Genomic DNA, 236,887 nt, shown 5'->3' on the forward strand with positions numbered 1-236,887 from the left:
GGTTTTCCCGCAAACGGATTTGGCCTCATTGTTGATTACCTACAATTTTATGTTAATGCATATTTGATTGGTCATCTTGCCGTATAGAATAAGTAAGTACAATACTTCAATCGGACTGCGGTCATCGTTTAAGATTTTCTTCGTTATACTGCGTTGGCTACGTTAGCTGGCATTATCTAGTTTAACGATGAGATCGCAACTTTGTCTGAAACTGAGGCTTACTGAGCAGAAAATGGTTATAACTTCCCGGCACTGACTTTCAATTCGCGGTTGAGACAGGCAATATTAAGCTTTACAAACATACTTTTAGAGCACTTCTCATCGTCATGGTTGACTATAATATATTCTAGTGCTACGCCGTAGCTCCGTAGCGCTACGATCATAACCCGCATATTCTCATAATTTATTATATCTATCACTGACCCAGAATTTACACCTACCACGCCCACCAATGAGCGGCCGCCCCACGCCTTCCTCGCTGTCCGGCGGCCAATCGGAGTGCGGCGTAGAAAATTCAAATGACGCCGTCGAATACAGTCTGTCCTGTTCGCGCGGCGACGGCGTGTTTAAATTTGGAGGGCAACAATTTATTTTTTAATTAGCGAGATTGATTTGTGAAAAATAGCTCGGAGGAAATAATTACAGAACATTTGGCGCTATCATTATCAAAATTTCTAGATGCACTATTTTCACATCCCAAATATTAAAATTTTGTATTAATGTAAATTTTACATAATTTTGTTATTAACATTGATACAAATATTTATACCTAACTACATATTCAAAATAGTTAGCAGTAGTAATCACTTTATTGTACACTGAACATGAAAATAATAAAAAAATAGTAGAATAAAATACATAACATTATTTATACTTCTTTAACCCTTTCTTCGTATCACCTACTAATTCTAAAAGCATATTTTCCATAAGCAAATCGTCAACGATACTCCTTTAGGCAGTAAATCAGTCTTACTTCCGTTTAAAGTGACCATTACAATGAAATGTCCAATATAACTTGGACCCACATTTGTTTACTTATACTAAGAACCCAGGCTCTAGTTACGATTGTTTAGTTACCCCTACTCGTGAATATAAAGAGATTTTTTTATGAAAAAACCTTAAGTTGTTGAATGAATGTGCGGCCATGAATGAAGGGCTGTAAGTAGGATTCATGTGTTTTAGGGTAAAGATAGAAAATGGTGCCATTTTCATGATAGTATTTTTAAAATGTAAATTTACTACCAGAAGAAAGGCAATATTTGTAAATTTTAAAAATATGTATCTTACACTGTTAACTTTAATTCAATCTTCAACCATGATGGTAATTTAATTTCATTATTTCTGTTAGAAAACTAAGTACTTCTATTAGCTTTTATTTATTATAACAAATATAAATTACATTAATTATTGTCAATTAAACTTATGCTAATACAAAATACAACTTAAAACTAAAAACTGAATATAAAAGACTTCCCCCAAATCACCCCCTTCCGGCATGGTCGCAAGAACGCTAGCGACGTTGCCCCTTTGCACCGCCAGGCTTAGCCTCTGGGCAAAGAAAGCGCCAGCCCTATGATCGCCTGAGATGCCTATCAGCCTAACCGACACTTCTTTGACAAAATCCTTGGTGTTAGACGACCACGGGCCCAACGGGCTTCTATTAACTAAGAATGTATTTAACTGAGTATTCTTAAAAACAATAAATATATTTCGTCATACCATTACAAAACAGCAATACATGTTAGCATGTAAACGTACCGCGACAAAGTCGTCAATAGCATCTCAGAAATACCGTTATGGTGTTAGTCACACCTGTGTTATTTCGCTCAGCAATTACTTCTAAACCGACCACGGAACGTGACCCCTCGTGATCTATAAACGCACTATAAGATGAGAGAGTGGCGGAGGTCATGTATGGTTGGATGTCGTTTCCCGCTTAAATGTCGCTTTGACAGTTAAGTCAAAATTACTGCAGGTTAGAGGTGAGAATATGAATCGTGGGAATAGCGCGTTCCAAATATTTTAATTTCTTTGATATTAAAGTACAAGCGTTTCAAGCAACCATTTTGAGTTTTTGTTTAACAATGTCACCAAATTTCATATCGATGAAGCATACATGCATACAAATGCTTAAAAGCTTCAGACACCTAATCACCTAATTATAAATTTTACAACTTTGCAACAAGGGCCCATTTCTCGAATAGTATTAGACTAATATTATTAGTGTGCTGCCATGGTAACTCATACGATTTGATAGTTCATGGACTAATAATATTAGTCTAATACCGTTTGAAAAATGGGCTCCAGGTCATCGGTTTTTACAGTATGTATATAAAAAACTATTGGTTTTCATAAAGTGATCTACAAAATACTGTGCTTATACCTATAGTTACTTATATATCACCCCAGAGGACCTATGATAACACACTTGTTAATTAAGCCATTATGCCATTCATAACCTATCCTTGTTCTTGTTTAGTAAATCAATATTGTGTTATTATATTGTTTATAGAAGAAACTTATGGCGCCATGTCGTGTGTTGGCATTGGTGCTATTTTTATTTGGTAAGTTATCCATTTGGTAAATAAATATGACTCCTTTATTTACTATCTCATTTTCGAAGGACATATCAATTATTGTGACAGTTAAGTAAATTTAAAATGTAAATTAATATGTAATGACCGAGTTATATTCACAAGCTCATTACGTCATTCGTTGATAAACATCAATGCTCATTTTAATCGACTCGAAGTAGGTATTTCAATATTATAGGGTGTAACGCAATAATTAACGCTAATATCCATTAGTTCATATACCAAGTGCTTATGGTTTAGCATTTTGGACATCCATTAAAAAAAACATTAGAGGCTACAACTACATATTTGCAGCTCTTTTTACCCAACTTTTTACGTAACTGTGTGAAAATGTAGGTACACCACAAATGATTTCGCTATGAAAACAATGTTAAAACAACAAATAAGTAATGTAAGTAAAATAATTGAAAGAATCGCTAATCCTTTTTTGATTCCGCAGAATTCCGCATAGCGAAAGTAATTAGGGCACGCCTCGCGCGTGACGCTCTCCGCCGTCACGTAACGTAACCCAATTACCCCGACGTGACGCCAAATTCGACAGGACGCCACTTCCAGGCAATTCCATAAAAGCTTTAATCTGTTTTAGAATAATAGGAGTTAGGTCTTTTCGAGCTGGAGGGAGTATAGTTGTTTCGTATGCTCGCCGGCCGGTTCCGCACATACCGTAGTTTTGAGCGCTCTCAATGACCGCTGGGTCGGAGCGACCGGCACACGTCTAAAATGCATGCTCGCGACTCGGACCGCGCGCGATGCTTGCTAGTGTTTTTGGAAAAGTGAAAGTTTTTTTGTGTTTTGTGTGGTTAGTAACACTGTTTTTAGGATGGATTGAGGTACTTTTTCATGCTTTTCCTGAAACTTTTTTAAGTTTAGAAGGGGGTAGTTACCAACCTGTAGATAGTTTTTTCATAATATTTTTCAGTGCACAATAGGAATGGAAGTGGTTTAGTGCATCTTCTAATGTGCTATATACCTATATATTAAAAAAAAAGAACCTTTTGTACTTATAGGTAGAGTTCTAAGAGATAGAAAGAGAATGGAGGCATTTGAAATGTGGTGCTGGAGGCGAATGGAAGGTTGGAGAGACAGGATACGAATGCGGAGGTGCTATGAAGAGTGAGTGAATGGAGAGCTATCCTGAACACTATTGCAAATAGACGCGGAAAAATTATTGGACACTTAATACGACACGACCACTTCTTTAAAACTATCCTGGAGGGGCGGACCGTAGATAGGAAGTGAAAGAAAAAGTAGGGGTCGTGTCGTATCATAAAGTCAAAGAGCTGGCGCAGGATAGGGAAAGCTGGAAGATACTCCACCGGGAAGAGAATAACTCTTAAGTTAATGATGATGATGGTACTTAAGTATAGGTACTTAAGGATATGTAAAGACGGTAGTGTAGGACGTAGGTACCTAATACTAAGTAGAAACATTATTATTTACCAAAAACTTGTGTCATATTCAAAATTTAATTATAGGTATGCTAAGGACATCTGTGAAGATGATGTCACTGAAAAACATGAATAAGTAGTAATAAAATTTTGCTTTCGCCAGTTTATTGAAATTTAAAAAAAACCTTTATTTGAGAAATTTAAAATGGGTGAAATGTTTAAGTAAAAATAAAATGTCAGACACAATTAAAAATATATGTAATTAAAATTAAAACGTACAGTATAGGTATATGTACCCGCCTATACCTATACGTTAATATTGACGTGCGCAGTGACGGCTATTAGAGACGAATTTTCTGTATTTGTGGTATTGTATTTGCTCAGCAAAGTATTCATTGCGTGCCAAGGGACTAGTTTGGTGTTTGTTAAGTAACAACATATGTTTGACTTAGATCAGTTGCTTAAGAATCATTAGCGATAAGGTTTTATTATTAAAGGGGAAAACTGAAGACGGGGGACGTACATTAAGTACCTACACGGATAAAATTGCACTACGTATACCTATTTACAATTTACATTTTAACATTGGACAATGGACAGATCAATGTCATTAGTTAAAAAAAGTAGTTATAATTGAGTAAGTCTCTATAATATATATTCTTGAAATTATACTAAAATACTTACTAAGTAATAAAAATATTACTGTCGGTATGTAGATATAACGTTTTGCCGGCTGCCGTATATATAGAATGGCAGTTTAATTTTATCAATTTTATAGAAAATAGAATTTAATATGTATTAAAATCGAATCACACCAAACATACAACACTATTCAAATTGAAAATAATTTAGATTTAATTAAAGCCTAGAGAAATTTTTAGTAGGCCATTAGGTCGTAGGAGCCTAGCCTAGTGCAAAACTCATAACTATGCAAAAAAAAATTGCGTACATCGGACTCCAAAAGACCTAACACTGTCTCAGGCCCTGGTATTTGGGTGAATTTTATAAATTTGCTAGGTACATACATAGTTTAAAGGGTCAGCAACGCGCGTGTAATATCTCTGGTGTTGCAGGCGTTCATAGGCTACGGTAACTGCTTACCATCAGGCGGGCCGTATGCTTGATTGCCACCGACGTGGTATAAAAAAAAATAGTTAAGATCTGTAATTAAGTAGTCCAACGATAATTTGTCAGTTTTTCTTTAAGTTACGTGACGTGCATGTAAGCGTGGAAGTGTAAGCTATAAACTTTTATGTGTATGAAATAAATAGAATACAAAACAATAAATATAATACATATAACTATGTAGTTATTTTAACATTAAACGACTCTAGTATAATTTATTAAAATATATTTATAAAAATTTAATATGTTCAGTGCATTTATTTATTAGACTTTTACTACTTACCTACTTAAGACGAAATTTAATTTAATGGGTTATTTAATATCTATTAACATAAATATAAAGCTACTTTCATAATATTATTGCTTTCTAAGATTAAAACTTGCTATAAAATTATTAACGAGGTGTGATAATAAATAAAAATTATCATCAAGCGTTTTCAATAGGTAGTTTTGCATTTTATTAGCATCCTACTAATAATTACAAATTAATTGAGTTAGTGATACAACTTTCAATAACGAAGTTTGAATTACATCAGATCTAAATAAATGTAGCATACGATATTAAGGTTTCAATGCATTCTTCTCTCTCCATTTGGGGACCAAAGTTTTCATTGTGTTAACTTTCATATAATTCTATTTTATTAGATAATAGTGGTTGTAACAGTTTTAAGGCTAATAAGTGATGTGAATTGCTGTAGGTTGTAGGTACGTAGGCCTGGACGTAAAATCATTTCAAATATTAAGGATGACATGTTATTAGGTCATTAATGTACAAAACATACCTTACTTACTGAAATATGTATTCGTACCTATTTTGGATTCATTAATCGCTTGTTTACGTAAGTAGAATAATTTTATGGGCTATAAGTAAGTAGATAACGAAGCACGTAGGAATCATAAAAACAGATACCAGATACAAAAATCAATTACTTAAGTAAAATAAAAATACCCAATTTAAAACGGGCAATTTACTTAATTTAAAAGTTGCAAATGGCAATAAAATTGCTACAGTAGACGTTGAATAATTCCTTATAAGGTGTTTAGACTTTTTGAAATTCGACTTCAATTAATGGTACAGGCTGAACGAATAACCTATACATATTGTGGTTGAAAATTTTTTTTAAGTACCTACCTACTACCTGTCATTCAAGACAATTTTCCTGCATGTAACAAGAAATATAAACTCGCCACCGCCTCGGCCACCGGTGGACTTGGTCACTTTTTCTTTAGTGTATGATATCTATTTCAGTTTATAAGAAATATAAAGATAAACCAACGGCGATAATCCAAGTAAAAGTAATAATACGAATTATACGCATAATAATCAAACATGAGCATAAATAATGTTTCTTATTTACTTCTATTTATAGCAGAGGTCAGGATTCACAAGTATAGAAAATAAGCCTAGAAAGAGAAGTATTCTCAGTAGAGTGAAGAAATGAGAGAATTCTAAATTCGTCATTAAAATGTTATATTTGCAGTATGTACTTACAAATCATTTAGATAACTTTGCAGAATACGAGCAAGAAAAATATCGCTGCTTATGTTGATTTTTAATTAGCGTCATGTTTATTTAATCGCATATTTTAATAGTATTGTGTGGTGATTGGATTCTGGGTATTGGTGCTGTCGAGCTGTCATCTAAGATGTTTGCTAATCGGCAGGTTTGATTGTGATAGCGGGCCGCTGTTGACTCGGCTGTCCTGAGAGCGGAGCCGAGATAAAGCAGCCGGATTGCATTATTACGAAATAAATATATGTATTAGTGTACACATGTATCGTAGCCTAAACTTGCAAATAACAACCTATCAACTATCTATTCAAAATTGAACTGCCAAATGGTATCTCAGTATGCAAAATTAAACAATAATAAATTGTTAAATAAATTAAATATACAATAATAGAGAGTTTACTCGCACAATCTTTTATTCCCCAAAGAGTGCAAAAAACACAATTATTTCGAGGACTAATGATTTCAGTTCATTTAAGTATTTCAAATAATAATAAGTGGACGATAATAATGAGAATGAGAAATTTATTGATAAAATTATGAATAATTTTACACGTCACACAGCATACACATCATTATCACAATAATACATAATAGAGTTAATTGAATAATATTACATTTAATAATAAAAAAATAAATTAATAATGTGTTTAATATAAATCATATCATAATTTGCAAATCGTATATATATTTAGGTAAGAAAGAGTTTGTAACTTGTAACGTAGGTAAATCATTTTTTCACCTCAGCAACTCGAACAAAGGTACTTTGCTACTTAAAAACAGTGAGCAAAATTGCATTTTGCTCACTGAATGAGACAAAAGGACATTCAAGTAACCTTTATATTCAAATGTCATTTCAACATACGGGGCCTAATACAAGTTCGAAATACATGGATTCTATCATCTCTGTCCCGTTCACGTCGGTAGCAAAGAGAAAGAGACAAAAAAAAATTCAACGACAATAAACGGTATATTAACGGTTTATAATAGCCCCCGAAAAACACGCATCGTTCCAAAACACGGGTATGAGTTTTTAATAATTAATTAATGAAAATGAAGTTTAAAATTTCCATATTCGTTCTTTCCATATTATTTTACTAAAATTTATTTCGTTTTGTTTTTGTGATTGATTGCGGTAATTAAACTTAATAACAATAACAGGTTGTCTAATATGCTCTTACTGCTGAGGTGAAAATCTCGTGCCCTTTTGAATCCCTAACTACGCTCAAGATTCTAAATTGGATTCACTCGCTACGCTCGTGAATCTATTATAGAATCTTTCTCTCGCACGGGGCTCAAACTAAGCACTCGAAGAAATATAAAACTTTGCTCTCTTGTTGTACAAATAACTATTTTATCAAAATCATAACTAACTAATCATAAGTAAGTAAGTAACTGGGAAAACAATTATTCACTTTAAAAGTTCCTTCCTTTTTATTGCCTGACATGAAAAAATACCTCAACATTAAATTAATGATTGATATAAGTAGGTAAAACCACATTACTCGTAAGTAATATAATAAAATAACTAGAACAGTTATTTAAATAACAATTCGCAGTTCAAATAGAATAAGAGTATCACATAAAAGAAAATAGAAATCTTCGAATTGAACGTTGACTCGTGTGAACATGTAAAATGCATTGACAGTGTTATAACAATTTTCATACTATTAAAAGCATCAGAATTTCAATTTAAAATTCGTATCCAGTGCTTTCTAGTGATTCCATCGGATATTTTCATAAAATTTTAAGTTTTTTCTGACTAGTGTTTGAGTGTTGGACGGTATAATACAATGGAAGTGCTTGGGTGACTTTTAAATGATGCAAACGACGTCGATGGATGCGTAAGGCATGGAGCACCCAGGCGGGTTCGCGTCCCCGTGGGCCGCCATGCTGGGCCACGGCATGCACGGCATGGTGCAGCACGAGTACGGCGCGCCCATGCCCATGGATCTGCACGTGCCACAGCCCTTCCCCTACTACCGGTGAGTTTGTGTTGTTGTTTGTTGATGCTTGAGTCACTATGCACGGCATGCACAGCGTGGTGTAGCACTAGCACGGTGCGCCCATGGACCTTCACGTCATGTCACAGTTCTTTTCTTATTTATTACAAGTAAGTTTGAGTTTATGATACGAATGGATGCATCTTTCAAGGCGATTATGAAATATGTATAATTATTATTACACACGCTTAAAAAACACTTCATTTTCCGCTGAAGATCCTAGGTAATCTTGCAACTTGGATGCTTAGCAATAATTTTACAATACAAATGTACAGAATCAAACAAAGACAATTGGATAGAGGTAACAACAGGCGGTCTAATTATGTAGACAGCTAATTTTTATTTTTATTTTTAATGATTATTTTTAATGATTTAATTTTCATCAAAACGTGCCAATGACATGAAAACAAATGGTAAATTATTTTACGCATAACAGACACCTGTTGGCATAGATGTTAATAACTACTCTGACAGTATCTAAAGAACGGAACTGAGGACCTACCGCGAACCACGTTCGACGTGTTGCCTCCCTATCACAGTTACGTACGAATTTACAAGTGCGACAGAGAGGCAACACGTCGAACGTGGTTCGCTGTAGGCCCTCTGTTTTGTATTAGTACATGTAATAAAGCGAACTTAAACATTACGCCTCATTAAGTACTTAGATAGTTTATGTATAGGCAGGTATGTCACATCCCCACTACACCATCAACGTTAATTAAAAATCATTTATAATAGCAACACTACCAATCACGGCGAGCGCTGGCTAGTTGGGAAAAAGCGGCAATCGAAAAAGCCGATAGTGACAAAAAGCGGTAAGGTTAAATATGGTGGCTGGCACGCCGGTCGGTTTTGTCGTCGACATAACTTGTCGCATAACCTGCCGGTTTAAGGAAATCGTCGGGATAGTGAAATGATTATCTTATTTGATTTGAGTGGATTGTGCTAAAGCGCATACCTTTTTAAGATATATTGAATGATACATACTTGATCTAAAATAAAAGAATGTACAACTTAAGAAATGGTCTGAGCATTTCACTATTATATAGTGAAGTGACTCCCATATATGTATAAATGCCCCTTTTTATTGTTTTGCTATATCTATGCATGTAATAATCAAACAATTTTATGAGAACTTTAAACATGACGTTATAATAAAAAAACCGGTCAAGTGCGAGTTCGTTTAACTCGCGCACCGAGGGTTCCGTACAAACTTTCAATTTTCTCATGGAAATAGGATCACGAAAGACTTGACTAAAAGTATACTAAGCGTAATTGTGTACAGCGCCATCTATCGGCGAATTAGATAACTAATTTGCGCGACCTGTATGTATGTTTTTTTTTTCAAGGATACATAATTCTTTATGATGTAAACCGATTTCAACAATTTTTGTTTTATTTCAAAGAATGTATTTTCAGTTTAATCTCATAGACATTTCAAGTATAACAAACACCCGCAAATGGGCTTAAATTGCAAATTAAATTAGAAAAGGATTTATAATCATTAAAAAAAAAAGTTTTTAAGATGGAGGTGTCATTATATTTTTCCTGTAATATTTATGATAATTCTATATAAATCTAATTAATAATCCCAGATTTATCCTATCAAACAATTTATCCTAAATTCATTTTGCCTATAGCATAAGCTGATATCAACAAACAACAAACTGTCATTTTGTATAAGGTTATACGTTTTTTTAACAACATAATTCTATATAGTATTCTATAAAAATTACAAACATTTTCGTTGGTAAACTTCGGAGATAAGGGGGGGGGGGGGAGGTTTTTTTTCACATTTTCCTTCATAAGTAAATTTTTTTCACTATGCAAAAATAAATAAAAAATTGTTTTATAACGTTCAATTCGAGCTCTTTCAAATTATATCCCACTCGATCTAGTAACTAGGCTTAGACTTTTTGCCCCCTCTTTATATTGGGCATTTTTCGTAATTAATAAATTAAAAAAAAATACACTTCCAATGTGTTAAGGTTAGTGCTGTTCATAACTATTCCAAATTTCAAATCGATAGCCTCAGTAAGTTCACGAGATATTTAGCAATGTGACAGACAGACAGACAGACGGACATGCATAGTCGCACCATAAGGGTTCCTTTTGTACCTTTTTGGTACGGAACTGTATGTTGTAATACAGATAAATTATAAAGCAGGTCAAGCGTGAGTTGGCCTTAAGAAAAAAAACTCGTTAAACTTGTATGACAAAAAACCTTCGGAACACGAGTCCGATACACTTGGTCAGTTTTTGGTTATCATGTAAAATTTTACTGAAAAGCACTATTAGTGTGTGTAGGTATTTTAGTGTCTTATTAATTCTTCTGTATACACGGCGGCTAAAAAATAAGTGCATTCCCGTTGCCAGGGAGGTTTTGGGATTATACTGTGTGCAACTTTTACTATGGAATCAACTCCGAATCGCGAAAAAAAATTTTACTGTTTCATACATTTTGGCTGGTCCATTTTCTATAGGAGGGTAATTTTTTTTCGCGATTTCTGGTTAGTTAAGTTGCTCAGTATAATCCCAAAACCTCCCAGGCAACGGGATATTTTTTAGCCACCCTGTATTTAAGAGCTGTGATCTTGTCGGTGGAGCAATCTCCAACTCGTCGTCGTCCGATCGTCCGATCCTCTGCTAACTCCTTAACCTTCTGGTATGACACGACCTGAACGATACCAATCCATCAGAGTCAAAAGTAAGGTTTGATGGTGATGTCCATGGTCCATTAGCTTTATCCGCAATATTAAAAAGTATTTTGCGCAACAGCAAAAAATTACATAGAAATAGTAGATTGTTAACCAAGGGTTGAATGGCACCAATTTCTGTCGAGGTAGTTTCGCGCTCGAACGCAGCGAGAGCGCCAATAGTCCGAACGGAGATGGTGCCTTTCACCCGAGTTAAACACTATCATATCGAATGCGAGGAAACCAAACAGGACAAGGCAATTTTGCAAAATCAGTAAATAAAGTACCTAATAGACCTACGGCCATGATTTTTTTCCCTAGGACTTGCAATCGGAGACTACATGTGTAAAGATAAAAAACCCCTAGCGAAAAACATTTAGATTGCAATATTTATGAAAACACACATATTTTAACAAACTACAGTCATTTTAAAATGATTTGTTCATTATAGTATGAAAAAGAGCGGGATTGCCTCTTACGTTTTATTTTTTTACTTTTTCGTTCTAAAACTCCCAAACTCCCAATAGTCAATGGCATTGAGGCATTACTCATTCAGCCAACATAAGTAAAGTATTTTAAAGAATTTAAATATTAAATAACAATTTAATGAATAAAATAAGCAATTTTTATGTATATTTTATATTATTTTCATGAATATAGTGCTAAATAACTTTAAAAACTGTATAAGATTCTGCCTTTGCTTATTTACGCAAATGTAAGGTTTAAATAAATATAATATTTTTGGCGTATTTCTTTTGGTTCCCGCCTTAGGAAATCGAGTAAAAAGAAATCAAGAACAATTTATTTTAACAATTTACTTACATAATTTTTGATAAAAAAAGATTCAATGCGGGATTAGTAAAATTAGAACATTACCAATTATTCCAGGCGGGGAAATAAAACCACTATTTTCTTCCATTTTGTTTCCGCCCAGTTGCTCGTGGGATGGGGACGCAGAGGAGTACACCACTTTTCTGCACTAGAGCAGATACGTATTACTGCGCACTTTTTAGAATAACAACGACCCACTTTCAGAGCATAAGATATGAAATAGTAGATTGTTAACCATGGGATGAAAGGCACTCATTTATGCCGAGGTATTTTGGCGCTCGAACGCAGTGAGAGCGCCAATAGTCCGAGGCTGAAATGATGCTTTTCACCCGAGTTAAACACTCTACTTTTCATTTCGAATACGAGGAAAGTAAAATGCATGTGTTTTCTTTAAGACATGACTAAGTATTCATTTTTATGGTATTTCTTAAGGGTACTTTCAGTTAACAATTTATGCAAAAGTATCGTTATTTATGGAATGGACAGTCTAATATCAGAATGGAAATTGTATAACAAATCCATTTAAACTCAAATTTCAATTGCTTATCTTAAAAAAAATTAAAAATCGTACTTCGAACGTAAAATGCTCTAGTGCAGACACGTATCATTTTCTGCACACCTTTTAGAACAGCAACGACCCTCTTTCAGAGCATGAGAAATGAAAAGAAACTAAACACCCAGTTATCAATTATAAGTAATAACAATAAGTAGGTAATATAATTAGCTACTTAGCTAAGTATACCTTTGACAATGTACTGCGTATCAAACAATCACCTGCGAGCGCAGCAACGGCTTATTATTTACAACAATTATAAAACGATAAGTCATACGATACTATATACAGCGTGGAAAAAAATTATGGGCCCTGGAGGAAAAGTGCCTTAAAACCTTACGTTAGCTTTACTTTAAGGAAACATTCTTCTATTTTTAAAAATAAACAAAACTGCATTCAAAGATTTTTTAAATTCGCCCGAAATCTAACCGACTAAAAATTCAAAAACATACATTCGCTTTTTTATTCTACTAGTCGATACAGTTAATGTTAATGATAACATTTCTCCAAGAAACATTAGCTCTTACACTCGTCTGTCGTAAATATATCCATAAAATCGAGTATCTATTTAGTACTCAAGAATATTTTTTGACAAGCGAAATTGAAAAAATAATTTAAAATCTGAATGCGGTTTTGTTTCTTTTTATTAAAAATAAAATAATGTTTCTTATAAGTAAAAAGAACTAACTTAAGGTTTTAAGGCACTTTCAATTCAGGGCCCATAATTTTTTTTCCAACCTGTATACGTGACATTAATACGGGGCGGAAAAGATCATACATGCCATTTATAACCCCAAAGAAACATATTATTAATATACTTACATTAATTACTTGCTGTTCATTCGTCAAAGGTGACATTCGTTATCAGTACTGAATATAGAGGGCTTTTAGGTTAAATTAATGTGTGTAATGTTGCTGATTTTCATCTTTTTCATTAGTGGTTTTTAATTTAGAAATATCGTACTATTTAAGATCTACAACAATTTGACTGATATTTAGCTTTCGCTGTCGGGTGTATTTTTAACCGACTTCAATTCCATAGAAGCAGGAGGTTCTGTATTTAGTTGGGTTGGATTATTATTTTTGGGTTCCGTACTCAAAGGGTAACAAGTCTGTCCGTCCGTCCGTCCGTCCGTCTGTCACTAGGCTGTATCTCATGAACCGTGATAGCTAGCTACCGCTATAACATCAAATACTAAAAACAGAATAAAATAAATATTTAAGTGGGGCTCCCATACAACAAACGTGATTTTTTTACCGTTTTTTGCGTAATGGTACGGAACCCTTCGTGCGCGAGTCCGAATCGCACTTGACCGGTTTTTTTATAGATGTTAACCGATTACTCCGAGACCCGTGGTCCAATTTGAATATTTTTTTTGTTCGAAAGGAACTACATCCATATAAATAGTTCCATGTAAATTTGGTTCTGATCTAATGATGATTGATGGGATCCATGAGGAATTGAGGAAACTCCTCAATTTTTAAAGGCACGTGTATGGTGAATTGGGTAACAGTGTTAATTATCTTTTATATTTTCCTATTACGTAATTAAGCATAGGCTAATAACTCATGACCTGTAATTTTTGCGACTGCGTCAAGGGGGTTCGACCATGTGTCAAAAGGTACCTACAGAGAATATGTTCATTGCTTTCGTGTTAAACAATCGAGCACATACAGCCGCACCCTTATCGAATCGCACCAAAGTCGTGACACGCTTCAAGATTTGGCTTGGCACCGACTTCAAACATATCAGTTGGTAACGTATATACTTAAAAATGATAACATATATTTTATTTTATCCTTTTTGAAGTCGGTTTTCTTTTTTTTGTAATTTTATTTATTTATTTTTGTTGACACGTTTCAAAGAGACTGCAATTCAACCTTCCAACCCAGAGGGGAAACTAAGCTCATTTGGGATTAGGCCAGTAGTTTCCTCGAAGTGTGAATAAAACTCAAAAGATATTTATAAAGATCTTTCACTTAGTCATAAAATTTTAATTTGTTTAGCCTGCGTGTTTTTTTTTGTTAAGCCTCTGATCATTCATTTTAAGCGACAGTCGTTATGTAGGTAGGTATATCCCGTTGCTATCATCAAAGGACCTAAAACCCGAACGACACGAATGAATGGATCGTGTATAGTAATCATTGCTCGATGACCAGCGAAATGACAAGGTTGCGGCCATTTTGGTGTAATTTGCGCTGCGCATACGCTTATTACGACGCAAGTTTATAATGGCGGGGACAGCGGCTCTTATGACGGTCATTCGAAAGACCGAATGGGTTTAGGGAATTGATTTGTGAATAAGTAAGTATTGAAGTATTATTGCTATGAAGGCCTTTAGAAACTTTGTCTTCATTCAGGGAAAAATAATGGTCATATATATGTTATAGTACTTAAACTAGTATGTCCAAATCACTTTTTACAATCAGTTACATAATATATATTGCCCATTCGCTTTGTCTTCTCTTTGAATATCTAGAGATGGTTAATTCTCTGTAGCTGACTGTATTTATATTCGCTTCGTTAAGAATAACAAATGCAATATAATTTTCGCGTTGTCAAATGCATGATGGTCGCTATGACAGTAAATTTTTAGGATTCCGTACCCAACAGGTAAAAACGGGACCCTATTAATAAGACTCCACTGTCCGTCTGTCTGTCTGTCACCAGGCTGTATCTCATTAGCCGTGATAGCTAGACTGTTGAAATTTTCACAGATGCCCGGCTATAACAACAAATACTAAAAACAGAATAAAATAAATATTTAAGTGGGGCTCCCATACAACAAACGTGATTTTTTTGCCGTTTTTTTGTGAATGCTACGGAACCCTTCGTGCACGAGTCTGACTTGCACTTGGAGGGTTTTATTATATGAAATGTTTGTAGACATTGTTTGGAAGTTTATTACCTTAATTTATTTAGAAATGTATCATTTATATAATAAGAATACGTTAAAAACAAATAATCTCTTGAAAGCGCCAAGACCTGACAAATATAAATTAAGTCATAAAAGTAGGTGTACGTATTTAGATGCAATGTGACATATTTTTCTAAATGCACAACAATTCATTAATGCTGTGTGTAGCGCTAGTTTTTGTTTAGACAGCAATGACAAAAATGGTCATTAATTAGCATGTAAAATACTTTCTGAAGGTATGATATGCATACATGATGGATTGAAAATGTTAAAGTGGCCGCCGTTGTCCAACATTCTGCATTTATTTACACATGCCATTTCATTATGCCGTCCTCTTATAAACCCGCAATTTCTGAAAACCGGACGTATAGTACGATAGTTCAGTTTTTACTTACTGCCAAAAAGTTCCACTGTCAAATCAGAATTGACGATTAATCAATTCAACATGACAGAAGGAAAATTCAACACTCTCTTAGTACAATAAGAATCAAATTTGCAGAGCTCATTGAAGTTGAAATGTTATGAAAACAACAAAAATATCCATTTGAATTTCAAAAATTGTTCTTATTTTGATCGTCAGTATGGCCTGTTGCATTTGGGACCGCTTCATTAGCGTTTGGTGTCGATTGGAACGAATTTAGTCTGCCTTCTGTTTTCTCTTTATATATAAGTACATGTATCATCCATAATTAATGACAATCGTCTGTAAAAATACCAATGCGGCTCAAATGACCGGTATGGGAATCCTTTTATGGTGTTTTACTCGATTGTAAGCGAAATTCGATAGGTTTCTACAAAATTTTCGCTTAATTCGTTTAAAGGAAGCTTTTTAGGTTGGATTACTTCCAAGAAAGGAATTAGTCGTTTACGAGAAGATATAAAGATAAAAATAAATTTAGTTCCATCGATATTCAAACATGCAGGGCAACAATTACGATCATTTCCGCTGAAACCTTTATTCAAGTACTTTGCGCACAAAAATGCTCAATAAAAGCCAGCAAACATGCACCATATATGGGCTCAGAATCTCTACCATCATAAATCGAGGCCGATCTCAAAAAACTATACTATCTTCAATTGGCTTTAATTCTCTTTCACTGCTTCGATCGTAAAATACGTCACAATTAGTCTGGTAAAGACGTGCTTTATTTATAGAAGAAAAACGTCAACCTTAAAGACCGATGCCGTTGCCAAATGAGGGCTTATCCATGTAGACTACGGTGGCCCGGTGTTGATTTTGTGTTTTTTCAAATCCAATTTGCCGAAGGTATTGATAGCATTAAGCCTTAATTATGGAAAAGTATTTACGGAAATTAGGACGTTGTGCTAAAATAGTTTTTGTATTTATAATTAACTAGAACATCCAAGTAGATTGGAACCTAATCTTAAATAAAAGTAGTTTAGCAAAATACGACGTTAAATTTTCACTTGACTATTACAGTAATCATTACATTAATCGGTAACTTTAAGTACCTTAGTACTTACTGATAGGAGATTTACAGAAGCAAGTCGCCTCTACTCATCATGTGGTTTCAATAAGCGCACGCAAATTAATTCTAGTCAACTATCGTAATAAATCCTAAGCTAAGCAACAGTAGTGCTAAGTCGACACTAAATGTCTTTGAATCCTGAACTTTTGTAGGTAGATAACATTAAGGGCACGGAACTTAATTGGTCCATAGAATTAATTTGGTCTTGTCGCGAGGATTGTCAAGTGAATGGTGGGAACTAGCGACATTAGTGGTCGATGGTGTTTGGAAAATTAGTGTAGAAGCATCGGTGAACTACTAACTAGTAACATGGTTCTTCATCAAACTGCGACGCAATTTTGGTATTTAATTAGTAGTGGGTAGGTAATTACGTGTTTGTCTTAGGATCAATCAAGTTCAATATGTTTTTTAGCGTTTATTGTGTTTTTCTCTTTAAAAAAAACCGGCCAAGTGCAAGTCGGACTCGCGTTCCAAGGGTTCCGTATATTACACAATTTAAACAATGTATTTTTTATGTGAAACGTGAGTGTGAAATGTCTTTAAAAAACCCGTAGGGGTCGGATCAAAAACTAAGTAATGAAGTCCGACTCACGCTTGACTGCAATTTCTAATAGGTTTTCTTGTAATCTATAGGTAAAGATCTATTTTGTTTATTTTTTTCAAAATTTTATACCCAGTAGTTTCGGAGATAAAGGGGGGAGGGGAATGGTCATTTTTTGCCTATTTTCTTAAATAACTTCTAAATTGTTTATCCTAAAATTAATAATATATTTGAGATTCTCACAATGAGCTATTTCATTTGATATGTAACACGATATAGTTTGAAAAACTTTATTTTTTAATTTTCTCATTTACCCCCCCAAAAGTGGCCCCCATGTTTAAAATTCATTTGTTTGCGTTACATGTCCGTCTTTGGGTCACAAACTTACATATGTATACCAAATTTCAACTTAATTGGTCCAGTAGTTTCGGTGAAAATAGGCTGTGACAGACGGACAGACAGACAGACGCACGAGTGATCCTATAAGGGTTTTTTCCTTTTGAGGTACGGAACCCTAAAAATGAATTAAAAATTGTATATTTAATTTTTACAATGCGTACGAAAATTTGTAGTGATACTGAACTTTTTGTAGTGGCTTGTCTACAATTTGTAAGTTATGTTATGTAAATATAATACTTAAAGCTTTCTTTGGTTTTCATGATCAATCACTAATGTATGACTGTTCTTCACTAAGACAAAACTCTGCAACGTTAGCCTGTGTAATAATCCAAGGAATCTCGCCAAGCCAAGCATAACTACGTTGTTTACCGTATCTGGCAAAAATGGAGATTATGCGGTTGTGGGTGGTTTCACTGTTGACATTGCGGTTATTGCGTTTCTGTTTTAATTCAATTCAAATGTGGAAAGCGCATGGACGTGAAAGCTATTAGGGTAATTCCGGGGTAGTTGGCCATAGTTCTTTAGCACGCGATAATAAAATAAGTTTACATGTAATTAAAGACATCTTTATTTTTTCATAAACTTTGATCAATTGACTCGAAAATGAAACGAACAAAAAAATATTTCTGTTGCAATCAGCTTGAAAAAATGTTTCTAAAAAATTTACAATTGACCATCTCTCCCGAGGAGTCCGGGAGTGATGAGCATACCATTACAGGAGAGATGGCCATAACATAACTCTTCATTTTAATATATGTTTATTTTTATACCCCATTTAGGCCACTTAATACCAACAAACGACGCACTCAATGCAATTATGGAGGAGAAAGGGCTTATTATATTTTTTCCCACACCTGCAATAGTTATCTTTCCAATGAGCTCAATTTTTCTTTTTTTATTTGTTATCATGCATAGGGGGATATCGTCACTGATATCTGATAACCTTTGAAATACCTAATCCGTGATAGATACATCTTCATCGCCGTTTACATCACTGTGTGCCTTCACGGCCATTTGGCCATAATACCCCAACTTGAACTGGCCATCTCTCCTTTTCGTCCGGGAGAGAAGACCACGCCTAAAATCTTAGGGTAGAACAAAACTATAACCGTATACTTTTCATCAAAAGTAAATAACACCATTAGAATTTAGTCCCGTATAAACCCAATAATAATAATAATGAAATATTTCGATGGGCAATCTCGCCCTTATGGCCATCTACCCCGGAATTACCCTATTAGGGTGCTTTATTTTTCTGAATTATTGATTTTCATTTCACTTCGCTCGAATTCTTTAATCATATGCAAAAGCAGCTGGTTAATAAGCTGAGTATAGGATCTTTATACCATATTTCATTAAAGTTGATCGCTGGTTGTAAGTCTTGTGACCGTTATACTCTATCTGGGTGTCGTGGGTTGGCACCGTACTTGACGTATGGTATTTAGCGGCAAAGAAGTAAGACATCGTTTGAAATTCGTCATGCATCACCGGTTCACGACTGAAAGACAAATTAAATAACTTTACTGTCTCAACTCATAAATGTCAACTCCTTATATAAAACACAAAGTAAAGCGACAGTGGATACCGCAAGAAAATGCCTAGCCTACTAAAAAAAAACAACTAATACTAACTAACTAGCGACCTAAGCGGTAATTAGTCCACCACTTTGTTGAAATATAAAAACCTACAAAAAAAGTCGCATTCTTAATTCAAAATAATCGATCATTTGCAAAAGACTGCCTGCATAATTACAAATAATTGTCGCATTCTCTGAAAGGGAAAAGAAAGATAAATAAAAAAAGGTGGAAATAAAAGAAACGTGCCAAAGGACAAGGCAATTGGGCACAAATGAAAGGGCACAGGGCAGAAGCGACAGAGAAAGGAAAGGAGCTTGCCGTTCGAAACAAGGTTTATTTTGATGTTAGGAAATGATTTAGTAAGTATCAATAATTTTCCATAGTATTTATTATTATACCTACATACCTCGGCTCTGAAATATTAAAAACTTAAATGAAATTACTTGTTTACTCCTTACAAGAGCGTTATATGTACATAAAATTATTAAATCATAATTTAAGAAATTATTACCTGCTTTATCGGTTTATCGATTCGATATGTTCTATAAACAACTCATACCTATATAAAAACCTATATTGACCTTGACAAGAAGTAACATCTCGAGCAGTCGGAGCAGTTTTTATGTCCAATAATAATAAAAAGCCGGGCAAGTGCGAGTCGGACTCGCCCACCGAGGGTTCTGTACTTTTTAGTGTTTGTTGTTATAGCGGCAACAGAAATACATCATCTGTGAAAACTTCTAGGGTCCCGTTTTTACCCTTTGGGTACGGAACACTAATGTATTTCTGTTGCCGCTATAACAACAAATACTAAAAAGTACGGAACCCTCGGTGCGCGAGTCCGACTCGCACTTGCCCGGTTTTTTATATGACTGTTTTGCTTTGAATGTACTTTGATGGCCTGGGTCATATTACTACCCACTAAGTTAGTAATTGAAGTGAATTAACTTAGGTAGCTGCTCTTAGATCTTGCGTTTTTATGGTTTCGTAGTCAACTAGGAAAGCTGCAAGTTGATATGACTATATAAATCAATCATTGCGACCATGAGATCTTTTATTAACTAACAACAATAATTATATTAACGTTGCTTATAATTAATTGCAAGTCGATTTGAAATTTTGAAAGAACTATTTATTATTACTGTATAGGAGAAAAGTAATAAACAGTGAATACATTTTTCACCTTCGCCCATGTGACCGTAGCGAAACGGCCAAGTCACATATTTTGACTAAGGTGTAGAGTTTGTGAAGTTAGGGCTAGTAGAGTTAGGGCGTGTAGAGTTAGAAGCTTAGCTCTACATGAGATCTGACAACTTTTTGACAGTGCGAGCCATATATATTATATAGTCACGTCTTGGCAACATTTTACATGAATGTTTTTGGTGGGATAACTGTTTTTTAGATGTATAAAAATATATCTATGGATGCATTATATTATAATACCTATGTATAAGTTTTAGTAGTCTTTCCTCGTATTATATATTATATCATACGAGGAAAGACAACTAAAACTTTTTTAATAGTAATAATACGTAGGTACTGAAAAAATATTTCACTTTAAGACTGTAAAATTTGCGACTCTATGTTACCCCAAGCCCCTGCACAAGTGCAGCCTAAATGGGGTGTAAGAATAAACGTCGTCGCCTCTATTAGCAGCCGTTTTGATTATTGCCAGCATTTTAAAAGTAAATTAGGAGATTAGCTTCAAATGTTTGTTGACTCTGTTTCAGTTTTTTTCTGTGACTGTTTTCCTATAGAGTGGATGCGGAAAATTTTGCGACTTATTTACGATACAAGTTTGTCTATTATACTAACAGACAAATGTTCAATATTTATGTTACGAGTAGCAACGGGACTTCTAAGAAATTAATGTAGGTACTTATGCGTTGTGACTCTTCCATGGCCTGAGGAATTATAGGGTGATTTCACTTAGTGTCGCGAGGTGAGAGACAAATAAATGCGTGAGCGGCGCGGCGGGGGGCTCGAGGTAGTACACCTTACTTAACATCGCACATTTATAGTTTTTGATGGAGTTTGGCCTTTAGATAAAGGGGATTAATGATTTGTCAAGTACACTGTTTAGAGTACTTATGATACAGTCGGTATATTTTTTTTATATTCATTATTTGTTTATTTGTTACATCAAAAACAATATACAAGGTGTTCGGGAGAAACCTCGAAGGATTTCAACCACACATTTCTGATGTCCTCAGATCAAAAGAAGCAAATAATACTATGTCTTTATGTCGATTGTGCCACGAACTTTATTATTTGTATATCGTTTTTATTGTACCTGGTAGCTATTATAATCCGATATAATAACTTAACACCTTTATCTTATCGATGACAAATCGAAAACGGCACTTAGCACTTTAATTAGCATAACAATCCGCCGCCGACTGTACTAATTAAGAGGCGCGGGCTATCGCGCGATAAGAAAGAGATAGTAGGTTTTAAAACGAAAATGGTAGGAAAAAACAAAAAACAGTATAAAAACTGTATCACTTCCAAAGATTGGCATATCGACTAAAGTAAATCTGAAAACGAAGATAAAATAAAAACTGAGCCATCGCTATATTTCTTTCAAAACATTAATTACATATTCGCATTATAAACATGGTTTCACTAGCAATATTATAATAATGTCATTAAACTCATTAATTGTTAGCAATTTTGATAGTGACTAATCTAAGCTTGCCGGTTAGTCCCTTAATTTAAAAGTTCCTTCCTATTGTAATGAGAGAGAGATTTCATGCTACATGTCTTATGATATTTTATGATTTTTAAGAGGTTAGTAAAAAAATACCCATGGAGGCAAGAACAAACGACAAAATAAATTAATCGAACACAATCCAAATTGAATAATTTCGTCACAATTTCCTTACAATGTTCGGAGAAACATGTAACAAATTTATTAACAATATTAAGTTAATGCTTGAACAGAAACAACAATTTAAACATCGGGTGGACATTCACAGCGTGAAACGAAACGTAACGTATCTACCTCGTTTACTATAGGCACACCAAATTACACCTGAGTCGGATTAGGCCATAATATACCTTGTTACAATAACGTAAAGGCGACGACATCATTCCAAATAATGTGGTGGCCTAATCCTTGTTGCCGGCGGGAGAGCGCGGGAAATATCACACTTTTGGACATATAACCTCAAAATTGATATCACTCCGTAATTCATAATATGCTATGTCTGTATGTAAATAGAGTTCATATTTGAAATCCTTATTAATTTTTAGTTAGGATCGGGATTAGACTTTTTTTATGGGGTAGAAATTAAGTATATATCACAGGTCTTCTCAATTAAAAAAGTGCTTTATTAATAATTAATATAAATCGACTACATTAAGGTTTAAAGTAAGTAAGTAAGTAAGTAAGTATTTATTTGCAAAGAATAAGTAGGTACAATAGTATCTTAGGTGGTAAGTGACAATTGGTTGCTTATTCTGCTATTTGTACAGGTTGTACTAGCATGCAAAAATCTTAAAACTAGAAACTACTACAAATCTGGCTGTATATCTTGAGAAAGGAAATCTTTTACACAGTAATAGCTTTTATCAGTCAATAGCTTCATCAATTTATTTCTAAAGTGATTGTTACTTTAATATCTTCCTTAATCATGCAAGAAGAGCAATGCCGTCAATTTATTATGTTGTTCTTTACAGTTGAATCATTTGTGAATGGGCGTTATCTGGGGCGACAAGAGTCAATTTATTTGTGTGTATTCACTTAATTATCCGTTCATTGGTCATTTTTAACGAGAGGTAGCGATGTTTTATGTAGTTTTAATGGTAATTTAATTGGTCGGTTGAGGTTTATCATTATGATTACAAAATGTAAAAGAGTAAAACATAAGACTTATCATTTGGATATTAATTAACTTCGTTTGGGTACTAATCATAAACTTTTGGCAGAGATAAGTAACTAATCTAAGTAGTTACTATCGAAGTGAATAAATAAATTAAATTGATGAATGCAGATCCAAACTTTGCAGGCTAATTGCGGAATGCTGTCTGTATCTTCAGTAGATGCCATTTTAGATTAGTTCGATGGATTTTCTATACCTAGTTATCTACTTACTGAAACCGACAGATGTCGTTGATACAGTTTCCTTGTAGCAATAGTTTTATGAACAATATATTAAATCAGTTTATTACAAAACGACAAATAAAAACACAATATGTATATAAAAATAAAACCTATAATCAAAATCCAGAATTACTTAATAGGGAATATTACGCGAAACTCTGCGTAGGGAGCGCCAGCTAGGGCGCCACTACCACAATCTGAGGGTCTATCGTGAAACAAGAAAATGTCTTTATCTAACATCTCTGTCACTCTTGCATATTCGAGCGATAAAGAGGCAGATAGCGAATTTTCGGATTCGCGTTTCCCGGTAGGTCCTTACAAACCGCCTTGATACATCAATGTCATATTTTATATTATCTCTGAAAACTTGTCAAAAACCTGTTAAAGATACAGTATGTATAAGTTATTCTATGGTTTACTAAAAAGGCTAGTCCTGCACTCTGGTGGCAGAACATTGCAGTACCTGATTTGAACATAGATACTAATTTTTAATAGCCTATTTTGTGTCCCAGTGCTAGGCAAAGGCCTTCTTCCTCCACTTATCACGGTTTGATACACGTAATTTCTAGTAAGTAATAAAAATATTCAGTATTTTTCATAATATCGTTTTTTACGAGTTTTATAGTGTTGATTATTCTAAACCCTCGGCCCGAATTAGCACCTTGCGCCGTGAGGCCGGCCGCCATTATCGCAGTTCCATCGACGCTGGCGCAATCAATAATTTCCTATCAATGACCAACCGCTTATTACCCGGGAAAAAACAATGACTGTACGGAGATTATTGCCGTGCTACAGGTTATAGTGGATATGGTCTTTTTGTTCATAAAAAACACATATGTCCAGGTTGTCTATATATAAATCGAAGGGTTTTGGAAAATATGGTCTTACGAGGCCGATTATTTGGAGTTATATGATGAATTAGTGTAATTTATTTGCAGTACTTTTGAAATCCAATTTTTAATCAGTGATCTGGCAAGAAAAACCAAGTAGATAGATTTATTACCTATCTCATAAGTGTAACGTGTGTTTTTGTTATGATTACATTCTACAGTGTCCAGAAAAAAAATATGTAGGTTTTTTCGTAACGCCCTGGGCGCAGGTTGTCTATCATTTGTTTAAAATCATTGACAGTTGAAAGTTTGAAATTGTTCTATGAGCTGACGTAAAAGCCTAAAGGCTTTTGTCAAAGGCAACTGCCTTAAGTCTGTACGATATCTACCGTTTTAGCTTTAGCAAGATCTATAAATGTGAAGGTGACTTTCAGATGGCGAAATTGATAGTGAAATTTTCCTTTTTCCGCTGCTACAGCGCTAGATCAGCAACGCCACAGCACTGAAGCTGCAGCGTTCACCATCCGGATTTCAATAACAGTTTTGAATGATTCACGGTTAGTTTTACTAGATGAACCGTGATTACCTTTTGTATTGTTTCTGAGCTCCCGATATTCTCGCTCGTTATGTAGTTAACTGCGTCGAACGGTAACCTGTCAACACTTTACCAGGATCCATATGTCAAATTGACAAATAGTGTGGAATTCCTAAAAAAGCAATCCATTGACCTAGAAATCCATTCAGTTGACGGTACCTAATAGTCGCCGTATCAACAGGTCGCTAGCCGCGCAGTCTGCCCTCGCCGATAATTCTCGTAATCCACGGTAACCTTTCACACTTGCGCAGTGATACTTAGTGTTGCGAGTGCGCGCTGACTCACTCGGGTTTATGGTTTGTACTATAAACCATGAATTATAGCAACGAAAGATAACGGTTTATATTTCAAAGTTTTAATGTGAGAGCTGAGAGCAAAGAAAAAAGTAAAAACTACACGTAGTCAAGAGTAATGGGATAAGTAGGTCGGTAGTTATAATCTGCTTGTAATACATAAAAAATATGTATGTATCTGTTTAAAAAATAGTAGTACTTAATGTTGCGATTTTCGGAGTGGTGGGCTTTCATAACTACCGTAGTTATTGTTAAGTTCACAAGTAAAGTTAAAAGTAGCAGAGTTGATTACTTAAATGTAAAGTCTACTTAACCACACAGCCAAGTCAAATCTAAAGCTATCTTATACTGTACAATTCTGTCAAGCCATTTAAGCTGAAGGCCGTAGGTATTAAATAAATACATTCATGAAATCTGGAAACGGTCACTTCTTTTCTTTGACAGTCAGGCAGGAGTAGCGTCGTCAAGCACAGTGAAAACCTACTTATAATGTACTAGAATCCATACTATATACTATTTATACTATACTATATATCCATAATAATATTATAAATGCGAAAGTGTGTCTGTCTGTCTGTTACCTCTTCACGCTTAAACCGCTGAACCGATTCAGTTAAAATTTGGTATAGAGATAGTTTAAGAGTCCCGAGGAAGGACATAGGGTAGTTTTTATCCCAGAAAACATTCTTAATGGGGGTACTTACTTCTTACTTTCTCCAGGCGCTAAATTTACTCTCTTAGCTGCTGTTACTGATTCCACGCAGACGAAGTCGCCGGCAAAAGCTAGTACTATATATAATGTACTACTTATAATGTCCTAGAGTCCTTTTGTCCAGTGAGAGCGTGAGTAAGTAGGTATATGAAAATTCTCAAAAATCATAACATTTCGTGTAAGAGGGCCGCGTTCCCGCTAGCGAGTAATGGCGGTGATTACAACGATCATTACCGTCGCGATTATTGCGGCAAACACGTTGCTTTGATTGTTTATAGGTTCCACTAGACATTAATCTTGCTTGGTTACCTGTCTGTCCATAGAGTTGATTATGATACGTTATTTCGTGATATACATGTAATTTAATTTTAAGCAGAACTATCTAGTTACAAAATAAGATTTATTTAAAACGACAACAAAGAAACTAATTTTTAACAAGCAGAAACGTCTGCGATCGATGCTATTAAGCTTAGAATAAATTTAAATGTGGAAAAATTACTGCCTTGGGTGAGACTTGAACTCACGGCCTCTGGATCGATACTCCAGCGCTCTGCCAACTGAGCCACCAAGACCTCACCCATAGTCAGCAAATCTTCCCACTATATGGGTCTAGGGGACCCTAGCGACATCTACCGTAAGGGTGTGTTGTTCACCCAAGGCAGTAATTTTTCCACTTTTAAATTTATTCTAAGCTTAATAACAAAGAAACTATTCTGTCTAGTGGGTATTGAACCCGCGACTGCAAGGTTTACCGGAGGTAACGTTCTACCAACACAGTTATCGAGCTTTTTTGTCTGAGTAAACTGTTACTAGTTTGGGCCATTATGTCTTGTTTTGCAATTTAATTAAACATTTTGTGATATACCGTTGCGTATTTTACTCTTCCATGAAAAGTCTCATAAAATTTGATAACCCCATTATCTTTAATGTAGTAATGGCAGCAATTAAGGCGCGATAAAATTTAATGAAAATCTAATCAAGTTAAAGTTTAATTATTCTCATTCTAAAACATGAAGGCATTTAATCCGGAGTTGGATATTATTGACTATCGATTTTCACGTACCTAATGGCGCATTCAATTGATTAAATTTAAGTCAATATATATTTATACCTTGCTTCATAGTTCTAGTTCTAACACAATGATGATTGATTTAGAATGTTATAGGTACTTTTATGTTATTGATTTCACAGTAGTTACAATTATGCGTTTAAATTAGTTTTGTTCATAAAATTAATTAGTACTTAATCAGGAGTTTCTCTGGCATTTAATAAAACTATGAACTATGATCGAACTCTGAACTCATGAACTCATACACTTTACTAGCAAAATTAAGTCTATGCGCAATTTAAAATATTTTTTATCCGCACTATTAGAACGTGTTAATGTCCTCCGTTATCACATAAAGGCGCTTACACACGGTATTTTCTGCAGCGCCATAATGCGGCCATAGTCGTAAAATAATATTCCTTAATACATTATAATAGTCCGGGGTAATGTTGGTAAGTATTGGAATTACAGGGCGGCGGGCCGGGCCCCATATTGGCTCGGGTGTGGCGCGAGAGGGAAGACGCAGCGGGTGACAACATAGCTGAAAGAACACATTGTCTCAATTAATTAGGTACACTTATTCAAGCTTTAATGTACAAACTTAAATAAAAATAAGTTTACTTTCCACGAGGTGCTGAACGTTGTCCTTCCGCTGAACGCATAATATACTATAGTATTTAAAAAAAAATATAGCAATTTTGCAAACTTTAGAGAAGTTTTCATTTCCTAGTCGAAAACGAAATATATTACGAATAATGGCAGCTTATAAAACATCAATTACGTTTTAAATTACCCCGTATATAATAAGTGTTCCAACTAAGGCCACTGTCAAAACATTCAAAACTGACCTTATAAGTGTTACTTATGTGTGTGTATTCCAAATAAGCCTACGAGTTCCAAAACTTCCAAATAACCCTTCGTCCTACTTCCAAATAAATAATCGAATCGCTTCGCGTACATCGTCTGCGCCGCGTCGATATCGAATCCACCGCGGCGTGTGATTGGGCACGGGTGGTGAAATGGACCGATCGGATCCTATCCGACGACAGATCACTCTTGAATTTGAGTATTCATTGAAAACTTATTAAAGATTTAGTTGGAGCGTGCAACAGAAACGAAATAATTCTTGAATATCTCTAAATATAAATTAATTTCGTACTTTAGTACCTAGCAAGCTGGTCTAATCCGATTAGTCTGGTTTCCTCTTCGTCATTATGTTTTCGTTCACCGTATGTGGGGAAGGATTACTGGTGAATTCATGCTCGATCGTACGCCTTACCGTATGAAGCGATTCTAAAAATAACTATGTATTGCCTTGACATAGGATTTCCGCAAGTCAATTTACTCTAATGTGTGTCCCTCTACTCTAGAGTTTACACGTTTACCATTAAATTTCTAAATCCATTACCAGATTTCCATAGCTCAAGCAGGCATAAAACCTTAGCGTAAGCTGACACGTGTACAGAGTTAGACATACAGAAGTGCCAAGTTACTGTGGCGACAGCGAAAAGCTATTAGTGGCAATTATGCTGTGTACTGTGCGAGATAAGATTATGTTAAATATTCAGCGGCGCCACGGCACAAGTTATTCCCTAATTATTTTATGCAGGCATTTAACATGCTTTTGTTTAGATTGCAATAATAGTAATTTTTTTTATTGCATGTGTCGGTCAAAATACAGAACCTTAGTTTTCTAACAATTTTAGGAACTACAAGCGGCACTTATTCACGATTTCTCATCGGTTTCATTCTGATTGAAACATACGTGAGAATTATGTATACTTAGTACGTACCACCTAGTAAGTCACTCTTGTTGTTATGCTAACTTGACTTAAGCTTAAGCACCGACAATAAAGGATATTGCCCTAAATAGGTGAACTATTTTCAAACTGAAAGACGTACCTATTTGTTCGGAGCGTGAGCCTCGAAGCCTTAAAAGCAGTCCTTTTACTTGCGTGAAAAGGTAGAAAGCTTTTGTATGGACGCCCTTTCAAAGTCGAACATACATACATATGTTGTCAATACACTTCATGGTGCATTATGATACTAGCTATAAGTAAAGATAACATGGCAATTTAGTTATAACTATAGCTATAGAGACACTATGACTATTATTTGAGTAGGACGCTATTTAAGACTAGACTAGATAAGGTACATAGATTCATCGGGTCTTTTATTTGTGTTATCTGTCTATGTCTTCACAGTCATTTTGCGTTTTGTCTGTATAGAGTTACTGTAACTCTTTGTAATTATATTTATTATGGTTTATAAACTTATGTATAAGTTGTATATATAATCGTAGTGTTAAAACAGTCCTTTTATGCAGCACCGAAAGTCTTATTTATTTATTTATTTTAACATTTAATTCAGGCAACAAGGCCCAAGGTTTTGAGGGCATGATACGGAATGTATCTAACAACATAAAGTAATAATTGCATTAATCTGAACAAGTACGGCTGATTGTAGGTACAATATCAAGATTATTTAATAATAAATACATAATAATGTAGATAACGTCATAAACTTTTTCAAATTTCAAACACAGAATGTTCCATAAAACATGTGTAGAGCGACCGAGACGGCAAATTTGCCAATATCGCCACACGTGTTTACACCCCATAGAGAATTTAATAAAACACCTTCTGAGATTACAAATTGGTGCTGCCGGCATTGAGATTGCCGTACACCTATAAACTCTAGGTATTAAAGTTTAAAATTGAATGTAATTTCGTTAGGAACAGAGAATGGTCTCAAATCTGGTGTGTGTAAAATACAATGAAATATTGAAGGAATGTGATCCTCATAAGCAAGTCATACGTGAGATCATAAAAGTATACGTTTAATAAACGCTTTAAGCTATTTGGACTATTATTTTGCGATATTAAAATGTATATCAAAATACTTAAACAACAAATAGAAATAATATCCATACACTTTTTGAACTATTAGTATCATACGTTTAATAGGATAAGTGTTAACGTTATACGTAGTTTTTTAATAATTAATAACACAGGTGTGTTATCTTGGGAAGGTTCCCAAAATTAGTGTGACCTGGGACAAATGGTTTTACCTGGTCTACCCTTGCTCTTCCTATTATTTACTCGTATATATACTTAGAAAATAAGCACAGATGTTGTCTGCAAATCTTGCCAAGTATTGGTCGCATATATTACTATGTTGAATTACTTTTAGACTCGATACTGCGCAATGGTACTTTTTTACTATATGTACATATGTATTTGATCGTTCCGCATAATGTTATGCCTGTAACGACCATTCACTTTCACAATCAAATACCACTCAAGATAAAAATGCATTTAGATTTTCCGAAGTCGCATTCCAGCAGTCCAAGTTCAAACGTAAAAGGCAATCGGATTCAGTTTAGCTCCGGCTCTCGATGAACGTTGCAATTGTCAACAGCCGTGCCGCCATTTTGCATTTTGGAACGCAGGCTACTCCGAAAGAAAAACGAACTAAATCAATATTATTTTCAACACTCATTTCTACTAAACATGATCAACTTAAAGTTCAATTTTGCCTGCAAAAATTCAGCCTAGGAAGTCTTGTCGATTGTGAACCTGTCATTTCGAAAGGCACTTTTAGCTTTTCTGAGTGGTGTTGACATGCTAATGTGACGATCAATTTTGCACGTTTTAGAATTTCCACGAGTGTTATAAATGGCAGATTCTTTATTGATTGCGTTTAGACATGGGTCGAGTTTATTTAATTGTTAGTTTTTTTGGATTTTGAGTAGACTGAAAAACGGCCCCATACAAAACCTATATATGCAATTTTAAAACGATTTTATGATTGTTGTAATCAGAACTCATGTGTCTCACGGTATATAATAATTATGGTACTTGCGCATTTTTTTTATTGGTCAAATCGTTGTACAAACTTTGTATATAAAAACTGTCCGTGACATATTTCACTGACTGTTATCCATTTATTTCCATCAAGATTCCATTTATCCAGGTTTCACCGACCTTAGGAGACGTTTCGAAACGGGTAATTACACCTCCACCCAGGCCCGTTTGCGAACAGTCTGCCCAAACTTATGCCATAGAACGCACCTGATGTCACTACTGGTATGCAAATGTTTGATTATGACTAATTATACAGGTTGTTTTTTCAGCCCTTAGCCATATTGTTCATATTATATTACGTATGTAGTACTGAACAGCTTTAACTATGAGACCAACATAGAAACCACGCAAAAACAATTGGCAGACATTTCTTACATTTCGGTTGATCAGAATGTACGAATAAACGTTTTTTGTTAGAGAGCCAGTTCTTTACGTGATTTTGGAGTTAGTTTCATAATAAAAGTTACATTAATAAAAGTTATTATTATTACACATTTACCTCGCAAAATATAGTTAAAGATTGGATAAAAACCCGTAAGGTTAATTTTATTTTTAAGACGAAGGTAATGTAATGATAACAATGTCAACATTACCAGTATACAACAGATTTGCAAATTTTGTACAACTAGACTAAAAATGTATTTATGGGCCAGAAATCTCGAGTTGTATACATAAAAGAAGTAGGCAAAGAACCTATACCTTATATTCCTAAATAATGTTACATTAATTATATCACATACTTTTGAATCCTGCGATCTACTTGGCGTAGGTACCTTAAACCTTATTATAATAAGTATATCGATTCTAAATACCTACGCCAAGTAGATCGCAGGATAACTAACTTATAAAATCTTAACAAATCGCTTTGATTTTGATGTCGCTCGCTTCAGCATAATATCTTCTAGGTTTATTGGTCTTCTTTAAAAAAAAAAATATTGTTGCAAATTTTGAAAAAGAAAGGAATACCTTTAAACCAATACCTAAGCACCAATAAAGACCATTAAAAATAAAACGATTTCTTAATTCGATTATTAATATCAAATAAGTATCACAGTCAAAAGTGTTCCGAATTTGACAATTCAAATTCGGCACACGTTTAGCGCGTTCGCAGCACGTGGAGTTGGTAGGTGTCTGAATAAAATTACAATAACATGCATCCTGCGGTGTCGGCGCACTGATGGCAGGGTAATGTCATGTCATATTGTATCACATGCTCATATCATGGGTACGATTTTAATTACTTAATACCCTAAACAATCGTAATTGATTCTCATTAATTTAGTGAATGCATGAGTGGTATTACTCATATTTACTTACGGAATAAACATATATGTATATAAATTTACAAATTAAAAAGTTTGCGAAATGATTACTATGTTTCTTTATTGTGAAATAATAGTTAACCGTCGGACAGATCATGGTCATCGAAAATGGAACTTATTAAATACATCTTGAGGTATAAGTATTATGTAATTTCTAAACTATATTTATTGCCTCAATCCACAGTTGCCGTATATGGTTTTGCAATAATCTATCCGAATTATGATTATAATTTAAGGTAAGTCAACTTATGGTTGAAGTTCATATTTACGTCGCACCATGAGGTTTTTGATTGTTTGTTTGTACCCAAACTTTGAAGCAATCGACAAAACTAATATATACCCCGTATTGTTATTGTAAATGTGAAGTCACCGTTAATACTTGTTTCAAGTTAACGTAAAACTAACATCTTTATTAGTTTAAAACAAGACGTAAAATGGTGTGAAAATTGCTTTAGCACCAAACAGTGAAAATCGGCGATTCTTTTCATAAAAATCCGTAGTGTGTTGCGTTACATTAAACAGCTTTAGTCAAATATTTATTTACTTATATTCTTATGAACTTTGAAAATCTATTAAATAAAACTGGCAGATTCGTGTTTTATACCTATGCGTAACGTAATAGGTGAAGTCATGTTATGCCTATACAATTTTAACGATATAAGAAAATCATTTTATTTTTAACCTATTAAGTTATGCAGATACTCTAGTAAAGTAGCTCCTTTTTAGGGTTCCGTACCCAAAGGGTAAAAACGGGACCCTATTAAGACTCCGCTGTCGGTCTGTCCGTCTGTCCGTCTGTCTGTCACCAGGCTATATCTCACAGCGTCAAAATATGCGGCATAAACGGAGTATACCCAAACGGCCGTATGTTTAGATTGCGTTGATTTCGAAGCTTGATTTTTAGGGTTCCGTACCCAAAGGGTAAACACGGGACCCTATTACTAAGACTCCACTGTTCGTCTGTCCGTCTGTCTGTCACCAGGCTGTATCTCATGAACCGTGATAGCTAGACAGTTGAAATTTTCACAGATGATGTATTTCTGTTGCCGCTATAACAACAAATACTAAAAAGTATGGAACCCTCGGTGGCCGAATCCGACTCGCACTTGGCCGGTTTTTTATAAGTACCTAAGTACTTCATCTTAGTTCAAAACGCGATTGTTCTATTATTTTTCTTTATTTCAATTATAAGGCGATTTGCTCGAAATAATCTTTTCATTAATCTAGACTCCGACCACGTCAAGTTTGCACCCACTTGGCGCTCTTAGCAATGACAATGGGTGGGCGACTTACCCCCTTATTCATAAAACCAAAGATAAATATAACTCCGTAATAGATGGATACAGTCTAAGGAAAAAACGTGCCTCGAAAATCAAGAAAATTTGACTCTCGATCAGAGGGCGCTACTAGCTTTGGCCTACTGTCGTATAGATGGCGTTGACGGTTTCGTTTGGTTTTTAACAATTTTAACGCATATCAGTGAAAGAATATGGGTCAAAATCATAAAAATAATTAATGCAAATAAAAAAAATCATTTATCCATATTTAAATATATTTTATCGTATTTTTATAAATCTTCATTTTTAGTTTTAAAGTGTGTCGATAGATGGCAGTGAATTTACTGTGGTTTCAAAATTTACTATGACAGTACCGCTCTAGTATAAGTTACTCTATGATAAAACTTTACAAGCCTCAATTAGTCAATTTTATGTTTTATCCCTTTCTTACAATGTACACCCCAGGCCAAAATTAAAGTATGGAAACAACATTGTTATCTTTAATATCTCATGTTTCTATCTTTGTTGTATATATTTGTAAACTAAGACTTACATTAAGCAAACCAAAAAGATCAAAAATATACGCTTAATATCAAAACATCCTAAAATATTGTCAAAAAGCGAAAAAGATAAAGTAGGAAAGTTACATAATTATACCTACCCTTTAATTACATGACAAAATGTTGAATTGGCAACCACCTATGACACAGGGTAACCTACTTTGAGAGCCAGTACCAATGTTATGTAATAATTTAAAGTTGCAATAAAGATTATTTTATTATTTACCTATCACAGCCAAACAAATAACTTTTAAAATGTTCTATTATTATTTTTACCAAATTGTCAATGAGTAGTATAAAATCCATAGCTTAAAAGATGAAACTTTTCTATTGAAATACAAGCTTGTTTCCATACTTTTGGCCTGGGGTGTATATACATGTCAAAATGTCAGAATTTGAGGCTTGTAGCGCGTTTATGAAAAACTAACTTCATTAGTGTGGACGAACTCTACAAAGGCGCTCTTCAGGAAACCCGTCAACTTAATTTCAGCTTGCCTAAGGAAACATTTGCCGCCCCTCTACTCCCGTAAAGTCCTACCATCTCGCCTGGGGCAAAAACATATAGTTATTTTATTAATGTGGACATTGCAATTCAAACTTCAAAGTGGCATGGTTTAGTAGAAGTAAGCAGTGATATAAGCCGTTCTTAACTGAAAGTGCTGTGTGCTTAGCTGTTGGCGCTGCATTATTCATCCGGTGCCTGGGAGGTCGCGGGCGCAGGCCGGTCTAGTTGCAGATGTATACATCGAATGAAGCGGTTCGCACTAGGTCCATTTGAAAAAATGACTTGCAATGCAGATAATTCTGGCGCCTGAGATAAATAAACGAACAGTAGACGCTCGTCCTAAAGGGTTTAATACGAATCTAGGTACTCGTAAGTGATAAATAGTTTTAATATCATGCTCGGTATTTAATACAGTTCTTAAATTCATTATGGCCATATGTAAAGGCTCCTTTATGACAGACGGTGCAAGGTGTACGAACTCGCATGCGGTTGCACTGTACCTGAGTAGTTACAAATATTTATAACTACATAAACAATATATACTACAATATACAGATACAGATACATAGGTAGTACAGATATTGTGTACATGATGTATATTTTAAATGTATCTATTACCATGTGTTGATGAATAAACTATTATCTATCTATATACTATATTTGTGCAAAGATAGATATAACTCCGTAATAGATGGATACAGTCTAAGGAAAAAACGTGCCTCGAAAATCAAGAAAATTTGATTCTCGTTCAGAGGGCGCTACTAGTTTTGGCCTACAGTCGTATAGATGGCGTTGACGGTTTCGTTTGTTATTTAACAATTTTAACGCATATCAGTGAAAGAACATGGTTCAAAATCATAAAAATAATTAATGCAAATAAAAAAAATCATTTATCTATGTTTAAATACATTCTATCGTATTTTTATAAATCTTTATTTTTAGTTTTAAAGTGTGTCGACAGATGGCAGTGAATTTACTGGGGTTACAAAATTTACTATGACAGTACCGCTCTAGTATAAGTTACTCTATGATTTGTGTAAGAATATCCCTATAATATGTATTTATTATTTATTTATTTATAAATCCGCTTAAATTATTACAACTTGAGCACGGACACGCTATACATCAAAAATCATTTGCGTTTCTATGTGTAAACGGCACGTACACGATGCATGCGTCATTGTGTAAAACAGTGCTTAAAAACAGTACTGAGACTACTGAGCGGTCGGCAAAAGGTCGTCAATCTGCTGTCGCGGGGCGAGGTAATTCGAATCGGGGCGGGGCGGTGCGTGGCCGTTCTGTATTACTTATTCTGTGACTTTGAGCTTCAAATAATAGATTTAGAATCGATCTCGAAGCAGCTTGCTTTATTTGTTACATATTTCCATTGTGTATACATGTAGTCTATTAAATACCTACCGAAGTGTTTTTAGTGATTCCTGTTACTGTCATATCCAGAAAATTAAGACCGCTGGCACAATTGAAATGACAATTTTAAGTTTGAATTCTTAGGTATTATTGTCTATGTGATTTCCAGTAAATTTTTACTTTTATAGGTTCGTTATTGACAGCCAGCTCCATTTTATATATGTGGAAATTTCAATGTTATGTTAAATTAATTCCGTCTTTTTTAGGTTTTACTACAATGACCTCATTAAAATTAGTTGTTTTCGGGATTTTTTTTCTTCTGACGTTTTAAACGTGACAGTCGCAGAAAGACTGACAAAGACGGGTACTACGGGTACCTGAGTTATAATGTAGGTAACATCTTTTATTGCGTGATTGTTAAACTACTCGTATTATGTACTTGGGTATTTAATCATTTTACTCTAGAGTTGTGACTTGGCTGATACACAACACTCACGACACCTCGGTTACTGTATTCAACAAATTCAAATTCTTTACTAACCATCAAAAGAAATAAATAACTAGTTTTATTCCGTTATTTTCAGATATCGAGACGATCCACTCTGCTGGTCAGATAGGTACGTAACTTAATTAAAAAAAAAATGATATTTAATAATTTATAAATTATATAATAATATGTATTATAATTATATTTTCTTAATAATATGTAGTATATAAGAAGCGCTGGCTGGACGTCGTGATAGCGGACATGCAAGAAAACAATCTCACACTTGAGGATGCCGAAGACCGGGCAAAGTGGAGAAGATTAAGTAGGAAAGCGCACCCTGGCGCTAGGCCGGGAAAACGCTAGGTCGAAAAAGAAGAATATGTAGTATATACATATATGTAGAAGTGATGATGCAACACCTAACATTACCCGGCCAGTGTTGGGTAGGTAGACCTAGATGTGTACGGGTAAACGCTGAAAACAGATTATTTAATGTTGTTTAAATTATCGGACTTTACTCAAAAGGCTCGGGTAATACTAGTTATACCAGGGTAAACTTGAGTTTAATTAACCTTCTTACATTACCCGTAACATGTATATTTTAATTTTAATAATATATTACTTTATTTACAAAATGCATTGAGTACTGGAAATGTAAATAGTATGTCTGTGTCGTGTTTATATATACCCAACATGCATGATGTAATCAGCTTGTAAAAACGGCAATTCTTATTACATTTTATAGTAACACAACACACAAAGATATCACTATTTAAATTTTAACCTAAGTAATTCCTTTAATTCAAATTTTACATTTCTGTCAAAGCCCCGCAGATTAGGCTAAGTCCCTCCGCAAACTATGCAAATGCTTGACCACTATAATATTTTAATCGCGGCCACGCGATCGAGCGGTCTAATCCTTTGTTTAGGATTTGGGCCCTTGTCAATAAAACATTCGGGAAGTGAAACTAAAACAATATATGTATGTCAAACCCATTTCAGAAAGAGGTCTCTGCTGTGGACATAATATATATTATGTCCACAGAAGAGACCTCTTAACGATCCGGGTACATATTTATTACGTTTTTTTGAGTCTCAAGTAAAGAAGAAATGTATACTTATCCCGCGTGTGTCAAGAAAGACGCGAACGAGTTAAATAGGGAAACAATTAAATGTGTGTTTCCTTGGTATATCGAACTGATACTTTATTTCTTTATTCAAATATACAGTAGGTAAATAAGTAAACATCGGCATTCATACCAGTAAATCCAATTATTACTTTTTCGACTTTCGAAGGAAGAAACTGCTATTTGTAGAAAGGGTTCCATGATTAATCATATTTCTAATTATTATTCCAAAGTAGTTTGGCCATCTGTAATTATGACAATGGAATTAGAATCGTTTATTCCGAACCATGGTACATATAATTACTACAATGAAATTAGAGAAACATATGGTACCCTGGTAGGCTACTCAAGTAAATCTTACACATTACAGGGTCCATAAAACAATATATCATACATTGATTGCACATCCCTTTGCTTGATTTTGTTGCGGGCGTAGAACATATCCCATAAACCGCAATTGTGGTAACCCTACCATTGCTTGACCGCTGCCTTATGGACTATCTAATAAATAACTATGACTACGGTCGACGTCCAACATCCATGACATGCAAAAGGTGCAAAAGTGTAAACTTATTTTTACCGTCGAATGTAGGTATGGTCGACGTCAAAAATATGTTTACACTTTTGCACCTTACTCCTTTGTAATAAGGCGAAAAATGTAAACATATCTAACGTCGACGTACCTACTGTTACGAATATCAGGTTAGAAGTGCGCATTTAATATGCTTATATGTTGGTTCATTAAAAAACTATATTTTATGTATACGCCGGATGTCCATTAGTATCTAAAATCTCCTGCTAAAATATTAATCGACTTGCATATACATTAAAATCATTCAATAGGAATGAATCGAGCACTGTTATTGCTTTTAAAATATATAGACCGAAGAAAGTATCAAACTTATTTTTCTGGAAGTTTTTAGTTTACACAAAAAATATTTAAGGTATAAGTTTTGTCTGTTGGTCCGGCATTAGCCTCGTAATTGTGGGGTGACCGCGGATCGGATACACATAATTCGCAGTTGTGCCAACCCTACCCTTTACTACCCCACTTAAATAGTGACCACGAAACCACTCATTTGGCTTGCACAATACGGTATTGTCATTCCAAAACTTTGTCTTGAGAAGACCTCTTTAAAACTATAAGACCGCTTTCATTTACTAACCATATTTTTAATGAATATATTATGTGCAATTGAAATAGATAAAAATAGCACAGTATGTACCTATGTAATTATGAAAAGAAGTAAATGTATTAGAATTTAATTAGGCATTTATTTTCTTACGCCTAAAGAAAGCAAAATTTTGAAATTTTCATAATTTTCAAAACAGGGACGAGGTCCTCTTTTTGTTTGTGTATCTTTGAACAACTTGACACTTATTTCTACGCGTTTTTGAAGGCATCCCAATTAGATGCAGCTTGCAATTTTTTTTATCTTTTATGTATTTAATGCATGTCAGTTGGTCCACATATGTTAAAACAGTGTGGTCTGAAAATGGTGCCAAACATGTCGCTTAGTTGCATGGTTGGTTAGGCAAATGCTGACCGACTTCTTGTTGTGCTACTTCCTAGATTTTGAAAAGTAAGTAACTATTTTTAATTGTAAAAAATATCATAAAAGCATTATTTGGCCATTTTATTTAAAGTTATAAACTACAGTTTTTTTTCCAAATTTGAGAATTTTTACTATACAGGGTGTCGCCATTGGACACAGCCGAAATGTACATATGCATTAGGGTATTTAGAACCAGTGTACAAAGTATCATAACAACCGGTGAAACGGTTACGAAGAAATTACCAAATTAAGATTTTTTACTTTGGAGCAGGCTGTATGTGTTAGTAGCTCCTGAGGTAATAAACAGTATGAAACCTTCTTCGACCTTTTTGATTATCTTTTTTATTTATGACACTAATACGATTCTGACTTTTGACAAATGTCATCATTGCCGCACATTTTTGAACAAATTGTCAAAAGCACTGCCAATGATTAATACAGTAAGTTTCTTTTTGTTGTCGATTATTGGAAATAACTTTCGTTTGAAAATTTATTTTTTTATCTTTTGTTTTAATTAAAAAAATATTCACGTTAGAGCATTCCTGAGAAGTAACCCTACGTGGGATTTCAGGGTTTGTCCAATGGCTAAGGTCACCCTGTATATCTTCTCAGAATTACGAGCTCTAACAATTCTAATAGCAGAATAAATGTGTCCCAAAATATTTCTACAGGTACATTTTTGTCCCTCCCATTCTGTTCCTGTCATACAAAGTCTATGAAAATGGTAACGAAACATGGATATAAAAATCTTGGAGCACTTTCTTTCTCTTATTAGGGTCGAAAGAGCTCGTACTCGTAATTCTGAGTAAAAATAACATGAAAAGGTAAAGAAGTAGGTTATTGAACAACATCAAATAAAATGGGACATTTAACGTCTTCATTTTTGGTATTGACACAACGTATTGGCTCAATAATAATAAAAAAATTGTTAAAAGTTCGGCAAATGCTTCTAAATCTTCTTATTAAACTCGACTTAGGTGAACACTTCCAAAACATGGGTCATCAAAATATTCAATCATGGAAACAAATAATTCCGATTCTATACAAATGCGGGTAATTTTTCACGAGATATGCACCTTTTTAGGGTTCCGTATCCAAAGGGTAAAAACGGGACCCTAATACCAAGACTCCTGTCTCCGTCTGTCTGTCTGTCACCAGGCTGTATCTCATGAACCGTGATAGCTAATAGATAGTTGAAATTTTCACATGATGTATTTCTGTTGCCGCTATAACAACAAATACTAAAAACGGAATAAAATAAATATTTAAGTTCCAATACAACAAACGTGTTTTTTTTTGCCGTTTTTGCGTAATGGTACGGAACCCTTCGTGCGCGAGTCCGGCTCGCACCTGGCCGGTTTTTTTCCATTACGGTTTACATCATTCCTTCCATTAAACAATTTCCTTCATAGTTTTTACTAGTAATTAATATGTCAATACGTTACTCAATTATCGATTTTATTCTTCACGCGTTTAGAGTTATCATAAGTGCATTTGTCAAATGACCACTACAATTGATTAGTTTAGGCATATTTGCAGAGTCGTGGGAATAACAAATCTATGAAGACGCATTAAGGGACAGGTTTTTAATTAATATATGTAACTATCTCACAAATCAATGTGGACCTTAATTATATGAAGGGACAGTTAATATTGGAGTGCATGTGAGATGTTTTGACAACAATGTTGACACAAGTAATGTTAAGGTAAAAGTTTTGTCAGATTGGACCATGTCTTACATGTTTGTGGACAAAACGGGAATACATTGTTAAAGAGAAACTGCTTAAATATAAGTGAAACACTTCTTAGGCTCTATCGAAAGCTAGGTACCCGCCCACTCAATCACCCGAAGCGTTTTAAGTCCCCGGCAAGCTCGGCCGAGTTTCACCTTCCCATACAAACGGAGTTTCGTTCTCATTTTAAAACTACGTGTTGGATTGTAATGACACTTTGCACGTACAATAACATGACAAATAAGTTTATATGGGTCTAGTATATATGTAAAATAAACGAAATAGAGCAAAAACAAGTTTTGTATGAAAAACTTAAATTCGCTTTATTTTTTTTACTATGGTATCTGAAGCTACATGAACTAATTACAGACCTAAATATACCTTATCCTTATTATTGTAAGTACCTACAAAGTTTCAGAGCAATCTAGGTAGTTGTTTTAAAATGAGAGCGTAACAACGTTTGTATGGAGAACCGAGCCTGCCGGGGACTCTTCATTTGTCTTGCTCTCAAGCAGGGCAACTTTATGTGCGCAAGTATTTTACTTTAGTGTTTTTTTCATGAGTTCATTATAATGATTCGAAAGAAGGTGCATTTAATGTCTTTTTGAAGGAACCTTAAAATTTAATCAGAGATAATGTTTACCAATGTGCCCTTACCTACAAAGTTACGCAATTACGTAAATGACCACCAATAAAGTGACCTGATTAAAGTATCAATTTCCCACATCACGAATACATACATGCATTACTCGCCGGGAGCGAACCCCGATACCCGGCATCCGCGCCGATCAAATACCAGTTAATGTTACATCGTAAACATCCAGCTCTCTTATTTGCATTTCATATTTGTGGTTATTAAGAGGATGTTTTGGGGACTTTGAAAACCATGACGGGATCGGAGGAAAAATCATGGTCGAAATTCGCTTCTATGATAAGTCAGTGTCGATAAAAAAATACGATCCTTGAATTGTTCTTCGGTGTCGATTTAAAAATATAATATAGAGCAGTTGTCGTCGCGTGTTAGGTTATACCCGATGCGTTGACCACGAAAAAATCACTGTGAGCGAATTCTCTGCAAGCGTTTTTTTCCGTAGCGTTCGGTTTCGATATGAGAGTACTGACTCGTTGGCTGTTTGCAGTAGAAATGCTATGTATCTAGAGGAGTGTATCGTTAATTATTATGTTGAAATGTCGCAAGTGTTAGGCACAGTTGTTTATAACTTGGAGCCGCCAAGACTCTCGACACAGCGGGTCCTTAATATCGGCCATTATCCAAAAAGGCGCAAACACCGCGTTGAATTTTTACTCAAAATTTTCGATTACTTTTTTTTACTTACCCAGTACTTAAGTTAAACGTTTCAAAGCCTCCGCAATTTGCGGAGCCCTGAGTAAGCTATAAATCAAGGTAAATTGTTTTTTCATTATGTCCCCGCGTAGTGTTAATATTCTATCAGTGTCGACGTCAGTTTTATTGAGTGGTGATGGATGGTGCAATAATTACCTGTCCGGCGTGGTCTAAATAATGTACCTATTTATTTATCTATTAGTCGTTAAGCACACAAGTTTTCCTATATAATGCACCAAAGCTACCGAAAATGCTACTATCTAAGAGGATAAAATATGTACATATTTGCTAGTATTTCTTGAAAACAATCAGTCAATCATATCATATACAATATGCAGGGTTTGGAAAGCCTATATAAGTAGGGAGAATATAAAGTAATTTTAGCATAATCTTCTTTATGTTAATGTTATGAAAAAAGTAATATCAAGTAAGATGGAAAATTATAGAAACGATAAATAGTTAGGTAGGTATGATAGAATATCTGCAATGTATATATTTCTTACGCGACGTGTAAGCATAAAAGTAGTTCAATCTACCCGAAAACCAATTACAATTTTCAATCAATTTGCTAAATGTCAAATTAAATTGTGGCGCGTGTCTCATTACTGAACTATATGGGCCCACATAGCGCTTTCATCTTATAGTGAAAAGTAATCATACTCATAAAATGTAATTTATCCACTTGGTAAATAGAACAGGTGATATCTTTGTTTGGTACAACATTTTTCTGTAGCGTAAGAAAAACTGTTATTGGATCGCGAGAGACAATAAATTTGAAAGGAAAGTAAAGCCCGACCAGAAATATATGATCATTGTCAAGAGGGCGCTGTTATTCTCATGTAGTCCAAAATTTACTTGAATATCTTTGCTTTGGTGGGACTATTATTTGAGTAGCAATAACACAAGTCGTACCATAGTCGTAGGTACCTATATATCCGTGAGTGTTGTGACCAATGCTCGAGTAAAAGTTTTAGCTGTTTTATAAGTAACATTTTTACCTAACTTTTTTTTCTAAGCCAGGTCTACACGTTCGAAGGTCTGCATAAGCTAGTTATTACGCGGGCGCGGGTATGTTATCGGATGACGAGAAATTAGCCAGTTTGGACAGGCCTGACACTAGCCTAACTGTATACGATGCGTATGAGATGTCGAACCTGCTGCACGGCCAATGAAATGTTATGGGAAATAAATGATATTGACGGTTCTTGCCGTTTTTTAATAACGCGTAATGAAATACCACTTGTAGTAAAACTTATATTGATTTGTTAGTTGCGTTAACTTTGACAAAAGGTTTCATAAAAATGTATTGACCTACAATAAAGTTCTTCAGATGTCATGTTTAGTTTAATTGTTAACTCATACGATCTTTGATCATTTTTTATGATGAAGGGTTCCTACCCTAGTCTAAATGTATATTTAATAAGTTAAAAATTGAGTGGTGGATACTTTCCGTCGGTGTAAACGTAACCTAACAGTTTGTCAGTCAATATCCCTAAGGTTGAAGCGTAATTTAAAAAAAAAAACTTAAAGCTGCGCCATATATCAAGTGGCTTTAAACTGATGGATGGACAATTTTGTAATTAATATTCGATACATCGATTTTTTACTTTGCAACCTTTTGCGAATTAATCGAATCGAGTATCGATATCCTTTAATCGACGCTTATTAGCTCTAAAGTGTTGTTCGTCGCGTAATATTATCGTTATCTATCTATGTTTCGGACACGACATTTATCTTGTCCATTTTCCGCCTTCTCTACCTTTGGCAGTTAACACCATTGTAACAGAATATTGCATTAAGTATAGGTACCTTAATATTACTTAATATCTAAATATATAACCGAAGAAAACTGTAAGTAAGAAATCCTCTTAAAAATTAAACTAGTATTTTTCATCAAAATCGTTAGACCCTTTTTTGATAAGATACTTTTATACAAATATTAGATAGTTTAATATTCATAATAGGATGCGAACGCTACCTACTTATACGTACAATAATAACATGTTTTGTGTAAATATCAATAACGATAAAAACATGCTTCGTATAGAATCGCATTAGCGTACCTATTGCTATTCAACCAGAAAAAAATATAGTTAATTTTTTGACTATTTAAAACTTTATTAACAGGGGCTCATAATATTCTTAATCAGGAATAATTGTAATACCAGTATTACAATGAGTCATACAATATCAAACATTTTGCATTTCCTTAGTTTAGCAAAAGAGAATATAATAAGATAGAGCGGTACTGTCATAGTAAATTTTGTAACCACTGAAAATTCACTGCCATCTAGCGACATACTTTAAAACTAAAATGAAGATTTATAAAAATACGTTCAAATGTATTTAAATATGGATAAATTATTTTTTTATTTGCATTAATTAATTATTATATGATTTTGACCCATGTTCTTGAACGGATATGCGTTAAAATTATAAATAACAAACGAAACCGTCAACGCCCTCTATACGAGAGTAGGCCAAATTAGTGGCGCCATCCGATCGAGAATCAAATTTTCGTGATTTTCGAGGCACGTTTTTTCCTTAGACTGTATCCATCTATTACGGAGTTATATCTATCTTTGGTTTAGCAGTAATAAAGGACCAAAAATAGTACAACGTATCTTTTATGGTTTTATTAACGACAGGTGTTAAAACACTGTAATTATAACTGGTTATAATGAAGTCATATATTAAAATACTGCCCATGCTTCTGGTCATCGATTAGTTTTAATAATTCATATATGCAGCACAGGAAAAAATACATAAAATTTTAATAATATTGGTATAATATTAATAGTTAAAGAACGATTACAGCAGTTACTTTATTCGTAATTGAAAGGTTTCTAATTTGAATAACTATTGCTATATTTCAATGGTTTTCTTTACCACAGCATTGTGCCGCGCTCGGTATAAAAATCATATGTTTGTAATGTTCAATTTAAACATCATGGCAACTACCTATTTGGAAAGTTGTTGGACTGTTTTCTGGATTACCTAACTATTTTTAGACAAGTTATGGAAAATATTATACGTGAAATATTAATATACATTCTTACGTAGGTATATTTGAGAGCAATCTCAAGTATACCTACCAGTACGTAACATTCACGTATAATATTAGGTACAAAGTTACAAACATAGTGTCTCTTCTTAGCCTTCAGCGTTAGCCCCGCTCGATTGAGATCGTTATATCTGATTGATACGACACATAATATCACTTTATCTAGCTATTACATTAGGACTACCTTTCTATTAATTATAGAGCGAGAAATGAAGACGGATAGACGGTGAATTAAGATGTAAGGATGAAGTTAGATATAAGTACTTTTAACTGGTATTAAATGATTCGACAAGCCGTAGCATTTATTTTTTAAAGGTTTCATTTATTTGGGGCATCAACAGCAATACAAAAAGTAATACATAGCATAGTGAACAGAAAACATAGCCGATAACAGATGTCCACAAAAGTACAATTAACATTATTACTTGTTATCAAATTTTTTTTTATTTTTTTTATACCACGTCGGTGGCAATCAAGCATACGGCCCGCCTGATGGTAAGCAGTTACCGTAGCCTATGAACGCCTGCAACACCAGAGATATTGCACGCGCGTTGCCGACCCTTTAAAAACCTGTACACTCCTTTTTTGAAGAACCCCATACTGTAGCCCCTCGGGAAAACCTCGGCAGGGAGCTCATTCCACAGCCGAAGCGTACGCGGGAGGAAATTCCTCTTAAACCGCACAGTACGCGACCATTTAGGTGCTAGGGTGTGAGGATGAACACCCTGCCGATGGCGAGCGGTGCGGTGATAGAAAGCGGCCGTTGGCATCATGTCAAACAATTCTTCAGAGCACAGCCCATTGTACAAGCGGTAGAACACACACAAGGAGGCGAAGTCTCTCCTTAGACTTAAAGGTTCGATACCGCTTGTGAGTTTGGGATCGTCGACGATTCGTACAGCGCGCCTTTGGACTGAGTCGAAGGGTCCAAGCTGGCATCCAGGTGCTCCTGCCCAAAGGTGACAGCAGTAGGGTGTAATCCCATCAGTTAAGTAGCTTTGTAATTCGAAGAATATCAATATAATTTCTGTATCGTTAAAGAAATTATGAAAATAGTAATTTATGTCTACATCCCACCAAACTTTAATAAGTATAACATTGTAACTTACAAGTTAATTACAAGCTCAAAACGTATAGTTATTATGAGATTAAACAATTTTGCCCCACTGAGACCTACAATTGGCTATAATACCTTTAAAACTAAGAAAAATCTACTTATATGACATAAAAGTTAATTCTTTACAAATTACAGAAGGGATCCGCAGATGCGTAAAGCGATTTTTTTATAAACGCCAATTTGATCGTAATAACAAGTTTATGCATCCTCTTTACTCTCATACAAGAATATACGTTGGCTCGGCCCCACATATTTCTTCAAGAACATTCGTTATTGTAAATAAAACTCTAAGGTCACGGGATAAGACTTATTGCAGGTGTATTTAATATAATTGTAGTAAGTAGATACCATGATTATGATGATAGTGGTCAAAGTTACGAATTTTCTTTGATTGGTTATGAACTTTGTTCCAATAATTTTACAGTCTATAATTGTCGGTTTAATTTTGACAGCGTTGGTTCCAATGGAGGTACTTTACCATCGATCTGCTCCGATATACCTATGCTGGCAGGTCTATAAAGGATAATAATTGCATTTAATTTGTCGCGGATACTACCCGTGTTTCGTGCAACATTGTTTTGCTAGCGGTTCTTCATTGGCGTTTTTTTTAAAATAAATTACGTTAACTTGTGGACGGAACAATCAATGATTGAATTAATAAAGTAAGATTTGTATTTATTTATTTATTTAATAGCCTTGCTATTTTGTTTATTTTGGATACCTACTGAATGCGTTTTATATATTTATTATTTATTAAAAGAAATATAATTCAGAAATCACAAAATATCGTCTTTCATCAAACTTTGCACTTAGTATTGTTAGTACATATACCTTTTTAAACTATAAACTGGAATAAATGTCATATACGAAGGAAAAAACCATACTGTTCTACCTTAGAGATGGCCAGGGGGCGCCACAAGCCTTCGGGAATTGTCATATACTTGGAAATTTCGACCCATGCCACCGTGACCGGATAGCCGAGCGGTTCAGGCACCTGTCCGGGAAACGGGGTACGCTGGTTCGATTCCAGCTCTGGACACTGGAGGCTTTGGTCATTTTTTCCTTCGTATATGACATTTATTCCAGTTTATAGTTTAAATAGTAGTGTGTCTACTTGAAAAACCACAAATTAAAATATTTTCATAGAAAATAATTTAATTTGTTCTTAGAGTACATATACCTTTCTCGAGTATTATTAATCCATATCGAACAACTAGGCGATAGCATAGAATAAGTACATAATTGTCAATGGGTTTCATTATTAGCAGTACATTCCATATTTTTTATAGCATACATTAAGTATTTCTTTAGTATTTAGAATGCTCAGTCGGCAATTCTTCTTCGTCGAGAGACGCCACCAATCAGCCCTGACAATTGAACAAAATTGTCACCGCAGCGAGTGAATTATCCGTCAGATAATTGCAGGATAACATACTTTAAGTCTAGCACATTACAAACATTACAACAACACATAAAACGTACAAAAATAAACCTTAAGATCTCAGTAATTAAGGCTTGGTAGGATGAACGTGCCAAATGGTGTATTTATCCACCATGACAGTACCTATTATCGAGAAAGAAAAAATAATAAGGGCCCATTCGATACCGGCGAAGAATCGATTGGAGTCGATTCTAGGTACCTACCTATCGATTTTTTCCGATATTATACTTGGAAATAGGATGAAAATAACTTAGCTTATAGGGACGTTAACATCTTGCTTACTGATTTTAATTTTATCAAAATAGACATCATGATTTGCTTGGATGTTGTGAAGTTAGTTAAGGTCTTAACTAGTTTCCATCTATATTCGAATGAAATTTTTCTGCAGGGGCCCGTTTCTCAAAAGCTTGTAGCTTGTAATACAAGTGGAAGTCCCTTTCTAACAAAAGCTGTCAAAAAGTGACATCCGCTTGTATTACAAGTTACAAGCTTTTGAGAAACAGGCCCCTGCTGTCACCATAATCCATATAATAGTTAAATATATTTATTTATGCAAATACCTAAATACTACTACTAAGAAGACTTGAATAAAGTTTAAAAGATTATAACTGCGCGAACCCAATTCTGTTGTAACTGTGCTAGATGACATTACTACGAGTACAAAATCTGTTTTTCAAAAAAATTTAATATTCACACACGTTAATATACAATTTTAATGAACTATTAAACAAAATTAAATGTTTTTATCTTAACTCCATTTAAGATATTGATGAAAAAAGTTAAGAGGAAAGGGGACGGCCGCTTCTCTATACAAACGTAGTCCCCATTTTCCTCTCTGGATATTGACATTATGGCAAATTTTTTACACAATTTAATGTATGTCAACCATAACTATTCCCTTTTCATTAGACTTTTTTCGATTTTTTGATTATTGTAAAAATTTGATGCGAAAAACAGATTTCATACAAATGCTCCTAACTCTTACAAATCTTATAATAATTTAAAAATTCGAAAAAAAATAAACGTACGGGCATAGGGTCGATATACAACAAATTGTGTCAAAATATTTTCAATAATGTTAATATCCACAGAGGAAAATGAGGACTACATTTGTATGAAAAGGCGATTTCGCGCGGATCCTCCACTTTTGTCTTAATACACTTTTAGTAAGTACATCAGTACCAAATGATATTTTAGATTTAGACCTACAGTTGTATATCACCAATATAAATACAAAATATTAGTTCCATTCAAAGTGACCTGGTTTCATCACTCTTGGATACCTATTATATTGCTATTATATAATGATTTATAGGTAACCTGCGAGTATGACGTACTTAGAAACATGGCCATATATTATTTAATGCGCAAGATAAATGAATATGCCCGTTCTACAAACCCAAGCTTAAACTAAAGGTTGCTCACTAAAGGTGCTTGCTTTATTGGAAAACTCGGAATGGCCCGTTCAGAACAGATTGGTTACCTATATTATTAGGTTAACATCATGTTGAGAGATTTAAGACTTTGCATCCGAGGAGAATAGTTATGAGAAAAACTTAATAGATTTTAGATAGAGCTCCAGTCCGGTGACAAATAATCATGATACATAAATAAATATAAATAAATAAATATTATAGGACATTCTTACACAGATTGACGAAGTCCCACGGTAAGCCCAAGGAGGCTTGTGTTATGGGTACTCAGACAACGATATACATAATATATAAATACTTAAATACATAGAAAACACCCATGACTCAGGAACAAATATCTGTGCTCATCACACAAATAAATGCCCTTACCGGGATTCGAACCCAGGACCATCGGCTTCACAGGCAGGGTCAATACCCACTAGGCCAGACCGGTCGTCAAATGTCAATACATGATACTTTATAATAATTTTCTGTAAAACATAACATTACGCAAACCTATATATTAATAAATATGTGCTGGGAACCGGCTTTGATGATATAAATTTGCAATATACATATTAAGAAGATTACAGTGAAATAAAAATTCAAATCAAGGAAAAATTACATTTAGCGCGACGCGTTTCCCATGCGTTCGTGACAGTTACAGCCATCCACAATTGGATTTGCGTCAGGCGCTTGAGGCGCTTCACTTAAGTCACTTAAGACAACGGCTGAGGTTACCTTTGCAAACAACCACTATTGGTTTATTTTGATACTGTATGGTTTTGGAAGTGCCACCACAACAAGCATCTCTCGTACCGCCGAACTTTCGGACAACTTCGGCAATCCAAACAACACTTGAGTCTAACAAACAATGTAGATACTATCCGTCCATTGTTGGATTCCTTGTTTTTGGTCATCCCGGATTCCCCGCGCGCCTGCGCCGACCGAACGCAATGCTTTTTGCGCAGACTCAGCTCAAACGGATCCGATATAGCCGCGTGTAAATTTATAAAGTTTTTAATCGACTAATTAAAAGTTCGTATAAGGCTCGCGAATTTGATGTATGGGGGCCAAAGTGTGTCGGTGTAGGGAACTTATCATAATGTAGATTTTTAATAAGTGCACGTAAAAAAGGCGATCGGGGCAAGGTGACGTTCGTTCGCTCCGTAACTGACCGCGATGACCAAGTTAGTTGAATATTGAAATGGTTGATGATCCCAAGTAAAATATCCTTAATGGTGTAATACACAAAACACAAGGATAAAAGGATATGTTAACCATTATTATTGATTCGCCATTTAAGCACAGACGCACGAACATGATCAATTAATAATAATTACTGACGACGATCCCTTTAAACTTTTTTTATTGTTAAATAACACGACGCAAACATAAAAAAAACAACTCATATGAGATAGTGACAGCTGTCAATATACCGTCACCCGTTGCTATCACTGTCGTGTATGTACCTATGTATCTTCAGTAATGACAAAGTCTAAGATAACAATAGTTGTAATACTTAGGAAAACCCGGAAAATCCTTGTTGAGTCTGTTATATAAGCAAATCTGTACCAATATGAGGACTGCAGGGAACACCCGAATATTCCGAAATATGTTTTCACGATTTTTAAAAGATTTTCATAATCCCTATTTTTTATACGTCCGAAATATCAAAATTACGATTTTTAAAAACACGATGAAAGAAAATCACGACTGTGCTATTTCCGAATACTTAAAATCCGATTGTCACTTGAACGAAAGCTTATAGTTCCGATTTTACACTTTGCCGAAAATATTTATTTCCGAATTCTTAAATTCCGATTGACCGATCGGAATTCGGTATTCAGAAATTCGGTCTTTTGTAAGGTCGGAAAACTGAAATTCGTGTTATTCAAATGAAGACTCACCAATATAAAATAATAAATTCGAAATTCTAAAAAGTGGGTTAGGTTAGGTTAGAACTGCGACCCCCAAGAAAACGAAATGTCGCCAGAAAAGTGGGTTAGGTTAGGTCAGAAGGGCGACCCCCCACTGAGAAGAATTGTTTTTAGAGAAGTAGGTTTAGGTTAGGTTAGAACTACAACCCCTCACAGGTGACCTGCTTACAGAGAATGAATTTAAATAATTGGGATATTTAAAATAGGAATCACGTCAAATCGGAATTTAAAATTTTGGAATAATGGCAATTCGGAATTCGTGCAATCAAAAATCGTAAATGTTAAATTCGGTGTTTGTCACAATCGGAATTGTTATAATCGGAATTATGTGGTTTGGAATTTACTAAATTCGGCTTTTCTGCTTTTCGGAAACACTAATAAATCTTCACGTGATTTTCATCATTCGTAATTACGACAGTCGGAATTTTGATGGGTCGAGCATTTAAAAATCGGAGTGATAAAATTCGATATTCTAAAATTCGGCATAAAACTTTTCGGAATTATGTAATGTACCCGAGAACTGTAACGTGGTCGTTAGCCGGCCGGACACAATGGCGCTTTGCAACCCGCTCGCGACAGGTGGATCGCTGTACAGCTGATACAACCACCACCGGATCATTTCAGAAATTCGCCTGTATGTAATTTCTACAAAAGACATGCTGTAAACTAACAGCTCATTTTCTATTTCAGCGACTGTTAGCAGTATATATTGGATATGTAATTAATTAGCTGATACCTGAAAATCTGTTCTTGAGGTATAACAATTGTTAGGTTAGGTTTTAGGTTAGTAAGGTATAGGTTATGCCTTACTAATGTTAACCTTATGGTGTTTCATTGAGAAAACCCAAAAAATTTGTAAATTTTACGCCATTATGCCTAAAAACATGTTAGTTAGTCAAGGTATGCCTGAAAAATTATGATGACATACATAATTACATACATTACATACATATAAAGCGCCTATTTGAATTGTTGGTTAGTTTTCAACGATGTAAGATGTACTTGATAGCTGGTATCTTCTGTTGAAGTATTACCAGTATTATCACCTCTCAATTATATATCTTCCCCATGCACGTGCGTTCAATTGGAAATAATTTAAAGCGCGCAGTTAGTTAAAATATCGAGCAATGTCGGATAGACGGACGGACGGACATCTGTGTTTTTACATACGGAGCCTAATGTATATATTTTATTCAGCTGATTTAACGATGCAGGTGTTTTATTGTGTGCTAAGGATGTAGCAATTTAAGACTTTGTTTTTATTCACATTGTTTGTAAAGAGTATGTGCGGGGTATGCCCAGTCCAATTGACCATTTTCGACACAGGGTTTTTAGAAAAAGAGACGACTTGACAATAAGCTTTGTCCAGGTAGGTAAAGTTAGAGCGATGGTGAAAGGTTTGTCGCCATCAGATATATCGGAGCGGCCGAGGTGCTCAAAAATATCTGAGCATGCACTTTAGCGCCTTGATAATTAGAGGCGTGTACAGATATTTCTGGGCACGCGGTCGCACCGCTATATCTGATGGCAACTGCACTAATAGGTTAAATAGGTTTATAGGTAAGTAGTTTATAGGTAAGAAATCGATAGATTGCGTGTCAGATAAAATATATTTTTCCTTTAAGCCAATTTTGCGGTTTCACTCACGTATTTTTAGCGCACCGCACCGGGTCTGACGATAGATTAAATTCGCTGATTTTTCCTGTTTGTTGATGTACGCGGAAACTCAGAATAAACTATAGAGTCTCCCATGACCTGTAAAACATTAACTTTTACCAATAAATGTCTTGTATCTTGTATCATGGAAGTGTAGCGCTGAAGCTTTCAGCATTCAGCAACGTACCTACAACGTATGGGCTTGTTATAAACGTGGACGTCGAACTAATTTGCTCGGAGCACTATTTTTAGTCGAAGCATAAAAGTATTGCACCACTAGACAGCTGTAATGCCTGTCTACTCATATCTATTGTGGGTCGCAATATTAGTCATAGTGCGGTGACCGAAGAAAGAACACTCGGTTACTCACAGTGATGTCACTACATTACGTACTTTAAAAAATCACCCTTTTTGATGAATTGTTATTAAGGAATATCATTATATCAGCTATAGGTAGGTATAACGAGGACAATTGATAACTATGTTCCTGGCCATATCCTTGCCACGAATTTAGTCCAGTGGTTTGATCCTGACTATAATAAATTGGCGACCTGACCAATAACTGCGGTATGTTTCGTCTGACATGGGAACTTCCACTTGCAATCAATGAAACGCCCAGTGAGTAAAACAATTTCGGTTAGAAGGCAACAATATCGGTTACCTGGAAACATTTTGAAATTTTCCTTTGAGGTACTTTCTGTATGGGTCATTTTCTGTTTGGGTGTATGTTTAGTAAGAACTTTGTGAATGTGTGACATATCTTACCTTTAAATATTTAATTCACTAGAGAGAGCTGTCTAGTATCTGAATATAGGTGAGGGGCCTTGAAGAAATGGTTTCTTTCTTTCTTTTAATTTATGTAGAACGAGCAGCAGGCCGGTAGCAGAAAGGACCGCTCATTCAACATCTTGTGGAATAGGCTCCCCTCACAAGTATCATTTTCCTCCATGATATCTACGAATTATCCTCCCAAGATTGCGCGCGATTGATAACCCCAAGCAGCGCGACACCCAAACAAACCCGAAGAAGTGACTGCAGATATTGATATAGCACGGTGTAAGCATCGAACCGCGCGACACTCCCGCGTCGCACCGCCGCCGGCCGACGACCGTCCGCGTCGCCTGCGCACAAAGCCTCGTACATATGTTAATTTCCTTTATGTCGCTGCTTTACATGCAGATTGGAAAACACGCGATTGAAACTCGAAAGTGTCTCGTTTCGAAAGGGGTTATTAATGCCGATGATTAGTTTTTAGGGTTCTGTGTTTACAAAAACTAGTAGGTACAGATTTAACAATAAGATTGGGCTTTAATTACAGTAATAGATCAAAGCCCAATAAACACATCGAATAATAGTAACGATATTTTGACTGTATTAACTTTAATTTCGAAATTATTCGTCCTCATCGCGCTCGTAATACACTATCAGGTCAAGGTCACTAAATAAAGTTCGTTGATAATGGTACATTGACATAAAATATTATTCCATCATTTCCATAATTCATTTAATTCTACTTACTTACTAACACTGTCAAAACACTACTAGTAATGTCCATTACTTAAAGATAATGTAATTGTTACTGATAGGATATAGTGTTATACCATCTTTACAGTATGTCTTTTACTAGGTTGGTAAACACTTAAAATAATAAATTCACATTCGTAGTTATACTTGTGCGTGACTTGTGCATACGGAACCCCCATGTTTCAATTACTATCACTCATAAGTCACAACTCTAGCCGCGGTCAACGAGTGTTTTATTTCTTATTTTATGACATGTGTCAGCCTCCAAGTGTTTAAACAACCTTTCACCGTGAAGTATTTTTCAAATTGTGTCTTAAGGACAATACTTTTCTTTTCTTTTATTTGAATTTCATTGTTAGTTAGAGACAAAGTTGTAGGTAAATATGTTCGGATAAGTATTTGATAGGAAATGGACCATTTATTAATACCTTAAAATTAAAATAAATGAAGTATCTGATTATAGAGATATAAAGTTAAAGTTGCAAACTAGTGTACATGTCTCGTTTGAAGGTAAAGGACACCGTAGCCCATAGGCTGTTCAATGTTCATGGATATATGAGAATTCGGGGTGGACAGTTGGGAACTGTGGGTGCTTTCTTAATTCTCCATTGGGCGGCTCCAAATTTAAACACACAATATGATCTTAAGATAATTTATACTACATATTTAGTACGTGTAATTAAATTGACGAGAAACTTAAAGTTATACGATTTTATGGTTTAGATTGTTTGTTTGTGTCGGTCATCAGCCGTTTTACGTCTATCCCCGTCCAAATACACTTGTTAGCGTAAACAAGGCCTAGCGTCCAGTTTATTACGTCCACCGAGACGTATGGAGATCGCCCATTATGCGCGCCCTTACCCTACGAGTGGCTAACGGCGCATCAGTCACAATTTAAACAAAAATACGCTTGATGCGACTCGCTTTGTTACTTCGTAAGGCTTGCAGAAAAAGTGAGTTTTGAATTTTGATTCTGAAGTTTATTTGACTCGAAAGATCGGGCAATCTTAGCTGTACTTGGCCATCCATCTGCTCCGAGCATTCCCCTGTTTTGTTTATACGTATCTCTCTCTCTATCATCTAGCGTTTTTGGTTGCGTCCTCAGCTGCTGCTTCGGAGCCCAGGCTCCGCTTTCCAACATTTTCTTTTCTTGGCACGGTCGTCGCCCGTCGGCATCCTGTTTTGTGAACTTCTGTGAGATCATTGGCGCGCGTACAGTTAGCTGCAGAGGTAGCTGATAGTAGATACGTATTATACTTATGGTTAGTGATGTATAGCTTGAAGTAATACTTCGTCAAGCGCAGTAGTCCATTGACGGATGGCTCGGACACGAGGATGAGTCGCAATCAAGCGCGCAACTCTGTGAGCAGAAATAAACTGGTCCAAAGACAAACGGCATTATACGTCATCTTTAGCTGACAAATATTTACTTTGAAATACTTAAACTGATTAAAAATATTCAAATATTTATTTTATTAAATGTTTTTTAGACGGTGAACACGTTATTTATTTTTCATTTTATTGATGTGGGGCAACAACTCCTTACAAAATAAATAGTCTTTTTTTATGGATAGCTTTTGTAGCGTGTTAGTCATAGACATTTAAAAGTTTTTCATTTCAAAGTAACCTTATTTAACGGGCCTGGCGAAATTCCCATACCCCAGCATCTCCGGCGCGGCGTTGCCCACGGTACCGACCGACTAGAAAGTAATAAGTCGGTAAAAATGTGCATACAATGCCTGCATTTGAAATGCAAAGCGCACGCATTGCGTCCGTCAGAGCTTATATATCGCGCGCCGCGTGACGGCAATTGCCCACTGTTTACTTTTCAACCAAATACTATTCAATTATTGTAAAATTTATAATCTTTTATATTTCAAATATTAAATTAAAACATACATAGTGTTATGACATCTAAAGGGGTATTCCATGACCTGTTCCGCGTGCAAACGCGTTGTATTTCGATTTTTTTTGTTTCATACGGTTTTTTTTTACTGAGCATTTTTCACATCCATTTATGTAAGTAAAGTAAAGTAAAAATCATTTATTGTACACAAAAATTTAGGCAGAAACAAAAATTACCCGGTCTTAAAACTAAGGGACAATTATGTACATTTATGCATTTACAATTAAGGTTGTACCGGTTCCTACACTAGGCGTAGCCTGTCACGTAGGTAACCAATCCAGACACGATATATCAGTGACATGATTTGTGCGAAATGCCAATAAGACACTATACTTAAATTTAAAGAAGGTACTAATGAGTAGGTAATCACAATAATAGTAGTTACAAAGCTAAAATTAAGACAAGGTGAAACTAAAACTACATACATAGCTAAACTTAGGTTTACAGGTGATGCATGTGCAATTTTGGGAGTATAGGTACTGTTTTAGTGCGTGCGCGCGCGTGTGAGTGTGTGTGTGTGTGTGTGTGTGTGTGTGTGTGTGTGTGTGTGTGTGTGTGTGTGTGTGTGTGTGTGTGTGTGTGTGCGCGTGTGTGTGCGTGTGTGTGTGTGCGTGTGTGTGTGTGTGTGTGTGTGTGTGTGTGTGTGTGTGTGTGTGTGTGTGTGTGTGTGTGTGTGTGTGTGTGTGTGTGTGTGTGTGTGTGTGTGTGTGTGTGTGTGTGTGTGTGTTGTTGAGAGTGAATATAATTACTTGACTACTTTCATGAGATCCTCTATATCCTCATACGTAAGGGAGCTGAGCCAGGCTGATACTATTTTCTGGGTTTCTCTAACGGACAATGTTTTAATGGAAATTTGTGACAGAAAAATAACTCTTACCTATTCCTGCAACTTTTCAGAAAATTCGCTTGCACGGGACGGGACAAAGTTAGACAATTTCGTGGAATGCTCTCATTGCCAGTTTTGAGTCTGACGTACCTACTTGGTATTTTCAAGATTAACATACGTATTTGTCTCAAATCTCTGGCATAATATACAGCGTATTTAGGCTTTGTGCTTAACTCGAACATTACCACTGTTTCAAAGCCGCAGCCATTATCTCCCCAAAACTCCAAAACAGCGTCTTAAATCTCCCAAGAATTAACTTAAAAGCATTATTTCATGTAAATCCGTCGACATTGCCATCTTAAAATTACTTTTAGTGCTCCTTCTTTTATGATAAAAAAGGTCTTAAGTGCACGAATATTTCAGAGGTGGCATCATCTCTATACGAAATGTAACGAATATCAAATTGCAGGGTGCCAAAACTGTCGGTCTGGTTTTTTAATATCAGTTGATACGATGTCTTGGTCTGGATGGGGCCCACTGGCTCCAAAAAGGGTCAGGTTTTGGGTAAACTTTGTACAGGGGCACTCTTGCGGTCAACCGCGAAACGAGTTACGGGTAATTTTGTGTGTGATCGCGAGTTTGATTGTCGGTTACAGGTGTTTCGTATTCGCTGTTGTGGTTGATAAATCTTTCATTTATTTTGTTTTGGTCGAAGCTTTTTGAAGGAAGTCCCGAAAATAAGAGATAGGTATAGCTCGAAGAGGGTAGCGTAGTTATTATAGTAAATTATATTTTTTGACATAAATTTTATGTTACGCTTAGCACGAGGGTAGTTTACGTAATTTTATATAAAGAAAAATTTTTTATGCATATAAAAACTTACTACATCAAGCAATGTTTTAGATTACATCATATTGTAACATGCTTTTTTATACAACAATAGATACCTACCTATTCCAAATTGTTGAACTCGCCTGAATATTTCACCTGTATTTGGCTCACCCCGCAATAAAACGGAATAAAGGTAAGAGGGCAATGTCGCATCATCGGCATTGTCTGCCGAGTACTGAGCCAGGGGTCGTGCACTATTAGTTTATACAACAAAAATAAAATTTTAAGGAATAGGAAGTAACGGACGAACATTATGAAATTAGCTTGACCAAGTTTGTAATGCTTAATACAAGTGTGTTAACCGATTCTGTAATCATTGGTCGTTTCAAACCGTTTTATCATGCAAATTATACACATGCATAAATTGGGTACATGCATTCAGAACGCCAGTGACATCTGCCATAACTAAAAAATGCTGTGTTATTCAATTACATATAACATGTTGTATAGTCAAAATAAACAAATTTTTTAGAACGTAATAAAATTTTACTAAAGTAAATAATAACGTAGGTAGGTAGTTTCTTCAAACATAGTCGAATCATTTTTTTAAGTAACACTTACACTAAATAAAAAAAGTGCAAGTGGAAAAATGCAGGTGTCGTCAAAATCACGAGTTGCACTGCCCTGGCACCCGGCGCATAAATCGTCATTAGCCCCCCGAAGGTTTACGATCCCTGTCCCATGGCGCTAGTAACCGAGACGTTGCTTACCCCTGACTTTTAGAACTGAGTGATTGGAGAAAATGTTCAAATACGAGTTTTTTGGGGACGTATATTTTGATTAGTGATTACATCGAAATAAAAACAAACTCGTAAAATATTTAGTTCAGTTGGTTTTTCAGGAGCAAAGTAAGTAAATATTCATATTCATATTTTTTATTTGTATTAATCATACCTTGTCATGGATGCGTAATTAAATACAGCTTACTTTAGACATAACAGATATAATGTTTTTTTTAAAGTTTTGATCTAGTTTTACTTACGTTACGTATTTTGGGGTCATAATTTTTAAGGTTCCGTAGGCAAAATGTCAAAAACGGAGCCGTTATGTCCGTCTGTCCGTCCGTAGGTATACCACAGTAATTTTATTGTGATAGTAAAAGGCGTTTATACACGACTAATAAAAATATGATATCTGTTATCATTTATCTACCATTATATTTAATGTAGTTTTTTCATAAAACTGACGTAGCATCAGTTAGGTAGTGCCTATCTAATATCGGCAGGAACCATTAGCGTTACGGGAGTACCAAGATCTTGGAGAAATGTAATGAGGTAGGACTGCAAGTAACTACTACGAGCCTACAGGTTTTTTAAATACCTGTAATGTAATGTAGTTTCCTCATATATCTGATTTTTTTTAATTTATTTATTTTGAGTAACTTACATTATGAATTTTACAATAAAGCGTTGCCAAACTTTCACGATCTGATTATTAGTGTTTTTTTTTCTTTACTGATATATTTACCTAGATAGTTTTTGGCCGAGCGGGATTTTCTGACTACGACCTTTATCTCACTAGAACAGAACTGTTGCATTTCTTCTTTGTCGCATTTGATATTTCAACCATTGGTGAACAAACTCAATTTTTTTTAATGTTATTTTGTTCGCTGGGTACAAAATGAAACTAAACTGCTAGTCGCCGTTCAGTTAGCGATAGGAACTCATGGTCTGACCGATCACCATCACGGGCCCGCGGCCACCGAGATATTTGCCCGGATAATGTTTTACTTAAGCAAAAAACCATAACCGGCCCGCGAACATTTGCATACTTAACCAAGTAGGTGATTATCGTGCTGGCCGGTGCATATACGCACAGCTATATCCGATCTGATGTGCGCCAGTCACAGAGTATGGAACATGCTAAGTTTTTTTTAAAATTAGATATTTTGGTAAACCTGGCTTGTTTTAGATACAGTCAAGTATATTGGTTTATGTGTATTTATGAACCACCAATATTATTTTAGCTACTTGGTACAACTACTTTACCCCGATAATATCCAAGAAAAACAAGCGACATAAATAATTTCCCTATAAATAATTGACAGTACGGTAGCGTCCCGAACAATTTATTTATTATTCACGCTGTGTTGCCAGTGTTCTGTCATATTACCCCGATATTGGGGAAATATTCGCGGCGCGAGGGGCACGCTTATAGGCCTTTACTGTTGTTTAGTGCTGGCAACTTGGATACATTCTTTATTGTTTTTTGTTTGGGTTGTTTTTGGTGTAAGGAAAATGTAAACGCAAGGTTGTGCCCTAATTTTTAGGGTTCCGTACCTCAAAAGGAAAAACGGAACTCTTATAGGATTACTCGTGCGTCTGTCTGTCCGTCCGTCTGTCACATTCGTCACAGCCCATTTGCTCCGAAACTACTGAACCAATAAATTTGAAATTGAGTAATACATATGTAACTCTGTGATCCAAACACGGACAAGTAACGTCAAAATTAATTTTAAACATAGAGCCACTTTTGGAGGATAAATCAGAAAATTGTTTACAACTGTCAATTTTTTTTTGTGACACACTTTTATTACACTGTACTTCTATTAATTTGACTGTGTATCAAGTACTTCTTAAGACCTTTCTAATGAGAACTTGATGTATTTGTGTTTTTCAATCGAGGAGTTCCTTTGGCTATCTACCGGCTGCATCATCAGAACACCTCCATGTTGGCATATTATTGCATTGTCACCGGAATTACAATAGTACTCCAAATTTCAACTGAATCAGATACCGGGAAGTGGTTCAAATTTTAGGTTCAAGATTTGAAGCACTATATATATACATACATACGCAGTGAAGCTAAATAAAAGTGTGTAATAATAATAATAAAAGGGTGTAAAAACAAAGTTTTTCCAAGTATGTCGTGTTTATATATCAAATGAAAGGGCTCATTGTGAGAATCTCAAATTATTATTTTTTATATAGGCAAAAAATGACTACATACAAAAGCGGCAAATAATCTATCATATTTTTTCAGATACATTTACATATATTTTTTAATTATTTCTCAAAAAACGGCTCCAGTCATTTCGTTGAAATTTACAATATAGGGTCGTATGAAAATGACAATTTAAGTAAGCTAGGGTTCATCTTGAAAATAATTAGTTTGCTAGAACTTTCGCGGGTACTAAATTGTAAAATAATGATGCGATTTCATTTTTAAACCAGAGCACAGAACAGAGGCTAACGAGGCAGAAAAATCGATTCATCTAGGTTGGTTAAATTCCATTTTGAGTGTTTAAAAACAAAGAAATACAATATTTATAAATTATATAATATACATTAATTGGGGTGTGTCGGTGTGCGAAGTCCCCAATCCGCATTTTGCTAAAGTGGTTGCCCGTGTCGTAATGACATGATATATACATATATTTTACGTAAACCATTGGCTGTCTCGTACAGTAGCGGAAAAAATCTATCATACTGCTATTTTTTGCAGGCCTTCACTCGAAAATTCATGAAATTAGACTGTATGTACAGTCTACGTAAAACATGCTTTACGTAAAACGTGGTGTTTGCAGACAGCTATCGCTAAGCCCGAGGACCGAGATCCGCGTAGGTCTGAATGCTAGATTAGAAGCGCCCGCACTCAGTGGCCTCAAACAAAATCAATCGTAAAATATCTATGAAACCTACATTTGATTTTTTTTATAACTTTTATCCCACGTATTATATTTTTGTATTAATTAAGTAAGATCTATCAAATGACATCACTTTTTTCCAAATACGTCCATGGACATGAGATCACTAAGTAAATACCGCGCATAAAGTTTATTTTAGCTCCAAATGCGTCGTTCCTAGCGCAAAATGAGCGCCGATCTGTGTCATCGGTACATTGAAATCCAAATAATGGTTTCTTTCCTAAACATAAAAACTATGCATGTAGCTATTAGTTGCAGAGATATAAGCCATAACACTTTCCGTTACATCTGGTTTTTGATCCGACCCAAGATAATATTTAATTATAAGAGTACAAACATATTTAAGGTTTTTTGGTTGACGAGTTACAAGAGTTAGCAGAGCTGTTTGCTAATCGCATTACACTGATTTAAACTTTCACGATTTGTACTCATTATTATTCACAACGACGCAATCGCATTAATACAAGGCAAAAAAAAATGTTGCAACTAAATTATAAAATTTTAGAATTAAGTAATATTTTTTAAAATAATTTATTATGTATTAAAAAACATACGCGTACACAGTTCAACCTCAGGTTTGTATTCATTGTAACAATCAGTGTGGCTACCACCAATTTTGGCACTGATATATGAACGCTATTGAGCTCTATGCATCTCGCTCGTACTCGCATATTAGTGCGAGCGAGATGTATAGAAAGTAAATTACGTAGACGATAGCGTATATCGTCAGGTGACAAACAAAATTCACAAATTACCACCACAAGTTCATAGCCATAGTGAAACGAATTATTATCAGAATAAGGTTGATTTTTGTTTAATTATTTTTTAGTAATTAGTGAGTTTTGGTTGTCACCTTGACGATATGTCAGTTTTGACACTGTCAGTGACTAATGGTACGGGTAGTAAAATAATTGACTGTTAAGTGTGACTAATTAATTTTCAATCCTACAGAACTCGAATCAAACTCCAGTTGAACAACAACAAACTTGAAAGTCAAAAGTCAAATTCTATTAATGAATCATTAGACTGGGATACGATTTGGCCCACTCACACAAACAGAATATGTGTATTTGTATGTAAACACAGAAAGGGGGACCGGCGAATTTTCCGAGGGGAGGGTGTGACACTAGCACGTGGTTTGCCGTGGCGAGCGCTGGCTTACCCGAAAAGTTCCGCGAAAATAGTTCGAAACAACTCAAGTCATATTTGGAATTTTGTAATTCGAATTCGGTTAGGAAGTTCAAAAGTTACCTACTTTACAAGTTTAAAATCGCATTTATATTTTTATTATTATTAGTTTCTGTTATGCTAGTTAAGTTTTTTTATTTGTATCCAGAAAAATATAGTGTCCGTTTTTAAGTTTAACCACTTTTTAAGTTTTATTCGTGTTAAAAAATAATTTTTAACTTTTTTGCGGAATTACCATGTAAACGGGTGAAGTAAGAAGTGTTTCTTAGCGATCTCGGTTGTTACTTTTTGCCAGTGATTGTATGTTTTTACATCCAAGTTGAGTGACATGAAAACATGTCTGATCGATTGCTTATTCCTGTGCCCCGGATTGTGCCCTTATTCGTTTAATGTGGAATTTGGTGTTTTGAGTTTTCCGCGAAGCGCGATGTGGGAGTCCTCGGCTTTTTTCCCCGAATGCCCAACTTCACTTAATGAAGAGATTTGTATTGACGTGTTGCCTGCGTAAATAATTTTCGGAACGTACATTTTTGTATTTGGCTAATTAATTGTTCCGTGTATTGTAGAATGAAATGATTTTTAGAAAAAGTATTTACAGTATTTTTCGGGCAGCTTATTGACCTTATTGAATTTTTTATGTTTCAATAACTGTTCTTTAAAGTATGAGAACAGTTTATCTTATAAACTCTATTTTTTATTACGCTTATTTTAACTAACAGTTGCATTACTTGTATTAAATTGTTATAGAATATGACATGGAGACAGTAAAACTTATACAAAAATATAATATCTTGAGTGATCTTCGGGAATTGTTATAGATATTCTGTTACCACGATCCTTTTATCATACTTACCTAAAACCCTTTTTACCATCATATTTGACTACAAGCCTAAAAAAAAAACAAATTGACGGTAGCGTTTCCATGACGAATGTGTCAGCGGCGCCTTTGATAGTGCGGCACCACAATCGTAAAGTGTTCGAATCGAAATCGAAGTGAAGTAAATCGGTGTGATTGCCATCGAATAGATCGATTTCAGATTGACTGTGATTATCCGTGATTGGAAGGGTCTTGGCAGTTGGAAATAATTTTGTGTCGTCGATATTTTGATGACTTTTTGAAGTGATATATCACTGCTGCCTGTGAAACATTTTAACGCAGTAGTGGCTTGCAGTTTTATCTTTCACCACATTACTTTCTTATTCCGATTATTTATTACCTAGGTTTCAATTTTTAAAAATTGCTGTGATTACTTTCGCTTTTTAGGGTTCCGTACCCAAAGGGTAAAAACGGGAACCTATTACTAAGACTCCGCTGTCCGGCTGTACGTCCGTCTGTCTGTCTGTCACCAGGCTGTATCTCATGAACCGTGATAGCTAGACAGTTGAAATTTTCACAGATGATGTATTTCTGTTGCCGCTATAACAACAAATACTAAAAACAGAATAATATAAATATTTAAATGGGGCTCCCATACAACAAACGTGATTTTGTTGCTGTTTTTTTCCGACTCGCACTTGGCCGGTTTTATTTTATAATATTATAGTTTACGTATTGTGATTAATGTGACTTATAATGACCGTGTGTACCTAGTAATTTTCTACTCGTGTATGTTTTTTCCTCAAGTAAAGTATCAAAATGTTTCAAGGAGCAGTCGTCACAATTATTCAGTGCGTTAAGAATCAAGTTAAATATACAAAAAGACGGAACTCGTTTCCTCCAGCTATGTTCCTATTGTCCCTTAGGGTTATTATGTTTTAGAGTCAACGACAAAAAATGCCCCCGTGTGGATTTTTTTCGTGGTTCACTTCATCTTATTAGTAGTACATAGTAGTAGAAAAACACTTTTTTGATTAAAATAACATAGCGGGAGACATATATATCATTCATTCATTCATATGAACTCAAAAAAATTGTACAAAGGCGAACTTATCAGTGAATATCCAGTATACATTTTGTTTAGGTACATTTATAAAAAAAAATATATGAACAACAGTCATCCTACAACAAATATTAACTCTATTAGCATGTACCTAGTGAGTAGTGATCTAGTGATACTCGTATGAAGTTTCTTGTATTGTTTAACATGGTAAGAAACTCGCATTAGTCGGGTAATAGGTACCCACAATTTATCCTGTAATCGCTGGAGTTGAAAACCCTTGTAGTCGTTTACATCTATGTAATTATTGTGGTTTTTACAAAAGCGTAGGCACTTGTACAGTTGTACATATTCAGTTTTATAGAGACCTAACAATTTCGTACATTTGAACACCTTTTTGCCCGAAAAAGGAAATTCAAAATCAAAAAGATTCCAATTTCGGATCACTGCATGGTCACAGCGGGCGCTAACGACATCTCTGAGTCACTAAGTAGAACTATTGTCCAATTCGATTCGGTTAACTCCGTGGCTCGTCGGCTTTCTGTCAACTAGCCGTTATTTAGTGACGGTTGCGTATTTTTAAATCTGGAATGTGTTTTGTCGGCAAGTACAGTGAAATGTTTAAATCAATTGAGGGTGTAGTTTGTTGAAATTCTATCTTTATGTTTTGGCCCACAGCATCTGTTTTGGGTTTGAGATATGATGAATAGATGTTGCTTAGGAAGGTTGTTAATAGAATAGCTGCTGCTTGATTGTTTGTATTTGTTAAATGTAAAATTGCTGGTGCCGCTAGGAGTTCTTATTTGTTGCAAGTTGTTTTTGTTTTACCCTTAGCCATAAACTGCTAGGTAAATGTTTAGGTTATTACCGAACTTTTTTACTATCTGAACAAGTCCGACAAACACAAAACAAATTACCTATATAGAAAACATCAATAGATACCTATTTGTTCGACTGAAATGTATGAAGCGGCGATTATTTTATTTTTGTTCTATTTTCTTATATATTAACATTTTAGGCACGAATGACAAACAAAAACAAAATAGGACATTATCACACAAATTGACTAAGTCCCACATTAAGCTCAATAAGGTTTGTGTTGTGGGTACTTAGACAACGATAACTATGTAATATATACATATTTATAAATCACCCTTGACCCAGGAACAAATATCTGTACTCATCACACAAATAAATGCCCTTACCAAGATTTGAACCCGGAAACATCGGCTTCATAGGTATGGTCCCGGGACCCAAATGGGTCGTCAAAAATAGCTTGAAAGACTTAAGAAACCGACTGTAATGTTCTGGTTGATGTAAAAGTGTTACCTTAGTCATGTACGCCGTACCGATGGTCAACTTCTGCAGCCCCTACCATCTGGGCAGCTATGGGCCCCACACTTCGAGCCTACAGGACCCCTACTGGATGTACGTATTAATAAATATTTGACGTAATAGTGCAACTGTACCGATGGTGAACTTCTGCAGTCCCTACCACCTGGGCAGCTACTGGCCCCACACGTCGAGCCTGCTGGACCCCTACGTGATGTACGTATGAATACATATATATTTGACGTAATAGTGCAACTGTACCAATGGTGAACTTCTGCAGTCCCTACCACCTGGGCAGCTACTGGCCCCACACGTCGAGCCTGCAGGACCTCTACGTGATGTACGTATGAATACATATATATTTGACGTAATAGTGCAACTGTACCAATGATGAACTTCTGCAGTCCCTACCACCTGGGCAGCTACGGACCCCACACGTCGAGCCTGTAAGACCCCTACTGAATGTACGTATATATTAATACATTTTTGACGTAATAGTGCAACTGTAGCTATGTACGCTGTATAGATCGAATCATATCAACTGAGCTAATGCACTTACCTGTACTAACAATGGCATACTATATCTGCTTTTGTTCTCGTAGCCGCCAACTAGTTACTTACAAAATAAGTTAGAAGTGCATTGCATGTATATTTAATTTTTAACCTTATTCCTTGTTGAATGGGGTTAAAATGGTCTAAAAACATGCTGTAACAAATGGTTTTCTACAGAGTGCACTCGTTTTGGGTGTCGATGGTTGTAAAATGCAAATAAAGTTATGTTAGCCATTATTTAGTTAGTGTATTTTGTAGCCTATTGTTAAAAAATAGAGTCGTTAATCTATACTAACATTTCAAGGCGGTTATAATCTGCTTTTACTACGAGGTAGTTATCCTAATTTGTGGTTTACCACTCAATGGGATTGTATTCTTGAGACTCTTTGAGTAAACAGGTAAGTGCATTAGCTCAATTGATATGATTCCATCTATACCAATGGTGAATTTCTGCAGCACCTACCACCTGGGCAGCTACGAGCTCCACACGGCGAGCCTGCAGGACCCCTACTGGATGTAAGTACGTATTATACATGTTTGATGTAAAAGTGTTACCGTAGTCATGTACGTCGTACCGATGGTGAACTTCTGCAGCCCAGGACCAACTGGGCTGGGCAGCTCCGGGCCCTACCAGGTATTAATGCATATTTGACTTAATAGTGCAACTGTAGCATGTTTGAAAATTGTGTTTGCACTATCAGTATTTTGATCAATTTAATAATGGTTGTCGCTAAATGAAATCTCTAATAATTGTTCTCGTTGTTGCAGAAAACCACCGGTAGAAGGCGCGGGGAACACTGCATCCGTCAATAGTCGGTGAGTTATATTAAGCCTAAGCCTACACCGCCTATTTTTACACCGTTTGTCACTATTAAATTTGACGAAACTTGTTTTTAACATACTTAAGTTTATTTTTAACGTGTGTACTTACGTATTATATAAAAGTTACCACAATTGGATAAAACTAAGTAATTGACAGTAGCAACATTAGTAAAATAATAGTAACCACGTATTACGACTGTAAGTTACGTTGGAAAACAACGAAATTGCTGAGTGGTGTGAATAATGCTACTAGATAAACTAATATCAATTTAAAATGAATCATAAGACGAATATTTTCTGAGATATTTCCATATTGTCATTAACTGCTAAATTATATGTGAAAATGACAAGTTATCGCGGGCATAAGTAGTAGCCGATCGCAAAATCAAGTCGGGCAGTGGTCTAGAATCCAGAATCCAGATATCGCTAAAAATGTAAAACCAGTAAGCAATTTGCGTTCCTTCATTAGCCGGTGACCAAAAAGTCGGGATCGGGCAGCACGCCCAAAACGTGTTGCTCCGACATCGCGTTTGCGTCAGATCAGCGGTCGTTCCGTCCGGCCAAATAACCGGGCGACGGGCGAGCGGGACGGTTCCCCTGAGTTTGATGGTTCTGTATATTGATAATAGAGAAATCGAGAAACAGTAAGTAGTTATTGTTTCGCGGAAAACTCGTTTCTCCAAAAGTATTATATAAAAATAATCATTCAGCCTATACACGTCCCACTTCTGGGCACAGGCCTCCTCTCATGCGCGAGAGGGCTTGAGCTACAGTCCCCACGCTAGTCCAATGCGGATTGGAGACTTCACATACACCTTTTGAATTTCTTTGCAGATGCATGCAGGTTTCCTCACGATGTTTTCCTTCACCGAAAAGCTAGTGGAAATTATCAAATTATATTCGGTACATAAGTTCCGAAAAACTCATTAGTGCGAGCCAGGATTTGAACCCGCAACCTCCGGATTGAAAGTCGGACGTCATATCCATTGGGCCACCACCGCTTGTAATACAAATAATATGTAATACAAATATTTATTATATATTGTACACCAATAACAAATAAACAGTGCACACAAATTAAACCTATCATAACTATGGTTCGTAACAGGCGACCTTATCGCTAAAAAGCGATGTCTTGAAGATAACCTTACATCCTTATGTTTTTTTTTTACAAAATAAGAACGGACTTGAACTACACATTTGTTTATTTGTACAAATCTACAGATTTGGGATACATCCCCAAAAGTTATTCATTGTCGATTATGAATTTGAACTTGTTATTGAGTTGCTATATGTCACTGCTAATTTATGGAATTATGGATACACCCGCTTTAGTCATTGGTAGATCGAAACAGTAGCAGGTACCTATATTAAATTTAATTTTTCAATAGCATAGATCCCCTGCATCTACTAGATAGATAGATATACATAGATGCCATCTAGTCATGCTCATTGTAACTTATATGATTCATAAAGTATGTAAAATTATTAGTAGGTATGATCTAAACATCAAAATTTAAAATGGTAATCGGTAATAGTTCAGAATTCTACCGCATATTTTTCGCGGATCTCCAAAACGCTATCCGATAATCCTGCCTCTAAAAATGGTAATTTCTACTCAGTTCTCACGAACGAAACAAAGGATTGAGTGAAAAAAAGAGCTAAATATTGAATGAGAAAAAAGGTACCCAATCACAATAAAATTACGCCGCGCGCACTGTAATTTCGTTTTCCAATCGGCCGAGATGCGAACGGTCGTAATCTATGATGTTATTAAAATCAGTATGAAATGAGGGGTAAATCTATTTAGAGCTATCTGAGCGCTTCCGATTGTCGAGACTATAGTTTCTACAATATGTTAACCATGGTTTTGAAATAGATATGTGACAATTTTCATAGACTTTTAATTACAACTATTGTACATTAGCAGCCTGTGTAATCAAAAGTTGCATGCTAATTTGAGATTACGCAAATTTTATAGAAAATATGACTTTGGTTCATTTAGAATGTTTAAGGAATATAAACATATTATCTATTATACTTAGTTGTAATAATCTCGTTTGCATATTCATAAACAACTTGAAAGAATTTAAACGGCAAGCCAAAACGTTAGTTGGTCCTCGAGTCCGCACAGCATAAAAGTGTGTATTTTTCTAAGCTGTTTAGTATGCGGGCAGCGCGCGGTAAGCCGGGCTTAAGACACTGGCTGAAAATAATGAAAAACCACCACTCGCTGTAAGCCCGGACAAATTAGATCTGGCGCGAGGGGAAAAACGTTGGACATTTTGCCAACATGAAACTAACATGTTCAAAGGTATGACATTTTTAAATCAAAGTTATTTCTACAATCTCTGACCTCCGTAACATTTGTGACGATAATACTCTAAATACTCGTTATTCTAATGACGTTCCACTTATTCTACCTACTTAAAATTAATTAATAGGTACTGCCTCTACCTCTAATTACTTAAAAAGGTACCAAGTTGAGGACTGTAATAGGCCAATTCGAACAATGAGATACGACATCTACTAGTTCTACAAACTATATGGATTAGAAATGTCAGTGTCAAAAACGACGATTCTTCCAACAAAAATGTCATTTTTGACACTGACATATCTAATCCATATCGTTTGTAGCATGGAGACTGTATAAAGGAGCCAAATCTCTATGTATGAAAAGTGTCCATCAAAAAACAGTAATTAGGCGGCGCCACCATACACCGAAATACTACCAAAAACAACCTACGTAATTTGGTTGGGTTATTTGTTGCCTTATATGGTTCATGTTATACTCATGTCCCAGAGCCTAACTAGCGCCACCGGAGAGATTAGGAACTATTATTTAAAGCTTAACGCGGTCACTTTTACAACAATTCTGCCATATAGTTTGTAGAACTGGTAGAGTAGATGTCGTATCTCATTGTTCGAATTGGCCTGTAAGTTTATTTTCTATACGAGCCTGCAAAATATGATTCGAATGCTGTGTTGGACAGCACGCCGCCGGAGTCTGGGCCGCCTGCCTGGCGGCGCACTCTACGACAAGCTCAAACACTTATTAATAATCAATCGTATTACTAGGTCATCTCCCGTATTGAGCAAAATTAACAGTATTAGTGATATCTAATTATCTTTTACCTAAAAATAGTAAAGAAACTTCATATTATAAATAAATAAGATGAAAAAACAAATTGATCTTACGATTTGCATATGATTCCACAATGGCCCTCTTAAGTTGGCCACATAATAAAACAGCAAAGAAAAATAAACGTAAGCTCGTTATTTATTAAGTGCGACGATAGCCGTATTTAAACGGTCCCGAGGCAATCTCGTACGCTTTATTAATAACGCAAATATGGATTCAGCGCACTACGCAGTTGTTTATGATAACAAATTAAATTATAACCCTATCTAACATTGGTCATCAGTGTTTACAATTTGTTATATTTACCCAAAGTATTAATAGATATTATTACTGGGGAGACAGTGTAGAAGCGAATCTGCGTCAGCTTCAAGCCGATAATTGTCAGGCGCAGGATCGGGGAAAGTGGAGTGCTCTCGTTTCGGAGGCCAAGACCCTCTTTGGGTCGTTGAGCCATATTAGTTAGTTATTAATAGATATTCGATATCGTAATTAAAGTTGACCTAGCCCACAGGCCCTACCAACTGAGCTATCGCGACCGCTAAAATTCAACGAATATTTTAGCTATTTCACTCCTTTTATTAAAAATATCTATTTGTGTTGTTGCTGGATTCAAACTGTACCCAGGTTTTCTTAGAAACCACGAACAATAAGGTACCTATATTATTTTATACATATTTTTATTTTTAAAATATTATACCTACATAAATAACTTGTTGAAACCTATTCCTATCTCAATTCATATTTTTTCAATAAAATAAGTATACAAATCATAAGAAAAGGGTAATCTCACACATCTAATTTCACACAATCTACATGTAATTACTTTCAATGTTTTATAACTTCAAATATGGTAACAAAATAAAACGACGGAATATGTTAACGGAAAAGAAACCTAGCACAAGATAACATTATAATATTTAGTCGCATTAGCCGTTCCTCCTTTCCCAGCCATAAATTATTATTAGAATTTACAACAAATCGAACTGGGCATAAATCGAATAACACAATAGCTCGACTAATTACGAGTTACCTAGTAGGGACAGCAATCGAAACTCTGATCGTATGAATCGGATGATCGAATCGATTCCTTATGCGAGCGGTTATTGTTTTTAATCAAACATATTTGCATATGGAACTTGTGCCGGTTTAAAATATGGAGCGATAAATGTGCTGTTTACAAACAGTTTTGGGAAAAAATCTTTGGTTTTTTATATGATTTGGAGGGGAGTGATAATTTTCAATGAATCACTACTGAACCTATGAAGCTATTATAAGTGTAATAGAAATGTTCACTGTATTTAAAATAAATTATTTCACACCATGCATGAAAAAAAGCAATTTAACAAATCGGATAGAACAATAAAGAGTAGGTAAATCGACCGTGACGTCACATGTTCTGTTTTCATATAAATTCCATAGTGGCTGATCGTTTTGACATGTCGGAAAAAATAAACTGCTTTGACTAATACATATTTAATACCCTATTGTGCCGTAACAGGTCAAATTAATGACTCTTTATGAAAATATCGTATTTTAGGTTAATTGCAATAGTGTGTTCTAAGCAAGAATATATTTCAATATTCATGAATGTCTACGAATAAAATATTAATTAAAATATTACTCTAGGTCAAAATGCTTTAGATGCATCCAAACTATCGTTATAAAAATTCGCCTGATATTATTCATTCAACCAGCATCCATGCATCACGGCTATCTCTGTCATGCTCACACCAGATCTACACTTGGGTCGGGCCTCTCGCTCGCACATATAGGAGCGTGACTAGCATACTTCGTAGTTTTCCTTACTTTATGGCTTTTCCGTGAAAAATTACCTGGCCAGGCGGCCAAATGAGCTTTTAGGATTACAGTATTATATCGACTTCAGGCTTATGAAAATATTATGCAGGTGCCATCATCTACTATACTATCTATAGGGACATTAGTCAATATAAATGACAAAAAATAGTGATCAGTTTAAATAAGTGTTTAGCTTTGGTTTACACTTAGATTTTGTCGGTGAAAACGTCGATTTGACGTTCAACATTCAACTCAACAATAATAGGTTAAAAGTTTATGAACGAGAGGGTCACACACGCAAATCGAATTAGGAATGAGAAATATTGGCTTTATTGGTCTCTTATTATAAAGCGTCGGCATCTTTTTGACGCCGAATACTTTGCAGCTTTCTACTCACTCATATATACATAAGTTGATCGGTTTTAAAAGATTGAACAATTTTTGCACAAAATAAGGTTTCAACTGTAGTCACATCACATCACACGTGAGATTGAGTTACGAGCTAATTGAAATGACTAAATTTTAGATTTTAAAATGTGCGTATTTAGAGTGGGATTCTGAATGAATTCTTGATGTTTTTTTTGGTTTAAGTGTATTTTTGGAATTTTATTTATTGACATGTCCCGCTATTATTTATGTGCATGTATTAGTATGTAAGATTTTTCTAACAGAATATCATATTGTTATAGAAAAAAAATGAAAATGAATGAAATGCCTTCCTAAATGTTAGGCAGTTCATGTGTGCAATGCAATTAAAATTAACTCTAACGTTGCTATGAAATTGAATAAAATTACACGTAGGATTTTTGTGTATAATGTATAGCAACTGGCCAGAATTTTATCCGCATCCATTTTTTTGGCTCACATAATGGCACTCGAACAAAGTTATGATCCGACATTCTTACCAACATGCTAGCCATTCAGTCAACAATAAACGAGCCGTGTTTTTGTTAATTCGCCGTTAATAAATTATCAATAGGCGACTTTTTTTGGACTAATTGGTCTTTTGTTTTAAATATTTATCTGCACCGCGTTATCGCGATAGATAAGCGCGATAGCGATCTGGGACCAATTAAGCTTGTGCGAATAGCAGTGAATTTACATTAGCCGTATGAATATATGGGGACGAGATGTATTTTTGTTGGCTGCGCGAGGACGGGCGAGTCCAGTTCTTGAGCAAACCAATCATATGTGATTATGATTATTAGTTACATATTTTTTTTAATTGTACGGCAAGCGATTTTAACTATATCCCACGTCTTGTGTTGTGTTGACGTATCATTAGTCGCGCCTGTCGCGCAAGGCCTGACCCTTATTTCACAGCGGTGACAAGTGAGACTTTTGTCGACAACACTGTTACTGACGTCACAGGCCTCCATAAGCTACGGTAACCGCTTACCATCGTGCGAACGGTGTGTTTGTTTGCCACCAACATTTTAATAAAAAAAATCTCCATGAAATCGCCAATGAATAAGTACTTATTTTGCGAAGCTAATGACAATTGTCACAAGATTTAAAAGAATTTTCGGTAATTCTTGACAGGAAATTCGATACATGTTTCTTATGACAATCCTGATATAGCACAACCTACGTCCATTTCGTTTCCGCCCAAGTAAATTGCAAAGAGGAGAAGTGTCCACGAACACGAGTATGGCAAGTTGGTAGCGATTGGAATTACGCTCAGCTGTAAGGCGGTGAGCATGTGCTTGCAAAAAGCGTGATGAAGTGCAGGTTTTAGGTTGAAATTGTCCTAAGTATAAAGTAAAATACAATAAATATTTGTTTGATATAAATATAGGTACAGTTATGGCACGAAACTTAGGTTGGTTATAACTTTAAAACTTAGCCACCTTCAAAGAACGATTTTGAAAAAGTTCTACAACATTGCTCATCTCTACTTTGTCTAATTCAGTAATAAGTATTTACCAAACTTCTTCATTATTTCACTCTCTAGTCGCGCACTGCTGAGCGTAGATCTTTCTTCGTGTACATCACTTGTCTTAAGTGGCCCACTGATTAATAAGTCCGCCGGACGATATCAGCCTGTCAGTTAGAACAAAAATTTGACAATTCCGAACAACTGACAGGCCGATATCGTCCGGCAGACTTGTAATTAATGGGCCCCGTTAGGGTCGGTTGCACCAAACTGTTTGTCATCGTTAAAGAGTTCGCAAAAATTTATTGTATGGAAAGTTTCATAGTAAACCGCCGCAGCGCGCCGGGTGACGTTGATCAGTCTGTCAAGTACGGATGGTGTAACTGGCACTTAGGGCCAGTTGCACCGACAACAATTAGCGGACTGATCAACGTCACTTAACAGAGAACTATGAAACTTCCCATACAATATAATTTAAGAAGTGCTTTAATGGTTCCGAATATCATCCACCCAACGCGCGACAAGCTAACGGATGCTATAATAGGCGATCCTTTTATTTGAAAGTGGCCACCAATTGGTTCACCTGCCATCACTCTGCCTGCCGACATATTGTCCCGCCCAATCCTATTTGTGCTTAACCTAACTCCTTATAATCATTTATTTCGTTTAAATGTAGTGCCCTGAGGTTTTGACTAATACCATTTTATACTAAGTATTAAAACCATATTCACTTCTAACCACACGAACGAGGCGAGATACCTATACGTAAGGTAATTTGAGAAATTTTTGAGCATGACAGTTAATGTAAGTCAAAATTGCAAATCTGTCAAATGTCGACCATTTGACAGATTTGCTTGACACTCTATATCGCTCTGATAGATTTATCGCCTCGATTACGATTGTTTCCTGCTGCTGTTTGACCCCCGATCACAAGTTGAATTAGTGGACATAACATGGATATGTCCCTACAATAAGATTAAAGAATAATATTTACGTCAGATGATATTAAAGAGGAAAATAATGTTCCTACCCAGATAATAAGTAAAGATTGTAATGCTTGTCAAGTATATGGGCATTTATTTATATTTATTTAATTCAGTGGTGGGCAAAGTGCGGCCCGCGGGACAGCTCCGGCCCGCGCAAGAATTTTATCCGACCCGCTGCCGGTCCTTCGAAACAATTTGTATATGTCTCGCGACGTAACGGTTTCAAATCAAAATGCATTTTATCCGCAGTTTCGGCCCTTCTCGGATTTAAAAAAAAATTCTGGCCCCCCATGAAAAAAGTTTGCTCACCACTAATCTAATTATTCGCTTGCCAATCCTGTCAATAGATGAATCTCAACTATCAATTGGCAGATTTTCCGATGTTTGGTCAGTCAGAGTCCGCAGCACAAGTTTTAAAACGTTAAACAAGATTATAATAAAAAAAAAAGGAAATTATTTTGTAGTGTAACTACAAATTTTCGATTTTCGGAGTTCTTCCGTTACTTGTGCTTACGGAAGTCCCCTATAGGTTTTGATTTCCTTGCGAGCGTCAAAATATGCGGCATAAACGGAGTATACCCAAACGGCCGTATGTTTAGATTGCGTTGATTTAGAAGCTTGATTTTTAGGGTTCCGTACCCAAAGGGTAAACACGGGACCCTATTACTAAGACTCCACTGTCCGTCTGTCCGTCTGTCTGTCACCAGGCTGTATCTCATGAACCGTGATAGCTAGACAGTTGAAATTTTCACAGATGATGTATTTCTGATGCCGCTATAACAACAAAAACTAAAAAGTACGGGACCCTCGGTGCGCGAGTCCGACTCGCACTTGGCCGGAGCCGACAGACTTGAGTACCGTCATTTTCCTCGTCGCGATTTATCGTTTTTCTCAGCCAGGCAATGATGGCATGGTTAGCAATGTTGAGGAAGTTGACGGTATTTGATATTAATTTTAGCTTGATTTTTGCCCCCTTTTTTGCCGACTGTACAAAAATCGGTTATAAAACAGCAAAAAATACTTTATAAAATAGTTAAGCTTAGCTTAATAAAACTGCGCCCAAAATGCGAATAAACTAAACATGTCCACACGTTTCTTACTATCAAGACCATTATTAAAACAGACCGTATTGCATTAATTTATTCGTCAGCGTTTTTAATTTGCTTACGGGTGTTTAGCATTTATTCTTTTATTAGAGTTCCGCACTCTTTGGTGTCATAGTCCAATGCAAAGATGGAAAATTAAATAAGAAGAGATTTGATTGATACCTGTAGCTATACAGCGGTAGAGTTAACCGAATTGCTGTCCTAGAAGTTTTAAATATCCTATGTATGCCCGCAAGTTAAACATGAACTTTTTAGAAGGACCATTCGCAAAATAAAAACTCATATTATATTGATTTTGAATTGAATTTTGTATTTAATTTACGCTTTACGATCACCTGCCAGTTTCGTTACGCTCGAATGCAATTAACAAAACCGGTAGGCTTCTTTGATATAAATATAATGCCATATTACATAGTTATACGTATACAATTATGAAACTATGAATACGAGCACGACTCACCCTTGACTGGTTCTTTTTCTCAAATTATTCTCAAGCTCCCCAATTAGTAGGGGCGAGTAATTTATTTGCTCTTAATAAGAAAATTCGCATTTTTCTCCTCTTGTTTAAAAGGTGTCGGACTTTTAATTAGATTCTTTGGATGGCATTTACTGCGAGTACGCGTTTTGTTGCTGAAGTTGATGTTAGCACTTAAAGTAACTTCAGATTTTAAATGCTGGCATCCTTTGCCTTTTAAACGTGTCAGTTTTTATCGCTTATGAAAAATGGAAATGTTAGAAATATATTTTTCTGTATATTATGTGTACAAAGGAAGCCAGCATTTGTATTATAAATTATAAATAATGGGTTATAAATTTATTAGAATTTACAGCAACTCAAACTAGGGATAAATCTAATAACACAATAGCTCTACTATTTACTAGTTATCTAGTAAGTAGAGACATTAAATTACGAGAATTACTCAATTCTAAAGGTAGTAAGTAGGTACAAACAAAAGGATAAACTTAAAGATAAGGACCAAATGACCAAATAAGGTTGAATCTAACTGCAAGATATTTAAAAGTACCGACTGAGGTTAGCGAAATGCATCATGTTTTTTTTTCTTCATAAAACGCAGTAAAAACCCAATAAACATCACGATAACTAATGTCCAGCCACTACACATTCCCTAATATCATAATCTTACATAGAAATGCTTTCACTAGTGAGGACTCCCTAAAAACATTTTCCAAAACTCTCATTAATCTGATTTCTTTCTTAAACCCTGCATATAAGGCTCGTTCTTCTCTATCGTCAGTGCAAATGCTATTAAACATCATGGCAAGTTAATTTGAACTTTAGGGAACTTGTTTTAAGTTTGTTTTTTTACCCAAGTTCCAGCAATCGCGGTGAAATGAAGTGTCCGGGCTATTAGGCCTGGATTAGAGTCTGAGTCCGATCGGGTGACCACGTCATGGTATTAAAACTGGGATTTGGTCACTTATTCGCGTTTCTATTTGTGGGCCTAAGGGGTAAATGAGATTTTGGCTAAATTAAGCGTAGGTTAGGTGAACGAGATCCGGTTTTAAAAAGGATCAATTTGACTTTGCGTTGCCACTTAACTTATCATGCGAGTATGTCTTCTATGGGAATTATAGAATCGAATGTTTGTAGATTAATAATTTATGTGCGGAGAGTAAGAGGGTTTTCTTATAGGAGTTATAAATACCTAGTTATTTGCAATGTCTATGTACTTTAGATTTTTGAAAGTGGATAAGTAGGTACCCTTGAAAGCAATTAAGTTAAGGAAAATTAAGAGTCCCGGACAAGCTCGGTTCTCCATACAAACGTAACTTTACGCTCTCATTTTAAAACGACTAGCTAGATTTCTTTAAAACTTTGTACTTACAATAGAATTAGTTCTGTAATTTATGTAACTTTAGATACCATAGCTAAAAAAATACAGCGAATTTAAGTTTTTCATACCAAACTTGTTTTTGCTCTATTTCAGTTGTTTTATATACTGGAGCTATATAAACTAATTACAGAACTTATGTCATTGTATGTACAAACTACAAAGTTTCATTGCGATTATTTAAAATGATAACGAAACTCCGTTTGTATGGGAAGGTGAAATTTGGCCGAGCTTGCTGGGGACTCTTAAATGATAATGATTTTTCTAAAGGGGGTTTCCTATGGATACATCTTGAAACTAGGATATTTAGCTAGAAAAAAAAATTAGAAAAACAATTGAATACATTTCCATAAGCAATTTAGCTGTCGTTAAGGGTGTGAGTGCGACACAAGACGGATAGCGCGATTAGCGCGACATGACTGCGACACGGCGCCGACATCGCCGTTATTAATAACTTGATGGGGTTAATTAAAGCAAACAACGGGGTTTGGCCCCTATCGGAAATATAAATGAGTTTTTGTCATTTAGTGGGACGGATTTTTTAAAAGTTTTCTACGTTTTAACATCAGTAACAATAAAAATACAAATGAATAGGTACTCGTATATTCCATGCCTATAACACAGGTCATTTTATACTTTTGCGTTGCTTGTTCTTTATAAAAGCGAAAGGAATATGGAACTACAATTCCATTTTTGAACCCTTCACCACAAACCCATAATACTTGTGACAAATCGACGTCATACAACTCCACCCCACCAAAAAAAGATAGAAGACGGTAGCGTCTTTTAACATCGTGTCATGTCAACTCACAATCGCGACATCCATTCATCGGGGGGCCACTTAATCAAAGAATCACAATACTAGACATGAATATTTATTAGAATTAGCCGCGTCGGATTCGAGTCGGTGTGGGCCCTTAATTGTTTGGTTTTCCGACGTATTGAAGGTTTAAAATGGCTTCTTAAAAGATTTTTGGTTGAAGTTGCTTGATGACAAGCGTTTTAATGTGTTACATATTATGACAGATTGGTGGTGCAAGTCTTGTAAGGGATGATAGACTAAAGGTAACGGCGGTAGGTTTACTTATTAATTAGAACAGTTGCTTATTTTTTTTATCTCTAGAACTAGAAGGAGTATGATTAAAACCTTAAAACCTTAGAGTCTCCCCAGATATATCGAAGCGGAATCGGCAAAAGCCGATAGGAAAAACCTTTATGTCTGCGCAATAAGAACGAAAAAGCCGTCGACGCGTCGGCATGCGTCGGCCGATGCGAGCCGAGCCGAGCGACGACATTTTCGCTCTTATTGCGCAGACATAAAGGTTTTTCCTATAGGCTTTTGCCGATTCCGCGTCGATATATTTGGGGAGACCCTTACTCTACACCTTATAAGTAATATGTAGTTCATAAACAATTAAAATTCGAGTGTTAAGTTTTGTAGTTTAAAGAAGTTTGCTACTTGATTTATTGCAAGTTTTGGAATCGCTTCATTTCATACAAGTGCGGAAAAGAGGAAATTCGAAACGAGTGGCGATAAATTAAAACACGACCCCAGGGAGTGTTTTAAATCGACACGAGTTGCGAATTACCTATACGCACGTGTATCGTACAACGTTTTACAGTACATATGGCCCTTTAAACTTTCGACATATGCACGAAAAGTGCTCTTTACGCACTAGTGCGAGAAAGTAGCACCATATCTACTGTAAAATAAATTTTAGAACTTTCAGTAGATTGAAACCGGAGGCGTATTCTGATTGTAATAACAGGTAATAAATGTGATCTGGTTTTGTTATGGATTATGTGAGCTGTCAGTGTCAAGTGTCATTTTTACGTCACAAAAAATTGACAAATGACACTGACAGATCATGTCCATAACAAAATCAGATCAAATTTATAACCTGTTATTACAATCAGAATACGCCTCCCTGTTCATGTAAATACCAATAGGTAACATCGTTACCCGTAAAGTTATATAATAGCAAGCAGTAGATCTGCGCCGCAGTTTGCTAACAGTATTCATGTAAACAGATTGGATAATGCAAATCCGATGTTGGTTAAGACGTCAAACTTCAATAATCAAAGGGAGACATGCGCGTGCGGGCACCGAACATGACACATCGAAAGTCATATCAAATGTTATTCTAAAATAAGTACATACTAATAAATTTATTGAAAAAAAAAACAAATAACCATGAGATTCGTTAATTCGAATTGCGAAATGTTTTTCCGGTATATATAAATTCAAGTGTCTCTCTCTTACATCGTAGAAAGATAGCGCGAGGATGATATAGTTGAGAATATTTTTTTCTAGACAGTTGCCTGAAAATGGCTGTTAGCTGTGTATCTCCGCAATTTACCTAATGATTACGCCGGAACTTTGTTAAACCCCATAGCCGTCTGTCTGTCTCGAGTTACAGAAATATTAATTAAAAATTAAAATATAGATTTAGTTATCGTAAGTTGATTTTAGTTTGGTTCTTTAAAGTAGTGCGTAGAGAAAAAAAACCGACCAAGTGCGAGTCGGACTCGTACCCGTACCATTACGCAAAAAAGGCAAAAAAAAAACACGTCTATTGTATGGGAGCCCCACTTAAATATTTATTTTATTCTCTTTTTAGTATTTGTTGTTATAGCGGAAACAGAAATACATCATCTGTGAAAATTTCAACTGTCTAGCTATCACGGTTCATGAGATATAGCCTGGTGACAGACGGACAGACAGACGGACGGACAGTGGAGTCTTAGTAATAGGGTCCCGTTTTTACCCTATGGGTACGGATACGGAACCCTAAAAATCAACTCTTTGCGACTGTAGGAACTAAATATGTGGAATATTGTTGTAAAATAAACATACCTTTAATCAAATGGTGAATTTAATTAAATGTAGTACTCGTATTGTACTTATATTTTTATGTATATTAAATTTGTGTACAAATATTAACCTGCACAAGTTCCCGGTTCTTCTAAATCAACGTCTCCAGCAAATCTTATCTATACTCTATGGCAATCCTTACGGATTTAGTTAACATATGTACCGTAGGGTTGGCAGCCATAAATAATAATTCGGAGCGAGATAAATCGACATATGCTAATACGGCCAAATTATTTATTGAGGGGCGCCCCTAGCGGAGGAAGTGAGACGTTGCCTTTTGTTTTAAGATTTCTTCAAAATCACGGGTTGTGCAGTTTACTGTTTCTTATTTGTTTTAATGATTTTTGTTTACTATTTCTTTAATTATTATATTTGTCTTTACAATGTTACTCAAATTCATTTTATTAACATTTTCAAATGGTAATAAATAAACTTTATACATATTTAATAAGGTGCAATAAAATTGTTACGTATCTCAGGTTATTGTCAATGTTTATAGTTAGCTGGGTATTCATTTTTTTACGGTTTATACATTTGTGACGTTGTGTTTTTATTCCCTACAAGCATATTGGCTAAGCATAAACCAATTAAAGCAGAACCTATTGGGCAGATACTACGCACGGTAGAGCTAAGCCAAGTTCGTCACTCGGTCTCACCCGCGAGGCGTCCCGCGTGCCCGCGTGATAAAGTGACTCCTAAGCCAATACGCGTGTTTTATTGGACTTATTTGTCAAGAACCTCGAACTGTTTTTTCCCCGTTTGCAATAAATCAGTGTTGCCGTTTATTGAGTTTATTAGATCGATTTTGTTTGATTTATTTTGGTATTGTTTTTTAAGTACGCATGTGTTGAGTTTTACGAAAAGTTTTAGTAATATACGCCATTCTGCATCTACTTTTAAGGGTTACGTAATAAATAAAAGGAAGTATTTCTTTAATTGTGGATAAATTATGTTTTTTAAATTATGAACAGCGAGTAATAAATAATATTGAATTGACAGTATTTTTTCAGTAAAACTTTTATATTCCTTGCATTTTATAATACTTTGTTTAGCTTTTATCGTCCCGAAAAATGCTGCAAACTTAAGTGGAACATAAGTTAAAAGTGAAGTTAAATGTGACGGAATAAGTTTTCCATATGCAAATGGGGCCGTTAGGAGTTTGATTAAAACCGGGCATAACTGGAACGGCTCGACTTACCGCTCCGTTTAACTCAACTTGGCTTTAAGTTATGACGGCACTTTGCTTAATGGCAAATAACTTTGTTTTAGCATGAAAAATATGGTTACACATTACTAAGTAGTATGTACAGTCGAGTCACAGACATCTTTACAAGCCAACGTCCCAAAAATATATTTTTCATGATCTACCTACCTCAAAAGTACCACTTTTTAATTTTTTTAATACAGTTGCTCAAAAAGTGCTACTTTACGTAGCTGTTTAGCGTGCGGAAAGTTAGTTTTCGCGAACTAGTGCTCTTTACTTTTTCAATTTTTTAAAATTTATTCTTGTTCCAATTTATGACTACTTATTGATGAGTGTTAATATTAGTTTCCTTTAAACGTCGTAATCAACATAAAAACCTACTATTAATGTAAGAATACGAAAAATATACATGTTTTATATTTTATTACTTACCTCTTCATCATTATAACACGTCTATTTTTTATATATATTGAATATTGAAAAACCGTTCTTAATAAGTTGTCTGAATGGAACGGAACGCCTGTCAAAGAAGAGGCGTTTTTTCTTTCTGCTTTAAGTTTCCAAAGGCAACATTCGATATTGTTTTTATAAATGTACGATACACAAATAATCGTAATTAACGATATTTGGGTAATAATAGTACAATGTTTTATATTTACAATTGTTTCTGTTTTATAGAACATGCATTTCAAAAAAAAACTTTCATTGAAGTGGGTTCAATAATGATAACACCCAGCTAAAAAAACACCTCTTCATAATGTCAATGTCAATGATGTCACAGAATTAATAATATTAAAGTTTCGAATTCCTTACTTGTTGTTTTTCTTATTTTTTCGCAACTGTATTAAAAAACGTCGTTCAATACACGTGCGGAAATGTCATTCTTCACTCGTCCCGAGTCTTGCCACTCGCCTGCGGCTCGTGGCAAGATATCTCCGTGCTCGTGAAGTGATGTCATACTTCCGCACTAGCATCGAAATGTACTATTTCATGTTTTTCTTACTGGCAATTGTAAACATTTCTGATGCTTATAATTTAAAAAAATGTCCTAGATTTTTGTATAAAAATACTGTAAGTATATAAACTATACAAAAACATTTTGCCATAGTAGGTAAGGATTGTGTCGCAAAACCAAAACTTTTTCAATATTCAATTGAAATATAATAATATATGATAATAGACACATATCTATGTATTACCTGTTTCCATTAAACTTTCTTGTTTTATTTAATATTACGTTTCTGACTTATTAAGCAGCTTCTAATCTAACCATCCCCTCATTTATATTCAGAAAAGTTGTCTATTACGATATGTCAAAACAAAACACACGCGTTCTTGAAAAAAAAATCTTAATCAGTTTTCCCTCAAGATCAGAGGGCAGGGGTGGCGAACATATATTTACATAAAGGAAATGAACAGGAAGACGAGCGAATAGAGTGCGATATTAATTGCGTTGGGTTGACGACTCCTGATACGAGTGATTAATTAGATGAAGTGTTGATTTGTTTAAGGTGCGCTGTGAATAATAAATGTTCTCGTAACAGTCGACTCATTTGTAAAGTAGTACAGACGTAGCGATAAATCAAGTTTAAATGGTAAAAAGATAGAATAATTTTACGTGACATATGTATACGCATGTGAAATGTTGAATTTGTCGTTTTTGTGCAGTTCTTATTTTTATGATTTCAACTTTTAATTAACTTCTATAATACTTTGGGAAATCGGTCGGGAGAGCATCATCATCATCATATATGATATGGAGTCGTTATCTCTCCAATATGGTCGTTCTTGAATAATTATTGAGAACTTCGACTACACGTTCGACTACACGTTTGATATTAAATACTGATGTTATCAAACATTCGCATAATTAGCTTGATATATCAGCCACGTATTCCCAAAGCTTACAGATCACAGGCAAGACGAGTAAGACAAGAATAAGGTCAGGTAAGGTAAGCTCAACTTAGGGAAGCTAGCACTACTGTAAAGATATTTGACATCCGTAACAAGTAACCTTTTATTAATGAATTAGATTTAACGGTTTTTTACTCTAGTGAAAAAAATATTCCAAAAGGTATTTCGGATCCATTTGTTTTAGTAAAAGCATGACTTACGCTAAAATGGACCAAGACCGGGCCGAGGTGCCCGACACTTCGTTTTCTATACCATCACGGGGTCACCGATCACGCGTCATAGAAAACGTGTCATCCAGACGCCACTGCCCGGACTCGGACCGTTCTAACGTGAGTCATCCTTAGGTCCCCTATTATGTGCGCGACGCGGAAAATAACATTTCCATACAAACAATTCCTCATATCTTTATTGTAAGGACCGGATGTAACAATGATTTTGTGATAAAAATAACTACTACATAATACAATAATTTTATATATATTAGGTACCTACACGAAAGATATCTAATCCATAAATCGGAAGTTTTTATACTGGTTCTAAAATAGGCGGTATGAATATCGCGATGAGTACCTATACCTAATATACAACTAATGCAACCAAGTAAAGGTTATCCATTGAATTCTGCGGTAACTGCGTGGTTCATGCGAATGGGTTAAGGGAAATATTAGCCAATAATTATTAGCCTTGAAGGCGGAATTAGATAAAATAATAGCGGACAATCCGATTGGCACTGTAATTTATAATGATTACGAGGATTAGAGATCGTATCAAATGTATAACCCAGCTACATTCTAATTATTTTTGAATATGACATTTTAACAGTTAATAACTCCTTGACTTTGTTTACTAATTTTAGAAATTATTCCTTGCAGAATGAAAGTAATGTAGTGTTTTAAGAGAACTTAGATAAATTCTCTTACAAAAGACACAATAAGAGACTTAAATCATTTACCTACATGTGAATTTTGGAAAACTACAATGTGCCAATACTTTGAGTTGCATGTAAATTTGGGGGATCATGTCAACCAAGAAGTTACATTTTCTTTAAATCACATTTACAATCGGGTCTATCGCGAAATTATTTTGTTACCTTTATTTATCAACGTATCGACTGGGATGTCAGTTAGTCGCGACCACGACCAGTGAAACCTGCACTGGTCGTGGTCGCAGCTAACTGACGTCCCAGCAAAATGTCAAAACAGATTTGTGTGATTACCCGACAAAAAGAAAAATTGTAAATGTGATTTAATATGTGTTCAAAACGCCAAAGTTTTAAATGCTATACATTTTCTTTATCACAATTGTCACTTATACGTTACTTATTTATTTAACTCTAGGTACCTACAAAGATTCTTAGACAAGACAAAGGGTCAATGTCAGTAGTAGTGTTCGGTTTTCCCATTAGAAATAAGACTAGTAATGGACCAGTATTACAATAATTAACGCCGTCCTCGGAGGGTAGTCGGGGAACACAATTTGCTTTTACGACCTGCCCCGCTCAGCGTCTTTTGGCTATAATAGAGTCCCCGGACATGGGAAAAATACAGCCAAGTTATATCTAAGTTGCAATTCTCAAGAATTAAATATATTTATAATGGAATAATGCAATAATGTATTTATGACTTAAAATGTTGTTTTTTTTTAATATGTATGATATTGTTTTTTACGCTTACACTATTTTTTCTTACGTTTACGCATTTAATCTTATAGGTTGTACTATTTATTATTTTGAAGTGATATTTTTAGGCTGCAATTAGGTAATCGGTCAATTAATAAAAATTGACATAAAAAAATTATGAACTTACTTTATTACTCAAGTCATAACCAGGACTTTTTTTCTTATGATTTCCCAATCAAAACTATATAATCCAACATCTTTATCTAAATCATCCAAAACCCTGTTAACAAACAAGTCCTCTCTAAGTCTGAGTCAAGCGAGAGCCATCCGATGTCATTAACTGTCATTAAAACAGGCAAGAGTGTCATTAAGCAGGCCGTAAAGACGAGCCGCGAAAGAGCGAAGTGAGGCTCACGGCTCACTGGGGATTCCTCTAGTCGCCGCCTTAACTCACAACTTAAAAGGGTCATGCCTTCTTGAGCAGTTCGCCAAATGTTTTTTTTTTTTTTAGAAACAATGATTATAATTTTTAAACACTGTAGTATTTATCTAAAACATAACTTTAAAGTTATCACATAAGCATAAATAAAACAGATTTCAAATTCAAAGTGCGATCCCGTATTGAACATCACACAAGCTCAGATATATCGCCCAGAAACTCATAATGCGTACTAAGTCGCACATATTATCATCTAGATAAAAGAAATACCTCACGCCATGAAAAAGACGCCAACAATGATCAGATCAAGTGTACAACAAAACGTAATGGAAATCTAAAAGTGCCTTTTTCCTAAAAGGTATTTTCCGATAACACCGTTCGCGCTACGCGAGGCATCCGTAACAATGCTGCATCGCCATTATGAAGAACTGATTCCGCCTTATATGAGATAGAACGCCTTTTTGAGTATTTCATTTATGACCTTACAACCTATTCGCTAATATTACACCTGGCAAGCAATAATCGCTCTTAACGAACAGGCCCGAACGTCCTAATCAAGACGTTTGAAACCCAACAGAGATCCATCAGGACCATCAGTAGAACCGTAAAGGAAAATGTGTTTTGTCTGATTTGACATTAAATAGAGAATGCAATGCATGGGACGAAATTAAAAAGCGGAGCCGAGAAAAGGAATGCCATTGGAAGTCAGTGTCGACGCGTTGTTTAGTAAAATGTGCAATCATATAGAAAACGAATCGGACAAAAAGTTGTAAGTATTATCCGATATTATTATACAAGGGCCGATTGTTCGCGCGATTCCGTGCGAAAAACTGGCAGGGCTAAAGCGTTAGGTGTTCATTTATTTCGTTTTCGAATTCTCGAATCGGGATGAGGCGGCTTAATTGATCGATTATTGAATCGAGTAACGTTTGAGTTGATTTTTGCGTCGAGTGCTCATTAGTTTTGAGGAGTTAATGTGTTGTTTATTCGTTTAAGCAAGTAGTCATTTTAAGAGTGCTCCCTATTTGGCCAGACTGAATTGTCCAAAGGAAATTAATTTACCTATCAATTGAAAGTATATTTCTGGAATGAAAATAAAAAATACAATGCGTTTACGCCGTTTAGGCTTATTAGTTTTTAAATTATGATTAAAAACCTTTTAAGTAAATAAATAAACTCCAACATTTCTCATCATCTGAAAACAAAATTTACTTTTACCGCATAATACGACCATTCCTCGGCTGCAATGGAACTCAATATTGCAAGGTTCAAAGAATATAAAAATAAAACAGATCCACCCGCGGTCATTCTCCATTTATTATTTATCAATTGTATAAATTATTGAATAGGAATATCCTTGAGTGCGGCCTGACCCCTGGAATGGGCCGGGGTCACTTTTACGACCCGCCGCCGCTATGCATCTCGATTTATTGGCGAACTACTCCGATAACCGGGTTTACTTGTATTGCTGTTTCTTGTAACATGTACACATACCTAAATGTGCGTTTCCACGAATATTTTGGAAATGACATAGGAACACACACACACACAAAAACACACACAGTACACACACACACAGTATGTAAATATTGAAGTAGTTTTAGAACCTGGCAAATATCACAAAATATTAACTTACGTTTGAAGTGCCTGCAAAGGTGGAGTATTTTTAGTCTTGAATATTTTTTATTAGACATAGACAGAGTCGCTCGGCTGTAAAGACGATTTAAGCACCCTAGATCCATTTGAAGCTACTTGTCGTTAAATGAATCGTTCAAGCCATGGGCAATTAAAAAAAATTATCTGTTAGGTACATCTTACCCTGCCCATACAGCATAGACTATAACTAGCTTTTGAATTACTTTAGTAGTTTTAAACGTTATAATAATAATAAACATTTTTATTTTACTTGCAAGGCGGCATACATGGCTGATATTATGTCTTAGCATTTTGCAGCATATGATAATAAACACAAAGCTACAAAAACTTGTCTTGATCAGTCAAATAAGTGATGTCCAACGGGCATTACGGGCAAGAAATCAAGCTCTAGATATATACGCCGAGGACCACCGAGTATAGTAGAGTAACTTATAAATGCCAATATTCTGCGCTGCGCTTTTTTCCTGCGCCCGCGCAAGTGCGTAATTTATGGGCTCTTTGACTTACGCGGGTTTGATGCGACCGCCACGCTTATAATATTATGACGTCACTATCTTCTGTGATACTTCAGCCCTCCCATTCAAAACTTGGTTTTATTTGCTGTTAGGCTTTTATTTTATTTTATTATATCTGTAGAGGTCGCAATCACATGTCGCTTCTGGTTTTTCATAAACACACAAAACAACCGTAAGTGACATTAAAACTTATTAAATTTTTTGATGTATTTTCGCGCAATAAATTCAAAGATTTTCCATTGTTACTTACACTTGTTATTGGTAGTGAGGCAAAGTTGTCGCTAAGTTGCTTCAATCGAAATACCTACAGTAAGCAGCCCCTGCATCTCAACTGAGTAACTTGTAGCGATATTTTGCTCGAGTGCATAATTTATGGGCTTTTTGACTTGGCGGGTTTGATCCGACCGCACCGCTTATTTTATTACATCACTTTTCGGAAATTGGAGCAATTTCGTATCCGCCTCTCGGTTTTTATAATTTAGCAAATAAGTGGTGATAAAATTAGGTCATATTTATATGATGGATGTAGTACGAGTAACACTGCTTTTTAACCTCACGTTTTTAGTAGTATAAAATATAACTATTTATTTAAACGGATGATTTCGCGAAAAAGATAATTCCTTATTGAATAAGTTCCACGAAAACAAAAGCCGAATTAACACTTCAACGTGTATGTCAGGCACAAAGGGGTTTTAAGTTAATTCCTTTCCTTCCGTTAAGTTCCGATGGTAGTTCCGTAAACCGGAGGAATTGAAAGTGTCCCGGCCCTTGTGGACATCGTCCTAATCGAGCTCTAAATTTGAGCCCGATTGCTTTTTATAAGGCGGTGCAAGTGACGAGATGACTGTCTTAATATTGATTTGTACAGTCGCCATCAGATATATCGGAGCGGCCGAGGTGCTCAAAAATATCTGAACACGCACTCTAACGCCTTGACAATATAGGCGTGTTCAGATATTTGTGAGCACCTTGGCCGCTCCGATATATCTGATGGCGACTCCGATATATCTGATCCTATACATTTTTTAAATTGAATATATTGGTGGTTAATATTTTTTTGTAAATAAAAAAATAAAAAAGGTGCAAATCGAGACATAAGCGAGAGTTAAGCGAATACGAACTTGAACACAACGAACCAAACCAACACCTCTTCACTTACACCAACCCCTAACCATTGTCTTAACCCAAGATCGAACCAACTAAAAATGCATCAGATACTCAGTTATGTCTCATAAAATGGCCTCAACCGATAAACGTGCCCTCCAAAGTCAGAAAACGGCACTTAGTGGGTTTCGCTACTAGGCTATTGGATTTTATTGTTTTGTATTATCATAAAGGTCAAGTTTCGTAAATTTTCTTCGGCTTTTTACGTGTGTTTAAATTGTAATCGGCTACAATAAAAGGGATAGTAGGGTATTTATTTATTATATGGGGGTTGATCTCTTTTGTTTGGTTACTTTTTAGGGTTCCGTACCTAAAGGGTAAAAACGGGACCCTATTACTAAGATTCCGCTGTCCGTCTGTCCGTCCGTCTGTCCGTCTGTCTGTCTGTCACCAGGCTGTATGTCATGATCCGTGATAGACAGTTGAAATTTTCACAGATGATGTGTTTCTGTTGCCGCTATAACAACAAATACTAAAAAGTACGGAACCCTCGGTGCGCGAGTCCGACTCGCACTTGGCTGTTTTTTTTTTATTTTAACTCCTAAAGGAAGTAGGTAGACTTCATGCCTTAACTTGCACGTAAAAGCATAGTGCATATCGACGGCGTTCATATAACAACCATGCACATTCTATTAAAAAGATAACAAAATTATTGGATCATATTAATCCCACCAAAATTTTTTTATGTAAAATGTTGCCAAGACGACCATATATCTCGCACTGTCAAAAAGTTATCAGATCTCATGTAGAGCCAAAAGCTTCTAACTCTATACGCCCCAACCATGAATCTAGTATAACATGGATCGGTCATGAGGGGTGGGGCGAAATGACCGAACGGGATAGTCTTATGTATCTTTCAGTAGTAGTGACAGAGAGCAATATATTACTTTTTGTCTTTGTCATAGTTTCACTTTTCCACCGCTGCCACAACCAAAATTGTGGCAAACAAATAAGTACGTGACATGTCATGCTTGTTCGTTGCTTGTTTAATTATTGTTGTTTTCTATGAAATTGTGCTTTCTCTTATAAAACATAGTAATTAGCGTTTTGAATTGATAAAATAATGGTGAATTGTTCTGTAATCAGCTGTAATAGCTGCAAAAATATGAGAACATAACCTTTCACACGTAAGTACGGTATTTTACACCTTCCTCTTAACGCAATATGTGAGAATAACATCGTAAAATTACGTTACACTCAAAGCAATGTAGAATCAAACGATTTCAATAAAAATATCACAATTATTTACGCAAATTAACAAAACATTATTTGTAAAATTATCCGCCCAAATTACGTAGGTTGTTTGTGGTAATATGTCAGCTACTCAGACGAGTCTGAGGTCAGCCGTTTTTAATCTTCTTCTTAATTTAGCTGCATAACAATCATGTTAGGGATACCAGATGAAAATATCATAATTTTATGGGTAATTTTGACCTCGAAGTTTTTTCGTATTTCTAATTCCAAAAATAAAATAAACAAATGTTGTGAAGATTAAATGTGGTGTACATTAATTGGTGTAAATAATGTGATCGTGATTTGTGATTTCATAAAATTAAAACTTATAATACATTTTATTTACTAAACATGTTTAGTTTTGTACCACCTGCGCGAATTATAGGAGGTATTTCATTGTTCATACGCCTAAAAAGAACGGCCCTTGACATTTTATTCAACAATTTTAATACCGTCAAACTTTGCCTCCAGGGTAATCGCCCCAACGTGATATCAAATATTATTATTATTATTTGTAATGCAGGCAGGCCGTTTAAACAACTGATAATGCCTGTATCCAGAGTCATAAACCGAGTTCTCAGTGTTGAGTAGAATTTTCTTTGTGCTTATCTAATTTATTCTTAAAGTCATTGACACTGGGCTTTACTTTATTGGGGTAATTTTTACTAATATGGTATCCCCACGTTTATGACGTCATCTATGTCTATCCCTTACGGGCGCACGCGGTAGGCCGCATCTATGTAATGCTAGGTCTATGGCCCCAACTCTACAAGCCCTAACTTCCCAAACTCCACTCCTTAGTCAAAATATGTGGCTTGGCCGGCGTGTAGAGTTAGAAGCCTGGCTCTGCATGAGATCTGATAACTTTTTGACAGTGCGAGACATATGGTCGTCTTGGCAACATTTTGCATGAAAACGTTGGTGGGATTTCACTACTTTTTGTACGTTACTTATGACAATCTTCCATCCCCTAATTTTTAAGGAAGGGGGTTATTTAATATAAATCCTGAAATACGTATTATATTATTTGTAACAAGGAGTCCCTAGATCAGCGCTGGAAGTCGCCAGCAGCATGCTGAGATGGGACAATTTCGTGACATTTTATTTTCACTATGTTCTTTTAATGTATGTATAGGTCACGTATAGGTATATTGTCTGTGTGTTTACGAATAAAAACTATTCTATTCTATTCTACTCCTATATCCATTTTCAGACCTCTAGCATCAAAATTGGCGAAAGTCTCATACAAACTTCCATCCCCTAGTTGAAGGGGTTGGGGGGTAAGAGTTCCATATTTTATGATTTTTATGTTGTTGTTTGTGTCCTAATATTAGCTTACATACCAAACCTCAGCTTTCTAGGATTTCAGGAAGTACCCTAAGAATTTTGATGATCATCAGTGAGTGAGTGACGTAATCGGAGTTTTGTAGATACCAATAAAATCTAACGTATAAGAGCTATGCATTTGAAACCTTTTATGTTTAATAAGTCCACTATGGACATCATATCCTGAGAATTTTGTTTGTCTGGTGTAATCCAAACCCGAGTTATGAAGGTTCAAAAAAATGACGAAGCGCTTCGAGAAAAGGTAGGTAGTGCCCTTGCGCTTCGCTTGGCTCATCTTGGCGGGGGCACTATCGTGCCCCCAGATTGTATGATTTGAAGGTTAGTAACTTGAAAATGAAAATGAAAAATGAAAATGAAAATGAAAAATCGTTTATTGGTCACAATCATTGTGTTACAATTTGAGAAAGGGTTGGGACCTCCTAGTAAGTATTGCAATACTTGTGACAGGAGACCCCGCTCTTCCAGCAGCAAGTTAAGGGTACAACCAATACAATAATAGTTAATTATGTAGGTACAGAAAGTAACAAATTGAATTATAATTAAACTCAACTAAAGTTATAGTTAAGATAACAGTTCAATGCAATGCAATAATCTGAGAGTAGGTACAGAGGAAATAAGTATTTAAGTACCATATGCATTTAAGTATAGCATGAAGGTTTTAATATTAGGATAGTAATAGGTTATGTTAAGTTATATGTAAATGTTAACTTATATTTATATTGTGTGTGTGTTTGTATGCATTTGCGAGACCGTACAATAAAGATAGGTAGGTATATGCTGATTTGAATGTATATATATTTATGACGTAGCATTAGAATGTAACTTAACTTCAACCAAAAGGGAAATATATTTTAGATATTTTTTTTTTCTTTTAACTAACGATATTATTTTTAACTTATGATCAGTGTATAAAATAAAAATTGGTAGGTTCAGTATTTTAACGCTCGATTGAACTTTAGTCCTTTAGGTGGCACAGCTGTCATCCACCGAGCAACTATGATTTATTAACTATCCAGTACTAAAGTAAACCTAAGAAAATATCCACTAAAGAGGTAAAGATAGAAAAACCCCACCACGAATTGCACAATGATATTCGCAGAACTATCCACGGCTGCAGTCGGCGGTCCAGTAAAACCCAGGACTTAGACTACGTATAATTATTATGAATCTAAGGGTAAAGTTATGCTAGGGGTGAGCTGACAAGCCGCGGCTAACCGGTTTTGAATAGGGGAGACCTGCGCTTGCTAATAAGTCCGATGAGCAAGAACAGGCCAGTTTAATGTATGGCACTGACGTTTGATTGACAGCTCCCTGCTGAGCGTCATTGCGTTAGGGTTGACACTTGATACTGAGGAGCGACAGGCAGGTTGAAGCCACTCTTCTGTGGGTCAGAATACTGTATAAAGGTTAGGAAAAATTGTATTTGGAACATACATTTTATGAATCTTCCTCGTAACTTCATATTCTAGTGTTCTAACTATGCTGCATACAGCTCTCCTTTATAATGGTCTTCACGCTATGTTTCTTTAATTAGATAGGTATCATCGGAATCGACACGCATACACACTGATAGTAATACCGTCACCGCCGAACTCTGGAGGTTTTATTTTCTTCTTTCGTATTTATTCAATAATAAAAAAGTTAGATACCAACATATGGACTAAGAAATACCTAGTACTTAATGTTCATTTGATAGTTAATGTTTCGTTCTAAACTCACGAGAAAATATATGTCACTTTCTCCTTTACGACTTGTCTGAATAACGGGGAATAGCTTTATTTCTAAAAAGATATTTGCCTTAGTAAGGTTTGTTTACGAACGGACGATGCATTAACTAGAACAATAATTGCGAATATTGCGATTCATTCATACCATGCACTTTAATAATCAGTTGGCAACCCTAAGTCCAAGGATGGTTTTTACCAATTCCCGCGTAAGCATTCTAATGAATAATTTTAATGTTAATAATCGTCGAGATAAACTCGTCTTTGGTTCGACGACGTCTTATTCCAGTTAATTACCAAATAATCAACACGAACAAGTAAAACGTAAGAAAAACTTAAATCTTCGATAAAACGAAAGATTCAAAAGTGTAATTGTAATTATTGTTATAATTGTGTTGATTGTAAAACTGTAATTGTAATTGTTGTATTGAAAAAATAAAATTGAGAGAAAACCATAACTACAAATCTTGGTACTTTTTTAGGTTTCCGTAGCCAAAGGGCAAAAACGGGACCCTATTACTAAGACTCCGCTGTCCGTCTGGCCGTCTGTCCGTCTGTCTGACCAGGCTGTATCTCATGAACCGTGATAGCTAGACAGTTGAAATTTTCACAGATGATGTATTTCTGTTGCCGCTATAACAACATATACTAAAAAATACAGAACCCTCGGTGCGCGAGTCCGACTCGCATTTGGCCGGTTTTTTATTATTCTTCTGTATTACTTAACATTAATTCAGAATTACCCGTAAATCTTACTTAAATTGGAAATAAGAAAAACCGGCCAAGTGCGAGTCGGACTCGCGCACGAAGGGTTCCGTACCATTACACAAGAGACGGCAAAAAAAGTCACGTTTGTTGTATGGGAGCCCCACTTAAAAAAATATTTTATTCTGTTTTTAGTATCTGTTGTTATAGCGGCAACTGAAATACATCATCTGTGAAAATTTCAACTGTCTAGATATCACGGTTCATGAGATACAGCCTGGTGACAGACAGACAGACAGTGTAGTCTTAGTAACAGGGTCCCTGTTTTACCCTTTGGGTACGGAACCCTAAAAACATGAAAGCTGGCTTAGCAGGCCTAGCAGAAATTCTTATAAAACTGGAAAGGCCAATGAAAAATTTACAATTGTGTACAGTTATATCAATTTAGTATCTTGCCCATCCCATCCTATCCCACCCAGAAAATATGAAACTTTTCTATAAGGATATTTTCTTCGCAAAGTGTAGGTACTAATGGTCCATATAGTTCGAACTTTGTTGTTGGTTTTTGACCGATTACTTGGTTTGTTTGCTTGCTTGAGGCTTTGGTGAGAGTGCCCACGATAAACCTATTTTTAGAATTATTAACTCATGTTACTCTCCAGTATCAATCAACTGACATATTATATTTATTTATTTATTTTTCCGATTATAATACCTAAGATAAGTAAGTCGTTATTGGTTTTGCATATTAACATTACAAATTTAAATGTGTCAAGTTGATTGTTGACCTTTCGAGTTCTTACTTTTATATATGAGCATAACTTAGGTACAGTCGAAGGCAAAAATATCGATCCAGACAAATGGCTCAAAAATATTAAAAACACGACTTTATTGTCTAAGGTGTAAGATTGTACACATATTTTTTAAACTTTGGGAATGTATATATATTTATGCCCTTGACTGTACATGTACATAAAGCGGTGTGGTACATTGCTATACATATAGATATGTTTATGCTAGTTTACGAGTATAAGGATGTGCATTGTATAGCGAAAGCAAGCTACACCACAGTTGGTACATCTTATCTTATCTTATGGTTTACGGGGGCCCTTACAGATACACTTCGACCCATAGAGATCTTTTATGCAGTTACCCACTAACATTTGTGTGTGTATACAGTAAAAACCATTCAAAGGTGGATAAATATTATTTTAATAATGAAATCATATTGGAAAAACCCTTATTCTTTTCGCTAAACAATGTTCAACAAATGTTACGAATATCCCATCGGATCCGCTCGAGTTAGCATTTATATAGATATCGAGGCCGATTCGGCCGGGGGTCAGCCGATCGCCGAATTATGCAAAGTGTTCGGTCATTACGGACAGCTCTATATTTCGGCTGCAGGGATCAATGGGTCTTGGTACTTTTCATAGTGGTAAAAAACTTAAGAGTACCCTTGCTATCTAATTTCACTGACTACGTAGTAGACGAGGAGATGTCAAATACTGAGAATACAATTTGTACCTTAGGTACTACAGGGGGCCTAGCCAATATGACAATTGTTGATAGAGAACGCCAATCGAAACTTAAATAATGTATGAAAATAGTCGCGTGACTTTTCGTAGCATCTGTCATGCCAACACATTTTTTCTTTTCGTTTGTCGATGTACGATTGTCATCTTGGCTAGGCAGCCAAATGTCGGGAAATTTGGGATTGTCGGTCAATTAATAAGGATAATGACAAATGTTGAATTTTATAACAAAATCTAGTGAAATACGAGTAGATACCAAAGGAGCAATTAATCGCAATAATGTGGATATTAAAATAATACATATATTATAAGTATGGAAATGATAAGAAAAACATGATCTAAAAGTTTCGAAATTTAAAATTTTATTTAACTTTCAAAAAGGAATAAAGTACCTAAGGGTATTCGATTCCTTACATTTTATCCGATAAAAGATTGCACTGCAACTATATTTATGCATAAACGCAATATTTCACCGACAAAATCGCTAATCTACTTATTTTCTATACATTCATGATACTCTCAGTGCCTGTGACGTCACGTGCACTTATCATTTTGGTAGGAGCGTTTCGCGAGTGAAGTACGACTGTCGGAATTTGACTATCATTTCTGACTTTTGTATTGCTTTAGTGCAGTGCGCGCACATAATAGACATTTGATCCCAAAAGCAAACCTGATCGATTGATACCATTAAAAAATTATTATTTACGATACAAGTGCGGAAAAGAGGAAATTCGAAACGAGTGGCGATAAATTAAAACACGATCGCAGGGCGTGTTTTAAATCGAGAAGAGTTGCGAATTACCTATTCGCACGTGTATCGTACAACGTTTTACTGTACATATGGCCCTTCAAACTTTCGACATATGCACGAAAAGTGCTCTTTTACGCACTAGTGCGAGAAAGTAGCACCATATGTACCTACTGTAAAAAATGTTATCTAGCCTATTATAGGTGGCCAAGTGCAACGACGTAACGGGGGTATAGGTAGATTAGGTAGAAGAATACGGCAACCGCTTTTCTCGTAGAGACTTGTGCAGTGTTTTTTTTAATACAGGAGATATGTTTTTAATCCCAAAAGTTTAATAAAAGCTAATCATTTGTGTCGTTTTCAAGCAAAAGGTACCACATTGTCGCTTGCCATAAGGACGCTCTGCCAGGTTTTTCGTATAAAGATACAAGCAATTTTCGTCCTTATGGTAAGCGACAATGTGGTACCTTTTGACTGAAAACGTCACATTTAATGAAGTAACAATTAATACATTGCGGCTCGTGACGCGCGGTTACGAACATGAATCCTACTTTATCGACTAAGGGCCTGTTTACACATTGATTAGTGTTAAGTGCGAGTTCATATATTTGCTATTTGCATTTAGTGGTAAATGTATGAACTCGCACTTAACACTAATCAATGGGAAAACAGACCTTAAGTTTAGAAAATAAATTTTTAACAATTTAACATGAATAAGGTAGGCAAAACCTAAGTACATTAATCGTAAACCTTACAGTCATAAGTTCAACCAAATTGTGTAAGTCTAGTTTTAGCAACAAAAATGTTATTATTCTATAAGTGGAAACTTTTATGGCGTATGTGTATTCTATATTTGTTTAAACATATGTAATTTTTTTTTGCTGGTTGTTTCCCAATAAAAAAATAAGTCGTAATCACTACAAAATCATACCCATGCTGATTTTTTAATCTACGCCGCGCATCAATAGTTTTAGTCTCAGTCAAGTATCAAAACCTTTTGAACCCCGCTACAACTAGTGCTCGCCACGTGCGTCTTATTGCCGGGGTAGTTTAAGAATTACAATCATTTATTCAGCTGCTCGGTCACTTTTATTGACGTCAGTATTTACCTATGTCTGGTTAAGGATGCAACTCGTGTGTCCGGGAGTTATAAAATGACAAGCCATTTATTGGAATCGTCAGAGTAACATGAATATGTTTAATACTAACTAAACCAAGCCAACTCGTCAGTAGGAAAAGATTCTTTTACGCCTACATTTTTAAATTTGATACCTTTTTCTACTGACAAAGATTTCTTATCAAATTATATAACCGCTGCAGTATAAAACCTACCTATTAAATATAGTAATAGCACTACAGATAGGTAATTCATAAATTATATATTTTTTACCTTATATGGGGATTAAACTGGCTTTATTCATTTCAACAAATACCTAATATAAATAACACTATGATTGAAACCTAAAAATGCCCCCTACGGCATAGTACCGGAGATACTGGCAGCATAGCATTTCCTCGGTGGATTATTAAGCTGATACGTTGAGCAAGGAAGCTCCTGTGCTGTGGCGCCTCTGAATCTCTTACCTAGGTATATAAGTATATTGTTCTTACGTTGTCACGAAATAATTAAAACATACTTACTTAAATCCTCTTTCTGAAAGTATCTTCGAAAATAAAATCACTCGCGTGACAGAATTAATTTCCTTCCCCAATAATTCAAAATAAGCAAAACCCGTATCAAACAAACATTAGACACCTTAATCTTATTACAGAATAATAACTTACAGATGTTTTTCCAATCAAATCTACGCGGAACCCCAGTTTTTCATAAGGAAATTACATTATCGAAAATTTGCATCGCCTCCAGCGCCATCTATGAGCGGATAGCGCGCATTACTGAGATACCGTGGTAAACTTTTACTTCGAATATGAAAATGACTTAATCACGACCTTATCGCTAGGAGGTAGGGTTTATTTTAAATAAAATATTCTAAATATATTATTGGATAAATTTGTAAATAGCTGGGTGCAAGATTAGGGCTCACTGGCGTGCCCTTTGCAAAAACAGTATGAATAATAATGTGATTTTAGCAATTTGCATAATATCGGGAGCTCGTCTGAGGATGTTTACTTTGATAAGCCGAAATAGTTTACTTTGTCATGCCGCCGATTAGTGAAGGAGTTAGTTAGGTAAATTATATAAAAATTTGGAAATTAGATGTTTAAAATCTATTATTTTATAATAAACTGAACATAACTGTACACATTGTTAATGCATTTAGTTTCCGTTCGGATAGGTTATTTCGTTAGATGATTAGTTTGATTCTCTGCCATTCTCTGACTTAGACTGCAAACATACTCGTATTAAAATGGCCGAAGGGAACTCTTAACTCTAAAGGGGCCCACTGACTATCAGCCTGCCGGACGATATCGGCCTGTCAGTTGTTCGGAACTGTCAAATTTTTGTTTTTAACTGACAGGCCGATATCGTCCGGCGGACTGATAGTCAGTGGGCCCATTTAATACTTAAAAGTGAACATTGAAATGATGTTTCCCTCTAGGAACCAGTCCTACCGCACGGGAACACCCAATTATTCCGAAATATGTTTTTCCGATTTTTATAACCACGATTTTCATAATCAGGATTTTCTATAAGTCCGAAATATCAAAATAATTACGATTTTTAAAAACACGATGGAATAAAATCACGAATGTGCTATTTCCGAAAACTTAAAATCAGATTGTCATTTGACCGAAAGCTTAAAGCTCCGATTTTACACTTTTCCAAAAATATTTTTTTCCAAATTCTTAAATTCCGATAAATCATTGTCCGATCGGAAATAAAATAATTCGGTATTCAGAAATTCGGTTTTTTGTAAGGTCGGAAAAATGAAATTCGTTATATTCAAATGAAGACTCACGTTTTAGCAATTATTACAGGTGTCGTGCCGCATCACGTTAAATTCAGCATAAAATATTTTTGGCATAAAAATTCGGCATAAATAAATTCGGAAGAACTGCGACCCTCAAGATAACGAACTGATGCCAGAAGTGGGTTACGTTAGGTTAGAACTGCGACCTCCAAGAAAACAGAGCGGATCTATGGCGATAAACGCATGATGGCGCGATGCGTCGAGCGTGAATTACGGCGCCGGCGCATGCTTATTATACATTGTGTCTGTTCCCACGCCCCCGCCTGAACTATGACCACATGGGACCGTGCTATACTTTGTAATACTAACTCTGTGCATAAACTGATCATTTCCGTGATTTTCTGATATTAGTAGGGTAGGTACTATCGAACAACTTCATTCCTGACCCACTGAATAACCTTTTCACATTTACTTCGTCTTTTGCAGTACATCGATTTAAAAAGTATAATACCTAAATATTATTATAACACACCGTGAAAACGTTCTATGGTGGATCACAAATCAGTTTGTTCGATTCTTCGTGGTTTAAACTTTCGCTGTAGGTACATTTTCAGTGAAGAAAAACATCGCTAGATAACCGATAAAATCCTAACAAGGCCAATCCTAAGACGGCAGCGGCATTCATTTTCGTAAAAAACTAGTGCCTAAGCCAATTTGAACATGCAGGTTCAGCATTCTTCGCTTTCGGGCACTATCTTCCTTGACAGATATATTAAATACCTTGTACTAAGTATTTTTATGTCAGTTTTACGAATAGTAGTCTTAATTCCAGTATGCTCCGTACTTCATTTAAACCGGACTTATCAAAGAAAAATTAACCCTAACAAATATATATAGGGTTGAAATTTGCTTGTACTGCAGTTGAAAATATTAATAGACGTTAGCCAGTGCGTCGCATTATTGTCGAATATAAATCAAATCTTGGCGAATAGCGATGGTGCTCATAAGTGGCGTAAGTATATAAAACTTTGAACTTGTGAAAATAAATACCTAAGTAGATACTTAACTATATAACGTAGATATATAACGTAATCAGCTACTATTGTTATCTAACTAAATCGGAACCAAAGAATTTGTAAATAAATATGCATGTATTTAAAAGACGGGTGCACTAGTGAATCTGTTTGAGCTAAACTTACAATTATAGTGACAGCTAGATCACATTGTATTTTGATTCAGCACCTGACGTAGTTTTGAGATGTTTTTACTTTCACTAGACTTATATAAAAAAACTCTAATTGTTTTCACTTTTATTAAAAAACAAATATAATGCAATAAAACAAAATACATATAATACAAGATATAACAAAAAAATCCTAAAATGTCATCATTCACTATAAAAAGGACGCTTCCTCTTAGTGAATCTCATAAAAGGCGACGCTCGCAAGTCGGAATGCGCGCAATGTTCGTCTGTATGGAAATACGGCGGATTGCACGATGTCTTACTCCGCGCCCGATATATTCCGGTGTACACGCTTTATGCCATTATATGAAGGGGTCACCTCATGAATACATCATTTAATGGCATTTTATACCAACGCGGTTTGAGGAAAAGAAATAGTGTTCCTTCCACCTATTTAGAGAGATTTTGCCTATTGTTGAAGTACCTACATACGCGGGTCGATTTTTATTATGTTGTCGATTTTTAGGGTTCCGTACCCAAAGGGTAAAAACGGGACCCTATTACTCCACTGTCCGTCGGTCTGTTCGTCTGCCGTGATGTATTTCTGTTGCCTCTAACAACAAATACTAAAAATTTAATTTGTACGGAACCCTCGGCGGGCGAGTCCGACTCGCACTTGTCCGGTTTTTATAATTTAATAATTTGTCAGATAATAATAAAAAATTATAAATTTGAAGAGCTCATCAATCTGGGCGGAATAAACACGGAATCCCAATTGGGGACAACAGAATAAAAATCGGCCCACGTAGCGCTGTAATGTGATGATTTCTGTGATGAAAACTATGTTTTCCCCCCGTACTTAAACTATTTCCATACCAGATATCATTTGGCAGAATTACTGTTGCATTTATAATATTAAGTAGGGATTTTTTAAACATTTAAGTTTCAATAAAACCGGTTTGACGACCGGTCTGGCCTAGTGGGTAGCGGACCCTGCCCATAAAGCCGATGGTCCTGGGTTCGAATCCCGGTAAGGGCATTTATTTATGTGACGAGCACAGATATTTTGTTCCTACATCATGGATGGTTTCTATGTATTTAACTATTTGTATATTACATATGTATGTATATCGTTGTCTGAGTACCCACGACAACAAGCCTTGTCGAGCTTACAGTGGGACTCAGTCAATTTGTGTAGGAATGTCCTTATAATATTTATTTATTTATTATGCAATAAAAGTTGCAAAACTTTTATTACATAATAAATAAATAAATATTATAGCTATTGAAACCGAAACATATGGTACAAATGCATTATTTTAACGAATAAAAAACCAACAATAGGTATTGAAAAATAGCCTTGATGTTTTTTTTTTAATTGGAAACTGTTTATACATACGTCTGCCAATATATGCTTAATTTCATTGTTTGACAAAACTTTATATTTACTTAAAATAGCCTTTCTGTATCTTTACAACCCTCGTATATTTTAAAAGTTAGTCGGTAACTAGCGCCATCGGGTGTTGATAAGCAGTACTCTAGCGCCAAGCGTAGTGTGTGATAGTTCCGCTACTTCCAAACAGATGGCGTTAGCTACCTTGACTGCAAAACTAAAGACGTGAAGAAAAGAACGCATGAAGAACGTTTGGTGTTTAATAATTTATTTATATTATATTGACTTCCTAGATTGTATAATATACTTTATGATGATTATTAATTTATAAATAACTTGTTTCAGATACTATCCACAAGAAAACTGGTATAGTAACATTTTTAATTATCTTCTTGATTAAAATTACTTTAGTTTATAAAATTTTCTTTTCAATTTCGAAAGTGCATAACTATAATCTTTATGTTTGTTCATTAACGATATAAAATGAAAAAATATCGAAAATTCCGACCTATCTAAATTTCGTGCAGGAAAATTAAGAAAAATAAACATTGCATCTTTATGGTAAGATTGTTTATTATCTATGTATTTACAGACAGTACGCATTTTTAAACGTATGGGTAAGGTCTTAATAAATAAAATAAGGCCACAATGTCCACAATACAATAATCAATAAAACATTCTATTTCATTTGGTTGGGAGTATTAGCAGTAGGTAGGCACTGTTTCTTGTCTGTAAAGAACGTTTAAGTGGCTCGTACTAATTCTTCGCTATTTACTTTAAAAGCCACCCCGCCAATGCTAACCCTTCCAGAGACGAAAGAAGTTCGTGGTCCGTTAGTCGCAACCAGCGCGTGACCGTCACAATTAAACTAATTTGTAGCTACGGCAAGACTTTATTTGACTGCCTTCTTATATTGACCGTGTAATCATTTTTATAGTTTTTATTGTTGTTGTCTTATTTTTTGCGTTTTGTTCCTCCCGACTTTATTGGGGTGTGCAAATAAAAAATAAGTAAGTATATAGATTTTAATAATTAAAATTTATTGTATCATTCAGATCTTTTTTAACAAAGTGGAAAAGGTTTGTATTAGGTAAAGCACAAAACGGTTATTATTCTAATTATCAATATTACAAATTTTTGCTGATATTGCGTGAAACTTAAAAAGGCATTGGTGCTTTAGAAAGAACCGTAACAGGAAAGTTTTTTTTTTTAATACGAGTGTATAATATTTAGGAGAATGCCTATTTTATTAGCAATCTCAAAATAAATCAGAAGTATTGTATTGATAACATATGGAATAGTGATCTCAACTTGTAATTGTAATGCACCCTCTTCATTAAAGGCGGAGCAGATATCGACAGGGTTAAGTCAGATAATCGGGCGACCGTGACTCGTGGGGTGTCATATGAAACTACAAGATTTGATGATTACTTTCGAGATTCTTAAAAAAGTCCATTATTTATCATTATACATAGGTCCACAATGAAATCCACGTGCGAAACCGTGATATAATTATAACAGACATAAATAGGTATTAGTGCCAACATAAAAAAAATGTGATATACTTACTTAGATAATTTTATGGCATTGTAGTCGAAATGGGGGGGTCAGGTTCAAGTCAGGTTCCATTAGTAGATTCATATATGACACGTAATTTTTAATAGTCTGTCATAATTTTGTCCATTTTAAAAGATGACTCAAGTAAACACCGAAATACGTTATATAAAAAGTTTATTTGTTAAATAGATAATATAACTGAATATCAAAAATCCAATCTCTATTAGACATCTACACAAGATTCCAGCGTCCTTCTTTTTTTTCTCAACTGTCAATGTCATTCTTTTCCTAAAACGCGGGAAATCTCCGTGTCACTTGTCAAACATTAAAAAAAAACTCAATGAACGTTCGAAAAACTTTAACATCTAATAATTTAGTTGTTGGCCATAGTAAACTAGAACAGAACCTAACAGAACTAAACTAGAACCTTAGAACTTATTTATTTCAAATCTGTAGTATATTCGAGCAGTTTCGACATAAATTCCAAGTTGTTCTGTATCTTCCTAACAAGTTCAACCAGGGCCGTGATACGTACAGTATACGACTCCATCAAAGTCTTAATAGGTATTCCAGACGAAGTTCGACAAGACACAATTTATATGCAAATTGGCTCCTTGTACCGCACACCGCATCCCTTTGACGTCTCAGAATTAGACGGGTTAAACTTACTGTGCTACTTATTTGTTTTTTAAGCGTTTTTCGAACAAGTATACAAGTAGATACCTACTGACATCAAAAATATTTATATAATTACTATTTTTGGGAATCATTTCACAATATTACTCTGCATGACTAACTTTACATATTTCTTTTAACAACTTGCTTGATGGTCAAATAATGAAATCACTAAAATATTATTACTGGTAATTCCCGAGCATATGTACTAAGATTACAGCGAATATCCGTAAAAAATATCTTAAAAAATATGCACTTAGAATACACTCCATTTAAAAAAGACCATAAAAAGGATTTAACAGGCACCCTGTCAAATCGCAAGTTAATAAGTCCGGCCTGTGATCCAGGGGGAAGCGGATAGCAAACGAGAAAGACGTAAATGCCGTTAAACATTGACTGCATCCGTAACATTTTTGTTCAGCAAAGTTTGGAAACCATTAGTTTAAATTGTTGAGACCAGAGAAAAAATATGCTAAGCGCTTAATAGTGGCATCAAGTGTTTATTTTGAAAAATTGCCGGTACACGAAGACATTTTTCTTGGATGAGGTGGTCGTGGGGGAAGATTTTTTATTTTACGTGTTTAAAAGGAAAACGCATATTTCCTGTACCAGATTTCTGTCGGTATTAAATTAAATGCAACATCTAATTTCTAATACAGTTATATTTTCCAATGCAACTGCAGCATGTAAAACAGTCGGCATAAATAACGATAGGTACTTACCTAATTTCCGAACACCCGTGGGATATGTTCGTTGTTCGTGCCCTATCCCTATTTTACTGTTATATAAAAAAATGCATAATATCGTTTTTAGTTTAAGAACACACAATACCTGCTTGTTTGGGCAGTCGTGTAACTAGTTTCAGAATATAATGAATCATGGGATGGGCACCTGTAGAAAACTATGTATTGGTTGGCCGTATTAAGACATTTATTCTGAAAGACGTTTTCGTTTTGAATAATATATTTTTATAATTGTATTTATTACAAGAATGAGATTATAAAGGTTGTCTAAGGTCGGCAAGGGTAAGTAGTTAAGTAAGTAAGTATTCCTTATTACACAACCATTATACATTAAACACACACATTACATTACATTAGAGTAAGGTGTGTGACCTGCAGTTAAAGCTTCTGTATGGTATATATTCGTAATGTGCAGTGGCCGCGTATCAGGTGCGTCGTAGTATTTACCTATGCGCTCATTTGTCACCAATGTTTTATAAAAAATCCCAATTGTCTCTAGCAATGTTGAGGCGGAACACCCAGCCCAGAGTAAACAGGTGTAATAATTCTCTATACCCGAGGGATGTGTAGTCGCCCTAACGCGGAAAAAGGATTGCTTGCTTTATGCTTTTTATTGGCCGGGATATTCCGCGACGTCGTTTACAGGATGTTTAAAATGTTTATTTAAAGCATCATTTGTCCTACTAAATGTTTTTATGTGCGCATTAATTTAATTCATATTTTTTTAACTTTCATGATTTTTACACCAATGCGTCCGATTATAGATTTTAGCTTTAAAAGTGTTTAAATTTATCTCATTTAGATATTGACTGGCCAAACACATTGTTGCAAAGTCTATGGTTGCAAAAAGAAGCGGTAGTCAAATTTTTTATTATAGTCGCTGTAAGTTAAGAAGTAAATTTTGACAGTTATGAATTGACCCTTATATTTACGAAGCTAAGTCCTACCGTTTAACTGATAGCCTTAGTATCATATATATATATATATATAAGGTTCAATTCATAACTGTCAAAATTGACTTCTTAGTTGCGTTAGACTATAGTGATCAAACTTTCGAGTCTATATTTTTTCAAAATTGGCACGTATACTGGCTGAAATGGATGTCTTTAAGTCAACAAGTAAGCCAGCCACCGCCCAAACTATAGTAACACCTATAAATAAAATATAACACAATTTAAAAGACTGACAATACAAGAAGCCTTTACTGACAAGAAGCCACCTGGAATACTGCAGTATTAAAGAGAAATGGTAAACAATAAGATTAAAGAGTTTTATTAAATATTTTAAAGCTAATTACATAGTCCCAAAAAACTATCCGGCTGTACATGCACCCCCAAAATGTATGTTAAGCGAAGCACCTTCCTTACAAAATATAAAAACACCGTTACCCCTGTAATGACAATTTAAAATTGCTCTCCTCGCATCATTTGCTTTCGCCAGTATTGTCTTTCTTTCCACCAACATAATTGTAACCCTAACAATGTCACTGGTCTAGTAAAGCCTCCTGGAAAACTCGCGGGACTTGGTTCGAATTATACTGGCTGTTGTTTTATGGCTGGTACTCATTGTCTATGGCACTCGAATCATAGACAAGCGTTTTTATTATCTGTAGGGGCGTTTTAAAGTGAGACGGGCCCCTTAAGAGTTGTAACTTTTGTTGCTGCAGGATGGGGTTGTAATACTTGTAATGGGGATTTTTATGTGTCTTGAATGTTTGATTTTTTTGGGTTTTGTGTGTTTTTAAACGGTCTTGCAATATTTAGCGACGGCTGTAATACTGTGTATAAAATAATTGTAAGTGTAAGTAAAATTAAATTAATTAAATTTTACTCTGGAAGCCCTCAAATGGTGGATAACAATTTGTGTATTAAGTATGGTGTGTGTGCGTTATGCTACCTTTTAAATACATATTATGGAACAGCTATATACAGTGGCACTGGCAGTGAGTTAAGTGGCATCACATGACAAAGATGGTTCGGTGACCTTAATGGTCCATTCAGAAGGATCTCGTGTTATTGAGGAAAATTTATACTCAATTTTCAAATTTTGGGTAACTACCATCAAACTAGCCATCTTTTTGGGCAATGACACCCTTTGAGGCAAAAATGGCTAGTTTGACGTTAAGTACTATTTTTAGTGTTCCGTACAAAACTTTGTTCACGGAACACTTATGGGATCACTTCGGTCTTGCAAATCAGTTAAATGCGTTTTTCTCAGAGACCGTTCGACGTAGATACCTAAAATTTGGAACTGTTGTAGCAATTATCACCACTAATATTGTAAATAAGTCAAAACTGCTTATTTTGTCTTAACTAAACTTACTTACTCAGCGACCCAAAATGAGACTTGGCCTCCGACACAAGTCCTCGCCACTTTTCTCGGTCCTGTGCGACCTCTCGCCAATTGGTGACTCGAAGTTCGCGCAGATCCGCCACCACCATATCGCACCAGCGATACCTGGGGTACGGTGTATTGAGTTCTGAAGCTTGATTTTTCATGGTCAGTTTATTAAGTAAGGATTAGGAATGGAATTTTCCTAGTACGCAATAGTAGACTGCTACATAATGAAAGGCATCAAAACTCGAGTGTGGGTTTATGAAACGAACGTAGTAAGTTTCATAATAAAATCACACGTGTTTTAATGCCTAATTATGTACAGTTACATACACTGCTTTATCTACACACATATTAATATTATAAACTTTCTATGATATATTCACTAACCTCATATTACAGCCGACATTGGGGCATAGTTGCTCTCTGGCGATCATAGAGGGTTTATGATATGTGTGTAGATAAAAGCTTTTTAAAACAAAAAGTTCGTATCGATAATACCTATAATAGAACTTAATATAGCTGCAAAAAAAATTACCTACGTATATACAGTCACTCAATTCACAAGTCCAGTCTCATCTACAGTGACTCAAATTAACTGTCACGCCTTGCCGATCTTTTCTCGCATATTTCCACGTGCTTCTTTTATTTTAAACAAAGATCATTGAACAAAAGCTATCTCATCTATATATCTATGTAAGATTTACTATTCCTCGCCAACTATGGCAGTGATGTATGACAACATACAGACTTCAATCAAATAACATATTCCGGTCAGGACTCGAATCGACTACCGCTTCCTGTTGGACTGTTGGGCAATGTTGGAGCCTTTTTAGATGGAAAAATGATGGCCGTTTTGGTCTGACTTTGGACCAAATTGGACTATTTGAGACGGGAAGTGATTGTCGAGGAGCGATTATAACGAAAGGAAATGGCAGTATAGTGTATTTTTATTGTTACTCATTGAGGACTTGTATGTGTCAGACTAGTGTCCGGCACAGAGGCGATTTAAAATCAAACGTATCAAAACCCTAAAATAATCCAATTATTATACGAACAAAAGCCAATTTTTTACGCTGAGTCTAAAACATATTGTTGCGTAAAAATGTAGTAATCACCGTCATTCTTTTAATTAAGAAAAACATCCAAAAACATATTTCATATTTGAATAAACAAAAAATGTTCCAAAGCAAAGAAAAAAAAAACAAGAAACCTCAGCTCCCTCAGGAGGCATATCGTCCAATTTCCATACTTATAATCTTCAGCGACAAATAAATTTAAGAAGAAAATATGTAAATGATATTCGAGAAAAAAGAAAGATAACTCTATAGTCTATGGTGTTAAGTGACTGAGGTGTGAATGTTTGAAGAATCTTTCGAATGAATATTTTAGTTCTGTGTTTTTTTCTGATGTATATTTATTATTTATATTGGGGTTGGCGAGGCTGGGGTTAATATTAATGATTTGAGGGTGTTTCTATTGTAAGTTTAGTAGTAAGTTACCTATCTAATATTTTTTAAGTTTCAACCAAATTTATGGTTACTTAGATATTTTAATACTTATACGTCATATAAAGATGTTCTTACATTTTAAATAACTACATTTAAAGTACGGTACGTAATAACGAAAATAAGTACCTATGTTAAAATCAAAGATTTTTTGTTGGTAGGTGTTCATTGTTTTACTTAGTCTAGTGCTGGCCTATATTGTTTACTTACCTGCACCACATATCCATTCCAACTAAGTATATTCTGCTATGCATTTTAGTTAACATATAACCATGCAGAAGAAATAAAAACCCTTAAAATTATATTCATAGTTTGTATTAAACAAATCTCGGGCCATCAGATCTTCTGACGCCGTATCAACGCGATCTGACGTAACAAATGATGGTGTATCCTGAACCGCTATAAACTGGCACCCAACTATTAACTTCACCAAGCTCTTATCGTATGTATTTATACGTTCGAAATTGGACCTGTCTAGAGCTACTTAAGGTTTCCTTCATAAGGATTTCCTTGGATCAGTTACCACCGTGTAAGAATTGTTGCCTTGCTCGATTCAAATAATAACTTTCGCAATATCATATCTGACGATTTTGTCAGTTGTATTTTAAGTCTTAAATAAAATGTGGTACAATAACTTTAAGAATATCAATGGTTGCCGAAATGATAAGTTTGTAATACTATATTTTCCAAAGGAATTGGTTTTGTATTGATGCTAAAATGGATCGGCTTAAGTTGGAGGGTCCGGATAAATCTTAAAACAAGGGCTTTTGACAAACTGGCGGGCAAATCTGCCGCCGGCTATTATGAATTTTTATTCGTAACAGTTTTATGAGGTGATGTGACTTTTACATTTTATTACGAGGCAAGTTTAAGATGTTAATGATTTTATAAACATATTGAGTTGACTGAAAAATACACCGCTGCGCTGTACAGAAATCGTAAATGTAATTTTTTTACCCTGATTTGAATTGAACTTACTTAGTGCCAGTTGCACCATCCGCACTAGCGGCGGTTTACTATGAAACTTTCGATACAATACAATTTAGCGAACTCTTTAATGACAAACAGTTTGGTGCAACCGACCCTTAGTTATGGCCATGACCATCTATTCACATCTATTTTCATCACTTCCAATTCAAGCCTTGGTTTAGCAGTCCCTGGCACATCGAGGTCGCATATTTAAGTTTTATGATCATTTTCTTAAGAATGCGTGTCCACCCGCATACTTATATGCGCGATAAAATAAACACACTGATTAATAAGCCGCTCATGCGCAGCTACCGTCCATCCACTTAAAATGGCCGGCGTGTTCTATTTTTGAAATGTGCAGTAACGGTCGCGGAGCGTGATCGCGTTACAATTTGAATTTTGACGTTCTCATTCGGTGAAATTCGAACATCCAGCCAATCACAGCCGAGGAAAAGCCATTTGCATTCGTTTCTCTTTTTTAAATTTGTAATACATAGCTGTCGCAATTTTCTTCGCAGAATCAGCTGCTCCGAATGCATAGTTCTGCTATCTGACAACAGATGGCGCTGGCATCGAGATAGAACACGCTATCGTTTGTTCGACGTAGTTTCATGGGGTGACCGGAGTTCGATTGTCTTGCTAACTTTGCGCAGAGGCAATATCGTAACCGATGAGGTTAATCCGAGGTGCGATTATTGCTAGTTGAAAACTTTACCAATACCCCGCCGTGTGGACGTGAAATACCGTCCGCTATGGCAATTTTTGAATGGCCGTAAAGGCCCCAAAATAACTGAAACAGCGAGCTGCAAAAATGCATACTTTGCAATCTTTGCATTTATCCCACCTATGAAACAAAACAGCTGTGTATTTGATATTTTGATACTTGATAGGGTTGTTGACAGTGTCGTTGACACATGTTGAATTTTATAACTAAATCTAGTTAAATAGAATACATAGAAAATGAGCAATTTATCACATTAAATTGGAAACTTAAAAAATATATGGGAATTTAAAACAATACAAGACCGAGTTTAAAAAAAAATTACTTCGAAATAGGAAAAAAAATATGCTACATTTTATTTAAAAAAAATATTGTAAAGCAACAATATACATAAACGCAATATTTCATGGAGAAAATAGCAATTTCCTTGTTTTCCATACATCGAAACGGCTTCTAATAGACGTTACATGGTGACGTCAGGATGTATTGCCATTTTATTGTCTTCGGTTACCGCGATAGTTACTCATGAACTAAAACTATGAAAACGGATTATATCGCGTATATTGAATTTATAATACATCCCGACGTTTCGAACCCTTTACAGCGTTCAGCGTTATTGCCATTTTGTTAAAAGCGTTTTGTCAGTAAAGTGCGGGTGCCAGACTTGACCATAATTTGTAACTTTTGTATTGCTTTAAGGCAATGGGTCCTCAAAACAATCCTGATCGACTGGTACCATTAATAAAAAATTACAAGTACCCTATTGTTGCAGGAACTGACATTCAGAAATAAAAAAAATCAATTTTTAATATTTTAATACTTGCAGCGAATCTTGTAGGTAGGTAAGTGTGTGCGCGATGGACGCGCGAATGATAACAAACTGAGATCTAATTGAAATCAATTTGTAAGTTTGGATTTGTAAGGCCTCATTCGAATATATAAAAAAACTGCACACATGGTTAATTCAGCCAGCAAATTCCTGATACGAATATAATAAATAGTACCCTTTTTTTTCAATTCGAGCGTATTATCGCAAAATAAAAATGACACCCTGTCGTGCTTCAATGGAAATGCAAATGATAAATAACGATTTGTTCTTGCCCTATTGACGGCCGCTGTATAATAAACATAGGTGATACTAGCCGGTATTATCGCCCCGGTACACGAACTATACATTAGTATACGTTATTACTAGTATATTACCAATATGAACATAAGAATTTCTGGTTTTGATGGGATTAATAAATTGCAGGATGCTACTTATTGTCTGCAATGATGAATGTTACGCAGTGTTCTATCACGCCATTATCTCCATCGAATTATATTGAAACAAAATCCTCTATTAAGTAGGTATTTTAGTGGCATACTTTGTGTGGTCTTATCTTAACATTAGTTCTAGACTATTTTTTTTCCATATTTCACTTTTTAATCAAGCGTCTTATTGTAACATAAAAAAACTCGCCAAGAATTTACATTAACACATATATTCTTTATAGGTGACCAAGATATAATCAGCGACACTAGGCCACTTTGTATGTAACCGAATATTTGATGCTAATTGTACACCATTTTATATCATTTTTCAGTAAGCGAATAAACCCCTTGATGTAACCCATATGAGCTTTAAGTTTATAAACCTTAAACAACGGCCGGTAATAGCCCCGCGCCCTAGGCATCAACAGTGTCCAAGAAAACCATTTTTCACGCAGACTTAATTTCTGGTGGCTCGTTTTTCATCCAACCCTGCCGCCTGGAGGAAAGCTGTAGAACTCGCTATTTTACGTTTTAGCGTTTTAGAATTTTTTCAGTTAGATATTTTTGTGACCTACCTACCTAAGATCATAAAAAGGGATTCTCTTGGAATATTATATTTACTTATTTAAACAACTTAAAAAATAGATAAGTATGTACCTATTAATACTAATTAATTGTAATTAGTATTTAGTATGTTCATTTATTTGTGTATACATATATAATATTGGATCCGGAATTATGGATTGAAATTTAAATGTATATACCCATAATGATTTCTTTTTTTATATGGTAACGAAATTTAATAATTTATTCAATTTTTTTTGCATTTCTTTCTCTTATTACAAAAACTCAAATTGCAAAAATTCGCGCTTACACCCTTTCTTGTGCCGGTGGAGGTCGCCTTAGTCCGTGCCCCGCATAACATAGCACACAATTTGTTTAGCGACAAATGTCCCCGCTGTAGCCACCGGCCGGATTCCGACACTAAGTGGAATTTTACTTTACAGTTCTAAATGAATTCCAAGTGTATTTCCTTTTATCTTTTTACTCTTTACTCCCTTAAGATTTTGTAATGCAAACTCGGCAAATACTACCAAAACTGCATATATCAGATTTTTTATAAAATTCTGCCAACTTGTACTTGGTACAACTCATCTGTTGTATATATACTTGCAGTTTCAGAACGATACGGCTATTAGGAGTATGTTAAAATCAACTTGAAATATTTAATTACTTACATTGTTAGTTACTGTGTCTTGAAAAGTTTTATTTTATTTTTAACGTCATCATATACTAAACGAAATATTTGTTATCTTGACCTTTGTCTTTCTTACCTGGTCGCCAAATTTTTAAAAAAAACCTTATGTTTGGAATGCTACACTCGCGATGGTTATCGATGGCAATTTTCATAAATTTATGACTTAATCCGCTGTGTATTGAGGGATGCGTGAATAGGTGAGCCGATATTTATGACAAAAAAAGAGTAAATCATTTTTACCGTTCCTTTTATTGCCGATTTATTTTTTGTTTTGTTATAAATTTTGACACTGTTTTGACAAACCATAATGTTTAAAATTTATGTATGGGTTCTATTGTCTTTTTTTCTGATTATTGAACCACTTACTTGCCTTCAGTAGCTTTAATTACTGGCTGTCTCCCTTATTAGCTAAAGCCATACAGTTTTTATTAGAGTTCAACTCAAAATGTCAAGTAATTGAGTATTGTTAAGCCATGTATTCATTAAAATATTTTTGTTTATAAACCGTTTATAAACAATGTTTCGTAATGAGTTCTGGAAAACTTTGTTTGACACTGTTCATAAACATAATTGTTTATGTTTATATTAAATCCCTGGCTTTAGGACCATGAATGTGAAAGAAAACTTGTGGCGTGGTCGAAGTTCATCGTTATTAATTATTATAATTTCCTGTACCGAGCCTTACAATATTGTGTAAAATTGATTTATGTTTAGGATAAAATATATAGTGGTAATAACTAACGCAAGATTTTGTACGGTATGAGTTATATGAGGTTGTCTTAGTATCTATGGAGGGACCAACATACTTAAAGGGTAGAGAGACAAAAAACCTAATGGCACTTTACACCTACATTTATTGCCAACCTTTCTAGAAAGTCAACTGAACAAAAAACTTTTATAGCGACCAACAAAAACAAGTGCTAATATTAATAAATTTTATAAAACAAACACACGATTAAGCTATAAAAATGCTACTGTTTTTTGACACCCTTCCCCGAACATATAAAAGCCCACAACGATTTGTTTATATCGCATTAACAACAAAAAAAACGTTAATAAAGTAATAAAAACTCGAAAAGGGACTGGCGGGAATAATTTTGCTATTAATATTCAATTTTACCCCAAAACTTTGACTTCAAAGAAAAATCCTAGATGAAGATCTAAAAAGTATCTGCTTACGTAATTTCTCGGTAGACATTCGAAGGGTTAGTGAGAATGTGCGCGCGTGTGCGTGCGGTTTTGATGTGTCAGTGGTGTAATTACGTGAAGGGTAACACTTCAAACAAGGGCGCATTGCGAAAAAATCTAGTTTTTAAGACGAAAGGGGGACGAAGTCATATTATGACCGCTTCGCTATAAAAACGTGGTCCCCATTTCCTCTCCGGATGTTAACATTATAGAAAATATTTTTACGGAATTTATTTATAACAACCCCCAACTAACTTCTTCGTTTTGTTTGATTTTCTTCGATTTATTAATTATTAGTATAGGAGTAAGGAACTTTTAAAATCTGGAATTTGTTTTCCGCTATAACCCCACCCCACTCATCAACAAAAGTTCTGTAATTGACATTTGTATGATGGCTCATTACATATTGTGTAGGATGTTACCGTTTAGATCGTCGGATAATTCAAAACATTTGGCCACTTTTATGAATGGTGTAGGTGTGTAATTGTGTATATGATTGTTGTTGGACCGTTTGTGAAAATCTTGACAACATCACGAGTGTAGGTTTACTTTATTTGTTATTGCTTGAGAGGCACCTACTTAAATTAACTGGAATCTATGAAATACCCTAAACCCTTGGTTAAGAATTAGACTCCTTTCTTATTTCTTATCAATTATGATGACAATTGTTAGTCACAGCAAATTACCCCAAACAGGTCAAGTAAAAAAAAGGTGTAAAATTATGTATTCTCCACTGATAAAGGTATTTTGCAATGAAAGCAATGAAAATTCTTACTTTCGCATTCCATAGAACTAATTTATAAAAGTATTAGTTTATAAGTAGAAACTGACTGTCACCCAGTCCTTGAAAAGGTAAAATATAAAATTTCCTCGAAAAAATCTGTAAACACCCCCAAAAACTTGTTAAGTCAAAACAATGCCAACAATGCATTCCATTGGCTAATGAGCGGGAGCCGCATCAGAAAATTTAAAATCTCAAATTGACATGATATTGATTTGACAACATTCATAGGTATTGCATTTAGTAGTAGTAGGTAATCACGTTATTGTACAAAAATAGATTCATATAAAATTTAAAGAAATTGAGGTACAAAGGGAACTTATTTTGGGATTTCTTCCAGGTACCTTCGAGTAGGTGAGTGGAAAAATCTAAAATAGACAATTCCACGCGCACCAATATTAATATATTACGAGCAAGATGCACTGCGAGTAATTTTAAATCGATGTCAAATCAATTTAAGATTTTTAAAGTTTGAATTTCGAATGCTGCTTCGGACAAGCGCCGGCGCAGGTAGCGCACCTGTAGCGATCGCGGGTCAGGCGCAGATTTATAGCAATGGCGCTAATAGGGTTAGCATTACATGGATGTTCTCAGAGGTGAATATTGTTATAGGGACTTGTGGTATTTATTTTAAGGTAAATTGTAGTAAAATGTTCTTATAAGAACCAACCACGCACCGAAAAAATATCTAGGTACTTAGTCCTTGGTGTATATTTAATGTATTTATATACGTCTGTCACTACTTATCTACGGAACTGTGTGATTTGATATTATAAAATAATAATTAAGAATGGTTTTGAAAATCTATTATTATATTTGTGGTAGACAAGTTAAACAAACCTACCTGTATATTGAAGTTACATAAGTTACCGCTAGTTTTACCCAATCCACCCTATTTCTGTCTTGATTTCGACACAACATAGAACTGCATTGTGGTATTTATTTATTACCTATGCACTGTGGACAAAAAATCTTATTGATACACATTATTTGGCGGTTTTATGAGCCAAGGCCCTTGAGAACGGTAGCTCTATTACGCCATTATATTCTCGGTGGGTACCTATTTGATATTTCTAAGAAAATATGAGATTTTATCAATATGATTCTGTAGGGTTCAAGAAATAATGCAATGTGTCTACAATCTAGCAATTTCTTAAAATATTTCGATAAATAAATAATATAATAAAAATTAGGTTTTCTACAAGTAAACAAGCTAAGATAAAGTACCATTTCAGCCATGTCATAAATAATGAAATAATGTGCTTCCGAGACTTAATATTTTCCGTATTTTAGAAAGTCAACCCTGCAAATACTTCTTACAAAATAAATGTCCCCCGCGCGGCGCGATGATTAATGCGAGCTCAAATTAAAATGAGAGCGATAATGTTTTTATCTCTCTTATTTACGGGCACGGCACCATTGGGGCCAAGATTTGATGGTTTCTTTTTACAATTAACCAAAATACGTTAGTATCTAGGTATGTAGGTGCAACCACGAACACAATATAGGGTAACTATGGAAACAGAAACATTAATTTCGCACTCATACATTGCTTAAATATAAATAAACTTAATTATTTGTCGTCGCTCCCAAACAGTTCTATATTGTTATTCCTGTTTTACATGAACAATGACAAGTTCAATGTCCGTTATCGTCATGTAGTACCTAGTGTGTACGACGACTGACATTAACATACTAATAAAATTAATCTTTAAAAAACAGTAAAACCGACTTCAAATGGGAAAAAATAAAATATTATGTCGTTTTATATGCGCTAGCAAACTGATACGTTTGAAGTCGGTGCCAAGCCAAATCTTAAAAGCTTCAAGTTGCCGTCAAACCGACTGCTAACCCTGGTATATAATAGTTTGATAAGAACAAGAACCAGTATTGTAACTATTTAGCTTGGCACCGACTTCAAACGTTTCAGTTTGCTAGCGCATCTAAAACGAAATAACATTTTATTTTTTCCCGTTTGAAGTCGCTTTTACTTTTTTTTAAAGATTAATTTTATTTTTCAATTTTTAGTGTTTCTTCATCTGTCCGGCAAAACTGTCACCATTTTTGCACTTCGGGTAAGTTTCAAGTTTCAAGGTCTGGATCTAAGCTATCAAGATTTGAGGAGTTGGACCTCATGGAACCCATAATCAGAACTAGACCTTAACACAAATGTTCCTTCAGAACTTACTGTGCTTAACAAATATAACGAAGAGGTGTAGTGTTTTACCTTGCATGCTTGGATTACTTCTCTGTAACTCCTCCCTTCTTTGGTTTCTAGCGTAAGAATCCAATTGATCGAACCTTTTAAAATTGCATTCCCTGGCTCCAATTAAATTACTATTTTCTTGATCTGCGCCTGAAAATCACAGGATAACGTTACGGAGATGCTTTAAGCTCTCGCGAACTTTCCTGTCGCGTGCGAAGTCTGAAACCTCTGCCCCGCTTGCTGTTTCATAATTCCTGAAACTTACCTTGCTGTTTTTCTAATCATTTCATGTTTTTATAATGATTTCAAAGCTAATCGACCTAAAATTCACTATAAATTTTCCTTGACATATTTGTTTCTTTGTTTCGACATAATCCGTCAAACTATTAATTTACTCTAAATTCCTTAGCATGAAGTTTAGGTCGTATAGTTTTCAAGTAGTTTGTTCTAAATTTTATCTAAAAATTGTTACTGGTGAACAAATATTTTCAAATATTTTCAAAAATAATAACAAAGTAAAGAATAATTCTAGAAAATGTTATCGCTAGCTATATAAGCGGCCCAGCGGACATCTGAATTCAGTTTGCTTCTAGTTCCCAACAAAGGAACGTCAGTTGTAAGGGTCCGTGCGGGGCCAAGCCAGGCCCCGCACCATCAAGAAACCCTCGCTCGCGCTCCTTAAAAAGTTACCTGTGTTCCTGGCGAAGTCTGGCGCTCTCTGCACGCGCCCAAGTCCGGTGGTGCTTTGCGGTTGCTCTAGCGGAGCGCCTCGTCTCCTAGGCGCGCGCTATCGGCGCGCCTCGCCTCAACAGGCGCGTGCTGTCACCGCGCCTCGCCCGCTATCGGCGCGACTCGCCTCAACAGGCGCGTGTTGTCACCGCGCCTCGCCTCTTCGAAGAGCGTGCTTATCAGCGCGCCTTACCCAGCGCGCCTTACCGTGCGCGCGCTATCAGCGCGCCTTACCCAGCGAGCCTTACCGTGCGCGTGCTACCAGCGCGCCTTACTGTGCGCGTGCTGCCAGCACGCCTCACCTTTGCGCGTGCTATCTGCGCGCCTTACCTTTGCGCGTGCTATCTGCGTGCCTTACCCTTGCGCGTGCTATCTGCGCGCCTTACTGTGTGCGTGCTACCAGCGCGCCTCACCTTGCGCGTGCTATCTGCGCGCCTTACCTTTGCGCGTGCTATCTGCGCGCCTTACCTTTGCGCGTGCTATCTGCGCGCCTTACTGTGCGCGTGCTACCAGCGCGCCTCACCTTGCGCGTGCTATCAGCGCGCCTATCCGTGTGCGTGCTCCTGCCTTGCGCGTGCTACTAGCGCAACTATAAACGTATTTTTATTCTTTTTGTAATTTAAACCATCTGTTAGCGTGTCATATTTAGACTATAGCCGATAAATAAAGAACCTACCCCTGTTATATCTATCCTTTCCTTTCTACCTCCTCACTCCCAGCTCCGTTACTCACTCCTCCAATATACGTGGAGGAGGGAGTAACGTGACAGAGGACTTAAATCGCCAAAATTGAAACATGCGTTGTTAAAGAGTCCCGTTCTGATCATCATCAGTAGTTCCACTTCAACAAATGGTACTGTTGTAAAAATACTAAAACCGATATATGTATGCCTAAAAGATTTGAGGAGTTCCCTGGATTCCTAATGGATCCCTTCATCAAAATTGGGGTTTTACAAAAACAGGACCAACTAGGGATTATATACATTCAAACAAAAAAATAATTTTCCAAATCGGCTCAGAAATGAAGGAGTTCTGAGGTAACATACATACAAAAAAAACGGTCGAATTGATAACCTCCTCCTTTTTTTAGGTCGGTTAAAAACGATAGGATTTTCAACAGTTTTATAACAATTATAACATTCTCATAAAATATAAGCATTCTAAGAGCGTTTTCACATTGTCCGATCCGATACCGGATGTCGGAAGGAAGTAAAATGTGAGATATATGTGATTCCCTGTATTTATGTATATATATGCATTTAATTTAAGAAAAAAAAACCGACTTCAGTGGGGAATGCCGTTGAAAAGTTACTTATTGTTGATGGTGCACTCCAGACAATGAAATGAAAAAGACAGCATCTTTTGCCTAACTATAAGGAGGTAGAACCACCCAATTTCTAGTAGCATTTCGTTTCTGTAAGGGTCACAGTTCTAACCTAACCCAACCCAATGTTCTGATATATAGCATTTAGTTTCTGTAAGGGTCACAGTTCTAACCTAACCTAACCCACTTTTCTGATAGCAGTTGGGTTCTTTGAGGATCGCAGTTCAAAAAAAGTCCAGGTCCAAGTTTGGGTCTGGGTCCATAACGAAGAGAATAAATCGCCAAACGCGAACTATGTGTCGTTGAAGAGTTCCATTCTGACCATCATCAGCATTTCCACTTCATCAAATGTCACTTCTTTATGTAAATGCTGGATTTGTGAAAATACGAAAATACAAAAATCGAAGAGTGCGGTCGCAGGGGCATATGACAGCCCGATATTTGGCCACTGGGCGAAATCGCACGCGCCACGTGCGGATTTTAAAAAGTATTTTTTTTAAATATGTTTAGTTTAAGTTAATTTTAAGTTTAATATTAATTTAATTTTTTAATTTTAATTTTAATAATATGTAATTCTATGGATGTAAATAATCCGAAATAAAAGCTTTTTAATTTTTTTTAAATGTCACTTTTCTAAATGTAAATGCTTGATTTGTTGATGAAAATACTAAAATCACTATATGTATGCCTTTAACATTTGAGGAGTTCCCTCGATTCTTCATGGATCCCATCATCAGAACTGCGTTTTGACAAAAGCGGGACCAATCTGTATATATATACTTACAATCAAAAAAAGAATTTTCAAAATCGGCCCAGAAATGACGGAGTTATGGAGTAACAAACATTAAAAAAAAAAAAAAACAACCGTATTGAGAACTTCCTCCTTTTGAAATCTTGAAGTTGGTTAAAAATGTTAAATAACGCAAATAAGGCGGACTTAATGCCAATGGCACTCTCCTGCGGCTGTTTTTGTTATAGGCGCCTTCCGACATCTGATATCGGAAAGGCGCTTCCGATAAATTCAGCCATGTCGGAGCCCCCCGTCAGCTGTCGGACCGAACATATTTGTTTGTGTGCGTATGTGTAGGCATAAATGCTTGTTAGTGCGTGACCGCTAAAGACGGCGCCCGGGCGCGGCCCCGCTGCCTGACTACGGGGATGTAGGATCCTACATCCGATATCGAACCGGACAATGTAAAAACGCTCTAAGTGTAGCCCTCCTTCAAGTTTTCCGCCATCGTCGCCTATTTTATTAAAAATGTCGAAAAACTCTGTGCAGTTAGCAGCCAAGTGCGCCCAGGGGGCTATTTCAGACGCTGCGAAATTTCCCGGAGATTTATTTGTTTAAATTATTTTGCACCTGTAGTGAAGGGTTGCTTGGATTTATCGTTTACTGCTGATTTTTTTTTTAGCTACCGTTATACATTTGTTTTGATAAAAATCTGATATTTTATATTGTACGCGGTACTTCATTGTCAATTCGCACAGCATTACGTATTAGCCTATCTTATATCTAATACGTCATTTTACTGTCTTCCGCGATGACTCCTCGAAGACAAAAGGAAATTTTGATATAGGTAGGCAATTTATGATTCGCTTGAAAAGTGATGTCATCAACCAAAGGGTAGGTACAGAAAACAGTTGAATCATTCGTTGCTGTCTTTTACAACTTTAGAAACCTTAAAACAAATGCAATAGGGTTTTACAATTCTAATCTAAACACAACTGGCAAGTAAGAAACGAATCTAAATCGGTTCGCCGTTCGTTCGATTTTCAATATTCTACCAAATGACCGTAAGACCATTTGATATCGAGGGCGTGATTGGTGATTTCGAATTTAGAATTCCGCGCGCGACCGTTGATAGATCGGTGATGGCCGACCGACTCTGAACGTTCGTTCGGCGCTCGTTTGACCAGAAAAATCGGGGTACGTGGTATTCTTAGACGGAGGGCATGCGACAAAGAGTTACTGCATGAAGTATTTGGGACGACGGAAAAGGTATTTTCTGTAAAGCGCTTCCGTGTGGGAAGGATTGGGTCCATCGTCAAAGTGACGTTCGCCTGAGCTTTATTAACCTCTTGTGTGGGGACGAACGGACCGGAAATTCAAATGCGAACTTCGACGTGCTTCATGACATGCTTATTTATTATTGAGAAAATAGGTAATGATAGGTGATGATCGCCAAATATGACTGTAATTATTTTTAGTTTTATTCAACACTACAAATTAACTTACTCATCTTTAAAAGTAGGTGCCACAGCACAGTAGCACTTGCGAAGCACGTAAACTGTTTCGAGCCGAGCATGTCAATGAGCACCATAGGTGTAATATTTTGGTACTTTTCAAGGAACTTTCAAAACAGTTGAAATAATACTGCAATGTTAACAGGAGAAATCATCTGAACTCAAAACACTTCGTATTTTTATAACTATGTAAAATACGGGCGTTCCATAGCCTGTGTATGGAAATGCAAGTTGGAAGATCACAAAGCCACTAGTTATTTAGTATCTATTTATTAATTATATAATCGATAGTTCAATAGCTAAATAGTTGATTTGATGTAAAATACATTCGGTAAATAAAAAAGTGTTTTGGCGTGTGTCGTCTCGAAACTATTTTTGTAGTCAAAAGTAAATCGCAACCCTAGCGGCCAGTCGTGCGTGCCTTGGCGGGGGAGACGTCAGGAGCAGCCCTAGCGATGCCGCTATGATTCCATTTTTTTATTCGGTAAAATATGTCTAAGACAATATGGCCACTTATAAAAACAAGCAGGCAGATCAAAATCTACTGTAGTTAGTTAATGAAAAATACGGATATTTCTCTTCATAATATACTTACTTTTTTATTCGACGTCTATGGCAAACAAGCATACTGTCTGAGAGTCGCAGTCACCGTGATGGTATGAATGCCTGCGACTCCAGCGGTGTTACATACGCGTTCGCGTTTTATAACCAGTATGTACCTACACTACTTTTTTGGGGTTATTGGGGTTAAGGGTTAAATAACTTCTAGTTTACTTTTGAAACATAATTATGAGTACTAATTTTTAATGGAGGTACACCGCTCCATACCAGTGATGCGCACACACCAGTACAACATAGGTACCTACCTTTAGTTTTGACTTTGCGCTGCTGAAATTGAAAATATAGTTGAGTTAGCTATTGACGAGTATGATACCTATAGGTTTGTCTCTTCGACCAAGAGCGACATAACAATAATATATTCGAATCATCTGTCATTTGGGCTTCGAAATCCTTGCATACAAGGATATATTGCATATTGCTACAAGGAGAATGGAGACCTTGGCCCTATTCAATATTCAATCCATATCTTAGAGCCCGTAGTCGATTTGAAAACGCGCGAAGATACGACTTTTACACAGTAACCGAACGCCGGCCGCTGCTTGAAATAACGCGACCGCCTAAACAATATTGATACTTTCGCAACATTATGCGTCACTTTATAACTTTAATTAGGTTAAAATAAAACTTTCGGTAAATTTGATATAATCGTTTATTACTCTTAACAATTTACCTATGTATTCATATAATACATACAAATTATATAGCATGATGATAATGATTTGCACTAAGGCAGGTTAAAATAAAACTTTCGGTAAATTTGATATAATCGTTTATTACTCTTAACAATTGACCTATGTATTCATATAATACATACAAATTATATAGCATGATGATAATGATTTGCACTAAGGCAATATCTTATATATATATATAATCATCTTACTCGCGTTATCCCAGCCTTTTTGCCACGGCTCATGGAATCTGCTGGGGTCCGCTTGGCAACTAATCCCAAGAATTGGCGTAGGCACTAGTTTTTACGAAAGCGACTGCCATCTGACTTTCCAACGTTCCAACCCAGAGGGGAAACTAGCCTTTTGTTGAAATTTGGTATACAGATAGTTTGAATCCCGGGGAAGGACATAGAATACTTTTTATTCAAGAACTCACCCTTTAAGGGGGTGGAAATTTGTATGGGGAATCAATAAACGCTGAACCGATTAAGATGAAATGAGGTATGGACATAGTTTGAGTCCTGGGGAAGGACATAGGATAGGTTTTACTCCAGAAACGGGGGGGGGGGGTAATGGAAATTTGTATGGGATCCAATAAAAACCGATTTGGATGGAATTTGATATTATGATTTCCAAAGTCATCCTCTTCTCTTCTCCACTCTTCTAACACTCGCTCAACGTGTTGTTGGTTGTACGATGAATACTGCTCAAGACCTGGAACACCTGGAGTGCTTCTGGGTGCAAAGGGTCAGGGGTAACACTCGCTCAACGTGCCGCTGGTAGTATGATGGGGAAAACTCAAGACCTGGAACACCTGAAGTGCTGCTGGGTGCAAAGGGTCAGGGGTAACACTCGCTCAACATGCCGCTGGTAGTATGATGGGGAAAACTCAAGACCTGGAACACCTGGAATGCTTCTGGGTGCAAAGAGTCAGGGGTAACACTCGCTCAACGTGCTGCTGGTAGTGTATGATAGGGAAAGCTCCAGACCTGGAACACCTGGAGTGCTGCTGGGTACAAAGGGTCAGGGGTAACGGGTAACACTCGCTCAACTTGCCGCTGGTAGTGTATGATGGGGAAAGCTCCAGATCTGAAACACCTGGAGTGCTGCTGAGTGCAAAGGGTCAAGGGCAAAGGGTGGGTAACACTCGCTCAACGTGTTGTGGGTAGTGTATGACGGAGACAGCTCAAAACTTGGAACACCTGGAGTGCTGCTGGACGCATCGGATCAGGGGTAAAACTCTTTTTATCTGAAGTTGGTAGAGTATGCTGTAGGCAGGTTAAGTTCTTCAAGACCTGGAACACCTGGAGGGCTGCCAGATGAAGCAGGCACCTGACCAGAGCTACCACACGTTTAACATGCAGTAGGTACTGGGGGTTAAAAGGGGGTGGAAGTTCTGATAACAATAAATGAACCTGAGTTCCACTAAGTACAGCCAGGGTTCATCATCAGCTCTATCTTGGGTACTGCTCTCCCATTTGCTCATCAGGACGTGTCAGAAGACCAAAACAGCGTGTGCCTATATTGCACCAAACCTGAGTTCCACTAGGTACAGCCAGGGTTCAGCATCAGCTCTATCTTGGGTACTGCTCTCCCAAGTGTTCATCAAGACGTGTCGGAGGACCAAAACAGCGTGTGCCTATGTTGCACGAAACCTGAGTTCCACTAGGTACAGCCAGGGTTCAGCATCAGCTCCATCTTGGGTACTGCTCTCCTAATTGCTCATCAAGACGTGTCGGAAGACCAAAACAGCGTGTGCCTATGTTGCACGAAACCTGAGTTCCACTAGGTACAGCCAGGGTTCAGCATCAGCTCCATCTTGGGTACTGCTCTCCTAATTGCTCATCAAGACGTGTCGGAAGACCAAAACAGCGTGTGCCTATGTTGCACCAAACCTGCGTTCCACTAGGTACAGCCAGGGTTCAGCATCAGCTCCATCTTGGGTACTGCTCTCCTAATTGCTCATCAAGACGTGTCGAATAACCAAAACACCGTGTGCCTATGTTGCACGAAACCTGATTTCCACTAGGCACAGCCAGGGTTCAGCATCAGCTCCATCTTGGGTACTGCTCTCCTAATTGCTCATCAAGACGTGTCGGAAGACCAAAACAGCGTGTGCCTATGTTGCACCAAACCTGCGTTCCACTAGGTACAGCCAGGGTTCAGCATCAGCTCCATCTTGGGTACTGCTATCCTAATTGCTCATCAAGACGTGTCGAATAACCAAAACAGCGTGTGCCTATGTTGCACGAAACCTGATTTCCACTAGGTACAGCCAGGGTTCAGCATCAGCTCCATCTTGGGTACTGCTCTCCTAATTGCTCATCAAGACGTGTCGGAAGACCAAAACAGCGTGTGCCTATGTTGCACCAAACCTGCGTTCCATTAGGTACAGCCAGGGTTCAGCATCAGCTCTATCTTGGGTACTGCTCTCCCAAGTGCTCATCAAGACGTGTCGGAAGACCAAAACAGCGTGTGCCTATGTTGCACGAAACCTGATTTCCACTAGGTACAGCCAGGGTTCAGCATCAGCTCCATCTTGGGTACTGCTCTCCTAATTGCTCATCAAGACAGACCAAAACAGCGTGTACCTATGTTGCACTAAACCTGCGTTCCACTAGGTACAGCCAGGGTTCAGCATCAGCCCAGCTCTATGTATACTAAAACCTTCTCCAGAATGTAACAAACACTTTTCTAAAAACCGCATCAAAATCGGTTCAGCCAAATGCGAGATAATCGCGAACAAACATACATACATACCTACATATACATACAAACATACGGGTCAAACTGAGAACCTCCTTTTTTTTGAAGGCGGTTAATAAACAAGTACAACCCAAGGATTAAAGTTTCTGGTCGCAGTTTACACGCACACAGTACAGCCAAACACGCAAACAAATATAACTTTTTACACGGCGAGCGACGCACACAATGATAAATAACTTCGTCGTCGTCGATGCAACGTGCGGAGCCGATCAACAAACGTCCTGCCTCTACCAGCTCCCGCGCGGGACTGAGGCCGCGGGCGCGTGTCACCGATGTTATACCAGTAAAAGGGGAAGTTTTTAAAAAATCGTCAGAAAATAAAAGTTGCAATTTAAATAAAATTAAGTACAGCAACAGTTTAAGTAAACATTGCAGATTATTTGAGTATGCAATCTACGTCGAAAATAAGTAGATTTTCGGAGAAATTGTCACTTGTTTTGAGGTCATTTCTGGAGAAAATTGAATTCGTTTAACATTCATTTCCTCGAACTCTAAGTCATATAACAACAATGTAATCTGATAAACCTAGAGTACAGAATATGTGTAATACAAATTTACCATTTTTAGTAGTCCAAACTTTACGAAATTTACAAATAAGAGCATCAAAGTCAGTGCTTTACACGCGTTTACCTAAACGTCCATCAGAAAAAAATTCATTACTAATTTAGTAAGCCTTTTTTCAAAAAAATGATCTGATAAACCTAGAGATAAGAAGTCGTGCTAATAGAAACCAGTACTTGTTATTTCAATTAGGTAACAAAAGGTGTACAATTTCACAGAAGAAATCTATCAACTTTACATTTTTGCGACTAAAATCGTAACCGGGCTCTTAATCCCTCGACTCAAAAGGATGTCTATAAACAAGAATCCATCTTCCATCACCTTAAAGAAATGTCATAGTACCTAATTCCACAGCTTCTTACCATGAGATTTCCCGGTGGATTGGTGGTGTTGGATAGGGACGGAGGATACTGGTCTTCGGCAGTGTAAGAGGGATGGCAGACAGTCACGGGTGCGATTCTGATGATTGGTGTACGTGCTGTGTCGACCGCGTTGGGACGTGACTTTTGAGCCCGGTTTGGGTTGTGGTTTGATTGAATTTGATACTTGTTTTGATAGTTGTCTGAAGCTAAATCTTAACAACTATAGCTACTGAGTTTTAAATGTTTTTGTAAGTTAAATCGTAAGAATCACTGTGCATCTAGGTAAGCTACCGTCATTAAATCATATTTTAATAAGTAACTATGTATTTATAAATGAAGCGAAAGATTAATTAAAACGAGGTAAACTTGTGCAGGTGAGTGAGGGTGAAGGTCGCGGGAATTCGGTGGTTGCGAGCGGCACAGGATCGGTCGGAGTGGCGAGCCTTGGGGGAGGCCTATGTCCAGCAGTGGACGTCTATCGGCTGACATGATGATGATGATGATGAAACTTGTGCATTATTGCTAGTTTTTTTTTCTACTCTTTGTTAAGTTTTAATTGTGAAGCCAGAATGCATAGGTATAATCTCAAATTAAAACAATTGTTACCTAATTAATCAACTTTGATGCTACCCTAAAATACCAAGAAACAAGTTCCTGGTATAAAACCGAAGTGCTGGAGTGTCTAGCATACCGGCCGGCTCATTCATTGTTCTAGCGGTCGTGTTTAATGACGATTTTAACGCCTCTCGTGAATGGGAGGGCTTACGAAATTTTTGACACGAGTCATTTGGCAGCGTGTGAAATGGAAATTATGATGTCAAAAATTCAAACTCGGGAAACCAATGAAGCGGTTAGGGAAAAGGTGGGAAATGTTACTCGTTATGAGTTGTTAAATGGTATTAATAAGGTACTCAAAAATGCCTTTTTGTGAATATCGCTATTTAGGTTGTTTATTTTTTCATTGTAATGAAAATAACATCTATCGATTTTCAATATACTTATAAAAACCTGGAGTCGTAGCACGGTACGCTTATCACCATGCCTGTCACGTTCTAACAAGTATGTGAGTGCGAAAGTGACGGACTTAGTGATAGGGGAAACCATGCTGCGCGGGCAGGATAGCAAAGATATAATTGTAGAGTCACTCACCATTATAATTAACCTTGTACTTAATGTGGTGGAGTTTCTTGTTTGTCAGTGCCTATTAGCTATATTTGTGCTTTGAATTCTTTTCGTTACTATATATTATTGCTATCTAGTATTCCTTTATGATGGTTTAATAAGTGACCATACTCTCTAAGCGATGTCGTTTTTTTTATATATAGGTATAACAGTATGTAACCAGGCAAAAACATATAACGTGTCCTAATATAAAATAGTCTAGACACCGTTTTATTAACACTACACTTCTTGCGATTGGATTACAAGTTGCAGGAGTTATAAAAACGGCCGCCTAGATGTCTTCAATCGCGTAATCGATTAATATTGCAAAACAACGACGGCGGAGTCGACACGTAGCATACTAACGAATGATTACCGACTGTATTAATTTGGTTAATTACATGGGTGGCTACATTGAATTTGATGATCGAGTCATATAGTTTTTCTGTTTAAGTAGTATAAACATAGCTACCGAAAGGAATATCTTGGTGGTTAACTGAAGTCCCGAATGAGAATTGAGAACCAAAGTCTTAGACATAGTCCAGTTTGATTCAAACAGGGGGTGCTCGCAAAGCCCTAATGCACAAAAGAACACTCGTTACGTTTACACCTAAAGGAAATGGTCAAAAATAAATGTTTCATGCCTGGATTCGACTTGTGATCGATTTTTTCATGCCAAGGAGGACGCGACATGAAATAGTTTAAAAACAATGAAATAGGTAGCAACCGAATTATTTAGTAATCTATTTAGGAGATTGGCCATACCCTCAAAATCTATACCAACCGGGTATTAGATCCGTTCCAAGTGAAACCACAGATCGGCAATAATACCTATTAGTGTAAAATAGAATGACAAATTTTATTGTCCATTGGTGTTTTCCGTTCCATTCTCAGATAAAGGAAAAATCCTAATCCAAAAATCCAATTTAACTAAAACTGCGCAAAAAATGTAAAGTATTGTCCAGTCATTAACTGTGTATTGACTCGTGGTCGCTAATGGATGAAGCATTTAGTATAATGTCGTTATAACGGCTGCGATCCATGTTTTGTGTCACGTACGGAGGCTTAATGTGAATTTAAAACCCTAATTAGACGAATTAACCGCATTTGTTTAAAACTAGTTCATGAGTTTCATGACCGTTAACATGTAGGGTTAAATTGTATTCTAAAACAGTTTTTCCTGCAACTTTGTTATTGATGTAAGTAATATACCGACTGGTAACTAAATGTATACAATTAAGAAAAAAAATAGATGATTTAGTCCATCTTTGAATACTTAACAATGTATTCGAATATACTGGCAATATACATACTCGTAGTACCTATCTACTCCAAATGCTTATACATTTGCCGTTTATAAATGTAGCTGCCTAAAAAATATACAGAGAGAGGTATGGTGTCCTCACAAGGATGCCAAAGAGCTCCCAAAGGTGCGCTGTGTGTGTGTTGCGAAGGACATGCATTTGTTCTTTACCTTGGGAGTCACAAGACTCACAAGCATTTTCCTTACCAAGTCCTCATTGCATTTTCTTCGAACAGCCCGCCTAAAAACAAAAAAAAAACTAAGTATGTATCTCAATTTCTTAAAATTAAAATGCACACGACAGTTTTCCGCTTGTATGCCGGAAACAGCTAGTCGATTGTATTATTGTATTGTACAATTGTATTTGTGCGAGTGTGAGCGTGGCGGTGACGGTGACGTTTGGCGCGGACCCACGATTGCACGCGCCGGCGCACATGTGCAGACATAGGAATGTGCTAGAGCAGCCATCAACACCATCAACAGTCTACAGAAAATAATAATATAATAATAATATTTCAGCCTATATACGTCTCACTGCTGGGCACAGGCCTCATCTCATGCTCGAGAGGGACTGGGCTATAGTCACTAGTCACCACGCTAGCCCAATGCGGGTTGGGGACTTAACATACACCTTTAAATTTCTTAGTAACTAACTTCTTTCTTAACTTTTTTTGATTTGTTGTTTTTGGCAATAGTGCATGTATGCACCATTAATATTGAGGAAATACCCCTTTAACTGTTTTCGACAAAAAAATCTCTTTCAGTTTTGTAATTTAAGTAAGAGAGTTAAACTATTGTGTCTAATTGGTATAGTCTTAAAAGTACCTATGATTGGTTATCTATCTAGGTAATCAATTACTATACCTAAATACCCCTACCTTTGGTTTCAACAATTTTACTACATAGGTACGTTACATCTAGGTACAGACGAGGAGAATTAATCGAGTCTACAAAACGCATAGCTCTAAGAGCCTCTACCCGCCACCCCCTCATTCCACAGAACTTGTGGGTGACTTACAAGTGAAATGGAATAAAAAACTCAACGACACGACTACTGCATTATCGAGGTTTAAATGAACAACAAAAGAATTTCATAACTCGTCGGGAATTAAATGCCTTTAAATTATGTTATATTAAAAGGATTTTTCAAATTACGGTTAGGTACTATTAAGATACATTTGATTCCAAACCGCAGGTTGTGAATTCAATTTCATGAGGTGAATTTGAAACTTGTACTTACTTATGATTTCTTACTAAATGTTATTTTGTAGTACCTATCAATCTTTCAAAGTCAAAATAAAGAGAAAAGGTGTTCTGTAAATTTAATAAATATAGTCACTTTGTAAAAATCGTCAGACGGGGTCGAATGAAAGAAACAAAATTACACGGGAGAAAAATTGTATGCAAATCGTTTGTAGCGGGACGATGGGGCGGTTTATGCAATATGGAGTAAAGTAGATAATCGATGGTTAATAGTGTAAAAAATAAACACCACTAGGTATAGTAGATATGTAGCATGCAAGTACATACATTTGCAAATAAAATTCATTGCAGCAAGTCACACGACGATTTTCATCAAGTCTTCACTTCTGGTTAAAAAGCATTTTATTAGAGACGTAAAATATCGACTTATCCGGAATCGTCAGTCGAGGCACTAGTTGACTTTACTAAAGCATAATTATATTTACTCTAGACACTTAATTAATAATACAAATTTAGTTACGTATGCAGATAGAAAGCCTAAATAGAAAAACCCATGCAGTGAAAGGTTTCACATTTTGTTTCAAACATTAATGTAGCTCCGGTCACATCTTGACCAAGTCGATTACATTTTCCGACAATAAATAAGCTTTCAAATGATGTTTTTAACTTAGTTAGTATCTTTAGATTTTTTATTTATACTTTAGATAGACTTTAGATAATCATGTTACGTACTCACATACAATTTGGAATAGTTGTCTAACTGCATAGCGCCATCCAAGAACAAGGTGCGTCGGAGAATTCTAACACGGACAATTGAAAAATTACCCCGCGTTATTGGGCCCGCGCTTACCGTCGCAAAAACTGCACTTACCTCGCCTTCTTTGGGGTTCCACAGGCATCCAGAAACATGGTCTTCTCAGAAAAAAATTAAAGTACCTCAAAGTGCTTAATATCTAGAACACGTTTAGGTAGATATATCCCTATTGAAATTATGGTGCAGTCAGCATCATAAGTTACGAATCAGACTACGCGTCAAAAGTATCTCTTCTATTCTCTAATAGTTTAACAAAAAGATCTCAAGTCCCTGTATGTAGAACAATTAGACTGTGACAGATACTTTAAATCGCGAATTATAGAATTTTTTTTTTTTGATAAATAATTCCACGATGGCAGTACGTTTGGAGCGTTGTTTCATCCGCTACTATTGATGGTGACTGTAGGTACTGGCAGAGTCAATGATTATACTCTGAACACACTCAGGAGCAATCAAAGTCTCATTTTACTCACTTTGTTTGGAAAACTGCAAACAAAATCAACCGTTTTCATTGCGGGTTTACTCGTACAATTTAATTTAATTCGTGGATCTGATGGTATGCCTTTTTGTTTTTTTTTGGTTAATAATTTTTTTCAATAAATACTAGACAAGTTTGGAATTTGGATCATAATTTAATTCGTAAATTATGTGCACATTTAATTGCCATAAATTAAACAAAGTACCTATATTATATTGTATCATAGGGACATTCTTACACAAATTGACTAAGTCCCACCAGCAGTCATATCAGTCATATATGTTGTTAATTATAATATCGAAAATACTACAGTAGTACGGATATGTTGTTAATTAATATCGAAAATACTACAGTAGTACGGATATGGTGTAAATTAATATCGAAAATACAGTAGTACGGATATGTTGTTAATTTATATCGAAAATACTTCAGTATCCATATGTTTAACCACATATGAACTGATTGTTTTAGTCAGTTTGAAATTGTCAATATTTTTAATTACTTTTTGCCTGATGATGATGATATTAGCAATTGTAAATTAATTTTGTTTGTCCAATACGCAAAGTTGTACGGATCCCTCTTAAAATACCCTTAACCGGTCTTTAATTTTTTCATTTTAAAAGGTTTTAAAAATGTACTGGCATTTGACGGCGAGGGGAGAATAATGTAATCGCGCTTTAAACTGCAAGCGCCAATTTGTGCGAATTAAAGAATTTGTCCACTTTTTGTAGAGAATTAAGTTGGAAAAATGTGTTAAGTTTCGATGGGGTTGGCGAACGGCCTGTGGAAATTATTAGACCTTAGATGGCGATGGCGCTTTTCTTACAAATAGGCCACTCGTTTACAGAAATTATATCGTCATTGTAGTAAGTCTGGCTCTTCTAATAAAACTTCAATTAAATGTCATGTGTATTCGGGTAATTTCGTATCTCGGATAATTCCTAAATCAGATGAAAATCACCCAAAATTCCATCATAATAAGAGTCCACGGTTTTCGACATTTGGAATTTCCCGAGCACATCTTACTTGTTTTTAAATTGCTCAGCGTTATTGGATAAATTTACTAAGTCTTCATAATGTCCAGCAAAACACATTGACAGTATTATACGATTTATAAGTATGACTATCAGGCCAATTCGAACAATAAGATATGTCATTTACTAGTTCTAGAAACGATATGTAATAGATATGTCAGTGTCAAAAATGACGTTTTTGTTTTTGTTTCATGCTTTATGTTGAAGAGGACGTGACGTAACAGCCGCTCGCCAGAAGATTCTTTGGACTGAAATCTTGTGTTCAAATCTGAACTTTATTTACAAAAAAACCTTTACAAATTATACACTACAACCTTCCTCAAGAATTACTCTATTGATAGGTAGAAACCGCATCAACATCCGTTGTGTAGTTTTAAAGATCCGAGCATACATAGGGACAAACAGACAGTGGAAAGCGTCTTTGTTTTATACTATGTAGTTTATTTAATCGTATGGCGTATATACATAAACATTCTTTATAAAATTGGATAATAGTCTGAATAAGATAATAAGATAATGTAGTGAAGCGACTTTACAGTTCTTGAACATTTAAACAAGCATCCCAATATTCATCCACTGTCTGACATGATGGACGGTAAGTCGTAACGATGACTTCGAGAAGTAACATGGCGTGCGTGCACCGCCTTTGATCCATTCTCGCGTCAGCCTCACAACATAGTATAGGTATACTCGCTAGGGGTGAGGGAGCGGCCGTGCCTCGCATGGCGATGAGCTGCTAAACTCATATCCGGTGTTTTCGGGAGATTTTAGAGCTTTAATAAGTGTTACAGATAAACGTGTATTCTGTAAAGGTATCGGCTTATGAGAATGAGAAAGATATTGCAAGTCTGGAGCCAGAGTGAGCAAAGTTTTCAATGGTTAAAACTCCTTAGGACAAATTATAGGTAGGTACCTACCTATTATGGATTAGATGTCTTAGTACAATAACTATTAAATTTTAAAATTTTAAAACCTGCGCTATATGCCAAAAAATCTATTTTATGCCAAAAATGCATTACATCATTTTGGAAAAGGGCTGATACTCTTCAAACTGCTGGATTCCTATTAAACATAGCTACGAACCACCGCGAGAAAACTCGCTTTCACGTATAAAAACCGCATCGAAATCGGTCCATCCGTTGGAGAGCTACGATGCCACAGACAGACAGACATTGGCGTCAAACATATAACACCCTTCTTTTTGTTAAAAATGGATATTAATAAAATAGCATAATTTTTAATTTCATCGTAATTATGACAATTATAATTAAATACATCAGTACATTAGATAATGTAATGTAAGCAGATGCTGAATTCAGTTTTCCTACATGGATAATTTATCATAAGGCCAAATTACTTAAGGCCTATCTTTATATGAAAGTAGAGTGGATTTATAGGTACTCCTTGAACACCGAATTAACTACCTACCCGATACTTTACTACTACCTCATAAAAAAATAAACTAGTAATATATACAATAATAAAAATACCAACTTTACAAGGCTTATCAAGCTTTCTGTGGGACTTGTAATAATTTTAATTTATTATTCATAACATTAAAAAAAATATTAAAATCGTACCTTCAGAAAAATAACAAATTACTTTACCGAATGCAAATTTTTATTTTGTTTTACGAGATAAGCCCAAAAGGGTTAACATATCGCGTTCATCTTAACCCTGCTAAGGGTTGCTTTATTAATTTATTTAGTTTATCTGCAGTTATACAAAGTCACCCTAATTGCACCCATATGCAAAGTTTAATGTTTTGCTCAGATATTATCAGGGTTCAGTTTTCTTAGGGCCCTATTCAGAAATTAACTTATTTTCCTAAGTATGTAGTACGTCGTGAGCAGCTGGGTTCGCCACATTATATTTAGTGATCAATAGCGGTAAAAAAAATCTTAAACTCTTCTGAGTAACATTTAAAAATAAGACTGATATTGATATTTTCTAATACGGTACATAAAACATACTTGAATTAGTAATCCAATTTTTTTATGGTGATCATTGGATTTTAGCACATTCTTAAGATTATTCAAATATACGTAATAAAACCATTATCCATTATGAAATACGATGACTGTGTGTTATGTTTAAATTAAGCGACGTATTTTAGCTTTAGTCCAGAATAACCCTGCCAAGTTCGTTGACACCGAGGTGCCAAAAGTATTAAAGTGTGCAAAGTTCTCGTTATTATGAGTTCAGGCGAGCTCCGGGATTTGAGGAGATCATGCCTTACCAAACTTGCTGTCTTACACTTTGAACTCCTAACATATTTTATTAAGAATATACTCAAAAATATCAAGTACCCAAGTAGATATTTTTAACTTTATTTTTAGCTACATTATTGTATATATGTATATAACCATTTTGAAATGTATGACTGTAAAAATGGCATACTCGTATATCTTTTAATTAACACATCTAAAATAAAAGCGTTTACCCCGAACCCAGGCAACACTCGCATGGACAATTAAAATTAGAATATCTTAATTCATATCAAAGTATCGGGGTTGCCATCTTAACGCGCGATCTTCCCTAATTCTGGGGTAATATGGAGATTGCGAGTTGGACATGTTTATTCCGGCGTAAGTGAATGTTTATGTTGTTTGTGGATATGCTGTGTTTGTAGGATAAATGGCTTACTTGGGTAGTAGCTCTTGTTGGTATATGTATGAAGTTAGTTTGTGATTAATTGGTGCATGGAATAAGATGTGTATGAGGTTTTTATTTTATTTAGTGACTCAGTAGTCAAATGTTTGAACGTATTCCTTTTTATTAAGGCCAGATAGAGCACAAGAGTTAGCCCGATTCTTACTAATTACTTTTTTAATTGCCGTAGGTAGCAATTGTTCATTACCAGTTGTAATTACCTCTAGGTAGGTATACGAGTAGAGACTAGGTTTTTTAAAAAGAGACATAAAATAATTCCACTTCAATGTCATGGTTTTTCAGATAATCAATCAAATCAATGTATATGTTCACACCCTTTTACTGTACCTAACTTATTTATTTGCTTACTTCTGCGTTTTGTTCAAGCGCACTAAGATAAGATAAATGGACTGAACGAATAACGCAGCGTCTTACGTAGGCGAACTTCATGCGAACGTCAAGCGAAGCGGTGCGGCGCGGGTGAATCAATCCTTTAATTTTAATACCTAATGGACGTGTCCTACGTGGGCGATCTCGTTGCGAACGCGAAGCGGGGCGATGCGACGCGGTTTACGCGCGAACGTCGAGCGGCGCGGATTTTATACCGGATTTGATTTGATTAGTCGACTCACATTTGGTTCTTTATAGGTTTTACTGTAATCGATAAGAAAAAAAAACAAATGTACGAAAATTGGCATAAAGGACTAAGCACCAATAAGGTACGAGTATATGTCACTTATGACTATTGTGAGTTCGCTGTGAGAACGACTGAACTGACTTGAAATTTTTATTTTATTTTATTCCACGTCGGTGGCAATCAAGCATACGGCCCGCCTGATGGTAAGCAGTTACCGTAGCCTATACACCGGATATATTACACGCGTGTTGCCGACCCTAACACTCCTCTCCCTCGTTGAGCTCTGGCAACCTTACTTACCGGTAGGAACACAACACTATAAGTAGGGTCTAGTGTTATTTGGCTGCGGTTTTCTGTAAGGTGGAGGTACTTCCTCAGTTGGGCTCTGCTCTAGATCTGGAATGACATCCGCTGTCCTGTGAACAGTAACAGTAATATACAGTTGAACTCAAATAGAAGGTAAATTAATCACTGTTTACCTTTATCAATATTTAATTACTGTTGATTACCTGCTAATAGACTAATTATCCTCGTGAATGACTCGATGAGGTGTAAAAGTGTTAATTAATTAGTATCGTGGGAAAGTTTGCATAACTATTTACTGAGCGAGCAGGAAAAACGCCTAAAAAGGTCCAGCTTATTCGTCATGCTGCACGTGGACCATTTTATTTACCTATATAACAACTTCCTTGGGCTTACCGTGGGACTTAGTCAATCTGTGTAAGAATGTCCAATAATATCAATACTATTTACCTATATAAACTACACTTTTTTTAATTCTTATGTTATTAAAAAAATATGAAAGAACCATTTCGTACGTTTATTTTAGATAACCATTATTGTAGTGCAAATTAACCTATAAGTATGTTAAAAATAAATCAAACAAATTACAGATTAATTTATGAACGAAAAACACTTCCCTTCCGCAAACAGGTAAAACAACATGACCCTTCATAGAAACATCCCGTCAGACGTCGATATCGGAAAACCTTTCGCACGTTCGCGCTATTAAAAAAAAATAGTTCATTAATACGTGCGAAGCTAGCATAAGTGACCCGAAGGCCGGTGCCCGACCCCTCGGATGTGGGCCATCGATCGGGCTGATTAAAATTCACCATTCACCATTGGGGCGGATCGAAGATTAAGCTTAGGCGGTATGACTTTGTTTGAGGTACTAGTATTAAACCGTGTTATGTATCGGGATAAAAGTAACACAAATTCACTAGATTCTTGTATTTTTGTGGTACCTATACTTAGTTTAGGAACGCAAACACATACTCATTGAACTGATCTTAAGGGATATGATATGAGTTAGTTCGATGTAGATAATTTTAAATTTTAACCGCTTACTTTTTTAATAGTCTCAAATAACCCAAAAACCTAAGTAACCCGCCGAAAGCATATAGGGTACAAATGAAAATCCATTAGGATCTGAAACTAAAAGAAAAAATACTTTTTTAAGAAACCAAAACGGAAAAAAAATGCATTTGGAAGCCGAAATAAATTGCATGTAGGTAAAGATCTTCAAAAGTTTTTTTTAATTAGCATAGGGTTGTATAAAGTGTACTCGTATATGGTTACGGTGAGCTAGGAGTATTAGGACCTGTAATTTAAGAATTAAGTTTTGATTCTTCGAGGCGTACTCTGCAACAGTACGCAACTAAGCTAAACGGTTAGAAAAATCGTAGCTAGTAATATAATATTGAAAGGTATGTGGATGTTTTTTAATGTCATTAAATATTAGTAATGTCATTCCATCAAGTGATAGCACACATGCTCTATTCTTCAAATTCACGATGGACCTGTTACTAATTATGATTTACTACTTAATGCAATAAACGCGAAAGTTTTAAATCCTACTTACAATGTTAGAAATAAATAAAAAATAGTAATCTACAATATACCTAAAATGAAAACGAATCCCACCGGCCTAACTCAAATCGAATCAATTACCTACCGAAACTATTACTCGGAAAAACGATTCAATATTAAGATCACCCAGACTTCACTCGAATCGTAGGCAATTCTTTACGGTGCCAAATGGACTGAGATTCAATTAAACGTCCAAACGGCTATGTTTATTTTAATCACTCTATTTAAAAATGGATGCGGAATGAATATATCCGAGACTCTTTTAAAGTTGCTCCCATCGCGGATAAGATGGTGGAAAGTCGTATGCAATGGTACGGCCATGTAATGCGACGGGACGAGAACAACGCTGTAAAGAAGGCTCTAGCTATCCCGGATAAAAGAAGAGGTAGAGGACGACCGTGCGCCACGTGGTGGACAACCGTTGCTAATGATCTAGAACGAGCTCAACTAGACAAGCAGACAACCCATGACCGACTGTCTTGGCGCCGTAAAACGAGGAGGGCCGACCCCAAATAAAGGGATAAGGCACGGCAGAAGAAGACTCTATTTAAAAATAAGGTAAAGGCGCCGAATACCGTAGTTTTTTGAAAATTTTGAAATGATTCTATCGAAGGATATCGAAGCTTCTTACAGACCGAGAATACTTTTTTTTTAAGAAATGAAATGAAATGAAATGAAATGAAATGAAATGAAATGAAATGAAATTTATTATTAATAACAGAGTTACACGTCAACATTTTAAATATCACAATATTAATAACATTTATACAATATTAAGTATATAAATTAATTGCATTTACAAAATTATAGGTTGATCAAAAAAATCTTGATAATTATAAAATAATTCTTGCGACAGCCACTTTTTTAGTCTAGCTTTAAGCTTAAGTGTTTATTAAACTTCCAACTTCGTAACTTTAACTCATTTTAGTTTATTATATTCAAGAAAATAATTATTTGAACCAAAATGAGCGAGCGTTTTATTATCGTGGTAATGACAGGCTGTGGTTCCATTACCGCGAATTGAGATTCTATTACCGAGGGTATACAAAGTAGCCATTTTCTACCACGGGTAATAGGAACCCGACTCAAGATTCGGCACTTAATACTGAGGGTTAAATAATAATAATAGGTCATTGACCCCATCAACTGATGCCACCACTCGGTAATAGATAATTCTTTAAGAACCTATCACCGACCCAAACAAATATTCAATGGGTCGGTAATAGATTCCCATACATCTTATTACCGAGGATTGTGATCATATCGTCAGCTTAACATGGAGTTTCATAAAACCTAATGTCGACCCATAAAAACAATAAGATACAGTTACATTTTCATAACAAATCAAAAATATATATTACAACCTTGGTACCTATAAAACGAAAATTACATGATTGATAAGTAAATACAGTTAATTATCTCAATATTAAGACATGACAATATAATGGTTTCTATATAAACTACGAGTACTGAAGTTTTTGTAAAAAACGAAAGGTTTGTTGAGTACTTTCCATACGAAGGAAATAGTTCTTTAATAGCGTGAATAGTTCAAAATTGGAATGACTATATAAACAATGTCACATAATAAAAATAAAGCATAAAGATGCAAAATTACCACTAACTATTACCGTGGTACACCACGGAATGGCGCATATCACCGCTGTATTTTATTTTACATTATAAACGTATTTCCAAGCCAACAAATATATAACGGGTATTCAGAAGTCATGCAGAAAGCTATAAAGAACCATTTAAAAATCAGAACATTAGTTCATAACTATTCGTAAAATATTAAATATGATTCAAGCTCCCTTACATGGGCCGTCACTTCTTGCGCTGCCATTGCGGAAATTGGCGACTTGTGAGTTCCTTGTTTCATTTCGGCACGCTAGCACTAATAGGTCACTTTGTAAACTAAATAGGTTTCGTTTGTGTAAAATATATATTTTTTAGAAAATCTATCGGTTTGCTCATAAAATGCGTATTTAAAATACCACGGTGATAGGCGCTGAATTTGACACCCACGGTATTAGGTTGTTTAAAAATAGATTATGAGATATTTAAAAACATGATACTTACCTATACATATTTATAAAGATTTACAGGTATTTATAATTGCTACCCGCTCTTAGATAAAAAAAACGAAAGTTAAAAAAAATCCTGACGCCTTTTAATTCTAAAACCTCCTTCTTTCTTTTCCTTTTAAATTGTAGTTAGTGATATGAGTGACGGTGATTAGAACATTTTTCCCTTTTTTCCACACGATGAAAAAGTGCAACATATTGTCTTTAATTAGAAATTATTGTCATGACTGACATTGTGGAATTTGAGCAATGGCGCGTTTTCGATAGACACAGAGAAAAATTAGTGACTATTGAAGCGTCGAAAAGAAAACGCCTGTTTTCTCCGACATGACAAAAAAATGCCTGCTTAGATTCCCAGAAAAACATTTTTTCAAGTATCGAAATAGTTATTTTGGTTCAGTAAGTAGGTGTACCGTAAAGGCGGAATCTGGACATAATCAATGAACTGACCGTTTAGATGGACACGGTCACGAAATACGGACGCGGAGAAACGCGGGGATGTACAATAGTAATGGCGATAGCGGGAGAGGTAGCGGGAGGCTTAGGATAAGCGGTTGTCTTGCTACGTTGCTTTCTGAGTTCATAATATTTGCAACATCCTAATAGGTAGGTACTTAGATATTTCGTCTATTTTAGATATTTCTTTAAAAGAATAGGTAAATTATTTCAACGTAAACTAAACAAGTAGGTAATAGGTAGGTAAACTGTTCCTATGGATTAGTATTTTTTTATTTTTAAATAGGGTATATACATTATGTATCTATATGCCCAATTGTTCTTAGTTTATGAACAAGAAAATATGAATAATTCGGTCAAATGTATAATTTATTAATAAGTGTAAGGTTACCAACAAATATAACCTACCTCAATGAAAGATTATTACCTATTCAAGAGAGCTAATAAGCTGCCGGTTTGTGTTACAAATTAATAAATAAACTTGTAATCAGTAGAACCGCTACTTCCTACTACTATGCGTCCCCTACCAACGCGTCGACCGCATTTACAAGGCAGTGTTCAAACTGCCTTCTTATTGGTTAAATTCGTGATTTTATTTTTTCTCTATTTAAATCAATGCGACAGGTGCTTGAACCTGTCCACGAACTTGACATTCGGTTTTAGAAATGTACCAATCGTGTGAGGGTTCGTTGAACTTTTTCTTTTTATAGGTAAGTTGCTTTATAGTGGAAAATTTGTCGCGTAAAAACAAAAAAAGTGTTTTTGTTTGCCTATTTATTTGTTTAAGTGTTGTTGTGGCTAAGACATGTTTTTGTATGTAGTAAAAAAATACTGATCACGAACCTGTTTCAAGTAATGTTTTTACACTGAAGGTTTACAAGTACTTAGTTGTTACCTAAAAGTGTAACAACCAAAAATAAATTTGCCCACACTAAAAATACACTTTTGAAGTCATTTAGACAATCTTAAGTCTTTATTTTATTCCCAAATCGGGCCTTAATAATCTATAACCTCAACAAGTTTGAATCAGCTGCGCGGCTTAAATCCGGTACGACCTACCACATCCCGATGATCATGATTTACCATAATGATGGGTCAACACACACCTAACACCGGCGTAATGATCGGTCAACACTACACATATCCGACGCAAGGACATGCCGGAAGCCGCAGCGTCCGGCGCATGTTAGAGTTAGATAATTGTGTTTCTGTTAGATCCAGATTTACGTTTGGTAAATTGTACCTTTATTACCTACCTATTTATTCTGTTAAGAGTTATGGAATTTAGTATCATGCGATTGTTGTTGAGTGTCTTGTTTCATTTGATTGATTAAATTCCGACGTACTTGGCAAATTATAAGTACTTTGGGTTTTAGTCAGTTTTAGCGTCAATCATAGCCCTATAAAGTTTACGTTAAAAAGCCACTGTTATAGAACATTTAAAAAATGCATTGACAATTTCTTTGTAGCTTTAACCTTTCGTGTATGTAAAACAGAAAAAATGCAATTCGGGGCACAAAATTGGCGAATGAAGGGAAAAGTGACGACTCCTTACAATTCATTAGATGAAAGTTTTCTGTCGACACGATGGTATCCTTAGACAAACAGCTGACCCGGTGGCGCCCGAGTCCAAGAGCCCGTTAAGGGCAGTCACGTTGCTGCTGAACAAAACCCTCGTAGCGCGGCCATTGCCAGGCGCGCGGCGTACTAGCGCGAACTTGAACCTGAATATTGATTGCCGACTACCTCTTGCGGTTACTGAGATGAAATCTAGCCTGTTTGTTACCTATGGTTGTTTAGTGGATTTTAAAAATAATTAGGCCCATTTTATTTATAGTTTTACACTACACTTTTCTTTAAAATTTGGGATTTTTGTTACTTCGACTCAGAATCATGGACTCTTTCGATCCTAAATAACAGGAGAAAAAAAGACTCCCAAAATTTACAAACATTATTTTTCATTTCTTTCATTTCGTTACCGTCATACAAAGTGGTAACGGAATGGAGATAAAAATCTTGGGATACTTTTTTTCTCTATTAGGATAAAAAAAAGTGTACAACTATAATATTGTCTTCGGTTACATTCGGTTTTATTTCATGTACAACTATAAATAAACGTCAGCTACACTAAACTTTTTAATAATTCCTGGACTTAACTATTCAGTAATCGCAGTTTTAGGTGCAGCCAAAGTCATAAATATGAATACAATTTGTTTTTCCAAAATAATAATCTGGGAGCCTGGAGCTAGCTTGGCAACAAATTTTTCAATAGAGAAAAAATGTTTACATGCTTATTAACTTTACTTGTATGTGTCTACTTAGCCGCTAACGTCTTGTATCGTAGGTACGCAAATCAACAGGCAGCTTAAGTTAGGTTGTAGTTGTGTTTGTTGTAACTTTCTCTACTATGATGGTAGCTAGTTGCCTTTACAGATGTTTTTTTCTGTTCGGTGAATCGTATCGATTTTAATATTGTGAAGATATATAAGTAGGATACGTAGCTGTTAAATTTGTTAAACTAGAAATAACCTAACAGTGATTCACTTCTAAGATTTGTAATAACAATTTTCGGAACAATTTCGCGACATTGGCTACAGCTCTACGCTGAAAGGGCGTAGCAGTCGTAGCACTGATAAGGACAATTATCACGTAGATCTAATGACAGTGCTACGGACTTTTGTGTTCTTAATGCTATTTTAATATTCGAGGGTTACGTACCTAACAAGTGTGTAGTGTGTGTGTGTGTGTGTAGATTACCTAGAGGTGTATTCTAATTGTAATAACAGGTTATGAATTTGATCTGGATTTGTTATGGACAGATCGTATCCATAACAGATCCAGATCAAATTTTACGTCCCTACACTCCCTACCTACTTTAAAAAATGCAGTACTTTATGCATAAACTATAACGCGTTTTTTGCCTAGCTCCTGAGTCAACTCTAGGAAATTTAAACTTACTTACTTAGGTAAATGATAGAGCCAGTGAATTTTATACTAGATTGGTCCAAAACCGCACAAAAACGTAACATGCAACATAGTGACTAATACCTATAAATAAACTAGAAGGGTATAATTATATTGCTCCTACTTGTCTAGTAGGCTTTAGTTTTTGCATCGCTTCTGCAGACTGCCTGTCAATCAATAGATCAGCTGGCCACGCCCCCGTTCATTCACCTAACGCATCCGTACAACACGCAACTAGCCCATTAACGGCCCTAAACTAATAATTAAAAACCATTACACAAACGGGAATGGAAACCACAACACGCCGGTCCGACTGGCGCGCATCCAAACTACAACTCACTTATTATATTCTATGAGCTAGCTATAAACGTATTCCTGAACATATCACGTAGACGACTACTACCAATTTCAACCAATCACAACGCGACTATTCAACTTAATAGCTCAGGCCACGCCCAATCACGTAACCGCCTATTACGGCCCGTGTAACGACGCAGCCTTTTAACTTCGCGATGACAGCCGATCGATGCCGCCGTCCTTAACGGCGGGCTAGCGGCGTCCCACTCCGCGAGCCGAGGGTGCATCGGGGTGTCTAGGTTGTGTGATAGAGTCGCGTTTGGCGCGTGCTTCGTTTCAGTTGCACGTCCGCGGCCGCAGGAGGGGGACGCATGCAACTGTTTTCGATAATCGGTCTCGGTACGTGAAGAGCGGGCAGTAGCGCGCGGGTCACGTCCGCGTAAAAACGGATATATGCCCAGAATATTTATTAAGTGGGTGGTTGTGCGTGACTTTTCCCCGGCGACTACCCGTAAATGATCACCCAAAATAGAGCTTGTTTGATAACTGAAGTGACATCGGACTGAAATCCGGAACAGCTGGTAGTGTTTACGTGAACATAGACAAGGAACAGTTTTGATAGTTGGGATGTGTCGGGGAATTTAAGTGATGTTGCCGTATCAGGCAGTGGCCATGGACTACGCAGTGGCGTCTGGGTTTCACCACCACCAGAGGGGGGGCGGGTTGCCCGGGGTTATGGGGCTACCCGGGCCGGCCCCGGGCCTCAACCCGGCGCTGAACCCGGCCTTCACCCATTCCTGGTTCGTACAGACAAGCCCGGATATCTGTCGCCAGCAACCAGCAACCAATCTCGAACCTGGGCACGTTTCATTTTTTCTTATTTTTTAGTTTTTAAGTTAACACCTGCGATGCCAAGGACTCTCCAAGCTTGGTTACGGAAGTGTTAAAAGTTTTTATAGACTGTCATATTTGATTCCTTGCCCGTTTTATACGTATGTCAAATACATGTAAGCATTCCTTAAGGAAATGCACTTTAATCAACTGTTAGATTTTCTGCATTAATTTTTATGAAATAACAATAAGCCATCAAATATGACAAATAATTTAATTTGCATTAAACATTAATTGGCATTATGTTCTTATGTGCTTCTTCTTGTTGATGCTTCTAATTATAATATACCTACCTAAGTTGTGATTTAGCATACCTACATTGCAAAAACTTGCTGAACTTGCCAAAACTCAACTGATGTAAAACACTTTAATGTCATTTTAACAGGTTTGACAATGATAAGGAATAAACGTTTAACAAGACAATAAACCTGCGCAAGAGCAACGTTTAAAATTCTGATTTGTATCTCTAAAGCCGTCATACTTGTTACTAAACAATTTGTGCTAACTTAATGTCACTTGTTACCTCACTTAGAAAATAATGTGAACAGGAAGTAAGCCTACTTGTGAATCATATTTAACAATATAAAAAATGGAAATTACCTATTCCTTCAAAGTTGCCTCACAATATTTTTACCTGGTTAAGTTAGGTAAAAAAGGAGATGCAATAAGCAATAGGGATCCATTCTAATTGGAAACAAATATAAGAATTAAATCTTCTTAGTGTTTTTGAAGATATTTTGCGGGACAGCATATCCCAAACAGGAAATCGATTTTTTATAATACTTTTATTTTAATACGAACTGTTCCATTAATATATGTTCATTAATAAAATACAGCATCGTACACTAGCATTTAATTTAGAAAGTGCTAGGCGAAATTTAGGAACTCTACAATTCATTTGATATCTTTAAAAAAAATTTTTTCCAAAATTTGAAAGTAATTTTTCTGAAACCATTTCTTAGTAAGTAGGTACCTACAGCAATGCGAACAAAGGCTGTATAAGTACAATAACAAGTTGTATACAAACTGGAAATTAAGATGTTATCTTCCTCGTGACTCCGCTTACCTTCGCCATGGCTCTAAATGTGGATAAATTTACACAAACGGACACATCTTTAGCAGTTACTAAAGTTATGGAATAGACTCAGATATCTCTATCGCAATATCGCAATCAGAAATATCGGAGCGGCCGAGGTGCTCAAAAGTATCTGAACACGCACCCTATAGCCTTGTCAATAGAGGCGTGTTCAGATATGTGTGAGCGCTTTGGCCGCTCCGATGTATCTGATGGCAACATGAGAAACCAATATCCACAACTCGGGAATAAAAAAATATTCGTGATGAACACATATCTTCCCGGAAGTAGAACCTAGCACTCCGTCACTACCGACTTACCTAGGAGACTGATAAAGGCTTTCAAGGAGTACGTTATAACTATTGTGTAAAACAGGTTGCTATAGCCACAAATATGCACACACACTTGACAGTTGACGGTATTGAAGACAGAGATAAACAAAAAAAAAAAACTACGTAACTCCCAATTATTGTTCAAAACTTAAGTATAACAACAAGATACGATCTTGATATTCGTTTTGTGCGCCTAAATAAACGAGAATTAGCCTCCACGTTCCCTTGTTCTCGATCTCGGCAAGTTATAAGCAGTCATAAATTATAATGAGATCCGATGAAAAAAATATAAAGACTAAAGTCAAATGTTAATTGGGATGAGAATTTTACCCATTTAGTCTAAAATGTGGGTAGTCTATTATGACAAGGATAAACTTAGTAGTTACCTATGTTTCTCTTCTTTTTAGTAGTAAATTATTTACAGATTGTATGTTATTATGGGTTATGTGGGTACCTTGGGTAAAACTGCACTTTATCCAATGTTCCTCAGCGGTTCCTTATAATAGCATTTCAGTTTTATCTTCTAATGCAAGTTTTAGTTTTGGATTTGATGAATTCGGCTCATCTAGCGATAGAAAACCAGGGAATTTGGACATCAAATTTATATATAACTGAAATTATTTAGTTATCATTAATCGCCAAAAGGATGACGACCGATGGGGCCAGCTAGTACTGTTATAGGAGACCTCGATTGGGAAGCCGAAATAACGGCCAGATGGGAAAAAGACGGCGTATCGCGCATAGAACCGCCGCATTTAGAACAACACGGAAATCCGTGGAAGAGGCAATGTCCAGCAGTGGACGCGAATAATGTTGAGAAGAAGAAGAAATGTGTGTTAATTTCTCTTTTCTATTTATACGCTAATAGGTACATACACATATTTTAATTACATACTAGCAAACTAATTCTTAGATCTTCGATGAATGAAACACGCTTTACTTAATTCTTAAATAACAAGTCAACCTTAAAATAAATATGTAAGTAGTCGTTAACTTGATTTTGCAATAAGCTCACACGGGCACTAGCAAGCCTAGTTCCACTAAACAAGTATCAAAATCGTCTAGTCACAAAGTTACATAAGCTTGATCAAGATCATGCGCCTACGCCGGTCCGGTTTCATTGACGGACACGCGAGTAATAAACTTGAAACACGCGTCATTTCCAGCTAAACTGAACGGGTTGCAGGCTTGAATGGACCAACTGACAGACACGTATTTGAAGTTAGATACAATGATGTAAAGCCCCCTTCAGACTATGTGCGTGAATCGCGGCGCGATTTCGCGGAGAGAGCATATCGCGACGTTGACGTATGGCTCCACACTCGCACAACTTCACGGCGATTTTGCAGTTTGGTTTGCGGCAAGATGGCGGAAAAGCATCAGCTGATCGAGTTTAATAGTTAGTTATCTACGGCATCATACGTGATTTAGCTGTTTTTCCATTTTGTTTTTTTGTAATACCGTAAAATATAGCTGTTTAATCCATACTAACATTATAAATACGAAAGTGTGTCTATCTGTTACCTCTTCACGCTTAAACCGCTGAACCGATTTAGTTGAAATTTGGTATACACATAGTTTGCGTCCCGGAGAAGGACATAGGATACTTTTTATCCCAGAACTCACCCCTCAAGGGGGTGAAAAGGGGGTGGAAATTTGTATGGGGAATCAAAAACCGGTAAACCGATTTAGATAAAACTTGGTATGGGGATAGTTTGTGCTTTGGGGATATATAATAATTTTTATCCCCAAAAACATCCCTTAAGGGTGTAAAAAATGGGGTGGAAATTTATAGAGTGGACCAATTTGGGGGTGAAAAAAAGGATGGATTTAATAGCAGATTTGTTGAAAAATTAAGGTACTCAAATTACTAATTCCACGCAGACGAAGTCGCGGGCAAAAGCTAGTACAATATAATAATAATACAATTAATATTTATCTTGCCACTGATGAGCCAAAATAGTGTGTAATGTGGAGTCTTGCAAGTTCGCACTTCGCGCGTACCTTGACGCGGGCCGAGAAACCGACAAAAAACGGGGAACAAGGCGCGAAGGAGTGAACAATCGGCGAAATCGACGCCACACTCGCGTTCGCGGCTTCGCGCCGAGATTCGCGCACGAGTGTGGAGGGCCCTTACCAAAGAATGTAGAAAACATACGTTTGTTAAGACTTGAATAGTGAAATTACATATTTTAACCGTAAATATGCCCTTAAATTATAAACATTTTAACTTTACTCCTTTTTTAGACTCATGTGATATAATTAAGTGTTATAATTGAATAGAAAAATAACTACATAGGTACACACGGGATCACACAAATCTCCATTGTCACGAAACTGCTTAACAGCACCTCATTTAAACTCTATTATGTTGAAAACAAAAACATTTTGACTCAATCACTGAATAAAAACCCTTTCACACCTCATCTAAATTTCTAAACGCTCCAAACCGATAGAATTTCATACAAAAACACCATATCCGTTGTCTAAGATATTTTGATTGAAAAATAAAGACCGTGTCTAAATCATAAAGAAATGCTTTTGAAGCATGCATTCTGTGTAAAAAAAAACTAGACCAACATATTCACCAACATATTTAGATAATATTTGAATTTGTAAGAACCGGATCAAAAAGTTCTTTCACGAAATCGATTTGATTTATAAGTGTTGTCTTCAGATACATGAGTACCACCAAAGAGGATATAATAAGATAGAACGGTACTGTCATAGTAAGTTTTGTAAACACTGTAAATTCACTGCCATCTATCGACATACTTTAAAACTAATAATGAAGATTTATAAAAATACGTTAAAATGTATTTAAATATGCATAAATTGTTTTTTTTATTTGCATTAATTATTTTTATATGATTTTGACCCATGTTCTTTCACTGATATGCGTTAAAATTATAAATAACAAACGAAACCGTCAACGCCCTCTATACGAGAGTAGGCCAAAACTAGTGGCGCCATCTGATCGAGAATCAAATTTTCGTGATTTTCGAGGCACGTTTTTTCCTTAGACTGTAACCATCTATTACGGAGTTATATCTATCTTTGGTACCACGTAGATCAAGTTAAAAATAAGTATAGTGATTGACGATGGCAAGAGTGCAAAGGTTTTTATAATTGAAACTATTTAATTTTTTGAATCACTCCATTATGCAAAAGAAATGTATCATTCATTTTGTTCAGCTAACTTGCGCCCTTAAACGATTATTTCATCACACCTTGAAATTTCAGAACAAAAACCTTCCAATTTAATTTTATCAAATAAACAGTACCCAAATCCCGACGTTTCCAACAAAAATCGAATTCAATCGATTCCAGCAAAAAGTGTTTCAACCGCAATCGAGAAGCCTCGGGAGCCCTCGTAACCACAATTAAGGGACATTATAACGAATAACGCAACCGTTAGCCGGTTTTAAGTACTGAAAGGGATCGAAATGTTGAAAAAAAAAGGTTTATTGGTGAGAGTAAAGATTTATTGCATTTTATTGTTAGTAATCGACCAATGAAGAGCTAAGTACTTTTGACTGAGAATTGGAATCGTCACTTGCCTAGGCTCCATTGAATTGGACAGGCTTGTAATTACTTCATATTATTAGATTCTTGTTTTAAACTATTAGTGATATGGGTGACAGAATAAATAAATCGTTAAATTAAACTCAAAACACAAATGTTTTGAAAGAGCCTCAAGAAGTTTCTTTTAGGTTTGCTTTAACCTAAATATTTTCGTTTGCAAACCACGACAACAGACATCAAACTCTATGATAGAGATAATTATTTGATTCATCAAGTTTGTAAAAACGATTAGTTGCATGTAATAATCGACTTTGTTCCATTGAGATACAGATTAAAGTAAAAATATTACAACGACCTAAGATTTGGAAGATATGATAGCTAGCCCTTTTTATAAATATATGGATCTATTACGTTTTGTCTAGTGTTACTTTTTATCGGATGTGTACAGGTTGATCCCAAAATTTATTAACTCATACTCTACTTAATTTAATATAGTGCTCCTGACGTGTAATGAACTTCTTTGCTTTTATAAATATATGTCTAATATTTAGTGCGTTGTCACTATCTAAATGGCATAATGAATTTGGTTGAAGTATTTCCTAGCTGTATTTGACACAATACATAAATAAGCACGTTGATAATTGATATTGACGATATGATGATTCATTCAACCTAAATCAAAAATAAACCGAAGTTTAAAGTTTAACTCTGTTTATCTAAGGTATGGACATATATTTTTTAAACTTTTAGGTGAGATTCACTAATAAGCTGATTCTTAGTTCCGTAAAGTACTCTGGAACAACGGCAACAAAAATAGCAAATTGTAGCTAAAAATATTTAAATTATGATAATCCTATTAACTGTTACCCACGTGACCGTATTTAATACGCACAATAGATAATACGTTTCTACTCCCAAAACAGCCCCGTACAGTAAGCTATATGCAGGGGGGCATACATATTTGTAGTTTTACTGACTGTATGTTGCTGTTGTCTGGCATGACGTGGCTGGCTAGCGTCCTTACTTTTGGCGTATAGGAAGAATATTTAATGTTTCAGTCTTTATATTATACTTACCATTACTAGATGGACCGACGATCTGGTTAAAGTCGCGGTAAACCGTTGGTTGAGGGCGCGGAATGACGGTTCGTTGTGGAGATCCTTGGGGGAGGCCTTTGTCCAGCAGTGGACGTCATTCGGCTGAGATGATGATTATACTTAGCACTCAACCAGCAGAATTTTCGATGATGATGATGAACACCCTGTAGTGGCACAGAAGCCGAGCTCAATCAGCAAACGGCAAGTCACTGCGATTCGTCGCGCGCCGCCGTACGGCCGCTTTTTACTACCCGACCGAAAAAAACATCTACTATCTATTCCATGATAACTGATACAATATTCACATGATTCATACCATACACCGGAAATTTACACGACGTACTAAGTGTAATTTTCCGAATTTCCTTCACCCCATACTTGTCTTGTATGAGGACCTTGCGTCTGTGGACATGCAACTCGGACAAACAGGAAAATCGTGTTTTTTTTTAAACCAACAACCTAGAAATTTTGCCCTAAAATTGATATACTCTGGCGTTGAATATAAGGTTAATGAATATAAGAATAACCATAGAGCGCCGGATAAGTAGTAAGTAATATAATGCATAGCATATGGGATATTATGCATAACAAAGACATAATTAAAAAAATTGGCTAAGAGCATGTCGGGCCATGCTCAGTGTAGGGTTCCGTAGTCAGAAATTCAGAACAGGCTAAACGGGGGCTAATTAGTAAGTATCATGTACACATAAGCAAAAGGGAGTATACTTTCGCAGCGCTTTGTACGTCTTTATACTAAGAAGATCAGACTTTTTGCAATAACTCAAAAACGGCTGGACCGATTATATTCGCTGTAGTTTTCGTTGAAAGTATTTATTAAGCTTTTGTTTTACGATTTTTTTCATGTTTTTCGGACCCATGATTAAAAAGTTAGAAGGGGGACACATTTTTTTTTCTTTTGGAGCGTTTATTTTCGAAAATAATCACTTTATCAAAAAATGATTGTTGGAGACCCTTATTCATTTTCATTTTGAAAGTTCTCACCAACGATATCCCACACCAATGAGCTAAAGCGTAAAAAATTTTTCAAACAAAACAATTTTGCTTCAGCTTTCTAGCACTAACGGTCAAGGAGGAAAGCCTCGGATAGACAGACAGACGGACGGACATGGCGAAACTATAAGGGTTCTTAGTTGACTACGGAACCCTAAAAATATATCCAAATCGTAACGATTTCTCTCCAATCGCACTAAAATAAAAACGTCACAATCGAACCTCATTTTGAATAAAAGTTTTTTTCCACAACCAAATCGATTATTAACTGTTATTTGGAAACGAACAAAAGTATAAAAAAAACATTCGATTTTAAAAAACCAGACAGCCGTCTGCGGTTTAAGAGAATTTTATTGCGGGCTATATTTGTAACGTAAAATTAATGTTCTGGTACCAATGGTTGCACTCGGCTGGATTTTGTTCGAAAAAATCCTACATACGTATTTAGAATTAAGAAATCCTATTTAGGCAATAAAAATAAAAATACAATAGTAAATTGACAGAGCACAAACAGGTATGTCATACCGATGCTTTCATATGCTATTGAAATTAATTTAGGTATCTACCTACGATTTTAAACCTTCTAGCTAGTTTTACATGAATTAAACCGCTTGAACTAAAATATTGCTTGATGTTAGTATGACTCACGACAGTTTAAATTCGCTCATCCATCAAGTTTTCAAAATTGTAGGATCGTTTTATAATATCTAATTAATATACAGTAATATATGCACCTAAATACAGTTAATCAGATCGCCTGAATTCAGGTATTTACTGTTAATCATTATTTTCACCTACTTAAGTAATCCTAGCCTTCAATCATAACACGACGTGGACTGCAGTACACATTTTCTCGAGCTTCCATTTCACGCAAGATATAATTCTAATCAAAACTTAACTCGCAAAAACTCAAGTTTTTCTTCAATTTCATAGACATTCCTCACTCAGAGTCAATCGATCACACTGGACAGTGGGATTAACAGCGGGACAAGTGTCCCGAAAATGATCAATTATTTCCCCTTTACCTCATCAGTCTGACCCCGACTTATTTAATTCTTTCTTTTAGGGTTGAGGGTGACCAGATCATGGTTATTTGGGACTTAAGATGTGTGTGGAAACGTTAAAAGAATAATAAGTTAAAGACGAAGAACGAAAATGGTACGTTGTTGTAGGATTTTATATTTTTTCAGTAGAACCGGCGACTATAATATAGCCTCTGAAACGCATGTTATCCTTGGTATGATGTAGAGTAACCCTAAATACTCGTATGTAATATGTGCATTTGGGTTACTAAAAACCTAATATTAATAAACATTATGTATTTAATAATACCTTTTTCTTTTTTTGTGGGGCATACATTTCAAAAGAAAACTTCATATTGGTCATATTATCAAGACAGCCATATTCAACAATGTTACAAATACACCGAATACACAACAAAACACGAACAAAATACGCCGAAATCCCATTGGCTTTACTAAAGCAACAACTAGACAAAAATTGGCAAAAATGTCCGCCCGGGGCGCAATCAAGCGTCCCTCCGATTATTGCAAATAACTATTATTTTCTTCGCCTTTCAATTGCCGCTCAATGCAGCCTTTGTATTGCTAATTCGACTAGTTTTGTTTAGTTGCGAATGTGTCTGTAACTGTCTGGGATCGAAACGCTAGGAGTATTTTGGCTGGTAACTGAAATTAAAGCTATATGTTGAGTCAGTCAATGTTTTGTATTGTTATGTATGTGTTAGTTATTATTACACATTATCATTAGGTACTTAATTTATCTTTTCTTGGGTACGTCTATATTTTTTCTCCTTACAGTTATATACTTATATTTTTCTAACTGCAATGGAAAACAACTCGTTTAATACGTTGAGTACAACATAGTATTTTAAGAGCTGTCTAAACAAAAAAGAAGTTTTGTATTTAGTTATCCTACAGATCATTATACTAAAAATGTCACTGCAGATGTTACCACAGACAATGTCAAATGATTCTAACGATGGCTTATATCCCCAAAAAAGGGATATCGAAGAAAAATGGTATCCAATCCGTGCGCGATAATGTTAATACAAACATTTGTCCGTCTGACAGCGTAAGGGGCCACTATTTTATTCATCAAATCTCCATCCTTAAAGCCGGGCAATCTTTATGAATGAAACAATTTTCCAGTTGCGAGCCAGGCAATTTGCGGGCATCATTAGTCATAGCCGTATCGACGCGTCTAGCAGATTGGTCATTTTTTGTCCGTAAAGCTGGATCGCTGCCCACTGGGGTGTGTTAGCTATCAAGGGTTGACTGAATAAAACTCGTACCATGGCATTGGGCTGGTTTTATAATACAAACTTTATTTGTCTGGAATAAGGTTTTTATTACTAATACATTGCATGAGTTTAACAAAGTACCTAATGCTATGAAATGATACCAATTGTTTGCATAATTCGTTTTTATAAGAGGGTGTTTTGTGTTGTCTTATTAAATGGACATTCCACGGAGGCGCTAAACATGCAGTTAATGCAAATTAATTACTGCGTGTTTGTAAAGTATGTTCTCATGATTACTAATTAATTGACGTATTTGTATGAATGGAATGTGTGACTACTTATATTCGACACTTCATACAATAATTTTAACGACGTTAATTATAAGTACCATCAATTTACAAGCATATGTATAAAATATAATAACCAGTAGATTACCTTTGAATCTCTGGATCCTGATAGTATTATGAATTGTTTAATATTTTGTTATACAATTTTGTACTTTATTTTTTATATAGGTATCTTACGAATTAGGACATCTACATAATGGAATCATGGATATTTTTTATATAAATACTGTTTTGCATTTGTAAAAATAAATTGATATGGTTGACAAAATAAAAGTAATAAACATCTTACAAATAGTTAAGACAAAAATATGCAAAAACTATTGTTGGAAAATTTTATTGTGAGGATCCAGCTTAATTAAATCAGTCAAACTACTACATAAATGGTTCTATCTTTATCCAACTAAACTACCTTAGTCTAAGACAAACTCATTCAATCAATGCCCATTGGTATTCCTCTCCCGTTTGAAACGAAAATTGGATATGACGTGATTATTAGCGTCCGCCTAAAGAGCGCAATTTGCCCAATCGCCCGTCCCTCGGGCCCACTGCGTTATTTATTTTTGTCCAGAATTTTGTCCAGGGCGGCGCGCGCTACATCACTGGGCAGTAAATCATGATTTTTCTATTGGAGCTGTTAAAGAAAACGGGAGAAAATGTGCTTCATTTTAACAAGAATAATCAATTTAACGCCAGAGAAATTACATACCTACAGGTTTTGAGGTAAAAATAAAATGTTATTTTGAAAATTTACGGTCAAATAGCCACCCTAGATTAAATTTCAATTAGAAGTTGATCCGCTAGGGACAAAAATACTAAATACCGTATACATTTGAACATTCAAATTTGAACCGAATCTAAGTAAAGGTCACGACTTCAGCTAATGTCAAATATGTCAACTAAGTACAAAATGACCGACCTTACCCGTTTCCAATTTTAGATAGTAATCGTCGAGAGCCTTATCTTAAATGGGTAGAGGTTATTATCGAATGGCTTGACCGTCATCGTGACTTGGTGTAACACAAGATGTCCACGGCGCGCGGTGGAGGTGATGATGACTGGGTGATTTTGATACTTTAAGTTCAATCTCATTTTCGCAAGTCATAATAGGTGGTAATAGGTTTTAGTCACTGATGTTAGACGTAAAAGTATAGGGATAGGGAGGTATGAGGGATTTTTTAAAGTCATGAACTCTGGTTTAAACTCACGATTGTTACACATTATTAAATTGTAAAACGGTACTTAATCGCGTATTTAAGTTTTTAGATTTACCTTCGACGCTTCGAGGACGGCGTTGTCCCCGTGGTCTCGGAGAAGACTGGCTAAGTTGACATCAACATCTTCTACTACTACCCGCATTTGGTCTTGTTAATCAGCTTAAACGTTTTGCGCACTAGGGATGTTAGGTGGTAGGTACTCTGTCGACACACAACACTAACGATATTCGATTTATCGACTGTCGATATTCGATTCCGCTTACATTCACTGATAATGGGATTAAGTCTTTAAATACGGGATTAAGTCCCGTTTTAAAATGTAATAATAAAACATGAATTCTTAACGGAAAAAAGTATTTATTAACAAACAAGATTACACAGGACATAACATCAACAGTAAACTATAAATAAACTTAAAAATAATAATATTATAAACTACAATAATTCTTAACTACATACCTAACTCTAACTACGTATTAACCTCCGTTTACTGTGGCCGGTTATTAAGTTTGATTACCTAGATAATTTACATACAACTGGACTATTTGTGTATGCTTGCTACATTAAATGAAAATTACAATGGTGTGACACTTTTAAACATAAATAACACAATATATACGTTTATTCAGATGTTAAGAATCGTATATTTAAAGATGAACTGAATATAAGGATAAGTTCGCTTTGTTTACTTTCTTGCATTTTCCTAACGTATATTTTTAAATTCAGATATTAATTTGGTTCACAACTGACATAAAGTACTAAAGACCCTTTAAGATCCTGGTCGGAAATAATCAGTAGTCTCTCGGGACGGTTTACTCGAGATGAGCTTAATATGACTCGGCAAATTCTAGAGGGCGTCGGAGCTTCCCGAAGTGACGCGGACATACCCGAATGGTCTATTCTATGGGTACCTAGTTTTGAAACGGTTATTGTCCAAGGTTTTAACAGATTTTTAGTCAATTTTAACCTTTTGTCTGCTGCTGTCAAATTTTGGCTGTTCAAAACATAACTTAATTTTTGGCATTCTTCATTCATGTTGTAGAGATCAATGCTTAAAGCATACCATAGTTTTTGAATAGGGTTTTCAGGTTTTAAATATCATGTTTTTTATTTAACCCACTTGTTTTTATATATGTAAGCAAGTATGGCTGCAAGTTTTTTTTTTGCCGTCTCGTCGAGTTGGCGCAGTTGAAATGAATTTAACCATTATTAATTTTATTGATTAACTTCTTGATTTTGTTATATTATCAATTTACGTAGGTTTTTAAAATAAAGAAACTAAGACATTTATAACTAGAATCAAATACTAAACCATAAACCAAACAAAAACATATTATGTATAACTCGGCAAATCCCTCCTCGGCCGCTCTAATGAAATATCCATATTTCTGCAATAGCCTCACACATTAAGAGTTAATAAGCGGGCCGTGTTGGCCCATCTCCTGCGACACGTCTAATCATGGCGGACAATGCTTGTATCAATAATCAGTAATAAGGCGATGACGTTTCATTTCCGTCGTCGCCCTCTTTATGACCCCTTTGTATTTATATGCGATATTTGGAGCTAATGTGAGAACGTTTTTGTGATGGAAAATTGGCGAAAACTTTTTGGAAGTAGCCATATTTGGTATAGATTAAATTGCGTTTAATAAATAATCTAATCTCCTCATTTATTTTCCAACAGATTACTTAACTAGGTTGTGTTGTGTTGTGGGTCATATAAAACCTTATAGGCCTACCAGGCCAAGTCATTGTAGGTATTATAAAATAAAGATATCTAATCTAATATTGATACGGTTTTAACACCCCCTGGCACTGACTAAAATAACCGACTTGGTTTCGCACTACATATCAAAACTTTTTTGTAGTAGAAGCATTGCGTTGCGAGACTTGCATCTTTTTTTACATGTAATGTTTTTGATGGGATCTAATATTTTTAAATATAAACTAAAATATTAAATTGTGACAGTATTTTAAAAGTAAAACTATTTTATACACACTCATATGAATTAGTGACCTAATTAAAAAGAAAAAACTATGACTCCCTAGGGAATTATAGTTTTTTTTTCCACAATCCATAACTCCCGCGGGAACAATATAGATCTTTGTCCTTCAGTACACCTGCACGAAATAAGATCTTTTTTGAGCAAGTGTGATGAATATTTTCAATATAGATATTATTATGAAAAAAAAAGAGATTATTAAATATTTATTAATATTATTATAATTAAATATTTATTGTTATTATTATAATTAAATATTTATTTATATTATTATTATTATTAAATACAGTTACAGTTATTTTTAATACAGTTGCTCAAAAAGTGCTACTTAACGTAGCTGTTTAGTGTGCGGAAAGTTGGTTTTCGCGAAGTAGTGCTTTTTACTTTTCCAATTTTTTTAAATTTATACTTGTTCCAATTTATGACTACTTATTGATGAGCGTGTTAATATTAGTTTCCTTTAAACGACGTAATCAACATACAAACCTACTGTTAACGTAAGAATACGAAAAATATACATATTTCATATTTTGTTACTTACCTCTTCATCATTATAACACGTTTATTTTTTATTATTGAATACTGAAAAACCATTCTTAATAAGTTGTCTGAATGGAACGGAATAGCTATGGAAGGTAGAGGTAGGAATAGCTGCCGAAACGCCTATCAAAGAAGAGGCGTTTTTTCTTACTGCAAGCATGTTTTAAGTTTCCAAGGTTTGTATTCCTTGCTTGTTGTTTTTATTATTTTTTCGCAACTGTATTAAAAAACGCCGTTCGATACACGTGCGGAAATGTCATTATTAATGACATACTTTCCGCTCTAGCATCTAAATGTACTATTTTTAATATGTGGGTAATCTAAAATAGAGCTATCTCTTTGTAATATTAATGTGACAGCCAGCCTCAAAACCATGTGATGCCATAGGTGTCATGATCATGAATTAATAACATTATCCACTATGACGAAATGGTACCGACCGACCTTTTTGCTTCTGGCTAGTAATATGATCTATATCGGCTTTAAAACACGAATAGCATCTCCGTCTTCTCCTTGTATTGCGCACACAGTGACAGTGTAAAAGTGGATGCAGATCATTTGATTCACCGGCACTGACCGTGGCCCCCGGGGGCCGACGCCTGACTAAACAGGGGTTTACAACTACCCTTGGAGGGTCCATTCCTTTTTGAGGACCCGCGGCCCGTGACGGACTTTTAAACTTGTTTAACACCTTCTTTTAGTGCAGATCTGTTGAACACACAGATACCTTATTTATGAGTCTGGAATGTATTACAGTTAGACAAATCGAATCCGAATTTAGTGAAGTTTGGGTAAAAAATATCGAAACCTCACAACTCTTAACTACATTCATTAAATATAACCTCACATTCTATTATATTTTAATTGAGCAACGAATACAGCTAGGTTTTCATCAGGTCTCACAGAAGGTCAATTGCTGGTATGTACGCAAAAACAGGTTACCTCCCCTTAAGCCTTAAAGGAATGGGTACCTACGATCGATTCTCCATACAAACGTAGTCCTCATTTTTTTCCTTGGATATTAACATTATGGAAAATATGTTTACACAATTTGATGTATTTTAATCATTGCTATGTCCGACCGTTTTATTTTTGTCGATTTTTAATTTACATATTATAAGAATTAGGAGCTTTTAAAAATGTTTATGAAACCTGTTTTTTCGGACTTAGCTATGATTAAAATACATCAAATTGTGTAAACATATTTTCAATAATGTTAATATCCAGAGAGGAAAATGGGGAATACCTACTTTTGTATGGAAAACATCATACATTATGAATTAATATCATCATCAATTATTATGAGTTCTAAATTATAGCCAGTATTGTAGCCATCAACACGACTGAAGGTCCCTAAGCACGGTATGAGCATGATACACTGGTATTACCTTGTACAAGACGTAGTACTTAAGGAACAAGATCGATAAAAAATCTTACTATTATTCTCAACACCAAGGCTTCTAAAAGATATAAAGACGTCTTATAGCCCTATTATTAATATGAAAGAATTATTAAATGTATTATTATCGAGTCCTTGTACGGATAAGTGGGTACTTATTGGTGACATAACCACTCGAGGAGACAATGTGACGTGTCATATTTGTCTCGTTACAAAAGGGGTATGGGGTGACAGCAGCAACTTTATATCACGCTTAGAGAAACCGTTTCTCAGCGTTCATAATACAACGTAAAAAAGCGGCCAAGTACGAGTCCGACTCGCGCACGAAGGGTTCCGTACCATAACTCAAAAAACAGCAAAAAAAATCACGTTTGTTGTATTGGAGCCCCATTAGAATATTTATTTTATTCTGTTTTTAGTATTTGTTGTTATAGCGGCAACAGAAATACATCATCTGTGAAAATTTCAACTGTCTAGCTATCACGGTTCATGAGATACAGCCTGGTGACAGACAGACAGCGGAGTCTTAGTAATAGGGTCCCGTTTTTACCTTTTGGGTACGGAACCCTAAAAAATAATAATGAAAAATACTACATGACTAGTGAAGATTTTAATGTAATTAAACTAAATAGGTAAGTAGCAACTTACACTTAGCAACTTATTAATTTCACAAAATTATTAATAGAGTACCTAGTTTGAACCACACTTGGTCATAAAACGATATTTAGGTCATACATATATATATCTTGTTTTTCCCAATTTATTTACATATAGGTATCGTAAACTAAGAACAAATTAAATTATTTTCTATGAAAATATTTTAATTAAAAACGCATTACATTACATTATTTACTGACATTTATTTTAGTTTATAGGTATCGTAGATACAAAAAAAACGTATTTCGCTCTACATTTCTACAAATGAGTAATCGATCAACATACTTAGTTTTATTGTCACTTGAAAGTGAAATGATATGATCCGATGACATAATTTAACAGAAATTGATATTGAGATCCATCCCCTCTATCTCTATAGTCATAAACGCATATTATTTTGTATTGCTGGGTTTTATAACATTTGTAATCATTACTGTTACTAAGTTGCAGCTATGTTACTTGTTGTTCTTGCAGAATTACTGCATAGCCTCCAGGTTAATAACCAAGACTGTAGAAAATGATGTCATCTTTTTAAAAGCACTTTTACTATTCAATAATCTCAAACACTTCGTCAATAATCCTTTAAAAACGGTATCTTTTTATCACCATTCATTTATACCAATAAAATGCAACCACAGCGGCACAATGTTTTGATTGCGACCCATTCAAGCGGCAAATACGCTGAAATTCCCAGGGACGAAAACACCCTTTATTTCGTAATACCACCGCAAAGGTGTGACCTTTCTAGCCCTTATAATAAGCGCATTGATAGTTAATCTTTGCTACCTGTGTCACCTTGGTTAAAACGGACGTAAGTTTTAATGTTCTTTTAGTGCACATGTGACATTTTTGTGTGTTGTATCGCTAATCTCTTGTAATGAGATGTTTGAAAGTATTATGTGTGGCAGATGCGGGTTGTTGAATTACGCTTCAATGACATCCACACATTTATCCAACTATCCTTTTAGACTGTATGCCATACATTTATTAGACTTATATTGACCGGGATATAGACCGTGATTACCTTTTGTATTATTTGTGAGCTCCCGTTATTTTGACGCAGTTACATGCATCATGTTCACGGGTGACTGAAGATAGCGGGTGGGTGTCAAAGTTGTGTAGACAGCGCTCTGTCTACCTTCATTCTTGCGCGTCGGCTGCGTTCACTTTCAACGTTACCAACGGTCGCATTCACACTTGACACAACTAACCGTGAATCATTCAAAACTCATACATTTATTTTCATCTACGTATCTTTGTATATCAGCATACTATTAGGGTACTTTTTCTGAGGGCCATTTTGTCAATAATTCAATATGGTTTTTCAAAACACTATATGTACACATTAATAGGTATAATGTAACCGTCATCGCCAATCGTCATAAGTGCATACGTAGGTCTCCTGGGAACGCTAATTCCCGGGAACTCAATTTGCCCGGACACATTAACCGTAGCGACACTATGCCGGAGTCCCGGCTTTTTACGATGCCCGTGCGTTCGAATTTTTTCCTTTCCATTTTCAATTTGCAAAAGAAAATTCCTTTTGTGGCTCCTGTTTAACGAATTTCATCTCTGTTGCGATGAGTGGGGAGTTTCATTTCTTTTGCGACTGTTTCGCCTTTAGGTTATTTTATTATCAGAGGCTACCAATCATCACTGACCGGTTCCAAGCGTATGAACTCTTTTTAAATGAACCTTAAGCCGAGAGCGTATGGTTGATTTCTGCTTGTGAGGTTTGGGGGTAAGTTTAAGTAGGGGGTCAAGGCGTTAGTGTACTATTGCGGGTTCGATTCCCAGGTGTACCGGGCGTCGGGACACGTACGTGCACACTTAAAGACAGACACTTCTGAGACGAAGGGAGGTCCGTCATAAAAATTGGACGGAACAGTAATGAAGGAGACGCTATTTGGGCTTGATTTATTTTTTCGTCCAGGTCTAGCTTACCTAAAACCAAATACAACGGTGATATACCTTACTTGCCTATTAGAAAAATGCTAAACTTTAACAGGATATTACCTACTCAAAGCACATTATGAGCCTTGTTAAATTCGGGACTAGAATTTAGAACTTCCAGATCCGATTACCAAACCCTTAAGAGTTACATAGAGAAGATGACGACGTCGAAGACAGCAGACAAAAAGCCGGCCAAATGTGAGTCGGACTCGCGCACGAAGGGTTCCGTACCATTACGCAAAAATCGGCAAAAAAATCACGTTTGTTGTATGCCCCACTTAAATATTTATTTTATTCTGTTTATAGGTAGTATTTGTTGTTATAGCGGCAACCGAAATACATCATCTGTGAAAATTTCAACTGTCTAGCCATCACAGTTCATGAGATACAGCCTGGTGACAGACAGAACGACAGTTGGACAGACAGACGGACAAAGGAGTCTTAGTAATAAGGTCCCGTTTTTTACCCTTTGGATATGGAACCCTAAAAATACGTACTTTGCAATTAATAATATATTTGATATGGGTAATACCTACTTACATAAATATTTTTATTATTGTTTAATTAAATAAAATACAAAACATTCTGCAATCAAATTAAACCTGTCTCCTCCAGCTACCTACATCTCAGTGTGATTATCCAATCGCAGGATTTTTTCCCAAGTTTTATCTACTATAGCCATAGTAGATAAAATTTGGGATAAAATCCTAATTAGTCCGGTAAATATTTGTATATTTTTCGTATTTTTGGGCAAAGAGTTAAAAAATAAAAAATGTATTCGTTTTCCTAAAAAACGGTCTGAAAATGAAACAAGAGCTCGAAAATGGAGGTGTCCCGTACGGCGGGAATACTTATCCATTTAGCTGTAAACGGGCAGAATGCGTCATAAAAGCCGTTACTGGCGGACTGAAAAACGGAATCACTGTTCTATTAGTTCCATTTTCGAACGTGAATTCTGCATTTAAGTTTTCAGTGTTTTAGTCACAGGTTTTTGACTTTACTAGAATATTTTAAAATAACGTTTTAGCGTTATTAATTTTAACCTTATACGTAAAATGTGATGCTGGTGTTGACTTGTTTGGATAAGACGCTTAAAAATAAAGTAACAAGGATCTGTTTATTACATTTAAATATTTTCCATATTACATCTATGTTTAGAGGCCGGTGTCGATTTTAGTCGCAAAAATGTTAAATTGATAGAATTAGTCGGTGAAATTGTACACCTTTTGTTACCTAATTGAAATAACAAGTACTGGTTTCTATTAGCACGTCTTCTTATCTTGCCTTTTATCAGTTTTTTTTTAAACCGACACTAAATTAGTACTTCATGTTTTTTTTCTGATGGACGTTTAGGTAAACGCGCGTAAAGCACTGATTTTGTCGCTCTTATTTGTAAATTTCGTAAAGTTTGGACTGCTAAAAATGGTAAATTTGTATTACACATATTCTGTACTTGAACTTTATCAGATTACATTTTTGTTATATGCCTTAGAGTTCGAGGAAATGAAAGTTAAACGAATTCAATTTTCTCCAGAAATTACTTCAAAACAGGTGACAATTTCTCTGAAAATCGACTTAATTTCAAAGTAATTTTGATATTTAAACAATCTACAACATTTGCTGAAACTATTCTTATACATCAATAATTTGTATAATTTACCACCATAACTTTTTGATAAATTTTTAAAGACTGCCCCTTCTCTTCATATATTACCGGTGACGCACGCTCGCGACCTCATTATTAAAAGGCAAGATGAGAAGACGTGCTCATAGAAACCAATACTTGTTATTTAGATATTACGTAACAAAACGTGTATAATTTCAACGACTAAATCTATCAATTTTACATTTTTGCTCCAAAATCGAAACCGGCCTCTTAAGTACATTTACCGTAAAATCATCTTAGCTGTCTAAACAGTAATACAGTGATACCTATGTATCAGGAAAAAAAAACAATTAAATTACTCCAATAAGAAAATATCGAAAGAAAAACTTTTTATTACTGTTGCATTTTTTATTGTTAAGGGATTAAGCTCCATTTAAGGGAATTAAGGATAAGTCCCCCTCGGACCAGGGGCGGTCAACCCTCGGTCAGTTTAAAGTTATTTTAAACAATCTAATGTTGTTACCCTTATGGTATTGGTATGGCGGGTGCACACGACCGACCGATTAATATTTTTGCATAAATTTTATGCGACTAAAATATTGTCCTTGCACAGTTTGACATCTCTTTGTCGTTATTTATCTCATTGTATAAATAAAAAATTCTTATCGTTATAATTATCGGAAACCCTATTTATCTATGTGTATATTATAATCTAAAAATTAGTAAATATTGATTAATCATAATCACAGGGCGGACACGCTATACATCAAACATCATTTGCGTTTCTGTTTGAACAGCACGTCTGTACACGCGTCATGCGTCTTAGTGTAAGTTGCTTAAAAATAGTACTGAGCGGCCGGCAAACGGCCGTCAATCTCCTGTCGCGGGGCGAGGTAATTCGAGTCGGGGCGGGGCGGTGCGTGGCCGTTCTGTATGATAATACTATTACTTATTCTATGTCATAATTATGTGCTCTGTGTCACACCTTCGGTAAAAGGTACCTATTAACCCCACTAAACATATGCTTAAGCTTATCTCGTAGCTACGCCGACGCGCCGTAACCACTATTATCCCTATTTGTTTCAAACATTCTTCTGTATTAATTCTATGTACTGATCAACGATAGACCTTATATTTTCAGTTCAGTGTGGCCGGTGTTAAGCATGAGGTGTTTACACAACAGAGCTGAATTTATTTCAAAACCAAAACTGTAGTCGTCCGTGTGCACACGACCTTACCGGCCATTCGATCTCATCATTAAATCAAGCACAGCCGATATTCGGCTATCGGCCATCTTGCCGGAAAAGGCTCTTTACTTTTAAAGAGTTATTAGTCCCAGAGCAGTACTTCCGCTCTGATAAGAGAATATAGTACTCTAGAATTGCTGATAAAATGTTATATTGGGGAACAACAAACAATTGCATGCGAAATAGTAAAAACTTAAGAAGTGACCCTTGTCTATGTTATTATGTAGGTATAGGTACCTACAGTCTGTTATGAAATTTATTTCATTATTATATTGAACGATTAAATATGTTCAAATTTAAACTGTTGTGAGACATACTAACATTAAATCATTTTACGGTTTAGACTCACTTGTTTTAGTCACTCGCGCGACATGTTTCGGAGAGCCTAGGTCTCCTTTCTCAAGCACTAATAGTGCGAGCAGCGTTCACGACGACCGTGTATTGCGTACTGCCGCTGCCGCGCGCCGCGTCGCTCGCTGCGCGCGCGCCGAGAAAACCGGTTGGGGGAGGTCTTGCGCTATCGTTGTAGGCGGGCACAGTGGTGTGTTTGGGTTTGGGTCACCTAACACTTGTAGCGCCACACAGCACGAACTCACTATGTCCACTACACTGTCACAACACTCATCGGCATTCTGCTGAGGAATCACAGGCTTCCATGCTGGCGGCACAGCCCAGCCGCTATCCCGATTGAAATTAGGGCGCCGCCCAATCTCGATCGCTTCACGTATTTTACGTGGTACGTAGCATTTTTCTAGCGAGTGACTAAAACAAGTGAGTCTAAACCGTAAAATGATTTAATGTTAAGATTAAATATGTGTTTTTTTTATACATACATGTTACTCTTACATCGATCAGGGGACTATTTAAGTTTTTGAGCTGTACATAGGTTCTTATACTTAATACTTTCTTATTAAATTATTTATGAGCATTTTCTACAATCTTTTGATCTCCATGCCGATAACTGACGGGAGATGGCACAGGATCGAGACGACTGGCGTATACTCGTGTCGGAGGCCAACACTCATTTTGGGTCGCTGCGCCATTAAGTAAGTATTTTCTACAAAGAGTTGGAACGAGTTCTACAGATAAGTTACTCAATTTTAGAGCTATTTTATCAGAATTTATTTTACGCACTTCATTCTCGTCTATAACGTATTTTTAACCAAAAGTAGGTACCTACATAGAGTCTAGCACTTTCATCACAGAATTACCTTTTACTGGCGCACAATCAACGGGACTTAACATTAGACCGCATCAGCTGAAAGTTTACAGAGGTGCTAACCGTTGGTCCCCCGTTTACGATCAAACGCCATTACGTAGCCAGCTTTATTGACCTTACTCAGGGCATTCGTGAATGGACGGTTTTATGTCGTCTTGGAAACAAATAGGGTTTCTGGAGTGAAATGTGTGATGAGAGTGTTCAATGATAATACGTTGAAAATGTAAAATCACCTTCGTGTTGTTTCTTGGGATTTCATATATTTTGTTTGTTTTTTTAAACATCACAAGCAACTGCATTAGAATGAAAAATAATCTGAACTTGGTTTTCAGTAGGATGATGCTTCATTTTCTGGATGTAGAAATTGGATAACGTTCAAATGGAGTTAGTAGAAGTACATATGCATTTAATCGCTGACATTTAGCTCTTTTTAGAGTTCCGTACCTCAAAAGGAAAAAACGGAACCCTTATAGGATCACTCGTGCGTCTGTCTGTCTGTCTGTCTGTCTGTCTGTCTGTCCGTCTGTCACAGCCTATTTTCTCCGAAACTAATAAACCAATTAAGTTGAAATTTGGAATACATATGTAAGTTTGTGACCCAAAGATGGACATGTAACGTAAACAAATAAAAAATGACCATTCCCCCCCTTTATCTCCGAAACTACTGGATCTAAAATTTTGAAAAAAAAATACACAAAATAGTTCTTTACCTATATAGGTAGATCCCAGGAAAACCTATTAGAAATGTGTAGTCAAAGGTGAGTCGGACTTAATTACTTAGTTTTTGATCCGACCTCTACGGGTTTTTTAAAGACATTTCACTTTCATTTCACATAAAAATACATTGTTTAAATTGTGTAATGTACGGAACCCTTGGAACGCGAGTCCGACTCGCACTCGGCCGGTTTTCATGCATCGCCATTATGATGAGCCTAATATGTACACCTTATGTTCCGCTACTGACCACAGGACTCCTTATATAAAAGGGTTAGGTAGGACTACCTAATACCTATAGTCCCCACGCTAACCCAATGCGGATTGGAGGTTATCCATTATCACTAAATGACGTCAATGAAAATTATAGTTCAACATGCTCTAAGGAACCAAGTGGTCGATCGATCGACGATCGTTCTTGAACATACCGTATACTTAATGATTAGTGGCGTTATTCATGAACGCATGTCAAGTTTAGCAAGCCCTTTATAATCCGTTTTCCTTATCCGTCATCATGACATTTTAGTAGAAGATTTTCTAAGTTTTATGAATAACGTCTATAAAGTTCAAACACGTAATCTGTAACTTAGCTTCAGCTAACTCGTCTTTAATCAACTAATTCATCTACTAACACAACTTAGGTACCAGGTAGTCTGGTAAAATAAATTTACGACCAGCTCTAAATCCAAACTCTTTGTTTTAACGAACGTTAACCTCAAACTTCATAAAACGAAAATTAAACCCGCGTGCCCGAGGAATTCCATCAAGTCGGTATAAAAATGCAAATGTTATTTATACGCAGCTATGGCGGTGATCATTAGTGGGAGGAGCGCGCGGCCCCTCCCACCTGGAGGAGTTTCAGGACCACGGTGACAGTAGTGACACGCGGAATTAGACCCATTAACTTGTCAAATAAAAATGTACCTATGTGGGACTATGGGAGGCAGCTCCGAGACCGTTTTTTACGCTGCATAACGTAATTGGCCGTACAAGGTAACGTGTAAAGTCGGACCAAGCTAGTTCTGCATGGCAATTGCAATGACAAAGAGCGGCAATGTCATCATTAATGACAAATTACTATGAAAATATGACGTTTGTAATAACACTCCCTCACTTTTTTCTATTTAAGTCTGTGCAAAGTTAGCTTAGACGACTTAAAACGGTTAGTCTTTACTTGGAAAGTTACAACATATAACCAAGGATGCAGTGGGCATGTAACTTTCTAAATATAAATGAAGATACTAAGGAGTCTAAAGCTAGCCATACACGTCCGGATTTGTACGTCGGATCTGTCTGAAAGATGTGTCCGGCGGACACATCCGTCAACGTATGGCCAAAAATTGACACAGATTTGTCCGCCGGATGTCTGTCCGCTATCCGTGCTCAAAACCAACGGATCGGACACGGAGATCCGAGAGCGGACTGCACGTGTGTGCGTAGTAACGGATGTGTCCGCCGGATCGCACCTCAGTTGCGCTCTCACGCTACGGCACGGCAGTACGCACGCGCTCATTTAAAATGGCGTTTACTGACAACACAGTGTTTTGGACAAATTTATAGAGCTTTATAGGTCCTTATTGTACCTAAACAAGGATCTTAGACAACAAGCTTACGATCAATTGGTTGAAAAATGTAAATTCTTCGACCAATTGATGGTAAGCTTGTTTCCTTCTTCGAGACATATAAAACCGCCACATATCACAGCCAGTTATTGTTTAGACAGACACATTGTTGCAGACAACCGCTACTAGCTAAATCCGGATTACAACTGATGTCCGTCGCCGTGTGTGGTGAAGTCGCGGATCAGATACGAGACGTGTCCGGCGGACAAATCCGTGCGTGTATGGCTAGCTTTATACCGATAAGAACATTGGTTTGATGCAGCCGGACATAACGTACCTACCGTTATGATCAACATAGTTTTACAAACCCCGAGGGGTGTGGCAAAAAAATGTAATTTTTTTTTATCAAAGGATTCTTTATTTTATTCGTGTTATTTATTCAGGGTCTTAAAACTGAAAGATTGTATTACGGATTGGGTTTAGTTTTCTGTAAATTACAATATCAGAAAATCTGAATGTACAACATGTGAGGTTCGGTTCACGTGTTCGGTTTACCATTAGTATCTTACTATAATAAAATCGCAGTAGTTTCATAAAATTGATGAGTTTTGCTTTAATATGAAATCTGTTCTATAATGATTTCACAATTCCATCATAACAAAATTTGTGTTTGCATTTAATGCGAATTACCCCCACAACATTCACGCAAAATAGGCGCAATATATGACGTCGAGTTGCGGAAACCAAGCCCGCGAAAACCTATACCCCCACAACATAATTATCCGTATGTGGGCATCCAAATCTAACCTACCCTTTTCTTTTCAGCATCCTCGAGCTGCGGAAAGAAAAAAGCCGAGACGCGGCGAGATCTCGCCGTGGAAAGGAGAACTACGAGTTCTACGAGCTAGCGAAAATGCTGCCGTTGCCTGCCGCCATCACCAGCCAGCTGGACAAGGCGTCCATCATCAGGCTCACCATCAGTTATCTGAAGTTAAGAGACTTCTCCGGTCACGGGGACCCGCCGTGGAGTAGGGATCCGCCGCCGACTAGTAAGACGCTTAAAGGTTAGTGTTAACACATTTGACTAAGGTGTAAGGTTAATGTGGAGAAGACCGTCTACAAGCTCTTTCGTCGCTCGTCGCTTCTAGCTCTTGCGTTTGTACCTACAAATAATCCACTTACGGAAGGTCGGTAGAACAGAAGGAGCAAAGCTCTTCCTCTCTGACTGTGTCTGAATGAAGTACGTATCGGTACAAATACAAGAGTTCTTGCCCTGTGACGGTCTTCCCAACCAAAAATTTTATATGACTTCTCCGGCAGAAGACCGCTTCTCCACATTGACCTTAGTAAAAAACAGACAAGTGCGAGTCGGACTCGCCCACCGAGGGTTCGGTACTTTTTAGTATACTTGTTATAGCGGCAACAGAAATACATAATCTGTCAAAATTTCAACTGTCTAGCTATCATGTCTAGGTTCATGAGACACAGCCTGTTGACAGACAGACACAGACAGACAGACAGACAGACGGACAGTGGAGTCTTAGTAATAGGGTCCCATTTTTACCCTTTGGGTACGGAACCCTAAAAATTCCTATAAAGGGGAAGGTAACTAATTAGTACTAATTACATGTTTAAGGCATTGTCAAAATCCCTACAAAAACAATAGGTAGGTACCTGGAGGTTATAACCAAATGGAAACGCCATGTCTGTAATTTTCTGTACAAAACAGTCTGCCAATTTTTGCGAGGGAGGGGAACGTTTTTACCCTTTGGGTACGGAACCCTCAAAAAATGTTGTCTATGCCAGTTGTCTTGGCAAAAAAACTGGGCCAGGTGTCCATCGTCTCTCTATCGGCTATCAGAAGCTATAGGTCTCCGGGGCGCTATCGCAATTCTCGTAATTCGAAGTTCCGTCTATTTGCCTCTCTATCGCTCAAATATGCAGAAGAAATAGACTAACGAATGAACGAAGCGGTTCGCGATTATTAGGCATGAGGACCCACCGTGTAGCAAAAGTACACCGTCGTCGACTAATACCTAAGACAGATGTTAGTGTTACGTAGTACAGAATCTTGACTACTCAGCATAAAATGACAATTTTCTGCCACCTCAAAAATTTTAAACCAGAAAAAAAATTACATCTCATAAATAGCAGCAGTACATGCCCCACAGATTTAACATGTTTGTAGACTGTACAATACCTACAGCTATTGTACAGCAAGCTGCAGAAGTACATACCCACTTTATGAATGGAATTCACTCATAAAGTGGGCATGCACTTTTGTAGCTGGGTGTACATGCACTTGAGTTAGTGTGTTACTCGAATCCTATAATAACGCATTCAATGCAATCGTATTAGAATAACCTAGGGTTACCAAAAACCGTTATTACGAACCGTGCTACATCATCACAAAACCATATGCCCCAGCCGGGCGCGACAGCCCTAATAACGTTCAAAATGGACTCGGTTTAAAACAGCGGGAGGGTCTGCAAATCAGATTTGCCTTCGTCAAGTCATTGTCGCGCTAACCACGTTACCCGCCCCTGTAGCGTCGGCAAAACAAGTTTATTGCTGTCTGTCTCTTTGTAGTTAAAGTGCCGACAGTTGAGGTGTCTCTTGTTTTATAGGTGTAGTTTCAGTACTTACTTGCAATCCGATAACACAGCTACAAAACTGTGATTCCGTTTTCTCTCCATCTCTCCTTTAGAAGGGTCTAGTTTACATTGAAAAGTTGGGAAGTAGGTATAATGTTGATTATATTAAGGAACTAAGAGCGTATAATGTAAAATGCCATTATCTTAAGTATACAATAAGTATGCAGCATATTGCAACTACTTAGATACGTTTACGAGCAAAATATCTTTAGGAGTATAATAAAAACAATTTCCAAAAAGCACACAGTGGTGCTGCCGGCTTTTCTCCGCACAAAACCACTAAACAATGGGGTAAATCACATAAAATTGTCAGTCGAAGCGTGCAGGCAAATAAATACGCCTTAGGGACGCTGATTCTCCGCAATACGTCAAATAAATATTACCTATTCGTTTGTTGGGAAAAAACACCGGTGTTTGATCAAGGACAACATTACACATGAGTCCTGATTATTGGAAGGGGACGCATTAAGATATATATTTTTAGCAATTTTTTTACTCGGTATAACACCTAACAATTTAAGGAGGTACCGTACCGAAATATTTATTTATAATATATCGTAGAATATTTTAGTGATACTAATTGGGAAAAATAGTTCTCAGATAGAAAATAATGTTATTTTGCCTTTTTATGTTTTTTTATGCTACGTTATGTGGAAATATAGCCTGTCAAGCCAATTTCGCCAGTAGAAAAAAGCGGCAATTTTAAAAAGTTTAGAACTATAGAAAATTTTAATTTCGCGCCTTTTCCAACTAGCTTTTGAGTTTGACCGGCTTTAAATAACATATCGACTTTATATACATATAACATCCACATAAATGTTTAAGACACCGGGAGCATTACAATACAGTCACATATTTGTCATATGCTTCACATATTTTCCAATATTTTTTTACCGCACAGTGGTCTTAAATTCGTAACAAGTGTACCAATAAAACACCCTCAAATCCAATTTAGCCCCCTAATGCGCTTAATGCAACCGCCGCGCGAATCACTACATACGCCACTGTCATTTTAACTCAATTTTTAAGCGGGATTTTCTTTGTATATATTGAAATTTTGAATGTGTTCGACAGACATGTACCTATTGAACATTACAATCGGAACTTTTAATAGTATTCGTAAATTCTAGAGCTATCTAACATTACTATACAAATTATTGGCCAAATTAAGAAGTCATTTAATGAAATTCAGATATAGTTACTTATCATTTAAATCATTACGCCTTAACTAAAAAAAGAAAGTACGTCTCTTTTAAGATCACAAAAAAAAAATTCAGAACGTTTTATCATATTCAATGGTTCACAATAAGTATGCGGAATCCCAAAATTCGCAATAAAACATGAGCATTTAGGGGTGTCAAAATTGTCTCACAAAATATTCGAGGACAAATTTTCTAGTTTCAAATATACTCACGTATGCAATAAAGGTATTGGGGTACTTTGTTAAATGTACTCTGCTTGTAAAAACCCCTGAAACTCATGTGCAATGGGGTTCGATTTACAATTGTACATTTGAGGCAATCAATTTGAATTTTAAACGGCATTGTCTTCCTTGGTCTTGTTTTGGTAGACTTTCTATACAGTATTAAAGTTTCTTGCTTTATTAAATGTAATCCTACTGTAAATTTTATAATACTCTGTCATAAAATTGCCACAAAATAATCACAAATTAAGTTGCAATTATGAAAACATTTAATAAAAATGAACTAAAATATTGTATTGCTTAAATATAATTTCAATACCAACATAGCCGCATTAGGTCGTCTAGTGATAGGTATATACGGTTTAGATAGAACTAAGTGAGAAAACCCATTAAACAATTATGTTAAGTATTTATTAACTTAGAACGTAGAAAATCTTGTACTGATTATACAAATTTATGTAAGATTTATTAAAGTAAGTTGTCAAGTACTTTACAAAGTTGTTAACATAATTTACACTTAGGTATACAGGTACGCATAAACCGGGTTTTAATAATTTCATTAGGATTTTAGTTGCACTGCAACACCTTGCTTACCGAGTTACGAATTTCTTCCAAATAACGCAACAAAGAGACACCAATGATGTTAAAAGAAACTTCCAAATAAAATTAGCAAGATGATCCCAACATCTGCAAATATGTCGTAAGGGACACCGCCATTAAAAACCTAATTAATCCCCCCAGTGTAACAATACGCCGTGAATTGGGACGAAATTTTTAATCTAATCAATTAACAATCAGTGCAAACGATATACCGCTTGTTAGTACTGCTTATTTGGCGAACGTGACGTGGTTATTCAAATCGCCGTGGGGTTCGTTTGACGATTTTGTCTGGAGCGTTTAATTGGACGAACCACTGTGCGTCTTCGTTTAATTTTGGGAAAGTAAGTTGTTTTTAAAACAGTGTACCTTTTATTTATATTTTCATTAACAGTTCAAGTTGGGTTTGACTTGTTTGAAGTTTTTGATTAGGTACTTATAAATGATTGTAAGGTAAGGTAAAGCCTAACAAGTTGATAACTTTGTACCGTAATTAAAAGGAGATATTAATTACGTTTCGTAATTGTTTTTTGTAATTTTGGGTTAATTTTATTGTTTGTAAAAATTGACATGTAAAAGTGCCCCTGTGGCCTATTTGCTGAATAAATGTTTGATGTTTGATGTTTCGAGTTGTCAATAACTCGTCGCGTTATGGCTATTTAATATACCTATCCTACTATTTCTTGATTTTTACACAAAAATAATAAAACAAACCCAAAGAAAATTTTAAGTCGCGCGAGGAAACCTTATTGCTAACAAACTATCTTCACTAGTGTCTACATTGCATTTTAAGCCAATTAATCATATTAAACCTGCCACACCCTAGACAATTAAAATAACTGGACATTTTCCGCCGTAAGTGAGTTACGAACGTCACAAACGTCAAATTAACCGGCGCTGTAATAGCATAATTGAATGATAACCATCTAACTGGAACAGGCCTCCTGGTAGGTTAGTGTAATCAGTTTACTATGTGCATTGCTAGAGTTAGTGGAATATGGTCGTAAGTCGTAAGAGCCTGTAGAGCCTGTAGGATAATGCGAGGAGTCATAGACGCCGTTTGATAGTTTAGTACCTTGTTATTTTCACTGTCTTATTTTGCTGTTCACTGCTCATAATATTGTTTGAATCAAGGCTCGGAACCGAATTTTTTTTCATACAAAAAATACCGGTATTATTACGTTCTTTGGATTATTATTTTATTTTTAAGCGGACCATCTAATAATACGAAGTTGTTACCTAAATACATGATTCAGTCCTACGTAAAGAGCATAAAATAAGTAAAAATATTGGGCTATTACGGGTTAAAAAAAAACGGTTCCGAGCCCTGGTTTGAATTAACGATCATAAATGATTATATTTATTTTTCTAAGCTCTGAAGTCTCTGAATGTGTATAAATTGATGACTGATTTATTATGAAGCATATATCCTAAGCATATAAGTAATCCCAAGGCAACCCTAATACAGTTATAGGCTGCCCTTCAGTCTAAGTTATACAACCCACGTGTTCTTTTTTTGTCTAAAAGTCTAGTTAGATATAGTAGCAATAAGTTATTAACCCCATTTTCTTGTTTATCCTATTTTTCAGGCAACTGTTCCACAGCAACAGTACCCAAACCAAGTTTCCAATATTCCCGCCGTATGTCGCCATCTTTATTTATTGTTATTTTTCTATTTCGCCGGCAGATGTGCCGCCCATGATTTACGGGTACAACGTATTAAGGAACGTTATCGGGCTCGGTCAAGGGATGTTTAAAATATGGCGTTAGGTATGAGGATAGTTGAGACTGTTAGGAACTTAGGAATAATGGAAGTTAGCCAACTATTACAAAGCATGTTTTTTCTTTATATTTTTATAGCTACTTATATACCTTTTCTTATTTTCTGCTCTACGTTTTCTGTAAAAGTAATATCGATATATTACATTATTTTAAAACGGGTCACTTTAATATGTCTGTGTCTCACGGAAGTTTCGTTATTAAAACGGGTCACTCACGTATTATTAAGTCGAATAGCTCGACATGTGACGTTTTAAAATAATGTAATATGTTTGAGTATCACGGGAGTTTTATAGTAATATCGATACTTTATATTTCTTAATTCAGCTCCAATCCTTTTATTATTATTATTTATTTATAAACAAAAACTAATTGAAAATATCTTGAATTATTTTGCTAGCAACGGAATTCAAGATATTTTATATAGTATAAATAACTTACAACTTACCTATGAATGACTAAAATGTTCATGAGTAGGTTATTAAATGTAAAATGTTCCAATTCCACGTCTAATCTCAAACGAAATCGAATTTTGAATAATTCACACACATAAAACAACATCAAAATCTGCCCCAAACGTCCGTTTTCTGCCACCGCCGACACCCTTCTACGATAAATCACGTGCTGCCACCTACCGGCAATATAGGGAACAAAACATGTGTTTACCCCGAAGTTAATTTGTTGAATTTATCTGGCTTGTCTTCCGTTATTGTATTGAGAATTATTGCCTTTTTGACTTATGCGGTTTTGTGTCGCGACATAATTCAGGTGTATGACCATAATTCAGGTGTATGAGAAATCGTAACTACTCGTTAATGCGTTTATTTATGGGTATGATATTAAATCCAATTTTTTATTTTTTTTATTATATTAAAACTAGCGACCCGCCATTCACAATGTTTACATAAAGTGAGTTTGGTTTTACACAACTTTTTACATATAGGTAGTTATAATTATAAGTTCCTTATATTTTTAAATGTAGGCAGAAGTAAGCTTCAAGCAACAAAATCATTTTCTTATAAGAAAGAAGTGTCAGTATATGTATTGATAAAATGCCAAGTCTCGCATTGCCAAGTTCAAAAGCTAATCCAAAGATAAGGGTAACCCTGCTCCTGTCCGGAACTCGGCTGTAATCCCGGGCATAATGAACCGCGAACCCGGCATATTAAGGAGGTATCGGTATTGGTATCTTGGGTATCGGCATTTACCATCGGGATCCTTGACATACTAGTATTTGTCTATTCATGGTAAATAGTCTGCTTTACGTTTGGGTTCCTAATGTTATATATACGTTTTATTACATAAATAGTAGAGATAAAAGGTAGATACATAAAGAGGGTTTACCAAAATAATAGACTCACTATAAGTCCTTTCTCTCTCACTTAAAACGTGACGGATGTCTTATCCACGCCGGAAAGTAATAAAAAGTCAATCGACAATTGGCGACTAGTGACAAAAACACAAGTGCAACTGGAAAAAAGCTTGATATAGCATAATAAAGTGGAGGTTTCAATCAATAGCCCCTGCACAATTGGCGTATTGACAGGACGTGTGTGGAATGGATGAGGTCCGACTAGGGGCCCTTGCTCGATGAGGCACCGGGTTCCGGACGGGGTTAAAAGAGTTGGAAAAATGGTTGCTTGAAATATTACCCAAATCGTAACACATTTACTTAAAAATCACAAATGACATGCATACTAGGTTTCACTAGACTTTTGTATTGTTTTCGCGATACAAAAGGTTATCACGGGCCATATCTCGGTCAATATAAGTCTAGTGAAACTAACCGTGAATCATTCAAAACAGATACTAGGTTTCATTTGGGAAGTTTTATTTTTGCAAGCTTTTATGTAATTTGCCCTGTTAGTATGTTAGTTTATTAGTGTGGGTCAAATCTTGGAAGCTAAATTTGACCCACTTCCCGATTTCCGATTGAGCTGAAATTTTGCATACATAATTGTAAATTGGGTGACATTGCAATATTATGATAACATGGAGCTGATTTGATGATGGAAACAGGAGGTGGCCATAGGAACTCTGTGATAAAACAACGCAAACTATTTTGTGCTTGGGGTTGTTAAAATTGTCTCGATGAGTATTAGTGCCTGTTGCTTGTGGAAAGAAAAATACAGTCAGCGATAAAAGATTGTACCAAAAATTAACATTTTGCCAAAAACTTATTAGATCACATTTAGAAACGGGTCTATCGCGAATTTATTTTGTTACCTTTATTTACCGACGTTTCGACACAGGTTTCACTGCTCGTGGTCGCGGCTAACTGACGTCCCAGCAAAATGTCAAAACAGAGATTTGTGTGACTACCCCACGAAAAGTGCATTTAAAGACCCGTTTCTAAATGTGATTTAATATGTGTTTAAACCGCGAAAGTTTTAAATGTTATAAAAACTTATTAGAATTAGAAGTTATGTTGTATTTGATTTCCGACCCATTTCGTACCTTGTCACAGTGACACAGTGACAATCAATATGAAAGTCGATAGTAAAGTCGGTAAATTTTTGAAAAAAAAAAAAAAACAGTTCCACTAAAGAGACATACGCAAACTGACAGCAGACAAACTGACATATACGCTAACGTCTACGTAATTTACTTTCTCTACATCTCGCTCGTACTAATTACTAAGCGACATGCCTCGGCTTCGCACGGGTAGTTCAACTAATTTACACAAAACCTTTACAAATTATACATACAAACCTTTCTCTTGAATCACTATCTATTTAAAAAAACCGCATCAAAATCCGTTGCGTAGTTTTAAAGATCTAAGCATGTATCTAAGCATACATAGGGACAGACGGACGGACAGACAGCGGAAAGCGACTTTTGTTTTATACTATGTAGTGAATTAGTGATATTGATGCGGGTACGAGCGGGAAGCATAGAAAGTAAGTTACGTTCTCGATAGCGTTTATGTCAGAGCCAAACTGGCTCCTAATCCTAAAATTTATATCGGTAAATTTAAAAAAAAAATACACTTTTACTTAGACACATCACCAGTATACATTCCCAATACATCATCACCAGTATACATTTTCCAGTATACATTGTATCATCAGTATACATTCCCAATCCCAATACGGAACCCACGCCCAGTCAGCTGGCGTGGCCCCGGTCACCGGCGCCAGAAGGGTTATTCGGTGTGTAATTGGCTAGTTACAATTCATTACCACCGGGCTACTGCGATTTTTCCGTATTTCTTTCTTTCTGTTTTGCTGACGAATCTTCTGTAGAAAGGTATGGTTAAGTTTTTAGCAATAATACGGCTAGTACTTCCACGAGTACCAAGTTACCGTTATTTTGGCAGGCAAACAAAAAATCAAAAATTATATTTTTTCTGCTTTAATGAAGTTAGATGGGTCTAATAAATCATGAAATCAGAATAAAGAAAATATTTAAAAAATATTTGCTCTATTCTGAAAAAAAATCCATGTATTAAAGGTTAAGACAAAAAAACTTTTTTAAATAGCAACAAACGGAACAATTACATTTTCTCTATAAAAACAACACCTTAAAAAATTAAAGAACACATTTTTTTTCGTATTCTCAATAAAATGCTAGTGAAAAAGTAACTGTGAAACAAAGTATATAAATCGAATTAATTTTAAAATTTAATGTAGTGGCGAAGAAATCATTGTTTTGCGTGGTATTCTAAATGATAATTTCTATTGTTTCTGAATGAACATTAATACTGCATTTTATGTAAATTTTGAGCAAAAATGGCATCTCCCTTGAGTAGTGAAATCAAGAAAGTGACAAGTTTTATCATAACTTACTTCTTCAAGAGGATGAGTTTGTGTCTGTTTCTTCTTTATCTTTAATGCTCCAATTTTTAGACCCTACCTGTTTTTTCTTTCAGACCTACCTATATTTATTCTATGTTATACAACAAGTTTGAAGCAGAACAGCTAATAGTAATTTAATTATTTACTGTGTTTTATTAGTAAAAGTTGATGTAAAATACATTGCAGTGTTATATATAAAGTAAATAGGCAGACAAATATCTCCTAATTTTTTTTAGGAGAATGTAAAAGAATCGTTACTAACTTAAAGGAAAAATCTACGAGGAAACGGAAATACTCTTGTCTTAACTCAACCTGTACAGTTTTGATCGCTAGAATTTTTTAAATTGCTTATATGATACACCAAACAGTGTCAAATTAAGGGTTAAAAACTTGCAGATAACGGTATATTATTTTATAATTATTTATATCTTTCAAGAAGCAAAGAGATGACTTGTCTTTAGTTAAAGTAAGCTTGATGATGATTTTGAAATGTTAATAATTTTTGAATGGAATTAGTAAGTACCAAAGTCTTGATAAAACTATTAGCACTTTTAAGCACGTGTGGCATACTTATGGAGAATACCAGCTCTATAGTTTAAATAAAATTCAAAGCCTTACGTTTTTGTTACAATCATAAAAAAGAATTTGTAGTACCTAAATTCCGTCAATCAAGAAGATCCGCAGATAAAAGGCTCACACTTCTCCAAAACCCAATAACTCCGTATTCTTATTTTAAAAGGCGCCAATCAATAGCCCTTGGAGCCACAAAGGGCAGTAATTCTTCATTAGGGTTCCGGTCAAGGGCCCTGGGGGTTGGTAATCAACGCACTTATGTTGTTTTTGAGGGCGGGAAAAGTTTCAAGCTGCGGTTATGCCGTTTTCCTCTGGAGTCCAGAGTAATGAATCGTGGAGTGGGTAAATAAGAATCTTAAGTAATGACAGCTACCCAAAAGAACATGTAGTATATACATATGTTGTAGGTAATTTGTAAAGGAAGGCTATTTGACACTATATGTATACTTCGTACCTACATACTGTTATATGTTTAATACTGCATTTATGGCCCTAGTGGATTTAAATGGAGATAGAAAAAATGCTTACATGAGATAACGACATAAGTAAGAAATTATATAGACTGTAACACCTCGGTAAGCCAGGTTATATGATTTTTCTGAACCAAGATCTTCCATGGTGCAATTGTGCGCTTACGTGCGCACTGCGCTTTTAGAAAGCCTGCCTTTTTTTAGAAAAGTGCAGTTTTTATCACTGGGAAAAGTGAAAGTAGAGACAAAGGGATTCCTGTAATAATCCATATAATAACTCTCCTAACTCTCCTCCTGAATTACTGGAATTAGAAATGAGTACCTAATTCTTTGCGCTTCTCGGCAATAATTACACTTTTGAACTTGTTCGGCTTACTTCACTTAGTAGGTACTTTAAAATCAAATCTTTCGTATTTGTTCGGCTTATTCATTTATATTAAGAAGTACCCTCGAATGGCAATTTCTCGTAAGTTTTCCTTCGCCGCTGACCCCTGCGTTTATTTAATTTCGCGCCCCGCAAATGTTAGCTTTGAGCGAGCAAATAAGAGCGAATTATTTCTCGCCCACTAAATACTGGCCGATCAAATATGGCCTCGTGTCACACCGGACTAATGTCGTTGTAAAGCAATTTTATTTCAGATATTTAATATAATTTAGTATTAAGTACAGTAAATAAACTTTTTGAAACAAGTACTTTGTTTATAAAGTTGCAATTGTAGCAGTAGGTAGGTATGTCTCATAGTTTTTGGATCTATATGTAGGAGATAACTTTATAGGACGTAAGTTTTCCGAACTATCATAGGATTCCCCGAAATAATGTCTGGTAACTATATTTTATATTGTACCTACATTTTTGCCTGCATTACAGTTCGGTGTGAGAGCCTCGTTATTTCTTGTCAAATCGATCGTTTAACCAGCCACCGCAGGGGTATCAAAATCGCACCAAATTAGACCAATCTGACAGTTTTGTGTAAAAACAATTGCCATTTCTTTTTCTTATATCGCAGTCTGTATAAATGAAGGTTGTTTTTTTCTTTGTTTGTTACTTTGTGTCATAAGGAAACAAAACAGGAACGTAATAAAACAAAACTGCGTCATTTGATCGTAAACACAAAAGTGAAATTCAAAACCACATTCGAAAATGTACCTTGAAAAAGGCGGTACAGCTATCGGAAATAATATCTTATTTTGACAGACTATGGGCTCTACTCTCTAGCGGGAGCAGTAGCCGCTGATTCTAATATACATAGATACTTAACGTTACATGAAAAAATTATAAGCAAGTGCGAAGCGTGCACAAATACTTGGCAGTGACAGCACCTTGTTTCCAGACTCATATGAGCGTGTCGAGTCATATACTCTTTTCACGTCATAATATATTATTGCACATAAAGGTGGCTGTACATCGAAATACCATTAATAAGGCAGATTAATACCCACATTTGGGAAGTTCCTTCCGCAGACGACCGTAACTACGCCGAGCCGGGCGCTGTCGGTAATGACGAAATTATACGGAGACTTAGCAGGCTTAGTAAAAATTTGTTCATCTGCCTTTATTAACGCCGGAATGGCCCTATTTGCACTTAATTTGCCGCTGCGAATAATCCTTCGTTCATAAGAATTATATAAATATGTAAAAAAATATATGCTATAACGAAGAAATAGCAGGCAGGCAGGGAAAGGTTTTCCGTTGTTATAAATTTAATTTTCTATTATTTTTAAACATTACAATCGAGATCTCGTATAGCTAGTTAGAACACAGCTTATGAGTCCAAAATTAAAGAAATGTAATTGCCTGTATTAAGTGAGTTATTCAGACAGACTGACAGCAATAATAATTAAATGGGTATCCTGTATTATATGCCATTTAGATCTATGAAAAGAATAGAGAGTGATTTTTTTTGGCTTGCCCTTGAAGGTTATTTTTATTCTCAGTTGACTAAAAGACAAAGATAAAAATGAACATGGACAATGTGTGTCTTGTGTTTCACGGTTAGTTCAAGTGAGGTTCACACGCGAATTGGGCCCGATGCCGCGATAGCAGTGCTTTATGACGATTTAATTCAACGACACCGCCTTTGATATGCCGACTGCAGGCTGCACAGGGTAACCATACGGTACGTGAAATATTATTTATTTTAGAGACTTTCTAGTTGAAATCCCGTCATAGATGTAACCAGTCAACAAAACGGGTGATAGACCATGCACAGACCAATGTGTGAAATCAAGTAGGCACATAAGCCTGAATCATATAGAAACTGGCATTTTGTTCAGAATCATAAGTCATGAGTCATAAGCGGTCACCGATCAGTTAATTTTTTTTTTTAAATCAGCAAATTGAAAATTGTTCTCCTTCTAGGTACTTCGTGCTCTTTAAGTACTTCAGTTTTGAAGTTAAAAATTAGAAATGAGAAAAAGGCACTTAAGTAATATTTAACAAGACAAAAGTTTAGTAATATTGAATCATCAAAAATAACTAAAGAAACTTTCCCTTGACTCCCTGAAGCATGGTATCCCCGCTCGTGTATAAAGTCATAGTGGACTGTGTTTTGTACTCTTTTGAAAGCTTTACGGCCTGGCGTACGACAATCATATTTATATTATTTCGCTTAAACTGTTTATTTTACTTTGTTGCAAAGGTTAGTTAAGGATCTTAGATAACGACAGAATTTAAAAGTGCAGTGCATTTTAAAAATGCATTTTCTTATACATATTTAGTATGTATGTTTACGCAGGTGGAAGTCTATGATAATAATTAGCGACGAATGTGGTGATAAATTTCAATCAAGTTCTGAGTTTTAAAAATAATTCTCTAGGAAGCTTGCAAAACATATGTTAATATTTTACTTCATTGCAAGCAAATATATTAAGAACAAAATTTTAATTATGTATAATTGTATATCTTTCTGAATAGAATGGAATAGAATATCGTTTATTTGCGTGAATTATGGTAGTTAGCAGATGTTACATAGTTTCTTATAGGTCACAACATAATTCAGCCGAATAGCGGCATGCAAATATTACAGCCTTAAACACTAATTATCAAGCTTATATATAAATCAAACCATTCAACTATCGATCAAGAATTTCATACATTAAAAAATAGCATTTGGAATGTTCACATAAAATAATATCAATTGTAAATAACACTAAATGGAGCAATTTCAATTGTCAAGGTTAAAAGATAAAATTAATAAAATACATTCATTCAATTGTCAGCATACACAAAACAAAATAAAGATAAATTTATTCAACATGCATTCAGGTAAGCTATTTACATTATTTATATACAACACATCATTTTTATCTAATATTTGTTAAATCTACAGTTACTACTTTCGAGGAAGTCTGTAACGGAGTAGAAACAGTGTTCCGTTAACCAGAGCTGCAGAGTTTTACAAAACCTATTATAACATAGGTCGGTAATTTCTCTCGGAATGCTATTCTAGATCAAGGTCGCCATGTAGTCACAGTTTTTACGATATAGTTGTAGTTTAGGAGCAGGCATTGTCAGTGCTACATGTGTTTCTGATCGTTTATTGGTGTTGTCATTTAAATTAAATAGTGAAAAAATATACATAGCAGGCAACGTTAGAAGCTTATTTTTAGTAAAAGTAAAGCTGTATTTTTAGTGTAGTAAAGCTTTCAAAGATTTTTTCTGTGCTATGAAGACTCTATTTACATTAGACGAATTGCCCCATAATACAATTCCATACCGAATCTGAGAACACACGTATGCATGATACACAGTAATTGCAGTTTCCACTGACGTGGTTCTCCTGATTGTTCTTAAAGCATATATAAATGTATACATTTTGTTGCAAAGCATATCTACATGTGCATTCTAAGTTATATATTTATCTAAAAATATTCCTAGGAATTTCATACTGTCTACCTCCTCAATTTGCTCATTAGCATGCGCTATCTTTAACGTTATTTCTTTGGCCTGTTTTGTTGAGAATTGTAAAAATTTGGTTTATTATTCCAATAGATAATTATTATTTTTGGCTTGACTTGAGTTAGATGTATTTTTTACCGTCCCGTAGCGTGTTCAATTGCTAGGACAACGAAGTTCTTACTATCGAAGACCCTGCGTGAAGTCACATTTCTCTCCCAAAGCTAATGATGTAATGTAACGAACGTGAACGACGAACGTGTCGTGCGACCGCGCTACGTCACGAGTGCGCCGCACGACCGCTGTGTCCTTGTGAATGGTCGGTCTGTTGACAAGAGTTTCCCGTGTTCACGCTTCCAACATCGTAGGATTTTAGAGACACGAGCTGGTGTTATCCCCTTAGAAAAACATTGAGTTTGTGTTCAGGCTTCCTAATATTGTCATCATCGGAAGTTGCGTACATAGTACTTAAGAATCTCGAAATTGGTTTATCTCACTAGCCTCCGATAATAACAAGGCGCAGGTGGCAAACCGTAGGTACTTTTCTAAAGAAATGTAAAACCTGTCTCATATCAGTAATATCTATTTCATCTACCTAATGTCGAAAGCACAAACATAAAATTTAACTACATTTTAGGCAAAATTATTTAAGCTCTTAAATTATTTAGACACGCTGTACAGTCAGCATCCAAAGTAGCAGCTCAGACTACGCGTCAATAGTATCTAATAATCTAATAGCGTACAATAAGGTCAATAAGTGATATACTATTATAATATATGTAGAATAATTCGACCGCCGCAGATTCCTTTAAACGCGAATCGTAGAGCTTTAAGAGAGAATCTTTGGAATCTTTATTTGGAAAAGTACTTTAAATAGGTATATTAGGTAGGTAGTAAGTAGATAATTTTGGAGCGTTGTTTCATCCGGTACATGCTGACTGGACCCACCTACATAATAAAAACTTTGAGTTTTGTTTAATTTAGCTATTGTACATCGATAAAAAAATATAGGGGTTTACGTACTAATTTTACATCTTTTAGTTCTTTTTATTAAATGGGGCATTTTCTATGAAAAGGGACCTTATTGTCGATGGCGCTTACGCCGCACAGCGTCGCGCGGCATTGTATTTATATCGGAGCATCGTTTATAATGGCGTAAGCGCCATCGACAATAAGGTCCTTTTTATAGAAAATACCACAAATAGGTCATGGTCGTGGGCATGGCACAATATAACAACAATAGACCGGTCTATTAGTTAGCGTCTCATACTTCAAAACGTGTATGTTAGCGCCAAGGCGCCTTATAATAATCATATATAATAAATATTTTAAACTCTCATAATAAATAGACAAAAGTTCCAGCCTTAACACTGCGCATCATATCAGAAACAATAACTCGGAAACCGCCTGTTGTCGTAAATCCGTCGCGCGCGCAACCCGACACCGCGCGATAGGATCTTCGTGGCCGACAGTAGCTGAAGGATCGCGCTGGAGAGGGTAGCCTAGCGGCGATGACATGTGTCATGACAGTTCTTACTTACGTGGAAATGTATCCCTTTAAAAAGCCTAGGACTACCGACGACCGGTCTGGTCTAGTGGATAGTGACCCTGCCTGCGAAACCGATGGTCCTGGGTTAGAATCCCGGCAAGGGCATTTATTTGTGTGAGGAGCACAGATATTTGTCAGTCATGGGTGTTTTCTATGTATTTAAGTTGTCTGAGTACCCATAACACAAGCTTCCTTGGGCTTACCGTGAGACTTAGTCAATCTGTGTAAGAATTACCTATAATATGTATTTATTTTATTTAGGACTGCGCGCTGTTTCGTATATGTATAGCTTTAGCTTCTAAATGGTCTTCTGACTGGAAGACCAAATTAGCAAACATGGAAAAAAGTTGCTCCTAATAAATCTGTACTTTTTGGGTATTTTTTTTTGTTTTATGTAATTTTTATGTTATGCATTCTTACAGTTACGAAAACTCGAGAACCTTATAAAAGTAACTTTTTCTCGCACTGTCCTGTTGTTAGAATATCCGGCAAGATTTTTGTCAATTTCGATATCAATAGGTATTACTTATTGATATGTTTTCGTTGTTGCAGGAGCCCAGAACCGGCGGACGGCGATCGGGCTCGCGCTGGAGCTGTTCGAGCAGCATCAGGGCACACACATACTCCAGGTAAGTTGGATCTCACTCAGAAAGACGTCCACTGCCGGACATAAGCCTCCCCCAAGGATGTCTGAAACGACTTCTGCGGCCCCCGCGTAGTTTCCATCGATTTTGTTGTTTAAATTATGATGTCCTGTCTTTTCCAGTTGATTAAGGGTTAAGTCAGCATGAAAACTATTACAAATACCCTTCTAGGGCCGTTAGCCAAATGATATACATATATATAGAGACACAATCTTAATGCAGCGCTACACAAGTAGGTTATAGTTGATTTGGAGGTTATTTCTAGGTCCTTTTCATTATCAAGGACTCGATTGACCCAATTACTTACCATTTACAAAACAAGCAGAACAATTCTACTCAAAACAATAAAAAACACACCACAATATTACAATGGTGCAACCAACAGTAACCTGACCCACGCACGTCTTTGTTTTTCTTAAGCTAAAAAAACTGATCAAGGAATCACGTATTCAGCCGTTTTAGCAAAAGTAGAAAACCGCAGCACCCACTAAACATAATGACAGTAAAATTGCACAAATCGATAATTTACGTGACTACTTGACAAGTACAAGCCCTATAGAATATATTCTATTAATTTTGTTATGAAATTGAGTGAAATCGAGCAAATATCAAATTAGTTTTCGTAAATGTGTGGTATTGTGTTGGTAAAACGAATTGTAATGCGGCCAGTGGCGCAAGATGTCAAGTTCGTATATGAAAGGTTGTCAATTCGAAATGGCTTTTTGTTGTGATGAAAGCTCCTGAGGCATTGTTGATTTTAATTACTAAGTTATCGAGTACGGATTGATTTGTCTCGCGATATTTATCTTTGTTGATTGAGTAGATGAAATCGGTAGTTAGTATTATAATAGATTGATGCAGGGGCGTAGGTCATAGATGTTTAGGTGTATTTTATGATCATGCAATTTCTTAAGTTTATTTTATATAATAATACATGTAAATTTTACCTACTATTATTTCCTTTTTTTTAATATTTACATACCCAATGCAAAAAAGAAATGAAACAGGGTAAACAGAGTTGGTCCGATTGTGCTACTTGACATATTGCTGCCATCACTTTAATATTAATTGACATTCATTAAATAAATAATTATAATAATAATTTGACAAGTTAATTTAATCAGACATTAATATATCGGTTGCTATTGTTGAAGTTACTAAATTAATTTATGAGACTAACTAATAGGTTACTAAACCACTGATACGCTAATATGTTAATTTTATTATGTTACCTTAATTACAATATGTAGATTAGAATTAATAGAATAAGAAAAACTACTATTGTGTGCCCTTACAGGGTGTCATGAACTGGCTATATGAAACCTATTATGTACATGACAATGCAATATTGAATAAATGAAATGAAATGAAATAAATCCGGGGTAGTTGGCCATAGCTTTTTTAGAACGCTATAAATTACATGTACTTAAAGAAATCTTTATTGCTTCATAAAGTTTGATCAATTGACTTTCGAAAATTAAACAAATAAAAAAAAATTCCATTGAGATCAGCTTCAAAAAATGTTTTTTTTTTTACAATTGGCCATCTCTCCCGAGGTGTCAGGGAGTGATGACCATACCATTACAGGAGAGATGGCCATAACTTAACTCCTCATTTTAGGATATGTTTAATTCTCATTTTTATTTCCCCAGTCCCTTTTCTTCTCCAGACCCCGTTTAGGCCACCTAATACCAGCAAACAGCGCACTTAAACCAATCATGTAGGAGAAAAGGCGCGTGATATTTTTTCCCAAACCTGCAATAGTTAGGTATCAATTCAATTCAGTTTCAATTTATTTATTTTTATCTGCATCAATTAACTCCTTTTCCTTTTTTATCCATTATCATGCATAGGGGGACATCGTCACTGCTATCTGATAACCTTTGGAATACCTAATCCGTGATAAATACATCTTTAACACTTTGTACCTTCACTGCCATATGGCCATAATACCCCAACTTAAACTGGTCATCTCTCCTTTTTGTCCGGGAGAGAAGACCACACCTAAAATCAAAACAAGTTGAGAGTCGAGCTTCATTCTTATTAAGGTTAAAACAAAACTAGAACCGTATACATACTTAGCACCAAAAGCAAATAACACCATTACAATAAGATACTAGCATCACCACCATGTAAAATATGAACCCTTTAAAAAATATTTTCCCTTGTCAAAACAATCAACAAGGATTATACGTACTTTTACAATTTTTTTCCCCAAAATTTTGGCCACATTCTTGCTCCCAAGCATGACGTGAAGTGTACTAAACAAAAACGAGCGGCATTTAGCCATCAGAACCATGAAATATTTCGATGGGTCATCTCGCCCTTAAGGCCATCTGCCCCGAAATTTTCCTATTTAAAACTGCATTAAAAAGGCAAATTACGCTAGTACCTATTGGTTGGTCATAATGTTGACTTTCTTGCTTGTTAAGATCTTTAACTATTAGGTGCCTTTGCCTCAAGTGCACCGTTAGCTTTGTTAACGCACAGAAACTATCAACAATGAATAATCTAAACTTTTATTGTTATTTTTGACTATCATCTACTACCGTTTTAACGCAGATTTAATACAAAAAACCTTGATTCATCTTTTAAAACAGTTTTTCGTCAACCGTGCATCTCATTAAATGGTAAGTTTATTAAATAGACTCAAACATTAACTAGAAGTGACATTGACTTTATAGGATGAGAAAAAATATCTTATTAACGTTATCTTTCATACCTATTTCTGTTTTTCACTCTAATTTGCAGAACGCTAAATAAATATAGGTATATTGTATTGTCTTCGGTTACCGCGATAGTTACTCATGAAATAAAACCACCCGTTGACCACGAACGCTGTAAAGAGTTCGAAACGTCGGGATGAATTATAAATTCAATATACGCGATATAATCCGTTTTCATAGTTTTATTTTATAGGTATATTGGTTCGATAATTCGGCATATATCAAAACCCTATGATGGCCCAAATACAAATATGTACTGTTACTACCTATACATTCTGGAACTCTCACATATTTCGAATGCTCTCCATTTGTCATAATACGTCAAAAAAAGACTATCAGCGACCACAAATCATGTAAATTTGATGCACTACCTTACAATCGTTAATCGTTATTTGGTACCAGCTAACTTAGGTAGCTATACTTCCTAATTGTCCTACTTTAAGAACAAAAAATAACAAAGTTTAAACGAGATTGAACTCTACTACCCACACACTACTAACAACAGTTTCATAGATCTACATAACACCAGAGAAGTATCAGTCTCATCCAGTATTTCTTCAATCAGTAGGTCATTTTGGCTCGTGGTGATCGTTTTTCGTCATCATCTGTTGTTTGTTTAGCTTTTTTGCGCCGCCGCGGAATTGCTATTAGATGTAAAGCCGGTTTTACTTTCTGTGGACCGTCAGCAAACAAAGAATAACTAAAGAATAACATGTGGGAGCTCGTGATGAATCGTAATTATTGATGAGTAATAACTTATAAACAATAAACTGAAAATTACTTGAATCAATACAAACCTTTTTTACCTCGTTACTGTCATTTTATGTTTAAGCTCCGCGTAAGGGCACAGGCATAGCATAAGGCAACTGTACCAATACTTACCAAAAGTTTGTTTCACTGTATTAAGTATTAAATTAGCTTCGTTAACTTCGTTTATACTTAGAGTTAGGCGGAAATATAATCCTTTAGTCGCCAATACAGTACAGTTTATGTATTAATCGCGATGGAATATTTTTACCTTTGACATAAATTATTTTAATCTTTGTAATAATTATGATTGAGCGTTTATGGGTTTATATTGTTTTCGTTTTACTTCTTGTTTGTTTAGGTTGTTTAGCTGTACTTACATACTTAGTTTTCGTTTAGTTTATTTTTAGACTTAGTATTTATATTTTAAGATAATACTTTTCAAAAATTATGATATTTTAAATTGTAATTTTTAACATTTTTGTGAACGAGATAAAATCTCATTTATGTTGACTGTACTGGAATATCAATAGATAGATATTACACGCGGGAGCGCGCGCGCCGACCGTAACATTTACTATTTTAGATCTTTTTGTATCAACTAAATAGCTAAACATAAAAACAGATGACACTAACTATTGCTTTTTTCCGAGTTATGATGAGACACACGATTTTCCTTACTGACTTCTTATATTTTAAAGAATATTCGTTTTTTAGGGTTCCGTACCCAAAGGATAAAAACGGGACCCTATTACTAAGACTCCGCTGTCCGTCCGTCTGTCTGTCTGTCACCAGGCTGTATCTCATGAACCGTGATAGCTAGACAGTTGAAATTTTCACAGATGATGTATTTCTGTTGCCGCTATAACAACAAATACTAAAAACATAATAATATAAATATTTTAATGGGGCTCCCATACAACAAACGTCATTTTTTTTCTGATTTTTTTTTCGTAATGGTACGGAACCCTTCGTGCGCGAGTCCGACTCGCACTTGGCCGGTTTTTAGTTATGTTCAGGCAGCTTATTTTTTCTTTCTCCGCACCTCTTACTCATAGTAGATTATTTGGTGTCTGTCGTTTACTTATTATTCCGCCTTTTTGGCTCTTGTCATTGTAGGTAACCTGATTATGTTTTCAACTAGTTAATTTACTACATGTAGCTAATTTTATTCATTGTTTTTGTTTGTTCACAGTCGCTGGACGGTTTCGCGCTGTCGGTGGCGGCAGATGGGAGGTTCCTGTACATATCTGAAACTGTTTCTATATATTTAGGATTATCACAAGTAAGTAATTCCATGTAAACATTAATAATTAATCCAATCCAACTAAGTTAAATCTGCTTGATAACAGAACTTATTTATTCGTCCATGAGTAGGCTAGAAAATAATGCGTAGACCAGAAGCAGTGACAGTTTTGAATGATTCACGGTTAGTTTCACTAGACTTATGCATGTAACTGCGTCGAAATATCGGGAGCTCGAAAACAATACCAAAGGTAATCACGGTCCATATCCAAGTCTATATAAGTCTACAGAAGCAGTGAATACAGGGTTATAGGGTAGCTCTCGATGGTTTCGTAAATTGAGCTTATAGAGCTTACTAAGTGCAACGTCTCAGATGAACCATTATAAATTAGACCCCAAGTGCCAAACTATGTAGATGTAATCGAAGCGTCCTTACAATGGTTCGAGTAAGTACACTGTCGACTTGTATGGGCTCACTAAACGATGGTTGTATTGTAACACCCCGTATCAACAGTAACGTCAACGTCTTCAGCACACCTACGCATGTGCAGTCAGCAGATAAAATCATATTTCGGCGGCGCTACATACATCCGGTGATGTACAGATAGCAGATAAATACACGTGTAGTGTTATGGCCCGTACGTGTCTCGGGTTCCGAGGGAAGATTTAAAAAAAGAGGAAAAATAGGAGACATTTGAGATTTTGTCAATGGCGGGCTCGAAAGTTGTCGAGAAATATAAATAGTAAAATGTGGAAGAAAAGACTATAAAACGTCAGGGCACGTACATGTGCTCTCTAGTAGGCTGTAAATTTAACTGGCTAAATAGTGAACCATTGTATACCATTCTACTGAGTTATAATAGTACTAAGAATAGTATAGTTACTATCTTAACAACAACAACACGTATAGCAATCTTAAGTTATAGACCATATCAGTTTGGGAGTATTTGAGCTTGCTAGTCTATGTCAAACACAGTTTACACTATCTGTAAGTCTTGTGGCAGCTGGCCAGGAAACAAAAGTAATAAAGCGAAAACAACCCTGACGTGGATTAATGGGAAAAAGAAATTAAATAACATAACAAAATTAAAAGGCCGTCTGAAAAGATCCGAAAACTGGGAAATTCAACATGGCCGTTTCGTGGGGGATCCGTGTTCGGGGGTGGTGTGAAAGAGAGCGCGTGGGGGGAAAGGGACGATGCGCTATGCTGGTCACGTAGCTGGCGAGGCTCGCGCGTGCTCGCCATCCTAATGCTGGAGTCGTACACACACATACACATAACTATACAGACATATACACTAATGTCAAACAGCTAAACACTTTCCTGACATACACTTATAAACTTACATATCTGTGTGCGTAAAAATACATAAAGTTCCCGGTAAATAAGAGCAACCCGTAGCCATATTAAATTCTGCCGAGTTTTTTGGTGATGATGCCGACAATGGGAAATCATATTTTCCTTTATAGACGAAAATGGAAATGGATTTCCTTGAAGAGGATTATTTACGTGTAGCTTTTTGTTCTGGAATAAATAAGGCGCTGATAGTCTCGGGGATGCTGACTTCTTACATAGTTATTGGTGTGCATGAAAAGTGTAACAAAGAAAATATTTCAATTCCCCAAAATTATTATACCTAATCAGCAGCAGAAGTTGCTAAGCAAAGGAAGCGTCACAATCATTTTGCAATGCTCTTACTGCGCTACTACTGTTACTACTGTGCACACTGTACATTCTGCTTTCTTCTCTGTACATTGAAGTCGGGCCGATGTATGAAAATACTAAAGATATTTTTAAGTGTGGCTACACGTAGTGCTTACCACCATCACGCTTACTTTAGTGCCAGCTTACATCATATCGTCACCAATCACGTCACCAACATCCACAGCGACAAATTTATCGTCAAACATCATAAAATCCAAAAGACCTTTCTTAGAACCGACCACCATTGTCTGTAACGATTCTCATGCGCGGCCGCGCGGCGGATACGCACCGACTGAATCGGTAATAGGGTCCCACAATTATATTTGATAAATTTATTTATATACCGATTTGCATACGGCGTGAAAGGCGATGATTCATTTGATCTAGCTTCCTTGATTGTGCTGAGGTTAATAATGTTTATTGTACATTATCTTTTAAGGCAAGGCAAGCCAGACAAGGTGTAAGTTCCTGGCGCGTCATACACTCACAGCGGGTTTGCTGTTAAGCCTACGAGTATTACTCGTAGTGTGACATCTAATTTCAAAATAGTTTTCTTTACGAGGTCGTTTTTTGATTTTTTTTTGTTGCTACTTCTATGTAGTGTAATAGTGGTCATTATGTATTTCAGATTTCATTTCGTATCAATCATAATGTTTTAGATACACTCTGCCAAAACAAGGCTTTTATTCAGCGACAACCGATATAATTTAAACTCAGGTAGAGTAACACGCTCTCATACATTACGCGTTACGGCGTTAGAGCAATCAAACATTACTATGCATAAACATTAATACCCAATGCATTTCAAGTTATCAGTGAAGATATGATATGAAGTAAAGACAGTGTTACAGGGGATACAACTACATAAAAGATCATAAGTTGCACTAGGCTGTCGAGTTAATTTCTATCTATGGCAAAGGTTAACTATGTTGTGTGTCACGTAGCTATGAATGAACGACGGCTATCAGGCATCGCCTGGCAGGTGGCTTCGGGGAAACGGCGCAGGAGTCGCGATTGTGGTATAACGGCGTTGACTCTATCGTGTATGGGATGGGTTAATTAGTAAAAGTTATGCAGGAAGATACTAGAAAGTTGATACAGTTGGAAAGTTGGTAGAACAACAACTATGTAAGAAATACAAAATTTAGAAGTACCTACCTATCTTGTAAAAATACACAACCAAACAAACATTCTATGCTCTAAGGGCGCTCTTAAGAGTATATCCCATGCCGATTAAAATAAGAATAAACTAGTGTCATAACCTCATAGTGTACAATCCATGGAACTACTAAAGATCCATGAAATTTGTAAAGCTCTTTAAATAACTTTTATAAGCAAATGGCCAATACTTCGAAGTACTAAAATCCGAAATCTAATCAATGTTTTCCTCTCGGCAGGTAGAAATGACTGGCAGCAGTATATTTGACTACGTACACCAGGCCGACCACGCCGAGATAGCGGAGCAGCTAGGGCTATCGCTCGCGGGGAGATCGGGCGCTGGGCTCAATAGTCCGGCCTCCGGCAGTGAGGAGGGCAGCCAGCATGGGACTAACAACCCTGACGGTATGTATCACAAAATATAACAATATGATCCTGTAATTTGGTGTAATGTAGATGTTGCTTTGCTCCTTCTGATCTACCGACCGTCTGTAAGTGGTGTAGGTATGTGTACAAACGAAAGAGTTATTAGAAGCGACGAAAGAGCTTTTAGACGGGGTTACCATACCTATAGACCTTCTTCCATATATTGACCTTAATTAATTTTGTAAGTTTAACTTTGTGTGCAGAATTTATTTAGTCCCTGCGAGCTATTAACCACAATTTTACTTAATATTTTAAATCGACCTCGGACCAAGCATTAATCGAGTCCATTCAAAGAATAACAGAAAAATTTAAAGTAGATCAGAAAGAATAAAACATAAGTACCACAAACCGTTACCAGATCGAAAACTAAGTAAAACGGTCGTTTTTTCCAAACGTTTCAAAATTCAATTACGCTTTCTTTATTTTTGAGTTCAACGGCACTACAGTATCGCTCCTACTGCTTAGTATGTCGAATCGTTCAATAGTATTAATAATAAGTATAGTACAATTTAAATTGAATTATGTTCACGGGTGTTGAAGGTTCATGAAATGGTCTATGGGGTGTCTGTATCGCACTGATTAATTTTTCGGCGCCGCTATGGGAGAAAATTGAGTCGGCGTTGCGTATCTTATGGCGCAGTTTCCTAAGGAATTCAAACTTTCTAAGTTCACCGTTTGTTTATTGTGAACAAACTAGATGGCATCAAACTAGTAGACACATACCTAGGTAGGTACACGTATAGTTTCCTACACCTTAAATCCTAGCCATATCGATTTAATCAAGTCCAGTATTGTTAAAAACATTGCAGTATTGTTCTTGATTGGCATTTTATCTCTACCTATTGCTATTATATATGTACCTATAAGTTCTACTATCATCAAGTAGGTATCGCTCGGTGAAAAAATACTACTTAGGCAAGCAATAATAAAATAACGACACCCACCATAATTATTTTGAAGTTTTATATAAGCAAAGAAGTGAAACAAAGTAAAGCCAATCGAATAGTACAATAATCCTTCATTTAAAAAAAAATACTTCGGTCCAGCGGCCACGCACTTTTTAGGGTTCCGTACCCAAAGGGTAAAAACGGGACCCTATTACTAAGACTCCGCTGTCCGTCTGTCTGTCACCAGGCAGCTAGACAGTTGAAATTTTCACAGATGATGTATTTCTGTAGCCGCTAACGACAAATACTAAAAACAGAATAAAATAAATATTTAAGTGGGGCTCCCATACAACAAACGTCATTTTTTTTGCCGTTTTTTGCGTAATGGTACGGAACCCTTCGTGCGCGAGTCCGGCTCGCACTTGGCCGGTTTTTGTTTATCATTTTCATCTTTGGTCAAGTGACGGAAGTTTGTCTACTTGATTATATTTTGGCTAACTTTTTATTCCAAAACCGTTACTCTGATGGTTACTCGTTTAAATGTAATGATAAGAATATAGGCACAATATCTAAAACATTAAGTTAAAATGTTACTTTGAAAGTAGTTATAGTCAGCATCAAAAGTAGCGCATCAGACTATGAGTCAATACTATCATTCTCTTGTCAAAAAAATATGCCAATATAGCAAAAATATGTGGCAGATATAGCAAAAATATTTGGAAAAGTATTCGAGGCTAGCAGATACTTTTGGCGCATTTCATCCGCTACTATTGGTTCTGACTCTACTACAATCCATATTCTTTTTTCAATGTAATGGCCGGATTGCTCAGTTCTGATACATCTCGTAGAAAGGTTGCTCCAAGATCTTCATTGATCATATAAATTCAAGCAATCTGCCAATTACAATACAGCTAATAATCGAACAACCGCATCCAATCAGGTAAAAACCGTTTATTTTCTAACTGCCTCTAATTTCCTAACATGAAGGGCTTTCAATTTACTCGATGTGTTCGAAAAAAGCTGGTGAAATGTTGTAAAAAAATCAATCAGGAACGAAAGATGTGACAGGCGGCATTGTAGGGTGACGGGCGTGGAGAAACGGGCTCCAAGGAAAGATGTGGCTCTTTGTACGCTGATGACCGTGGTGCTGGACGGGGCTAAACTTAGGATTGAGGATATAATTAAAACGCTCGATTGCGCCTTGGTACAGACACCAAAAAATATATTCGCCCGAAAATTTTGTTCAGAAAGTTCAGGGCAAATAGCTGTAGGTAAGTATAAGATATCTTTAGACCACCGTGTTGTGTCAAATATTAGTGCAGCTTATTAAAAGATCTGCACACATAATACCCACCGAAGAAATACTTTTATTATGGATCAAATATTGAATAAAAACACTTTGTTACGACATATTCCATGTAAACGGAACTGAGACGAATTCTTTACTTTACATCTGAAGTTTTAATTTGGCACAACAATTTATCTCGCCATCGACCCGACTCCAATGATCTATTACAAAACTTTTTACCATAAACTAATCACAGATCGATTGCGCAAAAAGCCACCGCTTAATCTAAGTTTACAACCGAGGAATTTCTATTTTAAAGCACAATGTATGGCCAGATGTGAACACAGCGTAAGTCCAAAAAAGATTTCTTAAGGGTTAGCTACTGTTAGTAAATTACCGAAGGTTAAGTCCTTCTTATACGTACATATGTGCGGAACTGCGTCTAGGGATTTTTTTCAAAAGTGATTTTAAGAAAGGAGATGCCAAAGTTCTTCTTGTCCCATTTCAGTAACTGGCAGATAAGTATACCAAAGAAAGCAGCAAAAACAATATATTTTAGACATTACATTCACTTGAATGGACATCGAACATGACACATGAAATGACCAACTGCAATCGATTGTGGTTTGCAAAGAATTTAGTATTGTCCAGAACCACATATCAGTGACTGTGTTAACCCTTAACTCGTAGTGGCTAGTTGAATCACCTGTACCAAATACGCAACGTTGACATGGTGACTCAATGCAGAACAATTACGACCTTGTGGCTCAACAGGTGTCACATTGCGCACTGTCAAAAAAACTGTCTATTAGGTGCATGGTTATCGGCCTTTGTTGTCTTGAGCGCAAAATAAAATTTGCACAAAAAAAGATACAAGTTATTGATCGCGTATTTTGCCGATTACAATTTGTTTTTCTAGAGATCTAATCTGGATTATGCCTTTAGGGCATGTGCCTTCGAAGTAAACCGTAGAGGCTAAAAAACGAAAGGAAATATTTTATACTTAACCAATATTTCTAAGCAAACAACTGAACGTCTCCCAATGCAACGACACTACTCGAATTATTCTTTACAAACCTCAGTTCGATTTCTCAGCTTTGGTGAAATCAATTAAGGCATGAGATGGTTCCATCGTCGGTCAAATTGGTGGAACCGAACGTCAGTCAGATCGGCCACAGATTGAAAACTCAGACGCAGTGGAATCAATATTTTTAAAAGTTAAACATAAACGGCTTGGCTAAATTTCTGCTGATCATTTTTGCTATATTTTTTTTAAGCGCGAAAAATTGGTTGCCTGTTTATTTTGGTAGATTTTAAGTAAGCAGACTTACTAATCTAAATGTCAACAACATTTGAAGATACTTTGGGAACCCAATTTCTTTATTCATATATAGCACTAAGTACCTACCTAGATAAGCTAATCTTAATATCTTTGTTGACAGTGTCATCAATAATGAGTCTAGCAGCAAGTGGGAGCCTGTTCCGAGGTATGGACCGCGCCTTCTGCATCAGAATGAAAAGTACCCTCACCAAGCGGGGCTGCCACTTCAAGTCGTCGGGATACCGGGTAAGCAGTGATATCACGAGTACTGCCAATTGAAGTATTAGTAACTTTACAGACAAAATATCTTTTGGGATTAATTACTTAAGTCATCAATGTCATAATTACAATATTTTCAGATTTATTTATTGTGATGTCAAAAAAAATATATTTTCAAAGAATGTGATCGCATTTTTAATTTTGTTTCCAGCATCATTATTATGTTTACTAATACTTCAGTTAGCATTGAATTAATCATTCCTTGGATTGCAGAAAAACTGAATTTTATTTATAAATTCAATGATAACCGGGAAGGAAAGGAAGCACCTTATCTAGAAGAGATTTATTCACTTGAGTCATTAGCGTGAATTTGTGGATATTTATCTTATCTAGACATTTTAAGGAAGCTGAATTTTCGTTTTCGATCTAGGTTGGGAGGAGAGAAGAGCCGGCCAGAGGAGAGGGCGGTAATTGGAGGGTGGGTATTTTATAAGCGACAGGAACACAGGAAATAGCAGATTGTGTTTTCAGATGAAACTGTATTCAAAAACATGTAATTAATAAATCACATTTAGAAACGGGTCTATCGCGGATTTATTTTGCGACCACGACCAGTGAAACCTGTGTCGAAACGTCGGTAAATAAAGGTAACAAAATAAATCCGCGATAGACCCGTTTCTAAATGTGATTTAATATGTGTTTAAACCGCGAAAGTTTTAAATGTTATATGTAATTAATAAATTGTTCAAGACTGAACGAGATGAAATAAGATAAGCCCTCATTAGCCAAAATATTTAAATCACCACGGTTTCACTCACTATTATTTTTAGTCGCCGCGGACACTCGTGCCTGAGGCCTTGGATTCCCGAAGAGTCCGAAACATGTCGCCAAAAGCGACTAAAAATAGTAGTGCGTGAAACCGTAGTGATCTAAATATTTTGAAATATGCCTCACGATAGTTTAATTTCCTCATTAACCAGTTTAGATGAAAGTATCTACTTTAATAAGTTAATCATTGTACACAAGGAAAATACTGTTTTGCTGTTATCGCATAACAGTGAACTTTACGCCCATATTAAAAATCTTTTACAAAATAGATCAGGTCTTGGCAAACATTGTTTACGCTAAATTTGCTGCGGTCACATAATTTCTGCCATGGTCTCACGCGTAACAACCGAGATAAGTTTATTTCCCCGTTTATTCCTATAAATGAAATAATACGACCAGTTTATCCCAGCAAGATCACAAATATTATTGGTTGAAATTATTGTCTAGCTGGGGGTGCCGCAAGGCGCGCTCCTCCTGGGTCATAATTTTTGCTCTAACTCGGTGTTACTCCATAAAACGCGATTATATCTAGCGACCCGCGAATTTCTCAGCTACTACATAAAACTTGGCGTAATAGATTGTTTTCAGGGTGTAAATTGTAAGCATTTTGCAGGGACTTGCTTTTAAAATTTGATGGTTAGCTTTGTTTTATTCAACGTAGCAAAAAACTAACCTACAAAAAGTGGTACGAATTACGCTTTGCAGTTAATAAGCATTAGGTATTTTAAATAATTTAGCTGCATTTCGGGGATGCATGCCTCATTATGTTGTAGCTAAAATTACATAAGATATTTGGACAAGGAATTGTATGTATACTTAATGATTATGAAGAAAGATTAATTTAGTTAAACACGATAGTAAAGGGTATAACAATTAATATGAATATAGGTAATCCTAATTTCGGAGTTGTAAAACTCTCAACCCTTCAAACAAACTGCAGTTCGGAACCGAATCCACTAATCAGCATACAAAATCAGACACAAGTAAAGTAATTAGGAATCCCAATAAATGTTAGCCTTTGGCGCTTACGGGTCCCATGAACGATGTAATTGCTGTCGAAGCGGCGTATGAGCCATTAAGATATAGATAAAGTGGAGTTATGGACGTAACTTACAGATTATAACGCTTTATTGGCGATGTTGTGCGCCCTTAAGTTGAATTCACCTGGAAGATAATTATGAATTTGGTGCTTATTAGAATTTGAAATTTATCGTATAAGAGGGGTTTGAGCTTAGGTTCCTAGTGAAATGTAACATTTCACGGTTCTCGTATTATGTAAATATTGAGACAACAAAATTGTAAATGTATTTGTCGACTTGCTAGTTATAAAAAAAAAGTTTGTGTAATAACTCGCGACGTGCTTTAAAGTCATCTAAAACTTTTAACAAGGTTTTTATTACACACAGGGTGACACAGGCGCCTGTAGAAGTTGATGTCCGTAATTTCAACTCAGAAATTTGTTTCAAATAAAGTATGTGAATATAAGAATGATGTTATTACGGTTAGTTATGCTAAATTAGTTTTAGTTTTTATGCGCATTGTGTTTATATTTAAAACCTGTTTTCTTTTTAAGTAGGTAAGTAGTAAGTACCACTTACTTGTTGGGATGTAAACTTATCCGCCACGTACATTTATTAATTTATTTAAAAAAATTAATCAGGCCCATATTACAAATACCTTACAGACTAACATATACATTGCATATATATTTGCATGCATTAACTGTTTTATATACAGGATGACCTTAGCCGTTGGACAAACCCTGAAATCCCACGTAGGGTTACTTCTCAGGAATCAGGAAAAAAATAAATTTTCAAACAAAAGTTATTTCCAATAATCGACAACAAAAAGAAACTATACTTTACTATCTTAAGATACTTTATCTATCATTTGCACTGTTTTTGACAATTTGTTCGAAAATGTGCGGCAAAGATGACATTTGTCAAAAGCCAGAATCTTATGAGTGTCATAAATAAAAAAGATAATCAAAAAGGTCGAAGAAGGTTTCGTACTATTTATTACCTTGGGAGCTACTAACATATACAGGCTGCTCCAAAGTAAAAAATCGTAATTTGTTAATTTCTTCGTAACCGCTACACCTGTTGGTATATGATACATTGTATACTGGTCCTAAATACCCTAATGCATATCTACATTTCGGCTTTGTCCAATGGCTAAGGACATCCTGTATATGTATAAAACGGTGAGCTGCATTTCAACTTTCTTTTACTCATCAGATTAGACTAAATTCATATGTTTTTTACTGATACCGTTAATTAGCGATTTTTTTATTTAACACAGAGTTGATGGCATTGTGAAAATACCTCTGTATAAGCTTAGGTAACTAATGTTCTGTTGCACAATAAGCAACCTGTACCAGTCCATTGTGTCAGTCAGTTTAATGTTTTACAACTTCAAAAAAATAAATTTAGAAAAATTAGTTAAAATGTATTCAGTGCACATTTTTTTACGTGTCGTTCAATATGGTAGATCGTCATAACCCGTACCGCGAGTCACATACAATGTCAAGTCAACACTTACATATACGCTATAAGTACATCTCGATCGAACTAATATGCCAGTACGAGCGAGATGCATAGAAAGTAAGTTAAGAGGCCGTAGTCGGTTTTGGAGCAAAAATGTAAAATTGATAGATTTAGTCGTTGAAATTATACACGTTTTGTTACGTAATATCTTAATAACAAGTATCAAAATGAAGTTGAAATTAAGTAGATTTTCAGAAAAATTGTCACTTGTTTTGAAGTAATTTCTGGAGAAAATTGAATGACCCGTGACCCGTTATTAATATATTTAATATGTCTATGTCTCACGGAAGTTTTGTTATTAAAATTTTGTTATTAAAATTGAATTCGTTTAACTTTCATTTCCTCGAACTCTAAGCCATATAACAAAAATGTAATCTGATAAAGGTAAAGTACAGAATATGTGTAATACAAATTTACTATTTTTAGCAGTCCAAACTTTACGAAATTTACAAATAAGAGCGACAAAATCAGTGCTTTACGCAAAAATCATTACTAATTTAGTGAGTCTGTTTACAAAAAAATTGATCTGATAAAAGGCAAGATAAGAAGACGTGCTAATAGAAGCCAGTACTTGTTATTTCAATTTGGTAAGGTGTACAATTTTGCGACTAAAATCGACACCGGCCTCATACGTCAGTGCCAAACTGGTGGTAACTGCAAAAGGTAATCTCATTTTATTAACGTTAGGTTTAAACTAACCAATGTGTTTATAGGTATCATGGGCTTGTCCTTGGAGATCTGCCCTGTTCATTTGCCTACCATAACTTAATGGCAACTAGCATATCTTCCTAACAATAGTGTTCTCTTCTTTCCAGGTAGTGTTAATGTTATGCCGTCTGCGGCCGCAGTACACGTTCTCGCACAGCCGGAAATCACCGCCGGCGCTGCTGGGGATGGTGGCGCTGGCCATCGCGCTGCCGCCGCCCTCGGTACACGAGATCCGGCTCGAGTCAGACATGTTCGTCACTAGGATTAACTTCGACTTCAGGATCGCGCACTGCGAGCCCAGGTATTTGGAATTGTTTGTTTTAATAGGTGATAGAATTGATAATGAAATCCAGCTAAATATGTAGGTATACCATCCATTGCTTTACATAGTGAGTTTGATCAATGTCCGATCAACAGAAGAAAAAAATCCGAGCTAATAAATGGTTACCCACTAGGTTGCAAGAAAAGCAATTTGAAACTGATAAAGATACCTGCTTAGACAAGGACAATGGTACCCATTCCATATTTACTGTAGATACAGGAAAGTATATGTTATTAGATTGAAGAATGTATATGGTATTGAATTTGATACATCGTTGTATTTCTCTCAGCAGGGTGTCAGAGCTATTAGGCTACACGGCGGAGGAGCTTACGGGGAAGAACCTCTATGCGCTTTGTCATGGAGAAGATGCAAATAAACTTAGGAAATGCCACGTAGATTGTAAGTACATGTCTTAAATTAACTTTATGGCCACACATAAATCGTACCCAATTCCTTTAGATTGTTTTCAGTTTGTATCACTTGGACTCGTATCTGACGTGACATTTTCAACGACTTTAACGTTATTCAAGGCACTAGATATAAAGATCAAATCCAGAACTGATAATAATGAAAAAGTGCCGGAAATCACCAGAAACATTTAGAAAAAAATGCCTAGCTCTTTTTACGGCGTATATTTAAAAACAACAATAGCGACCGGAAAGCCATAGCTATTTCAAACTGTCTCTACACGATGGCTTCATAGTTGATAGAAGACGGATGACCACACACCATCCTTGGCTCTATAAAAGTCCTGTTTTCATTAACCTTGCTGGACTCATCAATTGTAACGATCGCCGACCCAATAATGTGGTGAAATCCTTGTGTCGTAACGCACTTTGTATTCAGAGGGGACAGTAGAAATCCATGTCAAGACGGCACTCAAGGCGCTGTTACAAGGAAAATTTATGACTAGTGCAGTGCGGAATTTGTTCTAGGCTCGAAATTGATTTCAAAACTGTCCTGATGAATGACTTAATGAACAGTACACTTCAAATATGGATTCTGAATTACGGTTCATCTAGACCCTCCAAGCAATTCAATTCTTTGAATATACTATCGTTTTGATTATACATATGAAATTTTTCCAGATACCTATTTCGAAAAAGTAAGTAACCACGTCTCACTTCATATTAATTTATGTAGATTCAACACGTACGTAATTTCAGGCTCTGCGGTTCAGTCACACCAATAATTCTAACATCGAGAGGAAATATGCATTCAAATAATATAATATGACTCTCATATGCGTGTGTTATTACAATTTTTACGCTTTCGCCAGAAAGCTCAGTGTGCCACGCCGGTTTCCCATTATCTATTTAAGAATCATTCTGTAATATATCCTCTGTAGCTATGAAAATAAGGTCTGTAAGGTTTGTCGCCGTTTGTACAATTTAGCTAGCGCCGTATCTACGCCGGCTGTCTTTGTCGGTTGTGATTTGAATAATAATTTTTATGCCAGCATTTTGGTTTCCTCTCTCCAGCTATCGTGGGAAACGTCAGCCTTAATGTCCTTTGAGATAGCTATTGTTGCTTCTATTTCAGCAACAATATCTTTATCCTGTATTCAATAGACTACTTCGCATATTCTCAATTTAGAAAAAGCTTTTTAAAATAAGCTCAAGTCATTTTAATTGTGTATTTGATTTCTAATATTGTCTTCGGTTACCGCGATAGTTACTCATGAAATAAAACTATGAAAACGGATTATATCGCGTATATTGAATTTATAATTCATCCCGACGTTTCGAACTCTTTACAGCGTTCGTGGTCAACGGGTGACTCATTTTATTTTTATTTGATTTCTGTTCATATGGAATTGAATGTACAGTCAAGTGTATATGGGTACATATAACTTACTCGAAAATATGTCCCATAGTTCTTAATTCGCTAACATAAGAGCTACGGGACATATTTTTGAGTATGGTGTGTGCACCCATATTTTTACACTTGACTGTACCTAGATACATATTACTTACATTTTCTTAAGAGGCTATCGACCATCCAGTGGTGCCCTCATTAGTGGAATTGTGTTTAATAAATAAACCAATCCATTTCTGTACAATCCAGTAGGTATATATCCAAATCCAATTAAGTAATGTTGTAGTCCTACTGTTTCCCCAACTTTTGATCTTTGTTACCTACATACTTTTATTTTGCTTCATCAACTAAACGGCAAATAGTGGCCACTTTTTTCCGTTAAGCTGATAAAGTAAAAAGTAAGTAATATCAAACTATCTCACATAGATCAAAAATTGTGGAATAAGTAGGACTACAACTAAGCTAACTTTGCACCGATTTGAAAATAATGAAGTGAGGGCGTGTCATTATTTAAACGTCATGTTTCCATTAATGATGACATGGCCACACTTCGTCATTGCGAATGCCATGCAGTTATCTTGGTCCGACTCAATCAGTTTCAATTTCATAGGTAAAACGAGTGTTAGGAAGAGAAGATACATTCTAATGGCGCTATTCATAAACGCATGTAAAGCCTAACAAGCCCTTGATAATCGTTTGTCCTTATTCGTCATTTTGACATTTGTGTTTGTTAGAAAGGGACAAAGTTTAACAGAAGTTTGCTAATTTTTATGAATATGGGGGTAAATGATTGGTGTTGTGAGTTTGATTATTTATAAAATGAATAACAATTACGTAGGTACCTAGGTAACAATGTTTACATTGTTACGTCAAGCACCGCCGTATACCGCAATAAAATTCCCAAATAACCTATCAAAACTCCAATCACGCATCAGCCCAGCATGGTTTTTCTCTAGCACCTAAACTGTTGATAGCTTTACGATAGCTTTTAAAACATACAATACGTATGTATGTATGCACGTATAGATGCCGGTCAAATGTGGACATACCGGGCCGTGAATACCAATTGTTTTATTAACATAAAAGTCCGTCGGTTTGCTAGAAAGCGGGTAATTTGGTTAGCAATGTACGTTGGCAGGCTGTTGATGCGCACAGCTTTATTCGGTTGTAAATTAATGTTGAAGACTTCCGACATTTTTATGGCGTGCGTCATTTGTTGACTGAAACGGATTTATTTTAAATCGGAGTTAAATATAACTCAATTTATATACTTGATTATTGTAATATAATAACTGTTAAAACGTCATTCATTAACGTTTAAAGTAAAAACAAAGACGATTTTTTATGGATTGAGCACGAACCACAATATAATGCTACTGACAAGACAATGAATAATATGAAAATCAGTCAAAACAATATCTTTATAAAACCAACGTTATATTGAAACCGTCAGGATCGGTTTCACTCTTTGGCTCACGCCCAAGCGCATTGGTATTAATTACAAAAAACCGTACAAGTGCGAGTCGGACTCGCCCACCGAGGGTTCCGTACTTTTTAGTATTTATTGTTATAGCGGCAACAGAAATACATCATCTGTGAAAATTTAAACTGTCTAGCTATCACGGTTCATGAGATACAGCCTAGTGACAGACAGACAGAAGTCTTAGTCTCGTCTCGTTTTTACCCTTCGGGTACGGAACCCTAAAAACTGACAATACACAATGCATGGACTTAACCAAAAACCGGCAGAACCTTAATGACTCACGTACAACAATACACGTGTCTTACTACCTTTAGCTCGTACGATTTGTATGGGTTTGAATATAATACGACTGCTTGTTTTAGGTCATGTGTCAGCAAGGTCGCGCTGGTATGGACTGAGCCTTTTGATAACAAAGTCAACACCAGAAGTTAATGCTGATACTTGCAAGCATAAGTGTTTGCACAATGAAATCGATTCTTTATGAGTGGACGCATCTATAAAAATACGAAGGCCTTCCATTTATTATTTTTTGTTTGAATTACGTAATCCTAATCCTACATCTAGTCTCAGTAACATAGACAAATTGCAAACATTAAATTTCATGTAACGGCGTTGGTTTGGCCATCAGCGTTGCAGTAATGAATCTCATAGCCGAGTCTTTGGTAAAATATGCATGTACTTACAGGATCTGAGGATCTAAAGCCAATGTAGGATAGTCCCATCTGCGTCGATTGTCTTTAGGAAAATGGACAGGGTAAACTGTTTCCTAAAGATGTTTTGTCAAGTGTATCAATGCAATGTAGGTACCTAGTAAAATGTTTTCTCATCGCTTCGGTCTAAATTTCAATGAGTCTGTTGTTTAGAAAATGACAGTCAAGTGAGTTAGCAAGGTTAGCAAGCAAGAAGAAGTTAAAAACCCTAACACGGGGGGTTTAGTCGTGAAAGTGGTACTAAACATATGTCTTCTTTGTTGCAGTAATGAACAAAGGTCAAGTGCTGACGCACTACTACCGCGTGATGAACAAGCTCGGCGGCTACACCTGGATGCAGACCTGCGCCACTGTCGTCTGCTCGTCCAAGAACGCAGAGGAACAGAACATCATCTGCGTCAACTATGTTATAAGGTAAAATTCAACCATCTTCAAACCCTCAACGCCAAACGCAATATATTTAGGTTCTTTACAAAACATACAACATTAACGTGGCTTAAACTTAATTCCCTTTGTATTCTTAGAATACTGTCATTGTCTCCTTGTCGGATTTTCCCGCAACTTTACTTTTAGGTATTTTCCTGATTGACAATATCGTGTAAATGACACGATACTCTGGTAATATGTGGTAAATTTGCATACAAAATTAAATGCGCATTATGGTCAGGGGAAATACGTGTGCAAGTGAATTGTATATTTATAAGTTTCTTTATTTTACAATAAGCATAAACTATATAAAACTGAAAGGTGTACACTGAAAAAGGAAATATTCTAACGAAACAGAGATTTTGTTATTTAAGCTTCCCGTCTTGAACCAACAACACCCAAATAAAATTGCTTACATTAATAAAAAAAAATGTTTGTTGCAGCGGGCGCGAATACCCTAACACAGTAATGGATTGCTGCCAAATGGAAGAAAGTGTGCAAGGCGTGAAGCGAGAAGAGACGACGGGAGACCCTGAAAACGGGCCCCCGGACGCCGACAACTCTGGTAATCCGCCGCCTCCCTCACGACACCCTGCGGACAGAACTGAAGCCACAAACAACGCCGAATCTGCCTCAACAGCCCCAGTACCTACATCGGACGTCACACACCTCACCAGGCTTAACGACTCTCAACCGCTGCCGGTGCACACCAACCCGGAAAGAACCTCTCCCATGCCGGCGAGAAGAATGAAAAAGAGAAAACATGCGGAATGTGATGATGAAGAAAGAGATGAAGATAGACGAAAGAGCTCATCCAATCCTGGCGCAGCGATATCACCTGCTGAAAGAGATATCAATAAAACGAACTTGTCTATCCCTGAGGGCTCTTCGGACGCAACTTCTGTTAGAGATCTAGAAAACGCCATGTCGAAGCACTTACCTGCCTTAGACGGTAAAGAAATCTCACATAGACCGACGGACTTTTCAACAGACGCGCTCTTGAAGCAACAGCAACAAAAGTCGACTATACAGTGGATAGGGACGCAAAACCATCACCTAAACCATTTAAACAGGCAGATTCCTGGAAACCATACTTCAACACCCGCCTCAGCGCTGCTACGGCAACTTTATGCTAACAGGGAGAGTGTTATTAGAAGTAATTTCCTTGGTGATGGCAGGACGGGTGGCTATTATTCCAGTGACGGTCAGTCAGGCCCGCTACCCACTCCTCCTGGCAGTGAGGGATCAGGCTATGGTGAACAATTAGGTCACAAAGGCACCGATATTGGTTCACTGGCCTATGGTGGTTACGCAGATTACCATTCTGCGATGACTCCTCCTGGATCCGTATCTCCTAGGGACAAACAGCAATACGCTTTGTCGTACGATAACAGCGCTTATTCCGAGGCGTTAAGGCACTCTTATTTGGGCGAAGCGCCTCTACCGCTGAAGCCACAAGCATACTCCGCTGTCCCTAGCGCTTTGGACTACACGTCTTCGTTAGATCAGAGTCAGTTCTTCCATCCCCCTTCCTCCTTCCATCTTTACCATCCTCAGGCTCATTCGGCCCACACGCCTCACACTCACCAGTCCATAGATAAATCTGCACCTCCCAATACGAACTGGTACTCGTCAGGTTCATAGCCACATAGACATTAGTTTGGGAATGTGTATTGCTTGGAGTGAGCAATTGCGTTGTGTGTTCAATAGTTCGTTCAAATGTTTGTCAATCGTGTTAAGTTGGTTGTTAAGTTTAGTTCTTTTTTGTTATAGTTAATTGTCCTAACTGTCTTCAACAAACGTTATCTCTTGTAACCGACTTATTTGACAGACTGTAAATAAATTGGTTTGAAAATGTTCTTCACAAAATTGTATACGGATACTCTAATGACAATGCTAAACTAATTAACACATTTTAATACTCAAAGCTTGAAAGGCAATTTCTTTTTTATATGACCCCAATTATTAATACTCTAAGTGTAAGGTAAAACTGTGCCAAAAACTAGGTGCTGAGCACTTGACGACGCATTTACAGAAACATTCCAAACCGTTACGATTTTATTCCATTATCTTTAAGGGTTTAAATAACTTTGTCGCTGTTAAGTTTTATTGTGAACAGCTGCCGTACTATTGTCGGCTGAAACTTAAAGCGACGAGGTTCTAAGATCTTAGCTAGGAATTTGGACATCTATCTGTGAGCTACCCATAGCTTATTGCATATCATTTTGACTTAAGTGTCTAGTTAATGCTTTTGTAAATTATTGTACCATAATTACACGACTGTACTTAGGCTACTGTACGACTAGATAACTGTAAATTGTAGGCAATAAGCACTGTATATTATTTTAGTAGGAAATAAGATTTCATTGTACATACTACTTATATCATTGTAGGGTAAGCGTTAAGTAAAGTTGTTCTTTTTGGCAGTGCTCATATTTTGTTAAAAAAATGTTTTAGTTGTATTTGAATTGAAATGTTATTGTTGTAACATTTCAATTTTGTATGTTCGTTCAAAGAGCAATAATAATTGAATTATATACAAAAATGTTCAAACCACTACAATCATCTCGATCAAACTGTAAATGTTCAGCAATGTAATAAAACTACTACAATCCATTTTCGAAAATTCAACGTTAACTACTCTTCATTAATTCATTCATGATGAACGAAAAACGCCGTCATCGTCATCATCATGACAAAGTACTTAAATGAAAAATAAAAATACTCAACACATTCCAGTAAATACTTTTTAAACCAAATTATACTTATTTTTATATTTAAATGAACAAAAATAGATAATTATTTAAATTACTAGGTGTAACAGTTATAAATAAAATTGGTAATATTTATGCTATTATTAACAGTGCAATACGAGTGACAAAAGTTATTCTTTCGATTTTTTACGGCTTCGTTAATGTATCGTAATAATAAGGTAATTATCATAATATGTATCAAAGTTGTAATTTACATGGAATTTGGCTTGTAATTCGATTGTTTTCAGTTGTACCTCGACTTAAGCCTCTTCTCGTGTACAATTTTTATGTTTATTTTATATGTAACATGAACAAAAAATGGAGGATTTTATTTCTCTGATTAAATGATTAAGATTTTTACTTATGTTGTGTTATTTAAAAATAGTAAGCAATTCCTTTACACACCGTGGGCTGGAGTAACCCGACAGATTTTAACCACGCATTCCTGTAGGCCGAGCACATGATTGGCGCGACAGTATCTCGCTGCGAGATAGACTACCCGTCTTCTACTAACTGTATGAATTAAAGGGGGACGGGTAGTCTATGTCGCGGCGAGACACTCTCGTGCCAATCATGTGCTAGCCCGGCTGAGGTTATATAATATATACGGAGCAAACAATGTTGTATTAGTTTTGGTGAAATTCGTGTTTGCGTTTTCTGCACACGACACGTTTGGACTAGTTAGGACTATTAGGAGGTGAACATATCAAGTCCCCGGCCGTAGCCCTTGAGCTGGTGGGGAGAGGGGGGTATGAAGGTCCCATTTTTCGGATTTTTCATATCTTGGAAACTGCATCTTAGCGACATTACTACTTAGACAAACCGAAAGCTGCTTTGGGAACAAATCAAACTATTTTATTAAATATTTTGATTTGTGTTTTTTTAGCCGATAGCTAGACGCCGGTTCGAAATGTTCGAATCCGGCCTTCACCACTGGAGGGCTTCGTCACTTTTTCTTTAATATATGACATCTATTACAGTTTTTAATTTATATATAGTAATGTGACTATTTAAAAAAACACAAATCAAAATATTTAATAAAATAATTTGATTTGTTCCCAAACTTGTTCATAGATGGCAGCACCAGTCTCTCTCGCTACAACGTAAATCCGTAAGGAGTTCGTTTAGGAGGTGCAAGCGTGCACTGCTTGCCCTTAGGGCTGGTCAAAGACGGCCTAGTCTTACTAAGATGGGCATATAGTCGAGAAATTCGGACGGGCACCGCCGTGGCGGGGTGGCCTAGGGGTTCATGGCGTTAGCCGCGATAGCTAAAGGTAAAGACGCCAGTTCGAATCCGGCCTTCACCACTGGAGGGCTTCGTCAGTTTTTCTTTAATATATGACATCTATTACAGTTTTCAATTTATATATAGTAGTGTGACTACTTAAAAAAACACAAATCAAAATATTTAATAAAATAATTTGATTTGTTCCCAAACTTGTAAACCGAAAGCTGATTAAATTTGCTACAAGTTTAATGTCATCAAGTTTTTCGATATCTTGAATAGTTTTCGGGGTACCGTCGAGTCCCGTACCTATCTTTGCCTGGATTTTGATACTTTTCCCAAAAGATCGTTCAAATTTGAAAGCATTTTAGCCCGTTATGGCAAAAATACGTTTTTTAGTACTCCTGACTATGAGTATATACAATTAAAAGTTTAAATTTCATTGGTTAACTTGGTAATAAATGGCCCCAAAGGCAATAGGCGAAGTATGGGTATTTTCCCCAATCTTCGCCTATGGCATGTATCGCTGGGAACACCCAAATATTCCGAAATATATTAAGAAAATCACGAATGTGCTATTTCCGAAAACTTAAAATCCGATAATCATTTGACCGAAAGCATAAAGTTTCGATTTAACACTTTTCCGAAAAAATGTTTTTCCGAATTGTTAAATTCCGAAAAACCATTGTCCGATCGGAAATCAAATAATTCAGAATTCAGAGATTCGGTCTTTTGTAAGGTCGGAAAAATAAAATTCGTGATATTCAAATGAAGACACATTTCGTTTTAGTAATTCGGTATTCAGAAATTCGGTCTTTTGTAAGTTCGGAAAAATGAAATTCGTGATATTCAAATGAAGACTCACGTTTTAGTAATTATTACGGGTGCCTGTTGTGCCGCATCACGTTAAATTCGGCATTCTAAAATTCGGCATAAAATATTTTTGGCATAAAAAATCGGCATAAATAAATTCGGCAGAACTACGATCCTCAAGATAACGAACTGTTGCCAGAAAAGTGGGTTACGTTAGTTGGAACTGCAACCTCCAAGATAAGTGGGTTAGGTTAGAACTGCTATTCAAGAAAACGAACTGTAGCCAGAAATGTGGGTTAGGTTAGGTTAGAACGGCGACCCCGACTGAAAATAATTGTTTTTAGAGAAGTAGGTTTAGGTTAGGTTAGAACTGCAACCCCCCACAGAAGAGACCTGCTTCCTGCTTACAGAAAATGGGTGTGACAAAGTGATTAACGACGTAGGTACCTTCATGTATTTAACAATAAATTCGGAATATTAAATTCGGAAATTTAAAAAATGGGATATTTATAATAGGAATAACGTCAATTCGGAATTAAAAAAATCGGAATAATGGCAATTCGGAATTCGTGATTTCAAAAATCGTAAATGTTAAATTCCGCGGTTTTGTACTGTCAAATGAAGACTCACGTTTTAGTAATTATTACGGGTGCCTGTTGTGCCGCATCACGTTAAATTCGGCATTCTAAAATTCGGCATAAAATATTTTTGGCATAAAAAATCGGCATAAATAAATTCGGCAGAACTACGACCCTCAAGATAACGAACTGTTGCCAGAAAAGTGAGTTACGTTAGTTGGAACTGCAACCTCCAAGATAAGTGGGTTAGGTTAGAACTGCTATTCAAGAAAACGAACTGTAGCCAGAAATGTGGGTTAGGTTAGGTTAGAACGGCGACCCCGACTGAAAATAATTGTTTTTAGAGAAGTAGGTTTAGGTTAGGTTAGAACTGCAACCCCCCACAGAAGAGACCTGCTTCCTGCTTACAGAAAATGGGTGTGACAAAGTGATTAACGACGTAGGTACCTTCATGTATTTAACAATAAATTCGGAATATTAAATTCGGAAATTTAAAAAATGGGATATTTATAATAGGAATAACGTCAATTCGGAATTAAAAAAATCGGAATAATGGCAATTCGGAATTCGTGATTTCAAAAATCGTAAATGTTAAATTCCGCGGTTTTGTACTGTCGGAATTGTTATAATCGGAATTATGTGGCACGGAATTTTAAATTTCGGTATAATGGCAATTCGGAATTCGTGATTTCAAAAATCGTAATTGTTAAATTCGGTGTTTGTCACCATCGGAATTGTTATAATCGGAATTATGTGGTTCAGAATTTACAAAATTCGGCTTTTCGGAAATATAAATTTTCGTTATTTTCATCATTCGTAATTACGACAGTCGGAATTTTGATAGATCGAGCATTTAAAAATCGGAAAAATAAAATTCGGTATAACATTTTTCGGAATTATGTAGTGTACCCCTTACCGCTAAAGTCGCTAATAATAAACTTTTCTGTCACTTACATATAATTTAAGCCTTATCTCCTTGGAATATGTTAATATACTATGAACCTTAGCTACACCAGACTAGGCATATTTTTAAAAAACGTTGTGGTAGGCGAAGTTTGGTAACAGTCTGAAGGTGGTTTCATACTCTATAATGAAGCTAGGGCTGCCAAAAATTAACCAACATGCCAAATAAAGGAGTTATGGGTTATAAGTTTAAAAAAAATATTTTTAACAAAATTGTTTAATATTCAAACAAAAAACCTTCTTTTCGCTAATTATTATCGTAATTGAGATCAAACCAACCTTATTATTCATATCTTTAAGGCATAGCATAATCTACTGATTGACTTTCCTCCAAGTCGTTAAAGCCATTTCCGAAAAACCTAACACAAGAAAATATTTTAAATTTGGAAACAAGTAATGTCATCTACGAATTATTGTGAAATGTAGGCGAAATTTGGCAACAGGATGGACGCCAAGTACCCTCATCAATGTTTTATCCAATTGTGACTTCTAAACGTCAGCTATTTATTAAATAATAGTTATAGGATATAATCATGTAAAAACAGTGATTTAAACTTTCACGATTTATACTCATTATCCTTCACAACTACGGGACTTAATCGCGTAAAATAAGTTTTAAATTTACCTCCGACGTTTCGAGGACGGCGTTGTCCCCGTGGTCTCGGAGAAGTCTGGCTTAAGTTGACATTAACATCTTCTAGGCGCGCGAGTTTTTCGAGAACTACCCGCACTTGGTCTTGCTTTGTCGGAGGTAAATTTAAAACTTATTTCGTCGTGAATAATAATCATGTAAAAAGTTTAACATTACCTGGTCCTTATCACTGTTTAAAACTGAAGTTAAAACACTGGCTTAAAAAAACGTGTGGTCGCCGACACCACTGGTCGGTGTCGCGAAAAAACCTCACTGAACGTCAACTGTGTGAAGTTAGCCTCTAAGAATGTTGACACCCGTAAAAATACTTTCCTCTATTGAAAGTTTGTTTGGGGCTCAATTTTATCTTGACTTCTACATCAGGAAAGCTGCAAGGCCATGTTTGGTATCGTTTTCGTATAAATCGGGAATGCCAAATTTATTTATGGTAGATATCACATTGACACCATTCCGATTGATACTTACACCTGCTCTTATTAGTTACTATCTTTGTATAACAAATTGAAAGCAATAAAAATACATACTTTACTATTATGTTTTTGTTATTTTCATTCTACTCTTTAAAACCTTTAAATTTCAGTTAAATCCTGTCCTTCGTCAATCCAGTACAATCCGAAAAAAAGTTTCACTTGCATCGTGGTTTCCTAAAACCACACAATTCATTTTTTTTATCGGGAAAGGAGGAGGGTTGCCCGAGTCGCACCCGAGAAATTGTAGATTCACTCACCGAGAAATACTAGGAGCATAGAAATTTTATTGATCGCACTAAAGGAAGACCAAAAATGTCGCGGGACGCGGGACCGCCGTACTCGAATCGCGCTCGTGCTGCTACCGTGTTGCCGAGAAATTCTCGATTTAGTCGGGAGACATACTAGGCGCGGAGAAGTTGCACACAGTTTTGCACAGCATCGCTCGAATATGCAAGAACGATAGACATGCATAACACGAAATTTCGTTTTTCACGGTAGGCACCGAATCATGTTGACGTGTTGCCTCCCTGTCACCTTACTTACGAATTTACAAGTGCGACAGAGAAGCAACACGTCGAACGTGGTTCGCAGTAGGCCCTCTGTACTCGATACGTGCGCGAACTATGTCGCGGTGTTGTCGAGAAACAGTCGAACCAGTCGCGGAGAAATACTAGGCGCGCAGGAGCTGAAGAAGGGTGCCCCAGTAACTAAGACTGAGAACATCGACAATCGTTTTTAGGCCTGGCTTAGCGGCGCGACAGCGGGTCTACCGGGAAACACGAACATCGGAATTTCGTTATCTGCCTCTATTATTCGAATATGCAAGAGTGACAGAGAGGCAGATAACGAAATTTCGATTTTCGTGTTTCGCGGGGCCTACCGCCTTTGAGATAGACTACCCGTCTTTCTATAACTGTATTAAGTAGAGGGTCGGGTCGGGTATTGGCGAAATACTGTCGCACCACTCCTGTGCTAGGCCTCTGCGTCTCTTTCACTATACCGAAGTTCGCTAATTGCGGGCATCTTTCTCTGTTACTCTCATCTTTCCCTATTACTCTAATTATTGTAGTATAAGAGAAAGATGTCCGCAATTGGCGAACTTCCGTGTTTGCGGTAGGCCCTCTGTACCTACTCGAAACGGACCGAACAAGTCGCACGTTTTCTGTTCCCATCTGTCGAGAAATACTAGAAGCGCAAAAGATGCGCACAGTAGCAGCAGACAGCAACTGCCGCGGACCGGAACGACTATAAAAATACTTAAAAAAAAAAAAACTTAAGTGTATTCGAGAAATTGTCGAATGTCGGGTAGGAGATGAAGATTGGGTAGATAACTTCTTTTTTAAGAGGGAAGTATACTACGTACTCGTCCATACAAAAAGAGAAAATGATTTTTTAATACAGTTGCTCAAAAAGTGCTACTTTACGTAGCTGTTTAGCGTCCGGAAAGTTGGTTTTCGCGAACTAGTGCTTTTTACTTTTCCAATTTTTTTAAATTTATTCTTGTTCCAATTCATGACTACTTATTGATGAGTGTTGATATTAGTTTCCTTTAAACGTCGTAATCAACATAAAAACCTACTGTTAATGTAAGAATACGAAAAATATACATATATTTCATATTTTATTACTTACCTCTTCATCATTATAACACGTCTATTTTTTTTATTGAATATTGAAAAACCGTTCTTAATAAGTTGTCTGAATGGAATGGAACGCCTGTCAAAGAGGCGTTTTTTCTTTCTGCTTTAAGTTTCCAAAGGCAATATTCGATATTGTTTTTATAATTTGTACGATACACAAATAATCGTAATTATTTTATTGTATTGTTTTATATTTACAATTGTTTCTGTCTTATAGAACATGCATTAAAAAAAACTTTTATTGAAATGGGTTTAATAATAACACCCAGGTAAAAAAACACCTCTTCATAATGTCAATGTCAATGGTGTCACAGAATTAATAATATAAAAGTTTCGAATTCCTCTTGTTGTTTTTCTGCTTTTTTCGCAACTGTATTAAAAAAAACGTCGTTCGATACACTTGCGGAAATGTCATTCTTATGACATACTTTCCGCACTAGCATCGAAATGTACTATTCCACTTCTAATATTTTCCATTTTCCATGATGTTTTAGTACCTACGTTATTGACACATTGAAAAACTAGGTTTATAGGTTTCCTTTTTTCAAAATTTGCAATACTTACAAAAAAAAAACTAAACCTATAAACCTAGAATATATTATGCTGAAGCGATCGACATCAAAATCAAAGTGATTTGTTAACATTTAGATAGTGGAAACCGTTTACTCCCGAAATAGAAATTTCATAGAAAAAGTACCGTTACTTCGTTAGGGTCGCAAAGCTAATAGTTTCCTAGGGGTCAACTTACTGTAATGTACTTAAAAGCCACAAATTAAAAAAAAAATGCTTTTCCATGCATTTACTATTAAGAAAAAGTGAAATTTAATTCACATTTTTCTATCTATAAGATCGACTTTATACTTATTTAATACAGATTTTTGTATTGGGAGCTTAAATTTTAAAAAATAAAAATAAAATAACTATGAGCTTTTGTAGACCTCGCGATAGCTTCAAGCGCGGAAGCTTCATAAGGTTAAAAATGTAAAAATAATAAATCTTAATTAGTTGAGTCATTATCACAGCCAACTCACAAATGTCTTAAGTGCCATTGACTTACAGGCACTTAAGTCCTTTATCTCAATTTCCACCATTTTGAACATTGAAATAAATAGGAAACGATAAAAAAATATCTAACTACTAAACCGGTTCACAAAATTTCACGAAAATCGATTAAGAAATGCAGAGGAGAACATCCGGACAATGGGAAACGTAGACCTTCGCTAACGCTCTTTCAATAAACGAAACTAGGGGCTCTGTGAGCTGTAGACCTCGCAATTAGCCTAAAAATGTAATAATAATAAATAATTACTTTTCGAGTCATTATCACAGCGAATACAATAGTCGTAAGTGCCTTATACGTTATTGGCGCTTAAGTCCTTTATGCCAATTTCGGTGCATTTGAATATCTTTTTATTTCTTTTTCCTATAGATTATACAGTAAAACCTATAAAAAATCAAATTTGTCGACTAATCAAATCAAATCCGGTATTTTACATGCTCCATGCCTCTAGCCGCGTCGTATTCGTGTCTAAGGGGCCCACTGACTATCAGTCCGCCTGACGATATCGGCCTGTCAGTTGTTCGGAACTGTCAAATTTTTGTTCTAACTGACAGGCCGATATCGTCCGGCGGACTGATAGTCAGTGGGCCCCTTAAAATGATGGATGGATTGATCGCGCCCGCTTCGCGCCGTCAAGATCGCTACCTAGGACACTTCCATAATGTAAGAACGGTTTGTTTCTTCCGTGCCGCGTCTCGCCGCGCCGCGCTCCCCGTCCCGACGTTCGCGTGCAAATCGCGCCGCTTCGCCCCGCGTCGCGACACTTCTATGGGTATCAAAGCATTAATTTAGCCGCGACGCGCCGCTTCGCTTCGCGTTCGCGCGTTGTTAGCCTATAAGACGTAAGACGCTACGTTATACGTGCATAGTGCTGTCTCAATCTCAATCGCAAGTCTGAAGCGGCGTCAGTGAGACAGACCACGATTCCCGAATCGCGTGAACATGCTAACTTACTTACTTATCGTCTCGTCGAAAAATTCGATCAGTCGCGGAGTCGCGGAGAGTACTAGGAGCGCAGTTGCACAAACTATTTTTGTCAAAAAGCCCATCATTTCTGTGGTCATCTTTAAAATAACTACTAGGGACTGATGAATTCTGAAACATATTCAACAAAATTTAGTAGATAGGATAATGTCAAGTGACAGACAATGTCATTGTTTACGGAAAATACCACCGACAAACTCAATCAGAGCAACATTGTTATGTTGAATGTACCAGGACATTATAAAACGAAAGCGGTGATGGATTGCGGTACAGTGTATCAATGACGTAACCCCGCGATACCAAAGAACTAGGAGCACAGTAAGGGGAAAGAGCAATTTGCACTTTTATACCACATTGATTACTGATTGTATACAAATCAGAAAGGCTTCATTTAATAAATTATGTATGAAATTATTATATCAACATTCTTCCAATAAATATTTAACAATGATGTTAGATGGATTTTTATGATTATATATTTAAACGGAATGAGTAAATACTAGTGCCATCTGTTTTGTATAGCAGGAACTACATTATTACAAGTATTCGGGTGCTAACTTTCATAAAGACAACTAGATGGCGCTGTACTTCAACCTATCAAGAAGTGAAACTCATCAACCCGTGAAAGTAGCTTGAACTGACATATTTTAACGAGTTACCCTAACAAAGGGAAAAAACATATATACATGCCTAACATGCCATCATTATAGTTTCATTGTGGTTTTGTGCCAGTGAGCGAGTAGGAAAGTTCAGTTTTAAGTTTTAGAATCTCTTGAGTATGTGATCGTCTAAATGTTATCTGGAATGAGTATAAGTTATGAATATAAGTAAGGTGACAGTTTTCGGACACAACAAGCTAGAATGCAGATGTTAAGTAGCACCAACAACGAAGAAACCTTGTATATCTCCTTGTCTCTTATACAAACGTCCGAAAGGGACGCAATGGCCATTGATGAACAGTTGACAAATGGACATGAAAAACCATGTAATATCTATTCTACAAATTTATTAAAACTTCAAGTGATTTGTTATTATAGATTTAGTATACACAAATATCCAAACTATTCCAAACATTAAAATCCTATAACGATGTAAAATACTAAAACATAGGCAGTATATTATAGATTTACAGTCAAGTTACTTATAAAATATGTAATAATAGACAAAGAAATATGAGATTCATGAACATAAGTTAACATTGCGTTAGGACGGAATTCTACCATTTTTCTTAAACGAATTTTATTATCCTTATATCTATTTCTGTTTTCAGTAAAATTACTTGTCAGGCACTTTAAAAATGGTCAGTCAGTTCAATCGTAGTGATAATAGTGAGTCAAGTAAATATGTCTACATAGATTACTAATAAATGCTCACTATTGTCAAGTCTAATTGCCTAACACAACTCGTTACTTATTATGTATATTTTTACATACAATTAAAGTTTAATAATATTCCGCTAATATAATCTTTCACGTATAAATACAATCTCGAGTAATATTAAAGGACGGACGCAGAAGTCTTAAATATTACGATATTTTATTAATTAAAATAGCTACAACAATTTTTTTGAGGAAATACGGACGAAATGACATTTATGGACAAAATGACATATTAGGCTTATTTCGAAATCGGCGGGCTGTAGCGAGTATATCGACACAGCAACATTACACCTCACTACTGCCATTTTTACAATTCTGCGAGACGCCCAGCCCCATTTGCTCAGTCACATTAAATTATGAGTGTAAACGGTTTTGGTGCCCACAAAAGCATATGTTAATTTTAAGACTTTACTTCTCTTTAATAAAAAAGTTTGTTTTATCAGTTTCTTCAGTTTTCATGAGAAGTGTAGTAATTTGTGATTATTTTTATTAAAACTGGAGACCAATGATATTAGCTAGTGATTTATCTTAATTTTACTAGAATGCAGTTATTTTAATTAAATATGATTTTTCATGAGTCTTGTTCACATTTGGGCACGACATAGGCTATTTTCTTACAGAGGATGACGACAAATGTCCATATATTAATTGCAATGACTTCTAGAATTCCATTCTAAGTCTGGTGAATGCTGGTTACTCGGCCTCATTGGGCTTGTGATTCATGTGCTAACATGTTTTAAAGAAGACCAATTTTTTTTTATGTGAACTTATGTCCTTAGAATTTTAGTAAGCCATTATGTCCTTGTCCTTACTTGGTGTGTCAGTTTACCCATACTTTATGGACAAAATGGTTTTTGGCATTCCTGTATATTTTTCAGAATATATATTTTAATATGGTTTCTATTCAATTAAAAGGCTGTGTTAATATTAGTGCAATGAACCAATGATGAGTATTAATAACTAAAACCGATTATAATTACTTCAAATATGAGATATGATTCTAAAATCTAAAACAAAACACCCTGTCATTTTGTCGTTCTTCCCCTATATTCTTGTCAGGGGGCCGCTTTTTGAATTTCGAGCGCTCGATTTCGTCACTCGAAAATCTGTGGAAAACGGCGAAACGCTATTTTTGATATACGAGCGATATAAATTGGAAATCTAGTGGTATTGATTGACCACTTGTTTTCACGTGGAGATAGTATTAAAGGGAGAACAAAACACGAAATCGAGCTATCGAAATTCAAAAATCGGCTCCCAGATTGTCATATTTGTCATAACACTTAACGCTATCTAATGGAAAATTTGATACTTCTTACAAATTTAGCCAAAACTAAAAGAAAATCCACGAAAAATACTTTAAACAATAAAGGTTACATAGAAATTACATTATCAGATTACTTTGAAAAACTTAAGGCATATTTTTAATATGATGTAGTTTGAATGATATGTATCCGATACTACTAACGCCCTCTAGCGGCAATTTCAAAAACTGTTTAAAATATCCAAAAAAACGGTGAACATTGTATACAGATTGGAAATACATTACCTAAATATTTTATTTTTGTGCCAAACTGTCTTAGCGTTATTCTTCGATCAACATTTCTATATTAGGTGACTGCATTTCTAAAATTATTTGATACTGGGAGAAGACGCACAGCCAACAGTAGATCTGAAATGAAGACAATGACAATAATATAGTACATTTTATTTTTGATTAGTTGATGTCAAGATCCCCAACTCGCCTAAACATTATGTTATTAGTGTTATTATAAAAATATTACTAAAACTTATTCAAAATCCTACATGTTGAATTACTAAATAACACCGAAGGGAAAAGGGAAGGAAGGGATGAAAAAAGGCGAAGTTATGTAGTAAAGGCGAATTTAGGTTACGTACTTTATGGCAACCCTTATTTTCAATGAACTGCAAGGTTGAAAACGGGGTTTGCTAAACAGCGATGAAAGTTTAAACAATGGATTTCTTTTATTAACACAGGATCTAATGATCAAAATACCTGATAACTAATTGTTTTTTTCGTAGAAGATGGGGCAGTGGCTAATCAATGATACTCAAATTACTTCATCAATAATTGTCAAATGCAATTAAATTGGTAACATTGGTACGGACGGTATCATTGGTACACATGCTACTTGCACATATAAAGTGACCCGGTTTAATATATTTAATATGTCAGTGCCTCACGAAAGTTTTGCTATTAAAAATGACTCTCTTACTTACATTGTAAGCCATAAACAGGAAATCAACCAGGGCTGCAAATGTTGCATCCAGCTGTAACATAAAGGAAAAATAAGTCAATAAAAATAATAATGTACCTGTATTTTTACATAAGACACCAGATACTAGAAAAAAAACCGGTCAAGTGCGAGTCGGACTCGCGATTCAAGGGTTCCGTACATCGCACAATTTTTAACTATGTTTGTTTTTGTACGTGAAACGTCTTGAAAAACCCGAATGTGTCGGATCAAATCCCAGATGTAACGGAGTGTTATGGCACGGTGGCTTATATCTGCAACTATGTACAAGTAATAATATTTATATTTTTATATCGATGTTTAGGAAGGAAGCCATTACTTAGAATAGGCTATTTGACTAATTTTTGAAAATGGTTTTAATTTATTGTTTATGACTTAATAATTACACTACATTGATATTTCCGTGAAATTTCCTGTATTAAATATAAAAAAACAATGTAAAGTTTATTTATTTTGAACGCGCCTTAAACGCTGTTTTTGCAAAGGGGCTAATCAAGTGACACGTGTGACGTCACGCGCAAGTAAACTCAGTTAATGACCTTAGTTAATCTTATGGTTTATGTGCATTGAATTCATTATTTCACTGTAAAATGGTATATAAATGGTGTATAGTGCCGCAATGTTCAAGTACGACTATAAAAAATCTAGACAAATCGTTTGTTTCCCTTCCAACGAATCCCAAAAAAAGAAAAATGTGGTTAAAACTAGCGCGAAGAGACCCAAAGAGCACTTTAGCGCATACAAATGTTTTTATGTGTGAAGACCACTTCGATGTGAGTAATATTTAACTGTAAATAAATATGGTAAATAAAGCAGCGGATTTTGTTGTATTTAACGAAACAAGATCTAGGTATTTCATGTATTACTACATAACCTCATAACATAGCTCTTTCAGCATTAGTAGGTAGTTAATAGCATACTTTTTCTTTCAAATACTATTCTCGTCATCGTATTCTATATATATATATATATCGTCGTCGTATTCGTATCATCGAAATCGAAATGTTCGTAAATAAACAATTTCTACGTATAATCACACAGCTGTTTTTACATTTCTAAGTTCCGCAGCATAGTAATCCGGATTATCTTTAAAGAAAAATGCAACCATTAATGCGTCTATGTCTGGTAGGTTCCCGCTATCATCAGCTTTCACATATTTCGGCTCCATTTTGAGATTCTTATGAATATTGTGCCACTAGATATACGGATAAATCGGAATATATCAGAAAATTGTGGAATAATAACTAAAATTAACTAAATACAAATAAAACAGTTAAAACACTCAAGACAATCAAGAATGTTTACCCGCGTGTGACGTCATCCGAGCGTTGACCAATCACAGAGCGTTCACGGCCCTGATGAAATTTCAAAAAATATTAAATTTTCTTTTTTACATTCAAATATAGTGAAATATACTTTATTAGTTTATTATCTTTCAGGGTGACAGCAATTCGTTATATATTTTTAATGTTGTCAAATACCCTATTGAATGGTCCGCTGATAGAGATGGCGCTCATTTTGCTCTAGAAACGACTTATTCGGAGCTAAAATAACCCTTATTATTTACTTAGTGATTTCATCAGTCGTATTTAGAAAAAAAGTGATGTAATTTTGTAGATCAACTTAAATAATACAAAAAAAAAGAAAAAAATACGTAAGACATAAAAAGTAAGTAATAAGTTGTAAAAAAATGAAAATGTGTCGTGACTTTTTATAGATATTTTACGATTGCTCTTGGATTATGCAAAATCTAGTGTACAAAACTGATGCATAGTAGCTTGCATAGCAAGATCAAATGCAAGTGCCCAAGAGCGAAGGCTGATCTCCGCGTAGGGCTGAACCTGGGCTGAACGCTCGGAGCCTGCGACGGGTTCGCGCTTCCCGCAACTTTCCCAAATATTTTAATAGCGAAGGCCGAAGAGAGAACTGCATGAATGTAGTGCTCAAACACGCCTACTTACCTACGCCTCTTCGGGACGTTTCGGGTCTTCGGCCTTACGTGGATACCGGCCTTCGGCCTTCGCAATAGCTATCTACACCAGGTTTACGTAAAACCAATGGTTTTGTGTGTCCCTAAAACATCCTAACCGCATTTGTGTTCTTAAATCCGACTCACGCTTGACTGTAGATTTCTAATAGGTTTTCCTGTCATCTTTAGGTATAGAACTATTTTGTGTACTTTTTTTTTTAGAAATTTTAGACCTAGTAGTTTCGGAGATAAAGGGGGGAGGGGGAAATGGTCATTTTTTTGAATACCTAACTATTTTCTTGAATAACTTCTAAACTGTTAAATTTTAAATTTATAAAAAATACATTTGATGTATAAACACGATATAGTTTTCAAGACATTAACCCGTAACCCGTATTGTCTAACCATAGTATAAGATTACCCATAAGTACTAACTACTAACACTGATTGATCCCAGTTGGTCTTTGAATAAATAATTGATTTATTGTTTTTTAATTTTCTCATTTATCCCCCCAAAGTGGCCCCAATGTTTAAAATTCATTTGTTGACGTTACATGTCCGTCTTTGGGTCACAGACTTATATATGTGTACCAAATTTAGTTTCTGAGCAAATAGGCTGTGACAGACGGACTGACGGACGGACAGACACGCACGAGTGACCCTATAAGGGTTACGTTTTTTCCTTTTGAGGTACGGAACCCTAAAAGTGGTATATAGTTTCTGCCAGAAGGGAAGCAACAGACACGTTTTTGGGTACATTAACTATTTCTTGTTGTTATTCTATCCTGTCAGCCAGGCGACAATAGTGGCAGTTTGTTAGAGGAACTCTAATCTCGTTTCACGTAATATTATCATGCTTGGTACCTTGGTAGATGACCCATTATGGAAAGGGCTTATAACTGCCATAAAAATGTATATTTCATTAATTTAAATACTATAAAACCAGGGTTTCAAGAGTGGTCCAGGCAACCATAACTATGGCAACAAGTGACAAGAAAAAGTTGATTCATCCTTTTACAATAATTAACTTACATAAATGTAGTAGCCCCCTATTAGCCACAACCCGAAGGTAAGTTGGAAGCAAATGATGAGTCCCATGATGATCAGCCAGGGCAGTATGAGACCTCGCATCCAAATATTAATGCCAATCACCTGAAAATATAAAATGTTTTTTTACAACGAGACACACATCAAACATTAAGGTGACCCAGGCTAAATGTGAAACAGACAATTGCCTGTTATTTTTTTATCATATGGCTTTGTTGCATGTACAAAACTTTAGAGAATATATAATACTATTTATACTATGTAACAACTTGAAATAAAATTTTGCCCTACTCAGGTAAGCAGCCGCTTCTTCAGCCAGGATATTGAAGTCATTCACATCATATATATTTTGTGAGGAGACATTCCAGCACTATGTGTTCGATGGTCTGGTCTGGGTGTCCACATTCGCAGGCAGTTGCCTGTTACGTTCCTCTGTATCATCTAAATCATTCAGCCTGACAATTTGAATTTTGTAGGAGCCCAAGGCACACTAATAATCTTATCTCAAGAATTGATGCGGGCACTAGTTTTTTACAAAAGCAACTGCCATTGGACCTTCCAACCAGAGGGAAATTTGCCTTATAAAATTAATCCCATTTTCTCACAATACTTTCTTTTACCAACTTTTACCGTAAACCAATGAATGAATATTTAAAGATACACACACACACATACATAGCTACATAGGCGGATCCAGAGCGCTGGGCTGGGTTTACAATAAATAAGTTTCATAGTTTTATTTGTGAGAAAAGAACTAAAATTTGTCTGTGTGACCCTGACCTCGAAGCTGGATCCGCCCTTGTTTTGCTATTTAACCTTGTGCCTGCATTTGTGCTACCCAGAGGACATAGACCATCATTATTTATGTGGAATATACTATAGTTCAACCATGTTCAACTTAAAAATACGAGTAGGCAGGAGGTTAAATTAACACATACCATCCAAATTGAAGATATTATCAGGAGTCCGAGAATGCAGATGAAAATGCCTCCAAAAACTTTCATTGCTGAAACAAAACATGACCTTATTTGGGATCTGACAAAGTAAGAAAACACATAATATTATGCATAAATAGTTAAACTAAGCAAAAGTTGTTACTGCAAACTTGACAAATGAAGTGGCTGCCATGTTTTTGTGGTAACAACATAATTTTATTGTAGACCAAAAACATTTTATGTTTATTCAAAATCAGCATTCTTTTAGTAAGCAAGTTTTTCTGCAGCTACGTGCTTTGTCTACCTATTCATTTGGTTAAATGAAGTGAGAGAAGAAATAATATTGTGCATCAACAAATCAACATAACAGACAATCTTTTTATTCTTTAACTGTTTGGGGCTTTTGTCCATGTTGGACATAAACAGTATACCAATAAACATTGTTTATTGGTATACCGTCTAAACAGCATTTGATAGGCTCTTTGAAGTGAATCCCAGGGTAATGTATATACATAAAGAGATTTGCAAAAGTACTCACATCCCCGGACATCGGTTTCAAACAGAGGATTCCATAGTTGTGCTGAGTCACCACCTGCTAGCTGGTAACTGATGAATGTGATTATAACTACACTCATCGCTGCCGTGTACACCGCCACCGCCCGGCTGCCAGTCTTCACGTTAGACCAAATGCAGGGCGACCAACAAGATTCTAACACGACCATCTTTGCTATTTCAGCGTCTGACTTAGACTATTCTTATCCAAATTGATGTCGAATAGTTTGTGGTGAATTATCAGGCTTCTGAAATAATAGAAACAATTGACTTGACCACACCTTGTTGGACAAATAACATTTAATTTTAATCTGCTCTTATAAATGAAAAGCCTCATGTATTTACGTTGCAGTAGCTGTTATACTATTTATAAGCTGGTATATTATAAAAACACACACTTTTACCCTGTATTTAACACCGAAAAAGACTTAAAAAGTTATTAAACGCCTCCAACACAAGCTCTATAATTTGACTGATCGAGTTGTTTGTACGTTTCGTTTTGCTGTTCATAGAGACCGTTATTTATTCTAAATAAATACGTATTAAAAAATGGGACAAAACAAACTTTATTATTATTATTAGTGCAAAATGTTTGCTAAGCCAACCAATGCAAATACTTCAGAAACTACATAGACAACATTGAAAAGACAAATTTTAATGAACTTGTTAGCGTGCTTGAAACGAAACGTACAAGTTCATTTCGTTATACGCATACTCTTTTAATTTCAGTTACAGAATGAAGTAATGGGTATAAATACAGTCTGGCAAAAAAAGAGTAGAAATTAAGAAGTGGCAACACTGTAGTGTCGTCCCGTTTTTCTTAGATTGATTTGAAAGGGACGACACTACAGTGTTGCCACTTTTTAATTCCTACACTTTTTTGCCAGACTGTAGATGAAACAACAAATCATTTAACATTTTTACATTCTTTAAAAAAAAATACACGTCTCGTAAATAGTCTTCGTGGTAAAATAAATGACAAATAATTTTACGTTCGTTTCCTCGAATCGGTCTTCAATACTTTGATAACTTCTGTGCCCCTGGTATTTCTTTGCGATTGGAATGACAATTTCTCAGCTCTCAGCAGTTTGTCAAAGGACTGTCTCATTTTAAACATAGACAGAGAGAATCATACTATCTTTGTCTTACACTAGTACTAGCACTGCACCCAAAAGAAAAGGATGAGTATAATTTTTTTTGTTCTTATTTACTGACAATTTGGTTTGACCATGGTTTGACCAACTATATTATGGTTGTCAACTTGTCACAGCTGCTTCAAAACGGCGGCGACGACACGCGACTCGCGCATCCCCATTCAGCGGTGTTCGGTATTATTGAGTGTGATGCAAAATTTTTATTGCAAGAAACAGCACCATCTAGCGATTGCATTTAGCTGACTTAAGGTGCAGTAGGTTCAGCCAGCAGCGTTTTTGAAAAATCGTAACGCTTTTTTACATTAACTACGGTTGCCAAAAAACCAATTAGCAATCTTGAGGTTTTTTTCTAGTAACTTCATCGATTCGAAACGTGATTTCTTGATTTTCGCTCAATAAGTCCCCTCCAGACTATGTGCGTGAATCACGGCGCGAAGCCGCGAACGTAAGTGTGGGGTCGTTTCGCAGATTGTTCACACCTTCGCGCCTAGTTCTCCGTTTTTTGTCGGTTTATCGGCCCGCGTCAAAGGAGGCGCGAAGCGCGAACTGGCTAGACCATATTTTGGCGCATCTGCGGCAAGATAAATAATAATTATAGACCCGCTCATTGAGCGTAAAGGGCCCTCCTTTAAGGGTCTTGCATCTTCCTCTTTTAATCCTATTAAGGCGTGATAGAGTGACAAAGAAAGATGTCCGCAATTTGCGAACTTTGTCGTTGTTTGTCTAATGCTTTTGTAAAAATGGCTTAGTAATGCTCTTGAGGTCTAATCGGCATCAGCAGATTTTATTTAATTAGCATAAGGATAATGGAACTAATCGTGACTGCTGCATAAATATATAACAGTTAGAAAGTTAACAATAACGAGTGTAGAAGTTTCTAATTGACAGTACCTAAGATGATAAGCTAGTAAAATAGTTGTGCACGGGAACTACCCTGCTAACCTATATATGTAGGGTCAGTTGTCCCACGTTGAAACAAACGGACACAGTAAAACTGCGATATCTCGGAAACTAGGTGTAGATTTGCTGGACCAACTATATTTTAATTAAACAAACATTCTACTTGTTTTTTTTTTCTACGCAAATTATTAAATTATTAACCTACTTGGCCGTATCCGTATAGCATTGTTTCAATGTTGACCACCTGTGTCATTCTTTGTTGACAATGAAACGGCATTGTAACAGTCCAGGTGTTAACAAACAAACTCATTATTTTTTTAAATAATTAAAGAATATGTGCGAAATCTGTGGAAGTAAAATACCGTGAACATTGATAATAGTTTTCCCCTCACTAGCTCGGAAAGTTGTCTTTTATCCTTTAAAACAAGCGGAGCGGAGGGGAAAAACGCATTTTATCCACTAGCGGGGGAAGTAATTTGACCTTGGATGGAGCGTGTTTAAGTAGCTTAACAGAAAGATAACAAAACGTAAATGATCTAACGCCTGTGGATGTTGCACTTTCCTCGCTATAGTGAGGTGAAAAGTTTTGTGTTACACACGGGTGCAAATTTATTTTACTTCTCGTGTGTTGAAACACTCGCGGGTAAAATATAACTTTGCACCCTTGTATAACAAATAACTATTGTCTATCCTATGGCAAAATATAAGATACTTAACTAGAAACGGCTGAGATATGGTTTTATATGTTGAATGTTTCATTGATGGCAAGGTTATGTCACATGTCTAACATTGAAACAGTCGTACACAATGAAACTTCACGATATTTATTAAACACTACGTTGCCAGAAAGTGTATGATATCAATATCAAGCATGGAGATGTTCAAAAGCCTCCCGCGTCTACCTAGTTGGCAATCATGCTCCGTGGGCATAAAAGGCGTACCTTTCTCACAGCATGCCGACCAGATTCTTGATTCACAATGAAACTTAAGTTGTGTACAATGAAACAAGCCTTTCGTTTTTATATTATTTCAGTAATCTTATATTCATTCCATATGTCGGAAACCTTTTTATTAACCAATTTCAGCCTACCGCTATTTTCTCCTTTCCTTTCTCATTAATTGATTGATAGCATATATGTAGTAATGTCACTTATTTATATAACACCGTTTTAATGTTTGTTAACGATGTTTCACGGTAGGTTATAATTATTACATTTGTTTCACTTTCACTTATTTCATTAGATTTTGCGCCTCCTTTACCTACACTCAACAACTCTTTGGCTTAACTAAGGCCAACTATAGGATACAACGACTACATCAATATGTAGCCTTAGGAACAATTTCCTTAGGCTAACTAAAGGGTACAGAGAACATATATAGGATGTCAATGTGAGTTGACATAAATAATAACTATCTAATTACCAAGAAAATCTTCCCCTATGGGAATGAAAAGGGCCTTGAAGTTGTATGGGAGAGCGATTATGTTATTCTGTGCGAACTAAGTTGCAGGCAAAAGCTAGTAAGACAAAATTCGGCTAATTTACAGTTCAAAAAGATACAACCCGTCCGTCAATTCATAGGAATTCAATAGGTACTATATGGCAGTTATCGGTCTGTGAACATCGAATGATGCAACACGTAACACGAATTTGATTGGCATCAGGGATCATTCCATTCACTTACCGAGCACAAGTTAATATCTAATATAAGCTAAAGGTATTCGCGACTGCGGCAGATACCTGGCGTGCGGCGTCTATGGGCCACTTTGGTGATTTAACACGTACCCCAGTCAAATAACATTCAAATTTAAACTTATGGAAAGTTAAATTTTTCCACGCCATGCGTTTTTATGTCAACGGTGTAAAGGGGCCCACTGACTATCAGTCCGCCGGACGATATCGGCCTACCAGTTGAAACAAAAATTTGACAGTTCCGAACAACTGACAGGCCGATATCGTCCGGCGGACTGATAGTCAGTGGACCCCTTTAGTTCCCCCATTTCCCGGTCACAGATTTCGCACGTAAAAACCACGCTCGCACTCTCGTAGGTAATCTGGTAGTGCCCCCGCCAAGACGAGCCAAGCGAAGCGCAAGGGCACTATAGGGCCTTTTCTCGAAGCGCTTCGTCGTTTCTTTGAACCCTCATAACTTGGGTTTGGATTATACCAGATAAACAAAATTCTCAGGATACGATGTCAATAGTGGATTTATTAAAAATAAAAAGTTTTAATTGCATAGCTCTTATACTTTAGATTTTATTGATATCTAAAAAAATCCGATTTCGTCACTCACTCACTGATGATCATAAAAATTCAAGGGTACTTGCTGAAATCCTAGAAAGCTGAAATTTGGTATGTAAGCTAGTATTTGTACACAAACGACAAAAAAAAATCTAAAACATAACTTTTACCCCCCAACCCCTAAAACTAGGGGATGAAAGTTTGTATGAGACTTCCGCAAATTTTAGTGCTAGAGGTCTGAAAATATGGGCTCCTTGTTATAAATAATAAAATTGATATTTCAGGATTTCTAGTAAACCACCCCCCATTAGGGAATGAAAAATAAGCCACTTACAAAATGGTTTTGGTGGGATGTAATTTGTTTCTTAATCAAAAACTGTACTGTCTGTCTTAGGCATTATCACAAGAAATTTTGCTGACATGATTCAGGCCATTCAGGGCGTAATCGTAACAGCGCCATCTAACAACAACAACAATACAAATTGTAAAATAAGTCAGTAAGAGCAAATTTCCAATTTGGTATCTACGCATATTTAGTTCTTACGGGCACGGGCCTCGTACGATGCGTTCTTGTGATAAATCGATAATTAATAGAATTAAAACTTAAAACTGTCGTAAGATAATATTACGGTTTAACTCATGTATTTTAGTCACCCGCGCGACATGTTAGGCACAACTATAAAAACTTGAAAAATAAATAGAGACCTAGGGCCCGTTTCTCAAAAGCTTGTAGCTTGTAATACAAGTGCAAGTCCCTTTCTAACAAAAGCTGTCAAAAAGTGACATCCGCTTGCGTTACAAGTTACAAGCTTTTGAGAAACGGGCCCCTAGGCTCTCCGAAACGTGTCGCGCGAGTGACTAAAAATACGCGATTTAAACGGTAATTTTTTGTTTAAAATCGATGGTCCTAGTTTTACACTGGTTCGTCTGAAAATAAGACGTGTCTGCGCTCGCGCCTCCAATAAGAAGGCTTGGCCTGTTAATCCACGATTTATCAATGGACTTAAACAAGGCGTTAAGCAAAACAAACATTCCAATAACAATGACTAGGCGTTCTTAGAGGCCGTGGAGCCACAGAGTGCGGTAAAGTTAACTTTGTAAAGCCAGCCAGTTAAATTATGACTATAGATGGACCCTGATACGGAGATATCTATCTTTGCTGATATGAAGAACAGACAGTATTTAAATATATCCGGACCCATGATCAGTTGTACTTGTCAGTGAAAATTATTTAGTTATAATAAAGGGAAGTAATAATCAGCCGTTCTTAAAACTGATTAAAAAATAGCCCTTAAATCAATTGGACAGCATACAAAAACTTAGCTGGCAATAAATAAAAACCGAGCTACAACTCTTGTTCAGCAAACAATTCACAAACGGTCAACATTATAACCAATATCGATCTGCTTCTGTTATCTGCTTAATAAATAGTCGAGCTGCAAAATAATTACTTGGTCAGAAAGATTTAAGAATTGGCTGTTAGAAAAAACATGTCTTTAAGCAGTTTAATTGAGAGGTATGCATATTGAAGGAATGGTAATCTGATATAATAAGGTGGATTGTTTGATTTGAAAAATCGCGGTTGCAGGCTGAACTAAATCAGTCTATGTGACACGAGCAGCCAATCATGTGCGTGCATTTCATTAGATGATTACTTGTTTGACACCAACTTTGCTACTAGAAAAATGGGTAAGGTTAGGTTAGAACTGCGACCTTCACAGAAACCAACTGCTACTAGAAAACAAAGTTAGCGGGCAGTAAGTTTTTTGAAAGACAAAAGTATTTAATCAATATATTTTTTTGCTTAAAAATCAGCTGATCAGCAAAGGGTAGGCTAGGTTGGTTAGACATTTGCTGATCAACAAATTTTTCAGTTAATAATTTTTTTGCGAATCAGTTAAATTGTAATCCAAAATGAAATAATTCGCTTACCCTATGATAGCTTAAGAAAATTTGAGTAATGGTAGTTCGCTTACTGCCACTCAAATAATTAATTTTCCAAACAAATCAATTTAGAGCAGTTCAGTATGACATTTATTGCGATAAATATTTTGCAGATAAAGTGGCTGTTTACTGATTTAAGGATGACTCACGTTAGGCTGTTGGCTGATTTAAGGATGAGTTACGTTAGACAGGGCCGTGTTCGGGCCGGAGCTTCCGGCGCTTCGTTTTCCATGGAAAACATCACGTGATCACCAGTCATGTCATAAAAAAGTAAGCGCCGGAAGCTCCGGCCCGGACACGGCCCGGTCTAACGTGAGTCATCCTTTAAGGTTTTTCTTGTACATTATAATGAGTGTCATAAGAAGTAGAGACAGTGTAGTTGCGGGCGGCGCTGGCGGGACATAATTTCCATGTATGTATGTCACATTTTTAAAGTACCTATAATATAGTTAAGTACTTGACTTTTAAAGTGTAGAATGAAAACGGCATCACTCAAATATTTTTTCTTTAAATAGAAAACAAAAACAAATAAATATTTAATTTAAAACAGGAGGGTAGAGGGTAGTACGAAAATAAATGTGATACAATTAGTGGACCTACTCGTCCACACAAGTTGTTTATCAACTTTCCCCTTTTTTCTTTCTTTTCTTTATAAGTTCGCCTTTGTACCTCTATTCCTGTAAATTTAATGCAAACCTGTGTTGTGTATAATAAAGTGATTACTACTACGAGTACCTACCTACTTTCCAAACAATTACTGGGTAATAAGTTCTTCCTCACAAACATCCTGCAACATTCTCTTGGATATGCAATAAAATTTAAGTATTATTTTAAGGGGCTTGTACAGTGTACACAGGTACTCTCACAGTTGAGGCGAGATGATGCGTAGGCGAAACGGGTAATCTCGTACTATAGGAGTGAAACAAATTACTATTTTATCGCTAGAAGTACGACATTTTGTAGGTACCCGCCTGCCGATAGCACCTTTCTGACTTACAATTATTAAAATTTCGGAAGCATTCAAGTTTATATCTATGATTCAAGTAAGTATTTGAAATAGGTACTTATAGTTAAGGCATCATTTTCATATAGTTTAATCAAAGAGGATATAATAGGATAGAGCGGTACTGTCATAGAAAATGTTGTGCCACAGTAAAGGCTCCGTCACACAGGCGCGTTTTGCGGGCGGAGCGTGAACGGAGCGCGATGAGAGCGCTCCCGTCGCGCCGGCGTCCGCTCACGCCCCGCCCGCAAAACGTGCGTGTGTGACGGAGCCTTAAATTCACTGCCATCTATCGACACACGATTAAAACTATAAAAACAAAAATATCAAAAAATGTATTTATATATGAATGTGATTTTTTTTATTTGACTTAATTATTTTTATATGATTTTGACCCATGGTCTTTCACTGATATGGGTTTAAATTGTAAAATAACAAAATAAACCGTCAATGCCAGCTATCCGGGAGTAGGCCGAAGGTAGTGGCGCCATCTGATCGAGAATCAAATTTTCTTGTCTTTCGAGGCACGTTTTTCCTTAGACTATATACATCTATTACGGAATTATATCTATATTTGGTTTAATCGAAGTCTGAGTCTTTTAAATTTGGAGATTTGGTTTCTTTTGTAGAAAAGTACTTAGTCATGTACTATGTGTCTCTAGAGAAAACTCATTGTACACAAGATTTAAAAAGCTTCACCTTTTTACAATTCATAATTCATGAGCACCTACCACAGATTTAATTATTTATTTCTGTGGCACCTACCACCTACCTATTTAGGTGCTTGAAATTTTTCAATGTCGGCGATTATCATTACTTACTAATACCAAGAACAATATATAACGTTCTTGCTAATACCTATCTTAAAACAACTAGGTAGCCAAATCGCGATGACTTTTAGGTGTAGGATGTAGGTAAGTACATAAATATTTTTTTAAAGCACATAAGATAGATTTAATAGGCATCTACGCTACTTGTTTAGCATCTGACTCTTCACGCATTCCTACATATCCTATATGAATGATATGTGTTCTAAAATTTGAATTTTTTTTGCGTGTAAATAGGTACGCTAAGCAATTTCGAACGTCATTTATGGTTGTTTCTGCGTAATGGCGTCAACCTCTACGCGCAATCTTTTGTTTCCTAGGAAGAGAGATAAGACCGGTGGTCCGGTGTTATGCAAAATACGCTCGAGTACCAGCCACGTAAAAAGCAATCACAGATTGGACCGAATCCAATCAGGATAACTGAACTGGTACAGAAACAGTTTTGTCACTGAATTATTGACTGGTATTCGATTATCGCTTCCGCCCAATGTCGACTTTGGTAAGTACAACAACAGTTACAACTCAAGACGAAAGTGTCATTAAGAGGAAAGGGGACGGCTGCTTCTCCATACATACGTAGTCCCACAATTATTTAATATATTTTTACATTATTTTTAAACGCTTCTAACTCTTGTAATAATTAAAAAATCGAAAAAATTAAACGTATCGGCATAGCTGTGGTTGATATACAACAAATTGTGTCATAATATTATATCAATAATGTTAATATCCAGAGAAGAAAATGAGGACTACTTTTGTATGAAAAGGCGATTTCGCTCGGGTCCTCTACTTTCGTCTTAATTCCTTAAGTAGTCAGCCAATATGTAATTGCAAAACGTACTAATAATTACTGATATCAGATTATTAGATTATTACCATGACGAATGACTTATTACCATTCATTTATGATGGTAATAAGTCATTCATAGTATGATGCTATGAATTAACTAATTAGGTTGGTTCCGTACAGACTATGTGTATGCAAAAATTTTGAATATAAATACTACTCTGACCTTGCTGGGACCCATTAGGTGTGAAACCTCGTAACAGTAACTCTAGTCAGATGTAGAGTTATACAATATGACTTCAATTAATTACTTTGACGTTGATTCCAATCTTCTTGCGATCAATTTAATGCATCCCATATCAGCTGCCAATCATTGTGAATCGGGGCCAAAAGTGACGACAGTACAGTCGCATTCATAATTACTATAGGTACCTAATTAACTACATTTCACCCGAATATCGAAGAAGGCAGAAAAGGCTTTTAGAGTTTATGTATGTTTGAATGTCTTATTTTGTGGCTCACACTAAAGCTCTGATAACTGAATGATGAGGAGTAGTAATTAGTGATGGTATTTATTTTTCGCGCCTGTTTGTTACGGTATTAGGCTGAAAAGCCTCAAATATAAAAGTATTTTTTGTGTTATTCCGTTGACTGTCATCTGGCAATTTCGCTGCATGTGTCCGATTTGTAATGGAAATGAAACTGCAACGGAGATGTGGGTCAGAACATAATATCCCAGAGAAATTTATAAATATGGGAGTCATAATCATAACTCATAAACTCATAATAATCAAATCCAAATAATATTTTATACGATCGTAATTGTTGGAATGGAACAAATATTTTATACTATTATAAAAAAAAACTTAGTCTAACGTTTACGATGGAACATTGGGGCTCAATCTTATGGCTGTTTTATTTCCAGATAGCCCTGGAGCAATAGACCCCCACGACTGTAGGCTAGAATACAAAGTACTAGTTACTCCGTGAACAAAATTTTGTAGAGAGCACTAAATATTGAAAATAAACAAAAATGATCATGTACCTCATATACACATTAGGCGAAAGTCGATATGGACCTGGAATTAACTGCATAATTTGAACAAAATTAAAGTAACATTCGGATGCCAACTGCAGCCGCATTACTGTTGCGACATTACTGAGACAGCGTTGATGCCGCTTCTGTATTTGTCAATTTCCATAATGAAATGAGTGACGGATTGAAACGTTTTAATCGGGACAGTAAAGTAGATAAAATTCAATACCGGGATTTTTTAGATAATTAACCATTCCGTTTAGAATCTGACATATAATTAGGTACGCACTAACAATGCTCCGTGCAAAATTTGCTTACTTGGAAACCAAGAGTTACTGCGAAATCATAGACTGACTGATGACCCATAAAACCGCCGAACTAAGTACCCGTATCAATTTCGATCTGAACAACACGTTTCGCATCTCTCTCTCATTTACCTAAGTTAACAAGGACAGAAGAAATGCTGGTGATATTAATTAAGTGGTCGCTGATTCTCGTGGCCTAATTTAAGAGGGAAGAATAGCTACTGACAATAGGCACTTTTGACTTTTTTCATACAATTTACATTAAGGAAGAAAACGGTTTCCAGTAAATAAATCTTAACAAATCACTTTGATTTTGATGTCAATCGCTTCATCATAATATAATATTCTAGGTTTATAGGTTTCGCTTAAAAAATTTTTTTGTTTTGTTTTGCAAATTTTGAAAAAAAAAAGGAAAGCCTATAAACCTAGTTCTTCATTGTGTGAATAACATACTTAAAAAGTCATGGAGAATGGAAAATGTTTGGAAGTGGAAAGTGAGCGTATATCTTGTGAATTTTATATACTTAAATAAATTAATAATCGGTACCTATACATTATATTACCTACCTTAAAATAACACTTGCACTGCGTGGGCTATCAAAATCGTTGCAGACTTATCTTGGTCTAACTGTAGTAATCTCTGACTACGTAAATATGTTATGGGTTCCCGAGGTCAACTTGTACAGTCGCCATCAATAGTAATGGATTAAAATACGTGCCAAAAAATCTGCCACCTTGGAATACTCTTCTAAATAGAGATATATTATGTATTTCTATTCGTTTGCGTTCAAAAGTATCATTCTCAGTCTAATTGTTTTATATAATTGTATATTTTTTATGCCAAATAAATATTTTTCTATTTTTTTTTCTAAGTAATAGAGACATATTTCGTTTTTAGGGTTCCGTACACAAAGGGTAAAAACGGGACCCTATTAC

General features: G+C 35.9%; 2 protein-coding genes and 1 non-coding gene across 6 annotated transcripts; 2 read left to right on the forward strand and 1 right to left on the reverse strand.

Annotated features, from left to right (window-relative positions):
• Nucleotides 1-8,346: 8,346 nt before the first annotated feature.
• On the forward strand, nucleotides 8,347-209,572 carry LOC134741045 (protein trachealess). 3 transcript variants are annotated; one of them, XM_063673805.1, is made up of 13 exons: nucleotides 8,347-8,602; nucleotides 36,691-36,723; nucleotides 67,495-67,542; nucleotides 102,780-102,800; nucleotides 169,341-169,579; nucleotides 185,805-185,881; nucleotides 190,565-190,654; nucleotides 193,717-193,882; nucleotides 197,521-197,645; nucleotides 201,808-202,001; nucleotides 202,315-202,421; nucleotides 206,300-206,447; nucleotides 206,903-209,572. In XM_063673805.1, the coding sequence occupies exons 1-13, from the start codon at nucleotides 8,469-8,471 to the stop codon at nucleotides 208,101-208,103; spliced, it is 2,583 nt and encodes an 860-aa protein (XP_063529875.1). In that variant the 5' UTR covers nucleotides 8,347-8,468; the 3' UTR covers nucleotides 208,104-209,572. The 3 variants fall into 3 exon arrangements, with proteins under 3 accessions (XP_063529875.1, XP_063529866.1, XP_063529884.1); XM_063673796.1 differs by having other exon boundaries at nucleotides 8,348-8,602; nucleotides 202,312-202,421; XM_063673814.1 differs by having other exon boundaries at nucleotides 8,348-8,602; nucleotides 169,341-169,564; nucleotides 202,312-202,421.
• On the forward strand, nucleotides 110,862-111,000 carry LOC134748496 (U4 spliceosomal RNA). The gene has a single exon (XR_010128419.1). It is a non-coding gene; the product is annotated as a U4 spliceosomal RNA (small nuclear RNA).
• Nucleotides 209,573-218,638: 9,066 nt separating the features above from the next.
• LOC134747066 (uncharacterized) lies at nucleotides 218,639-226,236 on the reverse strand. Of its 2 annotated transcripts, none has more exons than XM_063681638.1 (6): nucleotides 226,154-226,236; nucleotides 225,742-226,003; nucleotides 225,207-225,274; nucleotides 224,254-224,373; nucleotides 221,218-221,268; nucleotides 218,639-220,648 (listed from the first exon to the last, which is right to left on the reverse strand). In XM_063681638.1, exons 2-6 carry the CDS (start codon nucleotides 225,923-225,925, stop codon nucleotides 220,562-220,564), a joined length of 510 nt encoding a protein of 169 aa, XP_063537708.1. In that variant the 5' UTR covers nucleotides 225,926-226,003; nucleotides 226,154-226,236; the 3' UTR covers nucleotides 218,639-220,561. The 2 variants fall into 2 exon arrangements, with proteins under 2 accessions (XP_063537708.1, XP_063537705.1); XM_063681635.1 differs by having other exon boundaries at nucleotides 226,160-226,234.
• Between the last annotated feature and the right edge of the window lie 10,651 nt (nucleotides 226,237-236,887).

The sequence above is a fragment of the Cydia strobilella genome, chromosome 1, assembly GCF_947568885.1.
Source record: "Cydia strobilella chromosome 1, ilCydStro3.1, whole genome shotgun sequence".
NCBI lineage: Eukaryota > Metazoa > Arthropoda > Insecta > Lepidoptera > Tortricidae > Cydia > Cydia strobilella.

Excerpts from the sequence above, each read along its gene's own strand:
- LOC134741045 (XM_063673796.1), top strand. The coding sequence starts at position 8,469 with ATGGAGCACCCAGGCGGGTTCGCGTCCCCGTGGGCCGCCATGCTGGGC. Across the intron at positions 193,883-197,520 it reads TGGGACTAACAACCCTGACG|TGTCATCAATAATGAGTCTA; the intron begins GTATGTATCACA and ends CTTTGTTGACAG. Across the intron at positions 197,646-201,807 it reads TCAAGTCGTCGGGATACCGG|GTAGTGTTAATGTTATGCCG; the intron begins GTAAGCAGTGAT and ends TCTTCTTTCCAG.
- LOC134747066 (XM_063681638.1), bottom strand. The coding sequence starts at position 225,925 with ATGGTCGTGTTAGAATCTTGTTGGTCGCCCTGCATTTGGTCTAACGTG. Across the intron at positions 224,374-225,206 it reads TAATATCTTCAATTTGGATG|GTGATTGGCATTAATATTTG; the intron begins GTATGTGTTAAT and ends TTATATTTTCAG. Across the intron at positions 221,269-224,253 it reads TAGGGGGCTACTACATTTAT|CTGGATGCAACATTTGCAGC; the intron begins GTAAGTTAATTA and ends TTTATGTTACAG.